Source organism: Camelus dromedarius, chromosome 1 (genome assembly GCF_036321535.1).
Source record: "Camelus dromedarius isolate mCamDro1 chromosome 1, mCamDro1.pat, whole genome shotgun sequence".
In the NCBI taxonomy this organism is placed as follows: domain Eukaryota; kingdom Metazoa; phylum Chordata; class Mammalia; order Artiodactyla; family Camelidae; genus Camelus; species Camelus dromedarius.
The window spans coordinates 90,028,191-90,316,548 of NC_087436.1; the positions used below are offsets into that span (position 1 = coordinate 90,028,191).

General features: G+C 33.8%; 1 protein-coding gene and 1 long non-coding RNA gene across 2 annotated transcripts; one reads left to right on the forward strand and one right to left on the reverse strand.

Moving 5' to 3' along the window:
- Positions 1-9,383: 9,383 nt before the first annotated feature.
- Positions 9,384-213,976, reverse strand: LOC135321506 (uncharacterized). Its single transcript, XR_010381331.1, has 3 exons — positions 213,954-213,976; positions 136,769-136,861; positions 9,384-9,466 (listed from the first exon to the last, which is right to left on the reverse strand). It is a non-coding gene; the product is annotated as an uncharacterized LOC135321506 (long non-coding RNA).
- GABRG1 (gamma-aminobutyric acid type A receptor subunit gamma1) lies at positions 9,428-69,288 on the forward strand. Its single transcript, XM_010980338.3, has 9 exons — positions 9,428-9,531; positions 24,698-24,846; positions 39,898-39,965; positions 51,474-51,694; positions 52,523-52,605; positions 55,679-55,816; positions 55,943-56,095; positions 60,330-60,541; positions 68,729-69,288. The coding sequence occupies exons 1-9, from the start codon at positions 9,428-9,430 to the stop codon at positions 68,996-68,998; spliced, it is 1,398 nt and encodes a 465-aa protein (XP_010978640.1). The 3' UTR covers positions 68,999-69,288.
- Positions 213,977-288,358: the final 74,382 nt, after the last annotated feature.

The following is a 288,358-nucleotide window of genomic DNA, read 5'->3' on the forward strand; positions in this document are numbered from 1 at the left end:
CTCTGCTAGTTGCTGAGTATGTCCCTTACAAAGATGCAATGTATAACTGGAATAAAACCACATGATGGGATCAGGTGCATATAGACTTATGTTGGGATTATCCCAAACCATAAATGCATTGATCATCTCATCTCTGTAGACATCTACTGCATCTACACTGGACCACAGTTGTATTTTGGGTCTCCAGGAATTGCTATCAATTATAACTATGGCTTCGTAGTCTCAAAGAATCTGGTTACTGAACATTACAGTCATTGTGATAAATGGTGGCAGGATTTCTTGAAAGAAGGCTAGAACACAAATTTACAGAATAAATTTTGTATGTGCAAACACAACCTTCCTTAAGCAAACTCCACCTCCCTTTCATTAAGGGACTGTAGTCGCAAGACTAGAAATTGGTTGAGGGGCTTGGACTCGCTTGTGATAATTCAAATCACAACTTTCTTCACTAGACTTAGTGTTTTTCTGGCTATAAAAATCAATAAAATTATATAGGCTGATCATCTCATTTACTTCAGTTTTGAGAATACCATTACCATTTAGCTAACACCAAAGATCTCTGCAGATCAAACCATGCTGAGTACTGGGTTGCCTGTGGTATCCATTTCTGTATTTATGCCCACCTTACCTCTGGTGATTAAGTGCTGCCACGGGGCCCCTTACATTTTGAGATTTTATTATGCCCATTGGATATAGAGAATTCTTGGGATCCCACTATCCCCACTGAAACTGGGAATCCCGTTTTATGGCAGCATGTCCCACTATCATCTCTGGCCTACAAGTAATGTCCACCCAGGAGCTCTTCAAGGGAACTGGAGATTCCCTGATGAATACATTAAAGCTAAGGAAGTATGCTTGGACAAGTTCAGGGGCATGGATTAGAGCTGGTGAGGAGCAGCAATTCATGATAATACCCATTTCTTCTTAAAACTTCAGACACCTACTTTTCAGGATCATGGATGTTTTACCTTCAGAACTTGTTACCTCTGGGTATGTGATTAGTCAACCATTAAAGCAAACTACTGGAAATACTCTTGATTAAACATAATGAATCCAGAATCTTTGCTTAGTGAATGTATCCATTTCAACACATTTTGACAATCTAGCATTATAATCCTTCTATCCTATTCCAACATACTTAGAACTCATTCCCATAAAGGCTCCCCAGGTTTCTGTCAATAAGTACAGTTCTTTTGGTGTGGACGGCACCTCCCCTTAGGATTAAAAGGAGAATTGGAGACTCTAAATGGTTTTCCAGTATTTAACGTGTAGTTGCTGCATACTTCGTTGGACCAAGAGCTGCCACACGACAAATGAAGGAGGAAATATGGAAGTAGAAGGAGGCTCTCTCCCTCTGGACCTTAATGGCCATAGGAAACTAAATTATTCTTTAGCTGCCAGTCAAAACCACATAAATAGACATATTGTGGGCTATAAACTGGATGAGTAGGGAGTTAGGCACTGGATAGGACCCATTCAAAGATGCCCTGGGGGCTACTATTTCAATGCCGGTCGTGCCAGGAAGACATTTTTAAAATAAAATATATTAGGCTATATATGAGGGGAATGAGTAATTGATATAATAAAGCTCCATCAAGACCTTTAAGGTTTTCATTAAATGTCAGGCTTTGATATATCTCCAAGTGCTGGACCTCTTCCTGTAAGTGTCTCATATCCTAAACAGGACTGTATTCCTTTGAATCATGGCTGCTTAAGGGTCATTTTTCAAAAACTCTTTCCCACCTTTGACATTTTTATGGGATGGCCCTTTAAAGTAAAATATGAAAGGTTTTCATGACAATGATGCCCTGGTATGTAGTCATTAAAATAACAGTGTTGGTTAACCTGAGGCGAGTAAAAGTGTCCTGGACAGAAATATAAGTTATTTTCTCTAAAGCAGAGATCATGACTCATCTGTCATCCAAAAGACACTATCACCTAACAGTTCAAACATGGCCTCTGAAACTTGCCTCCCTAGATTCAAATCCCAGCTTTGCTGATTGCTTGCTATGTGGACTGGGAAAGTTACTAAATCTACTAGATCAATTTCCTCATCTGTAAAATAAAGGAATATAATGGTAACTGCCTCACAGAATTGTTTCAGGATGTTAATAAGATAATCAAATCTATTAAGATACACAATGTTTAAAAAACTGTGAGGACTATAAAATTGTTAGCTCTTGATATTTTGTATTTCTTTGCCATACCTTCTTTAATTACTATCATTTTGTACTGGTCAGCCAAGAGTAATAATGATAACAACAACAACTAATATTTCTACATCATGTAATAGTTTACAAAGAGTTATACTACGGTTATTGAATTTGATCTTTGTGCCCATTTTGGTAAGAGGGGTCATTTCCATTTTGTAATTGAGAAATCTGAGGTTCAGAGAGATGTTGTGGTTTTCCAAAGCTCACAAAAGTAATTAGTATAGACAGGATTTAAATTTATGTTAGCTGACTCCAAATTCCTTCCTTTTCAAAGTATAACTTAATTATAGTATTCACGACATTTAGAAGAGTTTACCCACCTGATTCCAAGTCTTTGCCATATATTGAGGGTTATTATGTGTGGCATTTTTGTGTTATCTAATAATATTATGTCAACTCTGCAAACTTCATATTGATATCTTACACTTCTCAGCAGAGAATAAATGCAAGTTTACAGAAATGAAGTATGATGCTAAAAGTTATAGAGATGGTAAATGTAGAAATGTTGTAGTTCATTCCTTCATTTTTTTTTATTCATTCAGCAAATGGCTATGATGGGGCAGTCTCCCAGACACTGGGGACAATGTAGAAAAGGAAAAAAGAAAATCTCTTGTCATCAAGGAGTGACAGTCTGGATAAGAGACAAAAATAAGCAAATATTTGTAAAACATATTTTTAAATTATATTATATATATATTCATACTATAAAGAGCTCAATAGAATGCAAGCTCCATGAGAGCATGAAACTCTGTTTTGTTTATTCTAACATGTTTAGTACATTGACGAGTGCTTGAAACCCTGGTGCTCAGTGACTATTTCTTGAATTTAAAAAATCAGTGAATTATAAAATACTGCAACTGTCAGGAAGGAACAGCGCTGAATACTATTAGATGGCATACTAGAGGATTTAATTTAAGTTTGAGAACTGGGGCTCCCTTGAGAACGTGCCAGTGAGTTTGAGACTGAAAAGAGACAAAGAAATAGCCAGATGAAGGGTGAAGGGTAAGGTGGTCTGATACAGATATAGGGAAATCATCTGTAAATCCCTAAAGTAACAATGAGTCATAGCAATTAACAAACAAACAAACAAAACAACCAAGTAAGACCATTCTGGCTGGAACACACTGAGGGAAGGAAAGAGCTGCAAAGATGGAGCAGGGGAGAGAGGCAGAGGCCAGAAGCTGGAGCTTGGCCCTGAGTACAACAGGCAATCACTGAATGGTGCAAGCACAGCATTGCCAGATTTCCACTTTTAAAAAGATCATGCTGGTAGTTATATAAAGAATAAATTAGAGGTAGGCAAGACTGAAAATGGAAGGTGCTGTAGTCCAGGTATGAGAGGATGCCTGCTTGGATTAGTTGGCAGAAGAGCTAGAAAGTAGTTGAATAATGATTTAAAAACAATAATAATAATTGTTAAGATTGAGCATTTCTTATGGGCCAGGCTCTATTCTAAGAGCCTTACATAAATTGATTAATTTAATTTTCACATCGATAATATGGGAATCAAGGCATTGAAAAATAAATAAGCTTCTTATTCTTACACAGTTAGTAGTAGATCTTGAGTTCAAACCCAGGCTACCTTATTTATGAGCCCATGACCACTGCAATCTATTTACGTTGGATAGATTGGGGATAAGATTCGCAAATATTGAAGAGTTCATGATACGTTAGATGATACATGTATCTAGAAAAAAATATGAAGTTTCTGGTTTGATTCGCTGGCTAATACTTGTTTGATACATGTATCTAAAGCCCAATAGAAATTCCTGGACTTGCAATTTGAAGGGATAGATTTCAGTTTTAAAAATTGTATGTACAGTTTGGGAAATAGATGAGTCTACCCCATATGAAAGTGTGGTGCAAAAATAAAAGTGTTGAACTCATATCTGAGAAACTCCAAAATGTTGAGTTCAGATAGAACAAACATGTACAGAAGCCCAAACAGAGTTAGCTAAAGGTTCCTGAGAAAAACCAGGAAAGTACGGTATCCTGACATGAAGGAGTGTGTTGAGGGAGAGGGAATGGTCACCTGGGTCCAATGCAGATGAAAGATCATACAAGGTGATTGTGGGAAATCTCTACTGGATTTAGCAACGTGGGGCCATCAGTGCCATGGCACAGAAACAGGACCACAAAGTTTGGTGAGTGAACGGGTGGTGATGAAATAGAGAGGAATGGCTATTAGTGGGACTAAGGAGTAGGCATAAAAGACAGAAGGGGTGATGAGGTTAATATAGTATATGTGTACATTTTAATGTTATGCATGAGAATATCTGCATGTTGGAGAGGAAATCAACTAGGAAAGAAAACACTGAAGATACAAGAAAGAATGGAGGAAACCAGTGGCAAAAGGTCAGATTCAAAAATTACAATACAGATACCAAAAGTAGGATGGACTTAGAGTTAGAAGTTACAGAGCCATGGCTGCCTGTCACCAGTGATCAGTTTCTGCCAGGTACAGGATTAAGGATTGACAAAGATTGACAAAGAAAGAGTGTGTCCCTTCAGTTTTATGACATCTCTTCATGCTGGCCCTCTCTTCTGTTTGATTTAAATAATAATCTTATTGCATAAACTAAAGCACCTGAGTTTGTTAATGTTTTTTTTTTATCATGGCAACCTGTAAATAAGAAAAATAATTAATTCCCATGGTCTGATGGGAAGGAATAAATCAAGCAACAACATTTGGATTTTGTCTATTTTGCGATGAGCACTTGAAACCTACGCTGTTGAAAGCCTTGAATGGCTCCAGAAATATATAAAAGGATTAAAGCAATCCATGTGTTTATTCATTCAATTATACATGGAATACTTATTCTACAGATATTTATCAAGTAGCTATTACTTGCTAGCCATTGCTTGGGACAAAAGGGGTGATGAAAACAAAATCCTTGCCTCCATGGAGATTGTCAGATTTCCACTTTTCTAGGGAGAGGAAAGTACTAGACAAATGTACACATAATATTAAATATAGATTTACTATAATAACATTAAATATATACATAATATAGTGCCAGATCTGATAAGCACTATGAATCTTTAACATAAAATTTAAAAACACAGAACTGATTATTTAGGTAGAAATAGATAGTTTTCAAAAATGTGTATTCCTATGATACAAATATGAAATGGCTGCTTTTAGTGGAGAGAATATTAGATGCACCTATAATGTAGAACCATTAAGAATAATGCCTAGTGACACACAGTGAGCACTCAATAAACAAGTATTAAGTGTTATTATAGGACAGAACTGTACTACAGGCTAGCATGCAGTGAAAAATCAGAGAAGGCTCCTTGTGGAGGTGGCTAGGTGATGACACCTAAACTTAGTCAGGAAGATTGAAGAGAGACCAGGCAGATGAAGAAGAGGGAAGGCCTTCCTAAGTGGAAGGAATAGCAGATGACAAGACAAGACCAACACACAAACAAAAGTATGATACTGAGTGGTAAGTTTAGGAACCTACAATTGTGGTTTTGACTGAAGTATAGAATTTGTGGCCATTGGAGGAAAGGGTATCAGGAGAACTAGAACGTGATTCAAAACGGCTTCTTGCTCTGGAAAAGCCAGATTTCAGGACAATGTTGAGAGTGGGGTGAGAACACATGTCTCCTAATCATCTCCATCTTCCCTATTAGACTGTACATTCTAGAAATTACTCCTCTGTGCCAGGTTCTGTCACTGCGGGCTGGAGTTAATCAATTAGCTTTGAAACCTACTCTTAACAAGTAAACAATGATGAACAACATTTTTTGAGTAATCTCTATTATCCATGTACTGTTTAAAGCAATCCCCATGTATTAATCCATTTGATTCTTAAAACAACTCAATAAACTGAAAAGTCTGATCACCTTTCTATAGATGAAGAAACCAAGGCAAACAGCAGTAGTTCTTGGTTACTAATGTATTCTTAATTGCTAGGTACAGTGTCTGACATCACAATATCTTAATAAATATTTTGAATGACAAATTAATGGACAAGAGAATCAAGTGGAAAGCTGGCTTTTCTAGGGCCAGGACTGCTCATTCTTAATTAGGTTGCTGTCTCACTGGTCATTTTGTGTGACGATTTATAGGACAATGGTTTTCAAATGTTTTGATGCATCAGAACCTCTAGAGGTTCTCACTAAAAATTATAATTCTTTTGGTCTGGAAAAAAGCCAATTGCATTTTTAATAGGTCGGCAAGCATTTTATTCTAGGGTGATACCTGGATACATTTTGAAAAAAACACTGCTGTGAAATATGAGTTGATAGTCATTACAACGAGATGTAAAATTCTTGGATAATGGTTGTGGCTTAGGCTGTCAAAGGAAGGAGAAGGGGTATGAGGACTTCAATGACAATATAATGAAATCATCAGGTGCCGTGCAATCAGGCTACCGGCCCACTTCATCTGTAACTGCAGGGATTCTCATCTTTGGCACTCTTAGCAGTTTGAACTCGATAGATCTTTGGTTTTTTTTTTTTTTTTTTTTTTTAATTTTAGAATGTATAGCAGCAACTCCAGACTCTACTCACTGGGTGCCAGTAGCTCACCCAACCCCTCAAGTTGCGACAACTAAAAATATCTCCACACATTTTAAGTGTCTCACGTGGTCAAATTGCCTGGAATTGGAAAACCGCTGCCATAGTGGAAGTCAGAAAGCTTTCTCCAGACTTCCTGATAGTAACTTCTGGCCTTCTAATCTAGAGTTGTATAAGACACTTCTGTTCTCTAAGATCTATAAAATCTATTTCTCCATAAGTGTTCCTCCAAGAGACAGTATGGTTTGTTTGATGAGCACAGTGTACACTCTTGGCTTTGTTTGGAACTCACAGTGTCATCCTCCACTCCCACCACACACACACACACACACACACACACACAGAGCTGGTTTAATAAATCAAATGAGACAGACTGTCAGGGTCAAGACATGGCTGATATACAAAATCATCATTCCTTCTTCAGGTTCCGGAGGGCACAGATCTCTTTAACAGAGTTTACAGGGAATTATAATTAACTATGACAGCAAAATAAGATCAGTTTCCCAGAAGATATATATTAAAAAAAAGGGCAAAAAAAAAAAAAAAATCAAAGGAAGAGACACAGAAATAAAAAAAAAAATAGATAAAATTGCTTGAAAAAAGGGACTGCAGTAAGTTTGAAATGTTTCAGCCCTAAATTGGCAAAAACCTAGATTTCAGAAAATACAGAAAATTTCCAAGTCTGGAAATTACCCAAGTCCTTTATCTTTTACAAGAATAAGCAGGCAATGTGTAATTACTTAAGGATATATCCTTCACCTTTCCTCTCCATTAATTTCTCTTCACAGTTTTCAGCATCTTTCAGTTATGTATGAGAACAATAAGAGTAAAATTTTGTTAAGAATTTTTGATGGGAAACTGTCAACCATTGTTGTATAACAACATGCAACATCATATTACCATTGATACAGGCAGAAATCTCACCTAATCTTAGCGAAATGCAGAGTACCTAGCCAAGTATTTGTTACTGCACACTTCTAGTGAAATAATTCCCAGTTCACTGGCTAATCAGGGGCACCCAATGAAACGGACAGCTAACCAAAGCACAAATTTTAATTGACCAGAAACAAACAAACAAAACTATCCAGATTTATATTGACATCAACTTAACTAAATGTATTCACCTCAAAATCTATTATAATGAAACTTTACTGTTACACAAATTATTTGGTATGAGCTACCTTTACTAACACTCTTTGTGGAAGAGAATAATGCTTCCTAATTAATAAGTAGTAGATGATAAACAAGGAAGTCAATACCTATTTTCAGAGAAGACTAAAGAGATGGAGAACCAAAGAGGGGGAGAAGAGCCCAGCACTGCATCATCTGTTTTTCCGGCAAGAAAATATCTGTAACCTTGTTATCCCCATTCAGCTCCTTTAAGTGCTTTCAGAAGGTAGGATAAAAAAGGTTACCTTAAGGTCATGCACAAACATTGTTACTTCTACCTTGAACTATTTTCTGGGGGACAAATACTCTAAGGTAACTCATTGGTATATTGTAGTTCACCCATGAATCTGGTCAATTCCAGGTCGTTGTGAGATGATGGATGACACAGCCAAAAGAGCCCAACCCCAGGGCTTTGGTGAGAAGCAGTGATTTAGGAAGGCATAAAGGCAGAAGATGGCTGGGCAGAGCAAGCCTGCTTCCACCACCACCACTGTCTTCGCCTGTACAGAGGTTGAAGCTGCCAGAGGCTTTCTGGTTGCCACGGCAACTGTTGGGCTCTGCTGCAAACTCAAAGCAGAGCCTCTGAAGTTAGGTATCAAACACTGGAGCTCAACAAACGCAAAGGGGAGAACAAGGATCACCCGTAATAGATCTACAACTCCTATGGCTAAAATGACCTTTTTAAAATCGGAGTTTTGTTCACGTTTTTGTAGAATGAGTTAAGTCTTGCCTGGCATTGTTCATTAGTGTCATCTTCTGGTGCAAGGAGAGAGGAGACTCAAATCCTCTCACTTACAACGGCAGCGGAGGGGGTGTGGGTAGGAAACGTGATTACCAGGAATGCACCGAGCCCGCTCTTTCATTCATTCAGTTCTATATTTCAACATATCCTGAGAGCGTATTTGCGTCAGGCATTGTGCCAGGTGCTGGGTCTGCAAAGAGAAGTGAGGCACCGACCCCCACCTCAACACACACAAATTAACAATAATTAACAAAAATTAGCATAACCTTCGCAAGCCTGGGGAAAACCAGTTAGGCACTGCCAGCTCTCCACGGGTCCCTCTTGGAAGACAGATTCAGAATCCAAACACGCAAAGGGAAAGGAGACCCCGGAAACAGAGCTGGACAGGAGGGAAGGCTGGGGGAGGGGGGAAGCCAAGTTCCCCTAGGGAGGGAAGTCTGTCAGGGCCACGCAACTGTTTCTCTGAGGATGCGAGGGAGAAGAGGTTTGTTTTTCTTTTAGAAAGACGGAGCCCTTTTCCCTACTGGGCTCGATTTCTCGTAGGGGAAGCCCCGCCTCTTTGGGCCTTTGATTGGCCCTACTCTTTTTCAGATAATTTATGCCAGCATCCTCTCGGTCTGATTGGCTCCTTCGCTCGATTCCGCTGGGAGTCGCACCCTACCTGGTTGGGAGGTGTACTGCCTTCTCACACTCCGTCCTCTCGTACTCACCGGGCTGCAGCTGCGGTGGGAGAAAAAGTCCTGGTCTGGAGAATTGAGCGGAAAAAGCGATCCTGATGGGTTCTCGGAAAGCTCTTCTCTTCTCCCCTTTTCTTCTGTGGAGTCAAAGGAGAGGGGTGAGGCTGATATTCCTCTTACTGACTCTGCATCTGGGAAACTGGTGAGTTAAAAACTATTCTTTGGTATCCCCCCCCCCCCCGCCCCTTTCCCCCTCACTTCTCTTTCTTTCAAAAATCATTCTAGGTTAAATAAATTTCATTTCAGTGAGCATATGTGCAATATTTTACCATCATTTTATTTTTGATTAGATCTACTCTTTTGCAGATAGAACAAAATTAGCCTATGTATGAAGCATAGAGATTAGCTCAGTTGTTTTTGACTTGAAGCACGTAGAAACTAGTAAAGGTTCAGTTACTGGGAGTGGGGACAGGAAGTAGAAATGATTTTGCTACTGCCTTTGGTGATTGAATGCCATTGATGAACTTTCTGGATGATTCTGCATTTTAAATAAAAAGTTATTTTAGAAACTTGTTACACAGCATGGTATGTATGATGCTTTTTTATTCACTAATATTGCTTTCTTTCTCTCTCTCTCTTTTTTTTTTTTTTGCTATTCTAAAAAAGCAAAGTTTTACATCAAGAAAGATCATAAATATGGCTAAAAATCCATCAGGGTTGAAAGTGTGTCATATTTAACTTAGAAATAATCATGCATATTGAGTTTTGAATGATTTTTATTTTACTTGGCTGTGTACAAGTAAATAAGAATTGTATGGTGATATGAAAGCTCTGGCTGTGTGTGTGTGTGTGTGTGTGTGTGTGTGTGTGTGTGACACACAGAGAGGGAGAGAGAAAGTGAGAGAGGGAGAGCGATTACCAACCCCCAAGCCTCCAATTCAACAGGAACAGTTCTTGATTTGCTTGGGCTGTAATACTTTTCAATAAAACTTTGAAATCATTCTGCTAGAAAAATAAAATACTCAGATATCACACCTGGATATAGAAGTAGTGGGTGAACAAAATTAAAATATACTGATTGCGACATAGATACTATAAAGGTCTTGGACAAACTACTCATATCATGTAACTGTGTTTTGTACAAATGCACATTTAAAATTATGTTAAGGTATATATGTGATCCTGCTTAGAACTCCAGTAAAGTGCAGTCACTACAGAGATGGAAACATATCTTTATAACTACTTGCATCATTGCTAAAGTTAATTATTATGATGATTATTTTTAGCTTATAGCTAGAGTGAATTTTTTGCCATTACTAGCAGATTTTTCTCCCCCAAAATAGAGAATGGATTAAAACAGGGTAAGTAATATTAGATTTGCCAGAATATGTTTGACACCCAATATTACAGTTTTAGTGAATTTACCCCTTTCCCTTAGAAACTTAAATGTTCTGCATGGGCACAAAAATACTACTTGATTAATTATTTCTTATGTATAACTTGTGTCATAATGATCTATTTCTTTGAATATATTATACAATTATGGAAGATATTTCAGTAGACCATGTTTCAGTGCTCTCATGTATCTTGATAATATCACAAATGAATCTGTGTTCTCAAAAGTAAAAACAGACTTACTTAGTGGTGTTTCGAAATATCAACCAGTATGCTCCTTTATCTTTGTAAGTGCAAGTTTCTCTGGCAACCTCATAGATAAGCTGCTTACTAAAGGGCACACTGTCTATCTAAAAAAGATGTTTGGGTTTAAATAATAAATTTTGTTCCTGAGGAGATTTACATTATGAGCATCGTAACTAGTTTCAGAACTGTCTTCAAGCTGCTCAGAATTAGAGTGGTGTGGTGCCGTGGACAGAGGTGGGCTCTGGCAGACTGGAGACGTGATTCTATGTGTCAAGAGCCCTTAACCTCTCTGAGCACAGTTCCTTCTTCTAGGAATTGGAGGGTAGTAGCACAGTGTTTATGATTTCTTCAAGTTTTCATGTTCAGTATGTCTAAGATTTGAACTGAAACAGAAAATAACTCAGTGCTGGCATCACTGGCTTTTCTTAGTAGTTTTCAAGAGGGAAATTCTAATCGGGAATGCTCTGTACTATTTTCTTGCCATATATATGAGTGAGTGAGAGGGAGAGATGTGTTATACAGTTAAAATAAATCATTTTATCATAGTACTATAGAGAATCTGGATTATTCTGGCCAGTGATTAAATACATATTAAAAATAAAGCTATATGTTGCTGTTGTAAATTAGCTCTTAGGGCCTCAGTTATGACAGTGTATGTCTTCACTTTTCAAAGTAGCTAGCTACAGTTGTGGTGAACTTTTCATCCTTTTAATATTTAGTTGAAGATAACGGATGTTAACATGCATAAGCATTTACATTCGTATTTTCTTCTTCCTTTCTCCTTTTGAGGGAACCTTTCTAAAACTAACCACAGATGGTTCTGTTTACATAAGACTATTGATATCTTCTGCTGGAGTCTAAATTAAATCTTCAAAGTCACCCATTTTGGGATTTACCAGATTGGAAGCTAGTATTTCTTGTATCTAATCAGAGACAGTAGCTTATTTCCTCATTAGTTTTCATCAGGAGCATAAAGGAGGGACACTTTATTGATTTTTATATTGCTGAGCTATGAAAACCAATCCTGTTGTAACTAAAAGCTGTAGTCATGGTTCCTACGTTTCATTCTCTGTGAGGCTGTATGGCATCTGGGCAAGTGTTTAAAATCTCTTAAGTTTGATTTGACTTATTTGTAATGTTGAAAAATATAATTATAATCAGACTTTTGAAAAGAATTGAAAAAGTGCTTTGAGATTTTAGCTCTTCTAAAATGTAATTTATGATACGCTTTGACTAAGAAGTTATATTTTGAGATAGCTCAAGGAAAATAACTCATTTCTGTTTTTTAAAACAATTTCATGAGTCAACAATCATACAATTTAGCAATCAACTGCCCAAATGACAATTTTCAAATATAATTGCTTTATAAAATATATTATTTTCAAAAAATTTCAGTTATATATTTTGTGGCTGGTAGTGCATGATTTTTCTTTAAGCATTTGGATTTTTGGCCTCATTTTCTAATAAGATATGGAAGCAAACTTGAGGACAAAATGACTAGTGATGCTCTATGATATTAATTATTCAAAGAAGAACTGAGAGACAAAATGATTTTGAAGCTAAAATGTAAAATTCTACAATTAATAAATCCCCTGTGGATTGAGTCCACTAGGTATGCTCTTCTAACATTTTATCCTGTTATATATACTGTGGGACACACTTTTGGTTAAGCAACCAAAGGAAATGTTTTGATTTTTCATTTAAAAATGAAACAGACAAATCTAATATTTTATATTTATACAAAGGTGATTAAAATTTGTCTAAGAAAATAATAACGAAGGGGGTTTGAAAGGAAAGGAGACAAGACAGGGTGGAAAACTGAAAAAGTGTCTCTTGAGATAGTATCAAAATATGATGAATTACTGCCATGGGGGAAGGAGGAGGAGTGAGCATAAATTGAATGTATGGGCCTTAGGAGAATAATTCACATATATACATGCTACCAATCCTGGACTTGAACATTAGGTGTAAATTTTAGTTTCTGCTCCATCACTTCCCTCTAGGGTGATTTCAGGCAAATCTGTGAGGAAGAGAATCCTCATTTGTGAATGGTAGAAATTACATCTACTTTTTCAGCTGTTTCAAGACCAAAAGAGAAAATTTGTGCAAAGTATATGGCATTTAAAATTTTAATTTAAATGACATAAAAATAGATATTCTTGGAATCACAGTAATCCTAGTATTATTTATTCTAGTTTAAGTTGTTTAAGTCAAGTAAATGCTTTGAATCCTTTGTGCATTATTAAATATGTTTTGGTTTATGGAAGAGATCATTCAGTCTTTCATTCAACAAGTATTATTGAATGCCTGCTATGTGCTCTACACAGTGCAATTTGCTGGGTTTACAGTGGTGAATAAACTAGTCTTAAATACTAACCATGTGGATAGTACTTGTGTCTAGTACTCTATATGCATATGGCCATTCTACTCACTGCTAAGACCTAGATTTATGGTATTAATCAAAGGAAAACATCTTCTAGTCAAAAAAGGGAAATATACCTTCAGAACTCCAAAGATGAACAAAGGCATCTACATTTTTAAGGTTAGAGGGTACTGATAGAAAAGATTACAATCAAGGAAGGAGATTTAGAAAGCTATGAAATTACTCATCAGCAACACCAAAAAACCATGAGGGAAATAAATGTCTCTAAAATTCTAAAGACAAATGTCCAACTGAGAAGGTTATACTTAGCCAAACCACCAATCAAGCATGAAACGGAAATAAAGCCCAGATACTGCTATTCTCCCCATTTTACAGATGGAAAAAACCAGGGCACAGCCATTTTTGGGGACTCACTAAAGATCATCTTGCTGTTAATGCTGAATCCAAAACTCAGAATCATGTGCTCTTTGCCCAGCGCCTGCATCTTAATCACCTTTTCTCTAAAATTACAAATGCCATGTAAATCAAAACATTCATCATAACTGTGGATGAAGGGGCAGAAAAAGTAAGTGAAGGAGGGAAAGAAGGGAAAAGGAAAAGAAAGGAAAGGAAAGAAAGGTTAATGCAATTGACAGAAGCACAGTAAGTATACAATCCACTGTGTTTCTATCATATAATCTGGAATATTATACACAATGTTGTATTAATCATTTTAGGGGAAATATCAACAAACTGGAGTACTTGTTCTAGAAAAAACACCAAGGGATAAAGAGTTAAGAGCAAGAATTCAGAATTTAGATAAATTTTGTTGAAGAATCAGATATTTTTTAAAGATGCTATATGAAATCATAATTGAATTTATTATGTATAGATGTAACAGACAAATCATAACCAAGTAGGGAAAGCTACAGCAAGGCAGATTTTCATCAATACAAAAGCCCTCTAACAAAATAATGGATATCTTAGACTTCAAGCAGAAGCTTGTTAGAGATCTTGTATTCTTTGGGAGGCAGATGAAATTTATATTTTTTTCTATTTTTAAATATCTCAGAATCTAATTCTGTCTGTACTAAAATAGTTTAACCAACTGAAGTCTCATGTATCAGGAAATAACCCTAGCTATTAAATCATTTAGTAAACATTTATTGAGCATTAGCATTCATTCAACAACTGTTATACTCAGTGCCTACTATGTGCTAAACACAGGTCTGGGAACTGGAGATAAAGTGGTAAGCAAGACATAATCTTTGCCCTAATAGTGTTTTCATAATGTATATAGGACACACACACACACACACACACACATACACATATGATAGTATATATATACACACATATACAACATATACATATGAATGGTAGTATGCGTGCTGGACAAAGAAGGCAGAGTTCCTGCCCCCACTGAACTTAGTAGTTAATGTTGGGATGGTCTATTGATATAAACAAGTACAGACAATAAAATGCCATAACTGCTACTCAGAATTCTAGATGAGCTATAGTGGGGACATCAAGAAGGCCGTCTTCAATCACAACTCTGGGAAAAGACTGAATGTTCTCACCTGTGATGGGCAAAAGTTCAGGTTAAGTGGTGGTGAAAAATATACATAGAGATATAACATTACTATTCTGTGGCCAGAGGTATGGTCTCATAGTGTGGCAGGCCTTTTGAAAACTATATTCCTAAGGTACCTTTTACTTTGGTCATCTAATATGTGGATTAAAATAACAGCATTCTATTAAAACCTATATAATATAGTTTAATAGTGAACTTCTGAACTGTAGGAATCCTTCCCTTCCAAATACAATTCATTTGGAGATTTAACATTTCTCTTTATTTTTAGACAAACACACTGAGTACCAACTAGTACCAAGTAACAATAGTAGAGACGGTGCTAGGAGGGATATAGAAGGAGAGTTAACATAGACCCTGCACTCCAACCTGTAGTTGGATAGGCATATCAGAAAGTCCACGATGAGAACATAGTGGGTTTAAGTTAATGTCTTAATATTGGTATGATTAGCGTATGATTTGGTTCTCCACGCAGCTGTAAGTCCGCTAGAATCAAGTGCTCTAGAAAGCAAGTTAATCTTTGGGTAGATTTCCAGGACTATGACTTGTGGTTGCAGAATCTTTGAACTGCTTCAATGTAGGGACATCGTTTACCTATCAGTCATCCTAGATGTGTAGAGCTATCAGAATAATTTTCCAACTCATGAAGAAGAGTGTTTGGAGTAAGGATTACCTTTTCAACTAAATAGCTATATGACTAGAACAAAGCAGCCCTATTGGTTGGATTACACTTAAGTGTTACTCAGACATTTGTGTTTTACAAACTAACTTGTTACTCCGTGCAAGTGGCTTATGAGTGTATATTTGTTTCTGTCACTTCTTTGGTAACAATTCTTTTTGAAAAACCTTCATATTGTCATAACTGGAGTTGACTAGAAAGAGCGTTTTGTTGTTTCAGTTCTACTCATTTGTAGTCTCTCTTTTCTGAAGGGGAAGGTCTGAGAGAATACTTATGCCAATGAAAATATTTCATCTCTCCTTTTATGATGCCAAGACTTAGGAGAAAGGTATATCTTTCTGCATTCAGAAGAGTAAATTCCCATTTCTTCCTTCTATTTAATTTTAAGATCCTTTACTATGTTTTATAATTTAATAAGCCTAAATATTATGCTTCCACTTTGCAAAAATTTTAGCAGCCTTACAGAATTTATCTGATGCATAAGAACATCAAAGGCTTAGAGAATGTCAATGTCATGAAGATTTATGTTGTTCATAAGTTTAATTTATGTCAGTTAAGCTCTATGGATATAAAGTGATGTTGGTTTTAATATACTTTCAATCCAATGGTAATTTTTTTAATAGACTATAATGAAAAGTCTGTTTCTTTCCTTCCTCCAAAAAATATTCACATGGAAGCAGTCCCCAAAGAATATTTATAATTTCTGGGTATTCTCCATCCCCCTGAATACTATTCTTTGGAGGCATGGTTCCCAATTTTCTAAACTCCGTTTTAACAAAACAGAGTTGGCCAGCCAAAAAGCAAATAAAAAAATCCCAAATTTGTCAGAATATATTGTTTTATCATTAATATTTGTTTTTATTTTAATGATAAATCACTAAACTATATAAATTTCATAATTATAAGCAGAGGTGTTAAGAAAAAATAATCTCTGCTTTATTTTATAATTTTTCCATTTTTGTTCTCTTTCTAAAAATATGCCACTATACTAACTGACATCTTAAAAATTTATTTGATATCTATCTATACCTTTTCTCATTAGCTGTTACAATTGTACATTCTTATATCTAGTCTAACCAGATCAAACTGTGTTCTAATAGATTTAGGAATTGTCCAGACCCCTTTCTGAATCTAACAGTGTGGTACTCTGTGCCCAAATCAATGTCTATTGTTGCTAATTTCCTAACACTGATATAATTTGAAGGATGCTATGTATTCTACCTTACCAAGGAAACTACAGAAAATTCACAGTGGATGAAAATGTCACATTTTATTTTTTCTCCTAGATTAATATTTCACATCTCAAATTGTGGAACCATTAATATACAGTCCAATTTCTGTTCTATTCTGTGGACATAAAATGTCTTTAAATTTAAAGCTTTTTACCATAAATACTTTAGACCTTATTTTCATTTGTTTTTTTAACTAAATAATTTAAATAATCTCTAAGTGATTATATATGTATATACATATATGGTTAAAATATATAGGAAAAACCAAAACTTTTTTCCCCTAATGTCATGTTTTTTATCATATACTGTTAATAATAATGGAATAATACTTATTGTCAAAATTACTAAGCAATTTGAAGCCTATACTTCCAAATTTTTCCAGAAGTTCAGATAATATATATACACATTTGTGTGTATATATTTTATACAAATGAAATCTAATACTTGTTTTTGTCATACAACCAATATCAAAGATATTTTTCTAGATTAGTACACTTAGTTGTACCTCATTTTTAATGTTGAAGTGGTATTCTATATTGTGGAAGTATCATAATTTATTAAATTATTCCATAACAGTCTCTTTCATTTTATTATGAACATTGTTACTATGTACCTATATACATATGTACATGCTTTTAATTTCAATATTTCATCAGTGTTGCCAAATTACTTGCTAGAGAGGAATTTATTCTACTAATGGTTATAAAAATGCAATTTATCTATATCAACACCAGTACAGAATGTAATGAATCTTTTAATATTTTGTCATTATGATGGCTAAAATTTGTCAGATTTTAAATCTATTTTCCCTTGCTACCAGTAAATGTTGGCATAATTTTATGTATTTATTAGCTTTTGTCCTCCTCTGAATTCATGTATACCAATTATGTTGTAAATATCTTTGTCTCAGTTTATCCTTTGTCTCTATTCTTTGTCTAAATTGTTTTACATCATCTATTTATTTTTTTTGGTCAGATTTTTATTTTTTTTCTTTTCCTGATTTGGTTACATGTTGCTTAGAAAAAGCCTCCTCACTCCAAAAGTTAAAAAAATTCAGTATCTTATTTAATAGTCATATATTTTATTTAATATATTTTGATCTTTAATATATCTGTAATTTATTATGTAAGTAGGAGTCTAATATATTTTTTGTAAATGGCTAAATAAGTATTTCAATCCAATTTACTGAATAATTCATCCTTTCATTTCTAAACTGACTAGTCACGTTTATTATACATTAAATTTTTGTACTCTTGGGATCTGAATTTGAATGTTTGATTTTGTTCTCATTGATTTCTTTATGTATTACCACAATATGATTTTCATTATAGTAACTTTATTTTGTTTTCTTTTATTCTGGCAGGGCAAATTTCATCTAACAATTCTATTTACCAATAATTTCTTGTACACCCTCACATTGATTCTTCCACTTAATTACAGTATAATGATTTTAACCTGTTACATAGGAACTATGGATGTTGATTGAAACTTTATTAAATTTATAAACTAATTTGATAATTATATATTAATAATATTATTTTATAGCAAGAATGTTTACTTTGACTTTATTTTATTTGTTCTTATGTTCTCCAATTAGTTTTTTTTGTTTCTTCACATAAACCTTATACCTTCCCTGTTATATATTTTTCTTAATTATTTTATAGATTGTGTTGTCATTGTGAATTAAATCGTTTTTTTCATGATGGATTAGTACTAGGATCAGAAAGCTACTGTGTTTTGTAAAATTAATTTTATATTAGTTTAACTACACTAATCAATTCTCTAATTAAGTCCAACATTTTTAGTTGTTTATTTTCTTGATTCACTATAATTTTACCTATAAACAGCAGGATGAGTTCTAATATTCTTTCCATTTATTCATTTATTTAGTAAATTTTTAAATTGGATACACACTATGTGTCAGGCTAGGTGCCAATTGTATCACATTGAAAACCTTAACCCCTGCTTTCTATGAGCAAATAGAGGGTTGTGAAAAATAAGGTAGTGATTAAGATGAAATGTGATTAACTTTATAGTAGAGTCAAACACTGGACAGATTCAAGCATATAGTAAAACATACATAGTATTCTAGGCCTGCTTCCCTTCCCCCTCCTCAAATGTCCAAAGCATTCTTCTCCATGTGTGTTAAGAGATGGGTCCCCCATTCGTTTGTGCTAATCAGAGAATCACAGAGTTGAGTTGACTATCATTTCACCTCTCTAAAGCTCTAGAAGTTCAAATCTATAACTTTGTTATTTATTACTCTTCTACTTATTTTGCTTCTCTACTAACTTTTATGTGCAATAAAACTAATTCAGTGCTACAACCCTAAAAAGAGCTTTGTACAAAAGAATTAAGCAGCTAGACTATAATGGCCAAAAGAAAATAAGACTTTAATTTTTTTTTTTAATTTTACTTTTATTTTCTTTGACTTCCAGCTCTAAAATCAGTGCCAACACATATTTTTAAAAAGTTAGCTCCTACAGTCATTGACATTAAGTCTACTCAGAAACATTAGAACAGATATGTTTCTTTCCTGAAACTTGTCACTTAACTTATAGAAATGTATCTGATGTTTTACTTATAAACACAGATTTGTCATGAGCAACAGATCATTGTTGAGGCCTGGCTTTGAAGTTCCATCTGCACTGTCCTAACAGTTTAGTGGGCATCTTCCCCAAGGGTCAAAACCTGGACATTAACATTTGCAGTCTTTATATGATACTTTAAATGAACTATATACAGGGTACAGCTATACAATTTATCACCCAAATTAAGTTATTTGTGAGTGAAAGAGGGGGTGAGTTATTCCAAGACAACAGGCATAAATCAAGATCGTTCTGGGACAATCTGGATGAATGTTTACCTTACATACGAAAAATAGTTTATATTGACTGACTTGATATAGACATAGATTATTTTTTTCTAGCTGTAAAGATGAATTCTTTTCCATAATCCTATGACTTAGCATGCCTTGTCTTTACTTGACCTGTCTCTTAGTTATCATCAGTTTAAAACTTTTGCTTACTGTATTAAGGAGAGCAATACACTCATTAAAGTACTTTTTTGCTTATAATAATTTATTATGTAATCAGGTAGATTTGTAAATGTATAAATAGCTTAGTAAGGCAAAAAACCAACACTGACATGGATGACTCGAAAACCTTCTTTAGTAAAAATTTGCAAGTGTCAATTAAAGACTGTGAGAGCAAAGGCCTCAGAGAGGCGAATGCCAAGATGGGATTAGACATTTAAGAGATATTTGAGAAAAATGCCTGTGCGAGGGACAGGAGTGGAGATGGAAGCAAACAGAGAGAGCCTTCAGATAATGATGGAGGTCTGACCCCCTGTGAAAGTACAGGGGAAAGAAGAAATTTGGGTCAAAAGAGTCTCAGGCTATAGAGTTCAAAACAGATTTTGGCCAGGCAAGTGGGAGTCATCCAACACAAGCTGACCTTTAGAGGAGGCCCTAGCCCTGCAGGAGTGGATCAGCACTAGCATTGCAACAATATTCAGTTACTGCCTGAAAGCAGCCTGGGGGAGCTTGGATCTGGTGCAGACACAGGGCTGGTCCCGAGGGCCAGCAGCTGGGCTGTCAGTCAACCACGTTCCCTCCCTGGGAGAACAGAGTGGCAACTTTTTAGGGCTGCCACTTTTGTTTTCTTGGCAGAGTAGAAAGCCCTGCCTTTCTCTATAAAAGGCTCTACTGAATTACTTATTTTGTATAATTAGAAATTTATTTCAGGGCACTATCTGGTGTGTAGGAAGAAGTAGTTCATTTCTAGATAGAAATTATTGTCAGATTAACTCCTTTTCATGTACTTACATTACAAAATTATGCAGAAGTTATAGTATACAATTAATATACAGAAAAAAATTAAACTTTTTATAGCTCTACTAGCATAGAATACTTATTATATTCATTATGCTGCTTTCCTGTTAAATCTTTAGTCGTTTTATACCTAGGTTTTTATAAAAGCCAATTGTTATGTGTGGTTTTTTTATATAACATTACATTATGAAAATAATTTCATATTTTATAGACTCTTCACAATCACCAACTGGATGGATGCATCCATTATGTCATATGGATGCAGCACAATTTGCTTAAAATACTCTTATTGTTTAAAATTTGTGCTATTATAGATAACACTGTGATAAGCATCTTTGCACATGATGGTTTTCTGTATCACACGAATAGTTTTCTCTTTTATTAGAAAATAAAATCATCCAGATCAGGAATGCAATTTTCTTTGTCTCTTTGTTTTCAGCAATTAGCACATTTGTCGTACACGGTATTTCTTCTATAAATGAATTAAAGCATTGGACTGAAGTTTGAGCACAGACATTAGAAAATCTTTTTCATCAGAGAGAGTGTGTGTGTGATTCCTTAAGATTATTGTTCTAACTTAAAACTCAAAAGCAGAGACTAAGCTTCCAACCTATGCCCCTACTACTTACTTATCAGAAGTGTTGCTGTATTCTTATAAATTAGAAAACTCAAAATCCAACCACTCTGGATTGTTTAATAAAGATAAAATGATACTATGGAAACCTCAAAAAAAAGAAAATGAGTCTCTAAACTAAGTCAACCTTATTTTAAATCCTGGCTCTATTACTTAATAGTGTGGATCCTAGAGACCCTATAAATCTATTTTTTCTCTTCTGTAAGATAGGAATAGTCATATTTATTTCATCAGATTACTGTGGATCAAATGACATGACAATACAGAAAAAAGCTGTCACACCGTTCCTGAAACATGGCAGGAACTTAATGGTGCATTCTAGGCACTCAACAGCTGATAACAACAATAAAAAGCATACATCAGTAAAATAAACAATTAGTGAAATTATACACTGAGGAGTCTATGTATTTCCAATAATGATAAAATTATACTTATTCAGATTATTTGAAAGAAGTGCTTGAGAATGAGTCCAGAAATTTCCAGAGCATTATCTAAGAAAATATGGTATATATGATAGATACACAAGTTTATACTGTATAGCACAGGGAACCATATTTGATATCTTGTAGTAGCTTATGGTGAAAAAGAATATGGAAATTAATATATGTATATTCATGTATGACTGAAGCAATGTGCTGTACATCAGAAATTGACACATTGTAAACTGACTATATTTCAATTAAAAAAGAAAAAGAAAATGATACATTTTTTCCCGAAATGAGTGTTCACTCAGCATATATAAATGTTACCAAATCTTCTAGCCTGTGAAACACAGTGAGACATCATACGCTATATGACATACTAAATTTTTAAATCATGACAAGCGATATATAATACCAATATGATAACTACTGAAGGTAATTTAGAAAGTGTGGAGAAAAATGTAGAAATGTTACCTATAATAAAATTTCCTTTCTGTTATTACCCAGAAGGAGGAACGTAAGCTTTGTAATATCACTGAGGTCAATTTTCATATTAGCTCTGAGCCAGCTGGGAAAACGGTAATGTAAATCACTATGAGCATGGGCTTTTTGGATTACCAAGTTGTTGCTACATTAAAAAATAAGAAAAGCTTTTATTTTTTCTGGGAACTTCTATTTGACTACAATCATATTTCAAAGAAAAACCAAGTTCTTATATGTGCAGTATTCTGCCTCTATCCATCAGATGTTTTATTCTATAAAACTGGGATTTAAAGCTAAATAGATGACCTAAAATTTTGGTTGTTGACAATATCTCAGCAATTCTAATTAAGTAAAATATTCCTGAAGGACACACCAGCAGGGATTCTTAATACTTCAATACTTTAAATGCTTTAGTTTATAAATGAATGTATGTATGTACTTATGTATACGTTTTATTGAGAGAAAAGAAGAAGTTATTTGAAGGAAATTATATTACTATATTTCAATAGTATATTCGTTTTGAAGTTAAATACAGTAAAACAATTAATATAAATGAGTAAGTACTTCATTAAAAATCTGTTAACTGAATGTACCCCAGGAATTCATATAGGGATAAAATGTGCACACTGTGGTAACAAACTACCCCCAAGTCTCAGTGGCTTACAACACCGAGTGTTTTTGCTTAGGCTATGTGTCCATTGTAGGTCAGTGGTGTCTCTGTTCATGTTGCCTTCGCTCTGGAAGTGAAGTAGTGGAGTGGTAGCCTCTGAGTATGGCTGGTCTTCTGGCAGGAGAAGTGGGATATGGTGACTCACTCACTGACAATAAATCTTCTGTTTCGTAGTGATGCATGTTACATATATTCCATTAGCCAAAGCAAATGCACGCCAAACCAGAGTTTAGGAGGGATGTATAATCCTCTTGCAGAAAGGAGTATTTCAGGTCACATGACCAAGTGAGAAGTCCGTGGGGTGAAAAGTATAATTCTCTAACAGGAGGAAGAGGAGAAATACTGAGAAGACTAATGCACTCAATTATGCTTTAATAATAACTATCAATACAATTATTGTGAAGACGAAATGAGGTAAAAATACTTTAAAAGTTAAGCTTTAATTTACAATTTTAATTTATACTCTTCAAAAGGATAAAGAATGTGGACGTTAACTAAGCTTACTGTGATAATCATTTTGCTATGTATACATGTATCAAATCATTGTGTTGCACACCTTGAACATATATACAATGTTATATGCCAATTAAATCTCAATCAAACTGGAAAAGAATTTAAAAGAATAAAGGAGGGGAAGGCTGCATTAGGTAAGACACTTAGGTCCAAAGTAAAAGAGATCTGAGTGAATAGTGTAGAAATATCAGTTAAGGTTAATGAGATAAACTTGGATATCTTCTGTTGGAGGGAAGCCCATCTCTGAAATATATGTAAATAAATAATATACATAGATTTACCCGATTTTACCAACACAAAAATTTATATATATTTTTCCACTGAAGGACTAAGATTTAGTAAAGCTGGCTGTGTGAAGTCTAGGATGATGTCATTCAAATAAAGATGGGGTTGCTTATGGGTAGTAAAGAGAGGAGTAGTTTGCTACTTTTGATGAATTGTAGATGAATATCTATATTACTGCATGTTTCTACCACACTTCATAAGTTAAGCTTGTTAAACACACAGGTGTAGCAGGAAGAGTTAGCTGGAGGATCAGAATCTGATTCTTAGTTTTGCACATAAGTAAGTTTGTGCTTTGGTTAGTTCCTTATTGACTTCAGTTTTCTCATTTACAAAATAAAGGCAGTGGGTTATTTGAGTCTAATTTCTAGTCCTAAAATGTGATAATTATTCTCTTGAGAGCACAGAGATTGAGTTGTCCATCCACTCATGATTTGATAATAAGATACTCTTTGACAAAGTTCTTGGAATAGATGTCTGAGTTCTTCTGACTTAAAAGGAAGAAACATAGATGTGTTCAACAACTCTTCCTCTTTTCTTCAAATCCTGCTTCACTTATCTTTCCTTAAGTCTTCTTTTCTACACATGCATTTTAAAATACATTTTACCAGACTGATTATTGCAACATTTCTTGTATTTATTTATCTTTTAATTTTTACTTTTGAGTGTGATGGTTTAGAGTCATTACACATGTTGTGCAGGTTGTGTACTGCTCAAACCTAGTGCCACTAACATTATCAGTGCATAATCTCTCTGGCCTTTAATGACTATTGTAGGGGTGGCCAACATTTATTTTATCATATTAATATTATATTACTTTTCCTTTCAACAAATTCTTCATTTTTGAATATTATTATATCATAACAGCTCATATGATGAATGTGTTCATCTTACTGAACTTGAAATATTTCTAATACTTTTTCCCTCTTATTACTCCCTTATACAATTATAATAATCTTAAACTATTTTTTAGATACATTCTTTGGTTGAACTTTCTATCAAACAAATTTTTCTTTGAATTCTTTAGTGTTGATAAAGCAGATGATGAAGATGATGAGGATTTAACAGTCAACAAAACTTGGGTCTTGGCACCAAAGATTCATGAAGGAGATATAACACAAATTCTCAACTCATTGCTTCAAGGCTATGACAATAAACTTCGCCCAGATATAGGAGGTAAGTCTGAGGAACCCTTCTGGCATTTTGGTGACTATGAAAGCCACATTTACTGATGTTACTTTGCAAATAATGATATTTTATCCATTTTCAAAATTACATGTCTTTTTAATGACATGTTGCACTAAGACAGAGATCAATGTTGATAGTCCTGGTTTGTTTCTGATACTGGGGAAAGCAATCTATATTTCACTGTTAATTATGATGTTTGCTGTAGGCATTCTCTCTCTCTTTTTTTTTTTTTAAGATTCTCTTTGTAGTTTCTTTCTCTTCTTATTTTGCTAGGGTTCTTTTTAGCTCCCCAATGTTTCAGATGATTTCTGTGCATCTATTGAAACAATTATATTGATTATATCTTGCCCTTTAGTCTACTTATTGTTTGTTCTATAACTAACTTTGACTGATTTTTTAAAACTTAAACCAAGTTTGCATTTCTGTACTAAATGTAACTTGGTTGTGACATGGTAATATTTTTAAAGTATCACTAGATTTAATTTGATAATATTTTGTTTTGGAATTTTACATCTATATTTGTAATGGGCATTAGCCAGTTACTTAACTTTCTGTAATGTCTTTTTCAGTTTTGGAATCAAGATAATGCTAGCATATACAAATGAATTATGTTTTCCCTTTCTTCTCATCTCTGAAAGTGTTATCTAAAATGGATACTATTTCTTCCTTAAATATTTGGAAGAATTATTTGGTGAAGTCACTTTGGCCTAGAGTTTGCGTTTGGGGAAAATTTTTTTAACATTACAATTACTTTAATAGTCAGTTTTGGGTTATTATGAAAGAATTGAAATTTTCAAATTTATTAGTGCTAAATTATTTCATAGTACCTTTTGTGATTTTTTTAATCACCCTTAGGATCTGAGGGTTTTTTCCCCTTTGCCATTCCTGCTATTAGTAATCTATTCTTTCATTTATGAATAAAACTTAAATGACTTTAACATTTTTCTTAGTTTGTCATAAAATCAAATTTTGACTTTGTCAAATTTTTTATTGAAAGTTTTCCTAAATTTTATTATTTTACACTATTTCATTCATTATGTTAATCTATTTTTCTTGCATTTAATATCATTTTCCTATACTGCTTAATTATTTAATTTCAAAATAAAATTTAGATTTAGTAAAATTATGTCTATACATGGAATTTTCATAAACCTTTCAACCATAATGTTGACATTTTACATAATAATAGAACTGTTAGGTAAATCAATACATTAATATTGATACAATACTATTAACTAATATATAGACCTTATTCAAATTATGGCAGATACATCACTAATGTCCTTTTCTTCTGGTTAAGAACTCTAACCAAGATCACGCATTGCATTTTGTCCTCATGTCTCCATACTCTCCTCCAATTTGGTGTAGTTCTCAGCTTTATCTGTTTGTTTATTGAACATGGTACTTTTAAAATGCACTGTCCGGTGGAACAACCCTTAGTTTGTTTCATATTTTCCTTACTGGGCTGCATTCACATACATTTACCAAGAATACCACAAAAGTGACACTTTGTGCTTTCAGTGTAATGTATGAGGAGGTATGTGATGTTTATATATTTTATTGCTGGTGATGTTAACTTTGGTTTAGTGTGATTTTCTTCCAGGTTTGTCCACTGTGAAGTTATTATCTTTCCTTTTTTGATTAATAAATAGGCAATGAGGAGATACTGTCCTGGTAGAAGCTATGCAAGTATTTCTCAGCACACTTTTGCCCATTCAACTAGTCTCCATCAATGATTCTTACCTGAAAGAGTATTACTGTGTACTGTTTGCCACATGGTAACTCAATATTGTCATCATTCCCTCTACATAAATTAACTGTAATACTACTATCAGGAGGAGCTATGACTTGTCCAAGTATTTATCTATTCACTTTGTCTATTTTGCGTAGACCTCTAGATACATGTTTTATTTTATAGTTTACAATCCTTTACTATCATTATTTATTTTATTGCTCAGAATAAATTTGGCCACTGGTACATCCTATGATTTGACTTCTCTGTCCCTTCACATGTTTTCATCATTTTCTGAGTGTGTCCTAAATTTCCAGCATGAAAGATATTTCAGGCTCATCTTGATCCAGCAATGGAATTCACCGTTTCCCCAAGGAACCCTGGTTCCTCTTTTTTTGTAGATTTGTATTCAGAAATCAAGCTCTGGGCACTAGGTGTGTTCATTAATATTGGGTGTCATTGCTTCTTGACCCTCTCAGTGGGCAGAAGGAGAAAATATATGTTCTACCTATACTGGCACCTATATTTCTGTGTCTATCCTTTTGTACATGTATTATAAATCACAAGTCCATATTTATATACCAGTAGCCCTGATTCCAATCCAAAGACAATGGGGTTCATTCTAACTTTCCCTTTTCCTTATTTGTAACTTCTTTTTCCACCAGTGAGACACCTGGCTCATTTACCCATAGTATATTTTCTTATTTGTTAAATTCCAGTAAATACATAAAGTAGTTCTCAATTTTAACACATTATCTATGAAAAATTAACTGGAATAAAGTATTCATGTACAATTATTTTTGTCTTTATCTTTAGAGTAGTAAGCAAAATACTATTTCCTAAAGTTACTCAGGTTAGGTTTTTTTCTTCCCTTTCCCCATTCAGTGTGATTATGTTACCCATTTTTTGAACATTGGTTCGAGTGTTACTGGTTATATTCCACTTTGAGTAGAATTCATTCACACTTACTTTTAGTATTTGTATGGTTTTATTTTGTATATTTAATTCCCTAATGCATTGAAACTTTCTTCCTACATATGGTATAAAGTATGAGTCTAATTTTTATCTTTTTCAAATGGCTTTTCTGTTGACTCAGCATGATTTATTAAAAAGTCAATCTTTGCTTCCATTATTTTAGATGTTGACTTTATCATACATTACATTTCCTTATATACTTTGGTTATTTATGACCTTTCTATTCCATTCGCTTATCTTGCCACCACACTATATTAATAGTAGAGATTCAACAGTATATTGAAACTAAAACATTTAGTATTAATGCATTATAAAACTAGTCCAACCTCATATTTTCATTTTGTTTTGTTTTCCCTTTTCAGTTTTTCTGGCTATTGTATGTCTTAAAAAAAAAGAGAGAGAGAGACAAAGAAGAAAAAAAAGAAAAAGACAATGAAAAATGAAAAAGTTAAAAATAAATTTAAAAATTTAAAAAAACATGATGAGCTTTATTATCAACAAATTTAATTACCACTAAAAAAGACTTGTTGGTATTTTTATTTGTATTGTGTAAAATTTGTAAATTAACTTTGGGAAAACTAACGTCTATATAACATTGAGTCATCCAACATGGGAACATGGGTTGTCTTTCCAATTCTTCATGTTTATTTTGTGTCTCTCAGGAATATCTTAAAGACTTACTCAAAGATTTATTTTTTTACAGTTTTTAAACTGAATCCTAAGTATTTATTTTTTTCTGCTGTAAATTGTGTTTTCTTAACCATCAAGTTCTCTGATTATTGTTTTCATATATGGATACTACTGATTTATGAATGCTCATTTTATATCTTACTATCTTCCTGTTACTTTACTGATTTTATATTAGTTTAAGCATTGTTTACAGAATACGCTATCATACCACACACAAAAATGTATTTTATTTTTTCTTTACCAATTCATATGCAACTAATTGATGTCTCTTGTCTAAAAGCATTGGATCATAGTATCTAGTATGTCTATGATAATAATGAATAATAGTGAAGATAATGGGTAACTTTGCCTTGTTCAAGTTCTTATGGAAATGACTCTAGTGTTTCTTCATATGCATATTCACATTAAGAAATTATCCATCAATTTGCGTGATTTTGTTTTTAACTTAGGATTTAGTGCTGAAATTTATCAAAGGCTTTTTCAACATTTCTGGAAGTAATTATGAGTTTTATCCTCCTTAAATCTATTAATGTGGTATATAATATTAATTGAAACAATTTGCATCCTGGACTAAAGCCCTCTTGACATGATCTATTATATACTTAATGAGGCGTTGGATTCTACTTGCTAATATATTATTTAGTATTTTGCATTGGTATTTATAAATATCTGTCTTCCATTTTAGTTTTGAGTCCTGTCTTTATCTTTTTAAGCTATTCTTCTTTATATTTGTTTCATGAAAGGGAGTTTTCCTTCATTCTCAGAGGCCTAGCACTTTATCCAGGTGTTAGCATCAGCTGACTTTCGAAAGTTTGGTAGAATTCCATTAGAAATTCATACAGGTCTCATGCTTTTTGGAAATAGTTAATCACTTTCTTTTCTTATGGAAATTGGTTTGTTAGTGTTTTCTGTTCTAACAGGGTGAATTTTGGTAATCTGTATTTCCATAGGAAAAAAGATCATTTTTATCTAGGTTTTCAAGTTTATTTGCAAAGAAGTCTTCAAAGTACCCTCTTAGGATTAAAAATATATATACACTATTTTTTTCTGAGTAAAGTGTGGAATTTAATTCATGTTAATGTATTAATATTTTTTCTTCCAGTTTTATTGAGATATAATTGACACACAGAGCAAGTGTATAGCAGGATGATTTGATTCACTACATCATGAACTGATTATCTCAATAAGTTTAGTGAATATCCATCAGCTCAGATAGATACAATATTGAAGAAATGCAAAAAAAAGTTATTTTCTTATGATGAGAACTCTTAGAATTTACTATCTTAATGACTTTCATATATAATATCCAGCAGTGTTAATTACATTTATTATGTTGAGTTTTGTAATATCAATACTTTTTTATCTTATAATTGGGAGTTTGTACCTTCCAGCTGCCTTCATCCAATTCCCTTCTCCCCAACACCTTCACTTCTGGTAATCACAAATCCAATCCCTTTTGCATTAATTTGTTTGTTCTACTTGTTTTGAAGTATTTGAAAGTGATATATCTGATAAGGGCTTAATATCCAAAATATACAAAGAACTTATACAACTCAACATCAGAAAAGCAAACAACTGATTAAAAAATGGGCACAGGATCTGAATAGCCATTTTCCAAAAAAGTCCTATAGAAGATCAACAGGAACATGAAAAGGTACTCGATATCACTAATCATCAGGGAAATGCAAATCAAAACCACAATGCAATATCACCCCACACCTGTTAATAATGGCTATTATCAAAAGGCAACAAAATAACAAGTGTTAATGAGAACGTGTAGAAAAGGGAACACTCGTGCACTGTTGATGGTAATGTAAATTGATGTGGCCATTATGGAAAACAGTATGGAGATTACTCAAAAAATTAAAAATCAAACTACCAATGATCCAGCAGCCCTGTCCTGGGTATTTTATCCAGAAAAAACAAAAACACTAATTTGAAAAGGTATATGCTTCTGTGTTCATTGCAGCATTTATTTACAATAGCTAAGCTAGAGAAACAACCCAAGTGTTCATCAATAGTTGAATGGATAAAGAAGATGTGATGTAGATATACAGAGAAATACAGCCATAAAAAAGAATGTAATCTTGCCATTTGCGAAAACATGGATGGACTTACAGGGTATTGTGCTAAGTGAAATAAGACAGAGAAAGAAAGTACTGTATGATTTCACTTATGTATAAAATCTAAACAACAAAACAAATGAACAAGCATAACAAAACAGACACAGAGTTGTAGATACAGAGGACAAACAGGCAGTTGCCAGATGGGAGGGAAGTAGAAAGAGGAAAGAAACAGGTGAGGAAGATTAAGAGGTACAAACTTCAGTTGCAAAATAAACATCAGGGTAGGAAATGTACAGGGTAGGGAATACAGTCAATAACTATGTAATATCTTTGCATGGTGACATATTGTAACTAGACTTATCATAGTGATCATTTTGAAATATATAGAAATATCAAATTACTATGTGCTGTAACAAGAACTAACATAGTCTTGTAGATCAGTTATCCTTCAAAGACAATCAAGTGTATTATTCTTGGAACTTAAATAATCTACATATTTGTTGAAAGAGCTATGTTAAAAATCTTATGACTATCAATTTGTCTATTTTTTAAAAGTCCAGTCAGTTTTTGGTTTGTACAAATTGAGACTGTTTTAGGTACATACAAATATAGGACTGTTATACCTTTCTGTTGAAGAGAAGTTTCATATTTGGTTTCTGTTTCATATAATTAAGTCTGACAGTCTTTTTACTTTCAGTGGAGTGGTTAGTACAGACATACTTTAGATAGTTATTGTATATATATTTTAAATCTATTGCTTTTATATTTGTTTTCCGTTTCTCTAATCTGCTTAATCCATTTTATACAAATTTTATTTTTCCTCTATTCTTTCCCTCTTTTGGATTCATCAATTAGTTATGATTTCATTTGCTCTTTACATTATCTTATACATATATATATAATCATTTATCACTTTTAGTGATTAAAATATGCATTCTTTATTAGATTTAATCATACAGGAATAAATTTATTCCAATTTGAGGACCTTATAAGCCATTTACTACATAAACTCTAGTCATCTTTTTTGCAATTATAGTCACATATTTTCATTATATATTTTGAAATTCCAAAAGACACTATTATTATGATTTTAGAATACTCAACAATTCACTTTTACCAAAAAATTACCCTATCTGATATTCTTTCCTTTTTTCAATGTTGTGTTTCCATTTAGAAACATATGTCCTGGAGTTTTCTTTTGGTGAAAGTCTCCTGGCAGTAAGTTATTCCAGTCCTTAAATGAAAATATTCTTCGTGCTGCCCTCATTTTTGAATGATATTTTCAATGGATACAGAAACCCAAGATGGCTGTTACTGCCTTTCTAAACTATAAATAAGCATCATACCATCTTCTTGCTTCTATTATTTCTGTTGAAAATCACTTTTAAACATTAATGTTGCTCTTCTAAAGGTAAAATATCTTTTATCTCTGGCTATTTTTAGTTTTTTTTTTTTTTTTTTTGTCTTTAGTTTTCTGCAGTTTTATATAATATCCCTAGACTTTTGTGTTTTGTTTTTGATGTACGTTTGATGAGGATTCACAGGGCTTCTTGAATCTCTCAATTTCTTTGTGACTCCATTGCAGATATGTTTGACATTTTCTCGATCTCCATTGCCTCAAACACTTTTATTTTATTTTCATTATTTCCTACTTTGTGTTTCAGTCTGTTCTTTATTATTGACTTTTTCTGATTTAATAATTCTCACTTGTAGTGTTTATATCTGATTTTTAGAGAAATTTCAGGTATTTTATCAAATTTGCTGTCTTTTCATCTATTTTCTCATATGTATTAATCACAGTTATTTTAAAGTCTTTGATAACCACAATATCTTGATCACATGTGTGACTTTCAAAACTTTTTATTTTTCATTTTATCTCTTGGTTAAATGTGATTTGCTTCTGTTTCATGGAATTGACTTAATTTTTTATTGAACATATTAAAAATAATGGAGATTCCAGACGATGTTATTTTCCTCCAGAGAGGATTTAATTTTGTTTGAGGAGTCAGGATGAGTTAAGGAATACAAACTTCATTTGGCCAAAATTGGTGTATTTCCTTTCGTAAAACTTTCCTTTCTCCTGGGGCATAGCCATTTGAAATGTCTCAACTGATAACCTAAGATTTGAACCAGGAATTCCCCTCCCTGCTGGCCCCAGACATCCCTGAAATAGCTGAAATCCTCACATATTACTTTAGAGTTCAGTAGCTGATTTATATTTGTTTTCTCAGTATTGCACGATGTAAATACACAATTTAAGAATTAGTAAATGCCCTAAGGGCAAGCTGCCTGTAGAGTGTCTGGTTTAATTTCCTGTGTTTTCCTTTGTCCCAGGGAAGTCCTAGTTGTCTTGATAGACATTCACTCCAATTTTTGTCCCTTCAGTCCAATGAGAAAGGTACAAGCTCTAAGCCACTTTGCTTTGTTTAGACACTATTTCTGTGCAGTGAAACAACAAATGCACCAAGGGGAAGAAGTGGCCAAAGAATAGTGTAGAACTCACATCACTGCAATTTTTATTTTTCCCAGGAAATTGTTGCATCAAATCCTGACTGTCTTAGCTGCAATGTGATTCCTTCAATGGTCTCCATTTTTACATTAAATTAATTTATAGTTTTATTTAAATAAACTTATAGTTGTTTTTATTGAGATGGTTAATTTGATACCAGTTACTTATCACATGAAGAAGTATAAATCCATATACTTCCATTTCACTCATCATATTTTACTATTATTACTTGACACTCTCTTTTCCTTCAATTAATGTTAGTTCCCAGAAAGCAGAAATCACTCTACTCCTAGTTGCTAATACGATGCCTGAAACATAAACTCTGTTCACTTAATATTAACTGAATGAATATTTTCTGAATAGAACCCAGTGTGTAAAATCTTTTTTATTTCATGGGTAGGTATTTTGACAGTTGCTCTTCTTCATGAATTTAGCATCTTAACTGCATTATTTCAGATCAAGATTTGTTCTTTCAAATGCTACATACATCTATTACATCACTTTGTTTAACAGATTAGATACAATATGTCCTAAGTCCCTTGATAATTATACCAGGCATAGTAGCTTTTATCTGTGCATCTCATACATAATGAATGACAATTGTTGAGGTGATTTGTCAGCATTCCTTCTGTCCAAAACTTGTCTTAGCATCTTTCCTCTTCATTGATGGTATGAAAACAGATTCAATCAACCTACTGAGGACTTTCAAACTTAATGGGGAAAAACATCAAGAGCTTTTGCAATTCTAGTAAAGCTTCAATTACTTTATGTCCAAACTTCTTTTTTATTATTTAAGAAACTTTTCAGGTAGAGTTTATAGATTTCCAAACACTTTCAATAATTTAAATAGTTTGATAAAATCTAAAATTTAATATCCAAACAGAATCAAAGCTACCCCTCTCCCAGGACACATGGTAGACAAATGCCACTAGAAAGGGATTTGGGGTAAAGAAGGGAGGAGGTATGATCTGCTTTTTTTATTACATCTGTTTGATTCTTCTGGGTTCTTGGTGATGAGAACATGCAATGGAAATGAGAAATGCTTTCTGGGCCCATTTAACTGGGTGCAGTTGAAACTTGAGTCTTGATAGTTTTTACTTCTTTTGGGGCTAACACCAGCTGGCCCTTGGTGTCCATTGAGAGACAGATATATAAATGATGACTCTTTTATAGGTAGGAGGGTAGGAACATTTTGTTGTTGTTGTTGTTCATAGGCATTTTATACTGCTCTCTTCTTTGATATGGGAGACCTGGATGTTTCTCTATATTTTCCACCTGCCTTAGTTCCTTTCATTAACAGTCTAATCTGGAGATATGTGCTGTTGGTGGTCAAAAAACTGGTAAGATGCCTCTGGCTCAATTATGTTCTTTTGGTGTAAATTATACCCACAAGAAAATAAAATATCCTAGACATTCTAAAAAGTCAATGTGTAAATACTCCACTGCTGCTTTTTGTTTAAATCCCACCATTCCTCTTTAACTTGCTTTTCCCCTTATCAGATAAAGGACCAGCAGCAGGCTGCTAAGTTGCTGCCTAAACAGATGTTTAACTACAGAATGAGACCAGTTTTTTATTCTCCTAAGAAGACATTCCAAATAATTAAATTTATATATATATATTCAATATATAATGTTATATATAGATATTAATAAGTCATGTATTTATGAGTATTGAATACTTAAAATTGGTTATTGGCTATTGAACACTTGGTTAGTATGACTAAGCAAATATATTTTAATTTAATTTAGTTAATTTCTATTTAAATGTAAGTAGTAATATACACTATGCAGAGTAGCATTTAATCTGTTCACTTCAGAGTATACATAATAAATGACAAGTTTCTTCAACAAATGGTGTTGGGAAAGCTGGACAGCTACATGTAAATCAGTGAAATTAGAACACTCTCTTGCACCATATACAAAAATAAACTCAAAATGATTTAAAGACCTAAATATAAGACATAGCACCATAAAACTCCTAGAAGAGAAATAGGCAAAACATTCTCAGACATAAGTCATAGCAATATTTTCTTAGATCAGTCTCCCAAGGCAAAAGAAAAAAAAGCAAAACTAGATAAATGAGACCTAATAAAACTTAAAAGCTTTTGCACAACAAAGAAAACTACCAACAAAATAAAAAGACAACCTATGGAATGGGAGAAAATATTTGCAAATGATACAAGCAACAAGAGGCTACTATCTAAAATATACAAACAGTTCATACAACTCAATATCAAAAAAAAAAAAAAAAAACCCAAAACAACTCAATCAAAAAATGGGCAGAAGCCCTATGCAGATGGCCAATAAGCACATGAAAAGTTGCTCACAGTGCTAGAGAAATGCAAATAAAAACCACAATGAGGTATCACCTTACAGTTGTCAGTACGGCTGTCATCAAAAAGTCTACAAATAATAAATGCTGAAGCGGATGTGGAGAAAAGGGAACCCTCCCACACTGTTGTTGGGATTATAAACTGGTGCAGCCATTATGGAAAAGAGTATGAAGATTCCTTAAAAAACTAAAAATTGAGCTACCATATGATCCAGCAATTTAACTCCCTGGCATATATCTGGAAAAAACAAAAATTCTCATTTGAAAAGATACATGTGCCACAATGTTCATAATAGCACTATTTACAGTACCCAAGACATGGAAACCACCCAAATGCCTATCAACAGATAATACATATAATGGACTATTACTCTGGCATAAAAAAGAACAAAACATTGCTATTTGCATTAACATGAATGAAGAGAATATTACACTTAGTGACATAAGTCAGAAAGAGCAAGACAGATACTATATGATATCGGTTATATGTAGAATGTAAAAAGTAATACAAATGAATCTATATACAAAATAAAAAAAAAACTTATAGTTATCAAAGAGAAGAAGGGGTGGGGAGGGATAAATTAGGAGTTTGCAATTAACAGATACAAACTAGTGTACATAAAGTAGATAAGAACAAGGAGTTGCTGTATGCCATAGGGAATTATATTTGATGTCTTATAATAGCCTATAATGGAATATAATCAGAAAAAATAACTGGATCACTATGCTACACACCTGAAACTAACATAATATTGTAAATCAATTATACTTCAATAAAAAAGAAATTTTACAACAAACAAATGAACACATAAACAAATAAATAACTTAATTGTTGAAGTGATCTTTGTAGGCATTCTTTTCTACCCAGAATTGGTGTGAGAATCTTTTCTAGCTGTCTGTGTTAGTACCTACTGGCTGAAGTATTAGCACAGCCCTCCGCTTCTATTTAGCCACATGTCCCTTTTCATTCATACGTATCCAAGTGTCTGTCTGTCCCATGTCACCTGGGGAGGGGGACGGCCAGTGTTAGTTGGCATTCCTTTGTTGTTAGTAAGGCCTGGGAAGAAGTCTCTGGACTCAGACATGACACCTTTGGGTTGAGGTCCTCTACTGTCTATTCTAGGGCAGTAAGACGTTCATAGTTCTTTCAAAGTCTGTATGTTATAACTGCCATACCCAGATCAGTGGGGCTATTTCTTTTTTATGCCATTCTGGGGCCATAGGAAAAGACCATTAAACTTATTTTCTAGGATTCGAGTTTTTGACTGACCTAAATTAATTTTAATATCCAAAGTGACCAAAAGGCTACATAAAATGCTAAAGATATCTTAGATTAATTGGAACAGAGCATCCAAGGAGGTACAGTTAAAAACTATTATGAAGAAAATATTTTTTAAATTCATTTTAGTTTATAGCTTCTAATTGATAACCGATTACCCACCTCTAGAACTGGCTGTCTTCAGTTTTGCCTTAGCTACCTGGAAGCTGATTTTTTTTTCTTTTTCCTTCCACATCCTATTTTCTGGATTACTGAGTTGCCTGGAATGTCTATTTCTATTTCCACTAGAAGTTTATCTACTTATATTCTAGTGAGATACTTAAAGCAAAGTAGTTAGAAATTACAGCACAGAAAGAAGCCTGGCAAAAATAATTCATCTTTACATTTCTTCCCTCTGTCTATCAAAAATGTAATTTGCTGTGGCAGTACATGGTTTTCTTAGTCATTGTTACACTATCGCAAAAAAGAGATCTTTGATCTCTCTGTGTGTTGATGAATTAAACATAGTCTGTACCCATTCTCTAACCATCATTTAATGAGTTTGGAATAGCAAATTACTCTAAGTTTAATTTTTTTTTTTTTTAGTTTTGGGTTGAAGTATGATGTTTTCCTTTTTAAAATATCACTGAAATCCTATAATTGAACAAACTTTGGACTGAGAAAATCATGGAGCCCAGAATGTACTGACTCAATTACTAAGAAAACTATATTTAAGTGATTTCATCCATAAGTACTGTTCATAGTACAAATTAATAAATGTAGTACTAAGTCATCATTAAGAAACAATAGAGATTTCTGTTGTTTTTCTCTTTACTGTATATTTTGAAGCATATAAGAACTAGCTATAGTTTCAAAATTAATCTGAAAAATTTAACTTACTTTCAGATTTATTCTACTCAAATACAAGCATCTCAAAGTTATAAAATGAGATACAAAGTAACTAAAAATACTCATAGTTTGCAAGTATATATATATACTGAATTACTTATCGGATATTGTATCTGTAAATAGCAAAGTTCTACATTGGATTCACTGATGTTATCCTCCTTTTGTCCTATCCCAGAAGAACTTGATTTATGTTCATCATGAATTACTTCAATGTGGCTCAAGCCCTAATGCCAGAGTTAATATTTTTGTAACATGTATATTTGTCTTATATTAGCTAATGAAATGTTAATATCAAGAAACCAGGGTAGGTTACTCATATCTAAAACTTTCTATACTGTAAAATGTGAGAACTATGACCTACAAATAAAAAATGACCTCAGGAATCATTTAGTTCCTGCTGTAGACAAGTGTTCAGCCCCCAGAATCATGCAATAAAGAGCAGGCACTCAGTATTTGTTGATTTATCAGATGAACTGAAGAAAAATCTAATCAAATAACAGTGGTATATTGCACTTAACTGCTTATAACTGATAATAAATATACTTGCTAATGAAACTAATAAACCTATTGTCTTGTTATTAATTGGCTTTCATAAAAACCACTCTGTAAATCTAGTAATAGCTTAATTAATTAATAATGTGATATTTATTGGCTACAATTCATAGCTAGTCAAACTAAATGGCAAATGATTAAAGGGACTGATCTCAGAAGTCCTCAGCTTAAGTTAAATTGTGAAACCTGTAAGTCATAGAATCCGTTTTTATTTAAGAAACCTAGCAGTTGGCTAGTAGATGGAGTTACATTTCCATGTATCATATAGGTCCAGAGTTTTGCACACTAAAACTATTTCTAACAAATCTCATTTATTTTTCTAGCTAAGAAAATATGTATGCCATTTAATAAAATAATTTCTGGAGGGTAAACAAACTATATAAATGTCGTATGCTTTTCCATGTGTAGGGTTTTTTAATTTCAAAGATTAAAAATAAACATTGTTTTAAAGTAATATAGACACTATTTTTCAAAATGCCTCAAGTTTTTGTCGAAGCTTGCCAGTTGGAGGCTTTGCCAGACTAGAAGTTACCAAGACCGCCTTGTCCCATCCCTTGGGACTGGATCGGGAATCAGACAGGCAGACTCAGCTATGCATAAGAGGAGAAGGTTTGTCCTGCCAGGTCTAACATAGTGTCTGAATTGTAAGAGTGGTAAACACTAGGTCAGAAAGGGAAATCACATAGTTTAGAAAGGATAACTGAGTAAATATTACTAGAAACATACTTTAGTAGAGAAACTTTCAATGTACAAGATGGTTTTTCTACTTCATCTTATATGCATTATCTCTATATAAATCTCCACGATACATAAGGTAGATTTTCTTCTCACAATTTTTTTTTGGAACCCTCTACATGCATTCCTCAACAATTATTTGCTGAATGGATAAACAAACTTATCTTATTTGGTGGGAAAGTAGGGAATAAAAGAAACTATGTGAAAATGTTTTTCATAGCAAACAAAAAATCTTGAGTCAAAATTGTGATTGTTGTGGTAAATCTCATTATAGGAAGCCAAAAATACCTGAAAAAGGTTGAAAGCCCAAACCACAATCAAATATGTACTACTGTGTATATTAATCATATCATTTGATGAACATTTAAAAGGCTGACCTGTGTTACACATTTTGATAGAATATAAAAATATTGTATCTATCATTTGAAGACTGAGAAAACACAAATGATTATGTACAAAGCACAACAGATGAAGTCCATAGTGATGGCTGTACAACATACTATTGACTATTAGATAAAAATACACCTTTCACTAGAATCAACCATCAACAACCCAAAGGAATAGTTAACAAGGGAGGAATGAGATGTGAACAAATTTTATTAAGCCCCTCATAAGAATCAGACCTGGAGGTATATGCTTTACATACATTTCATCTTTTAATCATAGCCATGCTTCAAGTTCTAGTGTGTGCGGGAACTGGCTTATAATGGCTCACAATAGCCATTTATTATATATTGTCTGACTCTGCATTCAGTGACTTCACATTGGTATCTTTAAATCAGTCACTGTGGGAGTATTTACAGCACTGAAATCAGCAAAAGCTACAAATCAAGGCTTTATTTTCTCAGTCTCCAAGAGCAAGGTTGTTAGCATTTACTGGCGCACCACTGATTTGCACTAAGTAAGATTATATAACATATTTAGGCTCTAAAATCCATCAAATCCTAAAATTCTATGACTACTGCAGAGCAAATTATCTAGCAATTTTTAATTGCATTAACTTTCTTAATTTTAATGGATAATTTAGACAGTTTAAGCATTTTTAGGCTGTACATTGCAATGTTTTTAGTCAAAAGTGGTAATTTTTAGTTACATAATTGATTTTTAAACAGAAAAGGTTATTGTGTTTATATAATAGGCTGTGTTTCTTCATGTCATAATGAGAAATGTTTTTAAAATGAAATGGTAAAATATTAAAATTATTAAGAATTATTTAAATAATATTTATTTAACACAACATCTAATTATATCTTTGACTCTTTTTGTATGGATATTTTGCAGTGAGGCCTACGGTAATTGAAACTGATGTCTATGTAAACAGCATTGGACCAGTTGACCCCATAAATATGGTGAGTAATGAATATTAAAAATAGCTATCAGGCATAGAGTTCTGAAGTATATATCATAATAGTAAAATGAATATGTGAAAAATTTTGGTAACTGATTCTGAATGAATTCAGGGCAATAGGTTCAATTAGTTCATTATTTGTGCACAGGCTGACTCCAAGGTATGGAGATGACTTTACAGATGGTGGAGGCATTTTCTGAGATAGGGAACGTAGCCATATGTGCCCTCAAATGCTAATGGCACATTCAGGAACTGTCCAGCAATGATTTGGATTTTAAGTTCAGGAAAGAAGTTAGGATGGGAAATAGAACTAAATTGGGAAGGGAAGAGAGACAAGCAACCTAAATTATAGCTTAAATCCTCAAGAAAAGATCCAAGGGAGATGCAGATTAAGAAGAGCACAGATCTAAGGATCAGATGGTATAATGAGGTCAATGCCTACATAATACAGCTGGAAGAAAGAGAAGTGCAGAAAGGAGACACAGAAGAATCAGAGGGGTGGGAAAAGACAAGATGATATTATAAAATCTCAGGAGTATAAGAGGATGAAGAAGAAGGAACTAAAAATAAATTGTCGATGTACATGAGATTCCAGTGATAAAGTGATTAAATTGGGCCCACTGGTGTTGGTTGCATGGTACTAGATAACTCTGTTAGATGAAATGAAATGGAATTCTGAAACGTTATGCCTCTCCTCCATCCTCAGAATTGGTCTTGTATCCAACTTCTTGTCACACAGCCCTGAAATATGCATTGTGTAGGGATAGATATGCAATCATGTGCTGATTTCAAGATGATGGAGAGTAAGTGATTATTCTTACCAGTTAATTTTAAAATGCAGGTTAATTTTATGAACTCCTAGCTTGAGAAACCTGACCTAGAGGAGAATGAGAGGAGTATGATGGTAGAGAGGGAAGAGAGAGGGTATAAGAGAAATATGAGCAAGAGAGAGACTATGAGAAAAAGTCAAGGGAAAGTATTTTAGGATGGAAAATGACAAAGTATGTATCTATACTCTATCTCTTACACATAAATAGTTTTTATTACTATTTAAAAGATAGAATTAACACCTCCAGTATAACCCACAGTCATTATTTAAAGTAGTTTGAAATGCACTGTTCCAAACCCTTATCCCATTTCTGTGAGTCATACTACTGGGTCCCATTCAAAGGATTCAATCACGTGTTACGGTCATCTCTTTTCATTTTGTCACCTGTCTCTCAGGTGCCATAACAAAGTACCAGGGCCTGGATGGCTCAAAGAACAGACATTTATGTCACTAGCTCTGAAGGACAGAAGTCCAAATCAAGAAGTTAGCAACTTTGCCTTCTTCTTAGTCCTTCCTCTATGGTAGGCAGATGGCACCTTCTCACTATGTTGTCACGTGGGCTCTCTCTAGTGCATCCCTCGTGCTCTTTGTGTATCCAAATCTTGTCCTTTCTTATAAAATCAGTAGTCAGATTGGATCTGGGTACACCCTAAAGACCTCATTTTAACATAATTGTCTCTTTAAAGGCTCTATCTCCAAATACATTCACATTCTGAGGTATTGGAGATTAGAGCTTCAACATATAAATTTTGGGAAGACACGATTCATAACATAACACCATCCAAAGATGCTTCTCTAACACATTGATGATTTTCTCCCTCATTTCATTTATTGATTATTACAACAGTCAAACTATCTCTTTATTACAGGTTTTAACCACTTTATACTTAAATAACCATCATTACATACCTAACAATTATCTGTGTCTGCTTATTCCTATAGTGTTACAGTCATATTCAGTTTTCCTCTTACTCAATATGAAGTTCACATGATTGTCATTAACTTTCACAGCTGCCTATATTGATTACCGTACTGACAGCATTTTGGCCACCCCATTAATGGACATCTTTGTTGCCTTAATACAAATGAATATAAACTGGCTGTGGATAAATTGAACCTGAGAGTCTTAAAATAGAAGCTAACTCTCAGGAGAAAGGCCTGGAGCAAACATTTGTCAGGAAGTAGCTAAATCCCTGAGGAATCAGCAAAAGTCCTTAAGTAAAGGGAGAAGGAAAAAGAAACAAATATCAGACCTTGAGGAACACATACACTTAAGGACCTGAAAGATGAAGCTTAGCTAGTCAATTAAACAGCAAAGTTGGCAAGAAAATGAAGATAAATCAAGGGAACAGAAAGTTTCCAAGAGTGTTTTAGTATTACATCTACCCCAAACAAAAGTTCTATACAGCCACTTGGTTTTTGTAATGATAAAACATTCTATATAGCTGTGTGCATTAATTTAACATTATGCAAATATGAGATTTCATAAAGTAATGCCTTACTAAATTGTTAATTTTCTCTTTAAAAGAATCTTAAAATGTTCATTTTAATGTTCATAACGAATGCTTAGATAAGCCTCTCTGGGCATATAAAAGTCTAAATTTTCCTGGATTGTATATTTTTTATTTGGGGATTTGTTTTCAATTGAAATGAATTTATTAAACAAAAATGTGGTCATTAAAATAAAGAGAAGTAGGATTAAAGACTGAATTAGCATTCCAGAAATACTTTGACAAGAATGGCTATCAGGAGGCTTTAAAGATGATCTTCCTGCATAAAAGTTTCATGGTATAAAAGATTGAGTTTTCCCAGTGGGGCAATTACACACTTGTAACCTTGGACAGTGATAGCTTTTTGGAAAACTAATTAAGTGAATTATGATTAAAACTGGTGATACTAAAGCAAATACAAGAAAAAAAAAACTATGGAATATTTGATAGTGTTTATTAAAACAAGCACTGTCATATTAGGGATTAAGGAACCATTTACATAGAAGACTATTTTAACAACAATGCAGGAAAATTAGAATTCAGTTATTATAAAATGAACACAGTTGTTTTGACTGCGAGTGTAATCAAGAAAGCAGACTTTAGTGTAATTAAGCAAGAAAGTTATTTTCCCTCTTAACTGCGCATACACTTAAGTTACTGGTAAGGAACAAAATTAATATATAGGTTTAATGGTTTTATTTTTTTAAATGAGACAAAATTTGGTTTGGTGCAAAATAGCTGTTTATTTTTAAGCTTGGCTACATAAAATAGTATCTCTGTATATTACCGATAAGACCTAAAACAGTATCATTCTCCAATAGGATATGTTTTTCTTTTTTTTTTTAACCCAAAGTTAGATTAATAGCTTCAATCCTGGTATCACTATCAAAAAATTGGATATTCAACAATTGCATGTTGAAAGAATGCATAAATTAGTCAGTGAATAGATTGTTCCTATAATTTCTATTTTGAGAATTTAAATGAAAAATGAATAATATATAGAAGATTTAAAAAAATAGCTAACTTGAGGAGAGGCTGTCCAACTATGCATGCACTAAACTATTTAAATGTAAACAGAATAAAAATATACAATCAAAACTAAAGGCAGAAATGGTAATATAAGTTATTACACTGGAATTAAAGTGTTTTTTAACTTCTTAGTTGTTTAGGTTTTGAGGAAATTATGCATGTCACTCTTTTGAGTAAATGTCTCAGGATAATTAAACAACTGCAGTTATCCTCCGGTAGCAAGTACGACCTTCAAGGGTTACAGCAATTCTCTGAATGAAGTCAGAATCAATGAAAGCTCTAGGAATCCAAGTGATACTACGAGTATCTAACACGGGGGAGTAAGTACAAAACAGTTATAATTGAAAATTCCAGGCATTATGTGGACATGAGTTTACTCATAGGAACTGGTGCACACTTCTGTAGTTCAGTATTAAGAGATTATCAATATAGGCACTTTGAAAGTGTCAGACCAGAGAGAGAAACAGCTATAAAAAAACTGCTCAAGAATGAGATTCCAATTCATGTCTGCAGAACTTAACTTTTTATTATTCTAACTGCCAGAGGCATAGGTCACATGTCCTAGAACATGGTTCCGAAGCGGGTTAGATTCTTCTAGTGTGGAACTGTGACTGGTCTTGGCAATGCAGACGGGACTGAAGAATGAGGGCACCAGCTATGAGAAGGACAGCTTAGAAAGGAACCGAGTGCCTGCTGGAGAGGATGCAAGGGGGGAGCAGGACACAAGTTGGATTAAGTGAATTTAGCAAAAGACAAGTTGTTTTCTCTCAGGCTAGTATAGAAATATTTCACCATAATGCTCCGTTTTAGACTCCTTTTAACAGAAAAGGAAAACCCAACTAGTCCCTAAAGAAGAAAAAAAAATCCTTAAAAATGTGGGTGGAACTACAAACATTATAAACACTATTCATTACTATATGGAAATATAATAAAGGATTTAAGGAAATACAATGAGGGGAATAAGAGATTTTTCCCAATAACCACATTTTCTTCCATCATTTAAGGGGAATGGTCAAATATCCAGTGTGCGTATGGAGAGGGCGTAGAGTTAAATCATCTATCTGAGAATGATGAGAACTGACTTTTAAGACTTTTTTTTTTACTTTGTCTTGTTTATCAAACTCATTTTCTATAATAAACTCCCTAGACAAATAACTTGTGTTTAAATATTCTCAATATATTGAGAAAGCTGATGATCAGAGAAAATGTTTTTCTCCACGAATTTCTTGCAAGGAGCACATTTCTTCAACATGGTTCATACAATCAAAGCTAATGTTCAATACGTTCATCTTTCCATTGCTCTCTGTCTCTGCATCTCTCTGCCTTTCTCTCTGTCTCTCTCTCCTTCTCCCCCCCACCCCGCCACTCCTCTCCATCCTACCCTCTCATTTTTGTTCCTCCTGCTTCCAGATTTAAGGAAATAAAGCCCTAAGCACAGCTTCTATATATCATAGTAACCTTTGTTCTTTTCATTTTACTGTATTAATAGGAAACAGTCACTCCTTGCCAGGAATTATGAAACAGCAAATGCATTAAGTTTATTTGTTTGGTCTGTACAATATTTTAAAGCTTGCTACCATAATTTTAATTTCTTTTCTTTTGCATATTATGTTAACATTTATTTTTAGAGTGGGTACCCTAAAGTCTACTTCATTTACAAGCTTTATCTTAAAATAATACAGAATTTAGGTATTTTTTGATTCAACACCAGCAGAGAACAAAATTATAAATGAATGAGTGATATTTTCATCTCTATGCTTCTTTGATCCAGAATGCTCCTTTGCCCCATATATAGGAAGTTAAATGTTACAGTTGGTTCAAACATACCTTATGATTCTACATCTTTACCTCTTTAAAATCAAATTATTTAAGTTATATAGTACCTCCCAAGGTTTTTCAATAATGAACTCAAAGTTATTAGGCAACAGCTTTGGCTGTTTCGTCTTAATATAAAATTTATTTATGCAAGGAGAGTAACAAATGTTATTGCTTTCCTAATATAAAAATACAGAAAAACAATGGGTACCTAAGAAAAAACAGTTCAGCACATATGGTGATAATTTAACAGGGCCTAAGATAAGTTCAGAGGGGTAATATTTTTACCGTTTTAGAAGATTACATTCTAAAATTCTGTAGAGGTATATTTATTAGTTGAATGTTAAAAACCAAACTTCTCTTAAAGATACACACTCATCAACACATGTTCTCCTATAGTGTTTATATAGAGAGCTTGTATTTAGAGAGAGGACAGCCTATATTTTTCAGTTTGAAGAATTCTGTACAACTCTTCATCTATGCATCTTTCTCTTCTCTCTTTTTCTCTTACCTTTATTTTTTTAAAGTCAGAAGCCTAGAAAACATTAGATATAAATGCCTTAAGAAAGGGATAGGATCTTAGGTCAAAATTTTCCAAAATCCTATAAATGCAAACTGTATTTAAGAAAAGTACAATTTTCTCCCCTATTGCTCTGATTCAGTACTCTGGGATGGGGAGCTAGAATCAGAATTTTGAAAATGCTCTTCAGAGTCTCATCAACCAATTTGGCAGCCACTGGCTGAAGCCATTTTCAAATATAAATTTAGCAGGAATTAGGTGGGATTAAATGAAAATAACAAAGACACCAATAGATTGGAAGTATTTTTATGAGGATGGGTCATGGGACAACACCATGCCCATCTTAGCCTTCATTTCTGTTTATGCTCAGAACGTTTCTTAAAAAGTTCATTTCTATTATTTTGTAACAGCCTCACGATCAATAATAGTCTCATGATCACCGCGTCTTAGAGCAGGGAAAGATCCGAATGATTATCTTGTGTAGTGCCCTCATTTTTCCATTGAGAGAAAGTAAAGAACCTGCTCAGCATTGTGCTGGTCACAGAACTGGAACTATGACATGATTTCCTGACTCCGTCCAACCAGTGTTCTTTAGATTACATCATAACTTCTTGCTACAACACACACTTTTGATGTGTTAGTATTTGTTTTGTTGACTGAAAACTGCTTAAAATTACATATACAATTAAAGACAATGCCCCATCCCTTATTCAGTATGTTACTTTTATGTTTCTTTTTTCAGTTCAAAGGCTTTAAATAATGTATTAAAAGTTCAGATTTTAGAATGCCAATGAATTTGGACTAACATAAATTACTCTGCAGTATAATTAAAATGTAAAGGAGAGAAAACTTGTTAAATGCCTCCACTTTTGATATTTTGCTGTAATGGAAATCATGACAAATGTCTATAATGGAAACTGTGCAAACTGTGTGATAGGTTTTGGACTTTCTGGTAAAAGCATTCAGCTCTGTGATATGTACAATGTGATCCAACCTACGAGGTAAACATCAGAAGCCAGTACTTCAATAAAGTGCAAAGAATGCTATTCTAGTAGTATATGGATAATGTCAGAAAATTCTGATTGCATTTTTGTGTTAAGATTTGGACTTGTAACAATGAGTGGACCACAAAATTAACTTACTTTTTAGAGATAAAGTTCTCTCTTTAATGTTAGTATTCAGCTGTGTTTGAAAGGTATAGCTATAAAGTTCTTTGGGGGTTTTGTATATTTATATTCTTTTATTCCCTCTTCCCAGTCCTATATCTACCTTACATACAAGTTGATATATTACAATTGATTGGTCAGTTTTAAATAACAGCTGTCAAAAACTCTCCCAGATATGGAATATCCTGTGTATTTGAGGAACGTACATTCCCTGACAGACAGAAAATTCACAGCATTTTTCATTATATGTGGCTTGAGTTCTTTTTCTTCCTCATCATGCCCTATGATTTACTACCTCTGTACTTCTCCCCGTCTCAGCATTTATTGACTGACCCCAATATTATCTGAGTGTTCGTATATTCTTTAAAATTCGGTTTAAATACAACTTCCATCATAAAGTCTTTTTTAACCTCCCATAGCTGAAAATAATCTCAACTGTTTCTATTTCTCTTTAATTCCACCTCCTGTAAGTTTTATTAATTTCCAATTTTGATCATGTATATATTCATAACAAGAAGTCTTCATTTTCATCTTTGTAAATCAAGAACAATATAGAAGTAATTCAAGCACTGAAAATATTTGTTAAAAAGTTAATTAATGAGTGCACATGGGGTTATGTACCCTTGGCAATCTACATTTAGAGGCATAAAAATAGAACCCATGGGGTTGATAATTGAACCTAGGATTTATGTCTACTTTTTTATTATCTCTCAGTGAATTGCTGGTGACTTCAATGATTTAAGTGCCTCACATAACCTATTCGTTCCTTATTTCTTTTTCCATTTGAAAAATAGAGTAACACCAAGATTTTTACTTATCTTGTTGTGATAGTATCAAGAAGTTAGTGCTTTTACAATAATTGAGCAAAGAAGGGCAGAATCTTATGAACTCTTACCACTAAAGCTACTCGGGCTGGGAATTAGCTACACTTGAACATTTTCTCCACATATTTACAGCCTTAGAATCCAATTTACTGCTAACCATTGACCCACCATACTATTTTGGCCATGTGAATAGATAGTTTAGGGAGAGATTAATGCCAAGGTGGAAAGACCAGCTCAGGATCAACCAAACTTCATGACAAAATTATGTACTTACATTAATTACTTGGGTCTGCATTTTGCATGAAGTTTCTTCCATTATTAAGACAAAAATACTGAATTATACAGTGCTTTTAAATGTTAGACAAAATACATAACTGCACAGCTGACAGTGAATCAGGAAGACTACACTACACACACTTTTATCAATTATGCTTTGATTAATTGAGTTAGAAATCAGAATGGCTCACTTCTTCACCTTTATTCACTAATGCTCTTTTCTGGACTAACTTTCAAGGAGACAAAGTTAGTTTCATAATGTACATTGGATCTTCAGCATTAAATGCACTGCTCCTCATCTTGAAATGTTTATCCTAGAAGCTATTGTTCTTGTTGTTCTGAGTGAATGGAAGTTCCTTTTCACGTTTCTTTTGCTCAGTTATTATGCAGGTAATTATAACCTCTCAATAGGAACATGAAGTACAAGGACACAGTTTGATCACTTACTGAAAATTACATTAATACAAATGAGCAAACAAAATTGGATTTTTCCATTACATATAAAATGGCACAAACTTTAATAACCTTCTTATCTCAACGAGACATTTATTAAGGATTAGCAATTTAAAAGCACTTGGAAATATTAACCTCTGCAAAAAGTTTGGGAAGGATAGATTATCAAGATGTACACTCTGTATCTTTCCCTTCTTGAATTCAGGTTTAGGGAATTGTGAGCAGAAAAAAATTTCACAATTTCCCCAAAATCTCTGCTTGGGAGAGTTTGGGACTTTGGAAACCGTGACTCATGCAACAGTGATTAGCACTTTTATAAACAGGTATGCTAAAGAAGATCGCTGCTAAGATGATTTACATCTGCTTGCTCTATCCCATCCTTAGACAAGTTAGTTCTCAAATGCCATCTTTAATGCCCTGTTAGGAATACTCAGTATACCTATGAAGTAGCTTTAGATTTCCTCTATCAACCACTATTGCATCTTTGCAAAGCCATAATCCTGGTGGGTATGTAAACTTCTTCCTTTATCTTAAGCAGTGTCTGCTGTTTGATTCCTTACAAAAGTACAATGTAATTCTGGTATACAATGTAGATTAAATACTCCTTCTAGGATCTACCATAGAATGAAGGTGACCCTCCTTTCTATTTGTATTTACTATTAAAACCAGATACCATATCATTAACACAGGGTGCACTTTTAGACTCTCAATAGTTAATTATTTGTGTCAGTTGAAGAAGCTGCTTGGGCAAACCATAATTTATTCCAAAGAAAAGACATCTAGCCTGAGAAGCAGGAGTTCAGAATGGGGATTGCAGATAACTGTTGTGAAGATGTCTAAGAATTTTCCCCAAGGTTCAGGGAGGAGGTAAACCAGTGATATTATAAATGGGAGTCCACTGGCCCTCCTAAATGCATGCCCATATTACGTACCACTCCATTAATATTACTCAGAAAGATGATTAAGCACTTATAAAATAAATATTCTTCATTATTATATATTATGAGATGTTTTGCATTATGACTCAGTTTGAGTTACAAACGATTAGTACATCATCAAGGTTGTGGCTCTGGAATGTATAAGGCTTACGTAGTTGCAATGGTACTTTCAGCCCAACTTCTAGAGCACAATTTGATTCTATGCCATCCCACACTAAGTTTTAATCGTCTCCCTCTTGAAGTTACTCTGGCAACCCATGGCGACCAAGACTACATGAAGAGGGGGTCATGATGCAGTGTTTTTTAGCTCAAGGACTTCATGTCTTCACATCCATGCAAAACAATGAACGACACACAATAGATGTTAAACATGTAGGTGGATTATTGAGTGATCACTAATTACATTATCATATGGACAAATTATCCATAAAAATTTAATAGATTTTAATCCCTTTATACAGTGTACTTCTCGTGCTCAAGTACATAATGTCTAGGCCTTTGTTGGATTTTAAATAATTACTAATAACTATATGGCTTTGGCAAATTACAACATTGTTCATCCAAAAGAGATAAAATGATAGTGTTTAAGGGTATTAACTTGTAAGGAGTATTAACTAAGCCATAAAGATCTAATGTACAGCATAATGAATATAGACAATAAGATAATACTATAATTAGGTAATGTGATAAATATTTCTACAACACTAATCATATCACAATATATAAATATACCAAAGTAACACACTATACAACTTAAACTTATACAATGTTACATGTTAAATTTACTCAATTAAAAAACTCACCAATAGATAAAATGAGGTTTTCCTCTCAATTTACTTTCTGTATTCCAGTTAGGTAAGCTAAAATTATAAATATCCTTCCTGGAAACTGGGATTTGATCCACCTTCCCTATAAAAAAGTTGACTTCTAATTTGTTTCCTTATTATTCTCTCTGCCATTTTTTAAAAACGATTTCATTCATCAGTCAAACTCCCAATTATACATCCACTTATTATATTAAATATTTCCCACCAGGTAAATTGGACAAGAGCTAGCATTATATCAAGAGTGAGCAACCAAACTCCCCACCACAAGTGACTCATATAAAACCTTGTGTTTTTCAACTTACTCTTTTCTTTCCCTTTTAGTATCAAAGTTGTGCACTCACACACACATATATATATAATCATTTTCTTTTCTCAGTAGCATTGATTATGCATTCTTATTAATTTCATCAGATAAATTTTGATGCTTATAATATGGCAGGCGTTCTGTTAGTATATCAAGATGGGTTATACCTGATCGCCTGCTCCTAAGAACTCTCTCGTGACCGTGCAATTTCCTGCTGACAGTCACTTGCTGAATTAGGGCAGAGCCTTTGCTCTGATTATGACCCTTAGCATGCCTTACTTTTGACCACCATTATGTATGGTTGTTATACATGTAAATTTGGTATTCAATCTGCAGTGCCTCAGTTTTTATATCATCTGCTCCATGATATAGGGAGAATTATTTCATGTCTCTATTAATAAGTGTTCATTGAGAATAAAGATTATCGTAGTACTTACTTCACAGGTTATAGTAAGGATTTAATGACATGATACTTACAAAATGCAACATAGTACTTGGCATATTATAAGTCCTCAATAGGGCTTTATGTATGTGCGTGTGTGAGTGTGGTTGCTTTAACACATTTGAAAACAGTGGATCTAAATAATTGTAATTAATTTTTTGGACAAAGGACAAGGTAAGGGCTTTTAGATAATATGGTGAGTGTTTGTATCTTGATTTTGTAGTTTCTGAATTTTTTATGTGACTTAAGTACTCATACATATCATGAAAGTAAATATAATTGTTAATCTTAAAATAATTGGCTTTTATATTTAATAACTATATCCTACATATTATAAAAATCTTGAAAACAATTTACTATATATAAACCACACTGGGTAGTGGTAATTACCAGAAATCTTGGATTTTAATTTACATGACTCATGTAAACAATAAAAAAGGAAGGTAAAAATAATGGTGTACATTTTTTTCTCCAAAAAGACTGAGCTTAAGTGCTGTTTACTTAAAACTTTAAAATATAAAAATCTAAATTTCTGAAGAAAATGTCTAAAATAATGGCTTTACTATTCTGTCATTACTCTTCTTTTTATCTCTTAGGAATACACAATAGATATAATTTTTGCCCAAACCTGGTTTGATAGTCGATTAAAATTCAATAGTACCATGAAAGTGCTTATGCTTAACAGCAATATGGTTGGAAAAATTTGGATTCCGGACACTTTCTTCAGAAACTCAAGAAAATCTGATGCTCATTGGATAACAACTCCTAATCGTCTTCTTCGCATTTGGAATGATGGACGGGTTCTTTATACTCTAAGGTATGACTGTTAAAAAAATATACAGTTGCTCCAATTTATTTTCCATGCTAATATGTGATCAACTCTTAAATATACCTTTTTTCAAAATTGCAAAGGAAGAACTTCTTTTATATGCTGAAATCTAAAATAGTGAAATATTTTGGAAACAACTGTTTAAACTCAGAGTTACTGGTATGTGAAAAGGACTAAAAGCAAAGAAGAAAAACTCCTTGATTTCCCTTCTTTGAAGGTGAAGAGGTTGTGGCATAACCTCCTGTTTTTTAACCTATAATGCAAATGACTGATGGAGATTTTATCTAATGAGTCCATTCTGCCATAACATTTTAAAATACTCTGATTTTTCAATGCTGTAGTAAAACATCCCTAAGAAAGGATTAAAGGTTGATGTAAGATTCAAGTTTATTTAATTCACTGTCTTGAACATATCTACTTATTAAGAAGCATATCCTTAATGGAAAGATATTTATGATAAAGAGTGAAAAAATCACCATACTTAACCATGTACACTATGTCAATCTTCATGTGTATGTACACACATACGTGTTTGTTGAGATCCTGAAGTGTAAATTTTTACCGGTAAACACAGATCATACTTAGATTAATTGGGAGGCATCTTAGTTGGTTGAAAAGAAAAATGTGAGAAGCTTCTTATTTATTTATGAATGTTATTATGTTACTATTTAAGATTTTGAGAACTCAAAATTATTCTTTCCAAGTACATCACATTCTATCATTGTCAGCCAAAATCATGTTTTAAAATTAGACAAAAGATTTTTAATGCTTGGAATTATTTCTTGTTATTTAATATTTATTTTTTCATCTGAATAGATTGACAATTAATGCAGAATGTTACCTTCAGCTTCATAACTTTCCTATGGATGAACATTCATGCCCATTGGAATTTTCAAGCTGTAAGTGATAAAATACTTGGTATTTTCATAGAACATTATAGTTTCTGATCTTGATTATTTAAAAATGTAAAATGAAATGAGATGAGCTACAATTTTTACAATTTTCAGAAATGTGGATTATGTCCAACTTTTAGATAAAATTACAAATGACATATTTGTTTCTTGCTTTTAAATTAAAAAGTGACAATAAATGCATAGTGAATGTATATACTATATTATATCATTCTTTACAAATCAGTTTTATCCAAGTATCCTTTTGCTATTTTGATTAAATAAAGGACTATTGAAGATAAGTTTATGTTCAAATATTTTTACACTGCCATGAATAAAAAGCTGATTCAAATTTTATTCGTATTCCTGGAGGCCAGATTTAACTTTATTATTGGTGAAGAATATTTACTACATGAATAGCAAATATCTGAGAAGACTTTAATGAGGTTGAAAAACCAAGGTAGAAATAAGTTTATTTTATCCAAAAGAAGGAATGAAAGCCAGAGAAATGATTAGAGCAAAATAATTTGGATATAAAATTTAGTATTTTGTTCTAAGGAAATAGTTACAATCTTTCTATATCAATATCAGTTTTATTTTGTATTTACTAACATATTTAGCTTTACATGTGTTTTTATAAAAATATTTTTTCTAGATAGTATATAATTGAGCAAGTCTTGACAACATGTAAAACAACTTTAAAAAACGGTATTGCCTATGTCCAGAATTATGTAATGCTAGTTTCCTTTTTTAAAATTCATTTTTTAGATATCACATTCTAGAATTTATTCACAGTAGATTATAAGTACTCATAAGTATTATCCTGCATCTTCACTTAATACATTCCCAAATATCTCCTGTTATCCCTTATTAACAATTTTGTCTTTTCTTAATAATTTTATCTCACTAAAAAGTCCTTTTAAATTCATAATCTAACATCTCACTGCTTTGATTTTCTAACATTGACTTCTCAGTGAATAAAACAGCCAAATCTCAACAAAGACTTGATTAATAGGAACATTCAAGGAATAACTGACATGCAAATATTTGAAGATTTAGCAATTATTGTACTCACCTCTAGATACCATGCCTAAATTCTTTGTGTGACATCTCTTTAGCTTTGATTGTCGTTATTGGGAATTAATATTCTATCCCTGTCAGTGCAATTGGGTGTCACAGACATAAACATAATAATCATAGCTAAGTTTTTTCAGGCACTCTGTATGGGTCCAGCAGAGAATTAAGCCTTCTCCAGCTAATGTTTAACAACAAATATATTGGGAATGTTTCAATAAGGCACCCATTTTAAAAGTAGATATCATGAGATTTAGAGTGGTTACATAATGAGCTCACTATTTTTAATTTGTGCCTACACTCCTATATGCTATGACTGTACTCTGTTGTGTCTATAATTATATTTAAAAAGAATGGGAAATATGGAAAAACAAGGTGTCTAAACCTTGAGAACAAGGGAGAGAAGATGGAGAAAGAAAGAAAAAGATCCTTAAACAGGCCAGCAAAGACAACAGCTATTTCATCACATGGCTGATAACGGAATTGATATACAGTTTTGGAACTTTCTCAAGGTGATAGTGAACTCCATTTCTGTAATACGGTAAACCAACTCTTTTGTGGAAAACAGTTTAAAATAGTTTATTATTAAAAACTTCTCAAAAATGAGGAAGTGATCACTAGTAAGGAATTTTCAGCCACAAAATCCACATTAAAAATTGATGCCAGAAATATGAAGTTTGGAGCCAATTTTGACCTGAGGACATTTGTCAAGCAAGATAAATTTGAGCTTTGATGTTTACAGCCTTGTGGAATAAAAATGTAATAAAACGTGATCTCTACATACAGCTTAGGGTAACATGAAAGAGTGTCCCCCATACATGCTCACACACGTGTACATACAACCACTAAGGTCTAAAAGGAAATTTACCTCTGCAGTCAGCATACCAGGGTGAAATAACTCCTCGAGAGGATTTAATCACAAGCCCACCCCAACATGGATTGCCCAAATTTCCTTTGCTCGACTGGACCCAAAGGCCTTGTGGATTTCTGACATGTAGCAGAAACAAAAGCATATCCTTTTTGAAAGAATTCATTTCCATTCTAGACAGTGACAGAGAAGGCAAAGACAATTTAAACACAAATGACTAACAAATGTCTACTATCCAGAATGTATATAGAATTCAAACAAAAAAGAAAGAAAAAAAAGAAAACCCAATAAAATAATGGGCAATTGAACAAATAGTTCTCTAGGGAAGAAATCCAACAATCTAATAAACACATGAAAAGATGTCTAGGTTTTATTTATAATCAGGAAAAAGTGAAATAAAATTCACTCTACAGACTAGTAAAAGTAAAGAAGGCTGCCAACATAAACTTTAATGTGTATATCAATCTGCATGTACTTTCATACTCTGGCTATTGCGAGATGAGGTTAGTATACTCTCTATGGAAAAAAGATTGACATTGTCTCGTAAAATGGACATTATAAATAATCTATTACCCAGCTATTCCATGCTTAGATATGTATCCTAGAGGAACTTCTGCATATACATGCTTTGTGAGGCATATACAATAATGTTATTTGCAGCAATATTAATAATAGCCAACAGGAAACGTTACAAGTGTCTACATAGTAAAACAATAGACTAAATTTAATACAGCTACATACAAGAGCATGGGTGACTATTACAAATATGATATTAAAAGAAGTAAGTTATAAAATAATGCATCCAGTATAGCAATAATCAAGTAGAGTTCAAAAAGAACCTAAACCAAGTCATATTTTTCAGATGTGCTGTTTAGAATATCTGTAACAAAACACACGTTTTTTCCTGGTTGCTAACAAGGTTTTATTTCTTGATTTGAGTAGTTACATTAATTATCATTAATCACTATATGATTATTCTTTAAGCTACACATGTAAATTTTATGCAGCATTTTTCTATATTTGACGTATAATAAAAAATGAAGCATTTCAGAGAATTTAGATGATGTTGATATTAAAACAGTAACAGATTTGGATCTGCTAATGTATATGTTTTAATTTTAATTTTAATTTCGTACCTAGATGGATACCCTAAAAATGAAATTGAGTATAAGTGGAAAAAGCCTTCTGTAGAAGTGGCTGATCCTAAATACTGGAGATTATATCAGTTTGCATTTGTAGGGTTACGGAACACAACTGAAATCTCTCACACGATCTCTGGTAAGAAGAAAACATAAGTCAGTGACTAATGCTAGCATTAAATGGCACTTGTATTTAAATCTATGATTTGGAATCTATACTTATAAGTATTTTACAGCTAAAAATAAAACATTTTTTTTCTTCCAGGAGATTATATAATCATGACAATTTTTTTTGACTTGAGCAGACGAATGGGATATTTCACTATTCAGACCTACATTCCATGTATTCTGACAGTTGTTCTTTCTTGGGTCTCTTTTTGGATCAATAAGGATGCAGTTCCTGCAAGAACATCACTGGGTATGACATGTAATATTATGCTTCAGTATCATAAGACTTTTAGTAACATTTTAACATGATAAAAGTTTACAGTTTAATATATTAGAAATATTCCTCCAGCTACAGTCAGGCAAAAATTGACAGATACTCTACTGCAACATGATGTTGAAATAAATATATGAAAAACAAGTAGGAAATAGAATTGTAAAGAGCTTGAAATTTCAGAAATGTTTTTAAAATAGGCCAAGGAAAGCATAAATAATCACCAAGAATTAATATATGAAAGGCATACATAATCCTAGGATGTTAAATTTGGTCAATATTTTCAATCACTTTTCAGCAAGATTTGATTTTATTTTTTAGCTGAATCACTAATAGCCAGTATTTGTTGACTGGTGTGTGCTTAGAAGTTCCCTGCTCTTACAATGGTGTTAATGAACAGTCAGCTGTTCCAAAGGGCAGGTCGCTGAAAGGAACAAGAAGTTTCCAGGCTTCTGTAATCTATAAAATGTGTGATTAGTCTACAAATATTTTTGAGAGTTGCCTGTACAGTAACATTGATTAAAAGAGTAATTTGTAATTCATACATGATAAAGCAGACTTGTCCTTTCTTTCTTTAGCAATCTGTTGTGATAATCAAAATCATGTAAGAAAACATGTCTAATTACTATATATTTTTAAAATAAAATGATAACCTAAAACCATGTATTGATATATAAAGACAACTTAATGATTAATTGATTCATTCCCAACAAAAGTGCAAGATACGAATCACACTACTAGTAACTGTGTCTTAAAAAACGTAAAGTTGGGACAGTTTCTGTTTTCAACAATAAAGAAATTTTCATGTGTTTTCTATGATAGCTGGTAAAGAACTCCATGTAATAAATATAATAAAATGCAAATCACATAAAAGTGGCAAGATAAAATCTGAGGCGCCTAGTTCTATCTTGGAAATGCAGTTCCTTGGGAGTCTATGCAGACATTGCTAGGGGACAAAATGCACTCATATCAGAGTTTTGTTCCTCACGTTATTTCAAACTATTTTATGTTTCAAGGTAAATAAATTACTTTAGATTTTTTGTATGCTACTCTGAGTATATACAATAATTTAAATATTGTATTTTGTTTTCAAACATTATTCTCATATTTTTCCTCAAAGAGAATTTGAAAGGACTGTTTCTGCCGTTAGGATTACACAAAGCCAAAATTCTATGCCAGTTTCATGACAGAGAATAGCCAATTGTGGAATTATGGCTTTACATGAATCCATGTTTTTTAACATTACTATAGCAACTGTAAAGATAAGCCATAGCCAGATCTAACTTAAGGAATATCTCTTACAATTGTGGGTCCTAAGTAGCTGGAGGATCAGGCTTTGTTTGTTTTTTTTTAAGTATACATGCATACATACGTCTCTGAAGGGCAGTTTTCTGAGCTCATTTATTCAATTATTATTATTGCATTCTCACAAACATTTATCAAATGCTTTCTGTGAAATAGGCAGTGTTCTAGGTGCCACAGTGTGAACAGTGAACAAATACTGTAAAGTGCTCATGTTCATTTTAAAATATAAAACATTTGAGCAGGGTGTGCAGGTAATGTACAAGTATAAAAAGCATATAATAAAATGTCAGTGAGTAATAAAGGCTAGGAGGGAAAGCAAAATAAATGGCTAGAGAACGCCAGGGGATGTGGGTGGATATACTGTTCGCTCGTTCATCTCATGGAGTCAGACTAGACCTCTCTGAGGAGTGGGCAGAGGCCTAGCGAAGTGTGGGAGGTAGCCTGTGGATATCGGCTAGAAAGAACCACAAGGTTCTGAAGAGGGATCTTCTTTGCTAACCATGCTTGAGGTTCAGAAAGAAGACAACTGTGTCTAGAGGTAGCCAAGTAGTGGTAGAAAACGAGATTGGAGAGATGGCCAGATGTTAGATCAGATGTCTTTAGTAGGTCATTTTAAGGACTTTGGATTTTATTCCAAAGGTAATGGAAGGTTATTATAAGGTTTTGAGCAGGAGAAGCCATGGAGGAAATATCAATGAATCTTCTTAATATTCAAATGTGTTTTTACTTTCATGGACTCAGAGATATTTTAACAGAAAATCCACCACATTATTTTAAGCTAAATTCTGTGATAACAACTACTAAATTAAAGAAATAAATGTCTGGGAGCTAAGTTCTGCTATAGTTTACCTTAATTTCTGAAATAGGAATGTAATAACATTTTAGTTAATTGAAATTTAATTTGATCATTGATAATGATATCAAAGAACACATTGGCCTGAAGGTTTTTGGATGTTTTGTTTTGTTTACTTGAGAAGCCACCTTGGGAAATCTGCCTTTGTCTGACTATGGGAATGTTATGATTTAATAAGTTACCAAAAAAAAAAATAGTGCATGTTCTACACTGGAAATTGACACAACATTGTAAACTGACTATAATTCAATAAAATAAAAAAAAATGAAGTAATAGAAGATAAAAAAAAGATATAGAAAATCTGAATGAAATTACAACTACTTGACCTGATTGGTATTTATAAAACAATACACCTAACTACAGAATACACAGTAAGTTCAAGTGCATACAGAACATTAACCAAGATCTTAATAAAACTGAAAAGACTAAAATGTTTCCCAAGTATATTTTCTGACCAAAATGGTAGTAAATTAAAAATTAATAAAATAATATAGATTAATAATGGCTTCCCTTATTTGAAATTTGTTTAATGACCTTTTAGATAACCCTTCGGTCAAATAAGAATCAAAAGGGAAATCATAAAATATTTCAAACTGAATTTTAATAAGAATTTAACATTAAATGCTTGTGAGAGGCAGCTAAAGTATTCCTAAGAGGGGAAATTATAGATTCAAAATGCTAATGTTAGAAAGAAGATTTTTAATCTTTCTTTTTAATCTAAGCATCCACTTTAAGAAAAATAAGTAAAGCAAATACCTTTTGTATAAATTTATTATACAATTTATTAAATTACTGTGCCACATTTTTTTAGATGAGAGGCACAGAAGAGTTGAGAAACCCCTTTGAGGTTATGGAGCTAATAGATTGGACATCAAAATTTGAATCTAAATTTGCCTACATGACTTCCAAATCATCATACCTGTATCATCTTTTTTTCAATCCTGAGTGATGATGAAAATAAAAAGATGGAAATGTGAAAGGAATTATTATTAAGGCATGTTTCAATGTAGACATGAGGGAAAGAGATGGCCATTGCCTTCACCATACCAAAGACATCCTTTCTATTTTTTTCTCAACCCGAATATTTGGCTCTATAAATATTCAGCCAAATTAAGAATCATTTGGCATTATGAGAGTAAACAATTCCACTCATGGTATCTTATTTCATGAGACAAAGAATGAGAATGAAGGCAGTTTAGATAGGAAGAGATATAGTCTGGACAGGTGTGAGTTAGGGGGCCTAAAATTTAGCCTCCACCTCCCTTAGGTAAGAACCATCAAGAAGGTCATGGATAAAGAGAAACAGACACCCCCAAAAATCTACACAACACACCTGGGGTCCAGGAGGCTATCCCAATTCTATACACTCAATCCTTCAAAATACAAACTTTTAATCTGTGCTTCAAAAGTATTCCCTTGATACCATTTTGCCTGTTTTCTTTACTGAAACTTCAAGACTAGAAAATAGATTTACTTCAAGTTATAAAACATACTATACTAGTTTGGATTAATTTTAACTGTGTGGCAGGAAACCTAAAATCACTGTAGATTAAACTAGGTAGAGGTCTAAGATGGCTTCTGATGCTCTGGCCATTGTATTCCAGCAGAAACAATGAAGAAGGAAAGAAAGGTATTGCCTGTCTCTTTAATGGCATCTTTTGGTCATTAATACCCTTTGCCTATTCTTCTTGGTGAGATCTCAGTCTGTGGCCACATATAGCTGAAAGCAGCTGGCAATTATGGTTGTTCTTCCAGGCAGGCACAGACCAGCTGAAAATTGGATGGTGTATTATTATGGAGGAAGGGAAGGGTGGGTATGGGGTGTCAACTACTTGCAGGCCAGAGAATTTAGATGATTAAAACTCACAGATGCAAAGAACACGTTGAACACAATGTCACTATGGTTACCAGAATTTTTTTTCTGTAAATCACAGGTAATCACATTCTTTTGTTTCCATTGTTTATTTCCACTCAGAATATTGCCAAACCAGCTGGAAGGGTAAAAACAGTCTAAGTTATTTTTCATCATCTGTTTTCCTTCCCCTTCTTCCACAGGTATCACTACAGTGCTGACTATGACCACGCTGAGCACAATTGCCAGGAAGTCCTTACCCAAGGTTTCATATGTGACTGCGATGGATCTCTTTGTTTCTGTTTGTTTCATTTTTGTTTTTGCAGCTTTGATGGAATATGGCACCTTGCATTATTTTACCAGCAACAAAAAAGGAAAAACTACTAGAGAAAGAAAGCTAAAAAACAAGGCCACGGTATGTTAAAAAAAAAAAAAAATCCTCTCTTTTATTACTGTAAGAGATACTCAATTTTGAGTTCTCTTGTTATACTTTCTTAGACTGATATGGATGCTTGAGGCACCCTGACAAAACATAAATCATATTAAGATCAAACTGGGGTACTGAACATTGCCCACCTACAAAAGTATACTTACATTTTTCCCTAGAAAAGACTCTTGGATCACCTTTATGAAGAGTGGTTTCTCACACTATGAAATTTTCCATAAGTGGTAAATTCTTTGTATCTTTCAAAGAATAATTTAAAATTATTTTAAATCTCCCCTTGAATCTATTTTTGTGTTAGGATTTGGATTTCTAACATGGGTGCCCCACAAATTTAGCTAAATTTTTAGAAATAAAGATCCCTCTTTAGTGTTAGTGTTCAGCTGTGTTTGAGAGACATAGCTTTCTGTGTCATAGAAAAGACACCTTTTTGGCTTTTGTATATTTCTATTCTCTTACTCCCCTTTCCCAAGCATATATCTACCTTAACATTTATCACATCAAGCTGATAAATTAGAATTAATTCTACTGGTTCTAAAATACTTTAATATTGGATAATTAACCATAATTCTTTTTATAATGGCAATTATAAGAAACTTAAAGTAATATATAACACTTACTGAGCATGCCAGAAACTCCTCTAAGCATTTACATGCATGATTTAATTTATGCTTGTAGATACAATTTCAGTAATTTGCACAAGGACAGCATTAGGAAGTGAAGGACCCAGGACTCAAACTCAGATCTTTTTTAGTGCCAGAGTTCAAGTTTGTAATCCTTCCTTAAGTTGCCTGTTCTAATAAGACTCAGAAAGGTAAACATCTGTTTCTCCAGTATTGACAAAAAAGACACTTCATTGCTGATTCCAGTAAATGTTTTCAAAGAAAATTTGTTCCAAAATGTCTTTAAACATGAAAACTGTATAAAGCAGTTATGCATGGGTGCAAGCTTGTAAGCCTACCATGGTGTGTATATAATGAAGCTTGGAGTTTTCCATGTTCTAACTTTGTAAGTTCTAGGAATCAATGTTTTTTCTACCTTTTCCCATTTCTCATTAGTTTATTTATAAAACTTTGCCATATTTTAAAATTATATTTTACTTTTTATGTTATACTCCAAGGACTTGTAATTTGCTTTCAGAGTCCCACAATATACTAAGAAAGATCACATTGTTGGTGGTAGGCATTTGAGAACATACATTGTAGAATTAGCCTGTGACTCCCTCAACATCACATGATTTTAGCTTATCTATAGGACATGCTATGGCCTCTGAATGAACAAAGCATCAGGGGGCAACAATTTCAACCTTAATATCCATTTGCTTAATTTTTAGTTAAAGAAAAACACACATTTGCTATACTGTCTTCTTTTAATCAAAGCCAGGCATCCTCTCTGGATTTTCCATTTCATCATTTCCTCATCCACAGCTCTGTTCAATTGCTACCTTGACTTTTTATTTTGGGAAACTGTGACTGAAAGTATTTAGAATAATACTAATTAACATTATAAGCCAGGCAATGTACAATCTCACATGGATTCTCGAATTTCATTCTAAGAATATGTAATAGGGGTACTAATATTATTTAAGTCCATTCAACCAATAAGTGGCTACTGTAGGACTGCTGATAATCATTTTGACTCCAGATCTGTCTCTCAACCACCTTATCAGACATCTCATTTACTCAGGAAGCAGAAACATTGGAGTGCACACTTTAAAATTATGATGTTCATTTAATCATTTGTTTATCAAATACTAGTTAAAGATACTCATGTTCTAGATATTGTTCTAGAATAGTTATCCAAGAAAGACATCTATATATTGAGTATTTAAATTTTAGCATCAAGCCCAGGAAGCAAAATACTAAAGATGAAAAATTAAGGAATAAAAAATTAAATAAGAGCTTTGAAGAACTAAACTGCAAAATATCAAAAAAGTTAAACTGACATGTAATTGACTACCTGGGTACAAAAAAATATATATTTTATTTAGAGCCATCCAAAATAAAATCTGTAGTCTGTTCTTTCTGTTCAGTTATATGCTTCATGAGCTCCTTCAATACTAAATGACACTTGGAGTGAAAAACTAGATCAGTAATCAAATCTGACTCCCTGCCTAGTTCAGTGTGCAGCCATATGGTCTTGCTTAATCAGGTAAATCAGAACACACTTTTATGAAGAATAGACAACTCTGCTTGCTGTTGTCTCAAAATGTTCTATTTAAGGGCTTCGCAGGATCTGTCTTTTTCTTCCACTCTGCCCAGGAGAATCAAATGCAAGTCTAGACCCAGAAATCTTGCAGCATCTTGCCTTTATACCTGTTTCAATCGTTTGTGAGTTTATCTTCCTTTCTCTTTCTCTCGCTCTCTTTCTCCTTCCATCTCCCCACTTTATTTTTCAGGCTTAAAATTCTGAATGATTTGAAATCCAACATTTCCCTTTGCTTCACCAAATTATTTATGACAATAGGCCAGGACCAAAGAACTTGCTTTCAAAGTCACTGAAAGGTCAGCATATCTGTTATTAAATGAAACTAAAATCCCCATCTTGACATCTCTTTGACAGCTTAGCTGAGAGTCCCAGAAAATCCCAATTTATTTTACTTAGGAAGAGATGATATTTGAACACAATAGATTTTTAGCTTCCATGACCCCTCTAAGAAAAACATAACTTAATACAGATGCTTTCTACTTTACTTTCCACATGATATATTTGGCCTTTCCTCTCTCTTTCCCTTTCTTGCTCTTTCTCCCTCTCACTCTCCTTTTTTCTCCCCTTCCCTTCCCTCCTACTTTCCTTCTTCCCCCTTCCCTCCTTCCTCCTTCCTTTCATTCTTCCTTTCTTCCTTCTGCCCTTCTTCTCTTATGTCCGTATTTCTTTCTTTCTTCTTTATTTTTATTATTGTGAATGTCAGTAACATTTGACTTGGCCCATATTACCATCCAAAACATTTTGTTTTGTTTTTATTTCTACTCACTGAGAATCTGATTCAGATGTTTTTGTGTCAATAACTTATTTTCAAGAAAATCTAGTAAGTTAACTATGTTGAAGTATAGAATCAAGATCCTTTATAAAACAGGTAAAGATCACAGAAAAGCAGTAGCAGGAAACCAGCCGACTAAAAAGAGTATTTCACGTTGAAACTCAAATATTCAGCCCATAGATGAGAAATCTCAGAAAACCATGTTATATCTATATGAGGGACCTGATATACCCATTTGAGGATAGAATTTGCTTATTTGTGATCTCTCAATTGGTTAGAATATTAAGTAACAGAAGTTTATTTCACTAACCTTGGATAAGACACTTTGAAGAGAGTAACTACAGAATGTGTTCTCTGCATTCAGGGATCTTTAAATCTAGTTGTAGAAAAACACGTTAGAAATGTAAACATAAGATAATTAAAGTATAAGACAAATAACAGTTCAATATAAAAATCAAAAGTAAACAAAGACACTATAAGGATATTAGCAATTAGGTAACTGGTTTCAAATACTTCTTCAGTCACAGAATATTTTCTATGATATAAGTTAAAGATATTTTAAAAGACGTTCTTATGGAATGAGAGACAGGTACCACAAAGGCTGACCTAAGTGGCCTATCCCTTGCACTGAGGAAATTTGGAGACATCATGTAACATGGCCTGCGATACACTGACTTATAAGCAAGCACATCACGTTGAGAAGAGGCTCTGTCAACATAAGCCACTGTGGAGCAGGTAGCCTTCTTCCATTTCAAGTGTAAATAACATATTCAAAATGTATGTAAACTAATTCTTCCAAAAGTAATGTGATAGAGAAAATTACAGAGAAAGTGTGACAATGTTGCACTAGTTCTTTGGAGAATAAGTTGCAGTTTTCAGGAGAACAGATTAGAAAGAGTAAGACAGAAGAAACCAGGTGAGCCAAGTCGAGGCGACTTCACGTATGAGAATAAAAAGTAGATTGGTATTTTTCACAAGCTGCTGGTCTAATACAACAGCTAGCCACTAGCCACATGGCTAGGCTGATTTAAATTAATTAAAATAAACCAAAATTTAGAATTCAGTACTTTAGTAGCATTAGTCACATTTCAAGTGCTACCTGTAACTAGTGGGCAATGCTGATACAGAATATTTCTATCATTGCAGAAACTTCTATTGGATAGTGCTGGTTAAGCAAATAGAAATATTAGGAAAGAAAATAATCCAGGTTGAGGGTAGAAAAGTGGTTTATGGCCAAGATATGGAGAGTCTCCTGAGTCATGTCAAGAAATTTAGATTTGGCCCTATCAGCACTGATAAGTCATGCATGTTTTTAAGCAAGATGGCATATTTGTATCTGTTGGTGAAAGACAATTATTGGTAGTATAGAGTACATACCTGAATGGCAAAATAATCAGTGAGATAAACTTAAAGACTATTGCAGTAGCTCAAGAAGCAATATATTACTGAGAGTAGAACTAAGGTATCAGAATGGAGATAATGTATAGAAGGTTTTTTGTTATTGTTTTTGTTTGTTTTTTGTTTTTGCCCACAATCCCCAACCCATAGCCCTTTCTCCACAAAGGAAAGATCTTATTTTCAGTCAGTGCATATGTATATGAATAAACATTCTTCTACCTTTCAGAGCACAAAAATAATGAAAAGCTGCATCAATACAAAATTTCACAAATTATAAACTTTCTTTCCTGTAATGGTATTTGGCAAAGCTCCCAGGAAGGATTATTTGATATTGGTGAAATGTGAAATACATCAAGAAAGTTACTTGTGCATTGTTGAAACAAATTAAATTACACAATATATAAATGTACAAGTGAAGAATAAAATTCTCTGCTCCACAACTTTGGTCCCAACCCTCAGAATTAGTTGTATTTCTTTTCTTTCCTTCTTTTTTCTTTTCTTTTTCTTTTACTTTTTTTTTTTTTTACTTTCCTCTGATAACTATTTCCATTAACTTCTAATTTCTGAAATACAAAAACTGAGAACTCAGCATCACCCAAATCCACCTCATGTCTGTTTTTAACACTGATGTGGATTTTGTAATTTTTGAAATCCTGACTGATACTTGACTAGGATTTTGTGAAAGTGAAGTGGAGAACATCTATGCTTACTGTGGCATTCTCATGTGCAACGTTTTAAATTATAAATTTAAAATAATAATGTTAGTATTTCATAGTATCAATAACATGGCCTAATGTTTGCTAATCATATTGCTAATACTTAATATATTATTAATGGCATCAGTATATAATCTAAATAGTAATTACAGTATTCTATAAATGCATACATAAATATACTTTGTACATAAATGTTTTATTTACTATTTATTTGATATTAGTATGTCTTGGCATTTAGAATATATTTTATGTGCTTAACTATATGATTAATCTATAAGTAGTAGAATATTTAAGCTATAACCAGACACATACATATCTTTAATAGTGGAAATGGGATTGATGTCTCAAAATGTTAAGTTCAGCTATATTCTTAGTGACTTTTTGAAATAACAAAAAAAAAAAATGGCATATTCTCAGAACTACATCATTTGAAGTAAAAGAAAATTCTATTCCATTGTGCTGTTTCTTTTTTATCATTTAAACAGATTTACTTTATTTATACAATGTTTGCTATTTTGGGGGCAGCAGGATCTTTATCTGAGAAATTATAAGGTGGGTTATATAGTTGTACTTCAGAAAAGTGAGGTTTGTAATGTGTACAGTCTTCCAATCAATTTGTCAGTGGTTTCCAGGTCACAAATCTATGTATCAAAACTATTTTACTGGTAATGTGTCAGCTCTTTGGCTATTTTTCTCAGCACGTAAAATTGATTTCTGGTCATATTCATCATTCAATGAAGCGTGGGTTCTTTGAATTTATGAATTTGTGGTGTTTTGGGGGAGGCAGCAGGAAACTAGAAAAGTATCAATCTAAAGGGCCACTGCAGTAGACACTCTCCACGATTTTAAGCACCAGAGATTAGTCCATTTTTTAAATGTCCACTTGCAGGTTTTTTCCATTTTTGTGCACTTTAATCTTTAGTTACCTCTCTTATGCACAATTGCTCTCTTCCATCAAATACACCATCTTTCCACTTATATAAGGCAGTTCTGAGTGATATATGGAATGGATTTTATGCCTTATCCTCTTGAAATTACCAACTAACAAACTGGTATTTTAACCACTTTCACTCTGATTAACATTGAAACATAGGCTATAAACATAGTGACAAGAAAATGAATACCAATTTGTCTCATTTCTGTACATAATTTTAGTGCTCCACTAAAATTTAGGAGTCTAGTCAAGTATCCCCAAGTATCAACCTCAAAAGATGTTATTAACATTTAATAATATACTGCCTGTTTTTTTTTTTAATGCTGCATCCAGGCAAGGGGAGTCATGAATTTATTTGTGTTTAAGGCATTGCTTCTTATCTTCAGGCTGCACATTTTGTTTCTAATATGGATATTACAACTTGTGTGATGCATTTATCTTTTTAAAATATCACTGTGATTTTTTTGCTTCTTTTTCTATCTACTTAAGGTTTAATATTTAGTGGTTTAGATTTTGTATTTCTTACAAATAAAATGGGTTTAAATATAGGTCCAAATTTTGAGAAATTCTAATTTTTGTGTGTTTAACTTCCTAAATCTTTCTCATACAATGTTTAATTTTCATGGCTTTGAGATGTATTTATTTCAAAATTTAACATAAAAAAATTTCATAAACATTTTCATTAGAAATTTAAGGTCAGGTTAAAACTATTTAATTTCAGCATTGTATTCAGTGTTTAGATCATAAAACCACTGACTTATTTATAGATTGTGAGATTCACATCTTAAAGTAACCCCTGAAATATCTGGAAGTTCTAAGAGATGAAGAGTTACTAAAATGGCAATCTTCATTCATATTTTACTTGCCATTTTATTCATGTGTTCATTAATGTATTTCTTTCCAGTAACATTTTCATAAGGTCCAAGTTTCTGTTGTTGTTATTATTGTTTGCTTTAGCACATATTTTATAGCCAATTTTGATATATCCTCTTCAGGAATCAATAGTAGCAGCGGCAATTACAACAACAATAAATGTTATTTATTGGCAGCTAAATACGTGCTATGTTTCAAATATTTTGCTTGGTGCTTTATGTATATCATCTCATTTAATCATCAAACAGATCTGTGTATCTGGTACAGCAAAAGAGCAGTGACTCCCTGTTCAAAGTTGCAGGACTCTACTGGGCAGAGCTGGAATTACAGCCTAAGTGATGGCTTTAATAGTCCACCATATCCAGACTCCAAAATGATGGCTTTAATATTCCACAATATCCTCGCCATGCTTCAATTTTTATATTTAAAAAAAAATTATTCTTATTATTAAAGTTTTACTTAAAACCTAGTACCATAAAAACTTAATTTGACATGAGTCCCAAATAATCCTGATAGTAACAACAGCTATTATTACTGGGCAAGACATAGCACTGATCATTTTACATGTTATGAAACTTACTCATCACAACCATCACAAAAATTCGGTGCTAAAATCATTTCAGCTATGAAGACAACTACATTGGTAGAATGAGCAGAATTGTGAACACCAGTTGTTCCCAAACTTGAGTTTTTAACTCCTGCACATTCTTTCTCCCAAATACATGGCCTTGCCCTTATCCACAACTGCAAACCTCTTATCATTTTGATTCATACACAGCTTCTCAAAGTGTTCAGCTTTATCAAAATATCATCTTTACTATTTATCCTTGCTATTACTAAAATAAAGTGCAGAATGTAACTATAGCAAACCAACAGATATTTAGAACACTGTAAATGTTATACTGTAAAATATCATAGAAATATATAGTTTATTCTCATTTTAAAATAGGATTCATGGTTAACTATATTTTAATAGATCAACTTTCTAAATGTATAAAATATGTTTCCTTTCTGAGTGTTTTTTTCCTGCAAAATCTTTGTAATGTAAAATAATGTTATGTGATACAAAGTAAATCATGGTTTAAAACCATGTTAGGACTGAATATTTGTTTGAATATTTGTTTTGAATATTTGTTTGGAGAAAATAAGATTATTTTTATTTCTTATCAGTCTTTTAGAGTTTGCCTTGAGGGGACAAGTTGATCTTTTTTAATGCTGGGTTTGTTTTTTCCTCAAAACTCATTCATTGTTTTACTCAGATGTCATCTGGACTCCATCCTGGATCTACTCTGATTCCAATGAATAGCATTGCTCTGCCCCAAGGGGAGGATGATTATGGGTATCAGTGTCTGGAGGGCAAAGATTGTGCCAGTTTCTTCTGTTGCTTTGAAGACTGCAGAACGGGCTCATGGAGGGAAGGAAGGATACACATTCGCATTGCCAAAATTGATTCCTATTCTCGAATATTTTTCCCAACGGCTTTTGCCCTGTTTAATCTGGTTTACTGGGTTGGCTATCTTTACTTATAAATTCTACTCACTAGGCAACAATCATAAGTCTGACTAAAGCCGTGTACTCTGCTGGCCTTCAATAACATGAAGTTTAAATTCAAAATGCAGAGAAACCAGTGGTTAAAATATGAAGTTATTTTAACTATTGTAAGGCTTTCATAGGTAAATAAAGTAACAGCTTTCAGATTAATTTACTTAAATTTATGTAAGATGGATTAGTTGGAAAATCCAGTATATTAAAATAGTATTATATATTTGTACTTTAATTTTCTTTATTTTTGCATATATTAGGGTTTTGAATTTATAAGTTCTGTGATTCATATTTCAAAGATGAATTAATTTTAATACATATTTTATTATTTAAATATAATCTTTCATTTGTAATGGTAGCCTACTCTAATGTGTAATATTTATGTAATAATTTTTTGCCTAGAAAATATTGCTAATTTGATTTTTTTTCCCTTTTTATTCGTATGCTCTGTTTGGAATAGAGCTAGTTGAAAATATAAAGCCACAATTTCCTTTTATTGATTTCTAAGATGTCTTACTCCCAAGAAGAAATTAATTTATTTCTAAATTGTTTATTAATTAAAGAAGAAAAGGTCAGTTTTTACCTCATCTTTAATCCAGTTCATTTTCTGATAAAATATTAAATAGAACTCCAGTTACAGATTTGGTGATTCTCAAACTTGAATGGAGATCATCAAACTCGTTAATTTTAAATACAAGATAAAAAAATAAGAAAGGATGTTAACATTTAACTATTTTATTCTCTGCCTCATAGTATTTATGAAGAATGAAGAGATGAAAACTGAAATGTTTAGATCTACCAACACTGAAAGTAAATGCAGAAATAATTGTTTTTTTTAATCCTCTACAAAAGTGCTACATTCCTTAAATTGACAAAAAAACATTGAGGAACAGAGTTTGTATTTACTCATTGTGGCTAAAGAATTTGTATCTAGCAAACTGAGTTGAAATTCATGTTGAGGATATGGTCTTACATGCATACTAGTAACATTTTTTGAGACCAGAAATGTTCTGGAACACAGTTTTAGACCTGTGTTGTACATCACCTTTCCTAGCTCCTAAATTTGGACCTGTTCAGTGTTGCTACTTTTTCATAAATTGTAATGATATTCTCTTCTCTAGAAAATAAGAGCAGGCCCAAAAATCATGGTCATTACGATCGTCTCTTCTTTAGAAAATGGGAGCAGGCACAAAAATCATGTTAAAGGTGGAGTTCTGCTGGAGGCACCTCGAACAAACCCGCGTGTGAGACAGCTCTCGATTCTTAGTCCTACTGCCATTTAAAGCCTATTGGTTAATGTTTCCCAAATGTCTGTTTTGTTGTCAGGAAAGTTAAACTTAGGCTTTAATTATTCTATTCCTGTAACTATTTTGGCTTATCAACTATTGGTAAGAACTCTCTAGTCAGTCACCATCACCTAATTATCTGAAAAGTTACCAGAATGATCTTGGAGATAGCCTTTAGAAATTATTTCCATTTGCCAAGAGCAACTATCAGGATGAAGCGTTTTATGATCAAGGCCTAGCTCATGGCATGTGGAGGAAGCTATCACCTGTGCACCTGTCACTCGTTTTTAGTACACTTCCCCACGTGGTCAGTGAATACCTGACTAGGCTCTGGCATGGTTATACTTACATTTTTAGAATACATAATGTTCTTTTAAATCTAAATACATTTTACTGTCTGTCCACCACCTGCATCTGAATTTTTTCACTTTGCTAAAAACCTCAGAAAAAAAGTAAGCATGATAAATGATAATGCCCAAATATCCACCGACACTGCTTTTTTTGAATGGAGAGCCAAATTAAACTTTGGCCATGTATATATTCACTTACAAATTGCTCATGCATTCATTTCTATAACACTGAGTATTGATGGATATTCTTAAAGTAAACATCAATCTCAATGAATATATGTATGTTCATGTATAACTGAAAAATTGTGCTCTACACTGGAATTTGACACAACGTTGTAAAATGACTATAACTCAATAAAAAAATGTTAAAAATAAACATCAATCTAAAGGTAAATGGAAAATGAAGTACCAGTGAAGAATAAATCATTTCACTAAAATATCATGGCTATTTACATGCTCTAATCTATAGCCTGCTCATTATCATGGGGGCAATTTTAATTCTGGGATTCTTTCAAGTCTATCTAAGCATGACCATATTTAAAAATACTTAAAAATGCTTAATATAAATAGCTTTGATTGTCTCACTAGTGTTCCATTAACTGGGCTTTAAATGTTGACAGTATTTATAAGTGGAAATAAAATTGATAAAAGTATGACAGATGCTTTTCTCTATACAACCATTGTATATACCATTAAAACAAGTGCTTTGTTTTCAAAGCCAGTGGTGTTCTGAGCAGTCCTATTTGAATACGCAGATCAAAAAGGGAAGTGTACAAATCTTATTATTTCTAAAAATGAGATTGTAAAAGTGAAAATATAGTTAGATTATTTTTACAAGAAATCAAGTAGGGCTTACTTTCAAGGGGAATGCAGTCTAATCTCTGTTTCTCTCTTTTTGCAAGTATTAGTTTTTTCATCCTGAGAAATATTTTTTTTTTAAATCCTCTTTCTCTAGATGCATTGTATCTTAATTTTATTGGATCATGGGCACTTGTGTTTCCTGGCAGCTTTAAATGCTTTGAACGCAAATATAGACCAATAAGAGTGGATATGGATGAAGGGAAGGATAATCGGAGTAGAACAATTTGTAAAAGTGCTAATTCACATACAGTCATCCTCTAAATATGCGATCAGGTTCTAGAAGTATGGAGAAGGGAAGTTGTGACTGGCATGATTGTACTGTCTTGGATTTACAATTGCATGATAATATTTTATCTATTCTTGAATTGCATAGATAGACTCAGGTGAAATCAATTCCTAAAATGTCGAGTAGTTTCTGAGAAAAAAATAAATAAAAGAACTTAGGTTAACTGAGAATTCAGTAAGAATAGGGCAAATTTCAAGAGTAAATCTAACTAAATATAAAAGTGTTAGTGTAAGGAGAAATTAGGCAATTCATTGGATGCATTATATTTTAAAGATAAAGTTTTCATTAAAGAGTTTTCAAAACTGATTAGCTGAAGGTTAAAGTACAATCAATGTGGATAAATATATAGACAATCCCCAGGAGCCTCACCATTGGCGTGTCTCATATTCTGATATCAGTATTTAATCACAAAATATACCATATTTCAGCATAAGAAGAAGAAGACCCAAAATGAGGGCTGCATTCTTGCCAATGATTCAGTATCAACAAGAATGGTTGATGGTACTCTCACATCAAGGACCTGTGATTGTAAGATGTGAAATTATATTTCAAGTCAAGTTGTGAAGAAATGTAATCTAGTACTTTGATTATTCAGGAGATTCAGATAGGATGATTTGAGTAAAATTTAAACTAATAACCAATAATTGAATAAACACATAATAAGTGAATAAGCACATGTGTAAAATTATCAGAGTTTTATATGCATGCCTATTCTCATTGCTGCACAATTTCCTGTCGCAAGATACAAAATTCACAATTATTTCGGTCTTAGCACTGAAGTTCAGACATAGATATTTAATGATTAAGAATTTGTCTCACCACAAATATTTTGAAAATAATTTCCGACCAAGCTATTTTTCTTCATATTACCAAATGTATTTAACTCCTCGGTGTCACACCAAATGAAGTCCAGGCATACTTGGTATTACGTTTCTCTTGGTCATCATTGCTTTTTTACTGCTAGGAAGTCCTTGACAGGCCACTGCAAAGTCACAGAAACCATCACCAAGTCTCTATCAAAACATTCCAAATGGAGTTTCCAGACACTGTTAACCACATCGCTCTAGTAAATGTAAGGTCATTGTGCTTGCATTTTGGAAATGACATAACCTAATCCAAATATTTATGCAGCACTTTCTATGTATAAAGAACTGATTTAGATACAATCGGGAATATAAAAATGAACTCTCCAGGAGGAGAGTATAATGTAATCAGAAGATTAGTGATACAATTTAAGTGAGGGAGGATAACCCTGGGAAAGCTTCTTGGAGAATGTGTGTTTAGAGATGGGAGCTTGAGAATTCAGTATGTCAATAGGTGAGATTAACAGAGACTACATTTTCCAGTTAAGTAAACAGCTTGAATAAAGCAGCATGAGCACAAATAAAAGTTCCATTTTAATTGAAGGTTAAGATTCATCTAAAGACAAGCAAAGATGAGGCTAGAAAGACTGGTCGAACCCTATGGCAGAGAGGCAAGAATAGGAACTTCAGGAGGCTGGGTGATACAGACTTGTGAAGAGTTCACTAAGGTACCTGAGTAAAGATGAACCATCATTAAAACAGCAGACGTTTCACCTTATTGGTGTTTTATGTTAGAGTAAGATAAGCCAGTTAGGAAGCTACCATAGTACAGGAGGTGAGAGAGAATGAAGGTCAGGATTCTGGTGATTGAAGTTCAGTGGAGAAGGGGGAAGACAGATCCTGAACTAGAAAGGAAAAGTGGCAGCATGAAGCTGAGTAATGTGCTGTGTGTGACAAGAGAAGAGGTCCTGTATTGAATAGTAGGTATTTGTGTGTAAATAGACACTATAACACCACAAGGAAATTCTGAATATATTATAGTCTTGTTTGCTGTTACTTTTAACATTTTAACCAGATTTTATTTTTCCTACTGATCTATGTGTTTCCCACATTAGGGATGACGAAAAAGAGTAATCTCCTGAAGCAGAACCATAAGGCAGGTCTGTCCAGATTGTTATTATTTTTGTAAAAATCTGTTCCCCACTAAAAGGGCTTTCTCTTCAAATAATTTTCTTTTTTCTTTCAAACTAAGAAAAAAAATGTATTTGAACAAAGAGAGAAAAGGGGGAGAACTGTGAATAGAATTAGGCTGCTATGTGACCAGACAAATCCAGGAAGTTGATGTCTGATTCTCAAACAATTTCTGAAATATGTGTCTCAGAACAGACTAATTTTATTGTTGGACAGTGAAATGTACTTGGAATCTTTGAGCCTCTGAATGGTTGAGTCTGTGATAACTGTGATTCAGTTAAGCCAAAAAGGGCTAAACAAAGGACTTTTAAGATATGGTTGACCTAAATGGAAGTTGTTTGGATCTTGATAAACCACTGTAATAAGTTATCTGTGTCCATTAAGTGTATGTAGTCACTTCACATAGTAAAGTCTTATGGCTTGTGATTGTAATGGCTTCTGTCATTTGCTTCTGCCTCACCATTTCGGGGAGTATTTTGTGAGTGTGGCAAAGGTATTTTAATTTATCAGTCTTCTGTACATTAATGATTCTAAGTGCAAAATAAATGCAGTAACTTGTTATGAAATAAAGAGTTACATTTTCTTAAAATGTGTCTTTTTTTTAGTTTTCATACAGATATGTCCCTTTATTGTTTGAGTATGTAATCACGATTTTAGCATTGAAGTTAATTTCTGATCAGTGTTATCTCACATTTTTTTTCATTTAAGAAAATAAATTTAAGAGTTTCTCTTTGGTAGAGAGTCCTGAAAATGAGTTAAATTATAAAAGGATAGGCAAAGATAATTAATGTTTATGCATGATTTTCACTGCAAAGACTATGAATTTCTGGATTGTTCTAATAACCTGTGATTTCATCCTAGTTGGAACTGCCAGATAGTATTCCACAGGTGAATCCATGAGCACAGAATATATCAGCTAGGATTAATACCTGGGTCTTTCCAAACACCCTGTGTTATGAAAATGTATTATTTCATTTGAGGAAACAGTGAAGGAAAAAAATGCCAGAAAATCAGGAAAGAGGTTATCTTCTGCCTCACCCTCCTACTTTTCCCTTCTCTGCCACTAAAATACAGTACTTTGAAAAAAAATTATGGTTCTTCCTTCAGGCCCAGTGCTGCTTTTATAAATAACTGAAGAAGATGAAGGGGGATTTATTGTTTCTTGAGCACCTGTCATGTGTCTGGAACTTTAAATGTGTCATATATTAATAACGTATTCTTCAAAGTAAAGAGCTCTAACTAACATGGAAAAACTGAGGTCCAGTCTATTAAATACGTTCTCCAAGTTCACATACCTGAAATTAAAGATAGGTACCTCTAGCTGTACAGACACTTCTCTTTCAATTACACAGAACTACTCTGATGACAATGTGATTGTTCATATTCCAACACAAGAACAAATTTTCTTCTCATAAGAGATGATTAGACCCAAAAAGCAACCTACTCATTTCTGTTTAAAGCACAGAAACCCTACATTATCCTGTCAGAACATAATCTTTGTTATCTCCTTACTTGTTATTTACAATGTGGACTTAATTTCAGCTGAAACATTTTAAACAAGTACTACAAGTGTTCTGAAAAATTACTCCTGATAAACAATCAAATATAACACAGATTACCAGGCATGCCTCAGAAATATCGCAGGTTCAATTCTAGAGCACCAGAATACAGTGAATATCACAATACAGCAAATCACACAAGACTTTTGGTTTCCCAGTACATGTAAAAGTTATGTTTACAGATGCTGTAGTCTGTTAAGTACACAATAGTGTTATTTCTTTTAGAAGTACGCACCTTAATTAAAAACCTACATTATGACTGAAAAAATGCTAACCATCTGGGCCTGCAGCAAGTCATAATCTTTTGGCTCGTGGAGAGTCATGCCTCCACACTGATGGTGCTGACTGATCAGGGTGGTGACTGCTGAAGGCTTGTGTGGCTGTGGCATTTCTTAAAGTAAGACAACCACAAAGTTTGCCACTTCAATTGACTCTTCTTTACAAGAACAATTTCTCCCTTGCACGGAATGCTGTTTGGTAGCATTTTACCCACAGTAGAACTTCTTTCAAACTTGAAGCTAATCCTCTCAAACCCTGCCTCTGCTTTATAAACTAAGCTCACAGAATATTCTTAATCCTTTGTTGTCATTTCAACAACAAAGTTTGCTGTCTTACATGCGCATGGTTTGTGGTGCCCGAAAATAATTACAATAGTAACATCAAAGATCACGAATCCCAGATCACCATAACAAATGTAAGAATAATGAAAAGGTTTGAAATATTATGAAAATGACCAACATGTGATACAGAAACAAGAAGTGAGCAAGTGCTGTTGGAAAAATGGTGACAATAAACTTATTTGACATAAGTTGCCCCAAACCATCAATTTGTAAAAAACACAGTATCTGCCAAGCACAGTAAAGCGAAGCACAGTAAAATGAGCTATGCCTGTGCTGACTTTTTAGAAAAAGGGGTGGCACACCGTGGCCACAGCAATGATTACTGGCACATAGTCAAACCGCTTTGTTTACATACTGAATATGATTGCCTTTGTATTATACTGGCAGGGAAGAGTAGGTGAAACGGAAATCAAACAGCCCATAAAGCCACATTACGTACTTATCTGGCACTTTACAAAAAAAGTTCGCCAACTCCTGTTCTGGAATAACTTTATTGCGCCATTTAAAAAAGACAGTACTTTTTTTTAAAATACATTTTCTTAATTTTTAAAAAATAATGCTCTGCACTGTACTTTATCATCTCAAATCCTCTCGAAGAGACATTAATCAAAGATATGTTCTCTTTTTTGAATCTGTAAAAATCTTATTGTAAATCTGTTTTATTGATGAAAATACATGCTTCATAATTATGTCAATGTTGTCTGAAGTAGATAAAGTAGATTAATCTAGAGAAAAGATTGACACAAGATGCTTTTAAGTAAAAGAAAAGTGATAAATGCAAATGTTAAAGTAATGTTAATATTTTCCGTCTTGAGACAGCATAAGGTGTGTTTCCTCATTAAAGTTGTTGTGTCAATATAAAAATCTTGCTTTTAACATTTTTCACAGTATTAAAATCCAAGCAGCTTTTTCTGAATAATTTCATTGGAATAAATATTTAATTCACTTTGCACATTACTCACGTGCTTTTCTCTGGATTTCAGGATGTGCATTTCAATTATTAAAATTTACATTTCAAATAGTCACAGAAATTTGTTAAAAATTTTATAATCTGAATAAAAGAGGAAAGCTTTTTTATGATAGTACTACAATAGGTAACCATAGTAATGACGCACTCAACATTTACCATAAATAAGATCTCTGAATATTGATTCAAGTATGCTACTAAAAACTGTTTATATTCATACTAAGATTCAGATTTTTAATTTTTTTAGCCTTTAACCTTTAAATTGTTGAGCTAAAATTTCAATTCATTATGACTTGTCTTTTTAAAAGTTTACTCCCATAAAATTTTTGAAACGGTGAAAAACTTACTTTGCATTAATCTTAATAATTAATATTAGCATATTGTTTTCCTACGCAAAATTTTAAATTAATGATCGAAGGTGACCAGCAGCAAAGCCTATGCCACATGAGAGGCCAATACTAAGCATTCTATTTGGCAAAGGAGAAACTGTGGGCCAGAGTTTGGGTGGCCCAGGCACATGACACACATCAAGCTCAAGTCTTTTGTTTGTAAATTCTGTATTTACAATGAGTTTAAGGCATGTTATAAAAGAATTGAACCATTTGTACTGCATGCATAATCCCTCCTACCTTCCCTTACTTTGTCTTCTCAAGGGTGAGGAAGGAAGACAATAAAATGTGTCTTAACTCAGTACTTTTTATGTGTTTTTCAGTCATGCTTCCACAAGGAGAATAACAGGATAGTTTAATTGTGTGATTTGGGTAGGGTTTAATAAAAGGACACTTTATAAAAGCATGGGAAAAGCTAGAAAAGCCTCCAAGCATCTTCCAGAATCCTGAAAGAAATTCCAGAAGCAGGAGCTGAGTCCAAAGGACCAGAGGGGAGGCAGTAGTTGCAGGGAGCAAAAAAGAAATAGCTGTGGGCAGAAGGGCCTATGACAGGCACTGTGACCTTCAGCTGAAGGACACTGGCAACTTGTGGCAATCCTTTTGGAGGGAACCTGTGGAATAAATACCTTGGTGACATAATTTCCCTTTTTCCCTCTGATCTTCTGCTAGTCTCCTCATTGGCAAACCTAACTAGAAGCCATAGAACAAGAGAGCATTTGATCCAATCCATACAGGTTGGTTTTCTAGAATATGGAGCAGAGGGTATAGGCTGGAGGCGTTTGGAAAGGAAAGTGAAAAACACCCATAACAATGTTTGAGGACACATTGAGGGATTCAGAACTGATTATAGTTAATAAACTTCATGGTCAAATAATTACTTTCTCTCTACCTGGAAAACAAGAGCTAGAGGCAGCCCCGGGCAACTCTGAGCTCTGTGCCTCTCCCTGCACAGTCACTAGCCATGACTGGACCAGGATGCCTCGGCAAACTTGACCTGTGAATCAAATAAGCTTCTCGTCTCTCCAGCTCCATTTTCTCTGATACAGGCAGGTATTATTTTTGCACATTGGTGCAGTAAATCTAGGTGTGTTTGTTCTAAGAGCAAAGGGCTAATTTACTAGATTTTTTTCAAATTGACACTTGTTGCCAAAATTCTGGTTAGTATAAGTGTTTTTTTTTCTTTGACTCTATTGTACATTTCTTTTTCTTGACAATTTGAATGGAAGAATTGAAGCAGGACCAAGAAAGACAAGATCCAGGTCCTTCTAGCTCTTCCTTTCTAGGTAAGGTTACAACAATGAATATGATATAGTTTCTGACTTCAATAATTACTGTAAACTGGAGTGAAATAGTACATACTGAGTTTTACAATGTGCCCAGAACTATACACAAAAATTCAATCATGCATGAGGGTGAAACTTGAAAATGTAGATGGTACTGACTGGTCTGCAATTAAATATCTGTGATACACAAGCATAGCATATTTCAATTCTGATTTAACCACCTTGGGCAAATAACTGTAATACAGGAAACTGCAGGTGACACACTGAACTAAGTATAGTGAGAATAAAGCCATGTTCTTCTATAAGGAATTGTGAGGGAATGGCTTCTGACAATAAATAAGAGTGGGTAATGAAATATAATGTGACAATAAGAAAGAGTAATTTTAGCTAGTACACAATGTATACTTGACATTATCCTGAGTTTATTCATAATAACAACATCCTTAAATAGTTACTATTTTAATCTGCAATTTATGTGAAAGGAACCTGAGGCACAGAGTGGTTGAGATACTTGTCCAAGGACACAGAGAAAGTGAATAGTACCCCTGGGATTAAACCCTGACATGCCAGCCTGACAGCCTGTTCTCTACATCACTCTACAAGCTGCCTCTCTATGCATCCAGGCCCCACATACTCAGCCTAAGTCCTAAAGTATTACTATAAATATATATATGTAAGATATTATATATATTTATAATCACTGGCATTGGAGAATAAGTCAGCCAAAGATACATGTCCAGGATGGGATTCAAAACAGATTTCATTAAGGGGCTGACAGATCGGAGAGACAAGATTATATTAACCTATATAACTGGAAAGTCAAAGGCCAAAAGTTAATTATCCTAACATGAGACTGCAGAGATGCAGGAAGAAATAAAAAATGGCAACCTCCAAATGGAATCTACATATTTCATGTTTTAAATTCTTAATTAATTAATTAAAATTACTTCTATAATGATCCAGCAATCATATATATATGCCCACATAATTACTTTCTGGAGATATATATATATATGTCTCCAGAAGAATTGAAATCAGGATCTCAAAGGGATATTTGCACACCCATGTTCTTTGCAGCATTATTCACAATGGCCAAAAAGTGGAGGCAACCAATGGCTATAAACAGATAAAGAAAATTTAGTATATATATATACAATAGAGTATTATTCAGCTTTTAAAAAGAAGAAAATTTTGTCACATGCTATAACATGGATAAAACTTGAGGACAACATACTAAGAGAAATAAACCAACCACAGAAAGAAAAATAAAGATTTCTTCTGCTATCCAAAAGTAAAGCATTCCTGCAAAAAACTTTCCTAAGATAAAAGAGTGTAAAGCAAAGAAGCAATTACCTTAAGACACATCTTGCTAACAGAGACATAAAATAAATGGAGACAAAGTACAGATGCTCACAAAGTTGAAAGTTATGGTGGCTTAATGCTGAGATGAGGAGTGTGGTTCCTGGAAGAGGGTCTTGGTGGTGCTATTCTGGCTATTCACGGTGAGCCCTGCCTCTATAAAAGCTTGCTGCAAAACTGATGCTGAACACTATGTTCATTTTTTGCCTTATTTTTGTAAAGCAAAAATTCCCTTAGGATTTATTCTGGTTAGCAAAATCAGGTACCCACGTAGGTCTTCCCAGAAAAGTGCAGTGGCATTAAGTGGACTTTTGAAAAGCAAGGGATACCTGCACTGTAGATTCCCCTTTATGAAGTATCTAAAACAGTGAAATTCATAGAAACAGAAAGTAGTATGGTAATTGCCAAGGGCTTGGGGAAGGGGGAATGGGAAGTTGTACAATGGATATAGAGTTTCAGTTTTGCAAGACGAAAAAAATCTGCAGAGCTGTTGCATGATACTGTAAATATAGTTAACCCAACTGTACAGGTTAGGATGATAAAATTTTCATGTTTCTTTTTTACCATAATTAAGCATATGTCTACATATCTATCTATAGAACATAGATATACAGAAGAAAAATTACTTCTACAATCTTCTTTGCAGACTGGATATAAATGTGTAGTATCAGCAACAGTCATTATATTTAGGAAAATCACAAAACTTCTGTAGCAAAAATAGAAACAGCATTGAAATTATGCAGAATTAGAATCAAATCCCAGCACTTCCTTACTTCTGGGTGGTTATGGACAAACTAACTTTATAGGCCTTGTTTTTTTTTTTTTAATCTAAATATTAGGGCTAACATATACTACAAAGGATTTAATAAAGATAATATTTACGGAAACGTTTGGCACCTTGCAGATGCTCCAAAATTGTTAATATCTGCCCTTGATGTTTATGAGAGGGGAAAGACTTATGAAAGGGAGATTTCTTGAAATAATTAGTTTTTGATCCAGGACTGTAATAGGAAGCAGCTTTATATAGCTGTTGAAAATGTGACTGAATTCAGACGCCCAGTTTGCAGCCCAGCTCCACTAGTTACAGACCACAGGGCACCAGGAAAATTACTTAACCCTTTCAAGCCACACTCATCCCAACTGTAAACCATGGATGACAATAAATGTACTGACTCTACAGAATGTGCAGCAGACACTGTGAAGTGAGTACCGAAAAATAAGTACAATATTGGAATATTTGGGTGTTCTCTCCAGTGAGCTTTTCTTTTTCTTCTTAAGAAATATACTAGGCTGCTGTCTGCACTCAGTCCTTAGATTTTTCAGCTTTTGGCCTTCCCCTTCTTCCTCTTGGAATTCAGACAGAAGACTAGGACATGCAGAAGTTGATGTACAGAAAAAAAGAGTGATTGTTATACCTTTGCTGGACTGCTTATTCCAAGATTTCTTGTTATGAATTTAAAAAAATAAAACAACCCTCTATTCTTTAGGACACTGTACAGGCTTATTGCAAGCATTAAAGGAAGCAAAAGTAATAAAACAGTTAGCACAGTGACTTGCCTGTAGCAAATTACTGACAGACATGTATGCCCAGCTGCATGTGGACCTCACAATCCTCCTATTTCATTTTCTATGATGCTGAGCATATGCTGGAAGACTGCATTGGTATCAATCTGCGTGTAAGCCATGATCGGATGTTTTTATCACTTTCTTAACCTTTGACAATAAATACATAATAATGAAGGGCCAACTGTATTACAGTTTTCCTCAGTTTTTACAAAGCTACTTTCCATTATATTCTAATTGATGGATTGAACGTGAGGAAAGTAGACATTCAAGAATGAGACTGTATTATAAAAATTCCAAAGTGTTTGTAAAAAATCATTTCTGGGATAAATTTCACTGCTGCAGTAAAAAAAATTGAATCTGCATCTGGTTTTGGACTATTTTGATGAGCTTAAAATATCTTGGGGGGAGTACAGTGTGTATACCATATGCTCAAGTTTTAGTTCATTGATTAGTTTATTGAGCTGTGCTGACTTCCTAGTGTAAAGCTGATTCACTGTGTGATTCATCATAGAGAAAGCTAATAAGCTGAAATGCTTTTTCTACTCTTATGGAAAATGTATGTTTCCTAATGGTCTTTAAATGGTGTAGTTTTCAACCATGACCTGCTTTCCTTAAACTATCAAGATGAAAATTAAAATAAAATTTAAGCTAAACTAAAATGATACATTCAATGAAGTAAAGATGTGGCTGGCTCTTTGAAAGCATATGAATCAAATCTTATTTCCAGAGTTCCATTATTTCCTGAACCAGTTGCATAACAGATTGCATTTTCCAGAAGTGGTTGCAACAACATTTCCCAACATACATTTTTTTTTTAACAATATGATTTTTTTACCTTCCACCAATTAAAAGGTAGGACTTAATTCAGTTACTTATTTCCTAGAAAGTCCTGCAGTTTCTGGCCTTACCAACTTCTACAAGTTTGTCCAGTGCCATTTCAAAGACCCTGAAGTGTTCACAGCTCAGAACCTTGGAATAACTTATTATTTCTGCTTAGACTATTCTTTCCCTTTTAAATTGCTTTGTTGGCTCCTGCTTATATTGTAGCTCTAAGCTTAATTTTAATGAAAAAAGAGGCATTCTCTGTTCTCTATATCTAATTGATCTGAGTCTTATTTATTCACTCTGTAGCACTTACTACAAGCAGGAACTTTAAAAAGTATATACACACATGTTTATTCATTGATTGATTGTCCTCTACTTTGTAAACCTTAGATAGTCAGGGGCCGAAACAGTTACCACATAAAAGGAAGCTAATAACTATTGTTTGAAAAAAATCTTTGAAATAATAATTCAAAAAAGAAAAAGAGTCATAATTATACCTTGATTACAATACAATGAATGTACAAAATTTATTTTTAAAGAAGTATGGGATGCAGTATATATTTAATCCAGTAAATGAGCAGTATTTAATGCTATCAGTATCAATAAAAAAATAGATTGAAAAGTCAACAAAACAATACAACAAATGCAGGAAAACCAGAAAAGAAACATAGTAAAGAAAAAAATTATAAATTGATAAATGTAACATGAATTGATAAACACAGGCAAACAATTAAAAAGTAAAAAAAGAAAACTCACTTGTGAAACAAGAGAGAAGAAAAAAGATAACTCATGTAACCAAAGTTGAAAGTGTAAAGAAGATAAACCATCAACTAGAGAAAGAACTGAGACATTTTAGAATTCTCTGTGCAATTACACAATAGTAACAAGACAACACAAAGCAGGCAGGATTAACATGAAAGTACTAGGTATTACAACACGTGACTCAAGGGGAAATGGCACTGGAGTGCCAGTTAACAAGAGATTATTTTATATTTCAAGGAACACACTAGAAATAAGGTTTAAAAACCTCTCAATTTGAATTTTCCAGAAAATATATTTTAAAATCTGAAAAGAAAAAAAAAGAAAACTATAGACTTGTTGCATAATTATAAGTAATACATTTTATATAAAATTCTAGCACATATAATTCAATAATCATAGTGCCACGGTTCTATGACTGACTGTGAATATTCTTGGGCTATATGGCCAAGACCTTCTAAAATGATAACCCAAGAGAGTTGTGATCAGCAATACCTCAATATCTATACATCTTACAGAGGAGCACATAATTACATAAAGTAAATGTTAACAAAGATCACAAAGATGTTGCTTCACAGAGGATTTTCCCAAAGCTAAATTTCCATTGCCACAGGCTATCTGTTATGACTTTCATATGACAATTTACAACAATATTGTTAGCTCAATATTTATAGTAATAAATGTGCACATATACAAATATGCTTTTAATATTTCAAGGAAAATAACAGTTGGAGAAAAGAATTTATACATTATTTCTTTTAGGCAATTTTTACCATTATTGAAGAAATTTCAAACCAAGTTAAGTACTGAAGGAATATGTATGTACTAAGGGGTTATCAAAAATAGTATTTTTGAACTTATATAAATTAATTACAAAGTTGAATAGTCTAAGCTTATATAATCTTCCTTCTTTAATTTTTCTCTACCACGAGAAAATTTCACTGAGCACATTTTATTCAGAGGCATCTTGAAAGCATAATAAATGATTTCATGGATGCCTTGATTCCACTATTTGAAAAATTCCTGGCTAGGGAGGGGAATGAAGGTAGAAAATGGAGCCCTGTCAGGAAAGAAAATCCATCGTCAACATGTGCTTAAATAGTGGCAATGCTTGAGACATTATTTCATTCAATTCCTGCAGTCTCCTGTGAGGTAGTTATTTTTAATGAGATACTGAAAGTTTTGGTACTAGAGTTATCTGTTCAGGTCATGTTGTTGGTAAATGGCAGAGTTAAGACTTGAACTTAGATTAGCCTGACTAAATATGGTGTGCGTGTGTGTGTATGTGTGTGTGTAGTGTGTATTGTTTTCCTTCTTTCATGGTTTGATATAGAGAAGAATAAAATATATTTTTTTGTCATTTGAATTTATTTTTTCTCTAAAGAAACCCTTAACTTTCGAACTCAATATACTTTTCACTTCTGTTCCCATTAACGTGAATGTGATTTTTACAAGTGTTTTTAACAGAACACTCTTCTCACAAGATGCTTTAAGGCTGAATAAAGATTTGGTAGTCATTAAGTTTGGAAAATACTGTATTTTCTATCTCCTTTCATGAGACAGATGATGCACAATTTTGAAGCTCCTGAGAAGTCCAGCAATGAAGAAGCCTGTCTAAGCAGTTTCCTTAAACTATTTGATCACAAAATCCTTTTACTATTTTGAAAAGGGGAAATCTAATCAAACTGGAATTACATAGAATGCATTTTAAGAAATGTTCTTCTAGAGTATATCTACAGAAGTATGTTCTTGAATTTATCAATGTGGCCCTTAGGAAGGGGCAAAGCTAGATGGAACATATTTTCACATGTCCAAACTGTACACAAAGTTTCTTTGCTGCCTTGAAAAAGAAGAAATCCAAAGATAAACTTTTCTGGCAAGATCCAAAGGAAACTTCAGCCAAAGTTGGCTGATGGGGCTCTTTGCTGCCCCCAGTTTACAGCTTGTAGGTGATGATTCAATATGTGTTAGTTAGGCAGTAATAGCCAGTGGATTAATAATCACCTATACAAGCCCTGTTTTAACACCAAATCTGGGAGACAAATAAATTGCTGCCTCTGAAGTCCTGAAAAATGTGCTTTTCCTTATGTAACAGCAATGATTTCAGTGTAAGAAGACTTGAAATTACAATATGACAAACATTACTAGATGTCTAAGAGCTGTGTTCACTGTACGTCTACCTCTTGTTGAGAAGTTTAGTTCAACCTTGGATGAACAGAGTACTTGGAAATGCAGACTTTAAAGTTGGCACATGTAATACAATTATTGCTAAAGATGATGCTCACTATTTGCTTATACAAATAAAAACGTACAGAAATCCTTTGCATATCCTGACTAGTCACAAAATTTCTTTAGTTAAAGATGATAAACCAGTTCAAGCCAATATTTCTTAAAACTATATAACTTTAATAAATGAGAAACTATACATATTAGTGATCCTGCTTCTTTTAGAATTTTGTTTCTTTTCTGATTTTATGTAAATAAATTGGGAACATGTTAAAAATTGCTTAAGTCATTTTTTTCAAATTTCTCTCAGCTCTCAATAGCTTTAAAGTTAAGTTACCTTGACATAAATTCGTTGACATATGTACTTTTGCATTATTTCATTACTGCTTATTTAACATAGGTGACACAATATCTCCAATTTTTTTAAAAAAGTATCCAGTCTGCAACTATTCACTCAGCCCTTTCTTTTTGCTAGGTATAATCTTAGAGGTTTAGAATAAAAAAAAAATGAAGAATACACAGTCTCTGTCATCAAGATGCTTATAGTATAAAAAGAAGGCAGGCATGTATGAGACATATGAGTGAACAGTGTCAGAGAAGCCATAGAAAGATAATAAAGTGAAGCATTGTAGAGCATAGAGAATGAAGAGTTTGATACTACCTATAATGTTTGTAAAACCTGATGCTTTTCAACAGTTGCATTTAACCTTCAACGTTGCATCTTAACCACTAGCTAAAATTCTGTGAAGACCGAGGCACACCGTATTTTAAAATTTAGGAAAAACACTTAATACGTGAATTAGAAAATTTCACAAACAGAAATACCATTGTATTTCCTTACACTAAATTCAGAATTGTGGCAAAGATAATGCCTCCATGGTAACAGAAAGACCGATGCAATGGATAGCGACTTTTTCATTATTAAGGGATGTGAAAAGTAGCCTCTTCTTCCTATTTATTCAGTCCTAACCCTGGACAGTGTGGAGAAGGCAGAGAATGCCATAGACTTACTACTTAGCTGCTTTAGAGGTAAGATGAAGATGTTGGATTATATGATTATTAAAGGGCCTTTGAAGCTTAATAGTTTATACATGTAATCCTAATTCCATTAAGTAAGAACAAGACAGAATGCGAAAGAAGCAAGAAGGAGCAGGAGGGGGCCCCCAGTAGATCCCGGGACTGAATAAATTCTGACAATCAGAGAGGTGTGTGAGAATGAGCAGGCCAGGTGAGGGCTCCTACCCAGTCCCTTCCTGCATTATCGCTAAAAATGGCAGGAACCTGGATATTACTTCAGATATTTATTTTTGAAAATCCTTACTCTGATTTCCATGTGGTTGCACAGGAAAGCCAAACACCTACACTTAAATCTCTACTCTTTGTTGAAGTGCCAGCACACAGAGCAAGGAGCTGAACATTCAACCTGGAGGAAGCACCGTCTGTCTCTAGACGGGGTAACAGGTTTCCGTTTTTGCTTTGATGAAAGGTTCCTGGGCTCAGGGGAAAATATTCCACAAATCTGAATGAAATCCCTTCGGTATGAAATTTGTGCATAAACCTGGAAGGAGGCAGTTTTCATGTGGCTTGGGGCTTTCTGATGAAAATTTCACATCGTTCTGGTTTGTTTGTTTCCCCCAGGAACCCTCACAAATAAGCCTGTGTGAAGCAGTTCCCAGCAGATATTTCACTTTATTAGCTTTCCTTTCTTTCTCCTGTGGCTGCTTTTTATCTTTCTCTTTCAAACTCTTGCAGCCTAGCTCCTCAGAGCTACGTGTTAGGTCAAAGCGTTACTGCACTACTCTCTGAGGGCCCATGCGGGGACGGGATGCTCCTTTCACTGTAGTACATGAACTAAACACTCTGGGCACATTTTTCCATCAGAAAGCTCACTGAGTCCATCTAGCCCAACATCTTTATTTGCTACAGATGAACCTGAGGCTCAGAGAGGTTAAGTGAAATTGGTCTCCCTACTCCTATGACCTTAGTGACTCAAGTATGATGTTCTCTCTTCCTCTGTTTGCTACACACTTACCTAAGTGTCTCACTGTCTTTAGATCTGCCTTTTGCAATCCACTCTTCACATTGATTATGAGAATTTATTTTTAAAAAATGCACTCTTCGTGCCATGAAATCTCTAAGTCATCCCATTGTTTTAACCCCTTAATTTCCATCCCAAGTCTGTGACAGATCTGTCCACTTCTTATTGTATTATTTAATTATTTCATTTTAGTGGAGGGGAGGTAATTAGGTTTATTTATTTTTAGAAGAGGTACTGGGGATTGAACCCAGGACTGGCCACTTCTGATTTCCAGCTTGAACTCTTCTCACCTCTCTTTCTCAAGGGCTGTCCTCTCGCCTTTTTGACCACAGCATGTTTGTTCTTGCATGGCCTTGGGGCTTGTAAATGCTGATCTCTCACTCTACAGAAACTTCCACCTTCCACTGAAGTCTTAACACCTAGAGGTTACAGATCAGAACTCAAATGTCACTAATATCTAATGTGTACTGCCTTAGTTCCCTGCCCACACCTCCCACTCTCCTCCCAAATACTGCTTAGCAACTATAACATGCATTGTGATTTTTTTTAAACTGTATGTTTATCCAGCAGACTATGAGCTCCATCAGAGCAGGGTTTTTATTTGTTCTTGCTAATTGCTGTAAGTTATGTAATTAGCACAGTGTCCAGCATACAAAGGACTTAAGATATCTGCTTATAAAACAAACTGGAAACAAATTCCCCCCCTTTCAGTCTGATACTCTTTTCTCTATTCCATATATTTTAATTTCACTTGAATCACTTACAATCCCACAATGACAGTCTGAGTTTATTCATATTCCTAGCCCTTTTTACTACCCTTAAGCACACTGTGGTTCCAGTTTAAAGAATTACCTACTGCTCCTCTCAAGCGCCACTTGATTTGTGACTTTGTTCCTCTACTTCCCCCTCAATCTGATGAAATCCTATTCACAGATCACCACCTCTATAAAGCCTTCCCAGATTGACACTTTTGTGTCTCCACTGTATTTTCTCTGTACTTAGCACACATTTCCAAGTCCAAGAGGACTTCTCCTACACATATTTGTCACTTACTTCCAAGGTGTTATTTTACATTTTTGTTTGTATGTTTGTTACTCTAGTACCTTCAAGATTCATAGATTTAGGGATTATGATTTACTCTTCTTTTTTAAAAAATTGAATTAAAGTCAGTTACAATTTCTGTCAATATCAGTATTATCACATAATCTGATGCAAATTAAGCTTAATAAGTGCTTCTTAAATAAATAACAAAACTGGTATGATATTTGTACCTGTTCTTTGTCCCTTTAATTTCTGCAAATAAGAGAAGAGAGGCACTCACGTAGCATAAATTAAGGCACATACATTTCATGTCAGAATGCCCCAGGGTTCCACTTTTACTGTTTATGAGCTGAGTTACCTGAGGCCACTCACTTTACATTCTGAACTTCAACTTTTTGATCAATAAAATGAATTGAACATAAATAAAATAATTAAAAAATTAAGTTTAAAATTAAGATGTTTACATGAAATCCATTGTGACTCTCACGAGAATGAATCCAAAGTGTTTTTTAATCAGTGACATAATATTCTTTTATTATTAGAAATATACAGATTAAAAATGAGATCAAAATTTTTCCTGTAGCATATTTTATTTCAATTGTTTTTTATATTTTAAAGAATTATGATTATTTAATTAAAAGTAACTTAAATGTTTATGAAATATCTTTTTCTAAAATAAAGTTTTTCATTTTATAAATCATATATACTCAATATATAAAATATGAAATATTTACAAAGTAAATGGAGAAATGACACAAATTCAAAAAGGAGGACGTATATTGTTTAGGTGAAAAACCTCATTGGTAAGCAAAGAAATATATACTGTAAAAATTTAAAAAATTTTTTATCTGTGTAGTAAAGTAAAGTAGTGTACATATGGGAAAATATAAGAATATTTGAAACTTAAATGTGTAACGTTTTGCATAATGCTGGTGGGAGTGTACATTCGTATTTCTAGTAGATTTATGAGAAAAATTAGTATAATCAAATAGTCTCATGTTTGTTGCAAATATTCATCCTACTTTACTCTTCATATTGACTTTTGATATTAAGAATTATTTTGAGTGGTCACTGCATATTATCACTCTTCCATGTGGTTTACCTGTATTAACACACTTAATCCTCACAACAGCCCATCCACTGGGTACTGTTATCATTCTTACTTTAGACATAATATACAGTGAAGTTAAATAACTTGCACTGGCAAGTAAGAATTATCACCAAGATGATCAAGATGATGTGGCCTATGCTCTCTGGCTGTACATCATACTGTCTCAAGATCTAAATTATTCATAAAATGTGATTATTTGAAAAACAATTTACTTTGTTTTACATTTTTTTACTACTCTTGATGTGATCCAGAAAACAGCTCTTTTTTTAAGTAATAAACTACATGGTTCCACCAATTTAGAGTGTTGTACATTAGTATATTTAAGTTCCCAATTTTGAGTTCTTTAGATTTGTCCCAGATGCTGTATGCAATTTCTAAGAATTCAGATGTCTGCAATATTTTAAATTACTGTAAAAAATCAAGAATCTTTTAGCAGATTGGAAATATGAACAAAAGAATCTCTTCTAAATTCACCATGCACTCCAACTTAATAGATCTGGCTTTGATAAAGTGAAGCTATACTTGTTCAAAATAACCTGTTGAACTCTCATTTGACTTTTATGCTCTCTGGAATGAAATTCAAAAATATCAGTTATATATTATTTTGAAATGTCATCATTCATAAACATTGGGTGTACTATTTTATAGGATTCTCTGACTTCTCATGAGTTATCTGTTTGCAATTTTAAGATAGCAAGTACCATTTGAACATCAAACAATATGATTTATTAGATAATGTGGTGACAGAATAATTTACAATGCACATTAAACAAGCCAGTGCATAAAATAAACCTTCCAGCTTGAATTTTTGTACACAAGACAAAGCCTATTTAACTAGCATCAATACAAAAGATACTACTTACAGCTCTCTAATAGAAAAGCAAGGGGGGAAAAAAAAAACACCAAAGCAAAATCCATCCCAATTACTGAAAATGCTGACCTTGATTTTGAAATAAAGGGCAAACTGCATTAAACACTCCAACATGGGAAACAATGTCATGCTATTTTCCTCCATAGCGTGATGGGCATTGTGTTTTATGACCAGTGGTAATGTCCACCACAGGAGATACCAGAAGGGGATCTTATTCTGAAATGTCAACTCTAAAGCCCTGAACAGTGTATTCACAGATAGAATGTTTAGGTTGGCCAGCTTCTCCCCTACCATTATCAAATAGCAAATACGTAATTCCTGAATGATGAGTTAACATCACATTACACTCCCTTTGCTGTCATATTTTAATATAAAACTGTGCTGAATATTTTATCTTACATATTATATAGCACCATAGTATATATTGATAATCATATGTAAACATGTTTTAAGCACTTACCACATGTCAAATTTAACTCTCCTAGCAATCCTTGGTGGTAGGTGGTGCTACTATCTATTGTGAAAGAAAGGAAAATATGTCTTTAATGCTTCTTTTGATCCTAAGATATAATATTTCAACATCAAAACTTATTACTGTACACTCATCCTTGCTATCATTCCATAACTAGTAACTGATATACATACTGAAGGCACTGTGGTAGATTTAATTACTGAGTCAGATTTATGCAGTGAGGAAATTTCAAAATCACTTTTTAGAAGTTTTAATGATTGCATAGGAAGAGTAAGATGAGATAAAAATATTGTAATGTTGACATATTCAATACAGTACAAAACATTTTATTATTATGTATTACTGAACTAATTTTTAATGGAAAGACTTTTAAGTTTTATCTCCTTCAAATACTGGGTACAATAATTATTCCCACTAGGGAAAAAAGTGCTGCTTAATATAGTTACAAATCAAGACAAACGTATTAATTGGCATATGTTCTGTTTTAATGAACAATCAGATTTCCGTTGGGGTTGTTAATCTTTGATAATTGAAAAGAAAACTTCAGTAAACACATTTAGCAGATAATTTATTACATTAACATGCAGACTTCCAATCACAAGTCCGTATGGGACTCATGCAGGAAGAAAGAGGGAGGGGAGTGGCTTGGGAATTGATACGATCAAAATATGAGGAATTGAGAGGACCTAGACCCAGAACACTGCACCCACAGATCTAGAATAAAGAAGCTTTGGTCTGATTCATACCCACAAAGTATCTAAGGGCACTGGTCTGGGAGGTGGCACCCACCACAGCAGACTTTATGCACAAAGAGGGAGGGCACAAGGTTAAGTTCCACTGAGGTCACAGTGAGTAGGGTCTTGTCAAACATGGAGAAGATACTTCTGAGGATTTAACAAGTTGTTACAGCTTCCAACAAGTTCAGGATGAAATGAGGGTATAATCTAAATGCTATTGCAGAAATCTTGTCACTCTGTCTTTTTACACTTGGCACAGAGGAGAAAATGTGGAGCAATTCCATTCAGGCCTGGGGCTTCACTTTATCCATTTCAGATAATGGGCTTAAAACAGAAAACAAAGTGCTGACTCTATCCACTGTATCCAAGGGCTTCTAATATGCTACCAGGGTCATTGTCACTGGCCTGGGGACAGAAAGGGACTGCATCTGCATCTGTCAGGCCTCATTAATTGGGCAACTCAGCACAGGCGTGGAGAGACAGAGACCATAAAGCATTATGATTCAGTTTCTTATTAGTGAAATAATGACCATGAGATCTCTAGGAGAGAATAAGGTCTTAAATATGCAAGTAAAATCCACCAGTGAGAGAGGGGTGAATATCTCTGCTTATAATATCTTTTCGCTAACTCAACAGATCATAATTGAGATCTGTTTATCGTTGCTACGGTTGAAGCTATTAAAAAGAAGTAGATGCTTCCACTCTAGCAGGGCAAACTCAATTTCTCTTTTCCTTTCTACAAATCAGGAAACAATTTATTTTACAGTCGGAAGTTTCCTGTGTATAGATTGTTGTAGTGAGACTGAGGAACATTGAATTTTGATGAAGTGTCTTTATATTATTTCCTAAAAGGTTTTAGGATATTATTCCCTAGATACAAAATCAAATGTGGATTTTGCTTGTAAGGATTTTTGCAGAAATTTTATTCCTACTAAGTGTGACAAGTTGTCCTGGAAAAGCTTGAATATAGTTGAATAGCAGATTAGTTTTGTTCAGATTTCAACTGAGGATAGCTCAGCCCAACATGCTTCTCCATTCATGGCACTTTATCATCATCAATCTTTATAAGTCCTCTCTCATATTTTATATTTTATCTCAGTTATTTCCTACGTTTTATTTTATTTTACACCCATCCTGCATTTAACTAGATTCTCACTGTCCTATATTTATCAGGGAAATAGATGGATAGATCTTTTCAAATATATGTAATACTGATGAGTGTGTGTGTATGTTTTGATTATATTTTAAGGTAAGTAATAAACAGTTTTAAGAATTATTCAGGTCTTAATATGTGCGGAGCACCCTTCAAAGTGTTTTTCATATATTGACTCATTTAATCCTTAAGATAATTACATAGGGTACGTACTATTATTTTTTCCATTTTTAGGTAACTGAAGCACAGAGAGGTTATGTGATTTGCCCTAGGTTACACAGCTAACAAGAAGTCATACTCAGATTATTTGGCTTCAGAAACGAGAAGTTTTAATCCATCTCTATGTATGCTGCCTCTATATATGTTGCATTGTGTTGTAAATCCTTTTTCTATATCTTAATGAAAAATTAAGATGCTGTATTTTAAAGATCAGTCAATATTAGTGTAAAAATATTATTCATTGCTTTGAATTGTTCCTGTTGCAGTAAGCATTCTGTAAAATTCCCTTTTGAGCCCATTTGTGTTTGGATGTGGAGTGGAATTTTTGGGTCATGCTATACACGCACATTACATTTTATTACATCATGTTAAATAAAGTACTCTCCAAAATTGTTGTACCAGTTCTCATTCCAAGCAAAATGCATGCAGGTTACTATTTTATCACATAATACACAACCCCTGATATTTATCCATGTTTCCCAGTCTGATCGAAGGCATATCACTGTGGTTGTAATTTGCCATTTCTAGGACTAGAGGAGTTAATTGTCCTTTCATATAGTTAGCCATTGGGGTTTCTTTTTTTTTTTTTGTAAATTAGTTGTTCATAATCTTTGTCTATTCTTAATGGGTTTGTTTTCTTGTTGACTTTTAAGTAGTTTCTTAGATATTTTTATATTCATATAGAAATATATTTTTTAATTTTAAAATTCTTTTTTTTTAATTGATAGTTTTGGTGTTACCTAGAGTAGTCACAATCAGAAATTGCAAACACATATCTTTAACAGAACCAAGAAATTGGGTGATACTCACAGATTACGGAGACTGAAACAAAAAGAATAATGACAAGGACAGCAAATTCACATGGAATGTTAGTGAAAAAAAACTAACACTACATCAGAAGGTTTACTAAGCATAGCAACTCACTGAAGTAAGTATTGTCATCCCTGTTTTAATGACGATTAAACTGGAACTCACGACAGTTAAGTTACCTATCCATACGATTGATAAGTGAAGGGCAATGGTACTTGGGGTAAAGTACGATATAGTGGGTTCCAAATCTTCATTTTTACCAGCAGAACAAGTGATTCTGATGGATTTAGTTCTTTGTCAGCACTTAAGAAAGACTGTCTATCTAAACCCTACATTTGTCAGACTTTATGACAACTGCTCTATGTGCAGGGAAGAAAAAATTATCAAAGCATGAGTAAGGAGGGAATCAAGAACTTCTCTGGCCGTGTCACCCTTCTTTTCTCTATAGATAAAAATGCCCAAATATCTCTCAGTCCACATATAAAGAGAAAGGTGTTTTAGCAAAATATAACTGAAAACAAAAATCTTCTATCAATCCAGCAAACCTCATAAATGAAGTAGAGAAAGAAAATAGTTTATTTCTGTGTAAGAATTATCAGAATGGGATGTGTATCACAGGCAATCTGCTAAGAGGTTTCAAAGGCAGAAAGAAATCTCAACTTTTTTTATAGCCAAGTAAATACAACCCATTGCATATATGTTCACAGGATAAACAATAACTAGTCCTCAAGTAGGAGGACATGACATTATTGATCACATGTAGAGTGTCACCTGTGATCACCTGGCAATTGAGGTGACCATCTGTGTTAGTTAAGTAGCTTTATTCCAAGGAAAGATAAACTTTTCATATCTTTATGACAGAAGATAGTTTTGCAACTTGAAGCTAGCAAATTAGGCTCCTATCCTCCCATGGAAACTGGGAGATAGGGCCCTATCTTCCTTGGATGCTTACATTCCAATGAGATGGTTTCCACGTCCTTGAGAAAGCCATTTTTGGGTATTTATACAGCCAACAAAAGACTTCTTTAGCTTTTTAGAAGTTTTACATGAGTTTCAAAGAGACAGAGAAAGAATTTCCAAACTTTCTAAACCAAATGGTCTAAGAAAAGGGAGTGGAGGGAATTCTTTTCTTTTATTTTCAATGTGGAAAGTTAAAACTCCTATTTTTATTTATTAATTGCCCTAATTCTGCAGTTTATACTCCTGGATACTCTACAGTGTCCAGATTGTCTTTTATCCATTGGCAATCGTAGGGAAACGATAAATCTAATAGGGTAAAACAAGGCATGTGTGTTGATAAAACATTTATATGTATTAAAACAATTAGTACTCACCACAACCTATGAGTGCAATACTATTATTGTCCCCTTTTACAGATGAGGCAGCTGAGGCACAGAACTGAAATAATAACTCAAAGTAGCCTGGTTCTGAAGTCTAGGCAATTAGCCACGCTTGTATCCTGGAATCCCTTTTACCTAAAATTTTCTCTTTCTCTGCCCCAACCTTCTCGTATCTACCACCTCTTCTTAAGAAAATTTTGATGACACATTTAATTCTGAAAAGCACTAATAGTTTCTTTCCAGACACATGAGAAAAATTTTCTGAAGGAACCAGACTACTCTGACAGCAAAAGGCAGATATTTATTTCAGATGTTTAGAATTTGTGCCTAGTTAATTTCTGCTTAATAAAACAAAAATTTATAGAGCATTAAGACAGGGGAGACAAAAGACAAAAAAAAGCTTGCCTCATAGTCATTGTTTCTTCTCATTATAAAGTGTACAGCATGGCCTTTTAAAATCTGAAATAGCTTATTATTTTTCTTTTAAAGCAAGGTCTATTTGTATAAGACAACAGTGCCTATGAGTATACAGCTACCAAAGGAAAAATCTTGCCTGCCAAATATATGTTTTCTTATTAAATCTCCAAGGAGTGAAAATTAAGTGTAGGATTTAGGCTAAACACTCAGAATAGTTGAAGAGGACAAGGTTCTGGCCTTCAGAAATTTACAAACTAATGAGGAAGGTGGACTCATTACCATTCCAAGAACTGGTAGAGTTACAAAACCTCTTTTTCATCTATTACCTCATTTGGTCTTCATTGCAACAAGTGACGGATGTCTCATTTTAATTCTCACATTGCAGGTAAGTAAATTGGGGCCCAAAAAGGTTAATCAATTTGTCCAAATTTACACTCTAAATGAGAGGCTGAAACCAGAACTTCTCCCTAAATCTTATGCTCATTCCACTCCAGCTGCTTAATTTACTAAAACTGCCTTTAAAACATAAAACCAAGATTTTTAATATTAAACAATGAACCAGTATTTTACTAAAAAGCATTTTGATTCATTTCAAAAATCTAATCTGGAGAATGTCGTGGACATCTCTTTTTTGTGTGCTGCACAGCATTTGTTTCATCTGTACTCTGGTAGCTGCACCCTGGCTGTCACTGACCTTAGGGATTGCAGGGAACACTGTCGCTCCAATCCTTCTGAATTCCTGTGTGCCCCTGCCCGGTTTCCATGTGCCTTTGCTTCCAGTGGCCTGTATTTAGACTTCTCTTCAGAAGACTGCCCTCAGGACCCTGGACCCACTCTGGATCCCTCATGCACAGGAGGTCTAGAGTTTATGTTTATCCAAGACCAGTAATGGAAAAGCGTAGGAGTAAAGTTGAAAAGTGCAGGAAAAGGTTGAAGACATCTCTTTTTGGACAGATCTTGAAACATACCCCCTTTTCTGGACTCTGCCTGAAATCACATCCTTGCTTGGTTTCCTTCCCTTTCCTGTCTTCCTTTCTGCATTCTCCTAGGAATACTGCGTTACTCACCTACAAGGGAACCTGGGGAACCTGGCCTAAGACAGAGGTGCATCCTGCGACATGACCTTATGCCAGCTGGTGACTCACATTCTCCTGCCATGGATTTGTGCTTAGAGTTGATATTCAATTTAAACCAACAAGGTAGAATAAGATTTCCCTGGGAATCCTGTGGGAGCAATCACTGCCTCGTCTTAAGGAAACTGAAGCTGAGAGAATATAAAGTTTTGATCTCCTACAGCTAGTTTTTCTGAGCCTGGTGGAGAGTAAAGCCAAAACATTGAGTCAAGTTGAGCCAAGTGGAGGGAGAAAACAGATGCTAAGGCTTTCATTTACGCCAGTGTATCAAGCTGTGCCTGAAGGCAGCCTTGCCTCTGGACTTAGATACCTGAGCCAGACAATTCCTCTTTTTGCTTATGCCAGATTGGTTCACATTCTCCAAAGAATAATGAACTATTTCCTTATTAGTAGAGGAAATTGAAATATATTTTTCAATTGATATAATGTAAGGAGTATTGAGTCCATTTTTTCTCAACAATGGAAAACTACTTGAAACCATTCAGTATACTCAAATTTTAGGATTATGTATTTAAAAGTAGAGAAGAGGACATTGCCATTTTTAGCTGTTTTTATAAATTTTTCTATCCAAAGATAAAAGGCTTTCTCTGAAATACCATTTTTCTGCTGATAAAAATTCTGTCTTTGGCAGTAAAACCAGGTTGTAAAGTTAATACAATAGTGCAGTACAAATGATCTTAGTTAATTTTGCCCTAAAATAACCCAAGGATTTATATACTGTATATACAATGCTTTACGTATTATACTATCAATTACTATTTATAAATGTTGAGAGAGGAAGGGGTAGTATAATTAATTCTGAAGTTAGAACACCCTCACTGAAAAGAGATAATGTTATTATTACCATTATTATTATTAATTAAAAGCAGTGTATAACTAAGAGTTTGAATTATAGAGTGATACAGGTTCTGGAAATGTATACAAATTCTGACAGATTCTAGCTACTTGTTTGATTTTTGGAAAAAAAAATAGCTTTTCTGAGACTGAATAGCCTTATCTATAAAATGAGAATTATGTATTTATATAATTACCTCATCTGAGGAATAAGTGAGATAATTCATTTCAAATTCTTAGCACAATGTTGGCCATATAGTAAAAGTTTAAAATTAGCAATTTCTGTTACTTTCAAGGGGGAAATCATTTATTCACATTTGTTACATACACTGTTTTTTCTCAAAAATATCTCTTAAACTCAGTAAGTAAAAAGCCTAGATAGCCAAAAATAAAATATTTGACATCATCCCATATCTCTGGAAAGGTTCTCAGTGCTGTAAGCACAGTGATCAAATTCAGATGTGTGGTAGATTTTTAGGAGGTGCATGGGAAGTTAATCACTGAGTTAATGGATGCTGCTTCACTGTGAAGGTGGGCTAATGTGACATCAAAAAGGCGTGAACATTTATTTTTAACCAATCAACTATTTGATTTATCTGTATGACATATTTGAATAAATATTTAACTTTTAATGAATATTCCATTTCTTTTACATTCATGAATTACATTAATTACATTGGTGCAATTATTAGTAGTAAAAAATGGGCAAAAATCATAACTAACCACTGTAGCATTGTGAAGTTCTGAAAATTATGAAACTGTTTCAATATATTAGCACATTTAACTCAAAATATTTATGGTCAAGATGTGGCAGTACTATTCCCACATTACAAATTAGTACACTGAGGCTGATAGAAATAAAATACATTAAGTTGTAGTCAGATACTTAGTCTGCTGCTTAACTCCACTTTCTCTGAACAAATGTTACTACTTTGAAATACTCACTCATGGGGTCTATGATAGAAACTGAGTGAAGGAAAATTTGCAGATTAAGCTCTTGACAAGCCTGTGCAGGAGATTTCTGTATGATCTAAATCCAACCAAATTTGATATCTAGGATGTTGAGGCTACAGCCATAGACAATGGCTTTATTCTGAGGAAACAAGTAAAACGGCATCTGCCCTTCAGAGCGCTCTCATGGACTTGTGTAAATCAGGAAGAATCCTATCAGTTATTTTAGCTGAGAAAATGTAATATGGATTATGGCAACTAGGAATTGGTTTTTAAAAGTGATAATATTGTAAAATAGCAAAAACGGAACACTAAGGCAGTGGTGTTCAAAGTGTGGTCCATAGACCCCTGGGGATCACCAAGACTGTTTTGTGGGCTCTGTCATGTTAATAAAAATTATAATAATACTAAAGCATACTTTACTTTTTTAAGTCCTACTCTGGTCCTCGAGTGGTTTTTCTACAAATATGTAATGTAGTGACATCATCGCTGATGATTAATGAAATATGTGCTTGTATATTGTGCTTTACAGAATTACTAGATGTAGATTTGGGTCAATATATATTCCTATTTAAAGATCATCTCAGTTTGACCGTCTATTTCTTACGAGGCTATTTTTGGTTATACCTGCTATAATCTCTATAACCACATGATTGTCCAATAAATAGTTACTTTCTTTCGAAAATATAACACGAAGTAAGTATACTTTGCTACCTTGCTTCATATTATATATTTTTTCAAAAATTTATAAATTTTCAAATACCTTGTATATCTATTACTATTTTAGAATTTGTATTCCAATAGAATATAATTTATAAGGCTTTTGGTTTGGTCTAAAAAGAGAGTTTAGAAGACTTGCTTTCTCAATATAGTATACTTCCTCTAAAGGGGCTTTAAAAAATGAAACTGACATAGAGAATTTTATCATTCATAAAAACAAATCTACCAAAAACGCTGGGACAAGCTTAAACACGACAAAAGCTATATTTTCTTCATGTTTAAAGGTGTTAATATTTTGCTTGATTTCATCTTATGAACAAATCTTTTCTAAGAGTATTATGGAGCCCGTTAATTTGTGTTGTTATCAGAGTAAGAATTTCTTCAATGGGCATATGAGAGACTGGACACAGCAGAAGCGGTAAAATAAGCGAGCTTGAAAAGAGGTCTGTCAGAACCAATGTTTTAACATAAAACAGTCATCGGAGTCTGAGGAGCGTGAAAACCGCCAGTCAGAATAACTACTTGAAAAGACAATGACCATTTTTTAAATTAATAAGAAGAAAGAAACCACAATTATTAGACCTCAGAGAAATCCAAGACAGAAAAACACAAAGAGACACTTAGACATGTCATAATCCAATTACTTAACACCAAAGATAAAGAGAAAATGTTGAATAAGGCCAGAAAAAGGAAGAAACATTAGAGAGAGAGAAATAATGAGTTACAGGAGACTTCAGAAACTATGAAACCCAGAAGATAATGGTGAAAGGTATTTAAAATAGTAGGATAAAAGTACACTCTCCACACAGAAGTCAATAATGAGTGAGATTAAGTTCAAAAATCAAGACAGAATAAATACTAAGAGAATCTATTGCCTGCATACCTTTACTCAAGGAAATATTAAAGGAAGTACTTCAGGCAGAAGAAAAGGAGGCTGGTTGGAAATTTGGATCTACACAAAAACTAAAGAGCACTGAAAATACTGAAAGTAAGTGTAAATATAAAGATTTTTTATTTTTCTTAATTTCTTTAAATATAATTTATAGTTGTAGAAACATATTAACACAGTATCATGAGGTTTATAGTATTTTACAAATAAAATGTACAAGAATAATAGTATAAAGGATGGGAAGGAGTAAGTGTAAATATACTGCTGCAAGCTTTCTATTCTATACAGAAAATAGTATACTACTACTTTAAGGTAGACTACGAAAATGTCAACTTTGTTAATAATCATCAAAAGCTGTAAACAAACTCCATCAAATCATCAAATGTTAAATGGATATGTAAATTGAGTATCATGTAATGTAAAGTAATGAACTACTGATATGTGTAACAACATGGAGGGTTTGATTGCATTATGCTAAGTAAAGAGTCCAAACACAAAAAAAACTGCACACCGTGCAATTCTATTTACATGGCATTCTGAAAGTGTAAAACTATGTGTGGACTCTGCCTATCAGTTGTTGCTGGAGATGGGATTCACTTTAAAGTGGGACAGTGGAACATTTAGGGGTGATGGAAATGCTCTATATACTGATATGGTGGTGTTTATACAACTTGTATACATTTATAAAATCTTCTCAAATTATATACTTAAAACAAGTGGATTTTGGGGATATATATATATATTACATACAGAAGTGTATGTAATTAAACCTGACTTTACATAAAAATTTTAAGGCACAATAAACCACCTTTGTACTAGATAGCTAGTTTCTTCAATGGAAGATTCTCTATTCTTTTTCTGTAAAGTGAAATGAAAACATCTATCTTTGATGGGTGTTATAAGTGGCCCTTGATAAGCATGAAATCAATATTAATGTCTTTTATTGTCACTATCAATTTTATAGAGATTGATATATTACAAGTCTTGCATATGTATACATCCTTTTATTGACTTATCAAAAAAGTAAATCAGTTAATTTTTTTTTGTATATACAGTGGAAATAAATAAAATCTGCCAGTTTAACAGGAATTTTCTGAGCCTTGTGATAAATTTCTAATTTTTAAAATTATTTATATTTTATTTTTCTGTTTCTACTCTTATTTTAGTATAGTGTATATAATGAAATATTTCTGAAACATTTAGAATGAGTTTATGGAAGAATATTCAGACTTGGAGATATGTACTCTAGATATTTTAAAGAATATAATCAAGATAACAATTGTGTTTATGGAAAGACCTCTTATTTGTAAAAATGAATAAAAATGTCTGGAAAGATAAAACTCCAAAATTTTAATATTGTTTAATTCTGGGTTGTGAGAAACTAGTATTATTTCTACCTTTTTACTTAATTATGTTGTCTGTTTTTCATTTATTTCTATGATCTACTTTTCAAATAAAACATTAGTTTTATAAAGAAAAATGAGCAAAATTAAATTAAAATATTGCTAATGTTGCACATATTCATCACAGCTAGAGAACACACAAACACAAATAGAAATCTGTTGTTTCTAATTGCTTGATTTAGTATCTACACACGGCATATTTGCTGAAAACCATCTCTCACTCAGAGTACAAGTATGGGTTAAAAATCGTACTTTCCCAAAATATTCCAGAGTAGCATAAGTCAGAAAATCTCAAGTACTGCCACTAACCTCATTCTCTAAAAGTTAAAACTATTCCCTCTAGAAAGACATGAATGTAAATAATTTAGAATCCACAACCTTCTCTTCTGTAGTACATAGTTAAAAAACAGTGTGTGGGCCTTTTCTGTAAAAAGAGAAATAAATAAAATCTGTCATTTTAAAGTGATTTGTCAAAGTCTAGTGTTCAGTTCCTTAGATTTTTTATTGTTTATTTCTAAATTTTCCCCTTCTAGTTCTGGTTCAGAAAACCTGAAGTTAGAAAGAATATTAATCTGAGGCACATAGCAAACCAGCTATAAGTGACTTAAAGTCTTTGGTCTTTGTCTTAGTCAAGTCTCTGAACTTAAGAGACAAGGTGTCTTCAAAACTCCCTTCATCTTTCTGAGACCTACGTGCCTTATATAATAATTAAAGTTAGAATTAGGTAAATGCTGATGCTTGTTCAGTCTTTAAAATTACATTTTATACTTTTGCAGCCAAATTCCTATAGCTAAAATCAAATTTTAAAAGTCCCAATGCAGATTAGTGTGTTAAATATATTAATTATAACTTCTTATGTCTGCCAAGACCATGTAACCAGTGTTACCCCATGAGTAATACTTTAAAATATGTCTGAAATTTCCTAAGTGATCTTTATATGCTTTTCTCTATTGAGGGTAATAAAATATATTACTTTGAAGGTCATTAAAGATATTACCTCTATTTAGAGGAAACATAGCATAATTTACATTTCTTCCAAATGTATGTCAACTTGTTTTGGCTCTTGATAATTCCATAGAATGGCCTAAAAATTACTTATAAAATCTTAACAAGAAAAAAAAAGGAAGAATTAAAAGGAAAGAGGAAGTGATGTAAGAAGAATGGAAGATAAATATAATTGCTCTTGACCCCTTCAGAATATTTAACTTACAGATGTCTTAGCCCAGATTCTCTAAAAATCAGGACTGTACAAGCAAAACCTTAGAACATTTTAAGGGTGAGTGAAATTGAGATCTCAGAAAAAACAAGGAATAATGGAAAGTGAGCTAAGGATGGAAGAAGACCCCCATATAAGAGGGTACATTTCTGAGCTGGCTAAAGCCAAGTAACAAGCACAGCCAGTTGCTTAGTGTGAGTGGTATCTGAAAGACCCATTGTGTTGTAGAAAGTTTCTTTGTTTTTTTAATCTCCCACTGGCCAGATTTCTCCATGGGGCTCTTACAGCTGGAGTTCCAGGATTTTCAGTTCATTCTAATGGGACATCTTCAAGGGAAGCTGGTCTCAAAGTTCAGAGGCAGCCTCCAAAAGATCCCGTGGCACCTTGTGACTCAGTGACAATAGAAGAACCCATGGTAGAAGGCAACTGGTGTAGGTAAAGGTATGAGGTGAAGCACTGCCTACTCATGTCTGAACAAGATGGCAGATCAGGAGCCCCAGCCTGAGAGTCTGCTACTCAAGGAGGGAGATTACCCTGAGCACCACGACGTGGCATCAGGGCTCAAAAAGACTTCCTTTTAATAAGACTAAACCTACTAGAATGAAGATAATTCTAGATGATCTTCTTGAAGATTCATCACAAACATAGAGCAGAAACTGACATGTGAGCAAACCTGCAGAATTACATAAACTGGGTCCAACACCTGGATGCAATAATTCCCTATTTCTGTACTTTGCCTTATAATTATTATATAATAATACTTTTGTTAATCAGCACACATTTCTAATGTATTCATGATCTGAAGATAGGTGACATTCTGAAGAAAGCCAGTATACTGAAAATCAATCTGCAAGGAAGTCATTTATAACTGGAAAAAAATAGCTGTTTGATAGTCAGGTGGATTTACTGAAGAAAACATTCATTGCCTGAAGTATTATTTCAGGTTGTAAAGGTCAGCATGATACTATAATTTCCACCAATTAGCTTTTATGCAACCCTTAGGTGGCCAATGGTAAAGATTATTTTTAAATGACATCTAAGGATGAGTTTCAACTGGGCATAAGATTGGCAATGGTTGTTTTGTGTTTTTAAAAAAAAAACATCAAAAAGGAAAAATAATAACTAGCAACTGTATCTCTTAACTTGATTTTTATATGATTACAAGACTGGAAAATTAGTTCTTGGAAATGTCAAAAGTCTGTCTTTCAAAGAACTGAGCCTTTCTTGAAAGAGAAAAGAAGCCATGAAAACTCTGCTGAACAATGTTAATGGATGACTTGTTTCTCCTCATGTAACTGCACAGAAAGATAAACCATGAATCATAAAATCTGTATTTCACCTTTCTTTAATTTGTATTCAACCTTAGTTCACCAATATCCTATAAGTTTTCTTGTCATTAGAAGCCTGCAAGCTGCCTAGGTAATTCAGAAAAAAATTCCTTGTGTGTAGAAGGATCAATGAGATTTCAATAGATTGGTAGACTGCTTATTAATTTAAAAAGTATATTTTGGTGACACAGAGTAAATGCTTCAAGATTCCTTTGAATTCTGAATCTTCATTTATATCAGAATCCAGAATTCAAACATTTTCCCTAAATATGAAATGATCCTTATATTATATAATTTTGTCCACAAATGTGGCTGAGGCTGTAGTTTTTCTCTCAATATTTGTTTACTCCCTATTTAGTAATAGAACCCCTAAATATTAGCAAGGTACATGATTGTCATAATAAAGACCATAATCCCTAGGCTTCCTTGCTGGAAGGTAGAGCCACCTCACTAAGTTTGGCCCACAGCTTGAGAATAGAAGTGAGTGCACACTTCTCAGATCCTGTCTTTGGTGGAAAGGAGAATACCCTTCACTTGCCTCTTTATCTCCTTCTTCTGGCTGAAAGAAGCTCTGGTGGTAAGTGTAGAAAATGTAGGCTGCAACAGAGATAGTAATGCTCACCAGACGTCCTACATATTTTCAACATATCCCCAACCCATGTACGTAGGTAAGGCCAAATGACTACTTCTGTTCAGAGAATTGTGAGTGGAAGTGACCTCTAACACTTCCTGGCTCAGGCAGGGAAAAGACCAGGTGCTAATCTGCAGTCTCTCTTCCTCTGCAATGGTGACCAGCAAAGCTCCATACTCCCTTTGTTGATGCTATAAGATCCTTGAGTCTCCATCATCCCATGTCCCCGAGTGACTTTGTGGAGCAGAGCTTCCTGCTGATGATATGCTACAGAGCAAGTAGAAAATAACCTTTTCTTACATTTAGCCCCTGGGAGTTAAGGGATAGTTTGTTAATATATAATAGCTTGTCTCCTGACTAATGACTGAATAGAGGCAATATCCTATGAAAGACAGAACACAAAGTTGAGAGAACCTGGATCTCCAGCACTGTGATGTTTTCACATCACTTTTGGAACCCTAACAGAGTTAGTTAAGAGAGAAAGAAACACCTTTCCCATTTAAACTTCTAAATTTATGGCCTTATATATGATGTTCCACAGTAGCCAAAGAGTCATTTACCAAATTTGAATTTAAATGCTTTGATGTTTACATTTTCTAAAATAAGAATTACAATTGTACATAATAAGTTAAAATAATAATTGTTAGGACTGTTAAAAATCATTATTTTGAAATCTCCTTTGAGTAATGATCTCTGAAGAGATTCTCATCCAAGATGCTTATTTTTTTAAATAAATATACATAACACACCTAATTCTGAACTTAACATTGTCCCTTTCACTTAGTAATGTACCTTCATTTACTACATTCTACGATTAACATATGTCAAATAATTATGTACATTACTTTGTTAACTCTTCACAATTCTATAAAATAGACACTATACTTAAATCTCAATTTTATGGTGAAGAAACTGAGGTATAGCGAGGAAGGCAACTTGCTAAAAGTCACATAGACAACAAATGTCTGAGATTCAAACCAAGTTTTTAATGATTCAAGAGCCTAGTCTCTGGCCATGATACTACATTTGTGTTGGTGGTGAGATAAATGCACACATGATTTAAAAAGTCCTTTTTTATTCTGTTAATTTGAAATGTATTTTTCTCTCTTTCTCTTGCTTTCTTTATTCTTTCTCCCTCCCCCCTACTTTTTTCTTTCTTCCTTCTTTCCTTCCTTCTTCCTTCTTTCCCTTCTTTTCTTGTGTTCTTGAGTTCTTTCTTTCATGTTTTCTTCTTTTAAGAATGAAATCCATGCAGGGTTGCTGGGTTTGCCTCACGCCATACGGCAGTATGGCACTACTATATGAGAAATGTTGAGCTCCCTCTGCTTGCATTACTTCTGGAAAATTACTTTTTGAAAATAGCAAATCCATTCTGGAGGATTGCTGTGCAGACAGCTCTAAGGGCAGGGTCAATATTCTTTTCATTGTCCCTTTCTCTTCATTTAGTGCAGGTGCCTGGGCTGCTCCTTGCCATGTCCCTGCATCCCAAGTGGCTCGACAGGCAGTCCCTCAGTGCACAGTGAGAAGCCTACAAACTGAGCTGGAGATTGTTAATGGGTAGACTCCCAGGGTGGATGTGAAACAGATGGCAATGGGAGAAGAAAATTTCTGTGCTGCTATTGCTACTGACACTTTTAATATAATTTTGATATGTTAGCATAATGAAATAAGTGACAAATGCTAGAATTACAGAAATAAAGAGCATGAGCTTGAAAAAGGTGTTTCAAAGACTGGAAATAAACAGCGAATACACATGATTAAGGCTTAATAGAGATATATACACTGTAGCAGGAAAGAGAGAGGTGAAACTGAATTTAGTCACAAAAAGGAGAAGGTAAGGGGATAGGAGAGGCTCTGGGAGGAAGTGATCATTGCTCTGAATCTTCCCTAATGAGCAGTAGTTAGCTAGGGAGATAATAGTAACATTATGTTGAGAAGAATAAAATTGTTATTATGCAATGATTTTTCAGTTATAAAAATGGCAGTTTCTCATGGTTTAACCTAACCTAGCATATGCTATTCACTGATCTAGGACTTTTTTAATTATCAATTTATGTAGCTCTCATAACAATTGTAGGAGTTAAGTATTGCTGTTTTACACTTAAGAAAATTGTCATAGAAAGATTAAGTATATTCTTAAAAAAAAAAAATCAATAGAAAAGCCAGGATTGAAACTCAGGTCTGGCTCAGATATTTTCTTAAAAGCACTGATTTGCAGTTAAGACAGTAAAGGACACTTCTTTCCTCTTTAGAAGTGGATGATTCTGTTTACATATATTTACATCTAATTCTTATACGTTTCCAACATTCGTATTAGCCTACAGTCCTCCTACTACAGAAAAGGGGAATGTTTATTTAAAATATCTATTCATTGTATATTCAGAAATAAAAGTCTGCCTCTTGATGGCCTCTGGATCATAACATCAACAGAGTAATACTGTTGGGACATCAAAACTTCTACGTTATACAGCAAAATTGTATTAAATTCATTAAGAGTGTTTTTTCTCAATTAAATGTATCTGTATCAAAGACCTAAAGGTTTTATTGTATGTGTATGTGTATAACCACAACCAGAACAGTAACAAGAATTTTAAAAATATTACCTAAGCCCATTTACAGAAGGAAGAGAACTTTAATTTCTAATAAGTTATTAAGTCACCATTAAGTGGGAAAAGATCTTGAATCATCTGCCTCCTCACAACTAACTATTCCAACAAACATCTGCAGGTTAAAAAAAATAATAAAAAGTTTTATTAGCTACATTAAAGGCTAGGGCATCTTGGTGACTTGAGTAACATAAATAGAATCAGTAGATTTACTATATAATTTAAAATTAAATTAATCAAGAACATATGATTAATCAAGAACTATATAATTTAAAATTAAATTAATCAAGAACATTTTAACACTAATATAGTTTGACAAAGTTATATTTAGTCAAAATCAAGTAAAATATTTTAGTCAAGTTTTTTTTTAAGCAAACTACAAAATTTCAGTTTAATTTTTCAGGGTGCCTCATGAATACAGAACCACTCCAATGTAAATGAAAATTCTTTTAGCCAGACTATTTCACCTTTTACTTTCTTTTTGGTTTTAATTTTTAAATAAAATATATATTTATAGTTTAAAAATTCACCAAAAGAGACTATCAATACTTCATAAATAAGATCAAAAGCCAATTTAATAATTTTTAATATTTCACTCATTTACTTCTATTACAAATCTAAACAGTTAAGAATGAAAACTCAATGAAGACACATTTTTATGTTCAGCCACTAAAATAAAGTTGTGCATGTAACCAGGGCAAAACCACAATATGGCACTGTGACTGCTTATAGCATTGATTATTCACAGGCAGTTGCAATTCTCATATTCATATCTAGAATTGCAGGAACAAATATTAATAAAAATACTAATAGTAAGACGGTTTTAAGTGTCTTTCTTTTATCACCACCGTCAGCATCAATTTGCTAAAGAGAATGGCCAGTTTTACTCCTTGTGGAGTGAAAGTAATGGATATTTACTGTACCCGTGAAACCTCCTTTACCTCTCAGTGATGTATCAGCTGCCACTAAAGATCCCTTCAGTTCTTCATTAACTCTTCTGACTTGTGTGCAGTGTCTGCCTGTCTGCTCATCCTAGTATCTATTCAGTATAGGCTCTCTATCGTCCAGATTTTGAGGCTGCTCACTCTTACTACTCCTTCCTGAAAAGGTGAGTTCTAAGCCAGATGAAGTCACCTTAAGTGGGGAAAGATCTTGAATCATGTGCCTCCTCACAACTAGCTATTCCAATAAACAACTCCAGGTTAAAAAAAAAAAAAATAAGAAGACTGTGTTCCCTGAGTCAGGAGCATCTTCCTCTATTTGTTTTCCTATTTCAGTTATTTTTCCTAAAAGTTTCTCCCTGAGATGTGGCCAAGAAGGAAATCACCAGCTGGGGTGATGGGGTTGGTGGGTAGGGTTACACTCGGTGAACCCTACTGGGTAAATAAAACCTCTTGGGTGATCACCATGAATATGAAGCTTCTGTGTCCGGTCATCTTCCAATGCATTGAACTCATTCAAGTTTGCTCTTCAGCCTAGTGGCAGCCCTGTTACCTATTTTGCTATTTGTCACTCAGTCAAGATCCTACTTTGTGCCAGGAACTGTGGTAGAACTGGGTGTGCAGTGCTGAATCAGAAAGTCTCAGGTACTTGCCGAGAGCTCTGTCAGTGTTGCTACCCATTCAAAGACCCTTTTCATTTAGACTAAGGTGACCAGATCACCCTGACCCTACAAAGAGAGATAAAGTCCCAACAAAGGCTCCTACAGTCTGAGGAAAAAGCTTTTCTTTAGAGACATCTCTAAGGTGATGTTTTGCCTTTATAATTTCTTTTAAATGCTTTCTTATTTCTAGTGTATTTGTAAGAGCCTAAAATGTTTACAATAATTAGTAGGACCATCATACCAAAAAGAATAAAAGAGGGAAAACTGTGGTATTCTCACCTATAAAAACATCAAAGATTTAGGTCTTGGTAATACTGACATTGCAGGTGTTTGAGAAAATCTGGATGATGCACCAGGAAATTGGATTACAGTTTTGGGGAAAGTAGTGTCAGAGATGTTAAGATAGGGAGCATGGATGTTAAAAATGATTTTTCTCTCATTTGCATGTGGTGTGCTTATTACTCTTTGAATTTGTTCAAAGAGCATGAATACCCAAGTTTCCTGGCTCAAAACCTGAAAGTCTGCCTCAGGGACTGCCTTAAGACTGAGGAAGTTTTCTCCTTTTACCAAAGAGGGCTTGTGTGAGGCAAAGTCAAAAAAAAAAAAAAAAAAAAAAAAAGGAACACTAAATTTTGAACTAGGAGACTAAGGTTTGTCTAGCTGCTACTACTTAATAAATTGCATAGTTTTGGATTTTGTGTGTGTGTATACAATTTATACATATATAAATTTTGATTCTGAAGTTTCTCACGTATACATAAATAATAATAAAATACCTGCTGTCCCAAACTTACTTAATTTTATGACAGTTTAATATGATGGTGAACACAAAAGGTATCTGAGAAAACAAAGTACATTTCAAATGAAGTATGGCCTTGATAACCAAATGTAGGAAACTCAGTAGTTGAGTGTGTGTACTTGGAAATCAGACAGACTCTACTACTTCTTAAATTATTTGTGATATTCAGCAATTTCTTTAACCGTTCAAAACTCACTTCCTTCATTAGAAAAGTGGCAATGATCATTCCTGGTAGCGTTTTGTGATGTTGCCATGAAATAATAGATGTAATATGTTTAGCATAAAGCCTGGCATGGTGCGAGCACTCAGGAAATGGTAGCTGGGATTATTATTCTTCTGGAGAAATGTGTACATATATACACACACATATATGTATTCCAACTTGATAGAAATGATCTTTTAATATCACTAAGACCCATGTATTTTAAATATTACTTCAAAGTTAAACCAGAAATCCTCTGTGTGTTGAAGAGCTAGGGCACATTTGGGACTCAGAATCCTATAATCAGACCAATGATGCATAAAATTATTTCTGTCCTTTGATATTATTTATCCTACTGTTTCATTCTCAGTCAAGTAGAGGTGATGAAATGTGCCAGACTGTGGTCTTATAACCTATCTCATCCTTGCATGTTTGATCCATTTTCATGGTTTAGGCAAAGGACAGCTTAGAACACAGTGCTTTCATGTTCAGAAAGATGAAAGATTAGTTTGCCCTCTCATTTTTCTGTCTCTTTTTGTCCTTGGAGAACACTTTTGCCATGCAACCAGATTTTTTTGTCTAAACATCAGAAGTCACATAGTTAATGGGCTATAAATCTGTAAAACAGCTATTTCTTAATGGGTAGAGAGTAATTATCACCACTTTAAATGGCAATCTTAATAAAAATGCAAATATAGACATTCTCCATAACAAACTTGTTCAATCCATATGAATGTGACTTGTTTGATTCAGCAAAATCATTGCTTAAATAGTTTTGTCCTTTATTTCTGTTCAACTAAATTAAGAAAAGTATATTTTATTTCAGAGTTTTCTTCAGGTAATGAAATATTTTTCATTAACAGAAAAACTTGCTAGTTTGGGAGATAAATGTTTATGTGGTATCATTCTTATAATTGACTTTGCTAATATAATAAATAAAATGTCTAGATTTCAACAGAATCCTAAAAGAACTGTTCTATTTCAAAATTAATTTATACTCATAAATTTATTTTAGGTAGTTTTACCTGAGTCTTAAAAAAAGTCACTTAGGAGAATTTTTGAGCAACCCTCTGTGAAATGTTCCACAGAACCCTAAATTCCTCCTCCTCACACTTGTAACTCCTGTTCTGAGACTGTCTTGCCCACGAGGCCAGGGACTACTTTCATTTTGCTCCCTGTTGCATTCTCTAACTTTTAACATACTGATTGTGCAGCATAGGAGCTCAAGAGATACTGTTTTACTGACTGAATGGAAGTATGAATTGAAGTTATAGCTTCAATTACAAGTATTTCCTCTATTCATAAATAGAATGCCATCTTTAAAATTATGTTAATATGCTTTTCCTTTTCTATTTTCCACATGAAGATCTTGCTTCTGTTTCACCAGAGGCCCCCAGTGACTGAAGGACAACTAGAATTTTCTTAGTAGGAATGCACAGGAGAGGAGGAAAACAGTGAAAGGCTGTTAGCTTGTAAGAAATAAAGTGCGTGTGTGTGTGTGTGTGTGTAGAGAAAGATAATAACCTTGAACGACAGGTTTTGTTTAGAGAAACAAAGGATTTTCAAGTTGCAAAGGCATTTTCATTTTTATATCAAAAGTCAGGTCTCTAGGACTATATAAGCCTCAGTGAAGAGAGGACTGAAGATGAGACAGAAGAGAATTCATACCCACTGAAGGAGAAAAGAAAGAGCACTTTGTGACACTGAGCGAAGAAGACGAGATAGACAGGAGCGGGCAAGCAGTCAGATGACAGAGTCCTTGATTCCTCCCCTTCTCTCCACTTTGGAGTTGAACTTCCAGAGAAACGATAGAAAGAACACAGATGAGTTGAGAGTGGAAGAGAGATGAAAGCAGAAAATGTGTTTACTTTTTTTGACTTTGCCTATTTGGAACTCAGAGTGTGTAGACCACTTCTGAGGGTGTGTTCGCTCCGCCATGGGCATGATGAGCATGAAAAGGAAGCATGCTGTGTCCAATCACAGAGAGTCTCCACATTAGTACTCCACCATCTCTTGGCCTCCACTGCTTCCTCTTGGCTCCTTATTGCATGCAAGGTATGGAGTTTCCTCTCATGCTCTTAGGAGAGGAACCAGACAAGTAGGCTGGCAGCAGCCTGCTTGCTGTAGGATTGTTGTGATGAGGGGAAGGTGACACCATGGAGATGACAGTCTAGCCAGGAGTGGGATAGAGGACACAGTAGAGTCCCAGCTCTGTGGAGACCACAATCAGTGATGTGAAGGGCAGACAATAGGCCCTTATAATTAACAGAGAACTGTTGTCTGAAGTTCCACCAAGGGGAAACTCTCAGCAAAGATCAGCTGCAGTGAATGTGCACAATGACTTAGGAGACGATACATTTCTTGGGGAATCAAGATTTGAGAACTGCAGAACTTAAGTGCCAGCACAAGAACAAATTGCCTTATTCTTGCTGCCACAAAGTCACCTATGTGTTTGCTAACATCAAGGAATCTTCTCAGGTAAGTGGGTAGAAGAAAGGTCATCACTTGAGAGGACAAAATTACCCTTGTTAAGTAGTTAACTTCCAATTAACTGAATATTTGCCCCAAAGAGATTGTGTTACATTGAGGTAGACTGTTTACTTTAAGAAGAGACTAAAGTTAGTTTTCTTGGCAAGTTAACCATATCCTCCTTCTACTTCTGAAAGAGATGTGGACTTTAAAATAAGAAAATATGGGCTTTGTTGTATCCTAATGTTAATATCTGGCATACATTTTCTCTTTAAACATTTAGAATAATTCTACGTGAGACATTATCCTTATTTTGGAGATGATGAAAATAACTTACTGAAGGCCACGTCTATTAGATAACACAGTCAGAATTCAAGCACAGATTTGTCTTTCTCTAAAAGCAGCCCTTAGAAATGTCACAACTTACTAGTTTAATTCTAAAGCAATGACATTGTTGAGCTCTTTCATACAGTCCATTATTAAAAGAGCCGTTCATAAGCACTTGACAACCCCTTCTTGTTTAACATAATAGTAACAGTTATTATTAGTATGATTATTGTCATTATTTTGTAGCACTATCTAAATATCTCACTAAGCAAACTTTGCATCCTCCTATATTATTACTAAATGTAATAACACTTTTCTTCTTCCACCAGTGATTTTTTTGTAAATGTGTGTACCTCCCACGGTAAGAGCACCTGCAGGCATTTTGTGGAGAATTCCTTACATTGTATGGTTTATTGTGACTCATCTAAACATCAGTATTGAAGGAGAGATCTTTTATAGTTAGTGTTTTTGCTTACAAATGACAGAAACCAAATCAGATTAACTAAAACAGAAAAAGGGATTCATTCAGAGTATTTCAAAGAGTCTAAAGAACTGATGGAACATCTCAAGCCAGAATCACTAGGCATAACCCGGTTCCACTATAGGTCTGAGATATGCAGGTTGATACAGGTCAGGAGCAGGACGCCAGCCAACCCTGGAGACGTCAGCCAGTGCACCCCTCTAATCAGCAGTGGAAACACTCTGACTCTTAGCTCTTACTTCGTGTTTGTGTTAGTCAGCTGGGGCTGCCATAACACAATGACACAGACTAGGTGGCTTGAATAACAGAAATTCATTTTCTCACAGTTCTGGAGGCTGGAAGTTCAAGATCAAGGTGTTGGCAGGACTGGTTTCTTTCGAGGTCTCTCACTTCTTGGCCTATAGAGGGCTACCTTCTCACCATGTCCTCACATGGTCTCTCTTTTGTGTGTGGGCACCTCTAGTGTCTTTCAGTTTGTCCACATTTCCTCTTATAAGGACACTAGTCAGATTGAATTGGGACCCACCCTAACTTCTTCATTTCAACTTAATCATCTCTTTAAAAGTCCTTACATTCTGGGGTAATGAGGGTTTCAACATACAAATTGGTGGGAGGCTGGGGAGGCAGGGAGGACGCATTCAGAGCATGATACTATCTATCATAAGACCCAAAGTCCTGGGTAGGATTTTTGATCTATGTATGGATTTATTATTATTATTATTATTTTGGCTTGTGTCAGATTTTGTCACATTCTTAAACGTTTTCGGACAATTCAGACCAAAGTGTATATAAGTTATAACTACATGCTATATCCAATAAAGGGTATATTCTTCTCCATTTTTTTCAAATTAAGCATAGAAAATGATTCCTATTTGTATTGCTATATAACAGACTACCTGAGAAAACACCGGCTTAAAAATATACATTACTACTTCTTATTGTTCTGTGAGTTGCCTGGACCTACCTGGCTAGTTCTCATTCAGGGTTCACACGTGGTTTTAGTCAGAAACCACAAGCTTCTGCTGGAGTCATCTGAATGTACAATTGGCCCATGAGTCCGGATGGCTCTTTACTCACATGCCTGGCACTTAAGCAGGAATGTGTGGAAAAGCTGGAGACTGGCTGGCATCTTTTTCTTTCCATACTGCCTCTTCACATGACTAGTTTGGGCTTCCTCACAGAATGACAGTTCAGAACAGCCAAACTTCATAGAAACCCACCAGCTTTACCCAATAAACTTTCCAAGACACCCAGGCAGAAACTAGGACTTCTTATGCCTTTGCCTCAGAAGTCAGTTTCACTGTATTTCATCTGTTACGCAGGGCCAACCCAAATACAACCCCGGTGCCGGGGTGGGGAGGGGCACGCAGCAGTGTGACTATCAGAGGCGTGGTCCACTGGGGGGCCATTCTGGATACTAACTACAGCAATCCTTCTATAATGGAATTAGCAATAATGCTGCAATTAGAAGGAGGGAAGGCGACATTTTCTCCTGATTATTTCCTGAAAAGTATATCAGTAAGCACAGAATTCACAAGGACAGAAATAGGTTTTACCTAGTCATTAAAGTTAAACTGAGTAGGAAAGTCTTTTAAATCTTCTTTGTATGCTGATAACAACAATATCCTATATAATCATTTGCACTCTGAATGCACAACTAAAGCATTCCCTTGTAGGTGTTCCAAATAGGAAATAATCAATGGCCACGAGTGTGTTGCTCATGTGGCCATTTCCACCAATATGAAAAGACAATAAACAACACATACCATCAGCAAGGAGCCTAAGAAAGCTTTCCAAGACACCCAGACAGAAACTGCATTAGATTTTGAAATGAATTGTTTTATCATGTCCTCAATGCAGCCTTTTGGATGATTAGTCTCCTTTTACTGATGAGGAAACATGAACAAATGGAGAACTTTTTTCTGGTTAACATAGTTGGTAAACGTCAGAGCTGGGACTTAATCTGTATTTCATTGACTCTATATTTTTAACTATGTACCAATTCTAGGAATCTTTAAGGTAAATCTACAACATGCTTTCTAATCAATCTACTATTTTGGAATTATCCAGATCAGTAGTATAATATTATAGGCGTAAGAGGACCTGACAGTCATACCAACAGACCGTCACCTGCCTTGCCAGTTATTGTTCAAGGGAACAGGATCCTTGTAGTGGCAGTGACTTTACTGAGACATAGAGGCAAGAGCTGGCAATTCTCCGAAGCAGGCTAAAGTGAAATGCTACCTCTTTTCTCTATAAACAATGGAGGTGTATCATCATTTGAAGAGTAGACAGGACAGTATCTCTGTAATTGTCTTTATAGCATCACAACATCACATTTTCTTTTGCCATTAGTGTTGCTGACATCCTTTTAGTTACTGTGATATTAGTGATCAGAATTCTGTTTATACATTAACTTAGTGTTTACTGATCACGGTGAACCCTATTAAAGGTAAAAGTATTAAATAAAGAGTTAATTACCAAAGCCATGCAATACTAGGAATACTTTTTAAATTATATATATGAAGTAGCCAAATCCAAAATTGGGTAAAAAAAATTAGAAATTACCTCAAATATAATTTAAAACCGAAAAAAAGTCATCTAAATATTTTTCACATGTTAAAGCATAAAATCCTAGGCTAAGTTTATATTGTTGATTTAATGTTATATTTTTACAGGATGATAGTGTCAAATGTTTTAAAAAGAGATATTTGATTAAACTCCTATATTTTTGAAAAAAAAAACTACTTGAGTAGACAATCTGTTCATACAGATAATACCTGAAAGCATAAAATAAATTCAGTTTTTAATGGGATGCTAACTCAGGGCATATATGAATTACTTAGTGTGGTCTATTTAGAGGAAATAGTATTAAAAACAAAATTTCCTCCTAACCCGGAAAACCTCTCAACAAAGGTAGAAGAGAAAGCAAACAGTTTTGTTACTGAATAAGCATTAAACCAGAGTGGGCTGTGCATCACAGGCACTCTTCTGAGTGACTGTGAAGACAGAAAGAAATCACACCCTTTTACATAGCCCAGCAGAATCGCCCATTACATACATGCTCTCAGTTTCAAGAATGACTAGTCCTCAAGTAAGAGGACTTGAAAGAACATACTTGGATTACCTCATTCTGTTGATTCTTATTTTGTAGTTGGCTTTATTCCTTTGATAACTATATAAGTTTAAAAAGCTAAAGATCTAATCTGTTTTTAGAAACAATAATTAGTACATATATGTAAACTAAAAAATGTGCAGTATACTGTATGTATGTATTCACCTGCAATATAATGTGTATGTGCAAAAAAAAAAATAAAATAAAATAAAGGAAGAACTATTTGTCACACTTAGTTCATCCTAAATCCACTTGGCAATTGAGGTTACCATCTATTTTAGCTAATTGATTTTATTGAGAGGAAAATAAACTTATATTTTTCTGACAGGAGGTAATTTTGGAGGAGGCATTGGCTGCAGTTAAGCTTCTACTACCCTCCCCTCAAACTGGTGGATAAGGATACCATCTTCCTTGATGATTACTTTCAAAGGGATGTTTCCCAGGTCCTGGAGAAACACATTCCTGGAGCTTAACGTTGGCAAGAGGCTTATTTAGCTTTTAAAAATATTTGCATACATTTCAAAGAGACAAAGAAATAACATATAAGTTTTCTAAAGTAAACATACTATGGAAAGAGTGGGGAAGGGGGAGGAGTCTATTTCTATATTTTATCAGGGAGAATTAAACTACCTAGTTTTAATTTTTCTTTGCCTTTACATCTACTATCCATAACTGCTTCTGATGCTGAAAACAGTGAATCAATGTATGAAAGAAGACCCACATAGTGATTCTATGGGAATCAGGAATACCAGAAGCTATCCATATTCTTAAAGGAACATATTTGATGTTTTAGATTTTATAATTAGGAAGTGATATTAGTTTCACATTTGAAAGATATAAGTAGTAAAGTCCTTGCAATTTATTTAAATTATATTTTAATTAATACACAAAACAATAGTCTATTTATTTTCAAATGGTTATCATTTTCAGTCTGTCTAATCCTTGATCTTTCAAGATACTAATATTCATTTTATCCTGTGTCAAAATAAAGCACTAGTAAAAATGATGCCCTCTCAAGTTATGTTGTTATTCATAACTTCCTTTCTTTTATAGGATAGCTATAATTGCAACTTATTAATTGAGAGTTGACTAATTCTCATTGCATAACATAGAAAAAAAGACATTCCTTTTAAAAAATAATATTGATTCTTCATGAGTCCATAAGTACCCCATGAAAACCAGGAATTTTAGGAGGGCTTTTTTTAAAGTAAATATTTTAATGACTACATGAGATTTCTCGCAAAGCTAAAGTAATGTAAAAGAAAAACCAATAAAACTGCATTAAGCTTGAATATTGAGAGTTTGGGGAGATCCCCTCCATTAGTGAAGGAATTTAACTCTATGTACATGTTTTTCAGGCAAAGGTAGGAATCCCATGATCACGTGGCAAAATGACAGCACATCTGAAATCTGGGGTGATAACAGAGTAACTGTGTAGCTGCCTTACAGTCCATCATCAAGAATGCCTCTCTGTGGAAGTGGACATTTATGGTGAGACTATTGTTGGAAGAGTCAGGGTGAAGATCGCTACCCTGATTTTTTCAGACTGATGATGGGAAATGTTTGCTACATTCTCAAACCTAAAAGGAATTAAAAAATGCTTGCACTGGGTTGAATAGGGTCCTCTCAAAATTCATGTCCACCTGGAAACTTCGGAAGGTGCCCTTAGGTGGAAATAGAGCCTTCAGTAGTTAGTTAACATGAAGTCATACTGGATTAGAGTGGGTCCTAATCCACTGACTGGTGTCCTCAGAGACCAAGAAAAAACAGAGACCAAGAAAAAACAGAGACCAAGAGGCAGGGGGAGAATGCCGTGAGAAGCGAATGGAGTGATATGTCTAAAAGCCAGGGAACAGCAGGATTGCTAACAACCCCCTGAAGCTAAGGAAGAGGCATGGAATGGATTCTCCCTCAGTTCCTCCAGAAGGAACCAACCGTCTTGACACCTTGAGTTCAGACTTCTGAACTTGAAACCGTGAGAGAATAAATTTCTGCTGTTTTAAACAGCTCAGTTTGTTATAATTTGCTACAACAGCCCTAGATAACTAATATAATGTGTTATCCAGAGGTTGGCAAACTTCTTCTGTGAAATGCCAGATAATAAATATTTTAGGATTTATGGGTCACGTAGGATCACTATTACACATGATTCTTTGTTTTATTTTTATAATCCTTTCAGTGTAAAAACCATTCTTAGCTCTGTACACCTTACACAAACAAGCCCTGGGCCAGATCTGACTCAGGGACCACAATTTGCCTCTTCTGCCTTGTCCTCTCCATGGCTCTAGGAGGAGAGATTGCATGGTCGAATACAAGGACATAATCAAGTCTGTCTTAGGAGGTGGAGTAGAGGAGGGTAAATTCAAACAAGCAGGGAAAACTCCTTTACTTACTGCACATTCTGTTGGATTTTTTTTATTCCCTCACATTTATATCACACATTAAAGCAAAACCTGGTTCGGAGTTAAAGCTTAAGAAGTAGGTGCTGTTGTTATTTTGATGTCTGTATCTATCAGCATGAGGCATAAAGCACTATGAGTACTGGCTCATAATGAAAGAAGCTTGAACTATTAGAATGGTCAGAGGAGAGCCATATTTGGATCATTTTTATTATTATCTCTTTGTTTTGCTTTGTTACATGTTGTACATATTTGTTCACTGCTTTATCGGACCATTTAACCGTGAATATAAAGTCCTGTTACACCTTGAAGAAAACAGCAATGGCCCTAGTCGACATTAGGATTAACAGAGATGACTGGTTTCCTACCTTCAGAGAAACTCAAGAAACCTCCCTTCACTTCTTGAAGAGGATGGAAGCCAGGACTCATATAAGCCATCTTTCCACTAAGTGGTGCTTTATCAGGAATAGGATAAATATATTAATTTGGGGCCAACTCTCCCTTTTGAGAGTTTGTCTTCAGTAGTCTTCACTTTCTTTTAACCCTTCTCGCCTAACTGTCAAGGTTATACACTGTGGGCAAAAGGAAGAGGTCTGCCAAGAAAAAACTTCTTTTGGCTCTTGTATTTTGCATAATGCACCGTGACCAATAAATCTGTCTTGAATACCAAACAGTGGGATTTTTGTTCACAGCATCCCCTCTGGGTATCTCTCTCTAGATCTCATGGCTTTCTTTTCCATTCATTATGTTTGGCTAGCTTCTCAAATTGGAATGATTAACAGAAAAGATTAAATCAGCTCTCATAAGTTAAAAAAACAAACTTTTTTGAAGTTAAGAGATTTAAATTCAGAATTTTCTTCTTATCACTTCATCCTTTCTTCCTTCTTTGCTTCACTGGTTGCTTACTAGTTGGAGGATTACAAGAATTGAGTCAGAGAAACTGAATTTCCTGTAGGAGTTACAGAAAAAGAAAGTTTACCCAGTAGCAGTGATAAATGCTTGAACCAAACCAAGTTTCCAAGATTCTTTTGAGATTTCCTTCATTTCCACTAAATTTAATGTACTCTGCAATGCCACTAAATATAGACAATATAACCACAGTTTAAAACAGTTATAAATTGATAAATACAATCTATTTTAAAGTTTCTTTCAAAGCCTTACATTCATTTATTTCAAAGCTCTCCATTTAGAAACATTTCTAATACTAGTTAAAATGGAACAAATTAACCAAAGGAAGATTTTTTTTCTCTAGTTTTAATTAATGTATTTGTTTACATTCTACCTTGTTCCAAAACAGACTTAAGAAAGCTCTGCAGATGACTTACTCCCTTTGCAGTGAAATGCATGAATATACAATATTGTTATCTAGCCTTGAGTACAAAGCTAATGTATAAAATTGAATACAAAAATTGAAACAAGATCTTAAAATAGCTATTTAGATATGCTGCATTTATCTAATTAATTGTTAGGGGGAAATACTCTTGAGTCAAAAATGAAGAAAAAACCCTAATCCAATATTTTGTCTCTTGGTAGATTTTTCTCAAATATATTCTGGACAGGAATGTCTGGCTCTTAGATTTCTCAAGAGGAGATGGATTTCATAACATCCCTAAATAATTCATTCTAATACTTAAAAACCGACTGTCAGAAAATACTGGTTAAGCAAATTTGAAATCCATTCTTTTGCTTTTTCAGTTCAGTTCAGACTTAACTATGTAGAGGCAAAACAAAAGGACTGTACTGTTCATATAAAAATACTTGTAATGTGCGTATATGCTGCACAAGAATACAGTTCCATCAACTCCAGATTCCCTGTGGGACACTGTGATGAATGAGGCCTCAGATAATATCTCTATATAGGGAAGAGGGTTTGTCAGAGCCAGGGACATAATTCCAAAGTCAGTATGAATATATTAAACATTGCTTCAAAACAGTAAGGAAAAATAAATGTGACCAGTGTTATTCTTAAATTCTCTTGTCATATTCATATATAACAATCACATTTCTGCAATTCTACAATGCTGCCAGTTTTTTGATCTATACAATCGTTTTTAGCTTAAATATATGCATTTCTTTTGTTTTCTTTATTACTTTGGATTTATTTCTGTAGGCACTCCATCACTCCATCTGTATATATATATATATACTTTTGACAGGGGTTTTTATATATATATATATATATATATATATATATATATATATATATGTACACACACACACAGACACACACACACACACATATATATATAAAACATTTGCTCGAGCACACACAAATACATGCAGAACTTTTGTCTGCTAAGAAGGACTTGTTTTTGAGAAGTTTTCAAAAATCAGAGACCTCTTTAAGACAATATGCAATTTAGAGGTTGATTATTTAGTACACAGCCTGAAGAATATGAGAATTTGGAGATGATGAGATAAATGAGCACAATTTTGCTTTATTTTTTAATCCAGGTTGGCTGATTCAAAAAGTTAAACCTGAGAGGAGTCCTTTTTCCTCCATGTTTTGGAAACCAAAAACGTAATGGCAGAGAAAAAACAAAACAAAACAAAACAAAACAAATGAAGGACTTGAAATAAAACAAATCTGGGATTAAAATATGACATTGACACTTAGCTGTATGACTTTGCACAGGTCAGCCAAACATTTTATTTCTTGAACTATAAAATCGGAATTGTGTTCTCTCATATGGTTTTTAATTTAATTTAATCTTAGTTTTTAATTTAACTCAAAGATTGGAGGTGAATATCAAACATTATGTCTCTCCTATAGAAGTCACTCAATACATAATAGCTACTAAAATTTGTTATTATAATTTTAAGTAAGTCAGAAATAAACAAACTTTACCAACTCACAATAATCTAAACCTTAACTCCTGAATAAAAGTATCTCTTTTCATCATGCACAAAATTAGTGCCCACTTTGTAAACACACATGAAATACGTAAGTTCCATGTCAGACAGATATGATAGTGGTGCTTTTGTGATTTATCGTCAGCAATGAAAGGAATAATAGAAAAAGTCAGGCAGAATCAATACATTCAGAGTTCTGTGACAGCAATCACTTCTTGTTCTGAGCACTTTTGACAAGGGTATTTTATATCCTAAGTAACAGTATCTTTTAAAATTGCTTCTAGATTTCTGTAAGGTGAACTGTATATGTAGAAATACCTGGAACTTTTTTCCAAGGGGGGAAAAAAAAAGCAACTGTAAATCTGAAGAGATGTTTGATCTTCTGTGCTTCTCACTTCTGGTCAGGGACTTCAAGGGAAGAATGGTGGTTAAGGGACTGAAATGCTTGGCTGAATTCTGCCTTTATGTTACTTGGGTTTAATTAAATGAAGCCGATGAATCATGCAATAAGGAAATGGCATTATGCTGTCAATGATTTAAAGCCAGAAATCCTTGTGTATGAAAAGGATAAAATGTCCCATAGTAGATACTGAGCTCTAAATTCTGCTTACCAATGTAGTGAACTTACACAGAGTGATACATATCTTCCTGCATTTTTACATACTGAAGACATAGGTGTGCTAGATTCGTCCTAAGTCACCATTGGTCCTAAGGAGTCATGATTATTTTCCAGATTTGATGCATGCACATTTTAAGGCAGGGTTTCTCTCAGACTTTAAGGTTACAGACTATAAAGCAAAACTTATTTTTATGCCTCAGTGATTTCAATTATATAGAAGCAGCCTTCTATGAGGGGCCATTCCTTTCCAGCTGTTGTATCAGACAAGAATATGTACTAAAGTATCAACAGGATTCCTGTTCTCTGCCTGGGTCGGGTAGCAGAATGATGGAGAGCAAAACAGTAAAAGATGAAGCAGAACAAAAAAATGGATGCCCCCTATTGACCACCTCTGGAACTTCTGATCTGTACTTTCTACAATCAGAATGCATCTATGTACAAAACAGAAACAGACTCACAGACATAGAAAACACATTTATGGTTACCAGGGAGGAAAGGGATAGATTAAGAGTATGGGATTAACAGATACAAACTACTATACATAAAATAGATAAGCAACAAGGACCTACTCTACAGCACAGGGAACTATATTCAGTATCTTATCTTGTAATAAACTATAATGGAAAGTAATCTGAAAACATATATATAACTGCACCGCTTTGCTGTATGTCTAAAACCAACACAATATTGTAAATATACTATACTTCAATTTTTAAAAAGAAACCCTGTTTTGGCAGCTGACAAGTGATCTCTAAACATTGTCAACACCCAGCCACCCTAGCCTCTGGAGAGAGTAAGGGTATAAGTACATATCAGGGTCAGCTTTTAGAAGCCAGAAAAGTTCAGATGCCTGGTTTCTATGTTTCCAAGTGTCTAGAAAGTTACTCTCCAACAAGAGTCGGCAAACATGACTTGTAGGCCATATCTGGCCCACCATCTGTCTTTTTAATAGTTTTATTTTTTGAATTTGCAGATAATTTGGAAAACCACCAAATAATCACATCTCTCCTGTCCCAGTCATTTTTTTTTTAAATCTTAACCAATCCATGTTTCTACCTATTTTATTATAGATAACAGCAGACACTCAGGCTGTGCTCTATTCACATAAATACAGAGTACAAAGCGTAGTAAACATAAAGAACACTGCTTGATTTATTTTCCCTGGGTTTGTGTGATTTGTGTCAAAAATCAAAGCCAAATTCTTATAAAACTATCATAAAATGTGGTCCAGTTCTCTTAAATAATTGTATTTTACAGTTGGTATTTCCATTTGACCTCTGGGCCAAGCCAGGAGTGATTCACAGGTCACTACAAATAAAACTCTAAAAAATAAGGGAAAGATTAAATAAAAACCTCATCCATCTTCTTCAGTCTAGAAATCAATGTGGTATGTATTTGTCCTGAGGTAAACCTAGAATGTAACAAATTTCTTACTTGCAATCATGGCACACACTTAAAAGTCTACAGAAGTTTAAGTAGATTTCCAGAAAGATCCCTTCCTAGAAGGCATTTTTGATACATATGTGCTAGCCCAGGTTTCATGGATTCCTCTCAGCCTTCTAGCTCACTTATAGTTCACCCGCTGTTCCAGTAACCGGGCTTTTAGTGCCTTGTTTTCATGAAAGCAAGAAGCTCAGCAACAGAGTATCTTGCGATCATCTGCAGATCTGTTATGAACATGAGAGTCATTCATTGAAAATAAAGCCAGTCATCACTTTATATTCACTCTGCAGAACAGAATATAAAAGAAGAAGAAATTCCATATCCTGTCAAGTCTCAGGAATTCTTTCTGGCAGCTCTTGCTGCTGCCCAAAGAATAGAAAAAAGAAAAAAAATATATATGTATATATATACTCTCTCTCTCACACACACAATTAAGTTTGTTTAAATGATTGATTGGGACTATTCATATGAATATGTCACTGTCAGGATTTTCTAACCTGGCTTCCTTAAAATACCACTTGTGGCCGCCACGGAGAGGTACCACTCAGATCTCCTATCATAGAGAATGGTTCCCATTCAGCTGTAAGGAATAGTTTCTTGACAGCCTCCATCTATCAACACCTTCAGGATCACCTCAGCTTTCAAGCTGCAGCCACACTATTCTTGGAAAGTCCCCAGACAATCCCTGAGCACGTGGAGATAACTAAAACAAGGCCATGTTCCTCTACATGGGACTCTCATAACAACAACAACAACACTTGTTCCAGAGCTGTCTGTGATTTGGTGAAAACATATCTTCTTTGCAGTTTGTTGCTCTCTCTGTCCAATCTTGCTATTTCTACATCCCTCCCCACTGCCCAATAAGCATCACCTGCCCAGTGAAACTTCTGCAATGCTAACTGGGCCTCAGCCTCTACTCCTCAGACTACCTACTAACATGAATGTATGATGAGATGTTAGTATGGTTCTTGAATAGAAAGTTTCATGGCCAAACAAGTTGATTTCACATAGATACGCACAAATATACGTTAGCATTATAGAATTTCTGCAGTGACTGCATTTGTTTAATGTTGTTTCAATCTGCATTTCTAGACTTATTTAATAATTTAGTGCTTTCCCCCACATTTTTATTTCAGTATCTCTATTGATTCCAGTGTTCTGCAGATTTTGATATATTTGATATAATGGTGTTAACAAAATATATATTTTTTTTATGTTGGAAAAAGGAAAACCTCTCTTCTTCAAGCCACACGTATACTCCCAAATTTTGCTTCTTAGAAAGAGGTAATGCAATTGGTAATATTCAGTGATGATCACATGGCTCTCTTACCAGAGATCAGGATCACTCAGAAAGTAGAAGTCAGAGGCCAAGAAGTTTCTTTCTCTTTCTCCTTCTACCCATACTCTGGTTGACCCTCATTTTTCTCTTCAACTATGTGGCTACTTAAAGCATAAAAAAGATACTCAGTTAGGATTGGAGTTTATGGCTTAATGAGGTTTCATCATCCTCTATCTGGGCTTCAATATGAAGCTCCGCATATCAGAGAGCTCTTCTGCTTGGGACGGGGGTAGCGTTGGTGATACAGGAACACAGACCCAGTTAACAATAATGATAGTCTGCTTTCCTCTAACATTGCCTCTTATTCATCTATATTCCTTATAGAAGTTTTGGCCAGGAAGGATTTCAGACATTCCTTATCTCTCTGGCCATCTTCAAATCATCAGAATTCCCCTTTGCATTTTAACAGCTTTGATATTCAGCTGCACTCTCGATCTTATTTTAAAGACGTATTTATTTTTCAACCAGCTTTTTCCAACACTCTTGTACTTACTCATCAGGGGCATGCTGACCCAGAGCAGTAATGAGGAATACAGCAAGATAAAACTCAGTCTATTTTATTAAGGGAAACTTGAAACTCAGTGATATTTTCTGAGATTCATATCATGGCTCTGGTGAATAGATACTGAAAACAAATACTAAGAACAGAGATCTTATTAGAAATTCTTCTAGCACATCATTATCTGGATTGGTATCTCAAATATGCTACCCCAGAGAAATCTTTTTATAAAGCTTCTGAGACGGGAGAGAATATAACAGTGACTCCACAATATCCCTATCATCGGAAAACATCAGTTAAAATACTTTTGCAGCTCTGTGTCTATGTGGACATACAGCCCAATTTGCCTGTGGGTGGTGTGGTACCACGAGGTTATGGGTGGGCACCTGTACAATCCTATACAGGGCATGCTAAGGTAATCCTTAATAGATCTTGTGAGGTACCTATTAAGACAACCTTTACAGAGACATTACACTTGTCATATGTGATATAAAATTAAGAACAGAAGTCAGGAAATCTGAATCAGTTTCTAGCTCTACCTCTTACCGCCTATGAGAACTTGAGCTAGTGATTAACCTTTCTGAAGCTCAGTATCTTCACTTGTAAAGACAGGGATCACGATGACCTTATTTTACCACAGGGATGATAAGAACAGGCAGATTAGGAAAGATATGGCCTTTTTATTAAATGAGAAAGCATTATAAAAGTAAAAATGAAAAATCTTAGAATAAACCTTAGACAAAATGTATAAAGGAAGTAAGTTTTTGTTCTGGTCCTCAGATTTCACTGTAGATAGCCCAAACAATGATCTATGTTTTAGATCATGTATAATAAATATAATTCTAAGGTGGCCTCCATGATTTCTGATGCTTGTTTCTAGCCAAAAGAATACAGCAAAGGGGATGGGATTTAATCCTGCTGACAAAGCTACATTATCTGGGAAAAAGTGATGGTGATAGGACTACACTCCCTTGATCTCATTATGTTATATAAAACTCCCTCTCTCCAGCCTGCAGTAAAAGAATATGCTAGTGGCTTTGAAGAAGAAAGTTGTCAGTTATGAATTGCCTACTGAGAACATCACATGGCAAGATTGCAGGGGACTTCTAGGAGCTGAGGGCTTCAGCCTTGCAACCATAAGCAAGTGAATTCTTCCAACAACCACATGGAACAAGGTCCAGAACCTCAGATGAAACCACAGCCTTGGGCAACATTATAACTGCAGCCTGTGGAACCCTTAGCAGAGGATCCCTTTGAGCCATGTTCAGATTCTTGATCCATGAAAATATGCAGTAATAAGTAAAAGTTGTTTTAAATCATAAAGTTTGTGGAGATCTGTTTTATAGCCATGGAAAAATAATGCACCAGATTACAGATCTTTCCTTTCACATTAAACCTAAACTGTCTGGTTTTCCAAAATTAATCTGACTCATGAATTGATACTGTGTTAATTTTTCACTATTCTACTCTCTCTAGTTAACATACATGAATGGCAAATATACATATGCAATAATGGTAAATGTCTTAATTTAATGGTTTTCTAAAAGAGAAACTCAGAGCCCTAGAAAGATTTCATGGAAGAGACTTGGAGTTATAGGTAGGTAAATTGATAGAAGAGGGACATGCAAAATAATTCCAGGTCTTGATTCCTGCTTCTCTGCTATAAATGCAGCAATTGCTTTAGGTGTACAAGTTAGAAATTACTTTTAAAAACAGTTATTTGTATAAAATATGTGAAAATGACTTTCTTAAGCCACAACATTAATGAATGGTCAGAGGTTGAGTGAAGGGAGGTGTTGTCATAATCCCAGTTCCAAGCATATGTAGATACACAATAAGGAAAGAAAGAAAAAAGAAAGGAAGGAAGGTAGGAAGGAGAAATTGAAATAATGTGTGTAAAAATCCTAGGCTCCTAACAGACACTTTAAAATGTTAGCATTTAAAATCATTTATTTTGTACATTTTGTATTTTTGTACATTGTACTTCATTCTGTACTGAAATTCATTCTCATTCATTTCATTTATTCTCATAATCTTGAGAAACAATAGTATTTGACTTTTTGCCTTTTTTAAGGGGCAAACTGTAATCTCAGAGCTCCTTTTTTTTTTTTTTTGGTTTAATGGTGCTAAATTCCAAGCAAACTAACAATAACCAATGGATAAAACATGAAATAAAACATATTCCATTCTGTATATATAAATAAGAAACCAAATGGTATGTGAGTGAGTTGTCCAACTGGTGATTCTTCAGTAATTGCTCTCTGTCAGGCCTTAGCATGTGCTAAGATCACCTGTCTTTGATGTAGAAAAATAGATGTGGGGCATAAGGAGGTCTGTGTCCCAGGCTTCAGCTGAGCACCTGGGACATGCCCTGCCAAGCATGGGTCCTTGGCTTCACGCAGGAAAGAATTCAAGAGCGAGCCATAGTTGAGTAAAGGCAGATTTGTATAGAGAGATATATTGAAAGGCAAGAGAAAGGCCACAAGGTGTGGGGGTTGGGTGCTCAGATTAAAGGAGGTACACACTCCAGAGACAGAATGTGGGACCTCTCCAAAGAGGGAGAGAGAGCCGCTACGCTCTGTGTTGTTAGTTTTTATGGGCTTGGTGGCTTCATATGCTAATAAGTGGAAGGACCAGTCAAAGTAACCCGGGGAAGGGGCTGGGATTCCCAGGAAGTTGGCCATTTTCCACTCTTTGACCTTTTGTGGCTAGCCTTGGGACTGCCATGGTGCCTGTGGGCATGTTATTCACCATGTTAATATATTCCAATGAGCATATAATGAAGCTCAAGATCTACTGGAAGTAAATCTCTCACCATCCTGAGCCTCAAGGCCTACTGGGGGTTGAATGTTTCACTGCCTTGAATGGCTGTGTCCTGCCCCCTTCCTATCTCACCTTGACCACTGAGCACAGTGCTCTCCAAAATACATATTCAAAGATAAAATAAATTTCTTTTTATTTCTTTGGGTTAAAAGGTAAATGAATTAGAAAGTTAAAGCAACGTAAGGAGTTCACTTGCACTCACTAAACTGAGGCACTTTTAGAGACCAACTAGATTTTAAATGGCAAAACGGAATCCAAGTTTCTATGAACACAGAGAAGCAACTCCTGGCCTGACCGCAGTGCACAAATGTAAGGCAGCTCAGGAGATGGGCTATGGTTTTTAAGTAAGTTCACACTCCAAACCCAATTATAACATTTTATATTAGTTACAGGGCTAGAAATAGCAAAGCACTTTAATGTGTCAACTCCTTTTATCTCCAGCATGTCTATCTTGGTTATAATGCAAAGCTATCCACTGGCTTTTATCTAATATACTTGCCAGAATCTTCAAACTTTCCCTTTGACATCCTTGCTATTAAAAAGCCAGGAGCATCAGCAAGTTGTAGACCTGTGGAAATCTATTTTTTGCTATTCAATCAAGTAGGAGGATATTTTAAGATGTACTTGAGATTTTAAGCTCCTGAAAAGTAAGTAGGGATTTTTTTCCCTTATAGGCTGCCAACTCCCAGATTTCATTTCCCATCTTTCCTAACTAAATTTTAAAACCAAGCTATGGAAATATGATTTCTGTCAGTGTTCATCACTGTACAAATTTTAGGAATCATTTATTTGGATCTTGTGTGTCACGTGATGTGCACAAATTATGTTATATACAGTGTCGAAGAAAAGGAGGATGACAAAGGAGAAAAGACTAGTCCAGTTTGACCAATGAAACTATACAGGTCACTCATTTTTGAACACAGAAAAAAATTAAATGTTCAATTACTTCTGTCCCATAACGTCAGTGAGTAAAAAGATTTCCTTACAATATAAAAGTAGAGAGTAGTTGGTAAATTACCAAAATATAGGTTGACATGAGAAATCAAATATAATTATGGTGGCCAGGAGGGTATAATACTCAATCTTCTCTTTGAGAGAATCTATTGCAAAGAGTTTGTTGGCTGACAGTCTGTAGTGGCTGCACCTGGGGATTTCTTGTTCATGCTGGGGCCACATGCTCCTTCGGGCTGCTCCCACCAGTGGTTGAGCACATTTGGGGAACTAGAGTTGGGGTAGTTAGGTCATCTGCTTAACCTCTCTAAAAGGCAGTCTCCTCAGGAGACTCCCTGTTGTCTTGAATAATGCTTTCTCAGAGTGATGAACTCTTTTACTCATTTGTGGCAGTAGAAACTGTACAGAGGACATGTGTGATCATAATATTGAACTTAAGGTCCAGACCTGAAGCTATGCTTTTCTATCAATTCCATGAAATAAACTTAAAATAGTAGCAGAGTTGCTGTTCTGGGCAGCCAAAGATTTGGTGGCTGTTTCTATTGTTTTGTTGTTGTTGTTTGTTTATTTGCTTGCATTTCTATACACACACACACACACACACACACACACACATATATATATATTATATATATGTGTTATATATATATAATATATATATATATATATAACGTTGATTGAAATAAATGCACAGCCTAAAAGTTGAGAGTTAAGTTTTATTTGGCAGGACTCAAGCCGGGATGACAGCCTCTCAGATCGCTCTGAGGGACTGCTCCAAAGAGGTAGGGGAGGAGCTAGGATATACAGGAGCTTTACAACAAAGACCAGGTGGTTGGAACAATAAAAGATTATTTGTTATCTAAAAAAAAAAACAAACAGGCATCTCAAGTTAAAGAATTTAGTGCTTTTCTATGTATGGGAGGAAGCAAACATTTGGGCTCATTGAATTCATTCCTTTGACAAGCATCTAGCTATCTAGGGCCAATATCTTGTTCTTTATTATTCTGAGTCCGTTCTGAGTGCACCATTGTGAGTGGCTGCAGAGGCCTGGCTGCAGGCTTGTCTTCACCTTGGCGGGTGGCAGCAGCAGCAGATGATGACTTGATGGCTTCAGCATTCTTTGTTTACTGATAGGGTTTGCAGTATTTTTCGTTCATAGTGAGAAATCTTAGTATATCCTTAGTGGCAGGATATTAGTTTCAGTGAAGCTTGACACAGTTAATGTATTAGAAATAAGAGTGGCTTGGTGGTTCAATTAGAAAAGAAAATACTTTCTTAACGACTGTCAGTTCCTTGTACAGTATTATAAGGATCCCTGAAATGGACGGTTTTTTTTGATAGAGCAATAGTTGGTCATTCTCCTTATAAGCTTACATAGGTCAATCAGTGTCTTTATCCTTTCGATGCTTTAAATGATGCTGACTTTTTCAGAACTGGTATTACCAGCACTTCTTTGGTGTTTAGGGCTGCTTTTTAGTTGAAATCAAAAGTGTCATTTATATTTGAACAGTCATTACTTTCCATAGTTCTGTTAAATATCATCCCAAAAAATATTGTACAGATGTCTTCTGTTGCGTGAATACTGAGCAAAATCATATTGATTTCAGTTGCACTTTGCCTAGTAGCATTTGCATCATAAAAGTAGAGCTTAGCTATCACACAATGCAAGAAGAGTGAACACACTGATGCTTTTGCTCCACCAAATGACAAACTCAATAGCTTCATTTACATTACTTTAGGTCTAGATAACTTGAGTTTTTATGTCCTGAGAATGTGAATCTCTTCATTTCTTGTGTTTATAGGCTTAAAATTGGTATCCTACACGTGAATAGGAAATTATGCTAATATGGGGTTAAATGATTGTTAACTTGCTGGAATTTTAAGAAGAGGATCTGTTTGCCTACTGCCTGTGAGCATGAATCTCCAGCTATCTAGTTATAACTCATAGGTTCTTAAGTTACAGAGCATAGCTTTACCCCAGTGTTATGATGTGACTCATCCCAGAAATGGCTACCAAGGGACAGCTTGCCCACAAAGAATACAGTAATATGATAAATCCTGGATAGCTACATTTCAAATTATGGATTGGATGATGGTCAGAACCTTCACATTTTACTATGTTCACTTTGTATCAATGTGCACTGTGTACTGAAAATAGTAGAAATACTTGAAAATAGATACTCCTACATCCATATAGCTTATTATCAGGAATAAGAATTAAGGCAGTCTTCATCAACACAACTATAAAATTTGCTACAGGAAATTCTTGCTGGGAGATAAGACTATAGACCAGTAAATAATTTCATTAAATATTTTAGGAATTCCCCTTGAGCAATATGTTTCCTTCAAGGTTCTAAGCCATCTAATGTTCTCAGGATGATTTTTTTTTTTTTTTATGTGAGTAGAACAGATAATTCCATGTTCTCTTTTCCTAGATGGGTAGGAGAAGAGGTACACTGGTTATTCTAAGACATAATTAAATATGATCCTCGGAAAACTTTGCTCCCATGTGCCACGGTCAGCGGTGCTGTTGGCAGTAGGAGGCCCAGATTTCAAGTAGCCGAGGCACATCAGTTGTATTTAGACAGCTGAGGCAGAATTTTTTTCCCCTGCTGTTTGGGATGTTGCCCATTTGGCTTGCTTTGGGGAGCTTACTGATCCCATAGCACTAACTGTTAAATGCCTCATAAGCATCCCACCACATCCTCAAACATGTACAGGTGGAGGGCCCTCATGAGACATTAATCACACACATAAACAACTCATCTAGCCTGGAGAAGCCCTAAAAGGTACAACTGGTGATAATGGATCTGCAAATGGACCTGAGGGACACTTCCAGGAAACTCTTATATAAAGTCAGAGCCCTGCAGCACTACGCCTTCTACAGCTGTAGCCTGAGGAAGGCCCTAGGGGACTCTCCCCAGTACCCCTCGTGAACACAGAAGTTTTATATCAGTATCTTACATCTGCCCATGGGCCTATCAGCTCAAGAGGGAGCTACCAACTTCAGTGTAGGACTGTATTTAGTACATACAATTATTATCCAGAAAAAACGTCCTTTGCACTAAAGCCTACTACTAATATCTACCATTAATTGAGCATTCACTGTGAGAAAGAGGATCCTTCTGGCTAAGTGCTTTACATTCTTTACCTTATATAAATACAAAGTCAAAATGGCAATATTATTAGTACAATTATCTCCATTTTATGACTGGAGGCAGTGAGGCTCTCAGAGATCAAATAACTTTTACAAGATCAAAAAAATTTGGAGGTGATGACCTGAAATTAGAACCCCACCAGTCTGACTCCTGAGTTTTACTTATAATCAGTGCATTACACCCATGAAATTAAGTCGTCTTCAGATGCATGTATCCCCTGACTAGTGGACTGGGGTCTCTGTTAAAAAGTGGACTTTCAGTCGTTATTCCAGGTAACCAATGGCATGTATTTTTTCTTGATGGTACGTGTTCTGAATCACACAGTTCCTGGTCCCTGAAGCCATATTTTCTAGCATCTTGTCTATCTTCTCTGCATCTTGAGTTCTCATTTATTGGCTTAAGTATATATATAATCTCCATTTCTCATCGCATGGTCTCTTTCAGTGGATTCCTAATTCTCACTAAGCGATATTAGAATTATTCCTCTAAATGGACATTTGTCTGTTACCTACCCAAATTCTATTCATCTTTTTCTTTCCAAAATATATCCAAATGTTTGTCTTGAGCTGCTGCTTTTTACATAGCCTGTATATCTCTTGAAGCTGACCCCACCTTCAAGTACAATTATAGACTCTGATTATTTTAGCTCAGTCAATACAGTTCATCACCTTGCTCATGTTTAAGGATGGTTTAGGAGTGGGAAAATGATTTTGGTGGTACTCACAGTTTGAATTCCTTGAAATATTGTTTGATAAACCCCTTTTTCCTTTGCTGGACATGGATGAGGGAATATATAGCTCTAATCATAGTGGAAAGTCCCATACACGAGATCAGCTCATTCTAGGGTAAAAGCTGTTATTTTGGCTTTCAGAGCCAAAAAAGAGAAAAAGAGACTAGACATTTGATACCACTATTGAGCTTCTGGACCCATAAACTCTGAAATATACCTTACTCTGATCTCCAGTTACTGTATACAGTTAGGCTGATAAATTCTTCTACTGTTAATGTCAATTTGAGAGGAGACCATGTTATATGCAAATATAAGGGTCCTAACTGATACAGAACTTGGTATCAGAGAATGAGGGGTTAATAGAACAGAAAATGCAGTCTGGAGACATGTCTGAATTTATCCCAGGATGAAAAGTCAATGATCCTCCTTAGGTGTCTGTGTAATTGCTGCTTTTGTGTGTTAGGACACAAACTATGCTTTTAAAGGGTATAGTGTTAAGAGATTGTGAAGAAAATTCATGGGGTTGGAGCGTACCGGCTCCTTGTCCTGGCCTTCAGTGAGTTGCTACACACAGACTAAGTTCAGGCCAAAGGTGAACTGAATACTCACAGAAAGGGGCGGGCGGGAGGAAAGTGCTGCTTTGTTAAGAAACCTTTTTTTTTTTTAAATTAAAGTCTGCAATCTTAGTTAAGAGATAATGCAATAATTTTGACCCTGCTTGAACTGAAAAAAAATGTTTTCTCCATCATCCTAAATGTTGTTTAAACAGAATTGGAATAAAGGCTCTTAACAGAGGACATGACTAGAAAAGAAAGAGCACTTGTGTCTCAGCATCTCAAGGAAGACTCCTAATGTCTAGTTTGAACTAGCTCAGTCCACATCTGAGCCATCCCTTATTACGACCAGATAAATGGAACGCACTGAATGGTTTAAATCAACCAGATCTTTTTTTTTTTTTTTTAAACAGCTTTGCTAAGGTATAACTGATAAACGCAAAACTACATATATTTAATGTGTAGAGTTTGATGAGTTTGGACACGCACATACACCATGAAACCATCACTGAATTCAAAGTAATAGATACATCCATCACCTCTAAAATTTCCTTATGTCCCATTGTGGTTTTGTCTGCTTGTTTGTTTTGTGATGGGAATGCTCTGTGTGAGATCAACCCTCTGAACAAATTTTTAACTTCACAACACAATATTGTAAACTATAGAAAGTATATTTTACAGCAGTTTTCTGGAATTTATTAGTCTTGTATAACTAAAACTTTATACACATTGAACAACTTCATAGTCCTTCCCCCCTGCCACCTCTGGCTGTTTGTAGAACACCCACAGTAAAACAAAACACCTACAGTAAAAACAAAGCCTTCCATGGTCTACAAAGACCCCCACTGCCATTCTGCTTTGTGCTTCTATGAGTTTGACTACTTTATGCACGTCATATAAGTGGAATCACACAGTATTTGTCCTTCTGTGACTGGCTTATTTCACATATTCACAATAGCCAAGATAGGGAAACAAACTCAGTTGGTGGATTATGGATAAAGAAAATGTTGTATATACACACAATAGAATATTATTTAGCCTTAAAAAAAAGAAAAAAGATCTTTGCATTTGGGACAGCATAGATGAACCTCATAGATATTATGCTTAATCAGATTTTAATCCCTATTACTTGAGTATACTGGTGGATACTTACAAATATCTGGATATGCTTAGATATGGGAAGGTGAACATGAATTCTGGATGTATCATCAAATTTCCACCACAGACCACCTCTGTGACTAACCAGCATCTATAAGCACCTTTATTATCATATAAACATTTAAAAAATCCTCTACTTTCTTTCCAAATAAGGACTACACAAACCATCATATATGATGTGCATCCAGCTACACACACATGGTATTAATGTCTAAGCAGGAAATGCAGTAATTGTCTTTCTGTATATCAGCCCAACTGCCTACCTGAAAAGAGGGCAGAGAAGCCTGGCCCAAAAGTTTCTGTGTAGCCATTTGTCACATTTCTTTACTAAGGGACCAAGTTAAGGCAAGGAATACTTACTCAAAGCAAAGAGGATTACAGCAAGCCAGAGAGAAAAAACAAACTAGAGATTTTAAGGGAAAATCCAAACACTGGAAGAGACACCCACCCCCAAAAAACCAAAACAAACAAACAAACAAAAAACCCAAAAAACAGAATCAGACTAGAAGGTACAGTTAGCTGAAATTGCAGAAGTGGGAAGTAACACATTCTACATAAAAGATCAGAAGGGACATGTAAAAATTTTCCTAAGTGATGCCCAGACTGCGGCTCATCCTCACTGAGCAGTGGATGGTTTCCATTTCATCCACAGTAAAAACGGAGCCCTTCCGTGGTCTACTGAGCCCCCCACTGCCACCTGTCACCAGTCCATCTGTTACAACTCTCCCGTTCACTCTCCACTCCAACCACTGACTTCCTTGTTGCTCTTTGGATATTCCAGGCCTGATCCCACCTCAATCACTTTGCATTCGCTGTTTCTTCTGTCCATATAATGCTATAATCTTAATGCTTGATATTCTTTAAGTCTTGAGTCAAAAATCAGTTTATCAGAGAGGCTTACCCCTGGCCATTCTCTCAAAAGTTTCACCGTCTCTCCTCCCCCATACTTCATGTCTTCTTTTATTGACTCATTTTTTCCTCCTTAGTGCTTACCACTAAAAAATATATATATATTTTGCCTATTTACATTGTTTATAGCCAGTCTTCACTTCTAGAATGAGAGGTCCATGAGGGATTTTTATCCATTTTGTTTACTTTTGTATCCCAAAACCCTAACTTATGTTTCTAGTTTAGAGGCACTCAATAAAAATGCATTGAATGAATGAATGAATGAGTGAGCCAGGAAAGCAAAAAGGGCCAGAGGAAGGATGGGTAGGGCTTGGAATGATAGGCATGCAGCTCCAGTGGATACATTAGAGAGAATGGTAGCATTCAAAGGAGCCAGTCCCCCAGAGGTATTCCATGTTTACCAACTAGGACATGTACATTGTAGTACATGTGGAGGCGTCATCGTAAACTATGACATAATTGTGAGAGAATAACTCTCAGAGAAGAAGTAGTAAGTAGCTGCATTACCTTCAAGAGAAGTGTTAAGAATAAGGTTTGTTATTTCTTGTATCACTGTGGCTCTTTGTGATGTAGACTGAGTACTCTACAGGATTCTCCAGTCACCCATTTACCATGACAGAGGACAGCTCAGTAAAGGAAAATCCATCTCTTTACTGAACTTTGCAGCCTAGAAATAATACAAATTTTACAACAGAGAGAAGGGGGCAGAGCACTGCCCTGTGTTCTATTAAAGCTGAAAGTCCATTTATGTCTTTACTTTGTCTAGTCTGTGTCTTGGAAGAGATGCTCGGCATTTCTATCTTCCCTTTGATGGAAACAGAACTTCTGAAATGATTTCAGATCTGCTGGATGGTGTCACCCTTTCCAGTCTATAACTCCAAAACTATAAGCAGCCCATTTCCCCCTGTGAGAGTTCCTGGGCCTTAAACTTCCCTCCCACTAATGATAAACTTGAATTTGGGATTAATTTATAACATTATAGATAAGACTTGACTTAATTGTCACCATGCCTTGAGAATTTCCAACAATAACGATGTCACAACAAACAAAAACTTCAAAACTGCTACAAATCTAACCTTTTCTTAAGTCCAGGCCTTATTCTCTTCCAGCATGCTCTGAGGTACCCTTTGGCAGGGCACAGCAATCACATTCTGTTTTCAAGGAAGATCCTGAAGGGAAAATGAGAAAACATAGAAAAATCATAAGCATATTATTGACTAACCATACTCAAAGATTTTCTCTTAAAGAAGATTTTTAGGTGAAACGCAGGGATTTTGATTCCCATGATAATGCTCATTGAACTTAAGTGTTTTTGTTCTTTTGCATGTAATCATCTCTATTTCTGTATCTAGAAACAAAGTTTTTAAAATCAACTGTCACTTTTATTCATAAATTAATTTTAGAAGCACAGGCCCCAGCAGTGCACAAGCTGCCTACATCTGCCTTCAGGCTCTAGGCTTGGAAAACATTTACACAGGGAAGATGTGGCTGCTCTCTCCAGCTTGCCATTTTAAGGTGCCTCGTCGAAATTCTCTTGCTGCTCATGTTTCAAGGCTCACAGTGAAACTATTTTTGCCAAAAGCATACAATTTTTATGCTGTTTCTCTTCTTGCAGGAGTAGCATTGCTTCAAAGTAGGGAGCTGAGGCTTTTCATCCAATGAAAAACATAATACTCTGCTAGACTTTAAAACTTACAGAAGTGTTTCACTAATTTCTCTGATGATAAGAACTCCTAGGACACAGATTTCCAGGTTCTACATCTAGAGATTCTGATTGGGTAGGTCAGATATGATGTCTAGGAGTCTAGTCAGTGACTATTAACCGAAGATCCAGGTGATAAGTTAGAAGACATTGGCCTCTGGAGTATATCAGTATAGAGTTTATCACAGCGAAGTGTGAAATAATGAGGCATTTTTATTCTATTTTTGTAATTCTTTTTATACAGAATATCATGTAGCTCACTGGTTAAGAACATGGTCTCCAAAACCAGTTTCAAACCACAGCACTACCACTTATTCAATGTATGACTTTGGTAAATTTCTTCATTGGGTAAAAATAGGGCAACCTCAGGACTTCTGTATGGATTGAATTAGTTAATCCATGAAAAGTGCTACTAACTGTGCCAAGTTGTGCTCAGTGCTCAATGATAGCTATTAATATTCTTGTTATTACTGCCATTATCACCATTATGTGAATGCTAAGTGTAGTTCATGGCTATTACAGCTATCCTATTAGACATATAGCAGTAAAGCCATAACTCTGTGTTTAAGGGTCAAGGTCTGAAGAGAGACTTTCGTGTTGCCAGGCAACCTTGAAAAACTCCTGTCTTTCACAGGGTTGATAGAATAAAAAGGAAAAACTCTAGGTAAGCTTCAGAGTTGAAATAAGGGTCTCTTGTCTTTAGTAAATATAATGCAACATGTTTGATGAGGAGTCTTGATTGTTGTGGCATAAGAGAATGAAGAGGGGAAAAACAAAACCAATATTATTGACAAAGCAAACTGATTTTCAATATATGTTACTTTCATTGATTTTGATAACAATTGGGATAGGTGTTGGTATCTCTTTAAAACTGAAGGAAGAACAGTTCAAATAAGTTAACAACTTGTCTGAATTCACTTACTTTGAGTTTGCCAGAGAAACTATCTGAGCTACAATTATTCCGACTTCTCTATAGCAGAGGAAAACCGGGTGTTAGGACAAAAATTACAATCAGTCATGGTGTTATGAAGCCTGTGTAATCAAAGAGCAGATGTGATGAGTTTTGTTTACTTTTAATCTTTTAAGTTTTTTACAGCTTTGTTGAAGTATAATTTATACACTAAAACTGCATATATTTAATGTACACAATTTGATGGGTTTAGACATATGCCTATACTTACAATACCATCACCACAATCAAGATAAGAAACATACGCATCTCCAAAGTTTCCTGGGTGTCCATTTATGTGTGTGTGTTTAACAGTAAGAATACTTAATATGAGATCTACCTTGTTAACAAGTTTTTAAGGGTACAACACCATACTGTTACCTACAGGCACCGACTCTTGCGCAAATATAACTTTATACCAATTGAACAACAACTCCCTATATTCTCCTCCCACATATCCTGGCAGCAACCGATCTGTCTGCTGCCTCTATAAGTTTTACTGTTTTAAATACATCATATAAGTGGAACCACGCAGTATGTATCATTCTGTGACTGACTTACTTCACTTAGCATAATGTCTTCCAGGTACATCCATGTTGTTGCAAATGGGAGTTACTTCCTTCCCTTTTTTTTTTTTTTAAAGACTGAGTAATATTCTATTGTGAATATACCACAATTTCTTTATTCATTTATCTGTCAGTGGACCTTTGGGTTGTTTCCATATCTTGGCTATTATGAATGATACTGCAATGAACATGAGGTTACAGATATCTCTTCAAGCTCCTCATTTCCATTTCATCTGAAATATATCCAGGAGTGGTATTGCTGTATCATATGGTAGTTCTTGTTTTAATATTGAGGAAACTTCATACTGTTCTCTATACTGGCTGTACCATTTTACATTCCTACCAAGAGTGTACAAGTATTCCAATTTCTTTACATCTTCAACAAACAATTGTTATTTGGGGGGTTGTTTTTGTTAATAGTTATCCTGACAGCTGTAGAGTAATATCTCATTGTGGTTTTGATTTGCATTTTCCTGATGATTAGTGATGTTGAGCACCTTTCCTTATAATTGTTGGCCATTTTTATATCTTTTTAGGATAATTGTATATTCAAGTCCTTTGCCCACTTTTAAGTTTGATTCTTTGCTAATGAGTTTCAGGAGTCCCTTATATATTTGGAAAACATGCTTATATTAAAAAAAAAATCTGTTTTTGGTTTGTGTTTCTGGTAGTCTCTATAATCATTTCTTCTTTCTTATTCCCTTATCACTGACTATAGAGTTTTTTGAAAAAGTGTACTTTCTTCCAGCTTTGCAAAGAAAAACCAAGGAGAGGACATATATAGATAGTTGGTCAAGAATAACTGTATTATTATATTATATAACAATAATATTATTATAATAATCATACTAGCTAGCAATTGTTGTGACTTTACTGTATATAAACAATGATCCAAGAAAATCATATGTGTTATCTGATGTAATCAGTCAAACAGGACTCCAAAGTATGTATTATTATTTTGGTAGACACAATAGATTGGCTGGCTCAACATCTGTTATGAGTTCCTTCTATGTGCTTTCTTTGGAAATCTAATAATCTTACCTTTTTGATGCTCCCTTGATAGCAGCTTTCTGGATTTTGTTGAGTTTGCCAATATGATGCACTTGCACATGACTAGAACATTGAACTATATTAAGCGGGGGAAAGAGCAAGCTACAAGCATGTATTTTGACGGAGTACATCACCACATGGTTCTGCGGTCAAAAACTCCATTATTTCCTGACTTTCTTTAGCTCTATTTCAGTTTTCCACACAGTGGGAGATGCAGTGAGATTCTAGGGCTGATTTCTTCCTGAACTTCAACTTGTTCAAAGGAATTAACCAGTTCCTTTGTTCTTCCAGTATATTTTGTAAATACTTAAAACTTGTCTGCCTAAACTAGCTAGAGGTTTTCTTTTGTTTTTAACAGAAACCTTTAAGATACACTTACTATTGCTTTTTTATAGATGAAAGTGAGGCTTAGAGAGCTTCAGTAAATTGCGTAAGATCATTTCGCTAGTAAGTACTCGAGCCAGGACCACAAGCACATCTACCTGTAGAACTCAAACTCAACCCCACCCTGTATTTCATTTTTATCAAGGTATAGAGCAGACAATATATTCCTAAGGATTAGCATTTTGAAGTGAGTTAAGGCAAGCAGTTGTACTGGGATGGTGAGCACTAGACAGGTGATGTCAAAATCTCAGAATGCTGAAGGCATACTGATTGCCAAATTTGGGGCAATAGGTACAAAAATGAGTAACCACTCAGCATAAGAGGCCCCTGACACAAAAGACAAATAGAATTATACTGGAATTCGGAAAGCTGTCAATGAACATCCCAGTAGCTTCCCAAGTATATAAAATATTATTGGCAGTTAGTTTCTTCAGTTTAAATATAATAGCAAAAATCACCAAGTGATTTCCCTGCATTAGGTACTATACTGTTAACACTTAAGAAAAATGGCTATCGTTACTTCCAATTTGTTGTACATCAGAAATAAATTAGGTTGAATCAATACATGAGCTGACACATCATTTTGTCTGAATGTGTTAGTTGGAACAAATAGGACAATTATGTAAAAAGGCATCCAAGAGAATACAATGATTCTGTGTTTCAAATAGCACAGGATACAATTATTAGAACTGATTAAGTCTTGCTTTATTACAATTAATTATCATGACTATGCTTCTGGTAATTTAGAGATATGTTTCAAGTTTTTAACAGAGATAGCTCATTTTCAGTGAGAATCATTAAACATCAACCATTCAAATGTATAAGTAATTTTACAAAAATGAACTAGAATGAATTGGATGAAGGTAGTCAAAAAGCACAAACATAAGATAAATATGTTCTAGAGATGTAACATAGAACATAATGACTATAGTTAACTCTGCTGTATGGTATATTTGACAGTTGCTAAAAGAATAGATTCTGTAAGTTCTCAGCACAGGGAAAAACACTGTTTTCCATTTTTTCTATCTATATGAGATAACATAATTCACTAAACTTATTGTAGTAATCATTTCACAATATATGTAAGTCAAGCCATTAGGCAATACACCGTAATCTAACACAGTGCTGTATGTCAATGGTATTTCAATAAAACTTAAAAAAAAAAAGGATTAGAGGTATGGAAAAGGGAAGTGATAGTCTTCCTTCACGTGATATACATACACAACATGTATGTAGCACTTACTGTGCACTAAACTTTGGATTGAGTACTTTATATGCATCATCTTATTTAATTTTCACAATAACCTTTTGGAGTGGATCTTAATTAGGTCATTTACAATGAGGAAACTGAGACTCGGGCTGGTTATACAGTTGGTCAATAGTAAAGGTGGGTTTTTAACCAAGATCTATCTAATTCCAAAGCCTTATTCTACTCTCCACAGGATACTGCCTTTCTAAATGGACGGAATTTGAGCAAAACTGAGTATGATCACACAGTATCTTCAATGTAATAATCTTTAATATCATTACATGAATGTAATATGTTTGCATAACAGAAATAAATAGTTTTTGGAAAAAGCATTATCCCCAAAGCTGAAAATATTATCAGGATCATCTACACTTACTGTCTTCATTTTTGGAAGAAGAAATATTCATGCATTAAATAATTCACTAAAAAAATACATCTCATGCTGGGCACTGTGCTAAATGCTAGGAGGACCAAATTAATACTGGAGCTGAGGTCCAAATCTTGACCTCACCTCTCCAGCCTCGAGTGCCTCCCTTACCTGTGCCAAGCAGACCCATCACATAATGAACACCCACATTTCAGAATTCTCTGGCATCTCTGCCTTTAGCCTATAATACGTATATGAACAGGGAGATGGCAGGCAGCCATGGTGCAGCACGACTTCCTCTTCTCTACAATGGAAATAGCTAAGTCAGTTTAAGACTATTATTCACAGATTAACACTGTAGCAGAGGGAGTTAGAGATATAAGAAATATCATACATGAAGGAATATTCAAAGACGACCCCAGAAAAGGGGGAAATGGCCAAGAGGCAGAAAACAGTGAAGGTTTGGAGGAAAACAGACAACAGAATTCCAGCATGTTGATAATATGGTTTGCCTGAGAAGGAGTCCCACAGAGATAAACCAGAAGTATGATAGAATAACACTTTTCAGGACTGATTAAAGACATAAGTTTGAAGCTAGAAGAACCCATTCTACCTCCAAGATTACAGCCAAGATTGACTCTCAGAAATTCTCTAGCATAGCATTTGAATTTTAAGAATAAAAAAGAAATACAACAATTACCTAGGCAGAAAACTACATTAGCTACCAAAAAAAAAAAAAAAAAAGAAGAAGAAGTATTCTGACGTTTCTCAATCATCTCCTTAGTAAAACTAAATATTATTGTGGAAGGGAGGGAGATAAGGAACATATCTCTTATTGTCTTTACACCTAGGTTTTAGATTTGGTTTACAGGGAAAGAGAATTTCTTGTCCTCCCTCCCTATAGTAATGAATATTGAAGGTACAACTTCCCCTCTAACCCTCTCTACCATTTTACTTCTCCAGCCCTCTGAGAATTGTGAATCTTCGTTGTCAGAACATGACATTCATCTGTCTCTGCTTGTCAGTTGAGTTAATGTGTATTAAAATTCAGGGCTCATAAAAATCTCAACTTCTAGCGCTCTTCTATATAGATACTAAATGAGAATCCGGCCCTTTTGAATAAGCTGGCTCTTTTTAGTGCCTGAAACTGCAAATGACACTCATGCAGTTTCCTGCCTCATCTAAGATTGAAAAGACTAAGGTCCTCACAACCACTGCCACCATCCTTCACCTTGGTTTAATCATGTACAGGGACAGAAATTTAGAGGCCTCTTCCATGCTGTCTTCTGTCCAATTAAACAGACTGGGCAGCACAGGCCAACACATAGCTAGTCTATATTAAACAGCTCAGATGGCTTCTTGTTGTCTATACTAAACATTTCAAAAATTTTTTGAAATAATATTTTATTTTGGGGAGATGATAAGATTGATTTGGTTCTCAATTCAAAAGGTACAGACGTATTGGCACTAAAATACTAGCCGCTCACTCTCACTCTCCCATTGTTCAGTTCTTGCTCATGGAAACAAAATATGCCATTATGCCATTAGTGGTTTTTCACACTATCAGAGATTTTTTAATGTAAATTCAAGCGAACACACACACACATGGGTATGTATAATTTTTCCATCTTTGTTTCTAAAAAACATGGCCTACTGTGACATTGTTCTGCACTGTGCTATGTTTGGTTTGGTTTTTTTTTTTTTCTTTCTTTTTTTTTTCACTTAAATACACATACCTAAATTGGTTCTTTAGTAATTCATGAAGAATTTTCTAATTTATTAAATAGCACACAGTATGGTTTATATGATTTATTTAACTAGTCCCAAGGATTATTATTTAACATATTTCTAAACTTCATGGTGACTAAAAACATATTTATTAATATATATTTCCACATAAGAGTAAATATATTTTCAGGATAATTTTCTAGAAATGAAATTGCCAAGTAAAATAAATTTTCATTTGCAAGTTTAATAGATCCTACCAGATTTTTTTTTTAATTGGAAGAGTATACAAGTTTATTCTTTTAACTACAATAGCTATATCTGTTTTTCCACACTCTTGAAAAAAAGTATTATCTCTATTTTTTGGCAATCCAACAGAATAATTATTATCTTAATATAGTTTAATTTGCATTTTTAATCAGAAATGATGTTAAGCTTCTTTTTACATGTTAATGATCCATTTATATTTTCTTTCATCTGAACTATTGTTTGCTAATTCTCTCTTGAGTATTTGTACTAAAAATTTGTAGAATTTTATATATTAAAGGTGTCATATCTTTATTGATGGTATAATCATACTTTTTTTCCCTAAAATAGCTACTTTGTTTATCTAACAAAATTAATCATATAAAGCATAATGTCCTCACTGATTTGACAGGGACTTTCTATACATTAATTGTAAGTTGCATTTGATCTTGGACTCTGTAGTCTGTTCTTTTGATGTATATGGCTATACCTACACAAGAGCCAAAGTACAAATGTGGGCCTTTTTATTGCAGTATAGTTGACATACAATATTATATTAGTTCAGGTGTACAACATAGTGATTCACTATTTTTTTATATTATGCACCATACAAAATTATTATAATATTATTGATTATATTCCCTGGGTTACCTTACATCATTGTGACTTAACTTGTTTTATAACTGGTAGTTTGTGCCTGTTAATCCCCTTCACTTATTTTACCTACCCCTTCACCTCTTTTCCCTCTGGTAACTACCAGTTTGTTTTCAGTATCTGTTTCTATTTTGTTTGTTTGTTTGTTTGGTTTTTTAGATTCTACACGTAAGGGATAATAACATGCAGTATTTGTTTATCTCTGACTATGTCAGTTAGCATAATACTCCCCAAGTTCGTCTGTGTTGTTACAAATGACAATATTTCATTCTTTTTTATGACTAATATTCTGTTGTGAATAAATACCACATCTTCTTGTCCATTTATCTGTCAATCAAAACTTAGGTTACTTCCATATCTTGACTAATTTAAATAATACTGCAATGAACATAGGGGTGCATATATCTATTTTGAATTAGTGTTTTTGTTTTCTTCAGAAAAAGACCCAGAAGTGGAATTGCTGGATCTTATGGTATGTGGCTTTTGTGTGAGATTACTAATTTATCCATACCTACTCTGATTCTCAAAAAACTCAACTGAGTCTATGGAAGATTTTGATCATTAGCCTGGTGTTTCAAAAAGAGAGTTTAGGATTTTTTCTTTGTCTCAAGGTGTGCACCTTGCTTCCTAGAAATGTGCCTTGATGACTTCTGAAATTCTTATGTGCATAGTACCCTCCTTGTAACCTCTTGTTTTTCCCTGATTGACAATCATTTTTTTAAAGCAGTGGTGGCCCCTCTAATTATTTTACTTTTGGGGGATTTTATGTATCAGCTAGTTTCATTAACATGCTTTTTTCATAATTATTTCTTATTCTACATGATGATTTTGGGTGATTTCTCAAAAGCGGAGAAAAGTGATGGTTTGTTCTATACTGATAATCTGCATACCAGAAGTGCTATGAGTTGATTTCTCTATTCATGGAAGTCACATGCTCCTATTTTCAGTTATTGGATGATATATTAATAGATGATATATAGGCACAAGTCCGAAGTCTGATCTTTAATAAACAAGTTCTGATGTTTTGAGATGATTGTGCCACCTATAGCGGTAGCTGCTGAGCTGGTATTTAATTTTCAGAAATAGAAGTTGTTCCAATTCTACGTGAAGTTCCTCATAAAACACAGGGTTTCTGTGTATGGGTTGCTGCTGTTTTTGTTGTTTAGGTTTAGCAAGGAGAAACCTTTCACTACTGTTGGTCCCCTCCTCAACCTTATCCACTTTCTCATACAGTAGTGTAGGGTAAAATTAAGCACCCTCCCAATTAATTTCTAACAAACCAACATGTAAAAGGTTGGGGGCTTTCAGACAGATGGTACTATATCTATCTTATATGAGTAGAAAGATTTATATTGGCTGCCTCAAATTTTACTTCTCCTTATTAGCTTTGATCTTTATTCAGGATAAAGGAGGAAACTATAAAATCTGCTTTACTCTCTTTGCCCAGTGTATGACACCAACAGGCTCTGGATTGCTCTTTCTATAGACTCTGTATACGTTTGCTGATTTCAGTGGCCCAGAATGTGGACCAGTAATAGTGGGTAGATTAGTTTATCAGTAAGTAGATGAAGAACAAAAGAGACACTTTATAAATAAGAGTAATTTTTTATCTTTGTCATTGAGTGAAGAGAATAAAAGCATTGAAAACTACTACAAATTCAAAAGATAAGAAAAAAATGTAAAAAGGAAATACTGAAAAATGCTGTCTCTAAATACCACATATACTCAGACTATGGAAATAAGGCCAGTTTAAGAAAAAGTGGTTTTGAAGTTTATTTCTGATTAGAAACAGTGATAATGTAAGATAAATACAAAAGATGATAAGTTGTTTGAATTGGAGGAGAGAGTTACTTTCTTTGGAGGAAGACTGACACCACTAGCTGTATGTCTATTTTTTCTTTTTTTTATAAGAAATATAAATTAATATATTAGTTATTATATTAATTAATTTAACAGAAGGAAATAAACTACACATTTCTTTTTTTCTTTTTTTGTTATTACAGATACTATAGGATTCAGTTCTTGACTATAAGATGCAATCAGAAATTGTTACAGATTCTGATAAGCACTTTAAAAAGTGGGCAAGTTCAGCTAGATATTATTTTTCCTATGTCCTTGAACTTTCCACCTTATTCCTGCATAAAAAGGATGTCTTGAACTATAGAATCCATCTTGTGATCACAAGGGCCTAATGCCAATGCTATGATTGACAAAGCAGATCAAGATATTTACGTACACAATGAAATTTCCAGCTTGGGGAGTAATACTGACCAGCATCTTCTAAACATTATGCTACATAAAGAAGAACTTTTTGTTAACTTAGAACTTTTAAGAGATGTAAAGATCTCTCTCTTTTTTTTTTTTTTTTTTTTTGAGAGATGATGGGGACAGTTTCTGACATGTAGATGAACACAGAAGGGTCGAAATAATAGATGTCAGCTTACATTTAAATGATTTAAACAGGAAACTACAGCAGCCCACAGCCCAAATCAGGCAATATGTTTTTTGGGCGGTTTTCTTTGTTTGTTTTGTTTTGTATAGTTTTCTTGGATGATAGCCTACACACTTGTTTTATAATGTCTATGGTGGCGTGTATGGTGCTATAGCAGAGTTGAGTAATTATGACAGAGATCACAATGTCCACAAAGTCTGAAATATTTATTATCTGATTCTTTATGGAAAAAAGGTTTTTGACCTTGCTTTAAAATACGAAACTTACAGAAATAGCAGAGAAGAGATTTTAATTGCCACTGGGTCATAAAGGCTGACTGGAGCAAAAGGTAACAAGCATGGCATGAATCAAACCACAGGAAACACTGAGAGATTTTTTTTTCAGCTGTCAATATGAAATAGTTAATAAAAGCAATTGTGGAAGTTTCTTTTAATGTTCTGATTATGATAGGTGGTTATATAAGTTTTGAACATGTTTGACATACAAGTTTATGAAAATAACTAAAGAATATTATTTTTGAGTTTGCGAATAACTCATAACCTGTAATATAAAGGACATTTATGAGATTAGGGTCTCAGGGAAACCACAAAAGATAAGAAATCAAATAAAAATCATACTAGCCCATGAATCTGTGTGTGATATTGGACATAGAGATAAACGGCTTAAGGATGGAATTATCCTACTCAAGGTGAAAATGGTTAGCTTTGTTTAAAATAATAGATGACTTGGCAGTTCAAGACATGATTGACTTTGTTTCTCTCATTAGGAAGAAAATTATAGCATAGAACCTGCAGGAGAATGTTAGGGAAACCTACAGCTATACTAGAAATCAAAGATAAAAATATGAAATCTATGAAATGCAGACACTGATCAGGAGACAGTGTTATTTGTACATAATACAGAAAACAAAGGAACATGCCTAAGTAAAGAATGTTACAGTTTTGTAGCTTCAATTTTCTGTCCTTTTTAAGTAGAATACCAGGAGAAGAAACTTCCCACTTCTTCTTGGAAAAAAGAAGTAAAATGGAGTATTTCTTCTTCCATTTGAAAAATTGCAAGTGACTTAACAAAATACTTGGGGAGGGCTGCATGGCAGGGGACATATTCTTCCTTGTTCATCACATGAGGGCAATGGAATCAATAACACTATCAGCATATTTAATCTCACAAATCTCTTGCAGATCATTCCTCATGCTTGCATACAATGAGCCTCAAAGTTAAAATTCAATTTTAAGAGTTTTCACAGGCACTGAATAGCATTACTAATAGGGGATTTATTCCCATCTAGCCCTTTCTTACAAATTTTAGAATGCTTGGCAGATTCAATTACTAACCCAAAGTCAAATGAAATCTAAGGAAATTATGTCTTCTCATGACTATCCTATGCTGTTGTTTTATGCATCTTGTATGACACATTTCTAAATAGCTTCCCAAGAAAATAACTTTTATACTGATAAGGCATCCTCTTTAATAATCCTCGGACACCTGTATTACTTTAAGTGTGAATACTCTTACCCTGATGGCTAAGATGGGGAATTTTCTGGGAGTTTGTTCTTCTGTTTATGGTGATATAGTCCATCATATAAACACATCACAGGGCATAAATCAAAAATTGTTGAGGTCTTATTTTATGCGAATTTTCAGTGCAACTTTTTGTCAGTTAAAATTGACATACTTAAAAACTATTGATTTGTATTGTATTAATAAAATTAGATTTGAGTTAAAAGTATATAATTTTAAAATTTGCATATAACTATAATAGTAAATTACAGATCAAGTATCTTACTATATTTTTCAGAATCCTTACTCTTCAATATTACTGCTGCTAGCCAAATCTCAATTTTAATTATTATGAAACTCTTTTACAACTTTAGAGATGCATGAGAAGCTCCGTAATATTCCTCAGAATGAAATTTTATCTATCTACCTATCTAAGATACTTTTATCTTTTGGTCTAAGGCATGAATGATCTTTGTATACAGCCTAGTAACAAGGAAAACAAAATTAGAGTTTGCAGTTGGAGGTGATTACATGATCTAAATGACTCTGAGTCCCTATGTCAACAGAAATGTGAGATCAGTATTCAGAAATACTTGTTTATTTAATACACTTGTGTTTCCTCTGTCTCTCTCTCTTTTTTTCATTATTACAGCTTTAAGTATAGGGAACACACTTGATTCAGAACCTTAGAGAGCAATGTAACTAATTACTTAGGTGCCTTCCAATGACAAACTTTAAAGTATTTGATTATACATTTTTTAAAAAATCATGGAAGAAAGGGGAAGAAAAAGTATGGGAGAAACGCATTAAACACTGGCACCTCTTCTTGTCTATTTGCTACCACTAATAGTGTTTATTATGTTTCCTATGCTCTGTGCTTGTCATTGTGTTTGTATTCTTGCTGCTTTTTTTAAAAAATATATAAAATATAGTGCATTTGAAGCCTTTCAAAAGGTGTCTTTGGAATTTTTATTGTAATTACACTGCATTTATTGATTGCTTTGTAGAAAATTTACATTAGTTCAACATTGACTTCATTGCCAGAATGATTCATACCCAAATTTTTAAGTTTTTTTATGTCAGTACTGCAGTCTTGATTACTGTAACTTAGTAGGGTTTGAAAATCGGAAGTGTGAATTATCAAATTTGCTCTTCCTTTTCCATAATTTTTAATTATTCTGGATCCCTTGCATTTCCATATGAATTTCAGAATTAGTTTATCAGTATCTGTAAATAAGATGGCTGTGAGTTTGTGGGGAATTGCACTGGATTCGTAGATAAATTTGGGGAGGATTGCCATCTTAATGATATTAAATCTCCCTATCTATAAAAATGAATAGTCTTTCAATTGATATAGGTCTTCCTTAATTTCTTTCAACAATGTTTGATTTTCTTAAGACTTGGTATTAAGTGGACTTTCATAAACAAGAAACATATTTATATGTAAACCATATCCAAATAAGTACTTTTTAAAAAATCCTATTTTTATTCTTCCATTACCCGTTTGGTTCCATATAAAATCTTTAGCTCTGTTACCTTTCTTACCTGAAAATGTCCCCATAAATGCAGTCCCTTCAATACTTTGGATTCAGGTTTTCTTACTCATCTATTCCTTTGCTCCCTAATTTGCTTCCTTTTCTTTTTCCTTTGTTCTTCTGGTCTCCTTTTTCTGTTTTTGGTCTGCAGATAACTATAGCATTGACTTTTTCCCCTCCAGTCCATCTATGATCTCCTCCATGAGGTCTAATCTTCTGTTTCAAACTTCATGATAGACATTTTAATCTCTTCTTACTGCATTCAATTCTCTAAAATCACATTTGCCCTCTTGTCATTCAATATGATCTATCAACATAGTCAAACTCTTAGATTTAAAATCTTAGAATAATTTTATATTAAAATTATATATATAATGTTGCCAAGTCTTACTACTTTTATATTCTACCTTTGTACTCCCTATGCTATGAGCTGAATTTAGGCACTCATGACAGCTCTCTTTCAGAGGACCATTATATTTTCTGAGTTTCTTACTATCCTTTTCATCTCATGCTTTTCTATATTTCTTTTATTCTTTTGAAATTTTCAAACATACAGAAAAAGTTGGAAATAATAAAGGAGCAATGTCTGTGTACCTTCCACACAGCTCCCAGCAAAGCCTAACATTTTGTAATACTTCTTTCAATTTCCTTTAATTTAAAAATAAATATTTAAAGATAGGGTTGAAGCTGTCTGTGTCCTTTTCATTATTCCATTCCTCTCTCTTTTCCCAGATGCAAAAACTATGCTGAAGCTGGTGCTTATACTTGCCTTGCAGGTGATCTACTATTACTTTGTGTGTGTATCTATCCACAAATAATGTATCTGTGTGGCATTTTTTTTGCATATTTCCAATGTTAAATTAAGTAACATGAAACTGTTTTGAAAGTCAGCTTTAAACTCAACTCTTATTTAGAGATTTGTTCATATTTATATCAATACAGGTAGCAAAATCCATTTGATTTAACTACTATATTTTATTGTCTGAATGTGTAACTATAACCATTTTCATAGATGGTTATTTGAGTTGTTTACAGTGATAACCATTGCCTCAATGGACAATCTCATTTTTGTGCTATTATTCCATTGTGAAAATCATTTTAATATTTTATTTGAAATAACTTTAGATTTATAGGAAACTAGCAAAAATGGTATAGAGAGTTTCTATACACCGTTCACTCTGCTTGCCCTAACGTTAACATCTACCTTACCACCACAGTATGAGTATCAAAACCAACAAATTAACATTAGTACAATATTAACAAAATACAAAATATTTTCAAATTTCTATAGCACTTTCCACTAATGACCTTTTTCTTTTCTAAGATTCCATCCAGGATCACTTATTCTATTTAGTTTTCATGTCTCCTTAGTTTTCAATCTGTGACAATTCCTCACTCTTTCCTTGCCTTTCATGACCTTAAAACGTCTTTAGTTTCCTTGCCGGTTATTTAGTGCAATGTCCCACAATTAGGGATTTATTTATTCATAATTAGATGTCAATTCTGCATTATTGGCAAGGACATCACTGAAAAGTTCTACCCTATTCAGGGCCTTATATCAGGAGGCTGATGGATGTCAATAGTTTATCTTATTAATAGACATTACCTTGATAACCTGTAACCTGCCAAGTGTCTCAACAGTAAAGTTACAATATTCTCCTGATAATTAATCAATTTCTTGGAAAATATATACCTTTAGACTATGTAACACCCTATTTCTCCACAAACTCTCACCCTTAGCAAGTATCAAGTGGATTGTGCTTTCAACAATTATTATGCTGGTTTCTTAGTGATAACTTTCTACTTCCTTCATTCCTAGTATATTTATTTACTGAAATTCTTCTGAGAGGAAAAGCAGTTCTTAACCCCCTGCATTGTATTCAATTGCTTATTTCAGTACTGACTCATGGATATTGGATTTTTTGTTGTTGTTGAATGAGTTCTAATTGAATATTATTGTTCTTTTTGCTATTTAAATTGTAACAGATTTGGCCATTTGGAGCTCTTTCAGATCAGTACTTCTGTTTCAGTTTTTATTTTGCAGTTTGTTTTTTTTTAAATGACCCCATCCTTTTTTTTTTTAAATCATGGCCCTGCTTTTTGGTCTACAAGTTACTCTAGGATCATCTTGTGTTTTCTCTACCCTAGGCCTGAAATCAACCACTTCTCCAGGGAATTCAGGCTCTTTTTATTGGATAATTGTATTTAGAAAATAAAATCTTGGTACTAGATGTGCAAAAATATTTAATAGGCATATATTACTAGAAGTGGAATTGTGGAGTCTGATGGGAATGAATCTTTATAATTTAATTGGATATTATCACATTGCTAAACAAAGTAGTCTTTCAATTCCTTCAGAAGTATGTAAGGATTTTGTTTGCTCTATAGTCTCAACAATCCTTGACATTACCAGACCTAAAATTAAAAAAATTCACCAGTCTAATGGATAACGTCCCATTACTGCTTTTTTTCTGTTTCCCTGAAATCTAGAAAGGTGAAATATGTTTTATGCATATATTAGCCATTTGATTTGTATTTTATATATACTGTCTTTAGATATTTTTGCCATTTTTTCCCCATTGTTTTGTTTGCCTTTTAATTATTGATGTGCATGTGTTCCCTATATATTCTGGGTAAGAATATTTGTTAATGTACTATGACTATAATTATTTGCATAAGAGAAAGACTTTTTGACAATGGCTTAATTAAACTATAAATTTACTTATCTTTGATTAAAAAAAGTTTGGAATTGATGGACTGATATGGTGGCCCCTAGATAAACTCTAAGAAATCTCCAAGCTTCTATTTTCTTCCTCAACATGTGGTTTCCACCACCAGGGATAGTTCATGGTCCAAAATGGCTACTGAAATTCCTTCTATCAAAATCATATTCTGGGAAACAGAAAGAGCAACTGAGAAATAAAAGGCTTAAAACTTTCTTAAAGTAGATTTCACGATAATTTTTTACAGTTCTTCTTTTTGTATCTTATAGACTGGAACTTAATCAAATGGTTTCCCCTAGATGCAATGAAAGTACAGAAAAGTAAGCTTTTTACTTTGGCAAGCTACCTACTAAAAGTCAAAGTTCTTGCACCAAAGTGTAAACTATTTGTTGATACTTAGACAGCTAACAGTCTCTTACACAATTACATACATACTCTATCAGTTAACTAATTATTCATAACAAACCACTTGAAAGCTTAGTAGTTTAAAACAACAACCACATATATAGCTCATAATTCCTTGGGTTGGCAATTTAGGCTCTGATCAGCTGAGAAATTCTTGTAATTTTGGCTGGGGTTTCTTAAGCATTGTGATCAGCTGTGAATCTGCTGGGTCGCTCTGCTACTTGGGGTCTGCTGCCTGTCTTGAAGTCCCTTAGCTTCCCTTCATGTTATCTCTTATCCTCCATCCTGACTGCTGCGCTCTTTTGTAAGTCATTGTAAGGTTTCCAAGGAAATGAGTGAAAGTGTTCAAGACCATGTGGGGCCTAGACTTAGACTGGCACAACATCACTCCCTCCTAACTCTGTTGGACAATGCATGTCATCAGATCAAACTGGATTCAATCCTTCATGTGAAAAGCTGCAGCGTCACACTGGCTATAGGGTGAACGTCGATAACTGTAGCCATTTTAAAAATCACCCACTCCAGTCAAACACCAGTTTCCGAAAACAAGGCTTGTACAATCTCCTAAATTTGCTTTAGATTGATATTTCGTTACCCTTTTGTGTTTGGGGCTTTTCTTTAAAAAAAAAAAATTAATCTGCTGTTTCCCTCTAGTGTTTGCCCAAGAAAGTAAAGAACTGAATCAACTGCATACATTTCTTGATAGTAGAGTTCCCTGTTTGGAAAACTGTCAAACAATATGGTGTATAAAACCTCTGTTATACTGTTTATGTTATTTTGTACCTTGTACAAGTTATTACATCACCTTCCAGGAAAAAAATGAGAAAACAACAAAAATGATTAGGCACAGAATCATTCTTTTATGGGTTGAGTAGAGCTAAGGTTAAAACGCCTAGTAGAAAATGTGGCCAGGGCCATTTGAAAAATATAATTTTAAATTAGCCAAATTACTTAAGTGAAATTTCAAAATATTTTGAACAAGCTCAGAAAAAGTGATGATTAACTCACAGAGTAATTGTCTGATGAGTCGATCAATATGCTATTATATTTATTTTGTAAATTATAAATCTTTGAGTGCTTCCAAAGAACCACCAGACAGTTTTTCTCTGCTTTGTGGATAGACTGTGCCTCTCAGAGATGAAGGCTTGTAGGAAAAGCCGAAGTCATTTGTCTGGGAGAGTTGCTTCTCCAAACAACCCCCAGGGTTTTTTCCTATCCACCTGTTTTTCCTTCCCTTTGCTCTTTAACACTTAGTAACTTGTGCAAATTCAGTTGTGTGAATTTTAGATATCCCACATTTCAGAGAATTGACAAGACTGGGAATAAACCCATGATGAATCTGATGGGGAGAAGTTATGACACTGTCCCCTCACTAAAAATAAAATAATGAAGAAAGGAAATTAACAAATGCAAATGGAACATAAGAGAAAAAGTGAAAAATACTATTGCACTAGACTAATTGATAAAATGCCCTTCCAAAAATGGTTTTTATTTTACTTTAGGGTCACTTTCCCAGAGAAGGCATAGAGTTGCTCATGAAGCTGACTGGAGTCTTCTCTTTCCCCACATTCTTTATCACACACACCTGCAGTACATAACTGGCAACCTGTGGATTGGGAAGTACTGATCAAAACTTTGCTGATGCCAATCACACTTTCCAATATAAGTTCTTATCATCCCATTGTCCAGTGAAAACCAAACATTTTTATATGTTTGCTGGATTTTTATCTTAGATATTCAATAGATTAGAGAAAAAGAAAGGCTAGATTGGAGTTCTTTTGTTACCCATTTTTCTTTTTGAAAAGACAGCAATATTCACCAAAAATGTTGCATAAGTATAAATATGATCCATAACTTATGAATAAAGAATTGTCTTTTCCTTCTATTTCAGACATAAGAGATCAAATTTGATTTTTCAACCAAAGGTGAAAGAAAGTCTTTATGTCATGCATTATGATTCTATCACTATAATTTCTATCATACTGTGTGATTTATAAACTATCTAATGCATATATAGGATGTCAAGAGCTTCAATCACATAAATACATGACTTGAGTCTAAAGCACACAAAAAATAAATATTGTTAAAACTGAATAAATGCCTCATGGTATTCTACCAATCATTTAAGTCATTTTACAATAGGGAACTGATTTAAAGTTTTCATAAATCCCAGTGAAGGAAAACATTTTCAGTTAATCAAATTAGCTGCTTAAATTGCTGAAGCAACTTAATTGAAACTGAATCAAGTAATTTGCATAAATCACACCATCAGATGTTTCTCTTGAAATCTATTTAGTTGTGATTTGTATAAAGAATAAGCACTCATATATATTAACAAAACCCAGGCCTCTGAAACACATTGTACTATTATGGAGCATTTGTAAATGTGGCATTTTCTAATTCAATTTAATATTTTAATGTTTTGTACAATTTGAAGTTATTTCTTTTGGAAACATTAGGTCAAAATTATCTTGTTTTCAACGATATTCTGAGGAGGAAATAGGTGTATGAAGTATGTTATTTACCAAATGACAAAGTAGATTTATTTTAATACATTAAGACACATACCATGTTGCCTCTTAGAGTATGATCTACCTATTTGTTTATGAGAGAAATCTTTTTCTTATTTCATCATATGTGACTTGCTCTTCAGAAATGTTTGGCTTTTGGGAAGAGAACATGTGTGGATATTTTAAAAATACATAGAAAACAGAGGTGCCTATCTATCTATATATTTATTTGTATTTATGTACTGAATATTGCTTATACAAACCTATATCTGATTTCATTTTTAAATTAATAAGTGTACTTTTCCTGTTAAATTATCTTTGCCCAGATTTACCAAGAATTGACTTACAATGTTGAGACTTCACTGCCCCGTGCATCTGGGAAGGATGTGATGATATTAAAATGAGCTTTTATTGGATCTTCCTTCCTGCCTTATGCTCCCTTTCATTCTTTTATTATTTAAAATATTTTTAAAAATCAAAGCATTTATATATGTATATGTACAGTACAAATAATAACAATAATGAATACCATGGGCCCACTACCCATCTTAAAGAAAGGCTGTAACTAGTATCTTCAAAGCACCTGTGGACATTCTGATTACGTGCGGGAGCCCACGATTGGGTTAACAAATTGTAACAGACCCCAGCCACTTGTCTCCTTAAAGAAGAGCAAATGTGCTTAGTAACTGCCTTGCTTCCATAGTTGAGGTTTTAGATAGCACTCTGCTCTTTGCAAAGCAATGACCCAGGCCCTCGGCTATAAACGCTGGGCGTGCCTACTGTTAGATAGTCTTCTATCCCCAAAGCAAGGAACTGGCTGGGCTGGTGGTCTGCTTTAACAGATCTGTAAGAATGTATCTTGCTCCCCTTTTCTCATGACTTCCCTAAAGGTAAACTGTAGGCCCACAAAGGAAGGAGTCTTGGGCTGGAATGGTAAACAAGTTATAAAAAGCTGCAGACACAGAGGTGAGAAGGCTGGTTAGCCAATGACGGGTAAGATCCCCAAAGGGGGGCAACCTAAGACAGGCACAGCCACCTGAGTCCAAGAAAAATGTTAAGCAGCTGCTTCTCATACATTCTGCCCTGATAAGCTGCAAGGCTCGCTGATGCCAACATGAACATGATTTACCAAAACATAAAGGGTCTTCTGACCTTGAGCCAAACTCTACAATCTCGATCCCACCCTGTCTTTCCCTAATTTCCTGCATTCCCACACAACTGTCAGTGATTTCTCCTTTGATTGTACACAATAAATGTGGGAGCATTTGAGAGGTTCGTGGAGTTGGCTGCCGACTCCCTCTTGCTCTCTTGACTTTTTCCACAGAGTCTCGGTGGGACTTCTGCTGGCCAGAACCCACAACTGGTGACGAACCCATGATTACGTTCCCTTATCTCATCCACAGAGAGACCTACTGCCATGATACTTGCTCAGGATTTACTGTATTTCTTTATATTCAAACCACATTCATGGTTATCTCTAAGCAATAAATGGTTTACTGTTTTGGAAATTTATATATACATGAAATTCATTCATTTACTCATTCAACAAATATCCATTCAGTACCTACTACATGCCAGGACTGTTTTAAGAGCTAGAGATACAGCAATGAAGTAAAGGAGATGAAAATCTCTTGACTTCAAGGAGCTTACATTAGAGTGGTAGAGGTGATCGATGAGCAAAGAAAATAAGTCAATATATCAAGAATACTTAATGATAAATGCTAGGCAGAAAATGCAGCAGAAAACAACAACATGAAATAATAGGGGGTCTAATTCACCTATTTAAGGTTGTCAGGAAAGGCCTCAATGAAAAAGCAATTTTGACCAAAGACCTGAAAGAAGAGGGCGCATCAGTCAGATAGATACAGAGACATAGAAAGTAGGAAATGCAAAGTCCCTGATGTGAGTGTGTACCTGTCCTGACCAGGAGGTGGCGAGGAGAGCATGCAGCAGAAGCCGAGTGAGCAAGGCAGAGAGTGTGAGAGGGCTTGGGATTAAAAAGGTGCCATTAGCCAGATCATGTGGGGTTTAGTAAGGACTTTGGCTCTTACTTTGAAGCTTTTGGAGGACTTTGAGGAGAGATATAATCAATTCTACTCCTCTTCTCTGCTACGGATAAGCTACAGGGGCTTAGGCTAAGGGAGAAGCAGGAAGGCCAGTTAGAAGGTTATAAAAAAAATCCAGACAAGAAATGATGTCAATTTTGATGAGAAGGATGATGGCTTTTGCATTGAGAAGTGGTCAAACTGTGGATATATTTTGAAAGCAGAGCCAAAAGAATTTGCTGATGGATAAAGAGAGAAAGGACTCAATGCCTGAGAGACTAGAAGAAATGGTATTTCAGTATACTGCCCGAGATGAGAAAGCTTGCAGGAGGAGCTTGTGTTGGGAGGGAGGGTCATGAACTTGGTTTCAGCAGTGCTAAGAGTGAGAGCCAGCAACATGAATATACTGTGTTGGAATTCGTATTCAGTAGTGCATGTCTGAAAGGTCAGGCAGAGGATTTGGGCTAGAGATATAAATTTGAGAATCATCAGCATACAGATGATCTTTATTATTTCTTATTGGTAAGAATCTGAAACTATGAGTCTTCATGTGAACACTTCTTTAGCATTATCAAACAAATTCAGACATGAATTTTTATATTATTTTTGACTTCTAGAAATTCGACAACATCAATATTTTTTTTAATAGAGGTACTGGGAATTGAACTCAGGACTTCATGCATCCTAAGCATGCACTCTACCACTGAGTTATACTAACCTCCTTGGAGATAATTAGGTTTATTTATTTGAAGGGAGGTACTGGGGATTGAACCCAGGACCTTGTGCACGCTAATCACGCACTCTACCACTGAGCTATACCCTCCCTTCTGACATCAATTTGTATTTACCTTTTTTCAGATCGTTGTTTTTAAATGTCTGGGGGAGGGTGATTTTATTTCTGATTGTTATTGAGGTTTCGTTTATCAGTTTTATTTGTGACCAATTTCCAAAGTGGTTTTAACAATTTATAATCCCACATCAATTTCTAATATTAAGTATATTCCTCCATATTTATTTATTTATCGTATTTTTAAAAGATTTTATTTTTAGAGCAGTTTTGGGTTCACAACAAAGTTGAGGGGAAGGTACAGAGACTTTCCATATATCTACTACCTATTTTAAAGAAAGGCCATTACTTTTCTGCATGTATATTTGAACATTTCTCTCCTCTGAGGAACTCCTGAACTTTTTTCTTCAAGGGCTCAGTCATCTATAAAAATATGTAACTTTTAATTACCTAGTATTTTTACTATGTTGAACTGGAAAAGGTTTCTTTATGGTCTAGTATCACATTCAACTAGAAATGGAGTCCAGTGGTCCTCTTTCCAATCCAAAATGCAACTCACAAATTAATTTCTGTTAAACACATTTGCACAACTGTTTCCTTGCTGAACAACAATTTGTGCATCTTCTTACATAAATGTTGAATTTCAGACTTTGTGAAGTCTTTTAGAAGTGTCTTCTTAATGTACCCTCTTTACTTTTCTGAACTTTATATCACTTTCTTGCATACAAAGAATCATATTTTTCTTTTCTTAATATACTATATAAAGCAAAGATTTGAAACAGAGTTTATAACTATCTCATTTCTTTTACCCTTTCCTTTGCCCTCATGTTCTCTTCTGCCAATACAAGCGCTTTTCTCAAATGTTTGTTAATCCTGTCCCAGGCCTCAATGTTACTCTTTCTTTCTTTGAATTGAACGCCAATTCAAGGACCTACTATATTAGCAAAGCATTATCATATTATGTATTAATTATTCAATAAAATATTGATCAAATAAAACTTATTCACTCTAAAGTTGACAGGCTTAATTCTTTTCAACCTCTTTAAATATTTATTTACTTATTTATTAGCAAATAACACGGACCTTCCCCTATGAGCCAGCTTTATTTTGTTTTGTTTTATTTTTCCTAGCATTCAGCCTGAAGTTTATCACATAATAGATATTCACAAAACATGTGATTCTTAAATTTAGGATGAAGATTCCCCACTTTACGTAGCTAATAAATATACAAAGACATGGCAGATATTACAGTGCCATAGAATTAGCATTCCTGTTTGCCTGTTCCTGGGTGATGATTTTTTTAAAGCAGCAACTCCACAAATTGACACATTTTAATATACAAATTAATATTACTTCATTCAAGACTTATTTAGAAGAAAGATATCAATGGTTACTTTCAGCCAGATTGTACTTAAACCCACTGAGCTATTGGTCAAACTCTAGCGTGTTTATTAGCAAACAGGGACTCTGATGTTCATATCAAAAGCAGCGTCTTCTAAAAGTTATGATTTGTGTTAAGAAGTTCACAGAAAATCAAAAAGGTTTGTCTTAGACCGAGGAAGGAAGTCACAGATATACTACGCGCTGACTGCTGAGTGCAAATGAGTCAATGTCTATAAAACCTTGTATGTATATTATCTGCATAATAAGTCCTGACATTTTTGTGTGTTTTATTGTTCGAATTTTCCTTTAATTCATTTTCTTTTTTCGTATATTTTGTTCCATGTGTTATGGATGTAAAATCAACTTACATAACCCTCTGGCCTTAATTCTCTAGTACGAAGGAAAACCACTTTTCAACAAATAAATATAATGCAATCAATTCTCTTATAACACAGAATGGTATTTAAATTAAAAGAAAAGATTAATGACACAAGTGACTTTCAGTATTAGGTACTTGTAGAGGGACATTTTGAAAGGTGGAGCACTTTCTACTGCCGTCTGGAACCATTATATCCTCTGCTATGTCTTCTGCAGGCCTGAAACATGAGTAAGAAGGCGGCTCTGCAACTAGTTGGCACATGAGTAAGAAGGCGGCTCTGCAACTGGTTGGCACATGAGTAAGAAGGCGGCTCTGCAACTGGTTGGCACATGAGTAAGAAGGCGGCTCTGCAACTGGTTGGCACATTTTTGATGTGTTGCTGAGTCCTACTCTAGTCCTGGGACAGGCACTAAAAATAAATGAACCATGCTCTGAATTTCCAGTCATCAAGGTCTATGTTAGCATATATTATTTTAAGTTACATCTTCATAGAATGCTTGTCCATTGTCTTTATTAAGGTTGAATCTTAATATGCTCCTTTATTGCTTAATAATACAGATCAGTAGTTTTCAAATTGGGCTCAGAGGAGAACCAAGGATTTCACGGAATCTCCCTCAAGGACTTGCCTGATGAAAATTGCAAAGGTGAGGAAAGCAGCTCTTAAAAACAAACAAAAATCTGTCTTATATGGTGGATTTCTACATAAGAGCACCACAGAAGAACACTGAAGGGGAATCTAATATAATTGTGTGGGGTTCTAGGAAATCTTTCTAAATGAAATAAAATTTAAATAGATAGTGAAATTTTTATAAGCAACAAGATTTCCTTTTACTATTTAGTTTCATGGCTTGAAGAGGTGGGAAAATTTCAGCAATGCACCATATTAATAATGTAAACCATACCCTTTCTTTATGATCTAATTCTCTGCCTACTCTGGGACTCGGGGCAAATTACATAAGCCCTCACTCTCAACTTGTGTCTGCCAATATGGGTTTTGGACCAAACTGTTATCTGTGAGTTGGTATTTACAGTATTAAAATTCTATGATTCATTGTGTCCAGAAGAGGCAAAGTAATAGGCCACGTGATTCTGCATTCAGGTTAACTCAGTAGAAGTTACATTTAAATAAAAAATGAGAAATGGTTTCAGACCATGGGAAGTATTACACTGGGAAATTTTCAGGCTTTCAATAATTTAAATGTATTTTATTTAATATAGCAACCACCTCTTGGGTTTTAGGCAACGAAACAGATGTGATGCCTCCTGTAAATCACAGGGAAATTTTCCATGCAAAAGGATTGACTTGAAGCCTGAAGGCAATTTCCTGACTGAGAAATATAACAGTCCATGTACTCTTAAGAGTATTTGCATAACTTAACTTACGTAAAGGAATTCTGATTCATATGTGCCTCTGGGTAACAAATACATGACAAATAAGTAATTGAATATTCTAAAAAGCAGTATTCAAAAAAGAGTCTTGTCTGTCATTGATGTGGGGATCACTATTCATAATTGATAGCGTGTATACTCTCTTCTTTGCAGAGTATAATTTAGAAAAATATTTCACTCTACAGACTTCAAATATAGTTCTAAGAAGTGAGAACATCTCACAACATCTGTAAAGAAATGTCTACAAATATAACAGCTTGAATCAATGACATCAAAGAAAACAAAACTGTTTCTGTAAATACCTTTGTAGGTTTTCTTTTTTTTTTTTTTTTGACATAGGCTTTGAAACAAAATCATCACAGGCCTGCTTCACACTGGATATATTAATTTCAATGGATAAATTAATTTCCTGGTGTCACATAATATACCAGAAAATGTAGTCACTGCTATTTACCCTCTGGATCCAGGGAATCTTTTTTTCCAAATAACTTATAGAAAAAAAAAATAAAGTGATAGTGAAAAAGAACTTTATCAAAAAAAAATGTAGTCAAATATTTTCATTTTGAGATAATTGTAGATTCATTTGAAGTTGTAAGAAATAATGGAAAGATCTTATAGAAGATTTACTCATTTTCCCCAATAATAACATCTTGCAAAAAGATGATAAAATATTACAAATAGAGTATTGGCATTTATACAGTCAAGATACAGAAATTTTCCATCACCACAGGTTGCCGTAATATAGCCACACTGGTCCCCTTTAACCCCTACGCCCTCCTTAATCCCTGTCATCTGTTCTTTAGTTCTAGTCTGTTTTCTATAATTTTACCATTTCACTAATGTCATATCAATGGACTAATGTAGTATCAAACCTTTTGGTATTGGCTTTTTTTCATTCAGCAAAATTTTCTGGAGATTCATCTAGGCTATGCATGTATCCACAGGTTGTTCCTTGTTATTGTAGGTAATATTCCATCGTGTGGATGTACCAAAGTTTAGCCATTCACCTGTTGAAGGACATCTAATTTGGGGCTATTATAAATAAAGTTGACAAAACATTTGTGTATATATTTGTATGTGTGTGTGTGTTTTAACATAATTTTCATCTCTCTGGAATAAAAACCTAGGAGTGCAACTGATGACTCCTATGAAAATTGCATGCTTTGCTTTTTTAAGAAGAAAATTCCAAAATATTTTCAAGAGCAGCTGTACCATTTTACATTCCCATCAGCAATGCATGAGTGATCTAGCTATACAAACATAAAACCTCACATTAAATAATGTAAAACAAATAACCCAAAACATCATATCAGACTTACAGAAAAATTACAAGTCATGCAAAAAAAGCAAGAAAAAAAAATCAGTGTGAAGAAAAAAAGCCAATACAACAGAAGGGAAAAAAAAAATGACAAATTTTGGAATTACTAGATAGGAAAATTTAAATATCTATGTTAGCATCTTAATATGTTAAGGGCACTAATGGAAAACATGTAGATAAGAGATAAATAGTATAAACAGAGAAATAGAAACTGAGAAAGAGCCAAGGGAGATTCTACAAACAAAAATAATTTTAATACAATTAGAAAGTTCCTTTGTTGGGCTCATCAGTAGACTGGTTGTGGCTGGAGAAAGAATCAGTAAGCTTGAAAGCCTACAGAAACTTCCCAAACAGAAATGCATATGTAAAATTAAAAATAAAAACAAAGAACAACAAGAAAAACACAGAACAGAACATCTGAGACCTGTGAATGATTTTGAAACGTGTAAAGTACGTATAATTGGTATATCAGATGAGAAGAAAAAACAAAGTTGAAGAAATAGTTGAAATAATAATGGCCAAGAATTTTCAAAATTAGTAACACATACCAAACCAGAGACCCAGGAAATTCATAGACAACCAGGCAGGATAAATAATAACAACAAAAACTATACCTAGCCATATCCTGTTCAAACTTCAAAAAATAAAGACAAAGAAAAAAGATTTAGGGAAGATAAAGGGAAAATAAATCTATAGAGGACCAATGGAAAGAATTAAAATGGACTCTTATTTAGAAACCATGGAAGCAAGAAGAGTATGGAATGAAATATTTGAAGTGTCAAAAGAAAAAAAAATCCACTATAGTGTTCTGTATCTTATGAAATCATCCTTCAAAAGGGAAGGAGAAATATAAACTTTCTCAAAACTGAGAGAATTTATTCTCAGTAGATTTGCCATGGAAGAAATGTCAAAATTATTCAGGAAGTAGGAAAATGATATTGTTCAAAATCTTTAATCTACATAAAGAAAGGAAGGTTTTCAAAAGAATAAATAAAGGAGGTCTATACACCTAGGACAGTATGAACAATGTTGTGAAGCAATCTGACTATATTATTAATGTGAATGAAACAGCCTTACTGAAGGAGACGGGAGGAAAAGTTGCTGACGTAAGTAACTTCGGAAATGAATGGTGTTTATAAGAATAAAGGCAAAAGAAAATGTACATAAATACTATACCCTACTTGATGAAATTGTTTCCCATAGGGTTACAAGTTAACAATTTTGATATTTCTATATCCTGTATCCTGTATCAGGATATACTGTAATGAAATAATTATGTAAATGAATGGCAGGCGGCAGAGGCAGGTGTTAGAGTGAGAGGTTACAAATAAGCAAAGAGTCCAGAATAATCCATGTGGTAATTAATTCAAGTTTGGAACATCAGGATGAATCCAATTTTAGTTTAATATAGATACACAGGGCTACATTCAGCTGGTTACATTTATACATACGTATGTATACACAGGCTTTATACACATACATATTTTCTTGCTACATCAGCTGAGAGGTCCAGGAGCAATGGTACACCAGGAACAGCAAGCACATCTAGCACACAGTTCTTGGCTTCTAATACCATTATCAATTAAAAGCAGCTCCATGGAAAAATGGTTGATTATTAATGGAGCAGAAAAACAGACAATATAAGTCTGGGACACCTCATAGTGTTTGAGAGTAAAGAAATACTCAAAAACATTTAATCACATCGACCAAAAATTTCACAATTGGTGTATGTCAAAAAACAAGCAAGCAAGCAAGCAAGCAAGCAAGCAAACAAAAAACAAGGGTTTACTGAAAGACCCTCCCTCAACAGAGTTTAGAGAAATTTGAACATGATAAATAAATTAATATTGGATTATGACCTAGAATACAGAAGAAATATCCAAGTCCATACTGCTATAAATAAATGATTGAATAACTAAATAAGTAGTGTAGAAAACACAAGGCTGTGCAGAAGAATTCCAAGAAATTTATGTAGATATTCCACCCCCAAAGAAGAATAGCATAACTCCCTACTCATTAAGTGTTGGTTGCACATTGTGAGTTCTCTGCAAATCATAGAGTACAAAAGTAGGGATAAAAAGAGTTACTTTCTAATAGGGGATCTTGAGAATCAATTTCTCAGCCAGATGAGCAAGGTTAACATCAACAGTGGAAAATCCTACTGACTGTATGTATTCTTGATACAATGTGACGTAAGTGACACTTTAACTCTTTGATCTTCCTCCCCAAAACCTATAATGGCAGTGTAATCATGAGAAAAAAAAAATCACTAAATCCAGTGGAGGGACATTCTATGAAATACCTTACCTGTACTTTTCAAAACTGCTAAGGTTATCAAAAACCATGAAAGTCTGAGAAACTGTCTTAGCCAAGAGAAGCCTCAGATCTATAGCAACCATAAATCTTGCTGGGATTTTGACAGCAATTGTATTAAACTTAAACATCAGTTTGAAGGGAATTGATATCTTTATTTTGATGCGTCTTCCAACCCATAAATACGGTATGTATCCACATTTATTTAGGTCTTCTGAGATTTCTTTCTTTAGCATTTTGTAGTTTTCAGCATACAAATCCCACACCTGATTGAGTACATATACATTTAGGCATAACATTTTTTTGGCAAATGTAATGACATAGATCCTTAAATTTTGGTGTCCATGTTTTTATTGCTAAATTACTGAAATACAATTGATTTTTGTTTATTTATCTTGTATCATATGGCCTTAATGAAATAACTTATTTATCTATAAATATACAAATAGGTTTTTTTCCTTTCAAATTTAAATGCCTTTTACTTCCTTTTTACTCCCTACATTTAACTGGTTACAACTTCCAGAACTTTGTTCAGTAAGAGTGGTTAGATCAGACATTCTTGCCTTGTTGCCAATAGTAGTGGAAAAATACTCAGCTTTTCACATTAAATATGATGTTACCTGTATGCTTTTGGTAGATATTCTTTATCATGTTGAGGAAATTCCCCCTCTTTTTTGATTCTTCCTGAGAATTTTTGTTATGAATAGATGTTGAATTTTGCTGATGCTTCTCTGCATCAATTGATATAATCATCTAATCTTTCTTCTTTAGCCTGTCCATATGATGGATTACACTGATGGATTTTCAAAACTCAAAACTGCCTAGTATAGGATGGTGACTATAGTTAAAATACTGTATTGCATATCTGGAAGTTGCTGAGAGAGTAGATCTTAAAGGTTCTCATCAGACACACAAAAAAATGTATAACTATGTGGTGATGGATGTTAACTAGACTTACTGTGGTCAGCATTTTGCAATGTATAAAAATATCAAGTCATCATTTTGTACAACTGAAACTAATATAATGTTATTTGTTAACTTTACCTCAAAAAAATTGGACCTGCCTTGCATCCTTGGAATAAGTCCCACTAGGTCATGATGTGCAATTCTTTCTACATATTGCAGAATTCTGCTTGGAGAAGATTCAAAATCTATGCTATTAATACTATCACTCTCTTACATTTAGTTCGTATCTAAAATATTACAGTAATATTTTACACTATTTCACTTTGCAACCTACAACCACATTTTCCTTTGATAAGATTAGTATTGGTTATCAGCTTTTCTAGAAAGATTTTCTTAAGGACATTGTAACAGACGTTGTCTGTCAAATTACACCTCTTTTAATCAATTGTTTCATATTGAATTAATATAAGTTGGGTGGCTTCTTAAACGTCTTTGGAATGCTGATAGGACTTTTTTCAGAAAAATTATTAGAACAAAATTATTTTAGATTATAAAATTCATATATGTAAATTCATATGTATATATAACTCAATGTAGACTTGAATGCACTAGCTCCTAGCCCTGCTTTAAAATCTCTATAGCATTACTTTTAGAGGATTTCATCTATTTTTATGGTTCAGACTAACACAAAAACTTCTTTTGAAACTTGGAACTTTTTAATATACACTTTGTGGCCATGTCTTTTATTGTAACAGAGGAGAGCTGCATTATTATTTATTTGAAAATCCATATTAATGCTCCTCCGAAGCCAACAGAAGGCTGCACGGCATGTTTTCTTGCGGCAATGCTAGTGCTCTCTGCCCCTTTATAGCTATCATTTTCACCTTTCTGGTGTTAGGATAGAAAAGTCACATACTTTCAGGTGCCTTTTACTCATAGTCTAAGTCCTGGAAACAAGAGATCATATTAAAATCTAATTTCACCTAACATTTTTTTTTTGCCTTTGGCCCAGTCAGTAGAGTCAGGGATTTTAAAACGTTTGTTGGTGAGATTTCCAGTTACATTCTGGGTCTAGAGCATTACCGGGGACCTCAGTTACTTCATTGACAAGAACTTCACTCCTAGGGTTGGTGTATCCTACTTCTTGCTGCTGGCTGAGGTCTGGTTCTGGATGAATCAATTGCAGAAGATTCCCTATTTCTGAGGTTCAAACTTAGTAATTCCATAGCTATGAACAAATTTTTAAGCTTGGACAAAGATTTTTCTCTATGATTGCTATCAAAATGGCCATTTTTTTTCTTTGAATTGGAAATAAGTGAGATTTAGAGGGACCAGCAGCTCAATATGGTGGTAGGGAAGCTTCTGCACGCAGCAGCCAGATTGGCATTGTACCATGCCTGACCTCCAGGATGAGATGTCAGTAAGGCTCTGCTACCTCTTCTCTGTCTGCTCAATTTAATATCTCTGAGCTTACCCTGCATATTGGAATTTCTCCCAGGTCAAATTTTAGACATATTCTTTCAGCCACCCCTATTACATCTAATCCCAGACTAAAACTCAATATAATCCAAGTCCTAGGCTACTTCAAGGAGAATCGAACCTCAGTTATAAAATGTCATTTAATTAAAGGTTAGGCTTCTTTACTTTCACAGTCACTCTACCTGGCTTAATTAAAAGGAAACCAAATAAAGCCCATCATACTTCTACTCCCATGTGATTTAATCCAAGTGGTTCGGCTGACCAACCTGTATTGGATCACATCTATATTTCTAGCAGATCGAGCAATTTTAGTTTGCAATACTGCAAGTTTCAATACCGCAAATTTCAATGCATTTATTTTTTTTTTTACCCTTTATAGTGACTGTCAATAATTTGCATATTTTAGGTCTTAGAGTGACTTCAAGACACTATCTGGCTCAGAACTTCAGGCACGTAATATCCTAATAGTACTCAATAATAGAAATTCTTGTTGGTGAATAATTTTAGAGCTCTTCTTACTTCTAGACTCTCTTCTCTTACCAAATGTCTGGACCTCTGACCATTGCTGTTGTTGGTATTATGTCATTCCTAAAGGGTACCTGTAGAATCATCTGATGGGTATGACTGCCTCAGTCACATATGGGTGACTTCAAATGGGAGAGTGTTGGATTGCAGAACCTCAAGATATTTCCTCTGAAGTGGAAAATATACTCCCTACTTACTAAGTGATTAATTTTGTTTAAAAGAAAGACAGTTCAAAAGCAGAGGAAAAAATGTGTCTTTGTCTGTGTAGCTGTCCCTCACTTAATGTCACTCTTTCTGGATGATGACTTTTCTCTGTTGTCACTATGTCCTAGAGCTCTAGGAAATGATTGATTTTTTCCCCTCACATGACCTCTTTATTTTCTTGTTTCAGGATATTCAACTTTACTGTCTTTGACAGACTGCTACATATTTTGTTGCATAAATTAAGCCATATATTTTTTAACTGATTCATATGGGGTAAGTACTACCAAGATAATGTTCAAAAATGGTAGCTTGCATATAGTAGACACTCCAGAAAGGGGGTAAATGAGTAAATGTCCCAATGGCCAATGACTTCAATAGCAAATCTAAAATACCAATCATTCTAGATATAGATAGATATGTGTTGGAATAGATATTTTGAGACTGAGGATTCCCTCATGCCTTTCAAATCCATTTACTACCAATTCACAAAGTTAAAGCATGTTTGTTTAGGTTAGTGCTTTATAATCTTGATAATTATTACTGAATTAATATAATTATAATAAAACACTGGTAATAGCTAAAGTGAATTGAGTGAGTGCTAGGCATTATGTCAATTAGGCATTATTGGATTTGATACTTATGAAAGCCTCAAGAATCTAAGAATCTTTCCTGATGCTTATTTGGGGTAGATCACACCCTTGTATAAAAACAGGACAGATTGACATTATTTTTACCAGACTTTGCTTCCCAAACTATTTCAACTTCTATCCTGGAGGCTAGGTTTTTCTACATCTAGTTTAGGTAAGAGTATGCATATGTACAAAACGATGCTTGTTTTGCATTCTATGCCAGCTTAGTTTTCTTTAGTCACCTTCTTATTTTTGGGTTGGATGGGGTGAGGTGAGGATGATTATTTATTGCTACTGAAGAAGCCAAGTCCTAAGAGAGTGGCTGTTGTCTACAAAAGGGAGGGGCACATCTCAAATACAAGGGAGCCTCAGTTAGATTTTTTATAGAAATATGAAAAAAGCATAAAGATTAAACAAGGATTAAAAGAAGACAAGACAACAATCAGTGTGAGAAATGCAAAGACACTTGACCCCATTTCTCTTCTGTCTCAGGGTACGAGGGAAAGGGAGCTCTTATGAACTTCCCAGATTTTCCATATACCCATAACAATACCAAACGTCTGGGATTCTCTTTGGGAACTCAGAAGTTTATCTGATTTGATATCAGGCTTAGATAGTGCGTGTCAACGTTTTTCGAGATGTAGTGTACATACTAGCTCATGTCTTTTTTCACCAATCTCCAACTCTCTGGTCGTTACCAATAAAATTCTAGAAAATATCTCAGTATGGACAGAGTGGATACTAACTCTGCCTCTCCATGTTAGCAGCATATAACTGTTATGACCTTCTTTGCTCTACAGTCCGGTGGGATATACTACATCATCTATAAAATTCAGGGCTTGTCAAGTCTTCACCAATCAATTTGGGAGATGCAAATCATAAAATCATTGACTGCTAGAGCTGTGAGAACATTAGAGTCAATCTACTCAATGTCATTTATTTTACAAAGGCAGAAATAGTTCAAGAATGGTAAAATGACTTTTGTCATTTCAAGAATGCAGTTAGTGTCAGTTTCATTGATAACATACCTCTTGTTTCAAATTTTGTATGGGTGAGGACATATTTTATTTTGTACCCCTCAAATAAAATTTTGATTTTTTAAAATTGATATAGTATAGCAGTTCACATTCTATTTATGGAGGTTTAAAATCTTTTAATTTACCACTGTATTCTATATGGATATAATTATCCATATTATGCTGTAATAGTTAACATTAAACAATATTTTTATTTCTATTGGTTTCCTTGCAATGAACAGTTTGCTTCCTGTCACTAAGTAAACAGATTTTTTTTGCATAAAATACAACATTGCTGTCATAGTAAACCACTAAATAGAAATCTTTAAAGGCTGCCAACATCTTGAGACTAAGCAGTTTGGTCTAATCAAAATTAATCCAAAATTATTCTTAGCATGTACAAATGCAATATTTTAGAAATACGCTTCTGCTGGTAAGGACTTGTTTATATTACTCAAAATCAACAAAATATCTTAACATGTGCTCATATTACATACTTTATATTTTTATAATCCCAACTTACTGTAAATTTAATTAAAATCATTTTAACATTACAGCAATAATTATGGTTAAAAACGAAAGGATGATTTAAAAATCAAGTAAATTTCCATTCTGAATGGTTTTAATGTTACCATTTATTTAAAAAAAATAAAATTCAATAATATGATTTACTTTTTATTTCCCTGGCTCAAGTTTTCTTAAAAATAAAATATTGAATATTGGAGATATCCAGATATTGGAGAGCAGACTATCTTAGGCCAATAGCAAGGAATCTTTTTTCCTAATTATGACTCAATTAAAAAAATGAAATTTATAGTTTATAAGAAACTCTAAATTGTTATTACAAATATTTATAAGTCACTAAAGTGTTCACTTCTTTGCTATTTTTGTGAAGTAGCAACATGTAACAGCTGACTAACCCTTTAATTTCAAGTAAGATCCAAGGTATATCATGAAATGAACTGGCCTCTTTAAGATGTATCTCATTTACTCACTGGCTTAGAGGTTTATTAGAGTGTCTGGTTATCTGAATGGATCCTTTTAAGGAGGCAGAATGCCTTCCTTTTCAGGGATCTAATATGGTAGCCCAGTGTCTGTGGGTCCCCAGAAGTACTTTAAATTGTTTCAGGGGCCAAACAAATCCCTGCTATGCTGGATCCCCAATTATAACATGGCCACTGCCCAGAGCCCCTGGGGATAAGAAAGACTGTGGGCTGCATTTGTGAAAGGCTTGAGAAAAACAGTTATCATTTTTGGTTTTTTGGTTGTTTGTAGGTTAGGATGTAGTAAAACATATATTTTTTTTCCAAACTCAGGAGAATCTGGAGCCTAATCATAAAATTAACCATTTTGGAAATCAGGAACACTGAATCTCAGTTGATTTGTATTTTGATACATTTAATCTCAACTTTGGATTGAAGTTTTCAGTTTACACGTCCGGCTCTTGGGGTGACTACAGATTTTATTTGTATTTTTTTCTTACAGCCTTTGCCACATTCAGCACTGGATCAGTATTAGGAAATATTCCTTTCTGTCCTGTCTGCAATATAATGTTTTAGAGACAATGAAATAATTTATTCATTTCAACATGCTTGCATAGTATAATGTTCTATCCGTATCAGTCATTTTGTTTGTGTTGTAAAAATAGGGCAATTGCATAACTTATTTGCGGTGCATCAATAATTTTCTCAACATAGCTTTTCTAATTGAGGTGAGAGAGGGTGTGTGCAGGTGAGTGTATGTGCATATGTTTTGATACTATTGTTTTTATCCTTTAATGATTATTATAGTGAAACCATAATAACTAAGTGGAGTGAGCAAATAAATTCAGCATTTAAAAACTGCTATGAGAGTTATAGAATATTTGTTAAAATGTGTATTCAATGACATTGTACATGCACAAACCATTTAAGAAAAAAACAGATTCTGTTCCCTAAACAACAGACCTAGTATTAGAACATGAGATAACTCAAAATAACACAGACCACTTCCACGTCCCTTCTCTTGAGTCTTTTTATAAAACTTAGTCTGTGTGATTTTCCTCCCAAATAATCATTGCTTCTGAGCTGCTAGTGAACATTTTAAGAAGCCCTAGAAAATGCCTTAAAATAAGGAAATAATTTTTCTTTAATTATTGTAGCATTTAGGTACTTGCAGGTTTAAGAACAAAAATAAAAGAAATAGACTTGGTTGCTTAGTAACTCTCTGCCGCTCCCTCGCTGCCCTGGAAACCCCACTTTTGCTCTCTCAGAGAATGTTGCTAAAGTCCTGCCTCTTCATCTGTGGTGCTCTTCTCCAGGGTCTCTCTTTCTGGCATAACTCTTCCTTTCCCTTTGCCTGCACCAGCTCACAATATAAACTGCAGGGCTCAGAGTGGCAACTCAAGAAAATTTACTCTAATCAGACAGACTGTCTCTTAGTTACTAGCTACATAACATTGGGCATGCTAACAAATGCTTCTGAGCCTCCATCTTCTCCACTGTAAAATAAAGATTAAAGAAATAAACTTACGTAATGGTAAGCTGCATGTAAAGCTTGGGGCAGAATGTTTGGTACATAATTAAATGCAATAAAAGACAGCTATAGTGATGGTGATAATGATCTATGCACAGAAAGAAGACGCCCCCTAGCAAGTCACAGCACGTGAAATCTTGGCATTAATGCCTGTATGAAGGATTACACTGAGAAAAATAAATTACTGAAGAAAGATTAAGATAAAAATCATTCTAGACTGATTTTAGACCACAGTTTTCTTTCCCATTCTGAAAAAGAAAAGATATTAAACAATGCTACCATGTTATCAGAGATAAGGAGCTAAGCAGGCTTTAAATTAGGTTATTCCAATTATGGGAACAGTGCACTAGGGTGAAGACATTTTATCTTTACCTAAGAGCTAAGGACCCTTTCCATTTAATGCCAAGCTATACCACCTTTACCTGTTCTACAATGTAGCCTGTGAATCTACTGCTTTAAAAGGATACGTGTTAAAATAGTCCTTGCCTTAATAATGTCAAAATTACAGAAATTTAGGGGGTGGATAATGTGTTTGCATAGGAGGATGTCTTGAAGGAAAGAATAAGAAAAAATACCTTCAAATATTTTACAATTAACAAAAATAAGAGAATTTTATGCTATAAATTGAGTTCTGTCTTTTAGTGAGCAATTCATTATATTAATACAGCTTTCATATACTTACACAGCAAACTTGTTAAAATCAAAATGCACTTTGAGTGAGTACTAATGGTGAGAGAAAAAGAAAAAGAAAGAAGGAAAAAAGAAAAAAAAAAGATAATATGGCCAAAAACTAGCATCAGTATTTTGCTCTCTGAAAATAGTTTCTATTTTTCCCTTATATTAGGTTTTGAAGTCTGTTTCCATAGAAACCATTTCATCAAGCAAGAGCTTGAATCTTTTTTTTTTTTAAACATAAAAATGGGCTTGACCATCTCTTTTCCTATAGAGGTATAAACAATCTAAAATAGCATACAAACAATTCTAAATGTAAGTGGATGTTTACAAGGTAGCCCCAGTGGTAAGCAACCAGAAAAGTTCATGAAACTGTTCTGTATATGGTTTGGCTGTATAATTCTTAGATCAGAGGCTGCCATGATTTTCTTTCTTTCCTTCCTCCTTCCCTCTGTCCCTCATTCCCTTCTTCCCTGTATTTGTTTCTTGCAGCTATGGTAATAAATTACTATAAACTTGAGGGCTTAAAATAGAACAAATTATTTTCTCTTGTAGTTCTAGAAGACAGAAGTCCTAGAACAGTTTCACTGATCTAAGTCAAGGTGAGGGCAGGGCTGGTCCTACAGATCACCATTAGTTCGGTGTTCAGAAATTCATTCCTTGTGTTAAAGTAAGAGAGAGGTTCATTGTAAATTTTAACTAGTTGTGCCATCTGCTTTTAAGAAAAAAAGATGGCAGTTCATATACACCCTAATTAACATTCACTAAATCAATAGACAGAAGTCATGAAGTTGGTGTATTTGAAATAAATTCATTTGCATTGATAACTAAGAAAAATACAGGTAATCCTCCTATAAGAGGTTATGAAATTAATGTACATCAATGTTTACTAGATAATTAGCCTCCGTTCTGTAAACCATAGATGTCACAATTCTCAGATTAGTGTATCAGAAAAACAAGGATGCTTCTGAATTCCTGCAGTCTATATTTTGATAGATGATTAGACATTGATTGTTACAGGTTTATGTAAGCTATGTGTGAACAATATATGTTAATTATTTATTGAGTAAATAGAGAGCCTAATTTTGAGATGCTTGATTCAATTTGATTATAACTCCCCAAATTTTTATCATGCTTTTTAAAAAAAGTATGCATTCTTGTCTACTCAGTAGAATTCATACTATATTTATGTATATAATATAATAATGTCAGTATTATATTTTATAGTATGCAAAATTTTCTCAGTACCATTATTAATCCCTCAATAAAATAATTATTTAACTCTCGATACAAGAATAAAATGTTCCATGAAAACACTGAATAGGAAAAAAAGTAATAGAGTTTAACTCATTCTATATTGATAAAAATCATAAAGGAAGAACTGCAATAGTTATACAAAGAAATAATTTTTATATAGGTAAGACATCTAATAGATAAACAATTCAGTCTTATTTAATGTACAGCAATTATTATTCAGTATAATAAAAATAATTGTCTGTATTATTAGAAGCTTTTATATCCTTTTCCTGTGATAAAGGATAGACCCTCTAGTTCTTACTGGTCAAGAAAAACAAGTTTATTATACAATTATCAAGCTTTTAATGTTTCACTGGGAACTGGCATAAGGAATGGGTTAAAAAAAAAAGACTCAACTTTAAGTGTGACTTGCTTAGAAAGCATTCAATTTTATTACACTCCAAAACATATTAATTATTACCACTAACTTCTACCTCATATTAGTTATTACCTCTTACTTTTACCTCAGTGTGTGCAAAAACAGTAATTTTAGATAAAATTTTAGATTATTGGAATTTCAGTGGAATAGAATTAAATAAAATTGAACTGTTCATTTAATGAGCTTAAGTAGTGTAACATAGTAGTGAACAACACAGATTTGTAAGTAAGATGCATGTTCATTCAATGCCTGGATCTGACCAATTCCATGTGTGTGACCTTAGGAAAATCAAATACACCCTCTAAATTTTAGTTTTCTAAGAATGAACAGGAAAAAAAAATAGATATCTTTCAGAGGACAGTTTGAGTATTGAAAAAGATAAGGATAAATGCTAAGCATATGGTCTGGGACAAAACTAAAAAAAATTAGCTTTAAGACAGCAAGAAAAGCAATTGATAACACACCCGAGCCATAAGAAGTTTAGTATGACACTTTTTTTTTTAACCTACCTAGTTTTTCTCTTAGTTTGAAAAGGTTTGACATTTATGACAATATTATAATATTTATTTAATAGATAAGAATATATAAAATAGATTTATTACATACACATCAATAAAATCAAGAGTCAATTCACAAAGTAGTAAAGTCCTCATAATCCAAAATGGTTATAAATCAGTGAGTCCAGCGTCCATGAATACGCTTGTTAATTAAGTTCTTATATCTCTCACACACAGATGTCCAAGTTTTCAAGAATCAGAACATACCAAAATGCTCATAAAACAAGATCTCTTCTAAAGATAATGTTTCTTTGCTTCAGAAACTATTTCAATTTTTCATATTAGCTAAAGGAAAGATGTAATTAAGTGCCATTGACAACTGACAGGAATTCAATCGTTAATTTGTAATGTTAAGTCAGGAAATGCTAGATCAGAAAGAAATCTGGTAACTAAATGTTATGAACAGAGATTTTACTGTATTTAATTTCTATCATTAGGATTTATCATCCTGTAGAATTTTTATGAGTTACGTGATTTTTGCATGCATGGCCATATATATGCTTCTAAGTAGACTATAGGCAAATACAGAAATATATCTATAGCGTCCTGATTTCAAGTGAGTAATAATCAATATAAACTACACAAAATGATGAATAAAACAATAGGAGATAGATGAATTTTTGCTGAACATAAACTTACAGAAAATATGATCTTTAAGAGTTTAATAAAACCTTGAAATACTTCTATATTTCACTAATGCTGTCATGCCTAACTTCACATTTGAATAATGTCCCATTAATACAACGCCTTATCGACTTACCAAATTACTTATACTTTGTTCTTTCGGACAGCGGACTAGGTAGTTATAGGTACTAATGATATTATTCAAGGCCAGTGGGAAAGTGAAAATTTTATAATGAGGTTATCTCAGGGCAAGGTAAGAGAGTAAAATCATTTTTACGTTGGTAATTTATATGCATTAAATTCTAGATTACTAAGGCACTCTGATCAAGTCTTGGTTGAGCAGTGTTAGAACTGGGTCAAAGGAATTTGAAAATTATGTTTACAAGTTAAGAATCAAGGAACCATTTAAAATAGCCATCTTCCTGGAGCATATTTCTCAGAAGTGTTCCAAGCGGACGAGTAAATGAAGGCATGTGATCATATGTAGGCATCTCTGAGGCTATACTGAGAGACACAGCACCTGCAGAGAGTCCACCAGGCCTTCTGCGTATGCTTGTGACTTTTTTAAGAAGTATACTGTTTGCAATTTTATTGTTGGTTAAAAATATTGCTTGTTTGGATTAGGTCTTCTAAACTAGAATATGTTCAGTATTATTGGAAGTTTAAGACATTTGGATTTAAATGATCATGTACAAGTCTAATTTGCAGGAAATCATTGATTACCATTTAAGTTGATAGTTTTTTTTTTTTTTTAATCCTGAACATTCAAACAACAAACAGTTAATGAGCGATTAGGTGCTGTGATATGGATTGGATGAGTAGGCAGTTTAACATGGTGTTGTAGGAGATTAACACATGTGGTTCAAAATATTTATCCTAATTTTGGCTATGTTTGCGTATACAGTCTATTTATTCACAATTCATAGAAAATGAACACATACTGTTATCCCAAGTAAAGGATACCATTTTTACTTATGCTGCTTTTTGTCTAAGTCATTTTTAACCTTGCTTTCAACATTTACAGTATCATCTATATGTAAATATGAATGTCTTGGATTTCATTAAAACGTGTATTTTAATTTCACCATGGGTTTCAGACACCCCAAGTGTGTTTCTTTATTACTGTATATAACTAATAAAACAGTAACTTTAGTGGCTAATATTCATAATGGAAACATGAAAAAAGCAAGGAAAATATTGATTCATGAGTACTAATTTTTCTTCTCAGCCGAAGAAATTATATGATGGAATTGATACAAAGTAATCCATATATAGTTAAATAAAATATGTATTGACTAAGATACTGCTAATAGAACACCCAGAATCTGGTACAGGAAGGAATTTGAAAAGTCTTCAGAGCAATATTTAGAAATAGAGATTAACTGAAGATTGGAAATCATACCCAGTTAAAACCTTTACTACTCTCTTGTTATTTCTCACTTATTTTCCTGATTTTGGATGGTTCTCTCTCAGGAAGATCTAGACTCAATAAAACTTGAAAATAAATGTGAAATTTATTCACTTTGAAATATACATTCATTTTGCATTAAGTATTGTCAAACACTATTTTGGACTCTGGGAACACTAAGGTGAAAATGCGATTTTTGTTTCCACAGGGCCTTAATAAATAGACAATCTTTACATAGTTCAGTAAGTTCTAGGATTGGTGATTTTGAATTATACTGTTGAAGTATGGAAAAGGGAGCCCACCAATGATTAGAGTCAGAGACTCCTGTGGGATGAATAGAAGTTAGCCTGATAAAGAAATTAAGAGGAATGAGAGGGAGAGTTTGACTCAGAGGAAACAGGATCAACAAAAATACAGAAACAGATACTGTCATATTCCCTTCTGATGCCCTCCTCAGGACTAACCCACCCACAGCCACCTCGTTCCTGCTGAGAATTATCTACTGTTAAAGTCTCAAATCTATATCCCTCACTGGGAATTTCTATCCCCCCTTCAGAACTGCCTTGCCTAAAGCTATATGCCCATAGCCAATTATGGGTCAATGTGGCACTACATATGTCCAACTTCCTTGCTCCAGTTTGAGGGATATCTAAAGAGACAACCTAGCTCCAGAGCTTACCATATGCTTGTCTGAGCCCTCAGCTGCAAACACACTGTTTGTCACTTTATCCCTCTCCCCAGATTTTACTGGCCTCACCACACAGGTGTTTCCTCCTAGAACAGTCCCCATAACTACTGGCATGCAACTTTCCATGTCAGTGTCTTTTTCCAAAGTACCCAATCTAAGATGAATATAGAAGAGGAAGGTAACATAGTATCCTTGAGAAACTGAAACATAACTAATATGGCTGTGCACTGGACAGCAGGGAAAGGCAAAACTGAGACTGGATAAATAAGTATGAGTAGACTGTGTTTGGGAAATCTTGTTGAAAACTTGTCACAAAAGCAAGAGGACGTGATTGATAAGTTTTTAATAGAGAGATGATCCACTCACATTGCAATTTTATAAGATCACTCTGGCTGCTAACTAGATAACAGATTAGAAGAGGACAAGGGGTAAATGCAGAGGGATCAATTAGGAAGTTGCAGAAGTATTCACTGTGAGAAGTGATGTTTGAACTAGTGTGGGAAGGGTAGGGTAAGAGATAACTGGATGGATTTGAGATATATTTTGGAGTTAGAATAGACTGGAATTAATTATTGAATGTGTAGGAAGACTAAATGTAGTTTCAAATGAAGCTCGTATTTGTGGAGTTGTGGTTAAATGGTGATGTCATTTATGGAAATAGAGAAGGAGGAACCTCTGTTATTGTTGTAACTAAATTTCATTTCCCTAAATCTAATATATCATGTATATAATATATATTATGTATATTATATATAATACACACATACACGCAATACTTTGTGAAAAAATAAGGGCTTCGGTATCCCTAAAATACGAATTCTAAGTGATAGGTTTGGGCATAAAAGCTTAGAAAGAAGGTAGAGAAGGGTAATAAAGGGATAACCAACTTGAAATTCCTTAGAGGGGATTTTGGGAAGTGGATAAAAAGAAGCCAGACTGCCTAGTGAATCAGAAGGATGTTGTCTCACTTGTAGATAACAGAGATTGAATTAGATTGGCTTAAAAATGCTTTTTCTTATATAACAGGGAATCTGAAGGATTTAACTTGTTGCGGCTATCAGTTTTACAATACCCCTGGCCTTGCCGTACGATTACTGACTTGTTGCTGGATGACTCTTGCAGCACCAGACATTATATTTGAGTTCAAAGATAATGTATGGAGAAAGCACAGGAACTACTCCTGCTATTTCTATCCTTTTATTTTATTATCATTAATTTTCAATCAAGAAGACAAATGGTTTTTTCCACACAATTCCTCCTACATCCTCTTACCAAGAATTACATTATGCGACTACCTCTAATTGTGAAAGAACAAATGCTTAGCTTTCCCATCCTCAATGACTGAGGCTGATAAGGAGAGAAGGAGGCTGGGAATAAGATGCATTGAGTCAACCATCCTACAATATCTGCCATAGTTCACCTTTTGTATTCTTAACCTCCAAATATACTCTCTTCCATGTATATCCTTTATATTAAAATCTTTTGCCTAGATACAGGCAAGTGACTTTATCAGACTTGAGGTCCAGAATCAGTGTTTAGCAATCTAAAAACTAAAGCAATTTATTTGTCTAGGACACCTAATATAAAAAAAAAAAAATACAGAGAGAGAATGCTGAATCCTTAAGTGATTTTTTACCGAAAGATCTTTCCCTTACTTTGGCAAAAAAATGTGCAAAGCCCTGTGTCTTATCTGAACTCCTGATAAAGCTGATCCTCTAATATTAGCTTCAGCTTGAGTTACAGAATAGGATGAATTTTGAGACTTTAAATCCAATAGTATGGGACTCTTACTCAATTTAGATTGCTAAAGACAGAGTGCTTTTCCTTATTAAAATCATATTGTGTGTGAACTCTGCTTTCAGGCTAGCCATTCCTTTCTTAGCTGGAAATAACCAGCACACTTTAACATTCTATTTTTCTATAATTGTCACTGATTACAGAGTGTTGTTCTATACATGGCTTGGACTCAAGGCTGCAGTACACCATACTTTGATCAAATACTGTACCCCATAATAAAAGTCACCAACATTTTGCGCTAATGGGTTGGATATTCCTTAACCAAAACTCTATTTCCTCTACTTAATCTGTTATATGCAACATTTTGTTGTTGACATTGCAAACTGTTTTGCACATTTCTAGTTAGATTTATTTATAGGTACTTAACTATTTTGGTTTCTATGTTCTTAGAATCTTTTTTTTTTTTCTATTTCTATTCTCTATTTGGTTACTGTTTATACGTAGAAAAATAGTGATGTTTAATTTTCATCTTATAATTGGCTTTCTTGTTCATTTTGTTGAAATTCATTGTTGATTTCATAGTATGGTTGTTGGTTCTTTTGAATATTCCATACTAAATATTTCTTACTAAAATCACTTGTGAAATATTAGTTTTCTAAGAAAAGTATACATTTACCTATAACTTTAAATACTTTCCTGCTAGAAATTTATTTTAGCTGATTTAGCATTTCTCTGGCAGGTTTTTTTTTTTTTTTCCATTCACCTGGTAATTGTTTTTTTCTTTGAATTCTTCATCTGTCATTTTGGCTTATATTGAGCTCTATTTTATTTTTCAATTACAATCTCACAGTATTTCCTTTTAGTAGCTGAATTCATCTTTTCCCCAATTATTGACAGTACTAATAGTTTTTAATTTAGTTTCTGTTTTCTATTTTTTTTAATTTCACATTGTTTTTCTCTGTATGAATTTTGTTCAAATCATATAGCTTTAAGAAATTTGTTTTCCCTGCATTATACTAAAAAACATGAACTATTTCATCACTTTTAAGACATATTTAAACATCTCTGAAATTGAAATGTGTCTATTCATTGATGGCATTTTTATAATTACTGGCAGACAAATGGAAGTCGTGACAGAGTTGTCCTTACCTTTTCATGCATGAGCATTGTCATACAATTTCATTTTATCATCATATTAATTAGATAATGTCTATCATTGGTACCACATATGTGATATTCAGTTGTCTTTCAAAATATCTACAAAGTAATATAATCCACTTTTGAGATGTAAATTTATTTTGGAAATTAACATGGAAACAGTGAAGGGAAATTAATCTGATATCAGTGAAACAAGTATCTGCCACTGGAGCTATAAAAGTGATTTCTTATTGTCTTGATTTTATGGGACCTACAAAGGAAGAAACCTGGAAGCAGATTAAGTTGCATTATGCTTTGTTACTGAGATATCTAAAAAGGACTATTTATCAAATTCCAAAAAAGAAAGTACCAACATCAAAACTTGTATGATGACTGTCAAAAACTTAGAAGGAAATACTGGAGAAAATACAGCAACACCAGTCCTTATGCTAGCAGAGAGTATGATGTTATATGAAAAAAAATAGGGGAGGGGAACTTCGATGGTTACAATCTTAAAAGTTAATTGAAAGATTTGGGGTTTGAATGTGAAAATGTTTTAAGACAAAAAGTTTTATTATTATATTTTTCTTTTTATGATTGTATAATATAATATATAGATCTAAATAATTCTTAAATATAATCATTCTAAAATATAAGAATATGTTATGCTATTAATGCCTTGTTTTCTTTCCTAATCAAACACAAAATATGGTGCATCTTAAAATTAATGACATAGCTTTGATAAGTTTCTCTTTGAATGATCATCTTTACATTTTTATCATACCTTTATATATTTTTCTAACAAATTGCTGGGTTAATCATATAAGTAATGTGTGAATATAGAAACATAGACAAGAAATGACTATTTGATGAATTTTACTCACATATTTTAAGTTAGAATTATATAAGTTTAGGAACATTAAAATAAATTTTATAATTGTATAGAAGTAGTCATGCATTGTAAATTTTATTTTGTTAAAACAATTCCCCTCATTTTTTGCTATAAATAAGTTTGTAGAATCGAGGAGCAGCTGTAGATAGAGAGGCTTATTGTGATCCATTTATTCAGAAAACTTTTGCACATGAGATGAGTGACAAAATCTTTTTTGTAGTTTTCAACTGTTGTTTCCCAAAGAGGTGGATTATTTCCTATAGTTAATATACTACCTGTCCCCGAAGCAAGTTATGTTGTCTGACTTGAGGGATAGGTACCCTGATTTAAGAGATCAGTATCATCTAATGAACAATAATTCTGTTTTTCAAATAAAATTCTTTAAAGTCCCTGCCTTTTTTTGCAACCAAGAATCAATGTGACGAAAGGTCCCAGCTAGGGAAAATTATATTAGTTCTTGATATACATTCTTGGTTCTCCTCTAACCTCAGAATTATTAACAGTTTTCTTCATCCATATTTTGTCAAACATTTATGAGATATATAACAAATGGTTTGCCACTACTTGATTCAAGTACAAGTGGATTTGGATTTATGCGTTAAATTTTTAATACACTATAAAATTAATTCAGTATTATTCTTAATATAATGCTTTCTCACTTATATTTCAACTCTAAGGTCACAGCACTTCCCAAAGCTGCATATTCTGTGAGAGTAAGAACCTTTTTATTACGTGGATTCACAACTTCTAGAACTCTTACTCTCAGTTTGGAACAACACATATTAGAGTTACAGTGCAAGGACCAGATAAAACTTGAATAGATTTTCCATTTCAGGATTCAATAAAGCCTTCCCACACAACAGGGTTCTACAGTGGAATCAAATATCCCCCAAGGGTAGAAATTCTTGAATATACTTGCTACTCCAGTTGTTGGGAAATGGAAGTAACAGAGGAGCAAGGCCTTGAGGAAAATCCCTGCAAATGTTATGACCCTCCCATTTGTTCGTGGCCCGCTGGGGGCTGTGGGTCTTAACTACACTGCCGTGTGCTCCTCCTCCCCTCTTGTGGTAGTTCCTTCTTTATATCTTTAATTGCACAAAACTTCCCTGCTAGTTTGAGGTCATTCTCATTGATAGTTGCTCTGTAAATAGTTGTAATTTTGCGTGCCCCAGGGAGAAGGTGAGCTGAGGACCTTTCTACTCCACCTTCTTTTAAGTTGATCTTTGATCTGCTCATGTCATTTCTGAAGAAATTTCCTTGGGAGTTTTCGACCATTTTCATCGAGGCTGGATCACCACAAATAATTTATTACACATTTTTTACACAAAGGTCTCATCATTTCTGTCATTTCTTTAAAGCGAATTGTGAATTAAAGCTCAAATTTCTCAGAGAAAATAACCTCTTAGATGATTTTCTTTTTGTGTCATTGAAACTGCCTGAAAGTTCACTGAGTATTTCTTGAAACAATGGTTGTTTACCCCCATTTTTTGATAGTTGAAATCTAAATTATTCTTTAGAAATTAAAGAGTAAACATGTAAAATATAAACTATGACACAGACAAAATTCAGTAAGCCAAATTATTCCTTTCTGCCATGAATTGGGTGCCAAAAGGGTGTTGAAGAAGGTGTATGCATTTATAAATGGTCAATCTTTCCTCTTCATGGAACATTAAACTCAACATACATCCATATTTATGGAAGCTGAAATTAAAAAAATGAATCATGGTAGGAATGGGCTAACTACTACTAGATAGAAATGCAATCATGATTCTATCACTGTAGCTCTGCACTTTGAAATATCCTATAAAATTTAAATGGTGGCTGTCATTTACACAAATGCATTTGTATCCATTTTTAATTGTCAGACAACAAAAGCACAACTAGAGAGGTTATATAAGTACACTCATTTAGGAAGAATGCACAGAGCAAAAGCATTTGAGCTCTTGATAAGGCAGTCTGTGCCATGGTCATCTTTCAGTCTCCAGCAATGGGCAAAGTGTCTGTCTGACAGAGTGATTTCTTAAAGTGATTTTGTTCTTCTGTAGTATGATAATAACAAATGCATAGAAGAATGCCCAACTAATGCATATATGGATAAATAATAAATACAGTATCCTCCTTCCCAGTATATCAAGTGAGATTCAAAGCACTTTTGCTCCAAGATATTCCATGTTGCCAACTCTATATCTAATTACATATTTTATATCACTTTGAAAAATATTGACCTGTTTCCTATTGTATTTTGAAAACAAGAAATAAGAAGATATTTAAATTTTAATGCTACATCATATTTGAATACATTTTGAAATCACTCTCAGACTTATCAAGACTGTGTCTATTTTCTTTAATAAGTTTCTAGTCTTCGCTTATGTTAAAAGCTGAAAAAAATCTGTGAAGCAAAACTGGCTTTCTCTTCAGCATTTGCTGAATTATTTACATAATAGTATTCTAAACTAAGCCTTTAGAAAACAAGCAGTAAGAAAGCATACAAGATTTGTTTGGGATAATTTTAAGATTAAATCAAAATTTAAAAGCAATATTGAAAAATGAAAAATAAATAGTACTTAGTGATACCAGTTCTATGGATTTTTACTAAACTTCACTTAAAACTTTTTTTCTGAGGCACATACTAATTATGTTTCTTTTCTCTCATATCTATGCTGTAGAATATTTTTGGGATATTGACCACCTTGTTTTAAGGTGAATATTCTCTTTTATTTTCAAAATTTCTTATGCTGTTGCTTGTAAAGAATTACATTTTGGTTATATTAATAAGAATACAATTAGTTATAATTACAAGATTAATTAGTGATTATATTACTACCAAATATTTTGAAATAAATATCCATATTATACTTATTAAAGTTACTAAAGAGTAAAGAAACTAATTCTAAATATTATGTAATAAACAAAAAAAAAAAACAAATAAATATTGTATTTCCAAACACTTTGTGAAATTTATTAGTGTCAGTAATCAGGTTATCCTTTGATTATAATGGTCATATAAAATGAACTTGGCATTGAAATAAGTTTTATTCATGAGGAAAGGGATGATTTCAAGTATGAGGTTCCTCCTGGTTATATACTATATGGAGCATTTCTGATACTTCTCTTTGATACAAGAAAAAGCATTTCACTGGTGTTATTTAATACTCATCCATTTTAGAATATAGCTACATAATTGTACATCATTTAGTAAATATCACCAAACGTTTAGTCTCCAGAAAATAAGGGCAATACATTGAGGAAATATGTACTAGAATTTTTTTTTACTTTTTTCTCCCCAATTTTTAATTAATTAATAAATTCATTGATGTATACTTGGTTTACAATGCTGTATTAGTTTCTGGTGTATTTTTTCTAAAAATATCTGTGTTTTTGATATAATTTTATTACTTTTTTCTTTAAAAAAGTATCTCCCTCTGATCCAAAGTGAATTCCTTTATCATGTCTTGATTTTATGCCATCTTATATCTATTTTAATGAGTTATCTCCATCTTATTGGATCTTCCTTTTTCATAACCTATTTCCTTTCTGCTAAATGCCAAAATTCTAAAAATAATTAGAATTAAATAAAGGAAAGAAAATATTATTTATTTCCTATTATTCCTGAGCTAGTATTTAAACATTTTTGTTTCTTCAATTGATAAAGCCCTCATGATACTTACATATCCTCATTAATTTCATTTCTTTGTTTAAAATTCTTTCACAACTGTTTTTTTTTTTTTATTGAGGTGTAGTCAGTTTACAATGTTGTGTCAATTTCTGGGGTACAGCACAATGCTTCAGTCATACATGAATATCCATATATTCATTTTTATATTCTTTTTCACCATAAGTTACCACAAGATATTGAATATATTTCCCTGTGCTATACAGTATAAACTTGTTTATCTATTTTATATATACCAGTCAGTATCTGCAAATCTCGAACTCCCAGTTTATTCTTTCTCACCCCCTTCCCACCTGGCAACCACAAGTCTGTATTCTATGTTTGTGTCTGATTCCTGTTTTATATATAAGTTCATTTGTCTTTTTATTTTTTTTAGATTCCATATATAGGTGATATCATATGGTATTCATTAATTTCATTTCTTAATCACTCACGTACTTCTTTCACTCTTGCAATCTGGCTTCTCCTCCCCATACTAATTAAAGTCCTTTTTCTAAAATAACTAGTTTAAATATATAATAGCAATATATAGTAAATATTTTATAAAAGCTATAAATAGAGTTTAACCTTTAAAAATTGAAAATCACTATATTATATACCTGTAACATATAATATTATAAGTCAACTATAATTCAATAAGAATTTTTTAAACCACATATATATAATCTTTCTACTCTTTCTGACCTTAGTATAGTGATGGTCACTTTTTAACCACATCTCTGTTGAGTTTAGCATTCAGTATTAAACTGCTCCATTATCTTTTCCAGAGTAGAGAGTGAGTGAATTGAGAGATGTGGAATATAGACAAATGAGCATCAAGCTTTATTAGTAATAAAGTTGATTCATGAAGGAGACTTTTAAGTATAGGATCACAAAGGACTTTATAATGTTACGCTCTTTAATGAAGTAGACTCCTATCTCAGTCACACTCAGTGCTTGACAATTGCAAGTCTCCCTTACCTGTGAAGAGTCTATTCCATGATTGAGGAGTAAATATCTGTGCTCTGAGGACAGTTTCATTGTGAAAAGTAGAGACATAGCCCAAGAAAGGCTGTATGTGCCTCCCACAAATAATAAGGTACAAAATTTTTTTACTTGATCTATGAGTGAAAGGTATGGAGAGAGACTAATAAACTTAGTCAAGCTCCCAATGGGAAGGTTGAATAAATTAAAACTTGATCACTGGTGACCTTTCTCTTTTCTTGCTGTTCATGATTGTGTTCTGTCCAACATTTTTTGACTTTTGACTTTTGTTTGTGCTTTATTCATTATTTCATCATTCTTTTTTACACTTGGGTCGAATACATTTTAGAACATATCAGGCTTCTTGAGTCTCAACTTTCTCCATTTTTAGTTTCATTCAATATACAGATGAATCTATCTTCTTCTCTCCTTGAGGTCAAAGATCATATTGTATTTATTTTTAAGACAACTTTTTCTAAAAGCACCTAACCCAAGACTTTACCATAATAGGTTTTCAGTATATGCTTGCTGAATTCAACTTGTAAAAGGTCAATGTAACATAAAGTTTCACTTATGAAATTTGTGTCAAACTTTTAAGCTCAACTCCCAATGACCATCACTGCTCACTGCCCTCAGTTTTAGTTTGGACTAGGAGCCCCTCATTTATTTTTGTTTCTACAATGTCCAGTAACACAGACTGTACAACTATTCAACTGTATTCAGGAGCTAGGTAAGGTTCCATATGTGCGGTTCCATGGGTTGAGGTTCCTCAGTGGGATTCTATAGGTGGCGTTCTGGTGGGATGGAACACAGAATTCTTATATCTTTAGTATACTGGAGGGTTTGCTGCTCAATAAATGTTTGTTGAATTGGATTTTAACTTTAGTGAAAGGAACGTTGATGATTAGAAAGGCCTTTGAGATTCAATAACTGTGATGGAAATGATTGATCGTAGAACAATTTGGAAGGAAAAACCAGGAGGTAAGTTGTCAGGATACTAAATTTGAACTTTCTATGAAAAATTGCAGTAGAAATATTGAGTAATCAGTGACCATATAAGTCCGGAATTTAGGATAGAAATCTGGGCTAGGGAAATAAATTTGGAGATAATTAATGTATGTTTGTGAGCGCACCAGGGAAACAAGTGTAGATAAAGAAGAAAAGTGACACAAGTACTACTGACCCCTGAGACACTCTAAAATTAAGATGTTCCTTGTAAGAGAGAAGAGAGGAATCAGCAGTGGAGACTGAGAAGAAGAAACCAGGGAGACTGAAAGAAAACCAAGAACGTGAGGCATCAGGTCAAGTGAAAAGATGTTAACCAGGAATGATAATTTGTCAAATACTGTGAAAATTGAGTAAGATAAGATATGAGAATTGACAATTGGGTTTATCTACAGTGGACTTCTTTGGTGACCTTGACAAGATCTGATTATAATATGTTGAAGAATGAATAAGACAAGAAGAGTTATAGACCTTAAATATGCTACACCCTTTTGAGGGGCTTTGGTGCAAAGCGTAGCTGGTCAGGATAACACGGTCTGGAAAAAAAGTCTGCATTTATTTTAAGTTGGAAGAAACTATCCCATGTTTATATATTGCTTGGAATGATCAAGTACAAAGCCCCCCCCAACCCCCCCACCTCCACAATGTACAAGAGGAAGGAAGAAATCTTGAAGCAGTGTCTTTAAGAAGGCAACAGGAGGATTAAAGTGATGTGTTCTAATTTGCATTGAAGGATGAAATCTCCATTACTCAAACTGAAGAACAGGCTTCAGATTAGTGCAAGCCCAACATCAATGAGGTAGAAAAATGTACGCGGCCCACTTTTATGGAAAGTGATGCAAAGTCACATTCCTAATAATTCTATAACAAGGAGGAAGAGAAGAATAATAGTATAATCTATTACATCAGGTTAACTCCTTTTGCCAACTTGTTCCATTCCCTAATTGTCTTTAGTTGTCTAAAGAGACAACTAGTCTATGGGATTTAGAATAAACAAATAAACAAACAAAATCAAATCAAATCAAAACCATTTAATCCCTTTAGTTATCTTTCATTAAGGGACTTCTTGTTTAAGTATATAGGTATTTTGATAATCATTTATTTTATCACCCTTATACTTTTTAACATAATTTTAGATTTTTTGTAAATGTATCTGTGATTTAAATCATAACTTTCAGTTTCATTTTCATAGATTTCATCCACTTTATTATTCTCAGAGGCTGTGTCTTTATGATGCATTCAAGAAGACATTGTGAATGCCATATATATTATAATATAAAAATCTCAGACGAAAAGCTTAGAAGACTATTCCTAACTCCATAAAATATTTCTTAGTCATGAAAAAGATACTTAATTTTTTGTGTTCAGCTTTTCTTCATGTAATGGATTACTCACTTCCTTTCTTACCGTATAATAGTTTTATTTTTAATTTAAACCAAATTTTATAAAGAAATAATTGCAAGTTTTTTCTTTTAGTATCTACTTATTGAACATCAGTATGAATAGTACTGCTCCCATTAGGGGAAGAATGGAATAAAGAAGCTGAACTTTAACCTCATGAGTTTATATTTTCGTTATGTAAAAAGAGAAAACACAAAATATTAAGGGAACAACATAATGCTATATACAAGGAAGTACCAAAGTAGATGGTACACATAACAGGTAATATATTGTAGAGAGAAATATGAGGGCTGAAATTATCAGAGACGTTTTTATAAATGATCTGGAAATAGTGTGAAGTTTCAAAAAACTGAGTACTTATTTGGTATTAGTTCCCTTTAAATATTGGGGCTAAATAAAAGAAAACTTCTGTCCTTAAGAAGCTTTCATCTGGTGCAGGAGAGGAACAAACACCGACAGTTGTAAGAGAATATTTTAAATGTATGATAAAATTATGATCAGTGATATACCCCAAATCAGGGTGGGGTAATGAGGTGGGTGTGAGTCAGAAGGGTAGACTGAAGGCTTCCAGGATATACAGCAGTGCCTAAGTGGTAGCTACAAGTCTGTTTCCTTCAGTCTCCCAAGAGGAATAGGAGTTAAGCAGCTAAGAAATCTGTCACTAATTAATTTTTTAAAAAATCAGTAAAATGACACTTGAGTAAACAGGATCTCTCTCTCTCTCTCTTTCTCTCTCTATATATACACACACATATATATACACATATACATACAGTACCTACACACATATATGTATATACACATATACAATCATATATATACATATATGTGTAAATCATATCTACATCTATATCAGTATCTGGACACATACAGATATTTTTCCTTAGAGTGTATACAAACATTTTCAAGGGTTCTATGGGAAACCAAACTGTAGAGAATTTAGAACTTCATGTGTAGGAATAGAAGGTTAATCTTCCCATTGCTCCCTCTTTAATAAATCTATGCCAGGTGTATCCCAACAAGACTTGAAAATTTAAAAAAAAAAATTGAAAATAGCTTCTATTGAAATACACTCCTCAGAGTGTTAGGCTAGCAATAGTTAAATGTTTACATTAGTATCTAGAAGCTATAATTAGGATAATCAATAGGCTAAAATCATCTATATGGATGAATATTTAAGTAAATAATGAATTAAAGTAGCCAAAAGAATTAGAAATTTCTCAATCAATTTTCCTTGTTTTATTGTTGCTTTTAAGTCTCAGTTTTGCTGTGGAACTGATTCAACACCCAATGAATAAACAGAGCCAATATTTGATTAAATTACATGGAGAAATAAAAGGTTCCTTGACAAGTGTATAGAATGTATTCTAAATGTGTGCTTTAGTTGCATATTTCATATCAATAACAACTACTCAATTGGACCAAATTCTAAGTATATTCACAGCTTCTTAAACAGTAAAGTGATGCAATCAGTTAATGATGTTAAATCTGAGTAGAAGCAAGGAAAAATAACACTGTTGGTTAAACAAGCTATCGGCAAAATCCATTTAATCATATTTTAAGTCTTCACAGGAACACTGAATTATGAGAAAACTACGTGAACTTTTTGAGTTATTTACTAAAATAAACCTGCATATGCATTTTTCTTTCATATAAAAACCTTAATATATATTTAAAAAATGGGTACAGGCTGCAGTTACTGTGACAATGAGAATCACAGATCTGTTAAAGACTTTCAACTGAAAGTCAATTTCTAGCACCTAAATCTTTTACTTCTATCTTTGCCTCTTTATCAAGGATTCAAAATAATTTTTTGTAATGGCTTTCTGAAATGACACAGAAAACATGAGTTGTTGCCAATTTAAATTATTAATTTTCCATAGTAGTCACTGATACAGTCCTTTTTTTCCCCTATAAGTAGCTAAGTGTTTAAACTCAATATAGTATTGGCTTAAAACTTAAATTCTGATAAGTAGGTTCTTCTCTAAGATAATGGAAAAAGAAGCTCAGAGGGCATGATCTCTTCTGATTAAATTTAGGCATATTTTTCTACCTTTTTTTAAGATAGAATTTATGCTTTGGAGTAGTTCAATGATTTCTCTTTAAGTGTTGATTTTAGTTTCTTAGAGTTCTTTTTAAAATCCCCTCCAGCTTGTCCTACAATATCTTAATTATTGCCTTTCGAAATTTCCCTGTCAAACATGGTGGTAGGTCTATCTGGTCATGAAGAACATCTATTTATATGCATTCTATTCTCCAACTCATTCTTAAGTCAAACATAAAGGATATCAAAAATAAGTATTTTTACTAGGTTTGCATTTTATTGTGAGTAAATATACACACCTACCCACATCTTACTCTGATAGAAAGGGTTGCGTTGTTCTTCTGGATAGGAATTTATCTGTGTTCCAGTCCAGTGAGGTAAAACATAATTCTCCCACTAATTCAAACTTATAAATTTTCTTCTTTCTCACTTTCATCCAAAAATACAGTTACCAGGTCTGCTTTACATGCATTCCAATTGTATTCCATCATATTTCTACTAGCCTAGTTCAAGTCTATCAGTGGAAGCCTGGATCACATCAGATCTATGTTCTGCCCTCTTGCTTTCATTCTTGCTGCCTCCAATCCATCTTGAACAGTCCTGCCAGGTTAATATTTATGTGATATCACGTTTTCATGTTTATTATGTCATCCTCCTGCCCAGAACACTTAAAAAGTATCTCACATTATACAGGATACTTTCCAATTCCCTTAATATGTCACTCAAAGTTGATAGTTTTATATGCCCATTCTAGTCTACATTGTTCACCCAAGTGAATTACTACAGTATTTACCTGTGCCATTTGGAAAGTATGTGTCATTTGGAAAATCAAATTTAAAAATTGAAATAATACTGAAAAGCTGAAGGATTTAAATATTGCAGCCCAGGACCAGGTTTTGTTACTAAACAGCTTCTTAATTACTTCTTTGCTTAGTAAATAAATAATCAAAAAATAAATCAATATAGCATCAGATTTTTCCTATATTAACATCTATTTTGCTTGGTGACATCAATAATTTTTCACCTCCAGTATATTCCTATTTTTTGGAAATAAAGCTATCTGGTAATTGTGGGAAAAGAAAATGCTCAGGTTTGGTGGTCTTTGGGTCACACAAATGTTAAAAATATTTAAAGTATCAAAAAAAAATGAACAAAGAGATGTTGACTACTAGACATAATAAATATTCCCATGAAACTTTAGGATGATGTTTTTGTTTTCCTTTTACTTTCCACAGCTTGGTAAGTCAACATTTTCCCAAATGCCATAATTCAGTTTTAGGATTTGTAAAAATAATAAATATACAAGCATTCATTATATTCATTATTTTCTTATAAATATTAAAAGTTTAGATTTTTCTTTAAAGTTTTATTTCTAGTAGGTTTGACATGGTCAAAATCCATTATTGTGGCTTTTTTTTTTAATTTTAGGAAGTAATTTTGATATATTTAATGTCATCAACCTTTATTAATTTAGCCTTTGAAATCCTGCCTTACAAAAATATGTGTTGTTTTTCTCTAAAACTGAGACTATGTTGATTTATTGTAAAATATATTTTAGAAATAAATGCCATATAGTCATATAGAATTATTCAATCTAGATTGCATTGTTCACTAGCTGTACTAGTATTTGGTATTTTAGAACTGTATTTTCCTTATGTGTAGAAGGAAGATAATAATCTGCTTTGAATATTGAATAAGACAACACAAATGCATTGTTTAAGAGACCTTATTACACAGTAAATGTTCAGTAAATGTTTTCTTTCTTTCAAATCATGCTGTAATTACATTCATAATAAGCTGCAATTACTGGCATTGCCTAGTGTAGCTTTTAACAACAACAGCAACAAAAAAATTCAAGGTATGATTAAAAAATGTAAAAAAATACAGTCTGAAGATACAAAACAGAGTCAGAAATAACAGAGATTTTGGAATTATCAGAAAATTTAAAATAAATAGAATTAATATGTTTGGAGCTCTAAGCAAAAAAGTAGACAGTGTACAAGAATAGGTGAGTAGTGTAAACAAAGAGATGGGCACTCCAAGAAAATGCCAGAAATCAAAAGCACTGTAACAGATATGAAAAGTGCCTTTGATAGGCTTATTAGAAAACTAAATACAACTGAGAAAGAAGTCAGGGAATATGAAGATATGTCACTATAAACTTCCCAAACTGAAATTTGACAAAAATAAAAATTAACGAAAAAAACCCAGAATATTCAAAAATGTGCTGTGGTACAACTTTAAAAGATGCAACAGACATTCAGTTGCAATAGCAGAGAAGAACAGACAGAGAATAGAAAAGAAATATTTGATATAGTCATACCTGAGAATGTTCCAATATTAACAAACAACAAAGCACTGTTCCAGGAAGCTCAGAGAACACCAATGGAATAAAGACCAAAAAATCTATACCTAGCATATCATACCCAAACTGCAGTAAAAAAAAAGAAAGAGAAACTACTAAAAGAAGTCAGAAGAAAAATACAACTTAGCTAGAGGGGAACAAAGACATGAATTGTAGCAGATTTCTCATCAGAAACTTTGAGAGCAAGAAAAGAATAGAGTAAAATGCTGAAAATAATGGGGAAAAAAACTACCAAACAGTTTTCTACCCTCAATGATATTATTCTTCAAAAAATGAAGAAGAAATAAAGAATTTCTCAGACAAATAAATACTGAGGGAAGTAATGACCAGTAGACACAATTAGCAGCAAGAAATTTTAAAAGAAGTTCTTTGGGAAAGAAGAAAATAGATACAGATCAGAAACTTGATAAATAAATCTGAGCAAAGAAAAGAGGAACACTAGAGAAAGAATAAATGAAAGTAAACTATAATTTTTTATTTTTAAATGATCCAATAGATAACTTTTTACAGTAATAATAGTAACAATGTATTGAGTGATTATAGGATATACATAAGCTAAATGAAAGATACCTATTTCACAAAGGACAGGAAGGGGAAATTGGAATTAATCGGATATATGGTGTTTGCATTATCCATGAAGCTATATAGTTTTATTTGAAATTGGACTTGGATTAGTCTGTTTATTGCAAACTCTAGGGCAATCACTAAAAAAAACTTTTAAAAGAAGTATAATTTACATTCTTAGAAGAGAGAAAATGGAATAACGTAAAATGATCAAGTAATCAGAGAAGAGAGAAAAAGGGAAGGAAATAAAAGAAACAAATTATAAGTGTGAGGAATAGAAAAGCTACAAATATGGTAAATATTAACTTAACCATATCAATAATAACTTTAAATGTGAATGGTCTAAGTACACCCATTAAAAAACAAAGACTGCCAGAGTATTTTAAAAAATGAACTATACATGATTTTTAAGAAACCCACTCTAAATATGAAGGCACATTATCAGTTAAAAGATAAGGGATGGAGAAAGACATAACGATGCTAAAATGAATCAAAAGAAAGCTGGACTATCTTTATTAATTTCAATTAAGGCAGATTTCAGAACAAGGAAACATCATAGAGAGGAATATCACGACGACAAAATAATCAATTCTCTAAACCACGTAACAACTTTAACATGTATATATCTAACCACAGAACATCAAAATATGTGAGAAAATGATAGAACAGCAAAGAGAAATAGAAAAATTATGCTAGTATACTTGGAGATTTCAACATCTCTCTTTCAGTAATTGATAAATAAATCCTGCTAAAAATTAATAAGGGTATGGTTGACTTGAACAGTATCATCAGGCAGCTGGATGTAACTGACATTTAAAGAATACTCAACGACAGCAAAATACATATTCTTCTCAAGTTCACACGGAACATTTACCAAGACACTCGATATCAGAGCTATAAAATACACTAAAAAATGTAAAAGAACAGATCGTACAAAGAATGCTGTCAGACCTCAGTGGAATTAAACTGGAAATCAATAACAGAAATATAGCTAGAAAAAAAACCCCAAAATATTTTGAAAATTAAACAACACACTTCTTAATCACATGTGGCTCAAAGAAGAAATCTTAAGAGAAATTATTAAAATACATTGAACACAATGAAGGTATTTTCAAGTCAAATTTTGGATCAGCAAAAGTATTGCTTAGAGGGAAATTAATACCATTAAATGCATATACTAGAAATGAATAAAAATCTAAAATCACTCATTTAAGCTGTTAGGAAACTAGGGAAAGGAGTCCAATTTAAGCTTAGAACAAACAGAAGAAATAATAAAAAATAAAGCAGAAATCAGTATAATTAAAGTAGGAAGGCAATTAAATTGAAAACAGGAAAATTGAAAAAAATCAGTAAAAATATCTGAAGAGACACCTCAATAATTAAGATACACAGATGGCAAATGTGCATATGTAAAGATGCTCAATATGTTGACAAGGATGTGGAACAACAGGGACTCTAATTCACTCCCGGTGGGAATGCAAAATGATACAGTCACTTTGGAAGAAAATTTGGCACTTTTTCTACAAAGCTAGACACATTCTTAGCATATGATACAAACATTGCTCTCCTAGATATTTATCCAAATGAGCTGAAAATTGGTGTCCACAAGAAAAAGCCTACTTGTGAATGCGTATAGCAGTTTTACCCATAATACTCAGGATATAACCAAGATATTGCTCAATAAGTGAATGGATAAATCAAATCCATCAAATGAATACCATTCAGTGATAAAACAAAAATAAGCTATTAGGCCACAAAAAGACATGGAGGAATCTTTAACGCATATCACTTAGCAAAAGAAGCCAATCTGAAACAACTACCGCCCTAAGTAGTCTAGTCTAGGAATATAGTGAACAAATGTGGTTAATGTTGCAATTGAACTTATACTTTTCTGAATTCCGCAACTGTAGTTTTTAATCTACCACATTGCTATATACAGAAGAGGGGCTTATATTTGCTATGAACATATGAACATTTTCCCAAAATGTATAGAACTTGAAAATCTGTTCCTACAGGGTCACCTCACACATCTGTAAGGAGACCTCTGAGACCTCTGAGTGCTGATATGGCCTTAGTACTTGGCTAGCTTCCACTCTATCTCCTTGAAGGACCAAGGGAGATGCTAGTTAACTATTTCTATTCACTTATTCCTTATCCCTATGCACCTTTTGCATCATTTATTCTTCATTGATATTAAGTAAAAGAGAAACTCACTTGAGCAGGGTCTGGCAAATTGCCACTGAAAATTGTGAAAAATGTAATCAATATGTATTAGATTGGTCTGGATTAAATTGAATCATTTTAAATGAAAGACTGAAATAGGCCCTGGGGAACTATAGACCAGTATGCTTCATGTCCTTAAATGACAGGCTGTAGAATGCATAATAAGACTTAGATCTGTGTCCACCTCAGTAAGCTTCCTACTTGAAGAACTGCAAACTGCTTCTATAAAGGAAATCATGCTTGTCTAATCTACCAGTACCATTTAAGGACATAAATAAATGCAGATATGCTTAGATCATAACATTTCCTTGGCCATTTTCTATGAAAAGACAATTTCTACATGCATAGATACAGAATTGAGCATTATGTTTTGCTACAAGGATCTCTCTAAAGAGTGCAAAACAGAAAAGATAGTATCAACTTTTGTTAGAGCAGTCCTATATAATGTAAGCCAAGTAAGTCCTTTTTGAATTTTTAGTAACTATGCTTAAACAAAAGGATAGAAAATCAGATGAACCTATTTTAATTACATTTACATACCAGTCGTTATATTCAAAACTTTATATGAAATACCAATATATAATGTATGAATGAGACAGTTATTTTTTTGTACCAAGCATTTGAAACCTGGTGTTTTTGTTGTCTTTTGTTTTCCTTTTTACAGCACATCTCAATTTACACAAGCCATATTTTATATGCTGATGAGCCACACGGCTAGTGGCTACTGTATTAGACAGTGCAATATGTCAAAGAAAGAAAAAAACAACTGCTTTTAATGATACCCACTGGTTTCTCAGATACCTGTGGTAACACAATGCATGTGTATCATTTGAGAACATATAAAAAGATGTAATTAACATTAAGTGAGGTGCTGAGTAGCCAAGATAGCGGAGTAGAAGGACGCCCTTAGTTCACTCTCTCCCATGAATACACCAAGAGACACATCCACGGACCCACCATTCACTCAGAACACCTGCTGAATTTGACAGAACATCACCTTCTTCAAAAGACAAAATTTCTCACAAATTCTGGTAGGAGAAAAAAAAAAAGAAGAAAAAGGAAATTAGTGTGAACCTGTCACACGGGGAGGGAGTGACAAAGGAGGAATAGTGCTCTTATGCTGGGGCGCCCCCTCTCCAGTGGAGAGGTCAACGGGACTGAGGGGGAACTGCCAAGGCTCGGAGGAGTGTACAGCGGCCATTTGGCTGAAAGAACTGAGAAAAATCGGCACAAAGGGTCCCTGCGATCCCCAGGCCTAGACTCAAGCTGGTGGGGGTCGTCCAGAACGGGGTTCCCAACCCCGGTGGAGGGCTGAGGCCGACTGCACAGAGGCAGCTTCAGGGGGCTGCAATGTGCTGTGGGCCGTGACAGGGAGTGTACGTAGGACAGAACAGCCTGAGTCTCACATTAAAAAAAAAAAAAAAAAAAAAGTGAAAAAGCAACACTGCGGATGCGTGTTGGTGGGAGGGGCGCAGCACAGCTGGGCCGTGCCAGCCTCTGGAGGCCTGCAGCACCCCTGCTAGCGCTTCTCCCAAGAAGAGAGGCGGGACTCAGCCATAGCCACGATGTTCGCTGGTGTGTGGAGTAGCCATTATGCACAACTGGTCAAATGTTTAGCTTCACTGAAGATTTAAAAGAATCTCATTGTACTTCATTTAGGAGAATTACCTATTTTCATTTCTTCCCTTATTTTTCAGCCTTAGTTTATAGAAATTGAAAGTTTCCTTTTCTCATCACATATGGAGAGCTTGCTGGGGATTAGCTCTGGCTTTCCTTCTCCATCTTATTCTTAAAATCTTCCCCCAAAGAGAAGTATGGCTTAGTCAGATGTAAATAAATCTTGCCTCCCATTTTACTAGTGGGGGGGGAATTTGACTAGGTGTTTGGTTTCTTTCTTTGTCTTGTCCTGCTCTGTTCTGGGTTTTTTTTTTTTTTTTCCTACATTTGCTCAAGGAGATGAAACAAATACTTGCTTATTCTTAACTTATTACTTTAAATACATGGCTGTGAGATGCCGGTCTTCTAGCTATAGGAAGATCAAGCATGTTCTACTTTGACATGTGGTTCCTCTCTTTCTGTCTTCCCACCTCTCTAAGACTCCCAGTAGTCAGCTGCTGCCTGTATGTAGGATCACTGGACCCTGGCAGGAGGGAGGTGGGAGCACACGACCTCTTAGGGTGAACGTTTTTGTTTTGGTGATGTTGGAGATTGACCATTAACAATGCTGGCACCTCGGTTCCTTTAGGAGAAGAAGTGTATCCTGGATCCCTCAAATTTTAACATTCTCAGTCCAATAAACACGGAGGTCTTCAGGATCTCCATCAGTTTTCACTGTTTTATACAAAGCCACAAAAAATATCTGGCCTTATTACCCTGCACAATTGAACACTGTGAGATAAATGTCTATGTTTTACATAGCAGACATTAGACAAATAATTACTGAATGCAAGTTACATAGAAGAGCAAATGGTGTACTGTATAGTCATATGTGTATAAAGAAAAGTGGGTATTTAATAAGAAAACATTTTTAATTTTCTTTATTGAAGTATAGTCAGTTACAATGTGCCAAAATGTTTTTTAATGAAGGTACTGGGGATTTAACCCAAGACCTCTTGCATGCTAAGCATATTCTTTACCACTGAGCTATACCCACTCCCCTGGAGACATATTTAATATTTATAATATTGGACATAAGAGGCATCATAACACCTCAACAAAGCAAATATTTTGCTTTCTATACCTTCCAGTCTAATTATACCTTATTTTTATTAATTACCTATTGATTAGGATTTTTATGCAGTGAATATTCTCTTTGTGTGCGTGTGTGCGTGTGTGCGTGTGTGTGTAGTAACTTTCTCCTCCAGTTCAATTCAGAAACATGAAGTGTGAAGGAGGATGTGGATTTTCTGACTGGTTTAAAGACTATCAGTGTAGGGTCTAATGACTTACAGCTAATTGTGTTTCTCCACGTAGGATTAGCAATTCAAGCCATTTTAGATATAATTAAAGATGAATATAATCCCTGTGGACAATCTATTATGAAATCAACTCTAAATACTGGAAGTAGTTCAAGTATTTCCATGTTTACTTGTATTAGGTATGGCAGTTTGGGAAGAGTACCCAAAGGCCAATACCCGCTACCATCACTGTCAACTTCACATATGTAAATAAGTTGCATGCAATATAATCACCATTGTATAAGCATAAATTTGCATCTATTGTAATTCAAGTTTTAATTTAGTGATCCTTTGGGTGGATCCTTGATTTCCTGTTTTGGCATTATCAGTATAACTCAACCTAACCCAAACACTTTGGTAAGCATGTTAAATAGAACTCTGGAACTTCTAGTATAACCCCATTTTACGATTCTAATTTTACATTTCTGCTATTTTGCTATTTTCAAGATACTCTTAATATGAAAAAAGTAATGATAGGAAAAATTAGGGTAACGAAGTTTTGTCTTTTTTTTTTTTTGGCTGACTCTTTTATAAAAAGAGCAGTTGACATTTTCTGTGCACAAATGTATCAAAACAAAGTTATTAATGGCTCTAAGGATATCTCATTTCAAAATAAAATTAATGTAGAACAGAAATGAACATGCTTCCTAAAATGGAAGTCTGAATGCCTTTTATGATAAAAATCCCAGTTATATATTTTCACTGGTAGAATTTTTAACCTCTTTGTTACTTAGATTCCAAGAAAAACATAGATTACCAATCTCTCTCTCTATATATTCAATCAATACAATTAGAAAGAATGAGTTTCGGAATACAACCTCAAACATATCAATTATGCTGGATGCTGAACAAAGTAGAAAAGTTGAATGCCTTAAACAATATTGGAAGAATTTCAAAAATCAGTTTCCTAAATTGCTCTATAACAGAGATGGATGATGGCTACATACTAAAATAGATTTCCATTCTTAATATATTTGGTTCTAAAAATGTAATTCTCTTATGAAAATTTAATTCTATAAGATCAAAAGATTTTTACAGCTAGATAAAATGATCTCATAATCAATAAAATACTTTAAAAATTAGTAATGGTTTTAAATATCTGACTCTTTAATGTTAAAATATTTTACTCTCTAATCATATATAAAGTTATACAAAGCTGCAACTTGGTAAAGCTGGATGTTATCTTGAAAAGTATGTAACTGTTTTTACACAATCATCTGGAAAGATAACTAGAGATTGTTAAAAATGATGGGAATTAATTAATATAGTGATCAAGTTAACATATTATTTTGACCTAACCAAAAACTGCCCTTATATTTTACTTTGGAAGTGTCATCTCCAGAGTCATCTTCATTATTCTTGTTATATTTGCCAGTCATCATAATTATTGTCACTATAATCAGTAAAATTATAAAATACAAAGCCATACAGTTAGTTAATTAAGTAATCAAAGCAGGGAAAATATTTTAAATGAGAATTTAGGGATATTAAGGACTGCCTTTAAAATATCTAGCAAGATTAGCTCTTATGGTCATAGTGCGTGTGTGTGTGTGTGTGTGTGTGTGTGTGTGTCTGTGTTAGATATGAAAAAAATCTGTGTGTTTGTGTGTCTGAGAGAAAGAAGAGTGACAGAACAAAGGCAATTGTGTGGAGGTATGAGTGCTTATGGATCTTCAAACTCTTGTTCTGGATTATGCCTTGTATTTCAGCTACAAGTACATGGTCAAAGCTACTGATATTTAGAGATAAAATTAAAGCATAGTAGAGAATAACAAGTGGTATTTAAAATGGCTGCCTATTAAAGAACATAGACTCCTTTGATTATTTCTTTAATATGAAATTTGAAATTATTGAAAACCAATATACAATATGAAAGGGAGATTTGACTAAGGATTTGGAGACATAAACTCTATTTCCAGTTCCCACACTATCTTGTTTTATGACTCTGTATAAATAAGGCTACCTCCTTAATTTCAACATGTATCTACACATAAGCAGATGTATAGATTATATATGAGCTATATATATGTACCACCATACATGATATGCATGTATACAATTTCATTACATATGTCATAAAGATTTGGTATCAGATATTATTTATGGTAAAGACAAAGTTGATGTTGGAGTTAGAACTGGTTTTAAAATTCAGATTTCATAAGAATATATTGCTTTGGGATAGTTAAAGACTTGACTTTAAGTAAACAACCTAATATTCTTTAATATAATAAATATTTTAATTCAGAGATTTAAAAACCTACCAAAGCATTGAAATCCTATCATCTACCATATTAAAATCTAAATTGAAATTTTGGGAAAGCATACTCATTTCAAAGAGCAGAGGTAGAATTCATGATTTGACTTGAGTCAGATGCCAGGCTACTGAAATAAAAATGCTTAAATAAGAAACAGGAAATTGCAAAAACAGAAAGACTGAGATCAGACCAGGTTCAAAAGCTGATAGAAGCGAAGAAGGCTACAAGACTAAAGCATTGGAGCCATCAGTCCACAATCATTCTAACGGACAGCACGAAGTTTGCTCTGAATCCTTTGAAGAGCTAAAATTTTAAACTTAACATTGTATATTCATTAATGACAGAAAGGAAGGGCAACGTTCTCTGAATCAGTGATTTCACAGAATGCTTATCCGTTGTTCTGTTCCAGAATGCAGAATGAATGGTGAGAAAGCACGCTTTACTTTAGAGGAGCTTAGGAGAGAAGTAAGTTGTAATTGGTGAAAAGAGCAGACCAGGTCAAGCCGCCATATAGTAGCCAAGTAAGTCCTGTTGTGTTGATTGTAGAATATAGAACAAGGTACAGCTGAAAATGAAGCTGGAATGATTGCTAGACGTCTTCTCTGAAGGATGTTAGGTTCCCATCTAAAAGCATAGGAAAAGATCTACTGAATTACAAATGATCTAGTGAATGAATGAAAATGATTTACTGAGTGAAGGATTTTGAAGAACAAAACAAAATGATTAATACTGTCATTTGAAAAACAATGTAAGGAATGTACTGGAAGCAAAACAAAGTATGGAGGACCAGAGGGTATGCGCTCATTGTTTTTGTTTCTTCAATGTAAACTCTTGTTTGGCAATTTACTTCTGAGAACTACCTACCCATCACTGTCAGTCCTTATGTTTTGGCCAGAGTTAATCTGTGGCTATCTAACAGTGGGCCTGTGACCCAAGGCCAATCTGTGCTATAGCTGGAGCTCCAGGAATGAACAGAGGCATTGAGAACAGAGCTATCTGTTGCTTGAGAACAGAGACAACCATGAGGAGGAAAAAAAAAAAAAAAAGAACTGCAAACAAAAGTGAGTAAAAACTAGTCCAGAAAATATTGTCTAAACTGCTGCTTTCAAGAGAAGAAACAATTAAATACCACTTAAAAAAATCAGTGTGGGTTGAGTTCTATTACTTTCAACCAGACATGTCTAATACAGAGTTTAATTTCCATAAATTCAAGTGAGAGTTCAGGAATCACACTACTGTCTTTTCTTTGCTATGTTCCTCTGAGTAGATATCTTTTCCTTTCCCACCAGTAACATCACATATAACAATCCCAGTTGTAGCCTCTAATACCACTATGACATTTTAATATTTAAAATTCAGTTTCACATCAGCCTTAGAACCAACTGAAAATGTTCTCTTTAGAAATCACAACATCTGTTTGACAGTCACTTATGGGTTCTTTAATGGCCCAGCTTCATTTAACTGATAATACCAACTGCATATAAGAAATGTTATTCTTTGTATGTATCCAGCAACTCAAAGTATGTCAATATTCTATCTGTACTTATCTAAATCCTTTCTTTGACATGTTATTCAGGTCCTCAGGTAGTACCTCCTCACAAGGTACAGTATATTCAAATAATGCTAGAAGCTGTGCAAAGCTGTGTCATTATTTTTGGGAGATAGTGTGTAAATGCTTATCAGATCATAATAATTTCTATCTTTTTGTGTACAATATGGAGATGCACTATAACTTGACAATTGAGATATACAGATTCAGGAGTCATGCTTAGTTTGTATTTTAGCTCCATACGTACTGCTGTGTCACTGTGGGCAAGTTACTTGGTACCTGTGGACATCAGTTATCTTATCTATAAAATGAATATTGTAACAGCACCAGTTCAATGTGATTGTTGTGAAAAATAAACGTGTAAATAACTGAAACTTAGTGTCTGAAACATGCTTAGAGGAAAATGAATTTTAGCTATTAAAAAACATTTCTTGTGTTTAAGGATGTTCTTAAAAATTATTTATAATAAAAACACTAATCAGATACTATTTAAACATTGGGAAATCATACAATAAATTGTAAAGTAGATGCTTTCATTCAAAGTCATTTTATGAATCCTCTGTGGAATAGAAATATGAAGACAGGATATTGGAATTAAAATTTTCATATAATGTATTCTTTGAAAAAAATCTATCAAAGAACCTATTCATACAAACACACACACATAATTACAATTATACAAAATAAACTTACATATGATGAATGTTGGGAAGTTAAAAAATTAAAAACAATTGTTAGATTATTGCAACAGGTTTGAGAAGCAACTGTTTTCTTAAATGTGTTTTGGTTGACCAATATTTTAAACATGCTTTAGGTGTCATAGTATATAAATACTTGCTTCTTTGTTGAAGATAGATCAAGTAACATATTTTTAAATCACTGGTTTTGTCTACACTTCATCTTAGCCAAAAGGCCAAGAAGCAATACTGGTTTTGTCTAGATCATTTGTGTTCATACGTGTTTATTTTAAGGGGTCATCCATAGACTTAATTACAAAGAAGTTGATGATTGCTTATCCTGAATATCAAAATGTTCAATTTTAGTAACTCTGCAAACCAAAGTCAAATAAAATAAACTAACAAAACAAAACAACACATCTGGTATTTCCCACAAGGATCCTTTTCTGTCAAGCTCTAATATACCTAATCTCTCTCCAATTATATTTTGGATTGCCTTTGTAAAATGAATTTTTAAAAAAAGAAATTAAATACCAAAACATGTATAGCTAGATGATTCCTCAATTTAACATTTTTAAACACTTTAATTATAGGATTAGAATTTTCCTATTACCTAAATTCCATTTAAAGGTATTTTAATCCTTTAATTCCTCAGGTGTTGTAAAATAACTTAGGTCATTTTCAATCGGTCTTATTAAAATCTCTCACTCACATTATGATTTCTCTGCACAAAGTGGAAAAATAAATTGAATAATGCAGCAACTTTCAATGAGACATGACACATGGCATAATCATTTCTCCTCTCTTTAGCTTTGTTTTATATAGTTGCCTTATTACATTTCTCTTTTTTCGATTGAAGTAACCTTGGCTTATAACATTATACAGAGTTCATGCATGCAGCATTAGAATTTGACTTCTGTATATACTACAGTGTACTCACCACCAAAAGATGAGGTTCCATCCATCAACATACAATTGACTCCCTTTACCCATTTTGCCCACCTCCCACCATCATTTTCCTTCAGTAACCACCAGTCTGTTTTCTGTATCTATGTATTTGCTTTCTTTTGTTTTGTTTGCTGGTTTATTTATTTATTTTTATATTCCACATGCGTAAAACCACATGATATTTGTCTTTCTCTGTCTGATTTATTTAACTTAGCATAATAGTATAAAAGGTCCATTCATGTTGAAGCAAATGAAAAGATTTCATCTTTTTTATGGCTGAGCAATATTCCATTATATATACACATCTTCTTTATCCATTGATCCATCAATGGGCACTTAGGTTGTTTCTATATCTTGGTTATTATAAATGATGCTGCAGTGAACATAAGATGCATATATCTTTACAAATTAGTGTTTTCATATTCTTCAGAAAATACCCAGTAGTGAAACAGCTGGGTCATATGGTATTTATATATGGTATTATATTCTTAATTTTTTGAGGACTTTCCATACTTTTTTTCATAGTGGTTACACCAATTTACATTCCCACCAACAGTATACCACTGTTCCTTTTTTCCACATCCTCTCCAACACTTGTTATTTCTTGTATTTTTGATAATAGCCATTCTAATAGATATGATATTTATTGTGGTTTTGACTTGTATTTCCCCAATAATTAGTGGTCTTGAACCACTATACTTGTTGGCCATCTGTATGTCTTCTTTGGAAAAATATCTATTCATATCTTCTTCCCATTTTTTAACCAAGTTATGTGTTTTGTTGTTGTTGAGTTGTATCAGTTCTTTATATATTTTTGAATATTAACTCCTTATCAGATATGTAATTTGCAAACATCTTCTATTTGGTGGTTTGTCTCTTTGTTTTGTTGATGCTTTCCTTTTCTGCACAGTAACATTTTAGTTGGATGCAGTCCCATTTGTGGCTTTGTTTTTTGTTTTTTTTTTTGCTCTTGTTTCCCTTGCCTGAGGAGACATAGCACAAAAGATATTGCTGAGACTGATGTCAAAGAGCATACTGCCTATGATTTCTTGTTGGGGGTTTATGGTTTCAGGTCTTAAACTCAAGTGGTTAGTCTATTTTCAGTTTATTTTTGTGTATAGTTTAAGACAGTGGTCTAGTTTCATTCTTTTGCATGTGGCTATCTGTTTTTCCCAACATCAAGCATTGAAGACTTTCCTTTCTCCATTGTATGTTCTTGGCTCCTTTGTTGTAAATTTTATATATATATTTAGGTTTATTTATCGGCTCTCAATGCTGTTCCATTGATCTTTTTCTACCAAGGCCATGTTGTTTTGATTACTATAGCTTTGTAGTAAAATTTGAAATCAAGGAGTATGATACCTCTAGCTTTGTTATTGTTTTCCCAGGATTGCTCTGGCTATTTGTGGTCTTTTGTGGTTCCATATCAATTTTAGAATTTTTTGTTCTATTTCTGTGAAAAATGCCATTAGTATTTTGATGAGGATTGCACTGACTGTAGATTGCTTTAGGTAATATGGATATTTCAATAATATTAATTCTAGTCCACGAGTACAAATCAACTTTCCATTTCTTTTCATCTTCTTCAGTTCCCTTCAGCATGTCTTATAGTTTTCAGCGTACAGGTCTTTCATCCCTTTAAATTTATCCCTTGATATTTTATTATTTTGTTGCAACTGTACATGGATTGCATTCTTAATTTCTCTTTCTGCCAGCTCATTGTTAATGTACAGAAGTAAAATAGTTGTATATTGATTTTGTACCCTGCAACTTTACTGTATTGATTTATTATTTCTAATAATTTTTGTTAGAGTCTTTAGCACTTTCTACATGTAATATTATGTCATATGCACATACTGGCAGTTTTATGCCTTCTTTTCCAATTTGGATGCTATTTATTTCTTTCACTTGCCAAATTGCTCTGGCTAGGATTTCCAATACTATGTTGAATAAAGTGGCAAGAGTGGGCACCCTTGCTATCTTTCTGATCTTAGAGGGATAGCATTCAGTTTTTCAATATTGAATATGATGTTAGCTGTAGATTTGTCATGTGTGGTCTTTATTATGTTGAGGTATATTCCTTCTATACACATTTTATTGAGAGTGTTAATTATACATGGATGCTGAGTCTTGTCAAATGCTTTTTCTGCAACTATTGATATAATCATGTGGTCTTTATTTTATTAATGTGGTATATCACACTGACTGATTTGAAGATGTTGAACCATCCTTACATCCTGTAATAAATGCCATGGTTATGATCCTTTTAATGTATTGTTGTGTTTGGTTTGCTAATAATTTGTTGGGAATTTTTGCATCTATGTTTATCAGAGATGCTGGCCTGTAATTTGTGTGTGTGTGTGTTGTCCATGTCTAGTTTTGTTATCAGAATAATGTTGGCTTTATGTTTGGAAGCATCCCTCCTCTTCAATTATTTTACAAGAGTTTGAGAAGTTTATGTAGTAAATCTCTGAATATTTGGTAGAATTCACCAGTTAAGCCATCTGGCCCTGGACTTTTGTTTTTTGGGAGGTTTCTAATTAGTGTTTCAATCTTCTTACTAGTGATCAGTCCATTCAGATTTTCTACTTCTTCATGATTCTGTCTTGGAAGATTTTATGATTCTAAGAATTTATCCATTTCTTCTAGATTGCCCAATTTATTGGTGTATAGCTGTTCATAATGGTCACATACACCTTTGTAATTCTGGGGTATCCATTGTAACTTCTCTTTTGTTTCAGTTTTTGTTTTTTTGTTTTTTTTTTTTTAATCTGAGCCTTCGTTCTTTTTTTTTTCCCCCTTAGTGAAGCTAACTAAAGTTTTGTCAATTTTACTTTTCTTTTCAAAGAACCAGCTCTTAGTTTCATTGATCTTTTCTAGTCTTTTTAGTCTCTGTTTCATTTATTTCAGTGTAGTCTTTATTATTTCCTTTTCTCTACTGATTTTAAGCTTCATTTGTTCTTCTTTTTTAGTTCCTTTAGGTGTAAGGTTAGATTGTTTATTTGAGATTTTTCTTGTTTCTTGAGGTAGAACTGTATTGCTATAAACTTCCCTCTTACTAGTGGTTTGCCATATCCCATTGATTTTGGTATGTTGTAATTTCACTTTCATTTGTCTTTAAGTACTTTGTATTTTTCCTTTGATTTTTTTTTTCCTTGAGCCAATAGTTGTTCAGTAGCATGTTGTTTAGGTTTACATATTTGTGATTCTTTTCAGCTTTCTTCTTGTAGTAGATTTCTAGTTTCATATCATGTAATCAAAAAAGATGCTTGAAATGATTTCAATATTAAATTTACTGAAATCTGCTTGTGTCCCAACATATGTCTATCCTTGTGAATATTCTATGTGCACTGGAGAAGAATTTTGCTGTTTTTTTGATGAAATGTTCTGTATATGTCTTAAGTTCATCTGGTCTAATGTTTCATTTAAGGTCATTGTTTTCTAGTTCACATTATGTCTGGATGATTGAGCCGCTGATGTAAGTGGGGTATTAAAGTCCCCTACTATTATTGTATTTCTGTCAATTTCTACCTTTAAGTCTCTCAGTAATTGCTTTATATATTTTAATGCTCCTATGGTATGTACATATATACTAATAAATCTGATGTCTTATTTTTTCTTTTTGTTTTTATTTATTTTTTATTTTTTTTGTGGGGGAGGCAATTAGGTTTACTTATTTATTTATTTTTAGAGGAGGCACTGGGGATTGAACCCAGGACCTTGTGTATGCTAAGCATGCACTCTGCCACTTGAGCTATACACTCCCCCTTATGTCTTCTTAATGGATTTCCCCCTCTATCATTATAAAGTGTCCATCTTTGTCCTTTTTCCCTTTTTTGGCTTCAAGTTGATTTTGTCTGACATGAGTATGGCTATACCTGCTTTGTTTTGGCTGCCATTTGCTTGGAGTATTATCTTTCATCCCTTCATTTTGTGTCTATATTTATCTTTAGAGATGAGACGAGTCAGTCCCTGAGAGGCAGCATATGGTTGTTTTTTGTTTTTTAATCCAGCCAGCCACTCTGTGTCTTTTGATTGATGAATTAAATCCATTTACATTTAGGGTGATTCTAGATAAATGGGGACTTAGTATTGCCATTTTATCTTTTGTTTTCTGGTTGCTCCATATCTCTATTATTTCTTTTTTCCTTGTGTTTTTGTCCGCCACTTTAGTTTGATGATTTTCATGATATTTTTCTCAGTTTCCTCTTTTTTATGTTTTGTGTCTCAGATGTAGATTTTTATTTGTGGTTACATGAGGTTTCTATAAAATGTCTCAAAGATAAATACTCCTTTTTCTGCCAATAGCATCTTAGCTTCATTTGCCTATACACGTTCCATCCTTTACCTCTTCCTCTTTTACATTCCTGTTATCACAAATTATACCTTTTATGTTTTGAGTCTGTTATCAAATTGAAGTAGCTATAGTTATTTTTAATTTTTCCCTTTAACTTTTATGTTTTTAGCTAAGTGTTTAACAACCTATTTTTCTATAGAGTAGAGTTGCAATTTTCTTATTCTGTCTACCTATTGATCACCTTAGTGGTTTTCTCTTTTCATTTCATGTAGAAGAGCTCCTTTCAACATGTTTTGTAATGCAAGTCTAGTTGTAATGAATCCCTCAGCTTTTGCTTGACTGGGAAAACCTTTCTTTCTTTTTCACATCTGAAGAATAACTTTACTGTATAGAGTATTCTCGGCTGTCAGTTTTTATCTTTCAGTATTTTGAGTATGTCATTCCATTCTCTCCTGACCTACAGTTTCTGCTGAGAAATCTGCTTATAGTCTAATGGGAATTTCTTTGTAGATTACTGTGTTTTCTTCCTTGACTATCTTGAAAAATTTTTATCATTGATTTTAGGTATATATATTTATTAGGTATATATATTTTAGGTATATATATTTTAGGTATATATAAATATATATATATATATATATATATATATATATATATATATATATTTAATGGAGGTACTCAAGATTGAACCCAGGACCTCCTGCATGCTATAACATTGGAAATATGGAAAATACTACTACAGACATTCATGTGCAAGTTTTGTGTGGACATATGTTTTCATTTATTTTACATTTATACCTAGGAGTAGAATGCTTCAAAGGCTACGATGAAGAAAATGAAAAGACAATTCACAGAATGTGATAAAATATTTTCAAATCATATCTGATAAGGGCCTTGTATCTAGAATGTATAAATAACTCTTACAACTCAATAATAGAAGGACAAACAACCACATGTTTAAGTGGGCAAAGGAGATGAATAAGTATTTCTCTAAAAAGATATGTAAAATGGCCACTAAGCACATGAAAAGATGTTTAACATAGTTACTCATCAGGAAAATGTAAATCAAAACCATGAGATACCACATCACACACTAGAAGGGATATAAGCAAAAAGTCATATGATAAACTTTATAGCAAGACTATGGTTAAATTGATCAGAAAACTCATACACTGCTGGTAGGACTGTAAAATGGTGCAACCACTTTGGAAAATAGTCTGGCATTTCCTCACAGTTATATATAAACATAGAGTTACCATATAATTATGTGTTTTACAGTTATTTTTAGCTCCCTCTGACATACTAAACTCATGAATTATTTTCTAGGGACCTAAAGCTTTGTTAAGCTGTATCTTCAGGATAATCTGAAAAATATCTGTGTCAAGTTATGAGAAATGCTTTTCATCTTGTAAAATGTGTTTTTCTAGCAATTAAATGAACTGGACCCTGAAGAATTCACTGGCCAGGCTAACCTCATTCCTGCATAAATTCTAATAGGAAAAAGTAATCAGACATAGATGTCTCAGCATTTGGGGGGAAACAGACCTGCAAGTGAATCAGAACTGAACTTGGTGGGAGCTGATTATAATAAAACAGACTCAATTATGAGCCAAAATTACATTGAAAATTTCCATTGATTAATGAGGTTTTGCCAGTTAGTCGCATGTAGTCCATGCAATCTACCACTGATCCTTTCACAATATAGTTCAGATCTTCTATAACCCAGTATCAGTCCTCATCATTCTTTAAGGCATCACAACAGTCAAATCCTGATTTTCCTTTCAGCCTCTGTTCTGTACTATTCATTCTCTCTAGTTCAGAGTGAATGTTCCTCACACGTCAATTTGCCTGCTAAATGTCCATACACTCAAATTAAAGCCTCTAATAAAACCCTTCAATAATCGAGGAGCTTTATCTTCATCTATCTCTATACTTTAACCATGCAAAGATAATTTGAACTTCATATATCACCCTTTAACTAATTGAAAATAATGCATACACCTTGTCTGCTTTCCATCATTCAAATTTTCATCTGAATCTTTCAAAGCAAGGCTTAACTAAATTTTTCATGTACTTAATCTGACAAAGATGGATAGTAGTGTGTCAAAGACTACTACTCAGCTAATCAGTGCATAAAAGTCCATGACCACTATATTTTCACTTAGGATTGCAACATTTATTAATATATAATGATCCTTCTTTCATATGCCATGTTTTGCCTTAAATACTACTTCAATGGATGCTAAAATTATAATTCTGCTCCCTTTTGTTATGCTTACTTGATATCTACTTTTTTTCTTAGTTGCCAATGCTATAGCAACTTCTATTCACATTTTCTCTCGGTACTTATAAATATTTTAACTGGAATTTAAAAGAAAGTAAAACGGCTAGTGATTACTTGCCAAAGTCTGAACCCATGAAAATACCTTCATATGTGACATACTTTATTATGATGTTTTTAACTCCTATTTTTGTAACTCTCCACAAGTCTTTAGATTTTTATATAAAAATGTCAAATATACTACACACTTCTCTCCTTTATGGAGCATATAATTCTATCATAGCTTACCAAAGGAACAAAAAACACTTCTAACACTTGTCAGAAAATACAACTCAAGTTGCTTGCACTCTAGGACCTACCTAAAGCTTAGAGAGAACTTACACTTAGAGAAGGCTGCGTAAAGGTGGTAAAGAGTCCTCCTGTGCTTTCTTATTGTAAGGCAAATTCTTCAGCTAATGTGCATCACTGAACTCTGGCACAGAGCCTCATAGAATCATTTTATGGCAACCATATCTAATGTGAGATCCTGACTTTCTTTGATCAACACAAGGAATGGAAGCAAGAAAACTGATTTTAAAATTGACATAAAATTATTTCCAAATGTATAACCAATAAACAAGAAAACGTTCCCAATGACAATGAGAAAATTCATTTACAACCAAATTGTGTTAAAATTATGTCTCCCCAGAGATTACAGTTCTCTAATTAGAAATGCTTAATATTCATTTTCCCTTTTTTTTTTTTTCTAGTTATAAGTAAGTTGATAGCCAAATTTTGTTTGGCCAGTGTGCTGCAGAAGGAATATGTGGGTAGTGAGTATTGAAAGTTCCCTAAACCAAGCTTAGTGAGAATCTTTGGACCTTTGATATTTGTTTACTTGATCTGGGAGCAAATGGAATTAAAATTTATCAGTTGAAAAAAAAAATTAAATATGTGAGCTGGAAGGCATGACAGATTAAAGCCATTAGAATATTTTTCAAAGGGAAATAAAATGAATATATAATATTATCTTGAGTCTGTATTTTGAATTATGCAATAAAATATTTTTTTGCTTGCTCCTTCATTGTATCTCTATTGGAAAATAAAAGAAACTCTTTTCTTATAAATCTAAGTTAAAGGAGAAAATTGCAATTGTGTGTCATCCACGTCAGTTATCTTGGTGCAAAAGAGGGAGATAGGCCACCTTAAGATAAAGGAATACTGAGCATGCCTATCCACAAAGCTTTTTCTGTGTGTACCTTCTAATACATCATATGTTCTATTCTCTCAGAGCTTTAAACTCTCTGAAGGCCGGAGATCTTGTGAATAGAAAGGTAAGAAACAAATTCTGGTAAAACATTATTACTTAAATTTATCCTATGTAGAACAAAATCTAACAGTTTTGAAATTTCCAGTCACTGACCCTCAAGAAAAATACTCATAATTTACTGGCTAATGTTGAGTAACTTTGAAGTTTTCCTTTTTGTAAATAGATGGTTCTTTGTTAAAATGTAGTTTAATAGCATTATCTCTACTATGCTTTTTGTATTTGATTAACATTTAAAACATGAAGTATTTTTAAAAAGCTACTTGAAAATTCTAGAGGAAAATTTCTTTTTCCCATTAGATTGGAAGAGCCATCATGGAATGTATTAGGTAATACTTGTACCTGTTAATGGTGAACAATAGGACAAGGTCATGAAACTAGGCACTGGCCAAATATGGAATATTACAGCACTTAAATATATAAATATGTTAAATAAAACTAACTAACTACATACGTTAAATTAAAAGGGCATTGTGTCTAAGTAGTCATGTTTAATTGATAATATTTAGCAGTTTTTTTGTGATTTTTGTCTAGAACTTTAAAATATGGTCATAAAAAAGTATGAATCACCTATTTCTGGACAAGGCTAATCTAAACTAAAGAAAAGCTATGAGGACTTATAATAAAAACTAATAAAACAATACTTCACATATCAGCTTTCAAAAAAGATGGTCTAGAATAATAAAGAAAATCCTAATATCATAAAAAGTGCTATTTTGTAGGAAGAATTAAAGTTAAAAAAGTATTGAGGAAATTTGGGATCCAGACAAGATGTCTATTATGAACAGGAGTGGAGAACAGCGATCTATCTTTGGTCAAGATTCATGTCTTTCACTTATTCCCAGGTATTTATTACAAAGATTAAATGATTTACACCTAATTTGTATATCACTTCATTCTCTCTATATAATTAAATAACAGAAAAATTAAGATCAGACTTTAAGAAGAATATGACCAAAGACCAGCTAGCAGATAAACCATTAAAAAAAAAAACAAACAGCCAGAACATAACTGAAAAGTAAAATTCAAACACCCTGGTGATAGAGGATTGAGAAATAAAAGTGGAAATTCAGTCAAATTGGGACATACTGAATTGGCAGCAATAGGGATTTCAGTGATGAAACTCTTGAAACTGTGTTTTGAAATAGGATTTTAAATCACAGAAGTATTAATATATTAATACATAGTAATATATTATTAATGTAGTATATATTAACATATTATGGGGATTATAATAATACAGCATTTCAAATGCCTCTGATTATTTATTAGAATGATTCTGATAATGCAAAACTTCAAGTGAAAAAACAGTAAAGGAAATTACAAAGGAGGATTTCCTTCAATATAGCATCTAGATCTACTAAAGAGAGAGATCCTAATTGTAATAATACAATTACAATACAATTTCAGGGAGAATAATAAAATTCTCCCTGAAAATTCAAAGACATTGGCTTCTTACCTGCTCTCAAAGACACTGTTTTCTCCAAAGACCTTTAAATAGAAGACTGGCTACTCAGAAGAGATTGCCCATCAAGGTGCCCATATTTTGTTCAGTCTCTGTGATACTTGCTCAATCTGGAAAGAGAAAAAAAATGATGAATAACTGTTTATTGGTTTTACAATAAAACAGATATTCAAAACTACAAAAAGCCTATGAGTTAATTAATAAAGATGCCAATAATTTCACTTTCAGGTCTGGGACAAGAAAATTTGTCATCAAACTATCTACCATGAACAAATGGCTAAAGGAAATTCTTGAGACAGAAAGGAAAGGATAACAGAAGGAAACTTGAAACATCAAAGGAGATGAGAGCACAATGTAAAAAGCTGAAATCCGAGTCAATGCAATAGATTCATGAGTTTTCTAAATTACGTTTGAAAATGGAAGTAAAAATTATAACATCATCTGATGTGGTTCTTGAGGATGTAGAGGAAATATACTAGACAATTACATTAAAATGGGAAAATCTAAAGGAACCTAAAGGAACATAAGTTTTCTACATTTCACTCAAAATAGTGAACATTACTTGCTTGTGATAAATTATACATGTATAATGAAATATCTAAAGCAATTACTAAAATGTTCTACAGAGATATACTCAGAAATATATAGATAAATCAAAATAATTTTGTTAAAGGTACAAATAACCTAAAGGAAAACAAACAAAGAAATGAAGAACACATGAAACAAACACCATAAAAAATAAAATGCCTAACTCAAACTCTAATATATCAATAATTACATTAAGTGTATATGGTATAAATACACCAATTAAAAGAGATTGGCAGAGTGAATTTAAAAAAAAAACGTAATTCAATTATATGTTATGTACAGGTACAAGAAACTCACTTCAAATAATGATACAAGTGATACTGATGCACCATCTAAATTTGTCAAGCTCAACAAATGTTAGAGGCATAGAAAAAACTTTTTATCTTGCTGGATGACAGTTGCATACCAGTTTATTATATTCCTATCATTTTTTGATTGCTTTTAAAACTGTACTACACATACATAAGGAAAAACTATAAATATACACCTCTTAAGTATCTTAAATCACAATAACACCATTCTTATCTATTCTTTCTCATGGACACGGATAGGATTGTCCATCATCTTGGTTAGCTTTGCCTTTTTTCCTCCCAAACTTAGACATTATCATTATTTCTATACAGTAAGAATTTCCTTATAATTACTAACATTAATTTCTTCTGATTATTTATTGCATTTCTTTTTTTTTTTCAGGGATCATTTTCAATTTTCTCGATGTACAGCCTTTAAAAGTTATTTAGTGAAGTCCATTAATAGCAAATTTTGTTAGTTTCTTTTAGTATAAAATGTTATTTTTCACTTTTATTCTGAATTAGAATGAAACTGGGGGTAAAATTAACTATAATAATTTCATTCCCTCTTGATGGTATTATTCTACTGTCTTCTAGCTTTCACTGTTGCTATTGGTAATTTTTGTATTGATTTGTTATTATTTATATGTAAAATGTCTATACACTCTAGATGTTTTAAGATATTTTTGATTTTATCATTCTATAGTTTTTATTATTATGTAGCTCATGATGGATCTCATTTTATTGATACTGCTTAGTGTTTATTAAAGTCTATCATGATTTCTGGAAACAGTTTGCTTTAAATATTGCCTCTCACAATCTTTCTATTCTATTATTTTGGGACTCTTATTTCATATATATTAGACATTATTTCATCCTATGTTTTTTACCTTTTATTTTATTCTATCTCTGACTTTATGTCTTGAGTTCTGTGACGTCTTTAAGTGTAATTTACAGTTCATCAATTCTTTATCTGTATCTGCATACTGCTGTTTAAAATATCAGTAGCTTTTTTCCTCTTATATTCTATAAGGCTTATAGTTTTCATTAATTAAAGTTCTATTTCCTTAACTATGTCTTTTTCTAGTTTTTATTCCAATATTTATATTCTTTACAAAATATTATTTTAGACTCCTCACCCAATATTTCCAATACTTCATTTTGAATCAGCTCTATTTCTAATTGAACAGATAGTACATTAGAACCCCAAACAGACTACACAAGTCCAACCTAAGGATCTCACTAATTTTAAATTGCTAACATCATAACAAATATCTATTTAACTTACTAAAAATTTTGAAAGTTAAATAAAATTTGCAATTCTTATGGCTACTTTATCATATTTTAAATAATTATTTATCCTATATTGATAGATATAGTAACACTTCATAAAAAATCCCAATAGAGATAGAAAGTGGGACTTATCACTAAAAATTAATTAAATAATTGACGCAAGTTATTTACTATTTTAACTACATATAGGATGTGTGTGTGTGTGTGTTTGTATGTGGGTGTGTTCATGTGTGTTTTGATAAGGGGTCCCTAAAGCCAGCCTACGTTTGATTTTTCGCTAGGAAACCTCATGAAACTCTGCATATATTCATATTCATAACTATGACATATGACAATGAAAGATACAAAGCAAAATCAGCAAAGGAAAAGGGCACATGGGCAAAATTCAGAGGCAACAGGTGCAAATTTTCAAGAGTTCTCTCCCAGTGGAGTCACACAGGATGTGCTTAATTCTTTCAGTAACCAGTGTGACAACACACATAACATCTTGTCTGAGTGGGAAGCTCATTACAGACTCAGTGATCAGAGTTTTTGTTGGGGGTTATTCATATAGGCACCCTCTGCATAGCATGCACCATGAAATTTGAATCATACATGCATACATACATGTATACATATGTCTACATAAATCATATGTACATATATCCTCTTAAAACCGTTAAAGTGAAACAATTAAGTTCAAATTACGGCTGTGACGTCAAGACAAGTTTCTCAGTCTGTGAAATATATTATATTTCTTTAGACTTTAAATCTTATCATATGAAAATAATTTTTCATGAAAATAATCTTATATGTACATGTTTGTGAGTGTGCTTGCGAGTAAGTGTGCATTTTCTAATATTGTTCCCATAAAACTTGGGGTATCATACTTTACTCTATATTTTCTTCTGATCCTCTGCACATTTTCCCACAGGTAACATATTTTTCATAGCAAAAGGATAACTGAAACTACCACAAAATATTAAAATATTTAGGTCGAGCTTTGTATTACGAACCCTGCCCCTTGCCATAGCATTATGTTTATTCAGCTTTTAGCAATTAGGTTTGAAGGGTGCATATGAACTCCTTGACTGAATGTTGGTCTTACCCCTGCTGACACTATCTGGCAGAACGTTTTATGTTTATGAGCATCTGGGCAAACTATACGCCTACTGTTTTTTTTATTCTTGTATATTGTGTTTGTGGTAAAGCACTTTTTAATACAGCTACCCTGTGGATAATGGGTATTAGACTACTTTTACTCTGTTTATTCTTTATCAGAAGGTTGGGCTCTGTTACTAATGCAACATGAGTTTTTTAAAAGCATCTTGATTTAAATAGATTAATTTAAAATCCAGGTTGAAAAGCAGAGATCAGTACAAGATCTATTTAGAAACAGCTTCTTTATTTCTACAAAAATCCTGCCAGAAATTTAAATGGAATTGTGTCTTATCTATAGGTTAATTTGAAGGAAACAGATATGTTTATAATGCTGGATGTTCTGATCTGTACACACAAGGTATTTCTCTGGTTATGCTGTTCTGATTTATTTCAGCAATTTGTAAGTTTTCAGTGCAGAGGTCTTGTAAATACTTTCATAAAATTATCTGACAAAGTGTTTCATGTTGTTGAATCCTTTTGTAAGGAGCACTTACTTTTAATTTCAATTTTTAAGTATACCTTGCTAGCATGCAGACATACCATTGAGCTTTACATATTGATTTGGTATTCTGTTAACTTATAACCCCCCAATTAACTCATATATGCTTTTTATAAAGTCTGAGGGATTTTTATACATAAACTATTCTGTAGTCTGTAAACAAAGACAGCTTTATACTCCTTTCTAATGTGTATGTGTTTTATTTATTTTTCTTGATTTAAAACACTGACTAGACTCTTAATACAATATTAAATGGAACTGGTGAGAGCAAACACTGGTTTTAGAGAAAAAGCACTCTGTTTTTCAACATTAAGTATCATTTTAGCTGTAGGTACTTTGTATATGTTCTTTATCAGGATGAAGTTTATTTCTATTCCTCATTTGTTGAGGTTTTTTTTTTTTTTTAATCATGAATGAGTGTTGAATTTTGTCAAATGTTCTTTTTTACATCTATTGTAATTATTCATTTTTATAATCTGTAATATGGTAAATTATATTGATTTGTTTTTCAGTATTAATCCAGCGTTTTGCATTTCTGGGATAAAACTGATTTAATGATCATAAGTTATCCCTTTTATATATGTTGGCTTCAGTTTGCTAATGTTGCTAAGTATCTTGCTATCAACATTCATAGAGAATAATGTTTTCTTATAATGTGTTAGTCTGTTTTTGGTTTCAGGTATTGGTAGTCATGTAAATGAGTTAGTGTTCCTTCACTTTCTATTTTGAAAATAACGTGTTTAGAATTAAAATTATTTTGTTCTGCCTCCTGATACTCCTTTAACTCTCATGGCAAATGCCTTTAGGCCATTAACACCTGAAAATTCAGAAAAAAAATATACTAAATGTTTAGACATTGTTTTTAGACATTAGACAATAGGATGTATACAATTGTGATCCCTGGAAAAAAAGAAACAAACAATTTGAGTCCTATTACTGCCTTAGTTTACCATCTGAAGATGGTGTTCAAGCCACAGCATAAAGATGAGGTAACCAAAACAGTGGCTCACTGTGTTGAGGAGAAAGTTTGTAGTTCAGTGAGTCAGAGACTGCAAGAATGCGGGGGGGTAGAATGCTGAAAAAGAGAAAACTATAAAGGTCTGACTTCCATTGCCTCCATAATTTTAAAGAGTTAGTACAACTTAAGAGTGAGTGAGAAAATGATGAGGTAAATTTGGGCTTTTTTAATAATATTATTCTGAAGAAACCACTTGGGCAATTTTTTTTCTTTTATAAAAGCCTTGTATAAAAGTTTCAGAAAGAAAAATATGTGATGAATGTAATACAAAAAATATAAAGCATGTTTGTTTTAATATTATAATGTTTAATATTAAATATTATAAAATATTATAAAATATTTAATATTAGATTCAATATGAATATATACATCTTTCATATCACAATTATTTAATATTAAAATTCCTATTATAGCTGAGAATCACTGTAGCTACACAAATATTACAATGCTTGGTATCAAGAAACATCCTAGAAATCTAGATAATATTCTTATTCATTCCTTAGTTTTATCAGAAAATAAATCTGAATAGTTTTACAGCAAATTCGGAGAGACTTTTGTTTTGTTTTGGTAGCAACATTAAATGTGTAATTAGGCAAAAAATTAGGCAAAAAAAAAATAGTCTGTTACTCTGGGCTAACATTCAGCTATGAAATTTTAAGAATTTAGGAGGAAATAAATCAATCAAGTATTAACTGATCTAAAGTAACATTTTATTTATTTTTAATAATGTGTTACTAGGATAAAAAATGGCTGTACTTGGAATTTCAAGGCAATTTGAATATTTTTCTCACACACTGATATTTTGAATCAGTAGCATTTTAGTCATATGCTTCTTATCTCTTATAACTTATGAAACAGTAGACAATTAAACACTGAAATGTTCTTTACCTCAGTTTTCTCACTAGTAAAAGATCTCATTATCTTCCTCATAGAATAATAAAAATTAATACATCACTATATGTATTAAAATCCTTAGGACAGTGCATAGTAAATTATAAGTGCTTAAAATATTAATTATTATTTTTATTTTTACCATTATTACCATACTAATAATCATTGATACATAGTAGTGATTGTTTATAATAGAATAAACATTACTTGCAGTTACATGTCGTAACTGGCTTAAGATATCAAAGGCAGCTTTCCTTTACATTTGCCAATGTTTTCTATTATTTCTATAGCATAAGTTATTAAAGTCTACAGAGCTAAGAAGTGCATAAGGATGATAGTGAAATACTCTATGTGTTCTAGCCTCAATCCTGTCATAACAATTAGATCAATTATAGGTAGTTAGGAGTTATCTATGGCTTTACGTCATCCTGGTCTGAAATCAAAAGGAAAACATTCTCTTTTGTTGGATTTACGTCCTAATATCATATTGCTGGATTTCTTTAATGACTTTCAGCTATGCTTTAATGATTCTTCATAGAATTTACAACTTAATTGCCCTAACCCTTACAAAATACTTCACAATTTTCAGGACATACTTTAAATTACAGAGTTTGGATAAACTACAAATAGAGATTAATTTCTTAATTTGCTACTAAAAGCCATACACAATTTGCTGTAATTATAATTTCCAAATATATTACTTGCTGTTCTATGAAATGATATTTTGATTTTAACCAGGTTTTCCTACTCAGTGTCTACTAATACTGCATGCATATCTTCATTCCAAAATTCTTAATTTCCTATGCATAGAATTGACTGTATCTTATTTAATTTCTTTTTTTCTTTAAGGCCTTCTCAACTCCTTTTTCTATAAGTTGATCCAGTTACCACAGGCTACAAAGTACTCCATCACTCTCCTAAACTCCCCCTTCCACAAACTCAACTATATTGCCTGTATAGGTGTTAACTGATGTACTACAGAATATGTTATATATATAAGACACACACACACACACACACACACACACACCCCTTATGGTTTTAAAATTGCAGAGTATATTCTGACATTCTGAAGTGTAAAAACACTATCAGAATTATTGTCTTAGTCCGTTTGAGCTGCTGTAATTACTATAGACTTATAAACAGAAATTTATTTCTCACAGTTTTGGAAGCTGGAAAGTCCAAAATCAAGGTGTCAGAAGATTTGGTGTCTAATAAGGAACCATTCTCTGGTTCATGGCTGTCTTCTTGCTCTGTCCCCATATGGCAGAAGGAGTAAGGGAACTCTCTGGGGCCACTTTTATAAGGGCACTAACTCATTCATGAGGACTCCACCTTCATGACCTAATCACCTTCCAAAGGCCCATTCTTCTCATACCATCACATTAGAAGTTAGGATTTCAACACATGAATTTGGGAGGATGATTCCCAGACCCCTACTCCAGCATTCTGACCTTTCTCTGTTCTGATTGATTGGTGCCTACGACATGCATGCTATTAAGGATCGAGATCTCCAAGCAACGGGTATGTATCACAGACAACTGAGTGACTGACTCTGCCACTTAATATTTAGATAATTGTTCATTTGCAAGTACCACAAACACCTCAGTATCAGGCACATTCCCACATTCAGTGTCCTAAATTCTTCCTGCAGAGTTTAAGATTTTTCAAAAGATCAGGATAGCTTGTTCACTAAACCCACTCAAAATTCTTTCTAATTGGCTACAACTTTAGTATCAATGTTCTCAGAATCTTTTGATTAGTTTATTTTTAATAACTAACTTTATTCCCTTTGGCATATTATAAGCCTTTACCACAATCCACAAGGCTCCAATCTCCCTTCTTCCATATTACAAAAAGATATATTCAAATCATGTTCATGTTATGATCAAGGTTACTAGTTAAATTGCATTCATTTCATTTGAAAATATTTAGTGTCTTCACTCAATGTTTCCTATTTCTACTTGTTTTAAAGGAAAAGTTAGCCTTTCTTCTTTATTAACTTTGACTTGTACCTAATCTTTCCAATCCCTAATCTTCACTTCCTTTGAACTTCTAATTGTTAGATCACTCTTGAAGATGTGGTTCGGGGCATAGATGAAATATGGTATACACTAATAGTTGTAGAGACTGGGCTATCAGGACACAGGTGTTTATTATACTACTATCTCTACTTTTATATGCTTAAAATATTCCATAAAATATATTTTTTAAAGATCAAAAATACAGAAAGAAGTTGAAAAGTTGAAGATTCCGGTGGAACATTGCGATTAGAAGCCAGACTTCAAGAAACAGTGAGTGATTAAGAATTAGATTATATAGGTTTTCAAAACATTATAAACTATTTGCAAACTATTTATCCAGATCTAGATTGATCTATCTATTATCTATCTACCTATCTATCTATCTATATCAAAGTAGATGTGTGAAGGCAAGGATACATGAGTGTGTTTTTAAGTATGGAGGGGGAAGTCATTAAATAAGAGACTTCTTCTGAGTAAGGTGATTAGACATATATCTTGTACAAACTTTTACAGCAGATTGATCTGCTGTAAATGCATACAAATGAACAGCAAATTGATACAGTTAAAAGTATCCATTCTGGGACTCAAATACCGGTTCTTTTTTAGTTTGTGTTCTTGTTGTTGCTGTTGTTAATTGACAAGAAACAATTGGAGCCAAGAAGTCTTTCTTCATCTCTAAACTTCCATTTATATGTAAGAGAAATATAATCCCTAATAACAACATTTCTAGGAATGGTAGACCACGTGGATACTACAAAATTTCTAATGGAAGCCTTATTTAGTCTTTTGAAGTGTCAAGGCAGTTGTGATGGTCTCATTTTGAAAGAACTAAATGAATGTTAGCAGTTAACAGAGAAGACATGAGAACACTTCATCACAAAAGAAGATATAAATACAAATTTTGCCCTATATATGTCCTCTTCAACAAGTAAAAGTATGCTATACAACTTTGGAAATGGGAATTCATTAACTAAAAGAATGTTTAATAGTCCCTTTTGAGGTTTAGTTGGAGAAATAACTTACACAGAGCATTATTTTTAAAATGTTTATATACATAAACATCACTTGGGATTAACTGTCCATCCTTTTTTCCCCTAAAATAGTCTCACTTAAAAATTAGTCTTTATTTTTTGTAAAAACTATTTAATTTGGGCACTGAGTAAAAACAACTATAATTATACAATAATCAATAAGAAAACATCAATGAAACATACTTGTATATATATATTTTTATTAGCTTTGGGTGAAGTAGCACTTTCTTTAAAATTTAGTGGGTTGTCACACATAAAGAAACAGAACACCTAACACAAATACTAACTTTGTTACCCAAATACTGCTTAGTTCAGCCCCTTTTTTTCCCAACCAACATCACATCTGAAAGATAAATCAGGTTGAACTCTTAGCAGCAGGAGAGATCAGCACATGAGAAGTAGTGGTTGCTGTCTCTGCACTGGTGACAGGTAACAGGCAATGCTTTGGGTTTTCAGCTTCTGTTACAGAGTATTTCCATGCACAGGGAAAGAAACCACATCAGCAAATTAGGCAACTAAATAAACTCTTGGAATTCCATTTACTAGGAGGATTTATCTTCATTGTCTTTCAGAGATACCCCTAATTTGGACTTGAATCCTCCAGCAGTCCTGTAGTCCACTTCTGCTTGGTGTTGGCATTTCACACAGAACCAACTATAAATCAGGTCTGTTTTGTCATTGTTGTTGTTTGGTTATCTATTCATATATAAGTCCCCATTAATTAATCTGTAGCTATAGAGTGAGTGAGGGTAAGTAATATAGCTGGATTAATGATGAATCGCTGTTGCGTCCATCGAACAGCTTAGGCTGTATGTTCACAATAGTTATCAGGGCCAAGTCACAATCCCAGAGCTATTTCTGAAAGGAGAGCAATTATCTAAAGAGGAGTGCATGAACTTCCTCCAAAATTCTACTTGAATTTGCCAGAAGTTCCAAGTAACTTTTTTTTATTTGCCATAATTTTGTTATCATTTGACCTGTTGGGTTACACATTCTAAATTGCAGTCACTTGAACTACAGCCTGGTCCCATGATAAAGCCTTCTCTTGCTGAAAGCCCTACTCAGAGACAGAAATCTTACAATTTAGTAAGTGGATCAGAGCACCACTGTCAAATGTAGTACATGTTTCTTCTTGAATGTAAAGACTTTCTGTGTATCTTTTACTGTGGTAAATTATTAATGAATTGGCCAAACATTTTCACTCTGTAGGGAGTATTCTATAAAGCTCTAGGTGACTTATCTCACTGGAGGTTTGGACAAACTTTCAGTTTGGAGAACTTTCATAGTTCTCACTCTTACATTCTGACAAACAGGTCTTACTACAGATTGTAGGCCTTTTCTACTGTCTCTTTCTTAGGTCCAATTTGCATAATTTTATCAATGAACTAGATTAGCGTGATAGTCTATGGAATGTCATGATAATGACACTTTCATTGACAACAATATGGCAGAAACAAGTGAGATTTTAAATCTCTTTAATCTTTGTCCACATTTAAAGGTCTTTGCAACTTGGACGTAGGGGATACTTGGAGGAAAAAAAAAAAAAAAAACACTTGTCAGATGTTAGATCCTTATCAGAGCCAGAGATTTTCTTAGTTTGCTCCAGTATATGTCAAGCAGCTGTCACTGAAGTCATAATCAGATTTTGTAATAATTCTTAAAAATTCTTTAAATGTATGCCTAGGATAAACAAGTAAGTTACATAGGAATGTGATAAAAATATTACCTATGTATCATTCTCTAGAAATATTTTTCCATGCACAATTGGAATCAAAGCCAGTGGTGATTACTCATTATAATAGTATATATTTTAATGATTCAATAAAGGCTATAAGACCCAAAGGGTTTGAGGGAGAGATCGATATATAGGGGATAGACAGATGGATGGATGGGTAGATATAAATAAATGCAAATAATTTCCCTATAGTAATTATATAGCATATGCTGATGTAATATGCAGCATATTAGTTTTCAGATGGATTACAGTTTTAAAAGTAAAAGCATAATAAAAATAAAAACACTTCAAAATATCTTATCTTGGGATATATGTAATCTTTCTAAGCAAGGCAGAAAAAAGAAGCCATATTAAAAAAAGATAAGGATATTTAAATATATTAAAATGGTTTAAAAACTAATCTATAATCTATAAATATAAGTGAACTATATTGGTAAGTTAGAAAATTATTTCAAATTTAAAGTCCATGTAGCAAATAAATAAAATGGTTCCCAGCTCAACCTACAGTATTAACATTAATTGAGATTAATAAAAAAATATATGAAAATATTCTGCTTAATTGCTTTAGGGAGAAGTAAACATTTTCACACATTGATGAAAGGAGGGTCTCTATTTATATGTTACCCCTTTGGAAGGAATATGGCAACATATATTAAAAATCAACTAATATTCTTTAACTGTACTTTTGTGAATTTGCCATCAATATATATAAATATATGTACAAGTCAAAAATTAACAATATGTTTATATGCATATTTGTAGTTTTCCTAGTAACAATAGCCCATAATATTTTTGTAATTAAAAAGAAAACTGAGGGAAATATTAAAAACATTTCTCACAGCTTCTCAAATAGTAAATACCCAAGAAATAGGATTTCACACAATAACAAATAAGTTAACATTTTGGTTTCACTAAGTGTGAAAAAAGGAGTAAGAAAATTAATAATTTCAAATATATAAATGGGAAATTTAGTCTTTTAAAATCAATAAGCCTCTTTAAATGTCATAAAACTATCATACAAATTTATTTTATCAGGAAATATGTTAAGCCCCAAAGATATATGACATTTTTTTGCCCATTTAATTAGTTTGAAAATTGTTAATTTTTATGGAAAAATATGAGTGATAGGAGATGATTTTGAGGACACATAATTACCTTCATTCATATTTTTTCTATTTTAATTTGCAAAAGAAGAAAGAATTCCTATGTAAATACATGAATTCTGGAAAGATTAGCCCCTGATGCCTCTTCTTTATGCTGCTCAGTCCATCTCTGCTAGTTAATGAATAGATAATGACCAATTTATTTGTGGCCTCCAGAGAGACCACAATGTAAGTATCACAGTTCTATGAAAACATTTTTATTATGTGCATTGCTAGAAGCCAAAATAGAATTCACAAAACTTCTAGTATATGCTGAATTTTTGCTGAAAGACTGACACTTCAGTGTAACTTCTTATTTTCCACACTCTGAGTATCGGCTCCGTATTGCGTTCTTCAGGAATTAAGAGTGGTACATGTGAGTCCATCTTTCAGGAGATCATTGTATTAGTCACTTAAAGTGCAATGGATTATGACTCTAAATCAGTGATCACAAACTTGGTAGCTTTAGATGAAATGAATCATGTAGATCCAGCTCTCAATGACTCATTTTTAAGTTACACAATGCTTAATGACTATGCTCAGTTTTCTTTGCAAATGATATAAACTGAAATAACTACATTCATTATCTGATATGGGTGCTCTAGATTTTATGTTTCTATAAAAGTATATTCATTTTCATAGTTAAAGACTTCCCCCCTATTCAATATTAGAAGTATAGAGCATGGTCTATGACAGCAACTCCAAAGCAAGTTCTATGCAAAAGAAGCATAATAGGAATTAGAGCATAAACTGTGAAGTAACTACCGTGGAGGAAGTGAAACACTCAAGATGTTTATGCTCACTCATCAACAAATATTTGTGGAACACTTTCTCTATCAGACTGTACTAAAGGACTGGTCTAAGTGCTCGGACTACACAAGTGAATAAAACAGCCCCAAATCTCCACCCTTAAGAGGCTTTCTCACAAATGGGTGAGAAAATAAGGGAGATAAAGGCACATAGTAAGTGTGTATTACATGTATGTATATTATGTATGCAAAATTTTAGTTGATAAATGTTAAGGAGAAAAATAAAGTAGAAGAAAGGGAAAAGTGTAGGGAGTAGGTGAAGTTTTTGTAAGTTTAGATTGGGTTAATCTAAGAAAGAGGATATTTTAGTAAGGGCTCAATAGAAGTAAGGGAAGAAAATACATAAATATGTGGGAAAAGAAAATTCTAAGAAAATGAGAGCAAGTGCAAAGGATCAGAGTAGGCATCATACCTGATCCATCCAATAAATGAGAAAGTCGGTGTTTTTTGAACAGTGTGAGAGGAACAAAATAATAAAATAGTTAGCTAGGTAAAGTAAAACATTTTTAAAACTGACAAAAGCTTTGGTCAATTTTTAGTCAGTTGACCAAAATTCAGTCAGGCTTCTCTGAGCCCTCTTCTCAACCAGGCCTCAACTTTGAGCTTCTTTGTCTATCCTTGTCCTTGCAAAGTCCAGTTTTAGCAAGAAGTTTGCTAAGCCAGTTTAAAGGGAATCCTCCCACATACAGTTTCTGATCACACTCAGTATCTGATCAAGTTCCTCATTTCCGACCTTCCCCCAAGTAATATCTGATCATTCCGGCCCTGTATCCAGCAAGAATTGTGTTAGATCAGTTTAGCAAGAACTCCCCCTAACCCTGATGTCTCCTCTTAGTAACTTTATATCCACCGACCCCTGCAACCTGCCCCTTAACTGTAAATCCCCACTGTTTTTGGTGTATTTGGAGTGGAGCCCTACGTCTCTCCCTTGTAGTGACACCTTGACACCTACTGCAAAATTTGAATAAAGCCTTCCTTACTAGTTCAATATGTCAGAGTATTTTTACCTTAACAGGGTCATTATCAATGTTAATGTGTATACTGACTTCAAAAAGCTAGAGATAACCTATGAAAACCCAATAAAAGCAATGCAAATCTATGGAGAAAAATTTAAAATGTGATTTTAAAAAATAGTGGAACTGCTTGTGTTGGGTTATTTAGGGCTCAGTGGCTAAACCTGGCAGCATGTATTCTCCTTGACATTAGAAATATTTTTTTAAGTTTTTTTAAGTTGAAAAGCTAATATATATAGGTGATCATGTAACAATAACATTTAAAAATATTTATTGCTGAATAAGACAAATGCTCACCTCACTTATAAAGAAAGATATTGGATTGAATGCTGCTGGATTGTGGAGCTCTAAGGATTGCTCCCAGTGGGAAAGTAATTGTTACAAAGGAAGTATTGATGGTCCACAATGGGGGTCTGATTTTCAAAATGTATTTAAATCATGAAGTGAATGCTCCTCAAAGAGAGAGAAAAATAATAAAGCTCACTCCATTGCTGAGCAAGGGGAAATCTACTGGCAACATATAGGAAGAAAAAAAGTGCTGAACCTAAAGAGTGTGTTAAAAGGCCAAGCAAACAGAAAATATATATATATATATGCATGGGATACTGAATAAAAGAAGAAACAAACAATCTGCAAAAGTATTAACAAAGCCTTTCATAGAAAGCAGTTGATACAAGCTGTAGGCAAAGACTGAGGATTTGAAGTGTATGAATTCCAGGCAACAAGAGTGCTAAAATATACATCTATAATTTTGTTCCAGAACAAAATGGAATGAGAGTGGTGCAGAAAACAGAAGCTCAGATTACACTACAAAAGAGATTACTTAGTTGCCTGGCTCCCCGGTTAATGGAGTGCATCAGTCTGAGGAACTGGAAGTACATAGCGGACTTCCATTAGAGAGCCTCTGTAACTGGTGCAGACAGTATGCTTGCACAGCACAGCAACAGGATACATTCCTAATCAGTCCTCTGTGTATGTGAATGTTTAATTTTAGAGTTGGAATTGTCTTCTAAAAAAATCTACTTGATTTTAGTTAAAATTCTGAATTAAAGGGTCCCTCTTTTTGCTCTTTTCAACAGTGCCCTACTCAGAATGATCTCTGCCTGGCAACACAGTCAAAATTCTGGTTTCCAGAAAGAGAGAGAAAAATAGGCTTTACTCCCTAATGCCGCTGTCCTCTTACGCTTTTTATCCTACCCTGAAAACAATAGTTTTCAAAGGGGTCAATTATTTTGAATTGTGTTCAGATACCCTGTTCAACTTCATCTCAACCTACTTATGAACCAGGTAACACATGGAATGATTAATTCAATTAAGTAATTTTAATAATGAATAAAGTTTTTCATGACATAGTTGATTAAAAGTTTTGTTGATTTTTACAAAAATGATTAAAGTCAGTAACTTCTCTGAGCTTTTTTGAACTATTCCTCTATGGAAAACCTCCCACTGCTCAGTGTGAAAATTATTCTTCCATTTTCTGTTATGATAATTTATCAATGGAACCCAAAGGAAGTTAACAGTGAGATAGAAATGCATACTTTGCACGTATGGCTTAGATCTTTCCCATTCTGATTTGCCATAAGAACTTGTTATGGAGCTCCTCTGACCCTCTGCCACTCCTAGTATATGAGGCCATGTGCCTTCCAACATGGTAACTGGGAACGCCGTATCACTTAGGAGCACAGTTATTTTCATTTATATTGATAGAATTCCGTGAGAAATGGCTAGTAGTTTCTGCTACTACTGCTAGCTGTATGCTCGGGCAAATTTGAACCCCAAAGCATTTGTTATTTCCCTAAAGGGAATAGGTTTATAATCATGGATAGGACTCCTAACCAACAACTCATCCCCTCTCAGAACCTTAGGCATTGGGTGTTCAATTCTGTGACTTACTCTTTCTGTATATAAAATCAGCTCCCTTGAAGATCTGGGTACACATTTCCCTAAGACTGGGTCATAGTGCAAATTAAAGGAACTACTCAATATCAAGCTCTAAAGCATCTCTTCCTGATGGTGATTACCGAATTAATTCAAATGACTTCATAGTTCCGTGTTTAATCAAAATTAATGAATTCATCACCAGTGCACTGATTTATTTGTGTGATTAGAACTAAAAAGGTCATTCTCATCATTTTTCACCTCTTTTAATCTTGGTTTCTCTATTAAGGAGAGTAGATTTAATGCCTCTTGAAAAGAGATGTTTCTTTTCCTTGTATTGTTTGAATTAATTTAATTCTTTATGAATAGATTTTATTCAGCATTTCAATGAGCTTAAAAAGGATGCAATATAAGGGACAGCCAGTGTGTATCTATTTTCTCTAAAAGAAAGTCCTGGGGAATAGTTATATGTCCTCATAGAGCTTTCAGAACACTTCTGTTACTGTGTCTGACAGTGTTTAAAAATATCCCTTTAAGGGTCCATTTCCTTCCCCCTTTTCTCTCTCCATTGAGTCTGAATTTGTAACCAAAAGGGAATCTCTGTTATATATTTTATATTCTCTGTAAGTAGTGAATGATAGCCCTTAGCAGTTGCTCAACTTTATTTATTGACTAAATGGATGGAATGATTACATCACACAATTGAATTATAAACTAATTTATACTTTCTATGTCCTACAACTGTTTTTCTTATGCCAGGAAACTACTGCCTTCCTCAAATCAAGAAGCTAGTTATCACATAGTAGTGAAAAGTTAAAGGATAAGAAATGTGAAAACTTGTGTTATTTCCTGTTAAAGAGGTGAGAAGAAAACAGAAGCCAAAAGACATATGAAGGGTACATTTTTTAATTAGATTTATTCTGCTGCTATAACAAACCACTACAATGTTGACCATTTAAAACAACACAAATTTACATTCTTACAGTTCTTGAGGTCGAAAGTCCAAAATGGGTCTCACTGCAATAAAATCAAGCTGTTGAGAGGGCTCTGCTCCTTCTGGGGTCACTAGGAGAGAAGATGTTCTCTTGCCTTCTCCAGCTTCTCAAGGCCACCCCCTTTCCTTTGCCGTGGCCCTCTCCCTACGTTTTCAAAGCCGGAAATTTGGAGCTGAATTCTCCTCATGTTGTCGTATGTCTGAGTTTCCACTTTGTTCCCCCCCTCTTCTACTCTTTTTAAGGTCCTGATTAGATTGAATTTATAACCTAAGATACTCTCCCCACCTCAATCTAACTACATCGACAGTGTCCTTTTTGCCATTTAAGGAAACATATTCCCATGTTCCAAGGATTAGGACATGGACAACTTCAGGGAGTCATTATTCTGCCTAACACTTACCCTATTCCAGATTGTAACACAATGGTTTCCCCACCAGGGAAATAATTTTGAGACACATTCTTCTTTATAATGCAAGGGAAGAAGAGAATGCCATTCAGTGAGCACCAGCCATGTAATAAGAAGTAATCTGTTACATTCCCTTAAATTATCACAAGAAGCCATTACACATATATACATATTTAGCATTTTCCATGTAACCACCTTTCCATGTGTAAGGTTCTGGGCACAATGTGTTTCCCTAGACAGACAGGGCTCCCTTTCATTCCCTAATATTCTAGTGTGTTTGATGTTAATAAAAACAAATGAGCAAACAAAGACAAGTTAATTGCTGCTGAGAAATGTTTTACAAAGAGAACAGACATTGTAATTTATTATAAAGTCATAAGGTAAAGTGAGGTAAAGGCTTACTTAAGTAATGTGGACAGTTTTTTTCTCTTTTGTATTAAGACTTAAAAATGACAAATATTCACAAGAGACCTAATGTGCCATTACTGTCACTTTATAGTCAAAATAGCAAGGACTTAATTGAATAATCTGTCCTAGGTCATATGGCTACTATAATGGCAAATTGGAATTCAAGCCCAGATCTTTTGACTGAAAGTAGAATGTATTATTGTTCATGAAGCCTAACTGACATTAGGTTGTGGCTACTTTAAGTTACAGCAACAGTTCCCAACTAGGGGAGGGGTGGGAGCATATGAATTCACATGCCCTCTTCCCAGAGGATTTTTGGCAATGTCTGTGGACATCACTGATTTTCAAAACCTAGGTAGAGGTGCCAAGAGCATTTAGTGGGTCAAGGACAAGGATACTGTTAAACATTCTACAGACACAGAACAGTCTCTGCCCAAACAACAAAAAGAATTTCCACCCCAGAATGTCAGTGGTATTGAGGTTGAAACAGTCTGATTTATATGGATGTGCTGAACTGTGGCAACTTTAAGAAACTGGCATGTAGTCACTCTAGAATTGTAGAAATGAACCTACATAATCAATGCAAAGCATATGCAAAGTTAGGTATCCATTAATGATGATGGTGATAACAAGGGCAATGATGATGATGACGATGATGAATATGAATAGTTATATACTCTATAGATAGGAAGAAAATGTGACAGTGGAAAGAAGGCTTGATTTGACAGAAGGCTATACTCACATACTCTGGGTATAATTTCAGTTGACACATATGACTTGGCTGTCAAATTTTATTGCTTCTATAAAGCCCAATGACCAATGTCAGTCTAAATCAAATATTTATCTCATTCTATGTCGAAAGCCTCAAATCCTTTTTTTCCCTCAGATCACTGACCAACAGACCATTGTGACTTGTGCTATTTTCACTGACAATCTTGATTGGTGTTGTGCAGGAATTTGGTGAAGTTCATTGTTAAAGACTAGTCTTTCAAGGTGCAGCTGGTGAGGAAGATGGTAATATCTTACATTTATATTGTGCTTTACAGTTTTCATATACATATATATATGTATATGGTTTTATTTGACCCCACTGAATTCTGTAAATTACTTGTATCAGTTCTGTTCTATATTCTTTTTACTCTTTATGCTCTTTTTAGTGCCAAGAAATATTCTGATGGATCACCTGTTTGCCAAATTTAGGCTTATCTGTTCACCATTTTATATGAGGGAACTTACATCCTCCTAATGATCAGGGTAAATCACCCCTTATAAGGAAAGAATTACCTTCCTTACTTTTTGACTTTTGGTATTAGAAGCCTAAAGTGACCAACTGGTAGCTAAAGTTAAAAGTTTAAGTAACTAGCTATTTCCCCTAGTAGAAGTATTTCCATTCTAAGGATTGGGACCTCTAAACTTGCAGAGTTGCAGAGATAGGCATCAAAAATTCTACAAGTGGACCAGTGGAGTGATGGTTAACAGAGTCACTTATATCTCTATCCTTGGCTCCTAGACCCATGTATTTTATTTATTGAAGAAACAGAACAATAACATTGTTAATTTAAGGTGCTTTGACATCCCAGGGGATAGTGCCACAATCTTGCATTGTGTCAGCTCTATGCTGTACCTTAGCTGCACCTTTGAAATACTTTTTTATTGCTTTGTTACTCCTGAGGCTTCTCGTGATGTGGTATGTGGTAGAAACAATGGATCCCATGGCCCTGTGTGCCCAGTCAATGCCACGCCTCCTTCATTGTAGTGTATTCATTGTTCTAACGCATTGATTCTATGTCAATGCATTAAACACTCTGTCATTCTGTAAAAGTGGTGCTGCCTGAAGCCTTACAGGAAAGAAAAACAGTCAGTGTTTACCAAGATAAACTGCTGTCCCTTCCAATGTATAAGGGGAAAAATGTATTCAATTTACCACTAAGTAACAGTTTACTTCTTTGATGGATGGAGTCATATTGGTCTTTCTCATTGGCAGGTTGGATACTACCTAAGTAAGTTTATCCTGTAGGAATTATGGATGACCCCTATCCCTGCCACTATGGCTTCATAAAGATAGAAGATGTTAATTGGCAAAGTCATTTTGTTTAATTGGTTGTTTAGTGCTTCTATGGTGGATGCTCTCTGGTGGGGGTTAGCATGCAAGACCCAAATCTTTACATTTCCTTCCTGCACAACAAGTCCCTTCACCCCTGCCCTCCTTCCAGTTATCCAGTTTTTCTCTCTCCAGTTGCCTAACTATCCAAGCTGCTCTCTGCTGTTGATAAGTGATAACTTTGGCCATTTTTCTTTTCATCCAATGTGGATAACCAAAACTTCAGCCTGAAGATCTTCCCATTGGGAGAATGTCCCATCAACCCAAGTGAGGCTGTAATGCATTCTTCAGCTGTTTTAACATACTGACCGCTGATCTGCGAACAGAACTTGAACTTTTCCACATTCATCAGCTAATCATAAGTGACTTCACACACAAAACAGTCATAGCCAAAGTGGTAGATGACATGGAAGTCTTAGCTATCTTTTGTGTGACTTCTGGCTCTGCTCATCCCTGATACTAGATTTGTCACTTCCATTTTTATAATATATTGCTCGTAGGTCCATCCTAACTTGTGACTTGGTGAACCTGACAGAACTCAGTACATGGACAATTTGGGCCTCATTGTTAGTTTATGTCCCCTGATTAGGAACTCCATCTCTACCAGTAGCAAGACAGGATTTTTCTAATCTTATACAATTCCATGCTACAAATGGCATGAGTTTGCTCCACCACCTCAGAAACCTTCACTTTGCTTCTATTTTATTGAAGTTTCTTCCAAAATTCACATAACAGTTTTTCCTGCCACATACATCTCCACTATCACAGGGCTCTTCAGGTGTTACAAGCCAAGAGTCAGAATTGTTTACATCAGAGCATGGAGCTGCTACACAAAACTTTATTATTATTATTTTTTAATCTGAGGTCTACAAAGAACAAGAAGCTCTCTGTGGCACTCAGTTTACGAACTAGAGCTGTATTTCCAAGTGTAGATGCATTTTGCCAAAACTTGAAGGAAACTAACAGGCATTTTGCTTCCTTCTTAGATGTGTGAGGAATGAGATGAAATAATTTGTCCTTTGCTTTGGATGTCCTCACAAACCCCAGGCATCAAAATCTTCATTAATGTGATATGTCTTGGAGTATCTATAGAATTAATAGACCACTCTTCCAGTTCATCCATTTCAAATGGCATGGTACCACTGAGCCAATGGACTAACAGGCTGTTCTATGGAAAATCCACATAGTCCAGGTCCTGTGGACTTACACTGTGGCAGGGTGAGACAGTTAATACGGTACCAGCACAGGCTGTAAATAAATATGGTTTCTATCACATACGAATTTGAACTGTTTCTGAGCCTCCCTCCTGATAGAGATGTAAAATAATACAGTGTACCTTAAACTGTGATAACTTCCTTTACAGAAACTATTTGCGTTTTCAGTAGTCGACCATCATCCTCCAGGTTCATCTTGGTTTTAAAGGGGGCAGTCACTACTGGGAGACTTAATGGGAGTCTTAAATGGGATGATGGCAGTCCCTACTGCTCATCCTCACCCCTTACATCTTCACATAGGACACTAATTTCTTCAGTTCTCTTGGAGATTTTATTTTTTGTATTTATCTTCAAAAGAGTGAGTCCATTTTAGAGGCTTCTATTTAGGCTGTCTGACTACAGTAGCTCTTACTTCACTGGCAAGTGAACCATAGTGAGGTTTCTGAGAAGTACCAAGTATTTCTTTTTCTATTATATATACCTAGATGGGAAAAATAACCAGTGGGTGTGCCAGTGGATGTACAGCACATTAGACTTTGTACAGGACTTCATTCACTAGTGCCCTATATGTTCCTACTCTAACAAGGAGATCACGCTTTGGGTACCAGACATTAATGTCAACAGTCCAGCAGTCTTTAAAGTGGTGGTGTCTCTCTGCCCTCTTGTATGCTTAGCTAACTAAATGGCTGTAGGCTGGAAATCCATTATGATATATATTGCAATAGAATGGTAGTCTTTCACTTTGGCACATGAATTCTCTTCCAGTTGACAGGTTTTTCATCGGAAAACCAACCCCTTGAAACTGGGCAATAGATTTTGCCTCTGGGGGGAAGTTGTCCTCATCTTCTTGACCATCCATTCTTGCTTTCTTTTGATGTTGTGGATTCAGCACCACTCTTGCTGGCTGCCTATCCATCTTGCCTAGGGGATATAATTTTCTTTTAAACATCTCTGTATGTCTTTGTGAGTTAGAACCTTCTAGCTGCTGCTCACCCTTGCTTTACAATTTACCTATCTTCTTTTTGGTAATGAACTGCCCCCACACTGCATCCATGATTTCTGGATTCTATCATTCTCCTAACTATCAGGGAGCTGATCTCAGTCTGTAATAAAACCTCTCACCATCATCACTGGCTTAGGGAGGACAACCACCACTGAATTTCTGAATCGTGCTAGTATTTCTCTCAGAAACAAATTTCTTAAAACTTTGGCCTTAGCCTAGAAGATAGACAGGATGTCGGATTTCAGCTACATGGAGTATATCCATTTATATCATGGCAATTATCTAGGTCTTCTTAAAAAACAGTTTTAGTGAGGCATCCTTTATTCATAATAAATCACGTATGTTTAAAACACATATTCTGATAGTTTTCTGACATACTCATACCTGTGAAACCAACACCACAATCAAGATAATAAAAATATCCATTCCCCAGAATTTAATTCAAATCAACCTCTCTCCTTCTATAACCACTACTACATCCTATTTCCATGCTAATAATGAATTTCTTTTTGTCACTACAAAGTTAGCTTTCAATTTTTTTGAATTCTAAATGAATGGAATCTTTCACAGAGAAAATAAATGGGGTGAAGGAATTATGTGTATCTTGATTATCATGGAGTATACAGAACTCGGGCACTTGTCAAAACTCATAGAAGTGCATATCTAAAAAGGATGAATTCTACTGTGTGTAAATTAGACCTGGAGAAGACTAACTGATAAAAAGATTAAATATTTAACGAATTTTAAAAGCATTTCTAATTTAGCTGAAGGTCATACTGCAAAAATGTTGTGGATTTGGGGATCCATGTTGGCCAGCCTGACTCCAGAGCTAAACCATTTTAAATGCAATACACACTTACTTTAATATAATAAAACACTACTTTAATGTGCTAATTTTCAAAATTCACGCATTAAGAATCAGAAACTTCCAGACTTCTAAGATATATACCATTGTAGCAGTGATGTCCTTTGAAACTCAAGTAAAAAAAGGCTCATATCTCACAGGTACAAGGACTCTGCTGGGGCTTTCTTAACTTTCAGCTGATTCCCCCACTTCACCGAAGACATGACAGCTCTTACAAGAAGCCAGTTTTAGAAGTCCTGTTTTGTTAAGAATTTTAAAAGTACAAAATTGTATTTGGATAATTATAATTCCACGTTAACTTATATTAGAGACAGTAACTGAGGTAATCAAAGAACAAACAATCATAGACTATAAGCACTTAATGAAATTCCAGGGACTATTGAGCTAATGCCTCTAATCAGCATTTAAAAAGATCAAAGTCCACAGTTATATGATTTGTTTGATGTTATGCTTAGTCGAGGAAAAATCAGAACTAAATTCCAAGTTCTCTAATTCAGGCCAGTACTCCCTCTTCACCCATATGTGATCATCTTTGTGCTGGGAATCATGCTATTCAGAGTACTTGAGAAGAGACTGGAATGGTATTTGTAAGTAAAGCATGAAGTTAATTGATCTGAAGTGTTCTTATCTATATTTTTATACATTTAACTTAAGAGAAATATATCACATTTGAATTACGAGAAGTTTGGCAGAAGGATGTAGAATATTTTAAGAATTAGTATAAAGTCAGCTCTGATAAGGGAATTAGAAACTTAGAATCACGTTATGGAATATTGGGTAGATTACTCAACCTCATTTCTAGTGCATTAACATAGCATTGAACAGGGAGGAGAGATGAGATTTCCGTATTAAATTCATGTAAAAGGCAGAAGCACCCATTTATTGTCTTCTTCTGAGTGGAGAGACTATTTCTTACTTATCAGCTGCTTATTTGTTTCAGTATCTTGAAGGATATTGTCAACAAATTAGAAGCTTAGATACATTTTATGGTAATTTACTAAGTATGCCATCCACATTAAATCTTATTTTAGGAAAAACAACAATGTTTCATTTAACAATGTTGTTAAATGATGGTTTTCAAAATAAGTTTTGATATTAGTTATTATAGTCACACTAATTTCTTCTCTAGTATTGGAGTAGTAGTGAAAAGTGTATAGTTTTTAAAATTTTAGAAGATTTAGCTTTACATTAAAACAAAAGAATTAACTAATAGCATTGGGTAGGAAGGCAATTTATTTAAAGTTTATATGCACACCCCAATTACATTCTTACTGTTGGCTGTAACCTTAGTTTATGTTCTTTCATAAATCACAGATTGGTGTTATTTTGAGAAAAGGTGCATTGTACAGTACAAAAATATTATTTATTTTCAATTTAAATTATTTTTCTGTAACAGCAAAAAGAAAAACAAATGAATACTGCCTATTATGGGCTGAATTGTGTCCATCGAAAAGATACATTGAAATCCTAACCCCCAGTACTTCAGAATGTGATTTTATTTGGAAAAGAAATTACTGCAGATGTAACTAGTTAAAATAAAGTCATTTTGGAGTAGGATGGGCCCTTAATCCAACAGGACTCTAGTCCTTCTAAAAAGAGAAGAACCATAGAAAGAGACACATGAGAAGAGAACACTAACTGACAATGGACCCAGAGCCTGAAGCATGGCACCTGCAAGCCAAGGAGTCAGTGATTGTTGGGAAACCACAAGAGGCTAAGAAAAGGCAAGGGAGGATACTCCCCTACAGTTTTCAGAGGGAGTGCTGCCCTGCAAACACCTTGATATTGGACTGTGGCACCCTAAACTGTGAAATAATAAATTTCTGTTCTTTTAAGTCATCTAGAAAAAAGAAAATTTAGGAAAAATTTAGGTAAACTTTTACTCAAACTCTTTCATAAAACAGAGGAGGGATATTCTCTAATTCATTGTGAAGTCAGCATAAGTCTGATACTAAAAGATTGATACACGTATTACAAAAGTTAAATAGAGACCTATATAGCTACAGAATTTAGATGCCGAATCCTCAACAAAATTTTATTCAAGTCCAACAACACATGAAACTGATATTATGACCCACTGAGTTTCATCCCAGGAAAAATAGTTGGTGAAAATTTTGAAAATTAAGCAATGTATTTCAGCATTTTAACAAAACAAGAGAGATAAGAACATATTATTATCTTAGAGGATGACAAATAATTCAACATGAATTGAATATTCATGACAACATCACTGAGAAAATTAGAGTAAAATGTAACCTCCTCAAGTTTGTATAGAACATCTATTAAAGTATCAACTAGCATCATATGAAGGTTAAGATACTGAATATTATTATACTATGTTCATAAATTGGAAAACTAAATAGTTTTAAGATATAAATTCTCCACAAAGTCATCTATAAATTCTAAAGAAACATAGCAAGATATTTTAGGATAAATTGTTAGCTTGGTACTGAAAATTCGTATGAAAATCCAATGGACCTGAAAGAGCCAAAATGACCTTGAAAAGAGCAAAGTCAAAAGATTTACACAACTTAATTTCAAAACTATAAAGCTACAGATATCAAGACAGTGATATAATGGTAAAAGGAGATAAAGGTCAATGGAACAGAATAGTGTGCCTTGAAAGAGAATCACAGGTCTATGGAGAATTGATTTTCCAAAAAGCTGCTAAGGAAGTTCAGAGGAGAAAGGATACTCTTTCCAACAAACAGTTATAAAAGAATCAGATGTCCATAACAATGGTAAAAGAATCTCAATCCCAACTTCATACCATACTCAAAAATTGACTCTAAATTGATCATAAATAAACCCAAATATAAAAATGAAATTCAAAATACTTCTAGAAAAAAAACATGAGAAAATATTTTTAAAAATTGGGGTAGAAAAATAATTCTTATCACAAAAAACTATCAAAACTAAATGATGAATTAGACTTTGTAAAAATTATTATTTTTTCTCTTTTCAATAGAATATAAATGTAAAGTACAAATGAGGAAATACTAAGAATGCAAGTACCAGACAGAGGACATACGTCTATAATATACAACAGACTCCTACAGATTATTAATAAAATGACAAACAACCCAGTAAATACCAGACTAATGACTTCTATAGACAGTTGACACAAGAAGATAAATCAATGGCCAATAAGATGAAAAAATGTTCAGAAGTTTCAAAGTTTCAGTTATGCAAGATTAAAAAATCCTAGAGGTTTATTTCACACCTTATGTCATATAGTTAGTAATATTGTACTGTACACTTAAAATTTTGCTAGGAGGGTAGAACTTAAGTGTTCCTATTGCTAATAATAATATTAATATTGATAATAATAAAGAAGATAAAAGGTGATGAATATGTTTATGGCATAGGTTGTGGTAATAGTTTCACAGATGTATACCTATCTCCAAATTCATCAAGTTGTGTACATGAAATATACACAGCTTTTTGAATGTCAATCACACCTTAATAAAATGGTTTTAAAAACCATTAGAGATAAGAAAAATGAAATTAAAACATAGTGCAATCTGTTTCACACAGATTAAAATTGCTAAAACAAAAATAATTGGCAAGGAAATGGAACAATTTGGTCTGTCCTATATCGCTGATGGGGGTGTGAAATGATACAACTACTTTGAAACCCAGTTTGAAAGTTTATTATAAAGTTAATCAAGCAGTAATCATATAAACTCAGCCATTTCACTGCCAAGTATATACTTAAGAGACTTATAAACATATGTCTACAAAAACTCTAGTACCTGAATATTTATAACAATTTTATTCACAATATTCTAAAGCTGGAAACAATTCAAATTTCATTTATTGTGTGAATAAATACATGTGGCTAATTCACACAAAAGAATACTGCTCAGTAATAAGAAAGAATGTGCACAAGAATGAATCTCACCTTCATTATGCTGATTGAAAGGAGACAGACTCAAAAGAGGGCATACTGTATGGTTCCGTTTATATGAATATTTAGAACTGCTTAATCTATAATGATAGAAATCAGATTAATAGTTACTAAGAGCAGAGGGCTGAGTAAGACTGTCTGCAGAGAGTCATGAGGTAACTTTGTTTTTATCTCGACTGAGGTAATCATGATACCAGTGTATACATTTGACAAACTTTCCAGCAAAAGTTATATAACTTATTTATCTTAACTTATATTTATCTCAATAAAATTGATTATAAGAAAAAAAGGACTATAAAATACATTTTATAGTCCTTTTCTTTCTATGCAAGAAATTAAAGTGAAATTTTGCCTTGAATGGAAAATAACAAGTACATTTTAGGACTTATTTTTTATTTTATACATTTTAAATTATTGTTATAATGTAGTCATACATGTTAAATTCTCATAGTCTTCCCCTAGTCATTAGACTCTCTTTTTTTAATGAAACAGAAAAACCTGAATGCAATACATTTCCCCTGTACCTTTTTTTTTGAAAGGCAATGATCAAATGTATTGTTCTTCATTCTCTTTTTTTAATTTATTATTTTTATTGACGTACAGTCAGTTACAATATGTCAATTTCTGATGTGCAGCATAATGCCCCAGTCATGTATATATATACACATATATTTTTTGAAAGATAGCTAGCCTGGGAGAATGAGTTGAACAATTGCGCGTCTTTTCATATGTTTGGAAGAGTTGATATAAGATGGTGATGAGTTTGCCCTGACCATTTGGTAGAACTGGTCTCCAAAAACTACCTGTCCTGGAACATTTGATGGTGACTTGAGCTTGTTCTTCATTTTCTTCAAGCTAAGCACTAGAAACCCCTAAGTAGCTTTCCTCAGTCAGTACAAAGCTGCTGCAAAGCGTTCCCTCTTAACACTGGTCCTAGAAACAAGAAGCCACAGACCAATGAACAGCTTAGCCAGAGAACATCAGTAAGAAACAATAATGAGAGAAGGAATAATTCCCATGACAAACATTTAAAAGAGAGAGAGAGAGGGAGAGAAAGAGAGAGAGAAAACATTTTGGATCAAATAGCTAGCTTCAAGTGTTTGAAGAGCCGACATGAAAACGTAGGTCTAGAAGGCAAGACACATGGTAAGATCCCATTCAAAACATGGAAGCCCTTCCTAACAGAGATGTTAAAATATATATAGTTTTCAGTTAATGGCCTTTGCATTACCAAAAATGTCTAAGTATTTACAAGCGGCATTAAAGAAAACCCGTCTAACCTAATAGAAATGCAATGGACTTTGAATTCAAATGGTACTGAATTCAGAGGATCAGTGACTACCACCCAGGTCGTCCTGGAGGAGTCATTTACTTCTCTGAGCCTCATACTCTTATATATAAAATTAGATAATATTATATTGGATTTTGGAAGATTATACATGTGAATCATTTGGGTTCTGTTATTATACTTTATAACAACATGTAGGTGGAGATTTTGGCCAAATTAGCTCAAAGTTTCTCTCCCATTCCAAGATCCTATGATTTCAGATATGCTGAGAGATCAGTCAAAATACATAATACTGATAAAGCACAGTTGTTTCTCTACATTATAATGATTATTTTATTCCTGTATTAGAGTTCTCTATAGAAACAGAACTAACAGGACATGTGTGTTTAAAGAGAGAGAGAGAGAGACCGAGAGACAGAGACAGAGAGAGAAAGAACATGAAGGAAGACAAATGATGAGTAAATTATGAGCAGAAGTCTCCAGTGGGAGAAGTGGAAGCTCGGTGTGCACTCAGTGACACAATGACCATGTCACTGTCAGCTAAGCACGAGAGGACAAGACAATCAGACTTCACAAAGAAGAGCAACATGGAGAAGAACAGCTGCCAAATGTTCGACTGATTAAAGCTTTTGGCTGCTTGCAAATGCAGGAGAGGAGAGCACACAATGGCTTTTCTACCAAGCTTCATTTATTATAGAGTTTGATGAAGATGCCCCTTGTGCTTGAGTCATAAGGATACAAGGTAAGCTATTACATACACAACTGGGCTCTATTTATTTCTAAAAGGTTTAAAAAATGTTTTAAAGTTCAAATTGAAAAAGGATACGTACTTAAGTATAAAATTAGAGAAACACAGATGAACTTTATTCACTGAATGCAGGTATCGTTTTGTCTTCGCTGAGCCGGCCAGGCATTGTGCTGCATGAATATGACACAGCTTCTGACTTGGAAGGTTCACAGTGCAAGCATGATGGTAGATACATAAAACACTGTATAGCAGGTAATACTTAGTCATATTAATCATTGAACTTTTCTTCCTCATTTTTCAGCCATTTGGCTGTTCTCCAGTTATTCACAGTTATCCATTATTCCTTGAGGAAAATTAACATTTTGATAGGGGATTCTAAAAAGGACAAGGACAATATTCAGTTTTAATTTGTTTGTATTTTACTTCCAGTATGAGCTCTTCAGGACAGTAAAGGAACGTCCAAGTGAATCAGGGCTATGACAAGAATGCATACAGTTCTAGACTTCCTAGAAAATAAATATGCAACATCTGGGCTGAAAGACAGGGGGCAAAATGGGACAAAACTCAAGAAGTGAACTGGAGAGGCTGGAGATACAGAGTCTTGAGGGAACAGAGGACTAAGTTGTCTGGGACCAGAGTCAAGAAGTCTTGTTGAAGTTGCATTAACATCCATACACCATTTACATGAACACTGCGCTTGTACATAAGGTAAGGCAACTCTTACTCTATAGAATGAGCAAAAAAAGCAACTCTGAAAGTAATGCCAGTCTAGTTGAACTCTTCCATTCAGTCAATCTTTCCAACCAAACTTCCAGGAAACTAGTAAACTACTACAGAATTCTCTGACACTCACAGAGCGAGTGGAGGATAAGAACATCTGTGTAACCCAACGAGTGTACCTGGGTGAGACTGGACAGTTGTTAAAACATATCTAGTTATAATTGTAATTATACAAAATATTTATGTGTTAAAATAAGGTTATGGACCAAAGACTGAAACAGGAATTTTAAAAAGGCAAACAATGCTAAGAGAAGTAGAAAAGCTTCATTAGAGAAGTTGAAACAACATGTAATCTTACCAAATGGATAGTGTTTGTTGGGAAAAAAAGTCAGCAAGGGATGTGTGAAGAGTCAGAACATTCTGAAAGAACAACATGGAAAAGTGAATGTTGTGTTCAGAGAAGAGTAAATGTCAAGGCTCGATGTGTTTGTGGGTATTATGGAACCATTTGCGGTGCCTCTGTCCCACTACCCCAAGTTACTTGATGCTACAGAATGCTTTGAATAGAATAAAGCAGAATAGCTGAATAAATTACAGATCGGTAAAGAGAGACTAAAGAACTGGGAGAAGTTATCAGAGAAAAGCTTTTTAGTATTCCTCACCACACTGAAGAGGAATGAAGAGAATCATCACAGAAAGAGATGTTAAGCTGGCATTATTATCTTTAAGGCTGCATAGTTCATTTGTAACCAGTTACAAGAAAAATAAAATACAGATAATTTTGACTAGTCAGCCACCCATTTTAAGTACCAATATTTAAAGACAGAAGAACTGATAAGATTCAAATGAGGTTGACAAGGTTCAGTGTGTCATAAATCTCAATTCAGTACCACATGCATGAGTTATTCACACCAAATCTTCATAGGAAAGCCCAGAGAAAATAACCAGAACAGGACATGCCTGGCATAATTAGCATGAAGATTCTGAAAATCACAAAAATCGAGAATGATGAGATGTTTAACCCCAGATTTAAACAGTGATGGATTGATAATAGCAAAGATAGCTGATAAACATACAGGTCACACAGTACATAGGAGCTACTATTCTAAATGCTTTCACATTTAAATTAATTAGTCATCTAAACTAACCCAAGAGCTAAATATCATTATCATCTCCACTTCACAGATGAGGAAACTGAGTTAATGACAAATTAAATAACTTGTTCAATAAAACAAACAAAAACAATAAAAGTTGAGGAAAAATTTTGTTCTATCACACAGTCAACAAGTACTTGATTTCACATTTGTTGTTAGGTAGACTTCTGTTAGATTTTGTGTTCTTAGCCAAATACCATACTGTATCTTTAAACTAATGAATTAATATATTTCTATTTTTATTGAAGCATAGTTAGTTACAATATGTCAATTTCTGGTGTATCGCATAGTGTTTCAGTCATACATATACATACATATATTCATTTTCATATTGTTTTTCATTATAGGTTACATTATTCTCAAAGAATGATAAATGTCGACATTTTTATTTATTTATACATCTTTTAAAATGATATTATATTGTAAAAACAGAATATGTATGCTAATTATTGAACTTTTTAAAAATCCCTTATTTTGGTTTTAAATTAACTGCCCAGATTTTAAATTATTGGTTTAAGTAATACATATCTACAGAAAATACATTTTTAAAGGCCTAAATAATTTAAACTAACATTTAGGGCACTGACCTCAAATTGTATTCTCTAGAAATAATTCTCAAAAACAAGTGTGTTTTGCTTTTTCTAACCTAAAGTGTGGCCTAGATATACAAATTATTTATCTCTCCTTTAATTTTTAAAAAGTAGAACATGATGAGAGATCACTTATAGTTTTATTGGTGTATAAAAACTCAAAGCAATTTAAACCTCCTCAACGTGCTTCATTCAGTTTTTATTTCTACCAAACTTGACAAAATATGACTAAAATAACCTTGACTCAGAAAGTGTCATTGAATTTGGCAGTTGGCCTGACATGGAATCTGAATTTTTTTCACTTCATGGAATTGAAATTCTATGTATCTAATTGCTTTATTATTTTTTATAGCTTCATTAAAATAGTGACTTAATATTTTTTAAAAATAATCTGAATTTTAATATTTTGTTACAGAGTTGAAAGTAGTACATTTCGGAAAAAAATATACATAATATGTAGGAGAAAAAGTCACCCTCAAACTTACATTCAGGGTGCTATATTTGACGTTTTAGTATGTCCATATTATATTTCTGCATATATCTATATAAATGTATATGAATATGGATGTATTTATACATATTTCTCTCTATATATACCTATGAATATATATGTGAATGAGATCAAACTACATGAAGTATTTGTTATGAGATTTTTTGCCAATAAATACATGCTTCTCCTTATCAATGTAACCAAATAGTTCAAAGTATATAGAACAAAACTTAATCTCCTTCCATTACATTATTGCATTAGTTCAATGAAGTATTCAGTGAGTTTCTGCTATAGGTTACACAAGATTACAGATTGGAAAACAAATAGTCTCTGTCCACAAGGATACACTGTCTCTTTTAAGAAAAGAAGAAAGAATATGGGGATTATTTTTCAGACGGCAATGTTAAGAAAGAACAATGCATGAGAGAAAAAGGAAATGGTTATTTGATGTAGGTGTTGAAAAATACATATAATTCGATAAATGAAATTCAATTGCTGGAATAAACACATGCAATCAGATAGTGATTATTAGTTTAAATAACAGTGATATATAAGATACTGCATCTCAGCTTGTGCTAATCTACTTAGGCTGCTATAACAAAACACCTGACTGGGTGGCTTAAACAAGACATTTACTTCTCAGAGTTCTGGACACTAAGATCAATATCTTGAAGTCCAAGATCAAGGTGCCAGCAGATTGGACCTGGTAAAGGCCCTCTTTGCAGTTTGTAGACAGCCACCTTCTCTCTGTGTCTTCAATGGGAAAGAGAGTGCAGTCTTTCTCTCTTCTCATAAAGCCACTAATGCCATCATGAGGACTCTACCCTTGTGACCTCATCTGACCTTAATTATTTCTCAAAGGTCCCATCTCTAAATACAGTTACATTGCGAGTTAGGGTTTCAATATATGAATTTTATCAGGGGCCCAATTCAGTCCATAGCATGGCTATCAACAAAAACACCAGAAATGGAGTATGCATATGATTTTCTTCAGAAAATGAAGAAATGGGAAAGATAGCTCTTGTTGCAATAAGTCTGTGCATCATAATGTTCTGGTGAGGGTTAAATCAAACCAGACAAAAACTATAAAGTTCTTAACACAAGCCTAGCTATCAAAATGGTTTGATCTTTGTATTATTAGCTGCCAAGCAGTAAGCCAAGCATTTTTGGTACATTATCCAGATTTTTTCATATAACTGCAAAGTGAGAGTAATCCTTCTTTCACAGTGAGGAGACAGACTCAGAGAAGCAAATACCTCTCCAAAATCATGTAGCTTTTCAAGGCTGGAGTTAAGATTAGCACCGCTGTTTGATCCCAAAGCCCAGTTTTATGTATTAAACCAAGATACCACTTCTTTCTGCAGTTATTGGTGATTTATATTTGCAGTCATATACCCAAAATTTTACAGTTTTAAAAATTATTGGGAAGAGGGAGTATAATGGAATACAGCAGAAGATGTGCCACTTTCAAAAAGTGATGATTTATGGTGTACATCAATGTGTTGTACAAATTGATTATTATGTGGTTACAGCAGGATGTGGGAATGGAAATACAGAACTCTGTGATTTTGAAAGTAATTGATATCTTATAGGGTATACAATATTATTTGGTATCAGAAAAACAAATTGTCAGATTTAATAAGCAAGAAAAGTGACCCACTTCCCTAGAAAATACGACATGTCTATAAAAATGTAGAGGAATGTTGAAGCTGATGATCAAGTGTAGCAGAAAAGTGGGTAAAAGCTTACAGGATGAAGGCAGTTGAGTGGGTGATAATTAAGGAAACAAAAGCTGTAAGGAATACTTGAACCTAGGTTAGTTTTTATTATTTCCTGTGTGCTTAAAAAATTATAAGATAAATGATATATTCTGACTGAGTTAGGTCTTATGGAAAATTTTTTAAGGATCTAAGAATGAGGAAAGTTTTATTTCCACTATAGAAGGTAATAGTGTGGTCAAGGAAACAGACTTTGGAGTCAAACATCATATTGGTTGTATAATATTGTTAAGTTTTCTTAATCATTCTTTGTTTTTAGGTTTTTTTTTTTAAATAAAGTGAGGATAATAGCATTTACTTCTAAGGTCTGTTTTATTGCTTAAATAAGATAAAAATGTGTACAGGGCTTTGTACATATTTACTGCCACATGAAACATAGTTTTTATTATTTATGCTTCTTAATCTGCTTCATTATGTCAGTGGCCTCCTTGACTCTTTCAACAAACAGTTGAGAAATATATTGCATCATGGTTGAGAGAGACTTAATCAAATCCATTCTTATTCTTGGTCACAAAGCTAAACTCCTGCATGGGCTGAAACTCACCAAGCAAGATCCTTTAACATTTTGGGGGAAACAGCCCCCTTTGAGAATCTAATGAAAGCTTCACCTGTTGAGCTTGCCAGGTGTGGAGGTGGTCAGTTAGAACAATGAACTAAATTGAAAGTTGTGATCAAGCCTTTATTCATTTGCTGGGACAGTGTAAGCAAGAGGCCAAAAAGAAAGGCACCAGCTCCGCAGGGTTTCACTTCCCCCCACAAAATGGTTATGGGAGAGGATCAGCGGCGGCTGGAGTAATCTTCTCACTGCTGAGAAGCACTGAACAAAGATGCTTGTAAAGCCTCCTTATGGACCTGAGGAGCCAGAGGATGGAGAGGGGGAAGGATTAGCTCTAGAAAAGCAGAGTTGGAGAAAAGTGTCTTAGCCAAGGTCCCCTGATTAAAAAAAAAAAAAAAAAAGGCCTCACAAGGAAGGTGCCTGTACTGGAAGTGCAAATATACACAGGAGCTTGGCTGGTCTTGGCAGGCCCGAGTCCTTGACTGAAACTCCCTCCAGAGGCGGCAGTATCCTGGCTATGTGCCAAGGGCAGTGTGTGGACAGTCATCTTCCCCCATGAGACCTGCTAGGCAATAACATGGAATTGTTCATGGTCGGGCCTGGACAATTATACATAGGATTTTCACCAGGAGCTACAGTACCTTTCTCTCAGTGCCTACAGACATTTTGCATATACTGCATTTTGTTGCATTATATTTACTGTAAATAAACAAACTATCAGCAAATTTTACAATGAATTATAACTTTTTCACCCATGAAAAATTTAATGCTTACTTTGTGAAACAAATCCAACCCCATCCCCACAAAAAATGACTTTTCCTTTTGAACAAAAATACATTTAAACAGGAAAAATGCATTTTAGAATGTATAAAACATGGACATTTTTCCATGGTCATTTTGATGCCAATATGTATGTCATCCTTGGCAAAAGAAAAGTAGATTTTGTTTTTATATGTTGAAATTGTATATCCACAAAGATATGCAGTAGGATAACTAACAACTAATCGTAAAAGTTTTGCCTTCTTGAGCACTTACTATGTCTCTGGTACTGGCTAATTATTTTTTTCTGTGTAATGAGAACTCAATAAGGAAGAATCAGAAAATAACTTTATTTTTCCCACTCTGCCTCATATATCTTCAACGCACTCACTGTGCTATTTAATTTCTGATATTTGGTTATACAGGTGATTATGACTTTTTTTTTTCAGTCTTAGATAATACAATGGAAATATCCAAACCAGCTTAATCATCTCAACACTCAACTTCATTTAACATTAAAGCTTTTCCCTCCTGCCAGTTTGACATTCCTTCAGGCTGTGCAAACTATGGTGGGGAAGGGGACTGTGGTTGACTTCTCAGTGATTCTTAGTTATCTCCTACTCGTCCCCTCTTGCCAAACAGTATCTTATATATCCAGGATTAGAACTGAGGATATAGAGAAGAGGGAAACGAAAGTCTTAACTAGCACAAAATAATCTGGCTCAGATGTCTTTCAGGTAGGGCAGAATCTCCGTGTGGATCTGTCTTTTATTAACTGGAATTTTTTATGGTTTCCTCAGAGAGAGTTTCCCCAGGTGCCTCTATTTGTAGATCCCTTTGACAGGTCAGTGTCTCTTCTCTGGCTGGCCATTTACCTCTTCCCCAACTCACCCCCACACCCGAATGCATACAGTGACCCCAAATTGGCATCTTATTGCCGAGGTCCCTTATGCAAGGCATACTATGGCTGGACTTAATCTCAAAAGGCCCCAGTGAGGCTTCTGTGACACACAGTATACAAGTGAAAAGGCACCTCTCATCAGTGGAAGAAAGCACACCTAGCTCCCAGCAGAGCCATTTCTTTCCACTTTTCCACCAAGCCTGCAGCTCTTAGCCTTCATATTTCTCAGGCATGGGACAAACTCAAAATATGTTACAGGACATAATAAGCTAAGTGACTGTTATGAATTTCATTTTTATACTGACTGAAGGAGAAAGTGCCCCTCTTCACTCCTGTATGTTTGAGATAGGCAAAAGATCACAGTCCAACAAACAACCCTTCCCAAAGAAATTCTTCTCTCTTAACTACAGCCTTCTTAAATCCTCAGTGTGAGCTAGAAATGGAAGGGCTTGCACACAGGTGGGCTAGCTCATCACTTGGGAATATACAGAATATAGGCAATATATGTTCTTTCCTCAGGCTTTATTGTTTGAGTGAAAACGAGGGAAAGAAAAGTTTACCTTTAGTTGTACATATATAAGCAAACAACAGGCGAGTCTTCACTGTTTTCTGGCCCTGGTTATAAAATACTTATTTAAAAAACTCTGATCCTTTCCAAGATACTTTAAATTGAATTTTAGTTGTATCACTTCTTCTGTCTTCAAATAAACAAACTAAAGTAATTTTTGTTAAGATCTGTGTCATTCTGCAAGGAAAAAAAAACCTAGGAGGTTTGGGCAGAATTAACCTTTGGAGGAATTTTGCAGATTTTGAGCTCACCTTCAGATATCTGTCTGCATAAAACTTAAAAAGATTGATGATTCTCAATTACAGCTTGTAGTAGTATTCCTTGCAGTTTGGGACAATTTGCATAATTATCTGTCTCCAAACTACTTTCCTTATGAGAATTCTGGGCAAAAATTCACAGCAATTTAGTAGCATACATGGTATTGCTAGCAGGACTGTATATACACAGACATTCATTATTAACATGGTTAAAATTGTTTGCCTAAACCTCACCATATTGTTCCCATCAATCTGTTTTGAGAATTGGCTTTCCTTTTCCTCTGTCTTAAAAATAGAAAAGGAACCTTTGAAATTCAACTTGTTCTCATATGATTAGTCCCTAGAAATTCTGCTGTGTCAAAAGCAACTGTATTGCCTATCTCTATTTCATGTGGAGAAAAACCTCTTCCTCAAGAAAAAAAAATTCCAGCTCTGGTTCTGATTTAACTAATATCCATGATGGCAGTAGATCAAATACCTTATAAACCTATTGGGAGAGTCTTTGATCAATATTTATTGACATGTATTATAGTAGCCTTGCTGAACTCTAGATCTCCAAATTAGATACGCTGCCAAACATCACAGATGGTCCATTTTATTGCAAAGTCTATTCATTTTCTTCCCAGGCTAGGTTTAGGTGTTTCTATTAGTTAATTACTGATGTTTAACAAACTTAGCAGCTTTAAACAATAAACTGATTAATTTCAAGTTTCTGTGGATCAGAAATTCAGGAGTGGCTTAGCCACATGGTTCTTGTTCAGGATCTTCTCAAAAGTTTCAGTTGGTATGTCAGCCAGAGCTAGTGTCATCTACAGGCTCGACTAGGGCTGGAGGGTGCGCTACCAAAGGTCACTCACGTAGCTGTTAGCATAAGGCCTCAGTTGAACTCTGCTGTTGGCAGGAGGTCTTAATTTCAACAGAGCAAGATGAAGAAAACAGTGTCTCGCATGACCGAGCCTCAGAAGTCACACTCCATCATTTACACAATAGCCTAGTGATTACTTAGCTTAGCCCTATTTAATGAGAGGAGGGGTCACACACAGGTAAAACCAAGAGGCAGGGATGACTGAGGGCCACAGTGGAACCTGACTGCTACAGTATGCCCTCAGACCCCCAAAGGAGATTCATGTCCTTCCCCACATGCAAGATTAATTTATTCATTCACATAGACCACTGAAGTTCCATCTCATTATAGAATCAGGTCAAAGTGTAAAATCTCTTCAGGTTTGGGTGCAGATATAATTCCTCAGATTTTGTTCTTTAAGGGTAGCTCCCAAATATATTTCTTTCAATCTGGAAATCTATGAACCAAAGAGACAAATTGTCTCCCTCTCTTCCCAAAACAACCATGATGGAAGAGGTCATGGCCATAAAATATTCGGGGAACAAGTTGTCAACAGCATGCTGGGACCTATCCAAATTAAAAGACAAATTATTGCACTTTAAGTCTCCTATCACAAAGACAAAAGCTCAATTCCTGGTGGGCCACTCTGAGTTTTAGATACAGTATATTTCTCATCTAGGAAAAATGTTCTGGCCCACATAATGGTGTTACAAAGGGCTAAGAGCTGTGTGTGAAGCTTGGAGCAGGTTGGTTCTGTGGCAGGTCCAGGCTGTGATGCAAGCAACTCTGCACTCTGGACCACTGAATCTGGCAAACCCTTTTGGTGCTATCAGTGGTGAGAAAGCATATTATACGGACTATGAGACAAGATTCATGGGAGAATAATAACCCAGAATGTTGGGGTTCTGAAGCAAGTCCATTACATCTGCTGTGGAAAGATTAAAGCTTTTGAAAAACAGCTCCTGACATGCTACTGGTTCTGAAAGACAGCATGGCTGACCATGGGACACCAAGTAACTTAAACATCCAAAATCCTCACCATGAAATGAGTCTTATCAGTCTTACAAAATTATAAGCTAAGACACTCTTAGTGTTTTAAGTTAAATTTGGCTTTTAACATAAGCAGAGACAGAGGGTGCAAGCACTTAAGCAGTGAGGTAGACATGCCAAGACAGTCCCAGTGACCCGCACATCGTGTATTTCAGACTTTATGTGATCCCTTCCCACATTGCATCAGGGTGGGCCTGTGTGACCAATAGAATTTTGCATAAATGATGGTATGTCGCTTTCAAGATAAGGTTATAAAAGGCACTGGGCTGCTCTTTCTGTTATATGCATTCTTGTTTTCTCTCTTAGAGCACTGTCTCTGGGGGAATCTAGCTATCATGTTGCTGCTATCAGACTTATGAAAAGGTTCATCTGATGAGTAACCGGAGCCTCTTGCCAACATACAAGTGAGTGAGATGAGAATGCATTCTCCAGTTCCAGTCAAGTTTTCAGAAACTGTAGTCCCAGACAGGAGCTCTGTTGCAACCTTGTAAGTGGCCCTAAACCAAACATACTTAGCCAAACTACTCCTCTTCACGTGAGGCACGAACACAGGTTGAAAATGTTTAAATTAGTGAAACAGTTGTTGAATAAGAAGACATGGATGGATAGATCCATACGAAATGGATCTATCCATACGAAACTCTGCCTGTGAGCTATGTATGCACATGACTAGTCCTTTTGTTCATATCTCACTCTTTTTTCCAGACAGGTTACCTACCTTAGAAAATGTTTGTGTTCTTATCTTGGAAAACAATATGTCACTGCTGATTCATTAGTAATAACAAAATCAAATGTGACTTTTTAGTCTAACTTTGTAGGATTCTGATCACTCTTTTGCCAACTATTCCTGGGGGTTGTTTATCCCCACAGCACATGCTCACTTTTGTCTACATCACAGAAATAATCTTATTTTATAAACATAACAGTTATTGATTTCTTTTATCTGAGAAAATCATGAGCACTTCTGTATGATTATAAAGCATGACACTTTAATTTTATATACTTTGGAAAATGCTCAATAATATAGTGAAATAAAATAATAACCCTAATCTTACCTCACAGAGATAAACACTATATAATTTGTGAGTTTTTTTCTTTAAATATTTTTACATACATTGCTACTTGGATAGATGGAAAGATGGCAGGTGGATGAATAGAATAATAGACAGTGAGTAATACATTAATCCAAGACACTGTAACCTAAATCTCTCCACATTTTCCCATTTCTGTTTTCTTTTCACCTTGCAGTATCATGTCTAGATACACTAGAACCTCTATCCTAGGCTCAATGAACAATCCAGCATTTTCCCCTTGATTTAGGATGATTCCTGTGAGAGGGTTTTTTTTTTTTTTTCCTTGGCGTCTCTCACTGTAAATCTCTTTTTCTGCTTGAGGAATTTAAGCAGAAATTTTTTTTTAAGTTTTATAATCCTTCTTTACCATTTGTTATTTTCCAATGCAGCTTTTGCGTTTCTTCAATCAGTGATCATCTCTCACTCAGTCCCGCTTTTGATTATGTCACTCCTTACTCATCTTTATGGATTAATTTAACAAGTAATTATTGAAATTATATTATGATAGCCACTGTGCAAAGCATTTGGAATACAGAGATGAGAAAGAAAATAAAGTTTTCTTTAATCATGAAATAAAAATCTAGCTCTCTGAGATAAAGGGTGTATGTGGAAGTTTGCCAGAATCAGTCCTTTGGTCTTCTTAAATATATGAGTATTGTATAATACAGCTTGGTGGTAATGTGGATATGGGAACTTAATTACCCTGACATCTTGCCATAAGAAAGTTATTATCTCAACTAATTTGAATTCATCACTATATCATAAACAATTGGATCTACTAGTTCAGGGCAACAATTTTAAATGTATTAAATAATAGCCATGAGAAAAAAAAAAAAAGACTTGATATGCTAACTATTAATCCAGAGATCTGCATGTGCTTGGAAAACACATTGGCATGTAATTTAATTTTATTTCTAAATAAACATTGAATCAGTGGTCTTGCCATGTGTTAGAGATGCCTGCTTATTTCTTTAGGGCAATAGTCATCTGTTCAATGGAGTTTTTATATTCAACATCTAAGTTAAAGATTCATTCCTTCTCAGGCTTATTCTACACGTAGAGTTTATTTTTTTTCAGTCTGTGAGCACAGGAAATAAGACAGTGACAATGTACCCAGGGGATGATGACAGAAATTATCAGTTACATATTATTTTTCTTTCACCTTGAGGCTTCTATATAGACATCACATATACAATTTGATTTATATGATAACCACCATAAAAGAAGTAGATGCAACCAAATTTAAAACTCTGAAAGGAAGTTAGTTTTATCTCACCACTATGAACATAAATTTTATATCATACACATCTCTAGTCTTATTTATTAGCAATTAAATACCTGTGAGTAACATAGTAAGTTAAAATTGAATTACTAGACTCAAATTTTGGTAACCAATCATTAGTTCACTGTGATGTTTAGTTCCATTTTGCCTTTTATGAACTGCCTTGCTTTACTTGGTAATATTTAAGGTTCATATGAGAAGAAAATCAGAATATTTTATTTGTTACAATAGAAACACACCCATATATGCAGGGGTAGAGATAACAGTAGACTTAAAAAAATTAATGGAATGTAGCAGATGACTGTTTGAACCATCTAGATTTTATGTTGTGAGAAACATGTAAGATGAGAAATCTACTAAACCAAGTGAAGGGTCTGAAAACATAAACAATGCCTTATTTGCAGGAAATGCTATTTACTAGTGTTTCACATTTATCTAAGTCATCTAATTCTTTCCCCAAACTACGTAGTTTGGCCATAGCTAATTCCATAAAGATTTTTAAATGTCAATTATTCCACATCTAAAGTTTAATAGATATTTTAAATGATAACTACTTAGAGTTGATATTTGGTAGTACTTTAAGACTCAAATTATATAGGACATCATGTTAACATTTCATTTGACTCTACAATTCTTGTAGAATAAGTGCAAAAGGGTATTTATGATTATTGTAAAGGAATTTAGTTTAAAAATCATTTTTACTGACTGTTTAACACAATAAGATACAGGAGTATCCAGCAAATTTGATACTAACTGTTAAAATGCCCATGGAAATACACATAATGGAATGAATACATAAAGGAAAAATTAAAAAAAAAATTCTTAATACATTTTAAGAATGAAGATAGAAAATCAGAGACCAACATATTTATTTATCCTATAATTTGAAATGTATTTATTCAACAGATGGTACATTCCAGACTTTGTGCTAAGTCTTTGAGATCAAATGGTGTAGAAATGCAAATGGAACCCCTGCTCTAAGTAATTTGATGGATTACTGTGGGGAGAAAAGTATCAATCCTATAATTGTACTTATGAATATTTAAGTATATACTGAGGTAAATGCTCTGCATCAAAGATGAATGATTCACTGAAACCTAGTAATAAAGAAACTTACTTAAATTTTAGAATTTAGAAAATGTTACTTCAAAATTTGCAATGATTAAATTGATATGTTATAGATGTGTGGTAGTTAATTAGCAAGTACATAAACCCTATAATGAAGGTCAGGCTATTTGAAGAGCCAAAGTGACAGTAACCCAAAGCACAAGGGGAAGAATGGCACAAGATTGGCTAAAAGAGTAAAGCAGAGTCTAGAGAAAGCAGTTGAATACATTAAAAGTAATGTGTAGCCCTGGAGGAGTTTAAAAAGAATGGTGGGAGGAGGGTAGGGCATACTTTGAATTATTTTCTGTGTTCTTAAGTTGCATTGTGATATAATTTATACACAATACAATGCACTGATTTCAGGCACAGTGATCTATGAATTTTGATCATTGCATACAGTCATGTAAAAAGTTGTCCACTATGCTTACTGGAAATCCCAGTTTCTTTAGCACATGGATTTTCCAGACTGAAAACTGACTCAGATCTGGACATGGGCAAGGGATATGACTTTCTAACTGGGGACAACTGCCCTTAGTCCTTTATCCTTGATATTCTTGGATGGTAAAAGCTGAGCACTACCCTTATAGGCTGGCCTTTGTGATACTACCTTGTATTAACCATCTCTGTGGGTCAGTTTCCCTCAGATGCCATCTGATCCTGTAAGTCATGAATATTGGTTCTCGGCAGTTGGGTGCCACCACCTGTTCTCTGTTTTTCAGGGTCCTATCATCTCTGTCACTACTCTTACTGACGGTAACCCTAGTCAAGTAACAGCTTATCTTTCCTTCAGCTCTGACCTCAAAACAGTCACTCATCACTGAGTGTTTTAGTAAATGTTGATACTCCTCTCACCAGCACATTCTTTATGGCCTTGGTAAAGTGTAACCTCTGAGCCTTACTAATCCAGTAAGGAACACAATCTATCGGGTGTTTTGGCCTATGTTGTATGTATACTCCAGTGTGCCTACTTCCCAGAGCCTTTGACCTCTTTGTCCACTGTCTGCCGCAGCAGTGCTGGCATTTCATTTTTGCTCAACAGAGTCATCTCTCTTTTTAGGTTCTATGATCCAGCCATTTCAGTAGCTGGTTTGGACCATCTTCTGAGGTCCTTACCATGGTGTTAAAACATATCTCAATTAAGTGTTTCCAAACCAATAAATTCTTCCTTATCCAAACTTAGGTTCTATTCCTTTGTTCAGGAACCTTTGGAATCTATTCACACACTAAGGACCTTCCCAGTTCCTTAGAACATATTCTGGTCGAATCCTCAGCTCATTTGAGGTGTAATCTCTTTTCCCCTCTTATTAAGTTCAGCATGAGCTTGGCTGAGTTATGCTGTGAATTAACCCTATTTATAGGTTAGGTTAGTTTCTGGAAGGGGAGTGATGGACATATCCTGAGAAAAGCACAAGTTATCGTGCAGGTGAGAGGCCTCTGCACTGTCTTCAAGAAAACTGGCAGTGCTCGCTCCTAATAGGAAGAAGTGGGCCACTTCAGCAGGATCAAATTAAAAGAGATCTGGGAGAATTACAATATTCAATAAAATTTACCAGATGTCCCATCCCACCTGCCTCACTTTTTTTCCTTCCAAAACTGAGCCTTGATCCATAGAGAGAGACCATCTTGTTTAACCTTCTATCATATCCCATCACTCTATTAAGTCCTGGGATAAGTCTTCAGTTCTTCCTCCTCCATTGTAAGAAATGAGAGCCTCTTTTCAACTTGCTAGAAAGTTCCTCTGGCTTTTACACTCAGCTCTCAATAATCTATTAGTTTCCTTACCATTTTATTATCTTTTCCAGAGTATTAATGTTTAGAAATATCCATCCAAAATCACCATCTGTATAATTATTATTCACCATGTATTTTTCAAACTCCCAGTAAGTAACAACAACTAATGTATTCTCTACTACTGAGTATGCCATCCTGATTCACCACCAGTGGTTTTTAACAATGGGACTGCTTTATTATTCCAGGGGCTTCCCATGTTCCATCTACTACCATCAATGGAATCCTCATTGCCAGGTTAACAGCAAGTAATCCATCTCCAAACCATCTTAATAACCTGCTTTCTCTGAACACTCCCAGTATCACTGGTCATAGATTGATTTCTCAAGAAGGAGATGCTGAGATGGTCATTTGCACACCAAATATTTATTAGGTATCCACACATGTAAAATGGAGGGGGAGAAGCAGGATTGTGAATGGTGAGAAAGCAACTTGCCCATGCAGGCCCAGAAAAACATGGCCTGGGCCATTATACCTCCCGCATCAGACACTGATTGTATGCTTCCCCAAGAGGAGTGTTCTCTTGGGCATGGCAGAGCTTTGCAGCTGAGTCAAGCCTAAGGGCACTGATAGTAAGCTGTCTGTTGACATATGGGGCAACAAGTCATTGCTTGAAGGATAAGTTGGTATTTTTGTGTCCATTACACAGATTAGTCACAATAAAATACAGATTTAGTACCTAGGAAATCACATTAATAGGAAATACTAAATTGAAGCACAGAAATAGATAAGAAAGAAAAACAAAATGGGTGCATAAGAAGAAATTAGGGCACACTGACAATATAACAGGTAACCAGAGTTACAGAAGCAAAGGAGAGATTGGGGTAAAAGCAATATTTGAACTTGTAATGTCTGAGAATTTTCAAAACATAAAAAAGACGCCAAATCACAAATTTAGGAAGCTCAGCAAAGCTTATGCATAATTAATACAAAGAAAACCATATCTGGGTATATTCTAGGTGAACTACTGAAGAATAAGGGCAAAGTGAAAATCTTAAAAGTAGCTGGAGAAAAAGACAATATATTCTGGGAGCAGAAATAAGAAGAGTAAGGGATGATTTTTTTTCACCAAAAACTATGAAAGCCATAAAGCATGGAATGCATTATAAAATTGTTGAGAGAATATAACTGCAAACCTAGAAGTTTATAGCCAGTAAAGATGGTCTTTTACAATGAAAGTGAAACAAAGACATTTTCAAATGAATAAAAGCCAAGAGTATTTGTGATCAATAAGACTTGTATTATAAGAGAAAATTTCTTCCAGATGAATTTCAAATCTAAATTTGAATAGAGGAACAGGAAAATTTTAGAAGAAACTCATGAGGGCAAATTATTGACCATGAAGAAGACAAGATTTCTTTTTAAAATTAGACTATAGTTATAGTAAGAACTTATATTTATCAAAGGATAACACAAGGACAGTGAAAAAACAAGATACAAAGTAGAAGATGTTTGTATTAATACAGCTGGTGAAGAACACATATCCAACACATAAATAAAATAGCTACTAAAGAATATCAAAGAGACTGAAAAATCTAATTGAAAAAGCAAAAGAAAAACTCTTAATTAGGCATTTCTTTAAACAAGAATATCCAAATGAATGATAAATATATTGAAAAGTGTTCAACTTTATTGGGTTTAGGAAAATGCAAAATAAAACACAAAGCAATACCACAAGTTGGCAAAATGTGGACAATTTGCAACTATCATTCACTACTGGTGGGAATTTAAACCATTATTATTCCTTTGGATACCTGTATCTGTCAGTATCTATTGAAGCTAAACATATGCATATCCTATGAATATGGAATTCTACTCCAAGGATTATATTCAACAAAATGCATACATCTGGTCTCCAGAATCATGTTCATAAATTTTCATAACAGTGTTCCTTGTAATAGTAAAAAATTGGATACTACCCAAATAACCATCAAAGCTAGAATAGATAAATGGTCGTGTATTCACACTATATAAGTCTATAAAGAAATTAGAATAAATGAACTGATGTTATAAGCAAGAATATGACTGATTGTTAACAAGCAGTATATTAAACAAAATTAGTCAGACACAAAAACGTATATACTACATGATTCTATTCATATAAATTTAAAATATATATATGATGAATATTATGATAGTACCTGTAAGTGAAGGGTGAGTAGTATCTGAGAGAGAGTCCCTTACATGCTGATTTTTTTTTTTTTTTGCTCAGGTTTGTAGTCACATAGCATGCACCATTTATGAACTGTAATTATGCTGACATGATTTTTGCACTTTTCAGTAGTATATTGTTTCCATAAAAATTCAAAGAGAAAAAAGAATACAGAGTGACTAACTGTAACCGTGTAGAAAGGATAAAACACAGGTTCTTGAACTAGAAGGTAAAAAGCAGCATTTGAAAATGTATATGCACTCACAAAAAATTTTAAAAAGGGAAACAAAAAAATAATAAATGTATGTGAATTATACATTACAGGTAATTATTAAATTATTTTGTTTAGGTTTGAAATTATAATTTCCTAGTTCTCTAACATACACTTTTCTTCTTTAGTAAGAACAGAATTCTGTAATATTTCAGTTAAACAGCAGCAATTGGAAGAGTAAGAGAAATATCTCCAGTGACAAATCATGGCTACTTTACTCCAACATTCTTATTTCACTTAAAAGAATTCTTATTGTCATTTTTGTTGCTGTTGCAATTATTCTGTTATGTACACTTGTTTGTACAAAGACATAACAAAGGTTCCGTATGTATCATATATGAAATTTGTCATTTCAGCCACTGATTCATAACTTAACGATGTCTGTATCTTTAAAATGTGCCTTGTCTTTCTATCAGCTTGGATTGCTTGCCTGATAGGCCGAAATCGATCTCCCATCATTAACCTCCCTGCTAGGCTGCCCTCACAGGCTCCGGGTTTGTGTGACATTGTTTTATTGCCTTGAGTTCTACATCAGGATTCTCAGTGCTTTATCGTCCCTCTAATATGGCCATTGTCTCCACTTTAGTTGCTACACTACAACTATTCTGTAGTCTTACTAGACTTCTAAGTTATTTGTGTTGATTACATAAACTACACACGCATGCACACACACACACAATGGCAAAGTAGAAAGTAAAGTAAAATCACAATAAATCTTAGTATCAGTTTTAACCTCTTGAAGTTGCTAGCCAAAATGCCTTAATTTGCACCCCATCTCTAACACGTTAGCTTGTGACTTTAGGCAAGTTATATAACTGATCTGCTTCCCTTCTTTACCTGAAAAAGGGAATAAATAGTAACTATGAAATTGGGTTCATGTGAGGAATATAGGATTTAATTTCTGTAAAGCAATTGGAACAAGGTTTATGATGTTTGTTTTCATGCTATTATTTGTATAATTTTTGTTGTTTTTTCTCCCAATGTGTTTTATCTTTTACATAGCTGTATCCTTACTTTTAACTTAGCATTTATTTCAAAACTTTTCTCAAGTCATTCAAAAAGCTTTTTATTTATTACAAGTAATGATTTTTAAGGAATCAAAATTGTCTTTGGTTAGATACTTAGGTCTTTTTTTCTTTTCTCAAAATTAAATAATACTGCAATTATCATGTTTGTGCAAAAAACACTTATCTGTATTTCAGAGTATTTTTTCATAGTACATTCAAATAAATGAATTATTAAGCTAAAAGATAGTATATTTAAAAGATTTGTGCAATACTGGATATAGAAAAATATATTTAATGGACATGTAAGTTACAGCAAACATTGTTGTCTAATACAACTTCCTGCAATGATGACAATGTTCTGTAATCAGATCTGTTCAATATAATGACCACTAGATACATGTAGCTTATAAACATTTAAATGTGGCTGTTTAAATATCTGGGTGCAGGTAGTGGCTATGGGCAACACAAGTTTCCATACTTGTGCAACTTCTGCCCAAATTGCTCATTTCATTGAAGAAAATGCTCTGCTGCTCTCTGACAATACTCTTCTGACATCTTACAACACCGCCCTCACACCTTTAATTTTTATTATTTCTGTATTTTGAAAATAGCTTAGCTTATATTTAAGAATGTCTAACAATATGATGGTTAGTTTTGCTTGGTTTTGATCTCTGCAGAAACAATAATCTTTACCCACCCTTATTTTTGTTTGTTTATATATTTGTAAGATTTATCTGTGTTGCCCAATGTAGCAGTAGTTTATTCATTCTCAGATTGAAGCATTCCATTTTGTGAGTTTACCATAATTTATTTGTCTATTATACAGTAAAAAGGCACTTAGTCTGTTTCAAGTTTTTTTTACTGGTATGCTATGAGGAATTATGTGCATTTCTCTGAATGCACATTTTTCAAGAGTTGTAGTAATATATACAACTGGGAATGAAACTGTTAGGTCATAACATATTTATACTTTCAACTTTACTATATCATTTTAAGTTGTATTTCAAAATGATTGTACAAATTAATAGTTCCACCAGAAATTTATCTGAGTTCTTTAGGTTCCATATTCTTGTCAACACTTTGTACTATAAGCCTTTTTCATGTAAATAAGAGTAGTAAAGTATCACTAAGTGAAGTCTTCATTGCATATTTCTGATTACTAATGAAGTGGGACATGTTTTCCTGTGATTAGTCATTAAAATTTTATTTGTGAGAAATGCCTGTTCATGTCTTTATTTTTTCTGTTGGTTTGGTAATTTTATATATACTTGTGAATTTTTATGTATTTTTAGTTCAGTACAATTTTGACTATATGCATTGAAATAATTTCCTAATTTGTAGCTTGTATGTCAACTATTTTATAGTATCTTTTGACAAACCTAAGTATCTTTAAATTCTTCATTGATAAATGACATTTATCACTCTTTCCTTTGATGGTGATTGCTTCTTGGGTCTTGCTTAATAAATTCTTTCATATCTGTAGACCATAAAACTATAATTCTCTAAGTTGTCTAAATATTTTTACAGTTTACATTTCACAGTTAAATATTTAATTTTAAATTGATTGTTCTGTAAGTGTGTGGTAAGAATCTAATTCTGTGTACCCCGGATAACCTAGCTGTTCCAGAACTTTTCCTTCCTTTCTTCCTTCCTTCCTTCCTTCCTTCCTTCCTTCCTTCCTCCCTCCTCCCTCACTCCCTCCCTCCCTTTCTTTCTTCATGTTATCTGCAATGCCACTTCTGTTTTAAAACAATTTTCACATAGAAATGAAACTGTTTCTGGTTCTCCATTCTGTGCCATGGGTTAATTTGTTGCTATTTCCATGCAACCATCACAATTTAAATTACAGTAATTTTAGAATAAGTCTTGATGGCTGCTAAGGAAAGATCATTACATTATTTTTCTTTCCTAGAAGTTTCTTGCCTTTCTTAGTCCTTTGTTCTACCACATAAATTTGATAATCATATATCAAGCTATTTAACAATTACAACTGGAATTTTGATATGGAAATGTTTTGAGTGCCTCCTTTTTCAACATTACAAACAATAAGTAGAAAACCCCAAAGCCATTCATGATCAGATACAATTAGAAAAGACGTTTGAGGATTTGTCCATAAAGCATATATTTCCTCTTCTGTTGTCTCACTGTTGATCCCTTCATTTAAAAAAAATGGACTCTAGAATGTCCATATATAAGTGTGAAATCTCTAAATTAATTTCTAATTCATTGTTCTGATTAACTGTTCCTAATTAGGAACTCAGAATGAGGGGCTGCTATACTAATGACAAATAAGAAATTATTTTCCCCCAAACTGGAATTTCCCAGTGGCTCCTGGAATTGTCTGTCACATACAAAGTTCAGTGCATATAAAATATAAAATATTCCTTACTAAAATCTTTTGGAAAGCTATGTTCTCAACCTGTGAAAGTTCACTCCCTAGGGATATCACTATGTTTCTGCCATGTTTTATATAACAATAATAATATCAGAGAACATCATTGAAAACATGCAAAATACTAAGGACATTATCTTTTTAAATTTTCGATTCAACCCATGATTCTATAATCATAACCAATTGTTAGATGATGACTTGGAAATTCAGATGCATCAATTATATTTTCCTTAGTCACATGGCTGGTAAGTGGGAAAACTTGCATTTAAACTCAACTCTATCTGAGAAGAAGGTAAAAAGAAATATTTAAATTAACAGATTTTTTTAAAAGTATGCTGATATGGCATCTCAGTATTGTTTTGGGTGGTAGGCCAAAAATAACTCCTCAAATATATCCAAGTCCTAAACCTTGGAATCTGTAACATAATTAATTTAAAGATCTTACAAAGGGGAGATTATCCTCTATTACCTGCATGGGCTTGGTATAATCATAAGGGCCCTTATACAAGAGAAACGGGAAATCAGAGTGGTAGTAGGACACCGAATGTTGAAGCAAGAGATAAGAGTGATGCAAGGAAGGGTCCACAAGCCAAGAAACATGGCCTCTAGGTGTATTTAGAGGTTGGCATCTAGAGGCTTCTAGAACAACCTCTAGAAGTTGAAAAGGACCAGGAAACAATTTAGAGCCTCCAGCTATAACCAGTCATTCCAATACCCTGACTTTAGTCCACTGAGACTAATTTTGGACTTCAGACATCTACAACTGTCAGATAATAAATGTGTTATTGTTTAAGCCATTAAGTGTATGGTAATTTGTTACATTAACAATAACAATCTAACCCAGTTTGCTTTACTTAAATAAACTCTCCAAGAATACTGCCTCAGAGTCTAGCTCTAGATCAGGCTAGGAAACATTTTTGTTAACTGAACTAACATGTTAGAGAGTTTACTAATAAACACCTGGTACTGAGAAGATGTCTCCTTTGGGAAACTTGTACTGTGGGCCTAAAATATCTAAGTCATTGCAGATGAAGTCTTTCTCCTTGGTTGGTTCCCATTTCAAAAACATTTGTCTTTTTTTCCTTCACAGCCTGTTGAGCTTTGTCATGCTGGATATTTCCCACAGCTCTTTTGCCACTGCAACTAAATGGTAGGGAGCCAAGGCTTTAAAAGACCATTAAACCCTTACATGGATAAGAGCTGACACCCCACAAGTCTGAACATGAAAACAAATCTATTGGCCGTGGTCACTATGAAGCTAGTCAACTGAAGTTTTGGTTACACGCTCTCCACCATCAGACTATCCACAATAAAAACAGTTCATCAGTATTATGCAGAGGCTAAGTATTTTAGGGTATTTTCTGCAATATAGAATCAATTCCTAATTGAAAACTGAATTCTGAAAGGTTATGTCAGGTGAATTAAGAGAGGCAAAGAATGTTGTAGGTTTATAGATCTGTGAATAAAATGCAGAAACTTAGATCTTAGTATGACATTTAATTTTATTAAACATTGAGGTTGTTCTGAAACCCATTGATAGTGCAGGTTTACACTACCTTATCTAAAACTTTTGGAGGAAAAAATATGTTTTGGAATTCAGAATTTGGTGGATAATAATAAAAAAAAAATACCCTTTAATCCAGCACCTTGGTATTTACACAACGAAATATATAAATATTCATGCCAAGAGGTGTTTAGAGCACTTTCAAATTTGAAAATGACTGAAGACCTGTAGTTTCGGAGCCTTCGCCCTTTATCTAATCCTCACACAAACTTGTCCTCTCAGCACCTTACTTATGTCTTATCATACTGCTATGTGATTACTTAGCCCTCTGCCAGTCCTCCAAACTCTTGTTGAGTTTTGTTCAATGGTATCTGCTATTTACAAATCGAAAGTACTGTCATTTCAGGTTTTTTGTTTTGTTTCATTTTGTTTTGCTTTTGTTTTTTCACTTTAGCCTAACTCTGAAAGTAAAATATAGCTATATATCTACATATCTACATATATGTATATATATTTCATGACTATACACAACACTTTGATAGTCACTGTTTCCTTTGGTGATAGAATTTTATATTTTCACCCTGTTGAACTCAAAGGCTGTCATGTGACATGCTTTGGGCAATTAAATGTAAGCAGAGGTCACAAAGGGTCACTTTTGGGTAGAAGTTTATAAAGCAAGATCATGACACACTTTATTCTCTTTCCTCTGCCTCTGAGATTATGAACACATGTGTCAAAATACAGCCTCAGTGAAAATGGATACATAAAGAAATATTTCAACACAGCCCCTTTTTGACCCATAATGAGTCTCTAAGATATTTAGGCTGCATTTTACTGAAGAATATTCCAGCCTAGCCTGACCAATGCAAATATTTTATTAAAATGATCTAATAAGGACATTCTAAACATACATAAAGTACAGTCAGTTGCACAGATTAAACCTGGGCATCTGTCATTGTAATTAAACGCATAACACCAATTCAAAATTTTTACATCTGATCTTTTAAAACAGAATTTAAAAATTTACAGATATAGCTACTTCCCATCCTCCTCATTTCATAGACACAGTTGTTATTTATAAATGGAGTATCCTTTCCCTGTTCATTATCTTACATTTACTACTTATGACCATTAGAAGAATAATATCTATATTACCCCTGATGATTAGTTGCCAGCAAGCCTCAGCCATTCCAAAATCCTGCATTCCCCAGGGAAGATACGGAGCCCAGTCTAATGATGCTCTTCCTACCCTTGATCCTAGCCTATAGCGGTTGGCCCAGGACAAAATCATCGACAATGTCAGCAGACCCACCTGCCAGGACATCCTCCATTCTCTTTGAGATCTCTCTTAGAGGTTCTCCTAGGGTTCATTTTCAGGTGGAGAGATATTCAGTACCACATATAAAATTTATAAATCCTTCCTCAATACTCTGCCAAGGCAGTTCCACCATTCTCACCTCATTAACTCAAGGCAAATTTTGTATCCTAGGATAAGTAATCCATTCTAGTCATGTATCAAAAGAAGTTCCATACATACTTGGCAGGAATTTAATATCTAATACATAGGAGAGTGCTTCCATATCAATAAATTCTCCACCCAGCTTTGTATTCTGTACTCCTACACTAGCTCAAAAACTTCATGATCCACACCTATACATGTTCCTTCAATTCCTGCCTAAATATACATATATATTAGGTCTTGCAATTATTTCAGAGTAATTACTATTTTCTCTTGGAACACAGGCTGAAGTCTTCCTCTCTTGTTAACTGTCTCAAAGCAATAAGGAGAGAAAACAAGAGGACCTGCATTGTTTTGCAAAGCATCTGCCTTAGGTGATATTTTTCCTGAGTTCCAATACAAGTTGACATTGTAATCATCTAACAAGGAGAGGGTTCTTCTTAGTGTCAATATTGCTCAAAGGAAACTGTGATTTCAAGATATGGGGAATCATCCAAACCAGCTTCCCCATCCCAGAGCTCAGATTTCCACTCCTTCCTTATCGAGACCTGAGCTTTTGCATAGGGAATCTGTTGACATTGCAAAATAAAAGTCTCCTTTGCAGTTCTGCTAGAGAATGAAATCTCAGGACTAATTTTCAGCATGAATTTGTACTATAGCTTCAAGAGAAGAGGCTATTTTCGAAGTTATCCCCAAAGGCCTTCTGAGTGATTTCAGTTAATACTTAATTGACCTGGGCCTCTCATTTTCTTTTTCCAAGACTTTTGAAGTCCTTAACCAAAACCAGCTAATTTCACACATCTTTAAATAATATCCAAGTGCCTTGGTTACTTTATAGGCCAATATGTTATAAGCTTTACCCTCCATAATGCACCTAATTTCATATCAACACCACCTGTGTGAGTTTTAGTTAATTGTGTTGCTACCATGCACAGGCATCACCACCACTTAGCACCAGAAATGGGGCCCTTGTTTCTGTCTGCCCACCAAGTGTTGTATTTCTAGAGTCCTATTCCTAGGATCTATTTCCGGGGCTACTTCCAGGGCCAGCAGTGTTAGCTTGAGTTATCTGTACTACTTCAAACCTGCCTTTGCAAAAGCAACTGGATGAGGGGAAGTCATTGCACAGGTGCATTACTGAGGTCACTAGTGAGGGCATCTGGTGCTCAGTTCCTCCCTGGGCCTATGGAGGAGCCGCGAGAATGACTCTCAAGATTGCTCAACAATGAATTGACTTGGGGGAACATTTACTCTTTGGCCCCTGTCCTCACCACCACATTGGTTAAGAATGGCCTACGGGGGCATGATCACTATGCATCAGTGGGCTGTCAATAGTTAGGCATGCATACCTATGATAAAAGAGAGACAGCTTTATCCTGAGGCTAGACACTTGTAATACCAGGTATATTGAATTCTGCAAAAAAAAGAATGATCAGCCACTGATCAAATATGGTCTTAGGTGATGCCAACCAAATGAAAGGTAGGACACAAGAAATGTCATACAAAAAAACTGGCTTTGCAACATACATGTCTTGCATAGTTTTTTAAAAAGCATGTATTCAAAGTGGAGTTTATTCAAATATGTATGTAAATAAAAAGGCAACGAAATAAATAAGTGATTAAATAAATACTATTTTTTAAAGGGAAATCCCCATGTAGAAAGTTCTTACTGAATGGAATTAGGAGTCTATACTATCTTTGTTTTTATTAATTAATTTTTCTGATTTGTTTTGCCCAGTGCTGGACCTAAAGTCTAGAGATTGCTCTGTTTTAGCAAGATACTCTGTATTTTAGACAGAATTAAAAGAAAAATAACACTCAAGGCTCTTTTCCCTCTTAATCTTTGTTAGATAGCTTTAGTTCAGTCCTTAGCACACTATGGCTTTAATTAGTTGCTAGGTGATAGCTGTCATTCTGTAGTATCTGGCTATCTCTGCTGTTGCAGGTGGCAGGATTCCTGGGAGCAAGGCCAAATTGAGCTCTGAAGTGGTTAATAATATGTCAATATCTAAACAATCCCTTGGCCATTCTATTCATTTTTACTTAATCTAAATAAAGTTCAGAGATCTCACTAACCCTGGATGCAGGGAAAAGATAAAGGAATTTTGAAAAAGCAGCATATGAATGTAAAATATAACTAAGTATATAATATTTAAAAGCAGACAACTTATTTTCCATCCTTAATTTGCAATAGAATCCAGGATAAAGGACTGTGAAAGAGAATTTTGGTTTTGTACTTTCTCTTTCTGATTAAATGTTCACAACCCCATTCTGGTAAGGTTTCCTCTCATTAGCGTCACATTTATATCATTAGCAATAGCAAGAGCTACAATTTCCTGAGTACGTATTATGAGCCATGCATAGATAGTCATAACAACGATTCCTAAGTCAGGGTATACTAATTCATATTCCACTAAATAAGGAAAAAGAGAGAGAGAGACAGAGAGAGAGAGAGGGAGGGAGGGAAGAAGGAAGAAAAGAAGGAAGAAAGGTCAAATGTATAGTCAAAGGAACATATCCAGTAAAACAAAAATGTTGATGCCACTAATCCACCTATTTGTATTTTTCTACATATTTTTATAACTCCTGAAATAAAGCTGATGCTTGTGTAATATCCTTAGGCCTGAGGTCCTTGAAGGATTAATACTTATTACAGAATCTTCAATGTTTATTGCAATCATATATTTCTTTTCCTCTCTCTCTTTCTCTCTCCTTCTCTATTTCTATATCATGAGTCAGAAATTTAAAATATAGAAATATTTTTTTAAAAAAGCAAAAATATTTTAAAAGAGTAAATCATAGTATTGTGACAAACTGGATAATCTTCAAAGATGAGTGAAAATAGTAGAATATTTGAAAGAGCTTGGCAGGGTTAGCATAAAAATATCTAGCTAACGTAGGTGAATGGATGAAAGTATTATTGATGGATACATAGCTATACAGAGATACCTACTGGGTAGGTTAATAGAGTGAGTGTTAGATTTCTATTTTTAAAGCAGAGTGAATGGTAGTCATATGCAAAGGAGGATGAAGTGCTCTTACTGTAATAAAAGCAAACAGTGGACATTTTGGAGGGAGCAGCCATGAGAAGACTGGAGATAACTAGGCTTTCCCACCCAGCATAAAGAAAACAAGTGGTAAAAGAAAGAAACCACAGTCAACCTACAGGGCAAGACTTGAAAGAGACGCTGAATCTCCTTTTAATTCTTGTATGCATATTTATTTGCATTTTAGGTCTAGACTGCATGTGTACTTTATGTGTGGAAACAGAAAAAGGATATAAGATCAATGAAGCACTGGTAAATCAGTGCCAGACAAAGCTGAGCATATTGAATAAAATGGCACACTAGTAATTAACAGTAAAATATATATTCAAAATGCTATTGAACTATATCAGTTTGTTTTTATGAGTCCTTAGTGTCCTTTTTTATTTGATTTCCCTTCTCCTATGTATCTTTAAATCACATTTATGTATATTAACTATTTTACATAGTTTCCCTATGGCATAAAAAATTAAATAACACAAAAGAAAAATTTTAAACAATATTAAATACTATAAGTACTACTACAACAAAATGAAATAAAAATATATAGATGAAAGCCAGATACATAGCCATATGACTAGCCAAACCTAAAGGATATGTAAGGTACAGCTAAAATCCTAAAAACTGTGTTTATTTTGTTAAATTGCTCATATAATTAGAACTTTTATTAAAATCATGCTAACTTTCCTAATTTTATAAGTGGTAAAAGTGCATGGCTAAAAATGATTCTGAAAATATTAAATTATATTAATTTTTTAACTTAAACTAAAAATATCTAACAATTACCCAGAGATAATCACTTTCTGCACAATGCAATACAACTTAACTTCAATTAAATTTTGCCAAGAAAATAACTGAATTAAAACTAGAAAAAATGCTGACTATAAGAAAAACCAAAATTACTCATAACCAAGAGATGATATCCTTTAAAAATCACTCTGAAGCTTATATTATGTATTAAAAAAATAATGTCATTAGACACGTTTATTTTTAATCTCCTATTTCTCTATAGGCCTAAGTAAAGCTTGCTACAGAGTGAAATTTACTTAATTAGTTCATAAAAACAAGTCATCGTAGACACTATGCAATTGCAAAGCTTATGATTATTTTTCTTAAAATAAGTTTATAACATCTTAGCTCAATGTCATGATAAAGTTCTATGAACAAATGACCTATAAACCTAATGTCTTACAGAAATGAAAATCATATTCAGAAAAAAAATCCACCTCATAGTGAAATTACTATCACATATTACCTTATAAATTTAAAGGCATTATATATAGAGATTATGCATGAAATAATCTCTGCTGAATTATTCGATTAATGATGATCTGACTTTCCTATTTTAGAAAGCACTTTTTTAAATTCTCGATCAATTACTTTAAATCATGCTATATTTCAGATTGCTTTATATGTGAAACATGATTTCCTCACATGACATTTTTTGTTGTCTTTAGAGCATCTATTTCACTTTCTCAATTCCAGTTGAAGAAATACATATTTACTTTTTAAGTAAGTAAGTATTTAAGATATATTTATTTACTTTTATTTTTAAGCTCTTTCACATTCTTAATCAAACAACATATTTAACACAGTATCCATATCTTCCTGAAGACACATAAGACCGGATTGCTCTCATTATGTGTTCTAAGTTTCACTAAGTACTATATAAGTTTCCTATTCAGATGCCATACTGGAGTGTAGTTCACTTATCTCTGGGTGGATATATTGTTTTAACCCATGTTTTCTACTTTCTTGGAAGAATATGGTAAGTAAAATTTCCAAGTCCCAGAAATTTGCAAACATGTTTACTTTCTTGTTTTGATGAACTCACAGCTTATTAGAGATCAAACATTTTATTGGTGATCAAACATTTTATTGGTTATCAAAAATTTCTAACATGTGGCTAAGTGGCTAAAATTTCCCTTTCCTTCTGACATTTTGTATACCCCGTCCATCTGAAGATTCAAGTCTCTTCCTTGAAAATAAATGTATTTCTTTTGTTTCTTTGATTATTTATGCTCTTACTTAATGGACTTTCCGTTCTATCAGCATTTCATCATCTGTATCTGTATGAGTTATTTGTGTAACAAATTAGGCCAAAATTAACTTTAAATCAGCAAACATTTATTATCTCAGAGTTTCTGTGGGTCAGGCATCTGGACTAGGCTTTGCTTGGTGCCTCTGCAAGCGCCATCCAAAGTTTTGCCATTGTCTACTCTTTAGGACTGAGTCATTAGTCCAACTCATGCTCTAGGGGTCAGCAACACACAAAGGCATGAATAGCAGGAAGTGGTGATCACTGGGGGTCATCTTAGAGACTGCCTATCACAGTGTCTCCTCTGACCTCCAAAGTTGAACATTCTTCCCATATGTACGTAATATTCTCACAACTTCCCAAGGCCCCCCAAAAGCTTATCCCATTTAAGTATCACTTCAATGTAAGAATCTCATTTCCTAAACCTGTTCAAAGAGTACATGAGGCTTTTTGGGTATAGTTCCTTAAATAGCTCTCTGCCTCTTCTTGAATATTGTTCCTTTTGATTGTCAGCCTGTAGAATTAAAGAGATAAGGTATCTGTTCCCACACATCCTACATACTATGGTGGGACAAACAAAGACAATGAAAAGAGCTGTTCCTATTTTTTTAAATGGGTGAAATAAGAAGCACAAAAAAGTTCCTGCTCCATAGCAATTCTGGTATCCTGCCATGAAAATGCCAGGATTTCCATGATTAAGTCTTAAGGCCCAGGAACAATCTTCCATGTTTCTTGGCTCTGCACTCAGGTCCTTTTCACCATCTGATACACTCTTCCTTTTTCATAAGAGATAGTACCTGTTTAATGCTGAGTCGCTTCTGCCTGTTTCCTGCAGGAGAATTTGGGAGGTCTGATGCTTCTTTTCATTATGTAATGTCTCTGATCATTTTGGTTCAAGCTAACAGGGTTTCTGTAAATGTAATTCTCTCAAAATCTTTGTGGGCTTTCTGTGACTCTCATTATTCTTTTAAACAAAAGCTACACCAACGAATCCCTTTGAGAAAAACTGTTAAACTTCATGAAGATCTTATTGTTTGAGACAATGAGATCTGGGAGGAACTCCATTTAATCTCTTTAAGAGTCTATTTGTACAACTGAATCGTCTAGTCTGAGGAACCGTCTCAGACCCTGCTGAGGCCTTGACAGAAGGACTGCCGGTCACGTGCTCTCTTTCATCTCCAGGTCATGTCTTACTGACAGTTACTGAAGTAGGTATTTTCTTACAAGTTCCCTAAATATTGACATGGTTTTCAATCTGGAAAGGCTTAAAGTTTCCAAATCACCAAGTCTCACCTCCTTTTTGTTTAACACTCTTTCCAACAATTTATCTCTGTCCTGTCACATTTTACTATAAGCAGCAAGATATAACAAGATGGAAACTTTAACACTTTGCTTGAAAATTTACTTAGCTAAGTCATCCAGCTTAGTAGGCACATTTTTTACTTTCTCTATTTCTGCAGGTGATATTGTTACTACTCTTTCTTCTACTATATACAAAGGATTCCCCCTTTCTCCAGTTTCCAATGACATGTTCCTCATTTTCTTTTGAGCTTGCACTAGCAGCATCCTCAAAGTCCAGATTTCTACTAAGTCTGTTAAAAGCAATTTTGGCTTTTTAATAACATGGTCTTCAAAAGCTTTCTTATATTTACTCAATGCCAAGATCCCAGCCAATCTCATATCTTTAAGTATTTAAGAAATTGCCCAACCTTTGATATCAAAATCTATATCTATATTGTATAACAAATCATCCCCAAATTTAGCAGCTTAAAAAACACAAGTATTTATTACCTCACAGTTTTTAATGGGTCAAGAAACTAGGAGATACTCAGCTGAGTGTGTGTAACTAAAGGTTACAATAAGCTTTCAGCCAGGGCTACAGTGGGAGATGGAAGATGTGCTTCCAAGCTCACCTTCATTATTGTTAGTGGATTCAGTTTCTCACTGTTCAAAGGTGTTTGTTCCTTGCTAAACAGGCCTCTTTATAAAGCAGCTCAAAACCCAACCTAAAGCTTCCATCAGATCCAGTGAGTGAAAGAGTGGGAGACAGCAACCAAGATAGAAGTCAGATTTTGTGATCTAATCTTGGAAATGACATCTTACCATCTGTGTGTGTGTGTGTGTGTGTGTGTGTGTGTATTCTATATTTAGAAGGGTAAAGATAGTGGGAGGCAAGGATAGGCATTATTTGGAAACAGTTTAGACACTGCCTACAGCAGAGTTTAATTTCCCTGTTTTTTATCCTTATTTTTAGTCTATATGTATGCCTTTCCATCTATTTGTATGCCTTTCTATTTAAAAAAACAAAATACAAGTTAACTTCTCCTCCCATATAGCTGAAAAATAGCCAAGAAAAGAGAAAATCATGCCCAGTTTTGCCTTGTCTGAAGTTTTGGACAATTTTTTTGAAAGGTTCAAAGTGACATTCAAATGATTCAGCAAAAGAATGTACACAAAAGCACTTAAAAAAACACATGCATTTACACACACACGCCTATATATAGAGAAAAAGAGAATGCAAATGTGACAACATATTAACAATTGATCCTTTGTGAAGATGAGGATCATATGCATATTATTGTATTACTCTTTCAATTTTCTGTAAGCTTGACATTTCTCAAAATGAAAAGCTAGGGGGAAAAAAAACCTACTTAAGGTCTATAATAACACATGAAAATTTGTCAAATCTTGGGACTATTTTATAGGAAATCAGATATTGAGACAAGCTAGCATTTAAACTTTCATAATTTTATTTTCAATAAAAGCAAGACATAAGACATAATTTTATTGCAGATTATTTTAACATAGTAATTTAGATTTACTAATTAGGGTGACTAAAATTCATAGTTTATAATATTTCATGTTAAATGAAGCCTTGATAGTGTTATATATACAGAATAACTTCAAGTTTATTTTGTAAAATATATTGTAAAATAATAAATATTGTAACAAAGCTATTTTATTTTAAGAAGTGATGGCCCTGAGCTTATCCATTTTACCAGTCAAAACTTTAGGCACTATCTTTATCTTCATCTTTTGCTTCTCCTTCAAGGTCGATCACAAGTCTTATTTACTATACCCTACTTTTATCTCTCAATTACTGCCACTTGTCTTCTTTGCCCCTACCATGGTTCTATGTAGGTCACCATCACCTATCATAAGGTTTAATGTAAGAGTGCTAAACTAGTCCCCTGGCCTGAAAACATGCTCTCTCAATTTCAATCTCAAGAAGAAATCCAAATCATCTTTATAATGCAAATTTAATTATGCTCAACAGTCTAATAAAGACTTGGGATGTCTTTCCAGGGATCTTGTGATTAATTCAAAATATTTAAAAAGGCTTCCAAGGTCCTTCTTGATGTAGTCTCTGATTTCCTTTGCAGCCTCATCTCCGGCTACTTTCTCCCTTATATTCTATGTTCTTAATACACTACATTTCCTCAGTTTATTGAATATCATGTGTTCTTTCATCACACTGCCTTTGCATTTACTATATCCTCTGTGTTAAGCAATCCTCCAATCACTTTCTCATGAATTTTTCAGCTCAGAAAATTCTCAGAATATTCTCCTCCTCCAATGTTATTAGTTAGCACCTCTGAAACTATATAGAATAAGTCCAATTGATATTCTATATCAATAATCTTTCACATTTTAATGTTAGTAGTCATCTTATATTAATGTTCTTTGACCTCCAAAATATATTTTATATAAGTAAATTTCAAGTGTGTTATTCTTGTTATTGTTTTTAAAAGTATTTAGGATAGAAGATAAATTTAAGAAACATCTTCATGCTTGTGAAACATTTTTATGTTAACTTTTTCCATACTTATTTCTTCAGAGACTTATATTTTTTAATCCTATTAATACAATAACTGATAAGTAAAAGTAATACATGTGATATTTATGCAAGTCATAAAGCCCAGTATTGTAATGAGCACGTGACACCATCAGTCCATCCCAAGAACTAGAACCCTGTCCTCAACCCTATCCATTTGGGTACTTGTCTTCACCATCTTCCTCTTGCCTTTCCCCCACCAGAGGTCACCGCTAGCTTGAATTCTGTCTCTATCACTGTTGACTTTAATAAAACATTTTTATTTTATGTAACTGTATTACAAAGCAAAGTATTTTTGATAGATGTTTATATTTGAGCTTTATGGAAAAGGCATTACATTAACAGCGTCTGATAGGCATACTTTTCCCTCCTCATCATCATAGTTTAAAAAATCATCTATATTGCTAAGTATGGCTGTAGTTTATTCACTTTCGCTCATGTATAATAGTCCATTGTCCATTGAGAGAATATACCAAAATATATATGTTCAAACTCTCTCAGGGAGGCATTTGAACAATTTTAATTTTTTAATATTCTACATAGAAATGTGATAAACATTTTGTACATATTGCCTGAAGCATAAGTGTATGAATTTCTCTAAGAACATAGTTAAGTGTTGAAATGCTGGATATGCATATATTTAACATTAAAATATAATAGTAATATTTTCCCAAAATTAATTGTATGTCAACTTAGTTTCTTTAATAAATATATATATATGAGTGATGTCCATTTCTTTATGTCCACCTATTTCCATTTACTTCTCTGTCTCACTATAGGCTGCCACTATGATTAATAAATTTTGAAAATTCTCATCCACATTTTTACAATTTTACCTCATAATTAAGTAATGATAATATCTAACATGGTTGTAAACTTATTGATTCTTAAATCAATTTAACATTTCCATTATTGTAAATTTGTCGACTGAGTTAAGCACTATGGTTTTTAGAGTAGTGAGTGCTGTGCATGGATCTATTTCATTCATTTAAACTCAGTCCAGTAGGAAAAATGTACCTTTAATATTTTTAAAGGTCTTTTTTGGCAAAAAAATATTTGAAGTATTTTTTAAAAGGTAAGTACTTAAGAGAACAAAATTTAAACTAGGCTGTCAGTTATGTTTAACTTTATCAGATATTGTTAAATTGATCTCCATTGTGGCAGAACCAATCTACATTTATCCCCATCATTCATGTTACTAGATTTCATTTATTTTTTGCCAATCTAATCAGTGTAGTAGCTCATTATTGTTATATTCTTCAATTCCTTGATCATAGTGAGATTAAGCATTTTTCATCTTTTCATATGTATATTGATCTTTCAGGAGTCTGCTCTGTAAATTCCTTTTCAAATTTTTTTCAAATTTTTTTGTTGGCTTCTGTGGATTTTTTCAGTTGTGTGCCTCACACATATTTCCCTTTATCTGCTGTTGTTCTTCTTACCTTCATTCCTTGGGAATCTTTTTTTGCTTTTGTATGGAATATTATTCTTACAAAAGATTTATTTTTAGAAGAAATTATATACTTTTATATGCATTTGTATGCTTTTTTTTCCTTTACTCTCTGTGCTTTTGGGTTTGTTTAATAAACAAGTCAGTAGATAGGCTTCCCTATTTTCGAAAATGATTAAACAGTTTTTAATACATTTTGCTTTAATTCATAAAGAATAGATTGTTGTAAGAGTGGAGTAAGATCTATCTTTACTTGTTTTCCATATTGGAAGTCAACTGTCACAGAAGAAAGAATTAAGTATTTCCAGTGAGTTCTTAAAACATTTTTATCCTCTAATAAATTCCCAACATAAATAAGATTTGTCCCTATGTCACCTATCTATTCAGTTATCAATATTATTAGTTTATAAATTTTTGAAAATTATTTTTAAACAACATTTTATATTCTGTATTTCTATTAACAAACATGGTATAGCTTCCCATTTTCAGGTTTTTATGCATGTTTTTTAACTAAATTGTGTGATTTAATAATGCTTGCTATGAAGGCCCAGCACATATATTACTAGTATTATTCCTAGATTCATTACTGTTATTAATGCTTTTATAATTTTTTTCTGTTGTACTTTCTATTTGATTATATTTATCAACACATCAACCTTGAACTAATATCAACTTATTTTGGCTAACTATCAGAATTAGCTTCATTTAAAAAATCTGACATCAGGTTTTTTTTAATCTTTGGATTACCCTCTTTATAACATAGTATATTTCACTGAAAAATTATGCCACACATTCCTTATGCTCTTTTCTAACAACTCCCACCCATTGTTCATGTAAGAATTCAAGATTCAGACTCAAGCTGATCATTATTAGATGCTTCACTCACATAATGTACTTCATCTTCAATTTAATGTTGTATAAAGGACTGGAATGTTGACTAGACTAATGTGATATAGACAGATGCCATCGAGACATCTTCATCAAAATACTGCAGTTATATCCTTTTAAAATATAGAATGAGAGAATACTGAGGTTGATTTCAACACACACACACTCACATGCACATATTTGGTAATAGAATACTTTGATACATTGTGATAGAAGAAATTGTAAAAACAAGATAAAACACAATGTAATATGCTGGTGTCTTTCTGTATGCTAGTGAATTAGCTACTTTGAAAAAAATGATATTGAACTTTGAAGACATACCTCCATGAGAGGCTTCAAGAACCATGAACATAGTTTTCAATAGCTACTATTAAAAGCCATTAATTCAGAAATCTCTACAGGTTACAACTGTATGCAGCTGCACACTTTTTATTAAGAAAAATAAATTTTGTGTATGAGAGTTCTTGATGTTCTGCAGCAGCCACTTTTTCTATACAGACAAGTAATGGATAAAATATATATAATTAATGCTAAAGAATATTGTGTAAGAAGCAATTTTATACTAGACAATACTTTTACAGAACAAAAATATAGTTACTCTGAATGGTCTCCTGGAAAGTCAAGACATTAAAATATTTCAGCTACACAATATAATAGACAAGTTATTATATCTGAAATCAGGAGAACTATCATAAACTTTTGTGCCTAACTGATCCCCATGGTCCTGTTACTTAACACTACTGGGTTTCAGTTTTCTATGCTTTAAGGCAGAAATTATGCTATTACTTATTTTATTTATTTAAGATCTGAACTGAGAAGCAAATGGACTATTGTATATTAATGTACTAAATAGTAGTCTATTTGATATCACAGTATGTATTGAAGAAAACAAAATACCTCCACACCTGTTATTAATCTCTCATAGGTGAAACAAGATACTTCCACCTCCAAACAAGAAAATGAATTTTTAAAGAAATATTTAGAAAAAATTTGAAAGCAGAAATGAAAACATAAGAAAAGGAAAGATGGAGCTGAGGAAATTATCTGGAGATGGAGAAAAATAACTAAAATAATAAAAGAAATAGAAAACAAAAGATAAAAGGTGAGAATAAAGAATATGTCAGGAGGTCCAATATTCATAATAGAACAGAGATAGAGGGGAGAAAATAAAACTGAATCATTTTAGAAAATTTCCCAATACAAAGGACAAGTATTCAGCACAAACAATAAAAACAAACCTAAGTTCATTTATTTATTCATTTGTTGTGTCATTCAATAACTGTATCAGATACCTCACGTTTAGTAGGGATCCTTCAGAGCAGCAGGGATACAGCAGTGAAAACAAATACAAACAGCAAATTCAGCAGTGAAAATAAAGCAACAAATAAAATCTGGCCTCATAGAACTTACTATTTAGTGAAGTGAACCAAACAATAGATAGGATATAATGGAAGACATTTTCACACACTGAGTTAGAGGAAGTCATTCTGGCTTACACATGATTTGGCTTGAACTTTATGCTAGGTAGAACAGCCTGTCTTATGGACTGTCAAAACGTTCATTATATATCTGCCTTAACCATTAAAGAAAAGAATGCACTTGAAAATCAAAATGGGATAAATTGAGAGTTCTAGATTTGCAGACATTACTAATGCACATAAAATAGATAAACAACAAGTTTATACTGTATAGCACAGGGAACTATATTCAGTATCTTATAGTAACCTATGATGAAAAAGAATATGAAAACAAATCTATGTACGTTCATGTATGACTGAAGCATCGTGCTGTACACCAGAACTTGACACAATATTGTAAATTGACTATACCTCATTAAAAATATATATAAAAAAATCAAAATGGAGTAACTGTGGTACAATCATTGAATACAGAGCAGGTAGCCATTGTGGATGTTGCTTCAGACATGTTCCTGTATCAGGTTCCTGAGAACTTGAATTTTCTGATCTTTATCAGATCAAGGACACCTCCAGCCGTTCTCAAAACAACATCTGCTAGCACCTGTCAGCTGCAACCTTATGGTCTAAAAGTCTCCCCTCATAATTATGCAGCCATTTAAACCCCAACAAATCCTTGCCTGATAAGCACCTTTACTTCTTGCCAGATCCAATCCTAATTCTGACAATGTATGTAACTTTGCAGTTGTTGCCTTTATAAGACTGTCCCATTTTGTAGTCTGGTAGAGCACAATTCAAGTTTTTCTTAAATTTGTGTCTCCCAGGTTATAGACCTCCATTTTAGACTGTTTATTGATATTTCCATCAACAGATAAATAAGTAAAATACAAAATATGCTATGCTGAATTAATCAAAAGGAAGCCATTAGACTGAGCTGGTCCTAATGCCATGGTGGTCTACGCAAGCAAACATACTGAAGCCTGTAATATCTGAAAAAGTATACTTATTGTCATCTGTTTTCAGGAAGCTTCTGATAATTGTGTCCTATGAAAATGAGGAATTATAATAAGAAAAAAGTAAAAAAAAATAGAAAACCAGAGATCTAATAGAACTGAAGAGAATCTTCAGAAAAATGATGTTGTGAATTGAATTGTTGTTTCCCCCTGTTGAGAAATAATATAAGAAGGAATTTCAGTGTTGTTTAAATACAGACATAAGAGAAGCAAAGACAGGAAATTCCTTAACTGAACAGTAAATGGTTATTAGTGAAAACAGCAGCTGCTGAAAAATAATAAATAGAGTAAAATAAGCAAATAGGTTGTGATTGATAATATTTGACTCAATTATAAAATAGAAGATTCAATATCATGGACTACTTTGGTATCAGGATTTATGTGTGTGTGTGTGTGTGTGTGTGTGTGTTTTGAGGGTACATCAATGAAAAGAAAGTATCAACAAAGAATATTTGACAAATGACAAATGCTGGAAAGGTTGTGGAGAAAAGGGAACCCTCTTACACTGCTGGTGGGAATGCAGTTTGATGCAGCCACTGTGGAAAACAGTATGGCGATTCCTCAAAAGACTAGGAATTGACTTACCATATGACCCAGGAATCCCGCTCCTGGGCATATATCCAGAAGGAACTCTACTTCAAAATGACACCTGCACCCCAATGTTCATAGCAGCACTATTTACAAGAGCCAAGACATGGAAACAGCCTAAATGTCCGTCAACAGATGACTGGATAAAGAAGAGGTGGTATATTTATACAATGGAGTACTACTCAGCCATAAAAACCGACAACATAATGCCATTTGCAGCAACATGGATGTTCCTGGAGAATGTCATTCTAAGTGAAGCCAGAAAGAGAAAGAAAAATACCGTATGAGATCTCTCATATGTGGAATCTAAAAAAAACAAAAAAAGCACACACACAAACAAAGTATAAATACAAAACAGAAATAGATTCACAGACATAGAATACAAACTTGTGGTTGTCAAGGGGGTGGAGGGTGGGAAGGGATAGACTGGGATTTCAAAATTGTAGAATAGATAAACAAGATTATACTGTATAGCACAGGGAAATATATACAACATCTTATGGTAGCTCACAGTGAAAAAAAATGTGACAATGAATATATATATGTTCATGTATAACTGAAAAATTGTGCTCTACACTGGAATTTGACACAACATTGTAAAATGATTATAAATCAATAAAAAATGTTAAAAAATAATAAAAAGACAAAAGAAAAAAAGAGTATCTGTTCCTCTGACCACACTTCCCCAAATCTTAGTTGGGTGCCTTTCCTGTGTGTAATTGTAAGTCTTTTATCTTTGCACAGATTGTACTTTATTATAGATGTCCTGCTTGTATCTCTCACAAGAATAAATTTCTTAGGGACAAAAGACCCTAGCATCTGTTTATTCTTACATTGCACCTCCAATCCTCTTCTAATTCCCTGGTATATATAAGGCACATAAGTGTTTTTTGAATGAATGAATGAGTGACTGCATTTATGACTGCTGTCATTGAAAACTGTTGTCCCACAACCTCAATATTCTGGGGAAATGATCAACCAGAGCCAGCATTTGGCTTTCATACCATTTATTGTAATTATTAATTATTACAGTGGAAAAATTTCAAGAAATATGTAGGGTTTAGATAATTCAGGCAATATAAAATAAAACAAAATATATCAAACATTCTATTTCAATTTCAAAACGTATGGCAATTAAGAATACCTTAAACTTCCTACATACTTAACCTTTTTTGCCATATTAGAAGTATTAATTATAATCCTCAAAGAATCCCATTAACAATATTCTGTTCCTAATCCCATGTCACAGATAGAAAACTGGGACACAAAATAGTTAAGTGACTTGCTCAAGACTGCACAATTAATAAGTGGCAAAATTCACATTTAAATATACATATTCTAGTTTGCTGATAGGAATACTGGTCACAAAGGTAAGGTTTACATGGAAATGTTACAAGAAAACTTTCAGAAATGCCCACATTCACAGGAAGTCAAAATCCGGGAGCCAGATTATTAAATCACAGGTTAAACAGAATCAAAACAAGACAAGGCCTACTGAATTCTGAAACAGGCTTACTTGAGGTCATGAGAATTTGTAGTGACATAAAAACAGATGAACAACATACAGGCTGTGGTTTAATGCCTTTGAAAACTTGTTCGGTTTCCAGAACCACGATTTTTTTTAACTTGAATTGTTCATCTGAATCACATCAAATACTAGCTTCCTAAAAGTCATTTATGTGCTCGAACGATATTTTAGAGCTCCTGACATTTACAGCAACTCATAACACATAACGCTACTATCTATCTCATGAATTACTATTCAAGAGGTGTTTCACATTGTCAGTTCAGGTGTGTCTAGAGCAAAATGTTGTTCAGCATGCCCACTGTAGATTTATAAATGAGATTTGATTTGTGTTAAAATTTTTATGTGGATTTATATTTAATATGCCTAAAAAAACTGATTCAAAGGCATATAACTGGGATACATTGCTTTGTTTCTTATATTTATGAAAAAGATCTGTGAAACATATATCAGATGATGATAACTCCCTCCCTTTCATTTTTATGAAAGTCACTTGCAAGTTTGCAACTGCAGCCATGCCTTCTTTACTGAGAACAGATCTGAGTTTCCAACAACGGGCAGGACATCCTTTGGAACATCCTATGAAATGTATGTACTCACAAGGACATGGCTCATGCCTGCTTTGTTCCCTGCTGTAACTCCAGTGAAAAGGGACAACACACAAGAGGTTATTAATGTTTATAATATTTTATTCATTTAATTAATGACTATTATTTGCTTTATATTTCCCTAATATTTCAAGAGACAAAATGAGTTGAAGATAAATTTGCATGTGGCAGCTAGAAAAATCTTTTATAAACTCAAACTAAATAACATTATTCCATACTTAATCCACCAGCAGCAGACCATTGCTCTCAGGGTAAAATGCTAACCCTAATCATAGTCCTTCTGCTTACTCTTTGCATCAGTCTCCTGCAAGTCCCTGTCCCCTAAGCTCCACCCATGTTCAAATACTTAATTCTCTCCCTAGTCAGGACACCTTTCTTGTTACTATACCCTTCCTATTTCCTCTCTTATTTTTAGCACTATAACTTTTTTTTTTTGAAGTGCAACTTGGAAGTCATTTCCTCCTGAAAACTTCTATTGTCCCTGCTGTATGCTGTTAGACCATCAGTTTTTATAACATAAATAATGTGGGGTCATAATTGCTACCTACTTTGGTCCAAATATCACAGAAAACCATATATTCCTTGAAGTTGTTTAGAATATTCATGTTATTTTTGGAACCACATTGCCTAGTAAAGTGCCCGACTAAAACATCGTATGTTCTTAATAAATGAGTATTGAAAACAATGCATGTGTTTGCCTTACACATTATACTTAATGACTGAATTCTCACTTTCTTGCTATGTTGCATTATCCATCCTATTTCATTATAAAAGTCAGGGTTTTTGATAAGATCATTGTGAGAGGTAGATTTGTTTACCTGATGGTATAACTAAATAGTTGCTCTCATTTCTTACACATGTGTGTATGTGTTCGTGGTTTCAAATATTTGTTTAAGCAACCATAAATGCACCAGTTAGAACTGCAAATACATGATTCTAACTACTAATGTTTCTTTTAAACACCCTAGGATATCTTTGAGTCGAAGATTTTCTTTATCTTCCACAGGTGTGGTTTGCATTTTGTAGTTAATTATTGACGGGAATTTCCAGAATTAAGTTCCCTATGAAGGCACCTTAGACCAAATGTGTTAAATGTTATGTGTTTTCCATGTTGCATGACAGACTCCTTGCCTTCATACAGATGCACAAATACATTTATTTTCTTTTTACCTATGCGATATCTTTTTATAAACTGTTATCAGATTACTTTTATGAAGCATAAACCAGATTATTTTATCATCATGTACAAAATTTCAGTGGCTTGCCACTGAGTATGTAGGACCAGTATACATACGGCTGTACAACCCTGAACTCGCCCAATCTCATCTGAGTGTGTAGGACCAGGCATTCAACTTCACCTCTGAAATACTAGCACAATTCTCTAAAAAGGCTTAGATCACCCTGACACTTTAATTTCCATTGTGGTTGTCTATCACATGTCTACAACAGACACATATTGGTTAAAAGCAAAAACTAAGAATCAGATGATTCCAAAATTAAGTGTGTAAGCTATTATTTCAGAGTGCCCACTATGTGTCAGAAATTTGATAAAGATAAATAAAAACATGAAAAAGTCTGTTATTATGCAATTTCATTCTAATGGAATATAATTTTAAAAACATAAACAAGCAATGCCAATGCCAGTTACCAGTAAATGCTATGATGGAAATAAAATCGGACAAAATGAAAGAGTACATTTGACTGGTGGACCACTCTCTTCAGGGAAGGTCTTTTTGAAGAGGTGATATCTAAGCTGAGATGAGAATTATAAGAAACTAGTCATTTAGAAGCTTGATAAAAAGCTCATAACAGGCAGACAGAAGAGCTAGTACAAATACCTTTGATCAAAACAACTGTGGTCTATTTGAGAAAAAGAAAAAATTTACCTATTGTGTGACACTAGTAAGGTTCTGAATCTCTTTCTGTGTCTTAGTTTCATCATCTGTATAATGGGTATACTGATACTGCCTATCTTATAAGATTGTTAGATTGTTTTGCAAAGCATAATAAGCTATGTAAATAAGTTAACATTTGTAAAGTATTTAGAGACATGCAAGAACATAGTAAGTGGTAATTGGTTGCTATTAAAAATCTATATTAGATGAATTGGTATAAATTGATGGTAGATAAAATGATATAGGTGGAAAATCTATACTAATTTTCAATGCTGCTCTAATAAATTATCATATAGACTTAACTAGCTTAAAATAGTATAAATTTATCATCGTACAGATATGAAGGATAGAAATCCAAAATGGATCTTACACAGCTGAAATCAAGGTGTCTGTAGAACTGAGTTCCTCCTGAAAACTCTGGGACATAATTCCTTTCCTTGCCCTTTTCCCCTCTTAAGGCCATTTGCATTTTATAGCTTATGGCTGAATCATTCTGAAATCATTGTTACACCTTCTTCTCTAACTCTGACTACTCTGCTTTCCTTTTATAAGAACCATTGGGATTATATCAGCTTGAACTGGATAATCCAGAATAATCTGTTCATTTCAAGTTCATCAAGTTAATCACACTTACCAAGTTCCTTTTGCTATAGAAGATTCTGATGATTAGGACATGATCTTGAGATCACATATTCACAGGTTCTGGAAATTAGGGCATGAGCATCTCTGGGGCCATTATTCTGCCTACTACAAATTATCCATATATTTCTGTATCTATCTATATCTACATTATTATAATACATACACTATACATATATCACATATATCTCCTTACGTGTACACACACCAAAAATATACATATGTAAGTTGTATAAATAGATAAAAAATAAATTATAAAGAGGTAGATATGGATTATATAACAGAAATTATTTATCAAGAAAAATTAAACATTATCAATACGATGATAGAAAAAGTAAATTTATGTTGGCTAAAATCAGCCAGGAGACGAGACCCTGCCCATAATTTCCTATAGTTCATTTCTAAAACTTGAGTTACGTTATGTATTGAAAGATGTTTTGAAAAATATTTCAGTGATAAAAAAACTAGCTTGAGAAATGCTAAATTTAAAAAAGGTAAATACTTTTTTTTCACTATATGGAATGTCTCCAACTCTTTCAACTATATTTATTCAACAAATATCTATCAAATAAATATTATATGTTAGACAATGTTTTAGATACTAAGGATGCAAACTTTTTTAAGTCAATAAAAGATGCCTGGATGTGTAGAGCTTAAATCCATATTAAGAGGTAGCTAATAATAAATAAGCAAGTACAAAGTGCAGATATAGTAGAGATTCATAAATGCTGTGAAGAGTGCTACAAAATCAAAAAAGGGCATAGAGAATGCCAGGTAAAGGAGACATTACCAATTTAATTGTGTAGTCAGAGAAATCACCACTAGGAGGTAACTTGAAGTAAATGAAGAGACCAGAACATCTTGGGGACTAGGGAACTACATGGTCCCTAGCAAACCAGGACAACTGATCACCCCAGGTGGAGAAAGAGTCAAGATCATATATGCCACTGTAAGGACTTTGGCTTTTACCGTGAATGAGGTGGGAAATCACTGTAAGATTTTCCATAGAGGACTGGCATGGCTGGGCTTATGACTTAAAAGGATCATATTATCTGACTTAAAAAAAATAGATACTAAGGCCAAAGGTAGAAGAAAATAGACAATTTAGGATTATGCCATAATCGAGGCATGGGATGAAGTTGTGAGAAGTCATCTTTTGAAGGGAAGGCCAATAGGACATGCTGACAGTTGGCTGTCAACTGGAAAGAGTTGTTATTTACTGAGATGCAAGTCAAAGGGAAAAGCAGTTTTTCATTTTGGACATGTTGTACTTAAAATGAATACTAAATATCTTAGTCCATGTAGTAAGTAGTTAAATATTTGAGTCTGGGACTCAGTCTAAATCTGGATATTGTCAATATATGGATAGTATTTAAAAAGCTTTTGTCTGGATGATATTATTATATGTGATAAGTAAGTGTACATAGATATATGGAGAAATCCCAGTACTCAGACCTAGGGCATTCCAACTGTTAGAGGTCAGCAACCAGGACCTGAAACTGAGAACAGTAGGTAAAAGTAGAACCAGTAGAGTGTGGTAGGTACACTGGAAGCCAATGGAAAAAAAAAAGTGCCATCAAGAAGAGTAAACTGCCAACTGCAATTGTTAAGCTTGACCAAATAAGGTAAGTACTTTGCATTTACCACTGTATTTACCAGCTTGTTCATTTTTATTTTTGAGGAAAGCTTTTTTGCAAAGTGATAAGATTCAGAAGAGAGGCAAGAAAGGATCTGGCATGTGGCCACGGATAACCTCTGAATGAATTTTGCTATGGAGGGAAACAGAAATAAGGCAGTAGCTAGATGGGGATATGGAATAAAGAGAGGTTTTTGTTTTTGAATTAAAGAACTTTCAGAATGCCTTTATGCTGATGGGAATAATTAAGCAGATACTGAAAATTTGATTATGAGAATCAGGGGAGAATTGCAAGAGCTATCACTCTAACTAGGAATGGGGAATCGACCTCTAGTACCTAATTAGAGAGGCTAGCTGATAAAAGGGATAATGTTTCATCCACAGTAGTAGGAATAAAGGCAGAATCTATGGGCACTGATGCAAACAGGTAAGTTGAGTTTCTCTTGTAGATTACATTCTAATTACATATATAAACTTTAAAGCAAAAGAAAGAAAGACCATCATCTGACTACACCAATAAGAAAGAGTAGAAAAATCCCAAGAGAAAAGAGTAAAGAATATGACTAGTTGGAAAAAGTAGGAACTATTCAAAGTTTATCATCCTGATTCTAAAATGACACCAGTCAGTATGACTGTGAAATTTTCTCAGCTGTAGTGTGGGCTCAGGAACAAATAGAGTAGGATATGAGTAAGAGTTGGGTTTTTCCAGATTATCTCCATCAAGCAAGAGAACAAGAGTATTCTAGTCATCTTCATGAACCAAGGAATCTTAACTTTATAAGTAGGTGCCTATGATGCAGGGACAGGAGAAGGAGATAACTTGATACCTTCAGCATATTATAAGTCTCAAAGGGGGTTATATATTGTAAAACTTAATGTACAAGGAAAGTGAAGTGGAATGTCAGGGGTCTGGGGCAGGGAATGGGATATTTGAAATTTTGCTTATGGAGAGGTTGCACCAACTAGTAATAACCAAGACTAAAGAATGACCATGTGTGGTTGAAGTCAGGGAGAAAAAAGTATCATCGGAACAAGGCACTGAGAGGCCAGGGTGTTGGAACCATCATCTTTCTGGATGCTGAATTCATAAAAATGGTCCCAGTAACCTCTGAATGGCTCAAAAAGTAGGCACCGGAGGCAGTATGTATACTGTTGATGAAATCCAATCTGTATTTTTATAGAGAAGGGAGAAAGAATGACTTGGGAGCAAGACTGAAGAGTAAGGAGGATGTTGACCCTAACTAAGTACAGGTCCAGTGGTACGAAGGGTATGGGAAAGGAAAAAAAGAAGGGAAAAAAACCAAACAAACTATGTTTTTGGATGGTTACATGACAACCACCAGCCTCAGGGGATTGCTAAATTTTAATATAATAATGATCAATGTTAATCTTTAAGAGGTGGTTCGGTAGTTAATATTTTAAATAAGATCTTTTAACTCCATTAATTTTGTGCCACTCATGGAAATAATGCCACACACAATAAACTCAAAGCAGCCTAACATAATGATAAGATTTTGGTTCTGGAGGAAGAACAGGCTAAGTATGATTTTCATTATTTCACATGACAAATGTGTGACCTTGAGCAAATTGCTAATGCCATTTTGATATTGTGCTTTGGAGAATGAGGCTTTAGTCTGAAGTTTTAAAGGTGCATCTATATATCTCTCCAGTCCAAGTTCTTTTTATAGCTCCTTAGTCACCTTGATACGTGGGAGACCTAAAAGTGGAGCTCCTTAGTTGGGAGACGGAAGGGGAGGACTAAAGTATCTTATAAAAATAACTTTCAAATGCTAAAGCAATCACATACCCTAACAACGTCAGTGAGACCTGGTGC

Excerpts from the sequence above, each read along its gene's own strand:
- GABRG1 (XM_010980338.3), top strand. The coding sequence starts at position 9,428 with ATGGGTTCTCGGAAAGCTCTTCTCTTCTCCCCTTTTCTTCTGTGGAGT. Across the intron at positions 9,532-24,697 it reads ACTCTGCATCTGGGAAACTG|TGTTGATAAAGCAGATGATG; the intron begins GTGAGTTAAAAA and ends TGAATTCTTTAG. Across the intron at positions 51,695-52,522 it reads CGGGTTCTTTATACTCTAAG|ATTGACAATTAATGCAGAAT; the intron begins GTATGACTGTTA and ends TCATCTGAATAG.